Source organism: Tinamus guttatus, unplaced genomic scaffold (genome assembly GCF_059628265.1).
Source record: "Tinamus guttatus ecotype Peru unplaced genomic scaffold, ASM5962826v1 Tinamus_guttatus_pri_ptg000927l, whole genome shotgun sequence".
Taxonomy (NCBI): Eukaryota; Metazoa; Chordata; class Aves; order Tinamiformes; family Tinamidae; genus Tinamus; species Tinamus guttatus.
Window position 1 is genome coordinate 567,003 of NW_028289461.1, and position 284,813 is coordinate 851,815.

At 43.5% G+C, this 284,813-nt stretch overlaps 11 protein-coding genes and 1 long non-coding RNA gene across 22 annotated transcripts; 6 read left to right on the top strand and 6 right to left on the bottom strand.

The window, feature by feature from the left end:
- The first annotated feature begins 380 nt into the window (after positions 1-380).
- On the top strand, positions 381-13,225 carry LOC104580291 (coagulation factor X). Its single transcript, XM_088538122.1, has 9 exons — positions 381-385; positions 427-530; positions 6,813-6,973; positions 8,560-8,584; positions 8,654-8,767; positions 8,970-9,104; positions 9,549-10,132; positions 10,806-10,923; positions 12,600-13,225. The coding sequence occupies exons 1-9, from the start codon at positions 381-383 to the stop codon at positions 13,178-13,180; spliced, it is 1,827 nt and encodes a 608-aa protein (XP_088394248.1). The 3' UTR covers positions 13,181-13,225.
- An 855-nt stretch (positions 13,226-14,080) lies between these two features.
- On the bottom strand, positions 14,081-34,528 carry IWS1 (interacts with SUPT6H, CTD assembly factor 1). Of its 4 annotated transcripts, XM_088538111.1 has the most exons (16): positions 34,453-34,528; positions 30,484-30,599; positions 28,320-28,347; positions 28,148-28,202; positions 23,931-24,831; positions 23,073-23,268; positions 22,750-22,807; positions 22,301-22,401; positions 21,620-21,770; positions 20,294-20,376; positions 19,912-20,041; positions 18,645-18,762; positions 17,358-17,469; positions 17,123-17,179; positions 16,838-16,949; positions 14,081-14,496 (listed from the first exon to the last, which is right to left on the bottom strand). In XM_088538111.1, the coding sequence occupies exons 5-16, from the start codon at positions 24,781-24,783 to the stop codon at positions 14,365-14,367; spliced, it is 2,103 nt and encodes a 700-aa protein (XP_088394237.1). In that variant the 5' UTR covers positions 24,784-24,831; positions 28,148-28,202; positions 28,320-28,347; positions 30,484-30,599; positions 34,453-34,528; the 3' UTR covers positions 14,081-14,364. The 4 variants fall into 4 exon arrangements, with proteins under 4 accessions (XP_088394237.1, XP_088394238.1, XP_088394236.1 ...); XM_088538112.1 differs by lacking the exon at positions 28,148-28,202; XM_088538113.1 differs by lacking the exons at positions 28,148-28,202; positions 28,320-28,347; positions 34,453-34,528 and adding exons at positions 16,103-16,261; positions 31,006-31,186 and having other exon boundaries at positions 14,418-14,496.
- A 4,590-nt stretch (positions 34,529-39,118) lies between these two features.
- MYO7B (myosin VIIB) lies at positions 39,119-76,595 on the top strand. Of its 5 annotated transcripts, none has more exons than XM_088538102.1 (48): positions 39,119-39,136; positions 40,301-40,414; positions 40,692-40,844; positions 41,618-41,802; positions 42,628-42,749; positions 43,360-43,502; positions 43,588-43,701; positions 44,467-44,620; positions 45,524-45,600; positions 45,928-46,047; positions 46,271-46,413; positions 47,776-47,986; positions 48,497-48,632; positions 48,881-49,041; positions 50,022-50,060; positions 51,852-51,989; positions 52,957-53,109; positions 53,417-53,515; positions 54,018-54,112; positions 54,466-54,550; positions 55,511-55,729; positions 57,650-57,829; positions 58,546-58,755; positions 59,080-59,260; positions 59,509-59,585; positions 59,811-59,938; positions 60,059-60,185; positions 61,264-61,383; positions 61,994-62,167; positions 62,616-62,843; positions 63,086-63,253; positions 63,866-63,983; positions 64,086-64,212; positions 64,808-64,977; positions 65,656-65,837; positions 66,461-66,588; positions 67,191-67,348; positions 67,823-67,976; positions 69,550-69,705; positions 70,682-70,787; positions 70,908-71,021; positions 71,521-71,608; positions 72,742-72,848; positions 72,954-73,139; positions 73,942-74,058; positions 74,756-74,839; positions 75,581-75,700; positions 76,398-76,595. In XM_088538102.1, the coding sequence occupies exons 1-48, from the start codon at positions 39,119-39,121 to the stop codon at positions 76,479-76,481; spliced, it is 6,471 nt and encodes a 2,156-aa protein (XP_088394228.1). In that variant the 3' UTR covers positions 76,482-76,595. The 5 variants fall into 5 exon arrangements, with proteins under 5 accessions (XP_088394228.1, XP_088394226.1, XP_088394227.1 ...); XM_088538100.1 differs by lacking the exon at positions 50,022-50,060 and adding an exon at positions 56,389-56,484 and having other exon boundaries at positions 59,080-59,247; positions 59,505-59,585; XM_088538101.1 differs by lacking the exon at positions 50,022-50,060 and adding an exon at positions 56,378-56,484 and having other exon boundaries at positions 55,511-55,640; positions 59,080-59,247; positions 59,505-59,585.
- A 4,863-nt stretch (positions 76,596-81,458) lies between these two features.
- LIMS2 (LIM zinc finger domain containing 2) lies at positions 81,459-111,659 on the bottom strand. 2 transcript variants are annotated; one of them, XM_088538092.1, is made up of 10 exons: positions 111,627-111,659; positions 95,592-95,751; positions 93,968-94,034; positions 93,433-93,553; positions 85,006-85,155; positions 83,997-84,147; positions 83,744-83,836; positions 82,899-82,947; positions 82,637-82,712; positions 81,459-82,018 (listed from the first exon to the last, which is right to left on the bottom strand). In XM_088538092.1, the coding sequence occupies exons 1-10, from the start codon at positions 111,635-111,637 to the stop codon at positions 81,871-81,873; spliced, it is 1,026 nt and encodes a 341-aa protein (XP_088394218.1). In that variant the 5' UTR covers positions 111,638-111,659; the 3' UTR covers positions 81,459-81,870. The 2 variants fall into 2 exon arrangements, with proteins under 2 accessions (XP_088394218.1, XP_088394219.1); XM_088538093.1 differs by lacking the exon at positions 111,627-111,659 and adding an exon at positions 105,477-105,662.
- On the top strand, positions 86,912-91,976 carry GPR17 (G protein-coupled receptor 17). Its single transcript, XM_010212204.2, has 2 exons — positions 86,912-86,989; positions 90,570-91,976. Exon 2 carries the CDS (start codon positions 90,604-90,606, stop codon positions 91,633-91,635), a length of 1,032 nt encoding a protein of 343 aa, XP_010210506.1. The 5' UTR covers positions 86,912-86,989; positions 90,570-90,603; the 3' UTR covers positions 91,636-91,976.
- Positions 111,660-112,978: 1,319 nt separating the features above from the next.
- SFT2D3 (SFT2 domain containing 3) lies at positions 112,979-113,631 on the top strand. Its single transcript, XM_088538104.1, has one exon. It carries the CDS (start codon positions 113,038-113,040, stop codon positions 113,629-113,631), a length of 594 nt encoding a protein of 197 aa, XP_088394230.1. The 5' UTR covers positions 112,979-113,037.
- Positions 113,632-116,487: 2,856 nt separating this feature from the next.
- WDR33 (WD repeat domain 33) lies at positions 116,488-179,348 on the bottom strand. The gene is made up of 23 exons (XM_088538095.1): positions 179,214-179,348; positions 162,212-162,436; positions 160,893-160,961; positions 160,318-160,422; positions 159,600-159,695; positions 158,966-159,117; positions 157,088-157,185; positions 133,999-134,125; positions 133,275-133,429; positions 133,067-133,145; positions 132,490-132,600; positions 131,919-132,013; positions 131,701-131,709; positions 130,991-131,077; positions 130,609-130,748; positions 130,084-130,236; positions 128,698-129,741; positions 124,934-125,036; positions 124,191-124,653; positions 120,435-120,601; positions 120,214-120,306; positions 119,157-119,342; positions 116,488-117,143 (listed from the first exon to the last, which is right to left on the bottom strand). Exons 2-23 carry the CDS (start codon positions 162,413-162,415, stop codon positions 116,914-116,916), a joined length of 3,966 nt encoding a protein of 1,321 aa, XP_088394221.1. The 5' UTR covers positions 162,416-162,436; positions 179,214-179,348; the 3' UTR covers positions 116,488-116,913.
- On the top strand, positions 119,238-120,401 carry LOC148591169 (uncharacterized). Its single transcript, XR_015914108.1, has 2 exons — positions 119,238-119,373; positions 120,237-120,401. It is a non-coding gene; the product is annotated as an uncharacterized LOC148591169 (long non-coding RNA).
- An 882-nt stretch (positions 179,349-180,230) lies between the features above and the next one.
- On the bottom strand, positions 180,231-183,571 carry POLR2D (RNA polymerase II subunit D). The gene is made up of 4 exons (XM_088538072.1): positions 183,499-183,571; positions 182,042-182,222; positions 181,551-181,646; positions 180,231-180,830 (listed from the first exon to the last, which is right to left on the bottom strand). Exons 1-4 carry the CDS (start codon positions 183,569-183,571, stop codon positions 180,752-180,754), a joined length of 429 nt encoding a protein of 142 aa, XP_088394198.1. The 3' UTR covers positions 180,231-180,751.
- Positions 183,572-185,448: 1,877 nt separating this feature from the next.
- AMMECR1L (AMMECR1 like) lies at positions 185,449-198,876 on the bottom strand. Its single transcript, XM_088538121.1, has 7 exons — positions 198,840-198,876; positions 196,991-197,435; positions 192,696-192,806; positions 192,066-192,180; positions 191,229-191,319; positions 190,161-190,257; positions 185,449-188,920 (listed from the first exon to the last, which is right to left on the bottom strand). Exons 2-7 carry the CDS (start codon positions 197,395-197,397, stop codon positions 188,809-188,811), a joined length of 933 nt encoding a protein of 310 aa, XP_088394247.1. The 5' UTR covers positions 197,398-197,435; positions 198,840-198,876; the 3' UTR covers positions 185,449-188,808.
- Positions 198,877-200,697: 1,821 nt separating this feature from the next.
- SAP130 (Sin3A associated protein 130) lies at positions 200,698-218,571 on the bottom strand. 2 transcript variants are annotated; one of them, XM_088538098.1, is made up of 20 exons: positions 218,460-218,571; positions 218,047-218,282; positions 217,267-217,425; positions 216,298-216,409; positions 215,103-215,227; positions 214,258-214,382; positions 213,516-213,666; positions 213,226-213,316; positions 212,824-212,928; positions 211,671-211,812; positions 211,323-211,444; positions 209,212-209,514; positions 208,014-208,188; positions 206,635-206,739; positions 205,536-205,897; positions 204,170-204,418; positions 203,738-203,863; positions 202,652-202,755; positions 201,851-201,964; positions 200,698-201,634 (listed from the first exon to the last, which is right to left on the bottom strand). In XM_088538098.1, exons 1-20 carry the CDS (start codon positions 218,569-218,571, stop codon positions 201,476-201,478), a joined length of 3,177 nt encoding a protein of 1,058 aa, XP_088394224.1. In that variant the 3' UTR covers positions 200,698-201,475. The 2 variants fall into 2 exon arrangements, with proteins under 2 accessions (XP_088394224.1, XP_088394222.1); XM_088538096.1 differs by having other exon boundaries at positions 208,014-208,191.
- Positions 218,572-219,752: 1,181 nt separating this feature from the next.
- Positions 219,753-255,890, top strand: UGGT1 (UDP-glucose glycoprotein glucosyltransferase 1). Of its 2 annotated transcripts, XM_088538083.1 has the most exons (41): positions 219,753-219,774; positions 222,143-222,281; positions 223,776-223,858; positions 224,043-224,173; positions 225,101-225,213; positions 226,458-226,632; positions 228,356-228,452; positions 229,444-229,522; positions 229,730-229,830; positions 230,493-230,592; positions 231,187-231,247; positions 231,602-231,693; positions 232,329-232,479; positions 232,778-232,897; positions 233,680-233,765; positions 234,214-234,349; positions 235,316-235,447; positions 236,181-236,345; positions 236,519-236,639; positions 237,314-237,412; positions 238,292-238,315; positions 238,824-238,918; positions 239,554-239,760; positions 240,351-240,482; positions 241,316-241,446; positions 243,683-243,778; positions 244,184-244,286; positions 244,646-244,725; positions 245,422-245,611; positions 247,885-248,043; positions 249,020-249,105; positions 249,421-249,505; positions 249,952-250,040; positions 250,472-250,576; positions 251,045-251,129; positions 252,182-252,364; positions 253,497-253,657; positions 254,134-254,248; positions 254,581-254,697; positions 255,043-255,202; positions 255,613-255,890. In XM_088538083.1, the coding sequence occupies exons 2-41, from the start codon at positions 222,157-222,159 to the stop codon at positions 255,636-255,638; spliced, it is 4,596 nt and encodes a 1,531-aa protein (XP_088394209.1). In that variant the 5' UTR covers positions 219,753-219,774; positions 222,143-222,156; the 3' UTR covers positions 255,639-255,890. The 2 variants fall into 2 exon arrangements, with proteins under 2 accessions (XP_088394209.1, XP_088394210.1); XM_088538084.1 differs by lacking the exons at positions 219,753-219,774; positions 238,292-238,315 and having other exon boundaries at positions 222,130-222,281.
- The last annotated feature ends 28,923 nt before the right edge of the window (positions 255,891-284,813 follow it).

Consider the following 284,813-nt stretch of genomic DNA (forward strand, 5'->3'; position numbering starts at 1 on the left):
ATCCTTTGTTTTTGGAAGATGACACAAATAGCAGAAATTCAAGTACTACTATCAACCCCTGGCAAAAGTATTTAACCGGTGAAAATAATATAAAGAAGTACAAACTTCTCTCTCACTATTTACTGCCAGGTGTGTGGCGGGACATTTCCTAAGGGAAATCCTAGCACACAGTCTTCCGAAGTGAGGCCGCCGCCTCCGCGGGGAGCTGCCGTGGCCTTCGCAGCCGGCGCTGCCGGGGCTGCCCGCATTGCCCGCGCGCTGCCCTGCGCCTGCACTGGGGCTGGATCGAAGGGAAACGAGATCAAAATGAACCCAGTCCAATTTGCTCTCTTCCTGCTGTCTTTTACCCTGTCTGCTTGACCCATGTGGCCTTAGTGACAATGCAGTGATTTCTCCCTCCTTCTCCCCCCGAAGGTGAGCAGAGAGCAACCAGAGGAGTCCGAGCGCCCTGAAATGGAGAGGTTCCTCCCTTGCGGTGCTTCTGCTACTGATGAGCTCCTTGGACAGCAGCTCTCTGGTTTCGTTCTCAGGTGGGTGCTTCTGAATGACGTCTGTTAAATACACGGTTGTCTTGCAGTGAGCAGCTTGGTGGTCAAACTGGAACCACCTTTTTTTTCTGAACACAACTCGTAAGAGTTGAAGAACTTCCTGTAATGCACAAGGAAGAAATGAACGTTCACTTACATTTTGGGCAGAAATAACCATTCGTAGCTTCCTTCTTAGACCACCGTCCTGTTGACAACTCTTCTTTTTGCAATACTGGAAGCAAAATTCAAGTTGCTTTTTCAAGGCCATGTTTTCAAATGTAGGAAACTAAATTTAGGCATTTGGGGCATATGTTTGGACTTACGTTAATTTTGCTACTACTATACAAGTTTTGGAAATAAGAGAGCTTTACAACAGCGTGCAGGAAGCCAAGGGCTGGCATGGCAGCCTTGCAGAGGAAGAGGAATAGAAGAGGGCGGAGCGACATCACGAACCAGAAGGCTTTTCAATAGGCAGGACCTCTGTCTGGTGGTACCTTGAGTAGGCATTGCCTTAAAGATGACCTCAGAAATCAAGAACTGATGATGGGCAATTCACTGATGTGAGTGAAGGATGTTTCCCCCTTACCAGGCAGCAGGATCTGTCCAGAGCTCTTCTCAGCTTACTGTGAGCTGTTTCTCATTGCCTAGAAGTGAAGCAATTTATTATTGTAGAATTCAGTAACTGATAAGGATACTTGTCCTGCAACTGCAAAGAAATGTTGGCTTTATGGTCCATCTGCAAAACTGGATTCTTTGCCCAAAGGGGTTGACTTCTGTCTAGGACACTGAACTGAGGAGGAAAGCGGAGCACTGTTAAGTGACTGATGTATTTTTAGGAAGTTGGGTCTGATTCACAAAAGGACTTTTGTCTCTCAACACTTCTGAGCAGTTTGTTTTCACAAGCTTTGTTTCAAGTGGAAGGGCTTGGGATGTAGGGCTGGTCTGCTGGAAATCCAACAAAAAGGCCAAAATCTACTTCTCCAAATGGTGTACTAGGGCTCCATGCAGCTTCTGTGCATTAATATCCAGAGGTGTTGGTGAGGTCACGTTGTACATCCATGGATCCAGAGATGGGCTGAGAGGGATGGGACAGAAGCTGCGTTGCTCCCAGGTCGGTCTGGAGCAGCCCAGGGCCCTGCTACATCTCAAGTGTCATTAAAAACTTGGGGGACAACTGAATGAGACCTGCTCCGTCTCTTCAGGAATGTGCCTGTTCCTTCTCCTTTAGCACCTACTGGCTGCCAGGCTCTGGGGGTGCTTTTTTCAGCCAGCGACGTGTGTCGAGGCCTCACTGGAAGTAGAAGCGGCAGCATCGTGAGTCTGTACGTTAGTGTTGTGTTCCCTCTTCTGGTCACTCCTCCTGAACTTACAGACACTGCAGTGGGAGGGCAGATTGCTGAGTGAAGCCAGAGAGAGCTGTAGGAAACGGGACAAATAGGACACTCATTTTCTTCTTCTCAGAAGCAGTGTCTGTCTTACAGTGGCTACCTGCAGTGGGTCTCCATGTGAATGTCGAGGAAAGGCTGGATGCAGCTTCAATACTCTAAAGTCAAAAAATACGATTCAAGCACTAGTCTGTAAGTCTTTCCAAAGGTTGTTCTTTCTAAATACGGTGGGTCCCATTGGAGCCAAGCATCCCAATTCTGCACAACAGGCGTGTGAGTGTGGAGCTCCCCGACCACAGGAACTGAGCTGCTCTCTGCCACCTCTTCCCAGGACACAGCCAGTGCTACTGGGTCTGTGACAGCCACAGCTTGAGCACAGTGTCACTGACCTCGGGATTTTCTCCCATCTTCCCCTACCAGGTACCCCTATCCAACAGGCACAAAGCCCTGGAGGATGAAGGGCAGTCATTGGATGGTGAAGGCGAGAGTCCCTCTCCTCCAAAAACATTAACACGGTCAGAAAGACCAACCGCCCATATTGTGTGAGCGCCTGCAGAAGGAAAAACCGGCAGGTTATAGTCGTGGGGGATTCCTCAATACAGGGAACACAGGGTCATCCAATATTTAGAAGGGGCGCTCCTCTAAGGGAAGTCTGCTGCCTTCCTGAGGCCCGGGTTAAGCACATCACCAGGAAACATCCCAGCATGGTTCAACCCATGGACTACTAATTGTTTCTGGTCCTACACGCGGGAGGAGAGGAAGTGGCAACATGTAGTCCGAGGGCAATCAAAAGGGAGTCAGGGAATTGGATCGGATAATCAGGAACTTGGGTGTGCAGATCATTCTCTATTCTTCCCAGTGCTGGCAGCAGTCCATCAACACGTGGCTCCGTGGCTGGTGTCATCACCACAACTTTGGTTTTTTTGGCAATAGGAAGCCTTACATGGCACTAGGCATGATGGCATCTGATGAGATTCATCTTTCTCAAAGGAGGAAGAGAGTCCTTGGTCATGAGGGTTCATCAAGAGGACTTTAAACTAGATTTGAGGTGGGATGGGGGTTATCATCAGGGAAGCTGGTGATAAGGTAGGGAATGGCCTGTCATGCCACTCACAGCGGCCTAACTCCAGAGCCAGCGAAGGATCCCTGAAGCCTAGAGAGGGAAAACAGCAAAACAGGAGAGCTACTGAAGGTCCTAGCTACTTGGCCCTAGGGACAAGAGAAGAAGCTTGGAGAGAGGAAGACTCGCCCTGGGTAGAGGAAGATTGGGTCAGAGAGCACCTAAGGAAACTCGATACCCACAAATCCATGGGCCCTGATGGGATGCACCCCAGAGTGCTGTGGGAGCTGGCAGAGGTCATAGCTAAGCCACTCTCCATCATCTTTGAAAGATCCTGGAGAACCGGGGAGGTGCCGGAGGACTGGAAGAAGGCCAATGTCACGCCAGTCTTCAAAAAAGGCAAGAAGGAGGACCCAGGCAACTACAGGCCAGTCAGCCTCACCTCCGTCCCCGGAAAAGTGATGGAACGCCTCATGCTGGCCATTGTCTCCAGGCACATGGAGGACAAGAAGGTGCTCAGGAGTAGTCAGCATGGATTCACCAAGGGGAAATCTTGCTTGACTAACCTGATAGCCTTCTATGATGGAATCACCATCTGGATAGATGAGGGGAGAGTGGTGGATGTCGTCTATCTCGACTTCACCAAGGCTTTTGGCACCGTCCCTCACAGCATCCTCCTGGGCAAGCTCCGGAAGTGTGGGATAGATGAGTGCACAGTGAGGTGGATTAGGAACTGGCTGGATGGCAGAGCTCAGAGGGTGCGGATCAGCGGTGCCGAGTCTAGTTGGAGGCCTGTAGCTAGTGGGGTCCCCCAGGGGTCAGTCCTTGGTCCAGTCCGGTTCAATTTGTTCATCAATGACCTGGATGAAGGCACGGAGTGCTCCCTCAGCAAGTTCGCTGATGACACAAAACTGGGAGGAGTAGCCGATACTCCAGAGGGCTGCGCTGCCATCCAGAGGGACCTGGACAGACTGGACGACTGGGCAGTGAGAAACCTCATGAAATTCAACAAGGCAAAATGCAAAGTCCTGCACCAGGGGAGGAATAACCCCAGACACCAGTACAGGCTGGGGACTGACCTTCTGGAGAGCAGCTCTGCAGAGAGGGACCTGGGCGTCATGGTGGATGACAAGTTGACCATGAGGCAGCAGTGTGCTCTTGTAGCCAAGAAGGCCAATGGGATCCTGTGGTGTGTTAAGAAGATCGTCTCCAGCAGGTCAAGGGAGGTGATCCTGCCCCTCTACTCAGCCCTGGTGAGGCCACATCTGGAGTATTGTGTCCAGTTCTGGGCTCCACAGTACAAGAGGGATGTGGAGCTGCTGGAGAGAGTCCAGCGCAGGGCTACGAGAATGGTCAGGGACCTGGAACATCTGCCCTATGAGGAGGGGCTGAGGGAGCTGGGCCTGTTCAGCCTGGAGAATAGAAGGCTGAGAGGGGACCTGAGCAGTATCTATAAGTACCTCAAGGGAGGGAGTGCAGGGGATGGTGCTGGCCTCTTTCAGTGGTGGCCACCGGCAGATCTAGAGGAAATGGCCACAAACTGAAACACCAAAAATTCCACAGGAACTTAAGGAACATTTTCTTAACAGTGAGGGTGACAGAGCACTGGAACAGGCTGCCCCTAGAGGTTGTGGAGTCTCCTTCTCTGGAGATCTTCAAACCCGCTTGGATGCAGTCCTGTGCCATGTGCTCTAGGCGACCCTGCGTGTGCAGGGGGTTGGACTGGATGACCTCTGGAGGTGCCTTCCAACATTAAGCATTCTATGATTCTATGAAGGTTACATAGTCGTGTTACAGCTGTCCCAGCTAGAGAGAGAGAGAGACACACGTTGGGTGCCCAAGTCAAATGCCTCTACGTAAACGCATGCAGCGTGGGGAATAAACAAGGGGAACTGGAGATGCATGTGCGTTTGCAGGGCCATGATCTCAATGCAGTTACTGAGACGTGGTGGGACAGCTCTCATGACTGGAACGTGGCCATGGATGGCTTTAGGCTTTTCAGGAAGGACAGGACAGGAAGGTGAGATGGTGGAGTTGCTCTTTACCTGAGAGAGCCACTGGAATGTATGGAGCTCAGCACAGGGGAGGATGAAGCGCGGGGCGCTGTGGGTGAGCCAACAAGGGTGACACGGTCATGGGAGTTTACTACAGGCCTCCTGATCAGGGAGAGGAAGTGGATGAGGCCTTCTACAGGCAGCTGCAAGAAGCCTCACAATCCCAGGCCCTGGTCCTTATGGGGGGCCTCAACCACCCTGGTGTCTTCTGGGGTGACCACACAGCTGGGAACAGGCAGTCCAGGAGGTGCCTGCAGGACACTGCAGATGATAACTTCTTGATGCAGGTGGCTGATAAGCCAACAAGGGGAGGGCACTGCTAGACCTGATACTAACAAACAGAGATGGTTTAGTGGGAAATACAATAGGAAATCTCTGGAACTGTGGACTGGTCAAGTGGACAGTGAGGTGGAGTGAGGACTGGCTGGATGGCAGAGCCCAGAGGGTGGTGATAAATGGGGCCCAGTCTGGTTGGAAGCCTGTGGCCAGTGGTGTCCTCAGGGGTCAGTACTGGCCCGGTGCTCTTCAACTTGTTCATCAGTGACTTGGACGAGGGCACAGAGGGCACCCTCAGCAAGTTTGCGGGCGATACCAAACTGGGAGGAGTGGCCGACACTCCCGAGGGTTGAGCTGCCATTCAGAGTGACGTGGACAGGATGAAGAGTTGAGCAGAGAGGAACCTCCTGAGGTTCAACAAGGACAAGGGCAGGGCCCTGCACCTGGGCAGGAATAACCCCAGGCACCAGCACAGATTAGGGGTTGACCTGCTGGAGAGCAGCTCCATGGAGAGGGATTTGGGAGTCCAAGTTCCCCATGAGGCAGCAACGTGCCCTCGTGGCCAAGAAGGCCAATGGGCTCCTGGCTGCAGCAGCAGGAGCGTTGCCAGCGGGCGAGGGAGGGGATCCTGCCCCTCTGCCCAGCTCTGGGGAGGCACCTGGAGCATTGGGGGCAGTTCTGGGCTCCCCAGGACAAGAGGGACCTGGAGCTGCTAGAGAGGGGCCAGCGCAGAGTGACAGAGATGATGGAAGGACTGGAGCAGCCATCGTATGAGGAAAGACTGAGCGAGCTGGGCCTGGTTAGCCTGGAGAAGAGAAGGCTGAGAGGAGACTGGATCAACATGTGCAAGTACCTGAGGGGTGATTGTAGGGAGGATGGGGCCAGGCTCTTCTCAGTGGTGGCCAGTGTTAGGACAAGGGGTAACGGGTGTAAGTTGAACCCCAGGCAGTTCCACCTCCATGTGAGGAAGAACTTCTTTCCTGTCAGGGTGCCAGAGCCCTGGCACAGGCTGCCCAGAGAGGCTGTGGAGGCTCCTTCTGTGGAGATCTTCAAATCCACCTGGATGCCATGTGTGATATTTTTGTGGATAGTCGTAGCTTCTTATGTTTCATAGAAGAAAGCAATCTAAGGATATTCAGTATTATTATAGGATATTCAGTATTGTTTCACACAGGATATTCAGTATTATTTCACACAGTAAATTTTTACTGTGCAGGTTGCTGGCATTCAAAAAACAAAAAGTCCTCTAGTTCAAAATGATGAATTTTGAGGTTTTTTTTTTTTTTTTTTTTTTTTGTAAGTAAGTGAATTAGCCTGTTTATCAACTAAAATAATTAACGTAGTAATGCCTTTCGTTGGAACACAGACTGTTTTCCATTTTCCACTGAGTGGCTTAAATATATTTTTCTCCCCTCTTCTTTATTTGTCCAACTGAATGCATACCTGACTGTTACTGTAATGGTGGTTAGTCCTCCAATGTGACTAACTAACTGGTCAATTTTGTTTCTAGTGTTTATGGGGAAAGATAAAGCCCATGAGGTACTGAAAGTCCACAAACGTGCCAACTATTTTCTGGAAGAGATTCGCACAGGGAACCTGGAGAGAGAGTGCATTGAGGAGCAATGTTCTTTTGAGGAGGCCAAGGAGATTTTCCAGTCGCAGGAGAAAACGGTGAAAAACTTTTTATTTTAAGGAAAAAAAAAAAGTTTAAACAGTCTCTAAGATCCAAGGCATTGCTCTCAACCAGGAGTTCCACAGACTGATAAGGCATACACTCTACCTTAAAAAGTGATTTATCCATAGCAAAAATATTCTGCTCTTTTTAGTCGTGTTTTTACTTTACTTAGTTTGGTTTTGGTGGAATATGAGTATATCAGCTATCAATCAGAAGTCCTGGTCAACAGGGGGAGGTCCCAGATGGCTGGAGACTGGCCAGTGTGATGCCCATCTACAGGAAGGGTCAGATGGAGGATCTGGGGAACAACAGGCCTGTCAACCTGGCCTCGATATCAGGGAACGTCATGGAGCAGATCATCTTGAGGGCAATCATGCAGCCTGTGTGCAACAGCCAGGGGATCAGGTCCAGCCAATGGGGGTCCAGGAAAGGCAGGCCCTGCCTCACCAACCCGATCTCCTTCTATGACCAGGTGACCTGCCTCAAGGTGAGGGAAAGACTGTGGCCCTCGAATACTGTGCTCAGTTTTGGGCCCTTCACTTCAAGAAGGACATTGAGATGCTGGAGTGTGTCCAGAGAAGCGCAACGAGGCTGATGAAGGGGCTAGAGCAGAGACCTTCTGAGGCAGCTGGGTTACTTACTTCATCTAGAGGAGCCCTTATCACTCTCTACAAGTACCTGAAAGGAGGCTGTAGGGAGGTGGGGGGGGGGGTTGATCTCTTTTCCAGAATAACTACGGATAGGACAAGAGGAAACGGCCTCCAGTTGCTCCAGGGGAGGTTCAGGTTAAACATTAGGAAGAATTTCTGCAGGGAAGGAGTGGTCAAGCCTTGGAACAGGCTGCCCAGGGGAGCGGTGGAGTCACCGTCCCTGGCGGTGTTCAAGTCACGGTGTACATGAGGGACGCACCTAGGGACATGGTTTAGCAGGCAGGTGTTGAGGGACTTATGGTTGGACTTGATGATCTTGAAGGTCTTTTCCAAGCATAATAATTCCATAATTCTATCAATCAAGACAGATATCCCTGATGAACTTGCCGTGCGGATGTGTTCAATATAATAATACTGCCTTATGCTGGGATTGCATGATCATGCATATGACAGTTCTGAAAAGTTTCTGCTTAGGCAGAAATATTAGTCAAACAAAAGGTCTTAGGTCTTTCAAGGTTAGGAAGAGCAGAACAGGGGTTTGGGGAGGGCTGCAATTTTAAATCTAGGTGTCTAATTTCTGTTTTACTCTCCCCAAGTCACTGCAGGTAGCGCAGGAACAGAGAGGGCTCTTCAGAGCAGAGTGCTCAGCGTTGAGGTGCCTCACGCTTGTGCTGTGCACCCCTTACTGCCTGGAGCATTTGGGAAATCTAGTCATGCCATTTATTTATATTCCAATACACACCAGTTTACACAGTCTTTGTCTGGGCCATGGTGCCCACCAAAATGTGCTGTGTGGTGATGAACAGGAGATTTGCTTCATGGGGCTAACCAAAATTAAATTTATCTGCACCCTAGTAAATTCATTTCTTTTAAAACGTTCAGTAACCAGTACATGCTTACTGACTGTGTTCATTTGTGATTTCTTCTTGCAGCTGGAGTTCTGGTTCCATTACAAAGGTAGGTGAAAGCCTAAAGCTAGGCTTCTCCCAAGTCTTCAGAATGGAATTATCCTATCCTTCCTATTAGGTTTAAATCCATGCAATACAAATCCCTGCAAGAATGGTGGAGTCTGCAAAATAAGGCACTACACCTACTTCTGCATCTGCCCACCCAACTTTGGCGGTGATACCTGTGAAAGAGGTGAGTACAGGAATGGAAATCATGGTGGTTTTCTAGAATGCTAAGTAAGTGATTAATTCTCTTCCCATGTGACATTACTGCAGGCTTTTTTCCCTTACACTGTGTCATAATTGCTTTCCTACAATGACAATTGTAGATGCTGTTAGTGCTAGGGTGTCCATTCCTGGCAATCACCAAGGGCCTGTATCTGTTTCCGTTGCAGAAAAGCAGCAGTGCTGGTATAAGAACGGCGGCTGCTGGCACTACTGCCAAGACACTGAAAGCGCCTTGGAGGTGGCGTGTTCCTGCGCGCAGGATTACGCCCTGCACGAGGATGGGAAGAGGTGTGTGCAGGCAGGTGAGGCGCGGCGGCTTCTTGTGGGGCTCGCGCACATGGGGAGAAGCAGCTTAAGTTTTACACACCTGAGCGGCTGCCGGGCACAGGAGCGGCAGTGCCCACTCTGGGAGCACAGGTGGCTACACAGACTTAGATCAACTTATAATTGAGTCACACTTCAGTTCTAAGAGCAGAGGGGCTTGACCTCATCCCACGTCGCTTGGACCCTTGCGTTACCGCACCCTGTCGGCACGGGCAAGCACGCTGCGGGGGCTCTGCCAGCGGCCGAGGGTGCCGCGCGCGAGACATCACTAGGGCAGTGTCTTTGCTGGGCTCTGCGGTACCACATTTGAAGCTCATTGCTGACAGGGAAAGGGGGGAAAAAAAAAAAAATTCTAAAGCCAGCAATGCACTGTACAGTGCACCCTAGGCTCAACGCTCCTCCTCTATTCCCTCTCCCCCCAGCATCTTTTCCATGTGGCCTCATTAAAGGCAGACGGGCTTTGGAGCAAGAGCCTCTGGGGCGGAAAATGGTTCCGAGAAGCCTGCAGGAGCTGGAGAACAATAACGTCACTGAGGGGAGCAGGAGCGTGGAGGGCAGCATTGGTGCCCTCGGCGGGATGGAGGCCTTAGAGAACACTGTTGAGCAAAGCAAGCGCACGGAGGGCGCCGCAGGGCCCAACGAGGTGGGAGAAGCCGCTTCCAGCTGCAACGGGACGAGGGTGGACGCTGCTGAACAGACCACTCTGGAGGACAGTGCTGCCTGGCAGGAGCCGGGTGCCAACGTGACTGGGAGAGGCTTGAGCAGGTGGCGGGAGCAGCCGGTGGGCGCTGCCAGGCAGAGCGCAACAACTGGAGCTGCCGCAGGGCGTCGTGAGCTGGTGGGAGCTGCGGCCAGGCACACCGGCGGCACCGGGCAGCACGAACGCGGCAGGGAGGCCAAGCCGCCCAGGGCGCCACCTGCACAGCTGCCCGGCCCCAGCGCGGGGCATGGGGACACCCGTGTCGCCGGAGGGATGTTTTGTCCGCGGGGGCAGTGCCCCTGGCAGGTACTGTGCCCCGGCCCTGCCGCCCCTTCCCAGCTCTGCTCCTGCTCCCTGCTGCATTCTGGTATGAGGGGGCAGAGTTAGGGCTGCAGCTAGACCAGGAAAAGGGTGTATTGGGTTTTGGTTTTTTTCCAGAAATCGTTTTACACAGGATTAAGGCCATCTGGCCTATGTAAAACATGCTATTTCTCTAGTCCCTGCACCAGGGTAAGACTCCGAAGTGCTAAGGATGCTTTCTCATGGGATTTTTTTTCTCCATTTTTTTTTTTCTTCTTTTAACCTCAGTAATGGCAGAGCTATGCAGCTCTTTAACTTTTAGGGAGTATTTCTCGCATTAATGAGCATTTTTTTCCCCTCCCATCCCTCAAATTGGAAAGATCATTTAAGATCATAGATTTAAAGATTATGGATTTTTTTTTTCTAGGGAAACAAGTATGTGCAGTGCTTTAGTTCTGTTCCTGTTTGACTTTGCCAAGCTCTGAGTCCGCTCCACTGTCACCCTTTTCTCATCACCTCACAGGATGACCTTCTTATGCACCATCATCTTTGGTTGTTGCAATGCAGTGATTGTGTCTAAAACTCAGGTTATTTTCAAGATACCTGCACCAGACCACAGATAAGCGGAGGGCAAACATACCTGCTCGTAACACCCCCCTCTCCCTGTTCTTTCATACAGGTTTTGATCCGCAATAGCAGAGATGAGGGTTTCTGTGGAGGGAGTTTAATCAGTAGTCGCTGGGTCGTCACTGCTGCTCATTGCCTTGATCTTGTCAGACCGCACCACGTCACTGTAGGTGAGGACAGCTCTTACACTGTTTCTTTTTTAATAACAGTTTCTTATTTAAAATACTCTCCCTTGTCCATTTACACAGTAATGCTAAGAAATAAGCAGACACATCCACCTAGATTCCGATTATAAAACACTCTTCTTCTATTTCTTGAGCAACACCTAGTGTAAAAGGGCTCTGGCTGCTGCTGTCTTTCCCCAAGGTGCAGGGCAGGGGTTCCTCTCCGGTCTCCCCTCTCTACTTGCTCACGGGACAGGGCTGGCCATCCACCCTGAAGCTTGTTCTGCTTTTTCATCACCTTTAATTCCAGGCTGCTGCAGTCAGAGGCTGCAGCTGCTGTGGAGCAGAAAGCCCCTTACCAGGCAGCGTGGGGGCTCCTGGGGGAGGAAGCCCTTGAAACGCGAATGGGGCAACGGATATGGCTGCATGCTTGAAACATGGGGCAAGGGAAAGCAGGGAAGAGGAGGAAATGGACTGTAACACGGAGAACTTGAAACTAGTCTTCAGCCTTGACAGGGGCTGCATATTACTGCTACTTCCAGGTTCCTGGGAAGGGGGAACCTGGCCCCATGCATTCTTAGACAAGCTGTTCAGAATGCAGCGCTTCCCTGCGACAGCACACAGGACAGCGCACATCTCTGCACCCAGGAACGCACAATCGGCGTGGGGGGCGATTCGTCCACTCAGCAACTTTCTTTTATTGGTCCCTTAGAAAGAAAAGGGATGAGCCTGATGGGCAGGATTAGAGCTGCAGCCTTAGACAGCATTTTTACAGCTTGAGATTTATTTTCATCTGTGCCTTGAGGTCCAGCTAGAATCATAGAATGCTTAGGATTGGAAGGGACCTCTAGAGATCATCTAGTCCAACCCCCATGCATACGCAGGGACACCTAGAGCACGTGGCACAGGACTGCATCCAAGCGGGTTTTGAAGATCTCCAGAGAAGGAGACTCCACAACCTCTCTGGGCAGCCTGTTCCAGTGCTCTGTCACCCTCACTGTTAAGAAATTTTTCCTTAAGTTCCTATGGAATTTTTGGTGTTTCAGTTTCCGGCCATTTCCTCTAGTCCTATCAGTGGCCACCACTGAAAAGAGACCATCACCGTCCTCTGCACTCCCTCCCTTGAGGTACTTATATACACTGATTAGATCCCCTCTCAGCCTTCTCCTCTCCAGGCTGAACAGGCCCAGCTCCCTCAGCCTCTCCTCATAGGGCAGATGTTCCAGGCCCCTGATCATCCTTGTAACCCTGCGCTGGACTCTCTCCAGCAGCTCCACATCCCTCTTGTACTGTGGGGCCCAGAACTGGACACAATACTCCAGATGTGGCCTCACCAGGGCTGAGTAGAGGGGCAGGATCACCTCCCTCGACCTGCTGGAGATGCTCTTCTTAATGCAGCCCAGGATTCCATTGGCCTTCTTGGCCACGAGGGCACACTGCTGCCTCATGGTCAACTTGTCATCCACCATGACACCCAGGTCTTTCTCCGCAGAGCTGCTCTCCAGAAGGTCGGTCCCCAGCCTGTACTGGTGTCTGGGGTTATTCCTCCCCAGGTGCAGGACCTTGCACTTGGCCTTGTGAGGTGAAAGATCAAAGCACTGATTCACACATACCTTCCTTCTTCCTGCTGAAAACCCTGTACGAGTTATTTACAGTTCCTTAACATCTTGTCACGCGTACAGGAGACTTTGACAAGTACCAAAGAGAAATGGGAGAACAGAAGCTCGGCGTGGAGCGGAGCTGGACTCACCCGCACTACGACTCCAATACCTACAACAGCGACATCGCCCTGCTGTACCTGAGCAGCGAGGTGACGCTCGACGAGTTCGCCCTGCCCCTGTGCCTGCCAAGCCGCGGCCTCGCGGCGCTGCTCACTGAGGAGGGCAGGGTGGGCACCGTGAGCGGCTGGGGGGCCACGCACGAGCGCGGCGCCACCATGCGCTTCCTCATGAGGGTGCGGGTGCCCGTGGTGAGCATGGAGCGCTGCCAGCGCGCCATGGACAGGCTGGTCACCGACAACATGTTCTGCGCCGGCTACGAGACGCAGGCCGAGGACGCCTGCAAGGGCGACAGCGGCGGCCCCTTTGCTGTGCCTTACCACAACACCTGGTTTCTCCTGGGCATCGTCAGCTGGGGTGAGGGCTGCGCTCAGCAAGGGAAATACGGGGTGTACACGCGCGTAGCCAACTACATTCCCTGGATCAAAGAGGTTGTCGAAAGCGTATCAGATTCTGGAAAGATTTTACATCAACTATATTCCTAAGACCATTTCTAAAAACAGGGAAAATGCTGTTGTAACTGCTTTCAGTCTGAGACACTCTGCGGGGCCTGGGAACCACACTTACCCTCAGAGAAGTTCTTGAGCCTGTAGTTCCTGTGCTTCCCTTAACTAACTGCTGGATTTCCATTGAAGTATTAGTGAGGAAAATACTTGTGTACAATAAAAAACTATTTTAATTGTAATTGCTTTTCGATGTACAGATCCAACTGGAAAGATACTCGCAGAGATTATTTTTTTCCTCTCTGTTCTCAAGCCCTTGCTCACATCACAAAAATATTCTAGCAGCCCTACACGTCAATTAACCAGTCACATTTTGGGTAGTCTTGTCCCTCCTCTAGCTGCGAAGCAAAATTCAGTTTACTAAATGGAAATGTTTTCAGATACTGAAAGTCTGAGTAACATCTTGAATTACAGACTGCACTGGCTAAAAGTGCTAGGAGGGGGGAATGGGAACTTCCAGCTGCAGCTAAAGAAACAGAAAAGGAGGGTTTCTCCATTCGCCGTTGAAGGGTTTTGCCTCTTTTATCGGGAAGGAGCACTGCTCCCCTCTTACCTACAGGAAGCGTTTTAGCTCGACACCTCTGCAGCTTTTAGCAGGAGGCTGCCTGATCTCCTCTGGAGCTCCACAGCATGGACTGGCAAAAGGAGTCCTCAGCGTGGGAGAGGAGCAGCATTTCTGACACCAAATCCAACACAGGCAGCTCTCCAAATGTTGAGCAACTCGTTAAAATTCAAGGCACCAAATAAAGAGGAAATGGAAAAGAGCAAACAAAATTCACATTACTAGATTTTCTACACACCCGTATTTCAGATATTCATGCTCTTCTCCTCAGCAATCCACACACAAACCACCCTGAGCAACCAGAAAGCCCCCCTCGCAGAAAAAAAAAGAACAGAAGGATGTTTTTTATTGTCTAAAGTGTTGCAGTACAACAAATACTCGATCTGTACAAAGGACACAATAGAGCAAATTTAAATACAATCAGGAGAAAGTAGTCCCCATATTCACAGTCCTTAGACAACATTTTATACCAGAACCTGAAGCAACAGTTTAAAGATTCACTAAAAAAAAATATAACCCAAACATGTTGTTAAAAAATATAAAGGTCTCCCAAGAGTCTATGGGTGTCTGTCTTACAGCAGAGGTTGGGGTATTCTGTGAAGGGTCACAATGGCATCTTATTGCCCTCAATGCTGATTTTCACCGCATGGGCCGATCTGCTTTTTTTCCTGATATCTGTGAATTTCCGCATCTGTTTGTCCAGTCGACTCACCCCTTTCTTAGAGGTTCCCTGGAACTTAAAAATAAAACTAATAATTACCACTGAAAAAAAGCAGACGTCCCAGAGGTTCAAAAGAAGCGACAGTGTGAGGTTAAACCTGGAGGACGGAGCTCCTGGAGTCCCTGCCGGTTTCCAGCTTCCTTGTGTGCCCTCCTGGGAGGACAGAGAGCCCCCCGGTACAGGCAGCGCGCACGGCAGCGGTCGCGCTCTCGAGCGGCGCACAGGAAAGCTTTTAGAGAGCAGGGGTTAACACGTCGTGTTAGTTGCTCACGTGCTGGCTGAAGATACAGTTTGGAATAGTTCTGGTGTCTGCATTGACTGGAGTTCAGTGTCAGACATACAGGATGGACAAGGTTTGGATATGGCAACACCGTAATTGAGGCGGATCGAGCTGACCTATCAATTCCAAACTGTATAAATAGGCCACTGATTAGTATTTATAAAGATCATTGGGGAAAAAAAAAGGACAGGATGAGGGAAGCAAAAGAAATTTCTAAGAAACCTGGCCTTACAAATTATTACAAGAGATACTGCATTTCATTTCTGTATTTTGTTTAACTGCAGTTGAAAAGCAAAGATGTTGCACAGCTTTTATAGTGATTCAGTACAGAAACACCCCTGAAGACCAACAGTAAAGGACTTTTGATCCATAAACCACTACTTCCTAGCAAGCAATTTCCCCAGCTAGGCAACAGAAGAAAAAGTGAATGCTGGAAACTTTACACCTTTTAAGTTGGGAAAAACAGAGATACCCAAAATATGCTACTTGATATCTGACAAAATCATCCTTTAGAATCTGAACCTCTTGTTCCCATCACTGGGAAAGGAGCCCACTACACAGTAATTTAAAAGTGAGCTTTATGCATTAAACAGAAAAACTATTTACTGGAATTCTGGCTGGAATTTCACAGTGATTAACAAAATGATTTGTAGGTAAATGTGAAGCTTAAAAACAATCTACCACTTGTGACACCCCTGCTCACAGAACTGAAATGCAGACTAGAAGTGGTCAAAACAATTCTCACATTGATTATTTATCGCCGACCCATCTCCCTCAGCCCTGCCTTCCCCGTAGGGCTTTCTTCTCCCGCAGGTCTTGCAAGGTCTTATCTCTGCCTGCCATCAGCCACCCCCTGGTGTCTCATACCACTTAACTTCCTTGGTAAAGTAGGCCTGAACAGTATTTTTATCTTGTTTGTACCAGTAAAACATCAGCCACAGGAGTTAGTATACAGTGACACCAGGTACTATGGTGAGGGCTAAGAATTTTGCCCATTGGATCAATCTGCAAAGTGTAATTGAGTCAGAAGTTTCACACTGCTGGACCTGCTCACTGGCCAAGCGTTCAAACCATGGCCGCCAAGCCGGTTTTGAGTGCAGGTATTTCCATTTAATACCTGTCATTCGGGTGCCCTGCAGCTGTAGAGCAGGCACCACGGAAGATGCTGTGTGCCACAGCGCGTGTGCTCCTGTACGTGTCCCCTCTGAGGTCAGTACAGGCACTGGGGGATACAAGGAGAGCTTTCCAAGCTCAAGGTGGGGCATACACACTCCTTTCCTATATGTGCAAACTGCCAACAGCTGAAGCACATGCACTGTCCACACCTCCCTCGAGGGATACCTCTCAAACTTGGGGAAGGCAGTGTCATGGCTACAGGGGCATCCTGTTGCCTTCAATGCTGAACTTGATGGCTCGATGCACTTTGCTGAGTCGTTTCTGTTCAGCAAACCGTCTCTTGTGCTTTTCCAAGCGACTAATACCTCTCTTAATAGTCCCGGGCTAGAAACAATATCTCAATTAATGCAAAGAAGGAAAGATAACAGCAGAAAGAACACAGTTTCATTACTACTACTTCCATTTACATATGTTTTACCACGTACTCTGCCTTTAAATTAAATATACAAGGTAGGTGGATAAAGCAAAGCAAGGCATAGGCCTCTACTGAAGTTGTTAACTCTTACCAATACTTTGATGTTTTCCCAAATCAAATATTACGAGAATACCGTGACATAAAAGACCAAAGTATAGAAATATCAGTGACGGACTGATCAAATTACTACTTTATTTCAAAATGCTCTAAAATAAGAGGCCTTCAGTCAGGCTCTCAGCCTGGATATAGAAGAGTTAAAATCTCTTTCTGATAAGAGAAGCAACGATACCTCAGTGAAGGAATCTGAGGGGCTTAACCTGACAGCAAAATTTGCTGTCTACTTGTATCAGAACAGGCACACGAGAAGCAGCGCTGTATTGTACAGTAACAGCAGCATTAAGGTGACAAAGATCCCCAGGCTTAACCATGGCTACGTGAAGCAGAGTCAGCGAGAGAGGCCCAGCTCCCCTCAGCACAGTGCTTACCCTGGAGGACTCCATTTCCACGTTCCACTTTGGTCTGACTACGTAGTCCTTGTTGGAGGGCATCGGCACCCTCGCCCGGGCACAGAATCCAGGGTCCCCAGGCCGGAGCGCCCTGCAAGCAGCAGGATGTTACTGCCATGAAATCTTCAGCAGAAACCAGCAGAGCTTGGTGCTCTGCTGAAGCAACGTACACGGCCGCCGCTTTTAAAACCACAAAGCGGCTGCATACTGTTAGCACTACTAAAATCCTTTTCCCCTCATCACAAAAAGCAAAACTCAACCTACTTTTCCTCTCCTGTTAACACCTTCTCTAGGTCCCTGCGAGGAGTCTGACCGCCAGAGCTGCAAGAAATAAAACTGTATAGGTATCCATACACAGGGAACAATGGTAACTTCAGAAGACAATCAAGTGTGATAGGGGAAATAAAGGAATATGAATTTCTGACTTGCCTTTTTTTTCTCTTAAAATGTACACATACTGGTGGAATCTAAGAAACTCATTTTTGCCTGCTATTCCTACCTGCTCAGTCTCCTCCGCTGAGGCATCTGTTCCAAATCTCTCTGCTCCCTCTCCTCTCTCGTCATGCCTTTGTAATTTGAGGTAAGGCCAAAAATGGGCCTGGACCATTCATCTGTTTAAAAAAACAAAACAAAACCAAAACAAAAGAAAAAAAAAAACAGTCACGCTGGTATTTAAGCACATCACTAGGCATTATAAAGGTTCACCTCCAAAGCATTCGAATATGCTCCACTTCCAAAGTTCACAGCAAGCACTTGTGCTTCTACAAAATCCCCAAGCAATTTTTTTTTTGGAATTTTGGAAGTTTTTGGAATTTTTGAAGATTTTACAGGAGAACCCAGGAGAACTGTCTCGTGGGCAGTGAGAGAGCCTTTATATCTAAAATCTCTTGCTTAATCCCTCTCAGCACTTAGAATACTTAATGTAAGGAATACCTGCATGTGACAGTAAGTGCTACTTTTGTAACAGGTGGATTAGTTTCTCAAGAACAAAACAAGTTTAGAATCCATCCGCAGTCACTCACGATGAAATGCACTACAATTAACTAGAGCTGTTTAAGAAATAAGCATTTAAACATCTAAGTGTCACTAAATAGCATGAAAATTGTGGGATAAGCAGTCTTCCAGTAGCTGCTTCCCTTTGTTACATACGGATGAGACCTACCCGACTAGTTCAGAGAGAATCTGGGCAAAATCACAGAATCCCAGAATGGTTGAGGTTGGAAGAGACCTCTAGAGATCATCTAGTTCAGCCCCCTGCTCCAGCAGGGACACCCAGAGCAGGGGCACAGGGTGGCATCCAGGCAGGTTTGAAGATCTCCAGAGCAGGAGCCTCCGCAGCCTCTCTGGGCAGCCTGTGCCAGGGCTCTGGCACCCTCACAGGAAAGTTGTTCTTCCTCACATGGAGGTGGAACTGCCTGGGGTTCAGCTTGTACCCATTATCCCTTGTCCTAACAATGGCCACCACAGAGTAGAGCCTGGCCCCATCCTCCCTATGATCACCCCTCAGGTACTTATACATATTCATCGGATCTCCTCTTAGTCTTCTCAAACAAATGTCATCCTCTGGTTTTAGAACAAGAATGAATGAAACAGCAAAGTGAGCATAACTGTTCTTAAGAGTTTAACTGTTTCTAAGAGTTTTGCAGCCAATGTGATTTAGATAGGCAGGCAATAATTCTCTCTACTGATGATGATCACAACAAAAACACACAGCAGAAAAATTGATGCAGAAATTAACTCAACAGTGAACTGTCACTGAAGCAGTGCAAGGGAGAGGTTTACATACTGATTAGCTTCCCTGCCATATCCTTGTTAGGTCTTGACTCTTTGGGGTGCTTGTAGAGGTACATCACAGCTCGTCCGATCCCACTGTGCTTCAGGGTCTCTTGGCTCACACTGGGCAGCTGGAAGATAAAAGAAAATAATGAGAATGTAGCAGGAAATGCCATCTGAACTTCAGTAGTGCCAGCTGTTAATGAAGTCCAAACATAACAAACCTTTCAGAAGCAAAACTTATTTTCATCATAATCCTCACAAAAGAATATTTATCATTGTACCACCGCCAATCAGTTAACGGTTGAAGTATCAGTCACCGAAACCTCGTGATCTACCTTGACAGCTTTGTTTCTTAAACACAAAGCAAGCCAAACTTCCTAAAGCTTTTTTTCCCAAATACTCTTTTGCCAGTATTACTCAAGAATAAACTACTGCTTTCTAACCATCCATTTCACAAAGACAAAAATCTGTGTGGCAAAAGTCATCAAATAACCTCTTTGCTACCAACACCAGAGGTTTTAGTAGAGGTCTTATGAGAGGCTTCTCATGGGATTTTGAGAGGCTTCCTGAGCGCACTGCACACTTTAATATGCCAAAAAAGGGAGGAAAAAACCAGCCATCTGCCACAACAGAAGTTAAGGAAGAAATAAAAGAGCCCCGATGTGAAAAACTCATAAAGGAGCCCAACTAGCTACTGATAACTCATCTATTCATGTTGCCACAGAGAAAAAGGGAAGATGAGTGACAGCAGTTCAGGTTTATCAGGAGCGTAGAAATGCCACACCATCAGGTTCATTGGGAAAGGATACGGAAGTTATTGCATGCAGTTCACCTGCAACTGTCAAGCTCAGACTGCAGCACAACCTTGCAGCACAATTCTTGTGTTTTAAGCTTTAAAATCTTCTTTTGGCCTGCTGCTAAAACTATTTACTTTATTATACAAACAGGGATTTTTTTTTAAACAACAAAAATTAGGTGTCTACAATTCCTAGTCATTTTTTTTCAGCTATACAACATATCTATAATATAGGAAATAATCACAGAAATGATTTAGATAATTTTTAAACCAAACATGTCTACTCTGCAGCTTGCTTCTTCCTGTATTTCACTGCTAGCACTGCTAGTCCACTAGTCTAGGGGACACACTAGTATGTGTCTCCTCCATAAATTTTCTTAACACACATGACTGTAAAGCCACAGTGAAGCCATGAATCAAGTATGGTTATATTTCATTTATATGGTTATGGTTTATATGGTTATAAAAGTCAGTTCCAAACCTCTTGAAGGATCTTCAGAAGTTCTTCTCGTATCTTTAGTGCTGGCAGACTTCGGTCTGGAAGAGGAGAAAGCCACTCTTTGATAGCAGACATAACACCACTATCGATGAAAGTTTCTTTGAGGTCCTGCCTAGAAAGTTTTAAGTAAAGAGAAGCCACAAAGTCATAAAATGTAAATTTTAAAATGCGATGTACAGTAGGACATTTTAGGTTACTTCAAGTTAAATAATCGGGTTTCAGGTTTTTGAGAGGCCACCTAGCTCCAGCATTTAACTGGAACGAACAGAAAAGGTGTTGTTATTCGGAACCATTCCAATGTTTCTCTATCAGCCTTCCAATTTCCGGTAACCCCAAGATAACCAACCAGCAAGATGATACTTACTTTTTAAGATGCATAACTACAGTTGGTAGCAAAGTTAATTTCTTTAGTGCTGGTTTCTTTTGTGTATTCAGCTGTCGATCCTCCTGCAGGGAGTTTAAGTACAACTTAATCAAGAAGTCAGCAACAACTTTCATCCCTTAAACTAGTCTTTATTGATTTGTTATTACTAGAGCAGTAAACCAGAGTTTTGCCAAGCCCTCCTTATTACCTACGCACAGTTAACAAACTTTGTTAGTAAAATATCATCTGAATAACAGTAAAAAAAAAAAAAAAAAAAACTATGATAATTATGTACATTAATTGCATATATGAATATAATGGTATAATAACCTAGAAGTTTAGGATGAAGGTCAGCATTCATTTCTTTTTAGTGTAATGAAAGAGATACTTCCTTGCCCTTATTCGTGTCCCAGAATGGTCTGACATGCTAGAGAACCTGAGACACCTGCTGTCTTTGACAGGCACAACACATAGATATCTAATATTAAAGAAAAATGTAGTGAAAAAGAAGCTAAATCTATTAAGATCTCAGCTGAAACTGCAATCAGGGGAAAAGCCCTTCTCAAGCAAAGCTATCTGCAGCAATGGAGCTCAATTCCTCCTTCTTTCTAGCTTTGTCTCCCAAATCTTGTTCTGCCCTTCCTCCTCATGCTATCCTTCTTATCTTCTTCTCAGAAATACTTTTTTGATATTTGCAGACTTCTTTCTGAAGTTCCCTGCATATTCCTTCAGACTGCTTGTGATGACTTTCACAATGCTCTGTGTTAATCTGACGGCTACTCCAACAAAAGTAGAGATAACAAAAGAGAAACAAGCCAACTCCAATAAACATTGCACAGTAACATATTAAGCATCACTCCTTTAAAGCAGCAGTCTGACAAGGCTTATGTCTTTCCCATAACTGTGTTTCTCTGGCATCATTACCACGATATCATCATTCAAGCAGTTTAGAAAGTGTTATGCCCTAACTGCTTATCCTGGACAAACCTTAAAGTACTACATATGCAAGTAACTGCACAATGAAATTAAAACAGTCTATTTCTCAGTGTTCAAGATAAGCATTCATAGTTTATAGTATATGCATTCACTTCTTTTTACAGACATTTGATCTCAGCTGATGCCGCTGGTTTAACAAACTCATTTTCATTTTTAAAGTGAAAAACTTTTCTGAATTACCACTAAGGAAAATTATCGAATATAGATACTGCAAGGTTTCAGTAACATTTTTCCTGAGTACTAGGCAGTCTTCTCTATCTCGCCTGATAAAAGATTTTCCCATAGGACAGAACTGGATGTTAAGGCATCTTTGGAACCTAGAAAACTCACCTCAGCAGCTTCATTCATCTTCACAATCATCGCGCTGACCACATCATCTGCGTCACTAATGAAAGTCCCTCCGTCGCGGTTCCGTCTGCGTTTGCCACTCATGCTCTTCTTTCGTTGCAACATCATGTCAAAATCTGACATGAAGTCCATGCTGAAATGTGAGAAGAGAGTTTGCTGATGATCTAAAGAGGGTCAAGCCTACTCTGTATGAAACTAATGGCATGTATTTGATACCCAGGGTTCAGGATGGGCAAATTTGTCACTGAGGCTCACAAGAATTCTGCTTTCCTGTACTGCAATACAGTTCTTTCACTACTGGAGAAGGCAGGAAGGAAATGGGAACCGCGCAAGTCTTGCCACACCATATCTCCTGCTCCAGCAGAGAAACCACACCTGGGACTGCAATGCTGCTACATATGATCCAGTGCTGAAGGGCTAGAACTAGAAAAAACTGATCAAATGTTAATTTCACTTAGCTTTTAATAGGAACCACTCTTCTCCCAACTGAAAAGTGACTACATTACAGGAGTGAAGAACAAAACTTACGTGTTTGAGAACATACATTACTGTAGAGGCAGTCCCTTGCCTTTCTAACTAACAAGTCCAGTCAGTCTTTGGAGGATCCCTTTCAAAAAACTTGTATTTGCCAGTGACAGAAGAGTATACAACACACTGACTTACTGCTTCCCTCTTTTGATGTTATCATCAGAATCGGATTCATCTGCTGTTTCCTTCATGTCTGCATCAGCTTTCTCTTCTTCCAAGTCTTCCTGGTTAAAACCCTGATAATAAAGACAACACCGGTCAGCAAACAGACTGGGATTGAGCATCTACTCATGCACCTGCCTCCAATGCTCTAAAAGCTTCCTCTAGATCCTCTTCAATCTACTTTTGAAGAGAACAAGTCTTTATATTTTCACCTGTGACTTTCATAAAGATCACTAACACAAGAGCTACAGAAGTTGCCTAACTTAAAGACTACCTCAGGAAGTCCAGCACAAGTGTAAAGCTTCCCTACGGATACAGTATATCCCTGGATGTGAATTCAAAGCTGAACAGGCATTCTGGAATAGCTTCCCACAAAGATTAGCTCTGGCAACAAAACAAGAGCCACCCACAACAGCACTTACTGTAAATTCCTCCTCCTCTTCATCACCAGATTCTCCAAATATATCTGCAATCAGGTTCCTGCAAAAGCAATAGTAACATTCATCGCTGTTGACATCTATGTCAACATTCAGACAGCAGTAGGGAGTAAAACATTTTCCTGGTAAATTTCTAGTATGATTGCGGGGAGATCTACCTTTCATTCTGACACCTACTGTTTACCTTCCTCTTCCTACCTCCAGAGGAGGTGGACCTTCATTCTGTGGTTGGGATTCATCCATTTTCCATTCAAGAGCAGTTTTACTACCTGCACCCTGAAGGGACTCATATTCACAGAAGCACTTACTCTTGATCATTTCCAGATTCACTGTCACTTCCAAACAGATCTTTCTCTTCTTTTTTCTTCCCAGCATTCTCTTTCCTATCTTCTTCTTCTTCTTCACTGTCTGATATAGCATTTTTCTTCCTTTTGTCAGATTTCTCTGAAGCAGCATCACTATCCGATTCATCGACATCGGAAAGAATTCGCACTTTCTTTGCAGCTGCCAGAAAAGGAGCATTATTACTTGTCCTAGGAATAGAGATAACAACTGGTCCTCCCAGATAGCTATTCTCTCTCAAATTCTGTTTGGACTCACTAACCTCCCTACACTAAATCAGTGCCCTCTCTACAAAAGAAAGAGTCCAATCCAAAGTCTCTCTTAGTCAGGAACTGAATGTCTGTGTGTGTGTGCGTGCGCATATGTACACACAATGTATATAGAAATGTACATATATATACACACACACATTGATATACACACCTTCCCTATATATATATCAATCACATCTATTCATAAAAAAAATGTCAAGACTGACTCTCACCCCTACCTTCAAAAACAAAACAGACCACAGGAGAAAAAAAAAAAAACACACTACAGAACTAGAAAAGTAACAGTTAAGTATTAAAGAAATGGCAGTAAACGGAACAATAAATAAGAAAACAGGCCAATATGAAAGACTCTGCTAAAAAGCCTCCTTTCTTCTACCTCTATTAAATCTACTTAGTACTCATAAATGTTAGATACATTCATGTGCAAACGCATTTATAACAGTGTCTTATTCAAAGCACAATTGCAACCTAAAAAACAAAACTTGCTGTGGAGTTAACTGTACTGCTACTGTTTCTCATATCACAATTTATTTTCACACACTATTTCCTTACGTGTTTTCTCATTGTCATCCTCACTGTCAGAAAGTACGGCTGTTTTTCTTTTCACTGTCTTCTCCTCCTCTTTCTCTTCTTCATCACTGTCTGATATTTTTCGTCTTTTAGGACCATCCTCTTCACTGTCAGAGCCCTGAAATCCTTTTCTCACAGGTTCGTTATCTGAATGATGAGAATCATTCTGCACCTCCTTCCTGTCCTCAACATCACTATCATCAGACTCTACTTCCCGTTTGTGTCTGGAAACATCCTCGCTCTCGGAATCGCTGGCCGGCTGCTTGCGCAGCTCCTCGCTCTCGGAGTCACTGGCCGGCTGTTTCCGTAGCTCCTCGCTCTCTGAATCGCTGGCCGGCTGCTTACGCAGCTCCTCGCTCTCGGAATCGCTGGCTGGCTGCTTGTGCAGCTCCTCGCTCTCGGAATCACTGGCCGGCTGCTTCCGTGGCTCCTCGCTCTCGGAATCGCTGGCCGGCTGCTTCCGTGGCTCCTCGCTCTCGGAATCGCTGGCCGGCTGCTTGCGCAGCTCCTCGCTCTCCGAGTCGCTGGCCGGCTGCTTGTGAAGCTCCTCGCTCTCCGAGTCGCTGGCCGGTTGCTTCTGTGATTCATTTTCAAAATCACTGCTCTGATCCCTTTGAGGTTCTCCATTTTCAGAGTCACTCACTCGATTTAAGGCATCCTCATTTTCAGAGTCACTTAAATGCCGATTTGGACGGTCCTCAGCATCAGAATCACTGTCTTTTCCTCCGTGAGCAGCTTCATTGTCCGAATCGCTTAAATGGTGGTTTGGAAGCTCCTCATTATCGGAGTCACTGTCTTTTTGCCTCGGAATATCTTCATTTTCAGAGTCTGTCATATGATGCTCTCCTATTTGCCCATCGTCTTCTCCATCACTGTGTTCATTCTGGAAGAGAAAAATAATTTCAGGCAACTAAGCAAAGGAACCACAGGAAAATGAAACAAAAGTCATTCCTGCATTTTGTCTGCCTCCCCCCAGTTTAATTGCACAGGGTGCAAATTTTTCTATACAGAAATTACTATACAAGCTGTATCAAGGGACTTAGAGCAAGAAAAATACTAAAGATCAGTTGAAGCTTCTCTGCTTTACTGTTCAATCATACAAGATTGAGCAAGATAAAATTTTAAAAACTCTCCAACTAACTAAGACTTCTAAGAAAGTTCTGACTCCCTGACTCCCCAGAGACTTAAGAGGGTTTTTTTTTTTTTAATAGCTAAGTTAGGCTTTCAAGAAGGTTTAGTCCAACTCCCCAGAAACAGGGCAAATAAAAAAAAGACCACCTTGGGAGGTGTTTTATTTTTTTTTGTATGAAGTACATTTTACTCAAATCATACATGCATGGCATTCCAGCAGAGCTCAGGAGCTTGTGCCTTTTCCCTCTTAGCCAACAGTGCTTATTTAAGAACATGTCAAGACTGAAAGCCTACCAATTAATAAAACTGTTTGAGATGACTACATATTTCAAATTACAAATTTTATGTCTTTCTCCTTTAAGCTGATACCTCCTGTACCTATCCAGACATCTGAGAGATTCTTCCACGCATGAAACATGCTCACCTTCTCAAAACTCTAGAAGTGAAATACAGTCTTCTCACTGCAAAAACATTGAGACACACACTCCATTTTTGGAAAGATCCTTTGCAAGATCCCTGTCAACATCACTACTGATAATAGAACCTAAAGTCTGACTTTCATCTTTCCTTAAGAAATCAAATTTTCTACTTGAAGATTTTTTTCAATTTTGTCTTTACCTGAGAAAGAAAAACATTAGGTTATCTAAAATGTTCCTTTCATTAATTCGGCATATGTAAGACATTCACTGTCACAATAATCCTGCTTTCAACCAAAGAGAAAAATATTGCAGCAGGTACTTCTTTCCGACACCCTCAACTTCTCTATTTCTCAGCCAGGGTGAGCCCTTTCCTCAGGGGACATACTGCCTTTTTCTTCTCGGCTCTAGATTTCTTCTACTACCATCTTCGCAAACTGAGTTTTTTTTTTTTTTTAGTTAGGAGGAGAGACTTACTAGCTATTTTCTTTTTATTTCCTTTATTTATCCTACTTTCACGTTCAGGACAATACACCATATTTCAGGTGTATCTCTGCTAAGATTAAGCCAATGCTACAATTAATCTTTACAATATATGATTTAGAGAGAAATTTAAATAAAACTAAAAGTATTTAAGAACTATGCTCTCTAGAATTATACAAGGTAGTAAATAAACATGGCTTTTTAAGGTTCTGGGCTGATGCAATACATTTTCCCCACTGACTTAACAATCCATAAAAATATTAACTGATGAATGACTGCAGAATTACTGACAGAAAGATACTGCACAATGGGAAATCAGGATTCCATAATTTTTAAACGTGCTCTTCAAACGTAGTTTTACTATTTCCATGTTACTTAATGCTAGCTACAAAACAGCAGCTTCAATAATCTACATTAATATCTCTCTTTCTACTATTTGTTCCTGTCACAACAGCAGTGCGGGTCTTTCCAATAGGTGTAATAGGAACATTCAATGTTTCTTATTCATTACCTTCACAGAATGGAACCAGGGTTCAGTTTGAGTCTGAATCCAGACTTTTGAAGAACTATATATGAAAACTCATTCATTTTTAAGCTGTTAGGGTCATCATCTTGCAGCCTGTCAGTCTAGCACCACGCAGTATTTCTAAGGTCAAAAGTGTTGCTGCAGGTAACTAGCTATTTGGAATATAGTACTAAATTACACAGATCATCTGTGCAAAATACTTGGTAATAAGTGCTTATAATTATACAGCAGTATTACTAAAGCCCTTTAGAACATCTTAAATTTCTAATCTGCTATTGCAAGCTGACAATATGCTCTTTATAAGAGAAGATCTGGAGAAGGGGAGCAGAAACGCATCTTAATTAGCTTACTCTGTGTTCATAGAGTGTTCTGCAAAACAGAACGGAAGCAATCATTACAGCATCCAAACCTTACTCTAATGTAATCACCTACATAAGAACACACAAAGAAAACACAGGCAAAAGCAGATACGGCTTCCCTATCAAGACTGGTTGGCATGAATCCCTCTGCTTTAATCCTGAATCAAGAAAGCACAAGACAAAGATAGCCAAAAAAAAACAGTCACTGATGCAAGTAAGCCCCACACAAAGATGACAATTAGCTCAGACTCAAAAGCACATTAATGGAATGAGACATTTCTAAAACAGAGCTGGGACACAGCTGACCTGCTCAAAGCCTTCATACAACAGGCATGCCCTGTCCAGAAGCATCAATGCAAAGGTATTCTGAACATAAATACTGAATCCGTGGATGTTTTGGAATACACTTTATACATAAAGCAGATGCAATTTTATAGCAGGATGACTAAACTGAGTAGGATAGTCTCTCCCATCACCATTTCTTACTACTTCGTCTCTAAAAAAGATGTGTTCAAAGAAATCATATTCATAATTTTGTAGTTTTTTTTTTAAATTTTCTAAATCCTTGAAATAAAAATAAGACATCCTCGCAAACAAGTAGGTCTCAGGTAGTTGCTACTGCATTTTTCTCTAATTCCTTTACTTTCTTTTCTTCCTCCTCTTTATCTATAAACTTTTAAAATCAGATGTCCTTATTTTTTTTAACTGACAGAATTCTATAACATGAGGCTTTAGTACAGTATAAAATAAGGAATACATCAAAATCAGATTTACAGTGTTATCTCTCTACATAAATTTTCGCTAGCAAGTAGTATACTGGATCACCATGTCACCACTATTAAGATGTGATACACTGATAATTTAGTAAGCTCAACACAGTTGACACATCCACTACAAACTCATGAATGACAAAGTCAGTTAAGGTAGTTTAACTCATGTTAAACTGAGGCATACATTAATCGTCATAGGCAGATCAACAAGTTATGTTGTTTTCAAAAATCTAAGGTATTGGTATCAGTTGTAGTCAAACCATAACTAAACTCATGAAGATAGCTGGGATTTGCTACAAGTGCAAGAATCTAAGTAATGAGACTGACATGAGCCTGACTCGAACAAACACTGTAAACATGATTTAGTATTCATTACTGTACTAAAATTATGTGTTATCTAATTCTATTAGTCTAAAAGAGAATTGGTAAGGACATCAAAGAGAACATTTATAGATAAAGTGGGATCGGGGGAAGGAAAGTCAGAAAAGAATCGTGGAAAAGAAAACCCACATACCTGAGACCTACATAAGTAATTCCTCAGGATTCCCCTTTTCTTTAAAGTTAAGAACCTGAAAAAAAAGTTTAAAAATTTAAAACTTCAGTTCTTTATATCCGAGTTCTAATTTAGAGACGAAATAGTAATTAAATAGACTTAACTGATTAGGCTGTCTCAAAGGTTTTATTACCTTTGAATGTCATTCCTCCCACATATTCCTAAAGACGAAGAAAATAAGAGGATGAGAGATATTTTAGGATAAATAATGTGATAAATCATTGAAAGCTAATCCTTTCAGAGAGAGTAACTGCACATTATCATCTGAGTTGCATTTTGCATTTGATGAAGGAAAATATAAAACTACTAAGAACTTCATAGCAAAAGAAAATACTTAAAAAAAAAGAATCAAATGATTATGATTTGAACTGAATCAAATCAAGCATTAAAGCTGCATCTATAATCAAGCATAAAGGTTGGGCTTGCTTAAATGCTTAGGGTTTGGGATCTCTTTTTTTTTTTTTTATTTGGACTTACCAAGTATTTTACCCACAGAAAAAGATTCAATAGCCATCAGAGAACAAAACCGTTAAAAAACTGCTGGTACCTGAAGAGGATTAGTCAACGATGATAACTACTAATGATATTTTCTGTTTATTTAAATCTGGAAGTCTTGCTGAAAATATAAACAAAAAATCACCTATTTTTTCTTTCTTCCAGATTTCTAATTACTGTATCACAGCAGATAAATTAAAATCTCAGAACACAAGGTAAAACTCAACTGACCAAGGTTTTTTACACCAAAGAACAAGTTTAATTAGATCGAAGTGACAATACAACTCTTTGTGCTCTCATCCGCTATTTAGATGAAAACAGGAGTTTAAAAAGCACTATATCCTTGTCAACAGCACTGTTATTTCTCTTGCCTGAAAAAAATACATTTCTTCCTCTGTCCAAGCATTTCCTAGTGCTCACAACAGCAGATGCCTAACACCAAAATAGTTTCTTCTGTTGCAGATATCAATATATTTATCTGCCCCTCTCCCCCGCAAAAAAATAACATCCACACTTCGCTTACACACAAATTCACATAAACTGGAAGAACTTTCTTTTTATACTTATACAAAACCATAATCTACTTTCTAACTTTGATGAAAGTATGAGCTCCAATAAATTTAAAATAATATGTAGTTATATAATAATATATATACTATGATAATATATATTATATATCTCTCTATATATAACATATATTATAATATATATGATAATAAGCAAAATTTGCAAGTTAAATCACAACAGAGTGAACCTTCTGAAGCATTTCTGTCTATTACAGCCTATCACTTTATACATTCAGACAACTTAGCAATACATAGCCACTGCAAACACTATCACAGCCAATTCTGAACTTCACAAAAAATGCAACAGAATTTGCAGAAGAAAAAATAGGCTTGATTACAATTTTGACAACTATCAAGAAGTCACCAAAACATAACTTTACTAGGAGAACACAGAACTTCATACCCCATACAAAATAATCCCTCTCTGGTAAGGCACTAACAAGAAATCTTTGGTGAGAGAATCTCTTTCCACACAGTCTGGAACTGGAGAAGAGGATCTCTATCTCGAGTCATGTTAAAAAAAAATAGCACAGGAGGTGTCCCAGAAATCCAAAAGGAACCTTCACATCTATTACAGTCCTTTTTCCATCCACAAATCTCAAACTCCATGTGAGCAACTCTCCTCCAATTTACAACCCCAAATGAAAGCAACTTCACCCTTTCACAGTGTAAGGTTCTCACAGTAAAAAGCACTTGAGAAGAAACAGAAAGAATGTCATATAGGAACCCTAGTGTATTTTCCACATGGAGACCTACTGCTTTGTGGAAAAAACAAAACAGAGCACAAAATAGGCTTTAGAGGCAATTCTCTGTCATATCTGAGATAAAGAAAAGAGTATTTACTCTCTACTGGGGAAAAGTATGTCTCCATAACAAGTGGTTTTATAGTAATATGCAGAATTTTAAGGCAAAACCTGAAGACTCCTAAAAGCTTGTATTAGTATTTCAAATTTGAAAAGTTTACCGGTAGCAATGCCAAGAATAATATTCTGGCACAATACTCCTCCTGTTCTATACAACAATGAACACCATTATGATAATTAAGGGCAAAAGGAACTATCCTACTTATTCACTGAGAGATTACTTGTCAACCTTCCCTCTAAAAGAAAAGTTTTGCTTGACAGGGCCCTAAGGAACAATTCAAACAACACAGTAAGCCTCTTAAGAGGCTACCAAAATGACAAACAACTTACTTAAAAGAAATTTGATATAATTAAAAGCAAAGTTTCAGCATACCTCTGACTGATGCCCTACGCTCCCATTCTCAGATCCAGAGTGTTGCTCATTTACTTCATCTTCAGCATCAGATCCTGAATCCCGTTCATCCTGCACTGGAGTAGCTCCACCATCATCTATTCCAAAGCAAGAAAAGGAAAGAAAGTAAAACTCAGTGACACCTCCCAGTGTTGACAGTTAGGACAACCAGGAAGCCAGGAAGTGCCCCAAGGAGATGTCAGTTCCAGGCACCAGTACAGAGAAACACGCCACACAACGGTTTAGAGAAGAGAGGGGCCACCACAGACACCCCCCTCCAAAAGACAACAGCCAACCTACTTCTGGCATGTCCGCAAGCACTAACCGACACAAGGATCACGGCAGCGAGGGAAGGGCGCGAGGCAAAGCGCCGTTCCGACGCAGCCTGCCTTAAGCGGCCCTGTCCGCCGCCGGTGTCACCCAGGCCCCCCGGGCCAGCGGCCAGGCCAAGCCGCCTCCCCCACAGGCCCCGGCGCCCGGCGGTGGGACCCTTTTCGCCGCTACCTGATTGCTCCCCGCCGTAGTACTCGCTCTCCATGGCGGGCCCGGCGCTGCCTCCCCGCCGGGAGCCTCGCGGCCGGCGGCGGGGCAAAGCCCCGGGGCAGAGCTCGCCGCTGGGATCCGCCGCCTCCGAGCGCCGCCACCCGCTCCGCACAGGCCCAAAATGGCGCCTCCCCTGCGAACGGCCGGCGAGCGCCCCCGCGCATGCGCAGCCAGCGGCCGCCCCTTGCCCCGCGCGCCGGGAGCCCGACGGGAGGGGCGGCGGGACCCGGGTCTCGCGGGAGCCAAGTCTCGCGAGGCTTCGGGCGCGGCGGCCGTTGGTGACGGTGTCAGTTGGACAAAGACGATGTGTGGGGAGAAACGTGGGGAAACTTCCCAGAGACTAAAACCCAAAACGACACATCAGTGTTTCAACAGGCTGCCCGGTGCCATGTGGTTACCCTGCTTCTCCCCTCAGTGCCAGCAACACTTGCTAAGTCTTTCCCAAACAAGGACGGGAGATGAAAAATGGTTGGAATAATAAACATTTTGCCATTCACATAATGGATTTTCTGTGCTCCATGTCAATTCAGTGGGTGAGAAGTAACTTCGGAGGAAGGTAGAAGGGCAAAACACATTCAAAGCTGCAGTTCAGTTTGTATGCAAACTTCTTTGCCCAATCTGGCCCTCAAAATGAATGGAAAAGTAGTCTTGAAATACTCTACTTGCTTGCTTTGGGGGGGAACACACGGAAGGTGCCTTGTCTTGGGAGGGAGTTAAGCTACTATTAACCTTCCACCACAGCCGCACTCATGCTGCAATGCATGGTGTGCTTGTACCACTGCCACATAAACACAGGCGAACATATATTGAATATGTATTCTGTGACTTAAGCCATTACGCAAAGTCTTAGATGCTTTAATGATAGTTCACATGGGAAAAGTTGGTAGTGGAGTCAGACGCTTCCCTGCGGCAATTGCATTTTCTTAGCAAAAATGTAGAATTTTTTTTTTCCTGAAAGCAGCATACATAAAACATAAAGGGAATGAGTCTTGTTTGCAGCTCTATAGCTCTTTTCCAGAAAACACATAGCCGAAAAGGTCCCTTATCTCTCTCAGAAATGCATTCTTAATGGTATCATGTCCTCTTTTCTCCTGCTTCTTCCCTAGAAAGTAGTAATGTAACACAACAGAAAATAAGGGACAAGGGGAAACACACAGAAACAAGAAAAAGAGGGACTGAATACATACCAAGGTACCTGGAAACTGTACCAAGGTTCCTGGAAAATATGGAGGCCTTTTATGGACCAGAAGTAGGATTCAAGCGGGATCAGAGTGCGATGGTAGCTGTCCCTGGAAATTGTTGTAAATATGTGCTATGTCCTGCAATGATCTCAAGCCTTCACTCCAATTCCAGCTTCACTGAGGCTGCAGAGACCAAGGGAAGCCTTGATGTTTCCTGAAAGCAGAAGGAGAGGGAGAATTTCCTCCCTAAAAGCTATCAATTCCCATGGTTCTGGGAGGAGAGATGGCCACGAGAAGGTGCACCCTGGCGCCTTCTGGCAGCAGTGCTGAATAACGGCGCACAGCGCCAAGGGCCCGCTCGCGCGCACGGGAGCGTCTGGTCCCCGCGGGGCACAGCGTGGGCTCCCTGGCCCGCCACACGCTCCGCTAATACCCTCTTGGCCGCGGCCCAGCAGGAAGGATGCCGTGACACTCCGGCCGTAATGGGATTGCGCAGCGGGGAGAATGACCCGCCTGCCCGCGGGCAGAGCCAGCGGCCCCGCGGTGCCTCCGTGGGATGACACAGATCCCCCAGCCCCAGCGCGCGGCCTCTCTGTGCAGCACCGGGCGCGCGCTGGAGTGAAATGATGAGGGACGCAGTGCTCCAGGGGACAACCAGGGGATGCACCTGAAGTTCCTCTGCCGGTATGTACTTCTTACTCCGTTTGTTTTGTTCCCCGGAGGGCGCCTTTTCCAGGTGACAGACTGCAGTGACGTAGGGCGACAAAGCTGCTTAGGGGAGGGGAGAGCTCCATCAGAGGTGGTTGCAGACCAGAGAGCTTCTGAATCAACTGTGTAAATTGCAGCTTGTTGTATCTAACCCACCTCCATTCAGAAACCTCAGAAAAAAGGTTTTTTTTAACATAAACGTGTGTGTGGCAGCTAGCGCTGGCACTCAGGGATGCGGAAATGACACGACCGCTCTGAATTATCTGGGGAGGAAACAGCCGAGGTAGTACCACGTGCTAATTAAACCCTTTGATCCTGACACCAATCTCTTAATTAGGAAGCTGTCAGGAAGAGGCAGTTTTGTTAACACGTCTGTCCTGACAGACCTACCACTCTCCTCTGCGACAGGATTAAATTCACTTGGGATTACATGATTTTATTTTGCCGCGTTCCTTATGGCCTTATCCATCAGCGTAGACCTTAATACAAATTACTCCAGTGCCTTATTGCCCCTAATTACAACTAGGAGCGTGTCTGTGCCCTGCAGAGCCCTGTGCCAAGCTCCAGCTGCAGGAGCAGCGTTGCTGCCTCCTGCTGCCTTTCCCCGCAGCTCGGCGGCTTCCCGAAGCCCAGCTCCCGCTCGGCGCAGGCCCTGCTGCTGGAGCAGCCCTCAGCAAGCAGCGTGCTCCTCTTTTACCAGGAACGGCTGCTTTACAGAGCACCTAGGCTCCTGCTCGGGCTGTTCAGTCTTGGCGCCCTCAGCCCTTCCTTTCTGGCTCTTGAGCATGTCCAGATGTGGAAACCCACATCCCAGATTACACTGGTTTGCAGATGTTTTCATACCCTCTGTTTATATGTGAGTTAATACAGAAATACTGTATCCCTCTGAAATAACACTCCCACTGCGCCTCAGTCATGAGTTAAAAACGTTCATTGTTTTAGGTGTTTTTTTGCCCAAAACAAACTCCCTATGGAATTTCAGCAGGTATGTTTCATTTGTTTATATTTATGGTACTTTTTTTCCCTGCAGTCTGTTGTTTTAGGTGATTTTTTGCCCAAAACAAACTCCCTATGGAATTTCAGCAGGTATGTTTCATTTGTTTATATTTATGGTACTTTTTTTCCCTGCAGTCTGACTACACAAAAAGCTTTGGTTTTAGACTGCTGTGATGGTGTGACGGTATATACTTCGATTTATTTGCAGATATTTGACCCGCATCTAATAAAATCAATGCCATTCAAGAAGAATTTGTTAAATACATGCAACAATAGAAGCTTCTTCTAAAAATCGTTGTATCAAAAATAAAAGTCTGTTAAAGAACTAGTTTGAGGCAAAGTCCTTGAGAAAGAATGATTTGCACAGTTAGGACATTTTCTGCCTGGTGATTTTATGTATATCTCTTTCTGCACTAATATATTCCTCTCTGCTATTAAATTTAAACAAAGATCTCAGGTAAGGAGGATAATATTAAAACATAAATATGCAAAGTGAATAAACAGCATAGGTTTGAATTCCTACCTCTGACTGGGTATGAAACTACAGGAGGAGCCCCCGGAATCTGTGCCTCAGACGCCAAGGCTTTTGTTATCATTCCCATTTTATAATGCAGCTAAAAGGAATCTAGGAATAAGAAAATAAGAATTAAGATATTAGATATATAGGAACATGCTCATAATTGTTGTGCATTTTCTTTTAAATGCTTAATAGTGGGCATACAGAATAGTACCTAGTGAGGCAAGCTTCTTGCTCTGTAGGATATCTGATGCGAAACACATAAATAAAGGTTGTACATTTAGATTAAGGTAGATAGGAAAAAAAAAAAAAAACACCACTTATCCCGTATGTTTTTGCTGCCAATTAGAGGACAAAATGTCCCTAACTCTTGGGTTCTTGTTCTGGCTGGAGAAACCTTGTATCTGCCTCACTACAGGTATCCTGCAGCTTTGTTTCTTTCCCAGGATTGCTGATAATAAACTCAGCGTAACCAAAGAAGAGGAGGCTCTTAGCCACCTTCATGGTACAGGGAGCTAACACGCACCTAGATGGCAGAACACAGGGACAGTGTTTGTTAGGAAATAATTTGAGCTAACAAAACCAGGAAGTTTTAAACAAACGGCCTAGGAGGCCCAGTCCCTTTAGATGGTTGCGTGAGGGCTGCCTTCAGTTGAATGCAATGAGTTTATTTTGCCCGGAGCTCTAGGTGCTGTGGAGCACAGTTCCCACAGGCCACACATGGATGTGCATTTTAAGACCCTGCAGAGACATCTGTGCAAAACCAAGAGGAGCAAGGCTCCGATTTTTGTCTTATCTAACAGGGTCACGCAGAGAGAACCACAGGGAAGTTAGTGGTGTTGGAGCAGTGTAAGATGATGTGCTTAAGGGTTTCCTTTTGGGAGCGCTTATCAGAAGCCTGTAAGGATTCAGACACAGTGGGGAGATTGAAGTTGAAGGTTCACCCGGGCAGGAATTGGCTTCCTTGCTTACTGGAATGCCTGGCTTGGAAATGACATATGCACCGAACTGGGAGCAAAGTCCTGTAATAAATAACCGTGCTTCAGCCACTTCCTCCTTTGCACAGCGAGACCTGGCTCTCGGTGCGGGATCCCTCCATGGCACCCGCACCAACTTCACCCTCCTTTTCCTTCCTACTTGTATTCTTGTGAAAACAGAGGGGAGTCAGCTGAACAAGCCAGACAGTGAGGATTTCTTCTGAACAGGTAATTTCCCATCCTGTGGGATGCAAACTGGTTTACAGTACTGCATTTTGGGAGAAAGAAAAGCAGCAAGAGGAAGACGGGTGTTGTCCCAAGGAGCTGTTCAGGCAGGAGGAGGTTGGTTGGCCATTTATTACTTAACTGTGAACAGGCATTTTCAATGTCAATTTTCAATGTTTACTGTGCTGGCTGGGGACACGGCACCCGCAGATCCTCCATGTGCCACATTTTGTTGCTAAGGTCTGTGCTCCACTTCTCCAGTTATTGGGTCAGCTACATGAAAATGGGATTTAAAATTCCTGCTTAGCACTGGACTTCTGCAGCAGCAGCGTCTGCCATCAAGTTTCTATTCATTTTTCCCCTTGGATTCACAAGACATTATGTAATGTTGAAAACTGGTTATTTTTAGCATGTTTTATGACTATTTTAAAGTGGTTAATCATTCTGAGCTTGTTTTTAAAAAAAACGTGTTCAATCCATGCTACTGTATAGCCCTTTATAGCCATGTAAGGGAGGGCTCAAAGATCATGTGGATGATTTCTTTTCTCAGAAGTCAAACACTTCCTAGTTACCTTATTTGCTACCTAAACCTCTGTATGTTTGGTACAGCTGTGTTATGCATATAGTGGCAGTATCTCACATAAAGGAGGATAATTGTTGCCTCCATTTAGTGAGAAGAAAAGGTGGCTTATGCAAAAAGTAATGGTATATAAGCCCTCATTTTAGGAAAGTTATGTATACTTTCCCAAATCACGTGGGTAAAAACACTGTAAGAGGCTATAGGTAAGCAAGCGATAAAATGAGCCTTAAATCTCTCATTGCCAAGTTTCCTTCCAAAACGGAATGCTGACATTTATTAAAATATGAAGAAAGCAGTTTATCCCCAAACATCACTCTTTTTTTTATGGTGATATTCAGTTTTCAAGAGCATGTATACGTATATGTATCTGATAGCCTTGTATGATGAGGTGACTGGCTGAATGGCCATTGTCTACTTTGACTCCAGGCAAGGCTTTTGACACCGTCTCCCAGACCATCCTCATAGGGTTATGTGAGTGGACAGTGAGGTGGACTGAGGACTGGCTGGGTGACAGAGCCCAGAGGGTGGTGATAAATGGGGCCCAGGCTGGCTGGAAGCCTGTGGCCAGTGGTGTCCTCAGGGGTCAGTACTGGGCCCGGTGCTCTTCAACTTGTTCATCAGTGACTTGGACAAGGGCACAGAGGGCACCCTCAGCAAGTTTGCGGGCAGTACCAACCTGGGAGGAGTGGCCGACACTCCTGAGGGCTGCGCTGCCATTCAGAGGGACCTGGACAGGATGGAGAGTTGGGCAGAGAGGAACCTCCTGAGGTTCAACAAGGACAAGGGCGGGGCCCTGCACCTGGGCAGGAATAACCCCAGGCACCAGCACAGATTAGGGGTTGACCTGCTGGAAAGCAGCTGCATGGAGAGGGATTTGGGAGTCCTGGTTGACACCAAGTTCCCCATGAGGCAGCAATGTGCCCTCGTGGCCAAGAAGGCCAATGGGCTCCTGGCTGCAGCAGCAGCAGCGTTGCCAGCGAGCGAGGGAGGGGATCCTGCCCCTCTGCCCAGCTCTGGGGAGGCACCTGGAGCATTGGGGGCAGTTCTGGGCTCCCCAGGACAAGAGGGACCTGGAGCTGCTAGAGAGGGGCCAGCGCAGAGTGACAGAGATGATGGAAGGACTGGAGCAGCCATCGTATGAGGAAAGACTGAGCGAGCTGGGCCTGGTTAGCCTGGAGAAGAGAAGGCTGAGAGGAGATTTGATCAACACGTGCAAGTACCTGAGGGGTGATTGTAGGGAGGATGGGGCCAGGCTCTTCTCTGTGGTGGCCGTGTTAGGACAAGGGATAATGGGTACAAGCTGAACGCCAGGCAGTTCCACCTCCATGTGAGGAAGAACAACTTTCCTGTGAGGGTGCCAGAGCCCTGGCACAGGCTGCCCAGAGAGGCTGCGGAGGCTCCTCCTCTGGAGATCTCCAAACCGCCTGGATGCCACCCTGTGCCCCTGCTCTGGGTGTCCCTGCTGGAGCAGGGAGTGGGACTGGATGATCTCTAGAGGTCCCTTCCAACCTCAACCATTCTGGGGTTCTGTATTCCAAAAAGTAGTGATTTGAAACACTGTTTTCTAAGCTTAGAAACTTTTGTAACTCCCGCATAAAATGCAGAGAAATCATTAAATGAATAAAATGATTCCTTGAGAAAAACAATGATGCCTAGGTATCTCTCAAGAATATATAACATCCATATTACGTAGAATTGTAACAGTATCATAAATTTAACCTTAAGGTATCAAAGTCTTCCCTTATGATGAAGAGAAGAAGTCTGAAGGGTTTCAGTGAAATTATTTAAGTAATCCCCCAGCAATCACTAAGGTTAATGGTACTGCAACCTGCGTTTCCCGGATTGTCTGCACAGCACAGGCAGAATGTGGCACTTAAAACTTGGTTTACTTGAGGTGTTCCTTCCTTCCTTCCTTCCTTCCTTCCTTCCTTCCTTCCTTCCTTCCTTCCTTCCTTCCTTCCTTCCTTCCTTCCTTCCTTCCTTCCTTCCTTCCTTCCTTCCTTCCTTCCTTCCTCCCTTCCTCCCTTCCTCCCTTCCTCCCTTCCTCCCTTCCTCCCTTCCTCCCTTCCTCCCTTCCTCCCTTCCTCCCTTCCTTCCTTCCTTTCTCTCAAACGTTCCTGAAAACCTGTCAAAAAACACCCAGGTGTATTTGGGGCCAAAATGAGAAAATGAGAAATTTGAATTCAAGCATCAAGAGAACCAGTTTCTCTTTCCTTCATGGGCAGGTGTGCCAAGACATCCTTGGGCTTACCTGGAATAAGCACCAAAGATCAGTTTCTTGTTGATGATGAGTTGTCAAATGATTTACAAGAGCTGTGCCTCAAACAGCTGGGGAAAGAGGGACACAAATGATTCAATACCTCCTCACTGAGCTCCAGCCAAGCAGGAAGTTTTAAAAGTTGTTTGAGATAATATATTTTAAAAGTCTTCATTAGTAATACATCATAAAATGGTAGACATAGAATTTATTTTAGGCCCAACCCCTGCAACCGCTCCTGCTCCTGCTGAGGACGTTAGCTGCAGAGCTCGCTCTCTAGCAAGTTTGAAATTCAGCTGATTAGTATGTCCAGACTGAGGGGACTATTTGGTGTGAAAACGTGCACAGTGACTTCTTTGAAGAGTATCCCCAGGGTTATGTGCACCCTTATCTTGTACATTATTTGCTTCAGGTGGATGGTTTCTTTGTTTCCACATTGGATGCACTTTCTTACAATCTCTTTTGCTTTCATTATGTTGGTAAATAAGATCATTAAGGCATGTTGCTGTTATTCTTTGCATGCAAACATCTCCACGCCACTGTCTCTTCTGAACAAAAGCTCAAGCTTATTTCTGGGCTAATTCATGTTCTTCTTTTGGGGGTTGCAGGTTGCAGTCGGGGCTCTGAAACATAATGATGGTTTTCAGAAAGGTAAGTCATGTTCTTTGCTGTGATTTAGTGATTAGCCTCAGGCCCAAAGACAAGAAAAAGGATCGTAACATGGTTCAGCTCATAAAGAAAAACATCAGTAACCCAATATCAACAAGGTACCAAATAACATGCACCAAGTTGCAGAGATGTCATGCCTACTTTGGGCCAGCCTTGCCTTGCTCACGCTGTGCTGGTGACCTGGGCCTCAAGGGGTGTCACTGAAGCCGCACAGATTGCCCGTGGAGTCTCACTCCGTGCAAAGTGGGGCTCTCTCACCTGTGACATCCTCCATAACTGAGCCACTTTATAACCATCAAAGATAAGACCAACAGCTACTGGGTTTACATGCTAGCCATTATAATAAAACTTTTTGTTTGTACTTGGATTAGTGCCTGAAGCAAGAGAAATTCTGAAGAGCTTCGACTCAGTATTTCCAGGACAGTAGCAGAGGCCACACCAAGTCTGCATGAAAACAGCGATGAGCAGCGTTAGCTCACACCTCCCCTCAGTGACAGAGCAGTTCTGCCTGCTTGTTTGCTCTGTAGGCAGGATCTTGCCTGGCTGTTTGCTTCTTTGTCAAGAGAGGAGTTGGCCTAAATAAGGAATAAGGTTTTGTTGCCTTAGAGAGATCACGGAGGCTCTCCTATTTCCAATGATATGAGTGACAGCAGAGAAAATATCTATCTAAAACTACTTCAGTAGAACCTCTACATTTCCAAGGATCTTACCTATCTGTCTTTTTGTTTGTTTGTTTTGGTTTGTCTGGCTATGTCTTTGTTTCCAAGTATCTTTCTGTATGAATACTGTAGCTTATATGAGGCTGTCAAAGCACTTCATAAGCATCCCCTATTCCCTCCTGCAATCTCCGGGAGGCAGTGGAGCTGCGCAACCACGGGCCTTTGTGTAAGTGTTGTGTCATTTCCTCCTGTAAAACAGCTGGGCTTCATGACATGTCCAAAGTCACGTACCAGGTTGGCTGTGGAGCTGGAAATAGAACCCAGAGGTCCTGATACTCTAACCATTATATTGTACTGCTTTAAGTGTAAGAACTTGTCTGGTTAAAAACACTGCAGAAGAAATCAAAAATGAAACCAAGAGATGTATGGCTGTGAGCTATATGGCCTCAAATGTGTCACTGTACTTGACAGTTTTTCTTCTCTCCAGGGTGATCATGTGTGGCTGGAAACTCAGTCAAGCAGTGAATTTAATGTCCCTATTGGGGCAGTTGTGAAGGACTCTGACTCAGGACGGATCTTGCTGGAGGATGACGAAGGCAAGGTGAGCTATGCTATAACTTCTGTAAGGTCCTAACATTTAAAAGTTTTGTAACAAAGAATGGTCATACTGTGTCAGAGACAAGCTCCAACTAACCAAGTTATCCTCTCCCATGGGGAGCAGAGTATTAATTCCTACAGCTCAGCCAGCTCTGACTTACAGAGCATGCTGGTTTCAGCGTGACTTACAGTCAAGTTCTTTACAGTCTAACATGCCTTTCTGCTTTGTTTGCTTCTGAAAGAAATAAACCTCCTCAAAACTGCTGCCTTGCCTTTTCCAGGAGCACTGGATCACAGCAAGGAACATGCACATGGTGCGCCCAATGCACCCCTCCTCTGTCCAAGGGGTGGAGGACATGATCCGCCTCGGGGACCTCCACGAGGCAGGCATGGTGCACAACCTCCTCATCCGCCACCAGGAGCACAAGATCTATGTGAGTACCAACGGCCAGGGTACAGCCCTGCCAGAAATGACCGCTACTACACATCCAGCTGGTGACCTGAACAGCAGCCTACAGTCCTCCTCTCGTACCTGGTGACATCTGCTTCCTTTCCTGACTGAGGATGCTAATGAGTCTCAACATAGTTTTGGTCTTTGTTCATCCTAGGACTTTGACTGCAAACAAGAGAGCTGAGAGTAGCCCCTGAGAGCACTGAACTGCACAGGGAGTGATCCCACTTACTTTCTCCTAGAGTGATCATTTCCACTGGTGACTGCCAGTTAGCTAGATGTGCAGTCCACGTCACAGCTTAGTGCTAGAGGGTACATGCTGGTATTACTTGCAGCTGTGATATGTTATTCGCCTAAATAGTAGACAGTGACATGATTTGGATTGTCATCCATTCAAAGTCAATATGTGCTTGATTTTGATGTGATAAAGGAAATCAAGAAAAAAGCTGGAGATTTAAAAAAGCGGCTTAACATAATGCTACAAAACAGCACATGATAAAGACAAATGGACTTTTGCATGTTTTAGCTTGAGGCAGTGAGAGGAATTGTGATTTTGCCAGGCAGTTATGGTTAGTGTTTTTCCTTTTGCAAAAAATTCCATGTCCCAACACACTTAATAACAATTCCTAGCAATGACCCCAGCCCTTAGCCTTGCCTAAATGCTGCTGTGGATCTCCCAGATTGTACTGATCTCCCTTGGTTGTATTTTTGTTTGCAGTTCTGCTGCCAGAGGTAACTCTCATGCCTGTTTTCTAGACTTACACAGGGTCCATCTTGGTAGCAGTGAATCCATACCAGCTGCTGCCCCTCTACACAGTCGATCAGATCCAGCTGTACTGCAACAAGAGGATTGGAGAGCTGCCACCTCATGTCTTCGCCATTGCAGACAACTGCTATTTCAATATGAAGAGGAATAAGAAAGACCAGTGCTGTGTGATCAGGTGACTGGCCTCAGAGGAGATAAGTGGCAGAAAACAGCAAATCTGGCATGTTTTTGGAGCACTTCTGTGGACAAAGGAGACCTTCCAAAGGGAAATGCACAGATAAGGCTAGAGATAACAAGGAGGAAATGTTTTCTTCCTGCTACTTCATTTTCTGTTAAGGTTCAAAAAGCAGAAAATAAGCAAGGGATTTCCAGAGTCCATCGTTTGCCCCCAGACACCTTGAACATTCCGCACAGAACCACTTCATTTAGAAAATAGAATATGACCCTGAGTGATGCAGGACAACTTTTTAGAATGTGGTACTTGTATTACATATATGTTATGGAAAAAGAGACCACCTGGAGAAACTTAGCTTTTGCTCATCTGAAGATGACAGAGACTTTCTTTATCCTATAAAAATTTACCACATATCCATTTTCTGTTAATCATCAGTGTGAGGAATCAGATTGTTTCATTGCAATAATATTTAACATAGCTGAGGCAACTCAGAAGTAGTAAAAAAATGGTAATGCAATAAAGAAAAAATGCACTTGGTCATTTAATTTGCACCAATACAGAAAACCTTCCATGGGTTTGCTCATTTCTAATCAGTGGGAGAATTTATTTCTCAACCTAAATCTAATCTAAAAACATCTAAAAAATACTTCACTTTTAGTACATAAGATAGTGAAAGCTAAAATTCTCTAGTCCTTCATGAAAGATAGTCTGATCTGCCATTCATAGGGTAAATTAAGTGGCATAGTTTTACCCTGGTTTGCTGTTTTGCCACCCTCACTGAAAAGAAGAAAGAAAGCCTCTAATGTGTCTTGTTTCTTACTGCAGTGGAGAATCTGGAGCTGGAAAAACCGAAAGCACGAAGTTAATATTACAGTTTTTGGCAGCTATCAGTGGGCAGCATTCCTGGATAGAGCAGCAAATCCTAGAGGCCAACCCCATTCTGGAAGGTGAGTTATTCAGCAAAAATATCTGACTTACCACTCTTATTTCCAGACTTTTATATCAGCATAAAAAGTCAGGAACAGGCTCTAGATGCACTTGATTTGCTAACATTCCTGAAGCATCAGCAGGGCAGGAGTTCTTCAGAACTTTCTACCACATCCCACAGGTTCACAGCAGCTCCCGCGCTGCCGCAGTGCATAACCCAGAACTGCAGGAGCACAAGAGCCCTTTTGGGAATGTGGAGTCCTTCTGGAAAACCTCCATGGCTGGCATTTGCACCAGCCAGTGACAAAGTGACTGGCCAAGCAAGGCTGTAATTGTAGGGGAGCTCCCTGACACATCCCCCTTGTTCTGCAGCAGGTCAAGTGGGCGCCAAAAAAGTCCTTATGAAGGGCCTCAGAGTTGCCTGGTTCTCTTGGCTGGCTAGATATAGGGTACATTTGGGTTGTCTGTCCGATTAGCCAGATACACAGTATGCCTGTCCTTTCTTCAGGAGGCAGCCTGAGACCAGATGTTCTCAGTGCACTGTTATTTGGAGCACAACATGTGAAATACCAGCAGGAAAAAAGAAAAAAATCCTGATGTTCATTAACTACAATAATCTGTACCCATCAGCTTTTGGAAATGCCAAGACAATTCGGAATGACAATTCCAGCCGCTTTGGGAAATACATTGATATCCACTTCAACCAAAATGGTGTGATAGAAGGAGCCCGAATAGAACAGTTTCTTCTGGAGAAGTCCCGGGTTTGCCGGCAGGTAACGGCAGCTGCAGAAGCCCCTTCTGCCTGTCCCTGTGTCATGAACCTGTGTCCACAAGTGTGTCCATTGGCCTCCTTTCTAGGCTCGAGAGGAGAGGAACTATCATATCTTCTACTGCATGCTCATGGGCATGAATATGGAGCAGAAGAAGATGTTGAATTTGGGCACTGCTTCAGAGTACACTTATCTCACTATGGTAAAACTCTGCTGTCTTCTTTGTTACCCATCTGCCATTTGCTTCTCCCAGCAAGGAAGTCCAGTGAATAGAGCTACAGATGGGTAGTTGTCAAAAATTAATTGTTCCTTCCCTAAGGCACTGGAAGCAGCAACACCAAAAGTGGTGTGAACCTCAGTGAAGCTGTAGCAGCTTGTGGCAGTTCAAAGCTTTCTATCAAAGTCAGCCTAAAGAAAGATCAAGGGCGTCTTGAAGCAGGTGGCAAATATCCCTGCCTTCACAGGGACTCAGGTTTTTGATGAATTCAAGGGAGAGTAAGCAAATGAATAAGCAAATGCGAAGTGTTCATAGCAGAAACAATGAAAAGAATCTTAGTGCTTATATCTGATAAATTTTATATACATAATGCAGGAAGGTGGCATTTAATTTCACCTCCAGCAGCAGTAAATGTTCCAGTCTGAGTTTATGTTGCTGTAGTGGCAGGAATGGGATATAGGTGAGATTTTTGTTCAGATCAGCAGTCAGCAAAAGTAGCTGTTCTCCATGCTGTAAACAGAAACATCTAGGAATGGCTCGTGTCTGTAATCACCACACCCTTTCACTGCTGCTAACAGGGGTAGAAAAGACTTTTCCCCATCTCCATTAGGGTTGAAAATGGTTCATATGAGGAACAGCATCTGCTGTGCAGGCTTTGCTGAAGTTTTTCCTGATGTTTTGGATGCTTCTGTCTGTCTTCCACTCAATCTTAACGTTCCCTCCTCTGAGTTGCTCTTTACCATCGCACAGGGCGACTGCACGTCCTGCGACGGCCGGAGTGACGCCAAGGAGTACGCGCACATCCGCTCCGCCATGAAGATCCTCATGTTCTCAGACTCGGAGCACTGGGACATCAGCAAACTGCTGGCTGCTATTCTGCATCTGGGGAACGTGGAGTTTGAAGGTAGACTTGGCATAATCTCTGCTTGGCCCTTCCTCAGCCTTGACGTTAAAAGCCTAGAGGTGCTGCCTTCTTCCCTTGTGCAGCTGGGTTGTGCCTTCTGGCCCTGTGGAACTGGGTGGTGGGCAGAGTTGCAAGGGCAGGCAGATAAGCACCCTACAGTTCTGATTTGTAACTCCTCTGGCTGCTGTTTTGAAAGACATCACCTTGTTATTTTATCTTGCTGCCAGGTTGCCATGGTTATAAATAGGCCCTTATCACACAAACTGAAACACTAGATAATATAATGCCATGTTAATGTTTGGTGGTGGTAGCTGCAGGACAGGAGCAGCTGAGTCATGCGTGCAGTGGAGATGACAGCAGCCATTCTCCTGGCTGGGTTTCATCAACACTCACCTAGCACGAATGTGCTCCTGCTATGGCACCAGCCTGGCCTGATTCACCCACCAGAAACTCTGGCATTTTAGAAAGGGACTTTTTTTCTCCCTTTGTGTTACAGGGATCCAATCAGTGATGCCAGCTGCATTTTGTAAAGGTGGCTGCTAAAATGTGGGATTTCTTTTATGCAGGAAAGAATTTTTATGCTTTTTTTTTCTAAAATTCCCGCAAGCCAGATGCTAAGAAAAAATTGTTTTCAGAAACGCATGTTCTGAAGTCAGATACTTCCCCAAGCCCCCAGTGGCTGCAGTTTTAAGTAATGCGCTTGTGAGTTTTGCTGCCTCCAGGGCTGTCGTATTTCTGAGGCCAGGGCAAGAACCCTCCTTAGTAAAATTCTCAAACTTGGGAGTTGTGTTAGGAAACTTATGACTCACCACATTCACAGAGCTACAGGATTACAGAAATACAGCTGCAGTAACAGCATAGCAGAAATGATTCACCCTGAGCTTGGCTGTCTCCTCATTCTAGCGGCAGTGTACGATAACTTGGACTGCTCCGATGTCATGGACTCACCACACTTTTCGATTGCAACCAAATTGCTTGAGGTAACTCTCATCTTTCTCTAGTTCTCTTCTTCGCCCTCGCTCCCTGATTGCTTTGACCAGAACGTCTCTGTGGAGCATTTGGTTATGTATGGATGCACGTGGAACGGGCATGTCCCCTTCTTCCTGCTGATGCTCAAGTGTTGGTGTTGCACATGTCTCTCTGAGCCAGGAGATCTTTCTGGGAGAACAGGCCTCCCCTGAATCCTGCTGGACAGGCCGCTTGTGTCCACTGCCTGCAGAGCCCTCTTCCTCAGACAGGCTTTCTTTGCTGATTCTCCTGTATCCGTCACACTTAGAATGAGCAGGGTGCCATGACTCTTCCTCCAGGTAGACTCCAGTGAACTCCAGAACAGCCTTACAAGCCACTCCATCATTATCCGAGGAGAAAGCGTGTCCAGGCCCCTGAGCATAGTTCAAGCCGCGGATGGAAGGGACGCCTTCGTGAAGGTACTGGTGCTAACACCCCCCCTGTTTAAAAATAGGATGTGTTTTCAGAGCCATCTCTCTTAATGGTTCAAGCACCTGATGTGGCACACATACAGCCACAAGACTCTGGTCTCTGCGAGCTTCCAGGCATAGTTTGACTCCACTGTGGCAGCACAATAACAAGCAGTAGGATATGTCCAAGACTGTAATGATGGGCTATCACTTCCTCTTAATTTTTCCCCAGGGTATATACGGAAGGATTTTCCTGTGGATAGTGAACAAGATCAACTCAGCTATTTTCAACCCAACTTCTCAGAACCCTAAAAAAACACGACATTCCATTGGGCTGTTGGACATCTTTGGGTTTGAAAACTTTGACAACAACAGGTAGGAGGCTCCAGACTCCTTTCTGCCGAGGAGCTGAAAAGCAGCTGATAACAAAGGAAAAGAATGAAAGAACAAATAGAAGAGTGTTCTTTCATTACCATCCTGATTCTCAGAGAAGTGGTAAAATTTCCATTCCTCAATTTTCCCTGTGCCAATCTTGCATGGATGCATGGTCATACTTCCCACTTCTCTGCCAGCCTTCATTACGCAGCCATTGCACAGGTTGAAGTAATGGCTATGCAGCTGCAGAAAGGGAGGTAGCCCTTATGTGCGCGGATGCTGTATGTTCCCATGTCCCTGTGCCTAACTTCCATGTTCCACGGCATTTTTACAATGTTTCCTGGGATATGTTTTGTACACAGCACGAAGGAGGCTGTGGGGAGTTTCCTGTTTCCATCTTGCTCAGTGTTCTCATGCCCCTTTCTTTGCACTGCTTCATTTCCCTAGTATTAAGGACAAGTTTTCAAAGCACGTGGCTGCTGTACCACTGTCTCACTGCTACCTCTGCCGCTGCTGCCTTCTGTCTCAAGGTGTTGTTTCTGTTTGCCCTTCTCCACTGGAGCAGCATTTTTTTCACTGGACTGCAGCTAAGCATGCTAATGTCAGTGGAATATCAGATAAATGGCTGTGCCAAATAAAGTTATTATTATTGCTTTTGCTCTGTTTCCTTCTACCTTTGTCATCTGTCCTTGATATGCAACCTAAAATGTTCCACTTTTTTCACTCTCTTTTCCATTCTTCACTGAGATCTTTTTTTCCAGTCCATTTCAGCCTGTGCATCTAGCCTGCTCTCAGCAAGATAATATCCCCCACTGAGTTTTGGAGCTGTTCAAACCATCTTATATCTGTCCTGTCCTTTTCTATTACTTGGTATTGTTCCCAAAGGCTGCAACCCAAATGAAGCCTCTCTGTGGTAAGCCAGCACAGGCACACACAGCATGCCCCCAAATTACCTAGTAATTAAGCTCAGGGGCAGCATCCAGGACTAACTGCCAAAAGAAGCCCTAGAGCCCATGCAGGTAGGAATGGGTCACACAGTCATATTGTCATTATGGTAGTTCCACATTCAGATGTTCCCCATTATCTATAGAGTTTCTGGAAACATATATTGCATTTTTCACTGCTTACCCAGCAATGCTCTGTCCTCATCTGGCTCATTCCTGGTCATAATGATCATAGCAAAGACCAGTTGTGTTCCTTATGTAGATAGGGTTGACGACATGCAGTGGTGGTACCAGTGTAGAATATATGACTAGTAGATCCATATACGCATTTAATACAGAGATTAAACAAATACCACAGAGCAGCGCAGCACTTGCCAAAGTAGAGATGACCATGTGTCTCCATGTCGTCCGCCTGCAGCTTCGAGCAGCTCTGCATTAACATTGCCAATGAACACCTTCAGCAGTTCTTCGTGCGCCACGTCTTCAAGCTGGAGCAAGAGGAATACCTTGCGGAGCACATCTCCTGGAATAACATTGACTTCACTGATAACCACCAGGCTCTGGAAATCATTGCGCTCAAGCCCATGAACATCATCTCCCTCATTGATGAAGAGAGCAAGTTCCCAAAGGTGAGTATTTGACTTTGCACACCGAAAGGTGCAAAGGAGGCTTGCTGAGAGCCCGTGTCTTCTCCCCACAGACGTCCCTTTTAAATTAGCTTGCTCCGTAGGTGCTTCGTTCTTTGCCCGCGTGTGCTGTTCCTGGTACCTGGCTGTCAAAACTCTTCTGTTGCTCCAGACAGAGAAGGCAAGAGTCCTGATCATTTATAGTGGCTCTTCAGGAAATATTTGGATGCACATGCTGTCTGGGTATTGTTCTGTTTTTGGTTTGGGCTGTAACTTGCTCTTTCCCCTGGGTGACAGACTTGCTTGATTATTGTGAGCACTGTGAAGAAATGCTATTCTGCAAAGGCCACTTCTCTCAAACAGGACACCGAAAGTTCTTAACACAGCTGGTAATGGTAGTAATATTATGGGGACTTGTCTGTGAACACCACTTCCATTTGTTCACAGAGTTGGGACCAGAGCTGTCAGGAGGAATCTGCTTTATTGTCCTTTTCTGCCTGTGTTTATTCCTAGGGTACAGATGCCACCATGCTTGTCAAAATCAATTCCCTGCATGGCAAAAGCAACGTATACATCCCACCCAAGAGTGTCCATGACACCAAGTTTGGCATCAACCACTTTGCTGGGGTTGTCTTTTATCAGTCAAAAGGTGAGCCTGTCTCTCCTGGATTTGGAGGGTGGAGATAAGGGCACGGCTTGCTGTGGATGTGTGACACTGGGCAGTGTTGCTCCCTGGCCTCTCATTATGAGAGTACATAACCTCCAGATATGCTTTTCTGAAGCCAGGAAGATTGCTTTAATCTGCAAGTTACTGCAGATGAGGTGGATTTCAGACAGAGTTGGCCTAAAGCCAGCAGGCTACAGGGACAGCAAGCTGATTTTGTTTCTCTCTTACAGATTTCCTGGAGAAAAATCGGGACACACTGAGTGCTAATGTAATGCAGGTGGTCCATTCTTCCAAAAACAAATTCCTGAGACAGATTTTCCAGGTGGAAACGACCCCACCTACTCTCGGCCGTGGGACCATTCGGCGTCTTGGAGGTGACCAGTCCTACAAGGTTGGCTTATTGGCAGTAGACTGAAAAAACAACCACTCTCTCCTCTCTTCCATAAGGCTCTGTCCGCTCTTGTCCTCTTTGTTTTGCACTGTCTCTGCAAATCTCTGTTTCAGTCAACTTGTTTCTGCAAGGGAGTCTGCAAGAGCAGCCAGTGTCTGTCATTCATGCTGTAGACAAGCACAATGTCAGCCGGTCTCCTGGGTAACAACAGCTAGAAGAAACTGTGTCCCTGGACAGCTGTATGGCCGCGCCTGCCACCTCTCACAAATGCAGGATTTGTGCTACCTCCCCACACACCACCAGCACATGGATGGGTTTTCTGGGTGTCCTCCTGGGCATCCCTACTGCACCCCACAGCTGGGAGGGCGGTAAATGAGTAGGAGGAAATCACAGTCCAGAGGGTCCGTCTGAAGCAGCTGGAGCCTCCAGAGCAAGGCAGTGCCCGTGCGAAGGCAGCAGCCAAGTGCTGCCCTGCTGCGCTTCCGCAGCTGTAACGCAGAGCAGGCCGGCACGGCCGCTCCGGGAGGCTCCCGGCTCCGTGGCACAGGGAGCTGCCCGGCCTCCTGCCCCAGGGGCTCCTGCCTCCCTGCCCTGCACACTGCTGCAACCTCAGCTCCTTCTCCTGGCGCAGAGGTCTTGTGAAAAAGTTCAGCACTGCTAATTACTGCAGAAACGTCTGTGCTGTAGGGGACCTCGTACTGCACCCGCTGAAAAAGCTGTAAAGTGCAGCACCCTGGGAAGAGCATGGGCAGAGTTCAAGTTCTCTGCTCTGCTCCAGCTTTCCTGTATCTTGATTTCTGACCATTTAACTATGCAGTGTCAGCACTGCATGAAGGTGTCTTTGCTTTTAATGTGTATATCTCTCTGTTTACCTCTCAGAGCATAGGGCAAATAGTCATTTTGCTATAATACCTTTCATTTGCCTACTCTCCTGGCTCTGTTTTCTGATCCTGTTCTTTCTTCTTCAGTCTTTAACCCAGTGTGGCTTTCTGCTGTCTAGAACATCTGGCCATGGACAGGTAAATAACCTGGGGAGAAGAAAGTTAGAAAAGGAACAAGTAGCAAAAGAGAATGGACTTAGCATCTCTTAAATGCCATGAATACTTTGAGATTAAATATCAGCTCTATCTACATTGCTGTAATGCTTTAATGGCTTTCATCTCCTTAAAGAAGATGATTGTGTTACTGGAAAAAAAATAACTTTCCTTAGGAAGACATTTAGAAAATACAGTAGTATGTCAAGAAAGGATTTATTAAATTCAGGGCAGCAGGGGCTGTTACCTGTTTCAAAATGCAGAGACATCAGCTGAAAGGCCCTTAATAATTTCAGATAGGTTGGGCCCTCGTTGGGAAGTCTACAGAAGAGAGCAGTGGATGAAGTGCTGGAAGGAGCTTTGCTATTTTGAGGTCTCACAGTTGCTCTCCTCAGTCACCAGCCATGGGAGAAAATTTACCAGCACCCAGGCAACAAGTTTAACCCTGGCTTATCTAAAGGTGGTCTGGGAGAGCACAGGGCATGGGCTGCAGCCCTCTCTGGCCATCCCACTGACACACCGCTACAGCAGAAAGGCCTCTGAGATCTGGGACTGTAAATTGCCTTAACTCTCTTGCAGCAAGTATGCATTTGACTTTAAAACTACTTCAAACAAACGCTTGGTACACCTAAGATATATCAGAGATGCTAGGAGACATTGTCAGGGACAGTTTTCCAATGGCGCGAGTGCTTTGTCGCTGGAGGGCAGCATTGCTCTGTAGCTAAAGCAGAAGGTGGCAACTTGAGTGTTTAAAATGGCACTTTAAACCTAAGAGCCAGCACAGTGAGGTACTATGAGGACTGTAAGAGAGGGCAGCCACTGACTTTAAATGGTTTACTTATTTGAAAAAAAAAAAAAGAGGAAAAGAGGAGAGGAGAGAGGAGAGGAGAGGAGAGGAGAGGAGAGGAGAGGAGAGGAGAGGAGAGGAGAGGAGAGGAGAGGAGAGGAGAGGAGAGGAGAGGAGAGGAGAGAGACCTTTATACTCACCTCTATAGTGCTGCAGTTATTACCTGGAGGCTTATAAATAGCCATATGAAAAAGACCAGGGGAGTCTTTACCTGTTACTAAGACCATGCACTGTTTTCACTGTAATTTAGTGTGCCCTAAAAACATACTGTGAGGCAGAACTGAAGGCCTGTTGCAGTGATGTATGTGAAAAGGACAGAGGTGGAAGCTTTCAGGGAAGCTGCAGGAAGCCAGTGTGAAATGCAGCCCCTGCTGTCCCTCCGGGGTTGCACTGTTGCAGCTGGGAGCAGAATGCAGCGCGGGAGCTGTGAGCACAGAGCACCACATCTGCTGCCCTGTCCAGAGGGGTTTATAGCTCAGCCACCAGTAACTGCCTCCTCAGCACTTACTGCACAACGGGCAAGGAGCCCAGTCATCCTCATCGTTAAGGAGCTCTCTGGATCCTTAGCAGTCCCAGTTAGTCCTGAGCTACAATCAAAATGTCTGGCCTGGAGGCTATTACTGCACTAGGAGCAGTTGCCCATCAAGTTTGCAGGCTGTGAACAACAGTTTGGCATCCCGACCCTGCGCAAAACACAGCCGTGGTTGGGAGAGACAGAGCTCTGTGGGCAAATTTCCTTTCATCACAGTTCCTTCTCAAGGAGCTCATTAGGTTATTGGCAAGAATAATCCCAAATAAGACACAGATGGCAGATTTAGGTGCCATGCAGGTAACTAACTTTTTCTGACATAGTTCAAAAATACAAAGACGTATTAATTTGCTCCCAACAGTGAATTATGTAGCAGTCAGCACCTGCTTTTTCTTCCCAGGGCTCGGATACCACCAAGCGACTCTCTACTCTGGGGGGACAGTTCAAGCAATCCTTGGAAAAGCTGATGAAAATCCTTGGTCAGTGTCAGCCATACTTCATCCGCTGCATCAAACCAAATGACTTCAAGAAACCACTGGTAATGTTTAACAATACAAGGTCTTGTCTTCTGTAGACTTCTTAATGAGAAAAAGCTGTGGGCTGCTGTGTAGCATTTGATACTTGCACCTCAACCAAGCTCTGGAGTAGGAGCTAACCTGCCATAGAAAGGGCAGTAGGATTCAGCAATATTAATTTATAAAAACATCTCTAAAAGCATCACTAAGTAATAGACAGTAAGAAAAAGCACATAAGTCTATTCCCGAAGGAGCTGTAAAAGTCATCCCTGTTCTGAAAAAAAAAAAAAAGAAAAAAGAGAAGATTTTTCTAGACTCCTATGAAGGAGACAAAGGAAGAAACAAATACAGATCCCACACTGGCCATATGATGCAGCAGTCTCACACAGGAGTGCTGTTGGTGTTTGAAAGAGGAGCGATGTGGCTTGAGCCCACACTACAGAAGAGGAGCAAGCTCCTCAGTAAGATGCTGGGCTAGAACTCGGGAGATCGTGACCTAGTTCTACACAAAAGGCTCAGCTGATGTTGGTCCAGTGAGTTAATCTGTCTCAAAGTAATGCATGTGGTTTAATGAGTCTATTTTTATTCTGCATTACAAGAGAATAGCAGCCACATGCTCTGCTTTCCATGGCTCTGCCCAAAGGGCGTAAGTTGCTACTGCAGTTATTTGCACTTGCAAAATGACATGAGCAATTCATCCGAAATTGCACCTACAGAATTGGAAATGGCTGTTAAAGTCAGACCAAACTTAATGGACTGTTTCCACTGTTTATCAACTTTGTGATAAACACAAGTTTGAAGACCCTTTAAAATAACTTGTTTATGCCTATAGTTAATTAATTTAGGCCACTAAAATAAGAAGTGCAACGAAGGAAAGAATACTCTGCCATTCTGCAGTTACTCTAAGGCCAGAGGTGAATAGAGGTGCTTCGAGGAATGCTGCAGCTTCTTTCTGCACTAAGTCTGCTCCTTGTCTGCCTTCCCTCCCAGCTATTCGACCGAGAGCTGTGTATCCAGCAGCTGCGCTATTCCGGGATGATGGAGACCATTCGGATCAGGAAAGCTGGCTACCCAGTTCGCTACAGCTTTGAGGAGTTCTTTGAGAGATACAGAGTTCTCCTGCCAGGCTCTGCTCGAGAACAGGTACGTGAGAGCAAACTTGGGTTAAGGCTAATTTAACTTCTCCTTATCAGGCTTTAGTCATAGCCACAGCAGAAATCCACTCTTGGATTACTGCTGGCATAGAGCTGTCATCACAGTAACTGCAATTAAATACTCAAATCCTCACTTGGACCTTAGTGAGGGCAGTGGTTTTAGTGTTTTTAGGTCTGCACTTCCCCCCAGCCATTTCTGTTCTTTGCCGTTTGAAATGTCAGGCAGTAGATCTTTACCTAGTAAAGCTGTTGTGTTTCTAAACGAGCCCTAATGTGGTTGTGATTTTGCACAGCAGCTGAAGAATGATGCTCGCAAGTGCTGCATCAGCATCTCCGAAGCGGTGCTGGGCAAGGATGAAGGCTGGCAAGTTGGAAAAAACAAGATTTTCCTTAAAGTAAGTAAGAAAGACAGTTTATAACCTCTTCTCCCGAAAAACTGGGTGCTTCAGAGTAAAGCGTGACCTGCCTGTGAAAGATTGGTGACCAGAAGGACTAGATTCTCTTATAAACTCTCTCTTGAATCTGAAGTAAGTAAATTGGTGGCTATTAGCTTGGTTCAGGAGAGGCTGATCCTCATCCTGTGCTCCATGGTGCAGCTGAAGCTGTCCAAGACAATGCTCAAGCTCTGGAGCATAAGGAACTGTTGCAGGGACTTCCTTGCCCTTAGCTCCTGGTAAGGCCAGTCTTACTGTAGGCACTGTGTGCTTGTTCGTGGCTGCAGCGAGGCACAGTGCATCCAGCTGTGCACCACCTTCCTAATGCAGTCCCATGGATGCATTTCAATCCCAGCTTGCACAGTCTCATGCTGAGTCTGGGCCTCTTTCAGAACATATGTCTGGTTTTCAGAACTTGTGAGGGTTTCTGTTCTATTAACGCATCCATATTTTCCTTTAACAGGATTATCATGATACAGTACTAGAGCTGCAACGACACAAGGTACTCACAGATAAGGTGCTTCTTATCCAGAAGGTGATGAGAGGAGTCAAGGACAGGTCAGTGACATTAAAGAAGAAAATTTGCTTCAATTTGAAGCATTAATATTTGTGTTTTAACATCTACATAAAGCATTTTCAAATATAAAGTGTATCACTCCTTGCCTTTTATTAGCCCTAAATTCACTTCTCATCATGTTAAAACACACAGTATATCTAGACAGATTTTGCACAAAGATTTGCGCGCTCTCAGTTTCTTCTCTTGTAGACAGTAAACAGGGCTGAGACCAGAGCACAGACAAACCATGGGAAAAAAAAAAAAAAAAAGCAACCACTTCTTTGCTCTCTCAATTCCTCATAAGAAGCAGCAGAAATAACCTACTGCTTGTCACCTCACCTGTCTGTTTGCTTAGGAAGCTGTTTCTGAAACAGAGGAAATCTGCTATAGCCATTCAGACAGCCTGGCGAGGCTACTGCTGCCGGAAGGATTTCAGAATGGTAAGAGACAAGCAAATATGTATTTATATACTATGCTTTACAGCGTTGAGTTGAGAATTGGGAACTAACACACTCGAAACTGAAGGGGAGAGAGGCAGAATGGCAGGGTGTAAAGAAGGGATTTGTTAGGTCCGAAGAGGGTCCTGAGCCACCTCCCGGCTCCCTGCACCTGCGACATTCCTGCTTTATGGTGACCCAGTAACTCACCCGGCCTCTGGCAGGGCTGGCTGCAGCGACCGGGCACACGAGTCCAGCCTGACTCTTCCAGCTGGAAATCTGGGGCCGGTGTTTGTGCATCATGGGCACGCTGCATGTGCCACCTCTGGTACAGGAGAACGGCACTTCTGCACAAAGGTGGCATCACACCTTCCCTTATTACTGAAAATAAGCATTGAACTTCTGTAGGTGGGGACTCTGAGGGTAAGGAAAGCTACATCGTATTTGGGGCTTTCACATGCTGTGTGTTTGTGTGGGAGGGATTATTATTACAATATAACATCCCATTCTATAGGTTTGGGAGGAAAAAATGACATTTTAAATTAGAAACATTTTCTATTTTCCATGAAGTGACATAGTTACTGCCTGAGGAGCCTGTCTTGCCCGGTGCTCTGCCCCATCCCTTTCTATTGCTTGTCACACCCATCTCTCTCAAGGCCTTGCCATTTTTCCAGTCAGTTGGCTTCATTTCTGTTTTCTCCTTTTCCTTGCCATAATCCCAGGTTATCACTGTTGCTTCTTGCCACCACTTCCTAGAATGTCCTCAAGAGAAAGCTATATAAACTGTTTTTGAAGCCGCTCACGGCAGAAAAATACAGGATTTTCTTAAGTAGCAGTGTCTCATAACCCCTTCCAGTATGTCTGTCAAGTAACTGAATTTTGTTGTCATCTACTTTTCCCAATTTAGCCCCCATCTTAGAGGCTTTGAGCCATTAACCTCTTCTCTTCCTCCACCTGCTGCAGATTCTGCTGGGCTTTGGGCGCCTGCAGGCCCTCATCCGGAGCCGGCAGCTTGCGAAACAGTACGAAACAGCCCGAGCTGCTGTCGTCAGGTTTCAGGCCTTGTGCCGTGGATATCTGATGCGTAAAAAGATTGCAGAGCAGAAGAAAGCTGCATGTGTCATACAAGCGTATGCAAGGGGCATGTTCGCTCGCCAGAGTTACCAGAGGATGAAGAGAGAGGTACGCGTATCCCTCCAGATGCCTTGTGAACATGATGTTGCTTTTATGAGGTTCTGATAGATGTTTAACTAGCAGTGAATGTTGCCACAGCAGTTTGGTTGTTGTTGTTGTTGTTGTTGTACACTTCAGTGGTTAGCAGGCTGACAGATGTGAGCTCTGTGAGATACGAAAGCAGAGGCTAAGTGGGCTGATGCTGCTTATGCTTGCTGTCTGTGCTCATCACGGATTTATTTTCACCAGACCCAGATGACCAAGCAGAAATATTCTTGACAGAAGGGAGGATAAAAAATAAGGGGATTTGCAGGTGTTTCAGGTACTGCTGCAAAGGAAGATCACATTCTATATCGGGGCCTGATAATGTCTCTTAGGGATCCATTCCTGAGGGAAAGCAAGTGTTGTGTATGCACTGCCAGAAGAATCCTATATTTCTTACCTTGGCTGTCTGTAGCATATAGGAGCCCTTCTTGTGGTTTCCTTCCAGCATTAAATGCTGTACAAACAGGACATAGATATCTGCCTGTGGGCCAAAGCTAGAACTGAGCAGCCCCTGCTGTGGAGCAAGTCCTGGTGCAGACAGCTGATGAACAGCAGAAGGGAACCAGCCCAGAGGTATAGGAACAGTCACAGATTGGTCCTCTTGTCCACAGTACCAGGGCAAGCTGGAAGCCAGGAATATCCGCTTGGAAGAGGAGAAACGTCTCATCCAAGTCCTCGGGCCAGTGAAAGCAAGAGAAGAAGCTATGAGGTTAGAAAAGGTAGGTATGTGCATTGAGGAACATGAAATGCCACGCTGTGGCCCAATGAGACAGTTTCCACTGACAGCGTCCACTTCGCACTATTGACTTGCTCCAGGATCTGTGAAGTGATGTATGTCAGAGGACAGTAAAAAGCAGAATTCCTTATAAACACATTTGCCAGGAGATTCAGGAAGGGGCCAAGTCAAACACATGCACGTCTAGAGTATGAGGGGCTCTTTAGACAAACATGCACATGCTGTTATGCTGTTTGCCAGCAGGGCCAGGGAGGGGATCCTGCCCCTCTGCTCAGCCCTGGGGAGGCACCTGGAGCATTGGGGGCAGTTCTGGGCTCCCCAGGACAAGAGGGACCTGGAGCTGCTAGAGAGGGGCCAGCGCAGAGTGACAGAGATGATGGAAGGACTGGAGCAGCCATCGTATGAGGAAAGACTGAGCGAGCTGGGCCTGGTTAGCCTGGAGAAGAGAAGACTGAGAGGAGATTGGATCAACATGTGCAAGTACCTGAGGGGTGATTGTAGGGAGGACGGGGCCAGGCTCTCCTCTGTGGTGGCCAGTGACAGGATGAGGGGTAGCGGGTGTAAATTGAACCCCAGGCAGTTCCACCTCCATGTGAGGAAGAACTTCTTTGCTGTGAGGGTGCCAGAGCCCTGGCACAGGCTGCCCAGAGAGGCTGTGGAGGCTCCTTCTGTGGAGATCTCCAACCCGCCTGGATGCCGCCCTGTGCCCCTGCTCTGGGTGTCCCTGCTGGAACAGGGGGTGGGACTGGATGATTTCTAGAGGTCCCTTCCAACCTCAACTATTCTGCAATTCTGTGATTCTGCTATGATCTCCTGACACAAAACATAAATTTTAAATATATTTTTTCATGATAATTAGGAATGTTGTGTTTTTCCTGTAGTATTGTTCGATGATACAGTTCTTGAAAATTGCATTACTACTTATAAGCCAACAGCCTATACAGACAGCTGTGCAGAGTGCAAGCTGCTGATGTGTTGGAACTTGGTGGCTGCTTAACACAAGCAACACTTGGTTTCACATCAGGCACTGCGCTGGCAGAGCTACATCTCATGGGCATAACACCTTGGTAATCACCTGTCATCCTCACGCCCAGTCATTCTAGCTGAATGAAATTCCAGCCATGTTTAACCAACTTATATGTTTAAAGGAACACCTGGCTGCTCTGGAGAGAGAGGAGAATGAAGAAAGACAAAGGAGGAATAATGCTCTTGCCAACCGGCCAACAAGTTATGATGTTATCAGTGACCAAGAAATGGTGGACAAAATTTTTGGATTTTTACCTTCCATGATTGGAGGCCAAGAAGGACAGGCTCCCCTGGGTTTTGAGGTACTGAGCTGCAAAGTGGTGATGGGTCACGTTCATGCCCTAGATAAGTCCACTGAGTCAATTCTGTTCAATGTATTTCTGTCCTGTGAAAGCAGTGAGCAAGAACTGCCCAAATAAGTCGTCCAGAAATCCCCTGAGGAGCTGAGGGGGGTCCCAGGAGGTCAGCTCCCAAAAGCTCTGGTTCACTTGCAGTCTAGGGACTGCGCGTCTTCAAAATCTCTCCGAATTTGTTCCATCTCCCCAGGAGACCCTCTCTGGATTGTGCCAGTCTCTCCTTCCAGCATCAACTCCTTGCTCTGCTGCCAGGGCTTTCTCAGTGTTTTCCAGCTTGCACACATCTTGTGCAGTTACTCCACGTCCTTAAAACAAAGGTTTTGGATGTACTTGTGCTGACAGCTGAGGAGGGTGGGACAGAGGGCAGAGCAGTCTCCATTAGTGTGGAATGGGAGCAGCGAGGTAGCGCTGGTGTTTTCCGACACGCACCGTCTTGGCCAGCTGAAGACCAGCCCAGGGAGGCCACATGGAATGGAATGGATGTGTCCTGGAGCAACAGGTTGTACGTCCCAGTGGTCTATTGGTAGCTGCTGAACATGGCCCTGGCTGGAAAGCCAAATACCAGAGGAATTACAGACAAGTCAAAAATGCATATACAAAAAAAATAAGAATATTGTGGGTGGAGGGAAAGAATATAAGCTTCTTCTGTGTGTTCTGTGTAGGATTTGGAAACGAAGCCGAACAGGCTGGAAGAGGTGGACCTGGACATGATTCCCATGAGCATGGAGCTGGAAGAAGAAGCAGACGGCTTGGCAGAATACACCTTCCCAAAGTTTGCAGCTACCTATTTCCAGGGGTCATCTACACACACACACATCCGGAAACCCTTGCGGCACCCACTGCTTTACCATGACGACAAGGACAACGTCCTGGTATCTTGCTGCTGCTTCTTGTTGCTGAACTTGCTCCCTGCAAGAGCCCTGGCTCTCACAACTCACATCCTCCTTGAGGGATAGGAGGATGGAGAGGGAACTGTTTTCTTGATATTAAGCAGCCTTCCAGAAGAAGGAGTCCCATGCTGCAAAAGCCTTGTCATTACTTGGTCTTCCCTCTGGGCATAAGGGCTCCTGGAAGAGCTTCCTGCAGAGTGCTGGTCTGTCCAGCTGTGTAGATGCAAAGTGCATCTAAACAGGAGGAAAGGGCACGTGGCCTTTGGTCCTCTTGGCAGTGTTTGATTATGCTTTCTGCCATTGCAGGCTTCCCTGGTTGTGTGGGTCATTATCCTGCGGTTCATGGGAGACCTGCCAGAGCCAGCAATGTTTGCCAGGAGTGGCACCACCAAGAGCAGCTCCGTGATGACACAGATATATGACACACTTGGCAAGAAAAACCAAGTCCAGTTCAGGAGCAACAGCCCAAATATGGTGAGAGGAACAGGCTATGTTTGTATTTTCAGATGCTTTCCTTGGTTCTTATGCTTTTCTACAGAAAGAAAAGCAAAGGAAACCTTGCAGGCTGTTGTACTTAGCCAGAAGTACCAGAAATGCAAAGGGCTCCCTATCAGGGAGGACACTGCAGCTCCTTTGAGCAGCAGGTCCCAAATTTTGCACCTGTCTTTTCTTAGTGACTCATTCTTGCCATGCATGAAACTACTTTCCAGTAATGACAATGTGTGTTGCAGGGAGACAACAGAAAGGATAACAAGATCTCCAAGGGGATCTCTTCCCTGAAGCTGAAACGGTCCTCCAAGCTGACAGGGAAGGTAAGAGTTGGAAATAAATTGCCTTTTCTAAGTCTCTACCTGGACTCCTATCTTCCTTGTGCCTAGTGCTTACAGGATAACACAGGAAATTTCTCCAAGGCAGTGAGAACACAAGATTTTGAGTTGAAAGCCAGAAAGATGGAGCATCTCTCATTTCTTTGAGAGCTGCCTGGTATAAGGGAAGGTTTCCAGATAACTCTGGGGTTCTGCTTGTGTATTTTTCAGGTAGCAAACCAGCTGAAAAGTGGAGAAGAGGCTTTCCAAGAGGATAGCTCGATCTCTGAGAGACCTATGTCCAACCTTGAAAAAGTGCATTTCATTATTGGCAATGCAATCCTGCGCCCTGCCATCAGGTAAGAAACTTGCACCTTCTTTCTAGGACCAACACTCCTTGCCTCAAGGATATGCAGCACTCCCTATCCAAAGCCACAGGGAATGCTTTTACCATGTTGTTTTCACATGTTTTATTACAGAGATGAGATCTATTGCCAGATTTGCAAACAACTCAGTGAAAACAGCAACAGGAGCAGCTACGCTCGAGGCTGGATCCTTCTGTCCCTGTGCCTTGGTTGCTTTCCTCCTTCAGACACATTTGTGAAGGTACATTGCTCACCTTTCCTATAGCAGCTTAAAGGCCTCAGCTGCCCTGGTTTCTTGTTTATTTTACTATTTTTTTACTACAGCCACCTAAACTATCTGGCTATCATAGCTGCTGGTGCTGTGATTTCAGCAGAAACTATCTCATCTCATAGGCTTTTCTGGGAATTGAAATAAGTGACTATTGTACTAATGTTTACTTCTTTTTCATGAGTCGGATCCTGTTGTTGATCACAGCCCTCATTTTACATCTTATATTGTGAAAAATTCGGCAAATCTTATCATCTGCAGTTCTGCTTTTCCAGCACCTAAACCTGTCTCCAGTTACCAGTCTCCTAGTGATTAAGTATTCCCTGAAGTCCAGCGCATGCAGTAAAAGAGAGAGAAAAAAAAAAAACACCCTATACCTGCAAACCTTAGAAAATCCAGTGGAGACTGGGCTTTCCTACCATGTGGTTTTTTAGGTACATTAATTTCTAAATGTAGGTAAATGATAAATCCACTTTACCATGGAAAAAAAAAATCATCTAAGATATCTGAGCCTTACAAGCCCTGCAAAGCTCTATTTCTCTAATCTTTATCTTCCAAAGTCCAATTTCAATCTCTGTGTCAACCATCAGAATTTAATGATGTTTAGAGTTTAATAAGAGAGTTTAATGAAACTGAAAAGAGCCATAATCTGCAGCCCTGCCCGGCAGCTAACCCCCTTCCTGGTTTACCTGATCATACAGAGTGTCACAAGATGCAGTTTGTTCCATTGGGAATGCTAACCCTACCCCCACCCTTGCCCCAGCCTTATTCTAGGAATAAACATTCTCGACTATTTTTACAGTATAGTTAAAAATAAGGAATAGGCTTATACGGACCAAATCTTCCTCTTCAGTCTAGAAATTTGTCAGAATGCGAACAACTTGGTGTCTCAAACCCTCTTTTCCAAAGCACCAACCTTAATCTTTAAAATTTCCTAGAAAACTGTACCTAAGCATAAGCAATACTGTAATCTAGTCTATCAGCTGGAAAAGGTTTCTAGTGTTGAAGGAGCACTGGTGTTTCCTAACTCTCTCGTGTGTTCTGTGGCTAGTACCTGCTGAACTTCATCCACGACGGGCCCGCTGGCTACGCCCCGTACTGCGCTGAGCGCCTGAGACGGACCTACGCCAACGGCGCGCGGAGCGAGCCGCCGAGCTGGCTGGAACTGCAGGTGCCAATTCCCTCGTCGCTTCCTTGTGTCGATCGTGTCGGATCGCGCTGGGCTGCGTTTCCTAACCTGTGTGACAGAGAGGAGACATCAATTGCACAAGCTGCCTTAGTCTGGATAACTTATTAGATTTACCTCTTTAATGGCTATTCTGTCAACCCAAATTCAACAGAGGGAATAAATGAAGAGCTGCAACACCTGATACGCAGGGTGGTGCCTGCATCCACTCAGGAGCTGCAGGCTAGAACCATCTCATGAGAGAAACTCTTAATATTATCCTTGGAAAGGACTTAGCAGGGCTCATCCTCTTAAAATTAGTGGGGTATATCTGTATGGTAGGGCTACATTGCCCTCCTCCTGCCTTTCAGTTACACACATACCCCATTCCAAAAGCGCAAGTCTCAGTTTGACTCCTTCCTGTGCTTGACCATGCACCTTCCTGAGAGATCATGCACTGAAAACCATGTGTGCATTGGAGATTCTCTTAGTGATTGTCCACTAGGGCATACAATATGTGGGGCTTTTAAATCTAAATACCTTCCTCATTCACCACAGAAAAGTTTGCTCCATAATTTGTATCTCTTTGTATCTCTTATTTAACTCTGGCTTGCAGGCAACAAAGCAGAAGAAACCCATTGTATTTAATGTCACTCTGATGAATGGCCAGAGCATCACTGTCCCTGCAGACTCTGCTTCTATTGCCAAAGAGATCTGTCAGTTCATAGCAGATAAAACCAAGCTGAAGGATGTGTTTGGCTTTTCACTCTACATTGCTGTGTTTGACAAGGTAAATTGTGGAAAACCAGCATGGAATTTGTGGTCTTTCTCTGTGGTTTCTGCTCCTGGCTGAGGACTTCCTCTGGCCTCTGTTCTAGAAGTGCTCCCCTCCCTGACTTACACTGAGGCTAGAACTAAATCAGTTCTCCTGGATATCCCAGGATATCAGATCTGATAATCCTATTTTACCTTTCTGCTGCCTGGCCACTTGGCATTTTCAACACTGAAAACCCACTGCAAATGGCCTTGCCTTTCTCCTTACCCTCTAACTTATTCTTTCCCAATATTATCCCTGTACATATAAATATACATAAATTACTGAAGTATATTATATATGCTCCCCTTTTTTTTTTTTTTTTTTTTTTTTTGCTGTCAGGAGTTGAGGAGCTTTGGGTTTGTTGCGCTTCGCTCAGATCCAAAGCAGGCATGCCAGTAAATGTGCTGTTCCTTTATTGTAGGTCTGGTCGCTGGGTGGGGGACGAGACCATGTCCTGGACGCCATCTCCCAGTGCGAGCAGCTTGTGAAGGAGCGGGGCACCCATGAACGTAATGCTCCCTGGCGGCTCTACTTCCGCAAGGAAATCTTCACCCCCTGGCACAACTGCCAGGAGGATCCCTTCAGCACTGACCTCATTTACCACCAAATCATTCGTGGCATCCGGTTTGGAGAGTACCATTGTGAGAAGGTGGGTTTCCTTATTCATCCTCATAAAGACACAAAACAATATAAAGGTTAATATCCTTGCTATTAGTCTCTTTGACACTATGATTATTTGAAGTTCCTCTCTCATTACACTGGAATGCTAACTAGGGATACCCAGGCAAAAACAGAGGAAAACGAGTTTTTAAACTGCCTTCAAGGTTAAATAAGGATGGGTGGACTTTATGACGTGTTTCTAGGATTCTTCTAACAGATTAATTGTTTCAGGAGGATGATTTGGTGGAGATAGGTGCAAAATATTGTTACATCCAGTTTGGAGATTCCATCCACAATGAGCTTGTGCAAAAAGTGCTCCATGACTGTATCCCAGTGAAACAGCTGAAGTCCAAGCCCCTGGAAAAGTGGGTGAGCCTTATAACCTACGCACATGCTAAGGTAAGAGTCTTGTCTGGCACTGCTCTGCAAGCACTCTGAGTGCCTGCTTCTGCTTCTTTCATCATCTCCATTTATAGTCCGTAAAGGGAAGAAAAACATCTCAGTTTATCTACTGCAAGTAGTTAAGAGTGGGAGAGAGGGAATCTTTTCATTCTTCCACATATGGCTCAACAGGAGGACAGGAAAGAAGAGAACAAATCACCGAACAGAATGTCTTCTAAAGAGTGTCTAAGAACCTCCAACTGACAACTGAGTCAGGATTACTGGCATAGAATGGAGTATTATTTTTGATCTGGATAGTGTTATCTAGGTTATTCCCATGGCAGCTGCAGTGTGTGAAACAGAGCTGGCGATTTGAGGAGAATCTGAAATGCACAAACCTGCTCGCAGCCTTAGCTGCATGTGGCTTGAAACCTGGAGACCGGTCCTCGTTGACTTTCTGCAGGTGCACTTGATGTCACTGATAACAGAGGACTGTTGGGATGCTCTGGGATCACGTCTGCTCTTTATTATCTGCAGACGCAGAATGCAAATGTGCAAAACACACAATGTTTTTCAGATCATGCAAATAAGATTTTGCTGAGGAAACCCTGGTCTCCTTTTATATTGCAGGCCCCGTACACACAGGACCGTGTTTCCCGTCAGACTGTGAAGGAACAGCTTGTGGATTTTGCTCGCTTCCAGTGGCCTTTGCTTTTTTCTAGATTCTTTGAAGTCACAAAGTTTTCGGGTAATGTCTGGAACTTGGGAGTAGAGGACAGATAAAAGATAACATAGAGATAATAGAGGAGAGTGTATATGCATTAATGAGGAGCCATTCCTGCATTTTCAGGTCCCAGCTTACCCAAGAACCACTTTATAGTTGCCATTAATTGGAAAGGTATCTACTTCTTGGATGAGTCTGAAAAGCGGCTTCTTGAGCTGACCTTCCCAGAGATAACTGGCATCCACACCAACAGGTGAGTGCAGGGAAGGCAGCTCTGCCCATATGCAGAATGGGGTTTCCATGTAGGCGGGAGGAAGACTTTCTGTGCCTTTCCCATAAGGAATTTGGTTTGAGTCTGGAATGATCCTGCTCAGTCTGGAAGGTGCAAGGAAGCACAGACACGATTCAGGATAAGAAAGGCCCAGATAACTAACCTGGTTAAGGCACCATTAGTTATGTGTGCTGGGAACGCGTCTCAGGTGAGGTGGAGCTGAACAGGATCACTGTGGGAAACCTGGGCTTGCTCAGGGCACATGGCCTTGCATTACATCACTCAGGACAGAGCGCCTTATGCAAGCTAAAATACCTTCCTATGAAGGGAGTCATTCCAACAGAAGGGTGCTCTTTTGTCTAGAATGAGGTGCTTCCATACAAAAATATGGGGAAATGGAATCCAGAGCGAGTCTGATCGCTTTGGTCCTTCTCACTGATAAGTCATGAGAAGACAAATTAGGAGCTCATTCTCGGAGAGTCATCTACAAGAAAATGTTGGTGCCTTGGATGTGATTGCAGATAGTGCTGTAATTTTTTTCAGATATTCTGGTAACAAGCTGTTCTATAATATATAGGGCAGTGAAATCCTTTGGACAGAGCTGCACTCTCATCACACTTCGTGGCGAGGAGTTTGTCCTGACATCTGTCAACAGCGTCGTCATTGCCGAGCTGGTGGTCATGTTCCTAGAAGGACTGAAGAAAAGATCACGATTTGCTGTGGCAATGCAAGAGAAAAAAATCCAAGGTAGGTCTGATAACATTGCTGCAGAGCTGGGAGAAATCTTGAGAGAATGAACAGCACTTGTTTGAAAGAGCTCAAAGAGGAGCGGAAGGACCCCAAGTGAGCAACACATTGCTCCAGGAGCAATGCAGATGCCTCAGCACAGCCATGCAGAGCAGAAGGCAGGGGGATTCAAGGGCCTTGCATACAAATTTGCCTTCCTTTAGCTCCTGCAGTTTCCAAGAACTCAGCCTGCTTTGGAGTAGGAAGCTGGAGTGGGCTGCCTGGAAACATTTTCCAGAAGAGTTTCCTGGACGTGGTAAGCTGGAGGTTTCTGTGGAGTACAGTTGCCTGGAGCAGTAAGGAAGTAATTATGATGTAAATATTAAGTCCACCTACTTATCACTGGTGATGAGCTCATTTCCACACACTGCAGCCTGTTCTACCCACAAATTCTGCAACCGTTTGAGTCAAACGGAGTTTTGCCATTGCCTTCAGTGGAATAAAATCAGGCTAGTAGAGCAAATTTCAGTGTTTTCTCTGAAGTGTTGCTGAGTGATATGGCATATTTACATAAAACACTTTCTATTGCTAATTGAATTCAAACTTTGAAAACACCACTCCCTTGTCATTCCTATTGAAACCCCTTTCCATTTTCTTGGCCTGTCAAGCCTGAACAATATTTCCTTATTCTGTTTCCAGAAGACCCTGCCATCCTGCCCTTCAAGAAGGGAGACTTGCTAATCCTCACGGAGGATAAAAGGCTGGATGCAAATTCTGCCTGGATCAGTGCCCAGAATGAAAGGACAGGCAAAACAGGGAATGTGTCTTTAGAAGAGATCTACATCATTCCTTCTCTCACAAAACCATCTAGTCAACTGCTGGTAAGAAAAGCTTCACACTCTTTTTGAAGAGGCTGGAAGATAAATGCTGTAACAGTGTTAATTATGATTAAATTTGTAACTGGAAGATGATCATTCCTTCAAAATCAGACAAGTTCTGTATCTCCCATTTTATTGTGCAATATCTGAAAACAAAACTAAAATCAGCCCAGACTCTAAGGGTAAGAGTGCAGTTGTACAAAAGCAATGACTTTCTAAATAATGCTCCATTTACCATAAGGAAGTCCAGACTTGAAATTAGCTGTAATTAAGAGAAAAAGGTGTGCAGTGCCCATAATTAATTCTGTCTTTGGTTTTGAAGCCTGAGTATATTGGATACTTTGCTAACAGGTGAAAAAAACAAGAAAAAGCAGGGGAAAATTACACATACTTGGCCACTCACACAGTGGCCACATCACACACATAGTGGCCACTGCTACTAAGTCTATTTAAATTGCTTTCTTGGGTCTCCTGCTCTCAAGTCTTTCTCCTCCTGCTGTTTTTTTGAGACTCAGAAAATACTGACAGGGAGTCATGTCTCTTGCAGCACAGTGCACGCAGGCTTGTTACACACCTGTCTGTGCCTTGTGTCAGTGTGACCTCTCTGTGTGGCTGTATCCTTCCAGAGCCTGCTGCTGATGTCTCCAGACCAGAGGAGGACAGCTTCCCAGAACTCCCACATGGAGGAGCCTGACGAAGAGGACGTCAGAACGAGGCCGTACACTCTAGAGGAATTCTCTTATGAACACTTCAGGTGAAGCTTCCTGTGCTGCATGAACTGCTCCTTGTGCAGTATGTCTCCTAGGAAAGTCTCTAGTTGTTCTTCAGCAATCTTAAAGCCTAGGATGTAACTGCATCTCCCATTTTTGACTGAATTTCTTCCTTTTGTTCCCTGTAATGAAGCATGACATTGGGCCTGCAGAGATCCTGGTGCATAGTCTGCTTGTGTCTTTCGTTTGCCTGGGGGAAGGAGTGGGAGTTTTGGTTTTGTGAAGGGAGGAGCGGGCGACTCTCCTCTGGAACATTTTCTTTTCCTTGCAGCAGGCCCTATGCTCAATTCTCACCTCTCTCCAGCACTTACCAGCTAGCTAAGGCATGCGATAGCCCAGGCCTTGGAAAGTAGCGGGGAAGTTAGTCTTCTAAATCCTCTTTCCTTCTTGCAAGCCTGCTCCCTTCTGAATCTACAGAAGCTACATTTCCCTGTAGGATATGTTATATGAGGATATACGCTGAATATGAGAGATCAGCATCTCTGGGCGTGCTCTTCCCTGAGATAACTCTTTGTGATAATGACTTGTGTGCTCACAGCAGTGCTGATCCAGTGCATTTGTATTGCCTGCGTGTGTCTCCATTCAGGACTCCTGAGAAGGAATCCATTAGCAAGGCTGTTCTCCAGAAATCCCGTGGACGCAGCCAGCTGTGGGCACATTCCAAGGAGCCCTTGAAGCAGCCCTTGCTGAAGACAGCGTGCACAGATGCTGATCTCCGGGACCTGGCTTGTCAGGCCTTCATCGATATCCTTTCCCTCTTCCCTTCGGGCCTGAGAACTCCCAGGGAAACGAGGAGCTGCCTCCACTAAACTTGCTTCCATTGGAAACCCCTTTAAAAGGGCACCTCTACGTTAAAGCGGGTATAGGCTCTGTGAGACAGCGGGTAGCTCTGCCTTGTTTCCCTTTTCTAGTGAGCAAAGGTTCCCAGTCTGTCCCAGTGCCCCACAGCCTGTGATAACCTGTTTATCTGAGACAGTGATTAGGAGTGAGAGAGATTTACTGCATGTGCTCAGAGCTAGCAATTAATACTGTACAAATCTGCTGTAATACTGTACAAAAGAACTGCTGCACCGATGGAGAGGGGCCAGGGAACAGGCTCAGTCCTTCCTCCCAGGACTTCCCACTCAGACCTGAACAGAGTCCCTCATGTTAAGGTCCAAGGGGTGCTCTGAATTGACCTCCCAAAGCTGACCTGCTTGTCCTTGACGGCGCGTCCACCCATCATGAAGTTCATGGGGGACTACCCCTCGAAACAGGCGCGCTCCTCTGCGGAGCTCACCGACCAGATATTCGTGGCAGCCATTCAGGAGGAGGTTCTGCGGGATGAGATTTACTGTCAGATCATGAAGCAGCTGACCGAGAACAGGAACAGGTACTGCTCCGGCGCGCCAGTCGTGGGTGGTTGTCCCGAGTGAGACGGGGCAGAGGGGAAGCCCGGGCACATCCCGGAGTGACGATCCTGCAAGCATGGAGCTGGCACTGAATCTGTTAGCACCAGTGGATCCTTCCAAGTAGTTGCATTGCCTAGCTTGCATGGCTGCCTTGCAGGACAGAGGGGTCACACAAACCCCCAGGCTTTCCTTCCCCACCTATAAAACGGATAAGCTGACCTAAGGCTTGAAATACTAATAAGATAATTCATTTTATTAAGGAAAATGAGTGGCAATTCCTAGCAGTAATGTGTCATTGCAAAAGTTAGAATAGGAGCTTCCATTTGATCATTTCCTTTCTTGCTGTTCCTCAAAGGCTATTAAACTCGGTGGTACTTTTGCCATGAGGGGAACTATTAAATGTTATTTTTTCTTGTATGCAGTCAATCTTACAGGCTGTTTAATGCATGGTCTGTAACCGTAGTGCCAGTGCCATTCTTGCTGTACTCTTACCAGTTTAGCCCTGTAGATCATTCACTGTTTTGAGCAAGATCACTGATGTGGAATGGAAAGAAAACAGTGCTTGAAAAGTGGCTATTTCCATATATTTTCATTAGAACAGCCAGAAGAATGAGTCTTTCATCCTTCCCAGGCTGCTGCCCTATGGACCACGTCCTGCTCTCACGCAGGCACAAATATCACAGATCTATAGAGCATAAATAGGATTAAAACAGTGTTTTATGGTCTGCGCAATCAGAAAAGTAACTGGGGAAAAAGCCAAGAACTCCTCATCCAGCTGAGTCCTGGGGCCCACCGAGCGGCGGAGCTGCTGGCTTTCCTAACCAAAACCCATTCGCGGCCCTCGGCGTTCCGGAGCGACCCCAGCGTCGCTGCTTGAGTGTGCTCTGCTCCTGGCTTTGCTGGCAGAGCCACCGACCTCCTCCCAGCCAGGGCAGAGTCTTTCCTGCTGGTGGCAGGGAGACACCAGGGCTTTGGCTGGCAGAGTTTGCAGGCCCCGTGGCTGCAAGAACTGCCTGCAAATAGCACAGAGTTGATCTGGAGTTCTAAGAGATGTAACTGCCCTAATATACAGTGCCACCTTCGTGGTCACTTTTCAGACCAGAAAGGTGCGTAAGGATAAGTAAATGCCCAGGGAACTGCTTGGGTCCTCGGCAAAGCCTTTGATCACAGGGGAGAGATGAATCCAAACAACTGAGAAAACACAATCCAAATAAATGTGAGCTTGAACCAGAGGCTTGACTGTGGCTTACAAAGAGGATGGCACCAGGGGCACTCCTGCCAAGATAATAAACTGGCGCTTATGTTTATTCATGAGGCTGCAACTGTCATGAATATTCATCAGCCAGGATTTAGAATGATCTCTGTGTAGAGGCTGGGGTCACTGCACAGAAAATGCCTGTCAGCTCCTGTGTGAAAGCTCTGCTGATTTGCTGCTCCCTGCTGAATGGCACGATGTCCCATGACCAGGGTGTTTTTCTTCCCCGTAGCTGTTGTTGGTCAAAGGAAGAATTATTAGGAGCGGCTGTAGCGGGGCCGTTTTCTGTGTGTTCACAGGTACAGCGTGAACAAGGGCTGGCAGCTCCTCTGGCTCTGCACTGGCCTGTTCCCACCCAGCAAGTCCCTGCTGAAACATGCCCAGAAGTTCATGGAAACACGTCAAAAAGAGACCCTGGCCCTGGAGTGCAGTCGCAGAATTCAAAGGGTGATGAGGTAAACAGTCTTGGATATAGCCAGACCGGCATGTTTAGAAATCATGAATCTGGCACCAAAAAAATCACAGGGGATGAAATACTGAGACTATTTCTTTTCTCTCTTCACTTTTTTTCTTTTACATTTCACTTTTTGAAGTTGCATAATGGACTTTGAAATACTGGGAAATGTCTGTCACAATTTCATTCTGTTCTTCCATAGAGTTAGCACCATTTAGATAGGCTGAACATGACAGCCACTTGACTCCCAGAGCTAAATGTTTCAGGCATGAAGCTTGCAATTAAAGTGTACCTTTGTCAGGGATGAGGTCCTGACTTTCCTTTGGTGAGACGGCTTCATCTCATCCTCTTCACAGGTGTCTTGATTTTATTGAATCTCCACAGCAAACAGCTGTACATCTGCAGCTGAAAATAGCAGTTTTGCTCACCATGGAGCGGCATCACAGTGCTGATGTGGCTCTGCTGCCTTTCTGGATAGCAAAGGAGATCCTGGGAAGAAAGGAGCAACACAGCCAGTTTCTGCTCATTAAGAAATCCAAATGAGCAAAACCTTGAGACTTACCTGGCTGTTGGCGTCAGGGCACCTCACAAGGAGCTGGACATGACCCTGTTCTGCCCTGGAGTAACTGTCCTGCTGAGGGACACGATGGGTCATCCAGCCTGACAAGCTTCTTGAAGTCTGTGTGACCCTTGTCTTCACCCTTCAGGAAGGAAAAACATTGCTCAATATGTAGACAGGGATGATAGAGATGGTTAGGAAGATGCCTTCTCCATGCAAACTTCTTGCAGAGAACAGAGTTTTTAAAGGGTGTGCTTATAAGACCCTCTATGCTCTGTTAATATGCTGAATTGGCATTAAGGTAAAGGATTAGAGCCCTCTCCAGCTCCCAATACTAGCATTCTGGATGGAATTTATCCTGTTGTTCAGCTCCTCATCCAGCACTGACATCCCTTGTGATGATGGTGGCATTTTCCAGGAGTGGCTCCAGGAAGTGGGCACCTCATCCTGTGGAGGTTGATGCCATCTTGCAGAACAACACTAAGATCTCACTCAAGATCTGCTTCCCCAATGACACAGAGCAGGTAGGAACTTTGGTTTTCTCAGCCTTGACCTGCTGTGTTCATGCAGGAGCATGTTTCAAGATACACAATATTCCTCTTTTTCCCTCTTTGCCACATAACAAGAGCCTTCTTATCTCATAGGCATTTGATGTGGGAACAAACACCAAAATCCGGACTCTGTGTCAGAACATTGCTTCCAAATTGCAGCTGGGCTCCTGGGAAGGTTTCAGCCTCTTTGTCAAGATCGCAGACAAGGTAATTCTTCTCAGTCATAGTAGAGTAGCCAAACTCTCTTCTTCTCATCTACTTGCCCAGATCACCTAAGCAATCGTATATTAAGCCAAGCAACATAGCAGGTCACCACTGCTTCTGTCTTGCTGAGGGAATACAACTTAAGACTAAAACTTTGACACCTGGCACTTGATTTTGAGAACGCAATGTCTGTCATGATTTATGATAAGAATGGCTAGGAATAGAGTAGGCATTCAGCTTGCCTTCAGTGGGTGTTGGAAAGAAATGCAAGCAGGTAAAGGGAGGAAAAAAAAACAGAAAACAGAATAAAACTCCCATGAAATGAAGACCACACAAGTCTTCCTCCTCCTATTTCTCCTGTTCTTTCCTTTTGTCTCTGTCTTTACTGCCATCATTTAGCTCTCTCACTATAGACAGGGAAAGATAATGAAGCCTGTTAGTTGGGTATGTTGGCACATTGGTATTTTATTTTATCTACGGTTATCGTCTTCGCCTCTTCCAGGTGATCAGTCAGAATGAAGCAGACTACTTCTTTGACTCGCTGAGACAGGTGACAGATTGGAACAGGAAGAACAAACTTGTGAAAGATGGTAAGGAGGGTGTCATCATGACAAGAAGCTGCCTGAGATGCTGTGTGACCTGGGGAAGCAGTTCATTTACTCACTAGGATTTACTCCACCTCAGCTGGTGTGTGGCTAGGGGCCTATGATACCGTTTTTATCTTAACCATAGATGGTTACTGCCTGCCCCGGCAATAAGATCCAGCGACCTCATGCAGCCGCCACGGGCTGTGAGGAACACCTGAACACGTTTGTTTGGGGATCTCACTGGAAATTAGACTGGTGCCAAAGATCATAGAACTACAGAATCATAATGGTTGCAAAAGACCTTCAAGATCATCTAGTCCGACTGCAAACCCATCACCACTGCATCCCAAACTGCAGCTGGATGCACACAAATTACAGATAGGTAAATCCTGTTTAGAGTCCAAGGCTTACGCATTGCCAGACCAGGTATCAGCAAATTCTCCTCTTGACACAGTGCTGCTCCCATTCCCTGGATCATTAGAAAACTGCCATCTAGATCACTGCCTGGTGATATTAGAGCCCAAGTTATATTGCTAAGGGAACACACTGTTAGAATAAAACCATTTACCTCAGGTGACAGCAGTTCACCCCCATATATAGCTTTACATTTTAAAATCTACATTAACTCAAACTTCACCCAAATTTCATACTCAACCATTATGATCTTTGCATATTTCAGAAGAGCTACAGTTCAATTGTTGAATTGTTAGGCATCAAGGACTTTCTAGCTTCCTTTTTTCCCCACGGCTGATTTAAATCACAGCATAAGGATGTGTATACTAAACCACTGTTAATTCTCATAAGTAAAGCCATCAGAGAACATATCAGCATCCGTGTAACGGAACTCAGGGTGCAGCGCTTGAGGCAGCAGCTCTCATGTGCAGCAAGAACCAACAAACACCCCTGTTGCTGAGACTCTCCCTCCTTTTGTTATCTCTGAAGAGCCTGATGCTGCATCTCAAATCACTGTGTGATCAGTGCTCACGAACTGACAACTAATCACTTCTCTGGTCACCTGAAACTGTCTTTTGTAGTATTTCGCCAGAGATTTTGTTTCCCATTATTAAGAAGAAACTCACCACCCAGGTTCAAACCACCGAACTGCAGAACATGCTAACAGGGTGTTGTTTCCTCAGGGGCTCCGGTGTCTCTGGCTTACGAGGTGTATTTCATGAGAAAGCTGTGGCTGAATGTAATTCCCGGGAAGGACCTGAAAGCAGATTCCATTTTTCATTACCACCAGGTAACAAGCTCCCTAGGGCATCTAAAAAGGCAGGCCACACAGTCCATTAGACGCTGAAAAGTGAACCCGCTACTCCTGTCTGGGCTCAGAGATGGTCTCTTGCAGGAGCTGCCCAAGTACCTCAGAGGCTACCACAAGTGTTCCCGGGACGAGGCCGTGCAGCTGGCAGGGCTCATTTACAAAGTGCGCTTCAACCAAGACCGCACGCAGCTGGCGGCCGTCCCCAAAATCCTCAAGGAGCTGGTGCCAGACAACCTGCTGCGGGCAGCCTCACCAGAGGAGTGGAAGAAGGTAAGATTATAAGCATTAGCTAAGGCTTGCACTAACCTTCCTGCTTCCAGAAAGCTCTAGAAGAAATACATGAAGCCACATTATCTTTTGATTTGGTAGTTTTTGGAAGCACTGCAGAGTGACGCTAGTTACATTGCTGCTTGAATCTGGATTTTTCATCCTCTCTAACAAGCCTTTCATAGCCTTTCTAACAAGCCTGGAAGACTGATGTGTGTTTTTCGTGGAGATACTATTGCATGTCTGTGCCTGGGGAAAAAAAAAAAAAAAAGACATTGGAAAGTCAGTTGTGGGTTGGGGATTTGAGGATCACATAGAGAAACTGAAAACTAGTGCATGTCCTAAATATTTCATAGATTAGCCAGCAAATCTGTCGCTCTGCACCAGGTGTGTGCTGCTTATAGCAGACAGCTCTTTTCTCCTTCAAAAGACACGAAAGAGTTAGCAGGTACTTTTAATCCAGTGAGTAACACACTGGCCACCACTTCAAATACCAAGGCAAGATTCCTATTTTGCAATAGAAAATAAGATAAATATTTGTGGAGACACTGGCTCTCTGAAGTTTCATCCCATACTGTTCCTCTTCCCTGGAATTCATTCCTCTGGGCTCCTGGACTTCTCTCATCCAATTCATTAGCAGGAAACACATGAAAATGCATTATGAAAATAAAATCCAGTACCTTGCTATGGCCTTCCATCATGCCTCTTCTGCTGATGTAGGCACAAGACTGAACTTGCTGCTGCTCTCATGCTGGCTCTAGCCCATCTCCAGCCAACTATGCTCTGTGTCTTTTTTCCTGAACAGAACATTACTGCAGCGTACAACAAACACGAAGGAAAAACCGTGGACGAGGCCAAGGTTGCCTTCTTGAAAATGGTGTATCGGTGGCCAACATTCGGATCAGCCTTCTTTGAGGTCAAGGTAGGTCTGGAAGTCTGCACGAAAGGCTTTGCTAGGAGACTAGCAATAGGGCTTGACTGGAATTCCATTCCTGCGTGCCAATGTGTTCTGAAACTGGCTTCCCACCATTTCCTGAGGAATTCCTTGCATTTCTTTTACACTTCCCGAACTGTGCCTCTAACTTACTGATTATGTTGTTGCTCCAGTTCCTGGAAGGGGTAAAACTGCAAATACAAGTGCAATCCCTTGGCAGTTTATATGTTGAATGGAAGACTTAACTGTCTTGTCATTCTTGTCCACACAAAAATGCTGTAAAATCTTACACGTTCTGGGGATTTTCTCCTCAGATCAGAACAGTATTAATGCTCTCATTCTGCAGTAGGTGCCAGGAGGGATCATTTCCTACTTTGTAACTTTAATTTCTCCTCATTAACTTCTCACCAAAAGGGTAGTTTTGCATCCAACCATTAAAGCTATTATCAGATAGCCAAGCAGCTAACACATCTGATATTGCTTTTATGCAACAGTTGCTCAAGTCTTCAGCAAACAATCAGAAAAGTCATCCTTAGCAACAGTTACATAAAACTAAAGAGGGTGAGGTTTCTGTTCACTGATCTGGTAATGAAAAACAACACTAGACTCTACTAAAGGTGACTGTACACTTAGCATGGATCATATTTTACTTTTTTGCTTATCTTGCTTTGTTGCTCATCTACAGCAAACCTCGGAGCCAAACTTCCCAGAGATTGTGCTGATTGCAATCAACAAGCAAGGAGTCTCAGTAATAAATCAGAAGACAAAGGTAGTATTTGCTTCTCCAGAGTTTGTCTAATCCTCTAAATAACGTCCATCTATCTGAAACGGGCAGATCTAATGAAGGATTTAAGTGACTGTGCTATTTCACAGACAACAATAGGCAACTTCATAGACAACAATTCGATTCTCCTTGAATGTTAGGAGAGAATGGAGTCCCTCTGTTTGCTTTCTGTATGAAAAACATGTTATTGCCTCAAACCCTTTTTTTTTTTTGGCACTAGAGCATCTCTGGGGGAGAAAAAAAGAAAAAAAAAAAAAAAAAGAAAAAAGTGTTAATCAGGACAAAGTGGTAGGATCAGGATAAGGCAGATGAATGGATAGTGTACTGGGAAACCTGCTTTTAAAGAAGAAAATCCATTACAGGAAATGCTATTTGTCTACCAATTACATCAAATTGCAGTCTTAGCATTTACAAGCTCTCTAACCCAGCCGACCAGTCCGGACATACCAAGCTTGTAAGCAAAAGCATTTATGAATATCGCTGTTTGCTTTATGTTACTGTACCTATAATGGTAGCGTGCTAAGACAAAGATCAATACGTAATAAAGTGTCTTCATCTGAGAATACAATATACTACTAGTATGGATGGACCTGCCTTGATCCACTGCATATATGAAGCAGGAAACAAAAAGGAGGCTCTAGTTCTACAGTTTTTCTTAAAATAATAGTCTGTGTCATTTGAGAACTGTTTCATAGATAAGTTACGTTGGTTTGTTTCATCTTGCAGGATATTTTAACAGTTTACCCCTTTAATAAAATCTCCAATTGGAGCAGCGGGAGCACGTACTTTCATATGACTATAGGAAACTTGGTACGAGGAAGCAGGATCTTATGCGAGACATCTCTGGTAAGAGCAGCTTTGTGAAGTGTGTCCAGAACTGCTCCGAAACCACGGTGCCAAAACAGACTTTAAAATGAACGCAGGCACAAAAGCACCGTTACGCCAATAGAACTGCCATTTAGCTTTAGTTCAGTGCTACAGAATGTGATGCAAAGAAATAAGCCAAAGAGATAAAGAAAAATGGTAATTTCCCCAATTCTTCCCATATATCAAAATTGTACCTACCTGAGACATCAAGAAAAAAACCTTCACTCGGCTACAACATCCATCTTTCATGGTATCATCAGCTGCACAGTAATACCATCACTGTAAGACTGTACACTCTGCAATGAGTGTTAACACTTTTTTTAGGCATTGCTTTCCAACTGTCCACAGGTTTCGGCAAGCATCCCTGTATTCATATTTAAAGATAAGTTTGTAAAGACAACCTTAAAAAATAGGGAAAACTTCTCTCACAGGAAAGCCTCAATTCCCAAGTACAAGATGACAAGTTATAGAATAAATTTTGGGTTGAATGACTATGAATATGTTCTGCAACCTTCTGTAAAACTGTAAAGGGAAGAGGAGGTAGAGGAAAAGCCAAATCCTCTGAGCAATGATAGGTAAGAGAAGCCCAAGCAGGAGAAAACAACAAACAGGGTAGAAAACATGGTTATTTTTGCTTGTGGAGCTCTTTTTACTATTTTTCTGTCTTTTCTGACAGGGTTACAAAATGGATGACCTGCTAACGTCCTACGTACGCCTGCTCATGAATGCTGTCAACAGGCAGAAGAACCTGCCGGCCTGAGAGCCCAAAGGGAACACGTGGCCTGTCCCTGTGCCAAACTACCTGTCGTTTCCTCTCCCAGAAGAAACAGCTGTTTAAAAAGACTGAGCTTTGTGGTTCTTGATCAGTCTTCTGATCACACACTGAATGAACTGTACTGCTCAAATACATCCACAAGAAAAGCTCAAGGGAGCATGTGCTTTCATATATTTTTCAAACTTGTCTTATTTAAATGGAATAAGTTCCATTCAAACTTCGGATTTAGAGGTAAAAGGGGAAAAAAGCCCTAAACTAATCCGAAAACCTCTCCTGATAGGAGTCTCTTCCAATCTTGAAGAGAGAGTCACTCTTACTTTTTTCCCCCCTTTGGAGAGAAGTTACCCTTGTTTCATGTGCTCTTACCAAATATATAAATTTTTCTGAGTCTTTGCAAATAAAATTAGTATTTTTTTTCCTCCTAATGGAAAGTTTTAAGAGTGCAGAAATGTGCTTTAATAGTAGGATAATTGAACACATCAGACAGGTAATACTGGTTTTCATCCTTTTATCACTAGGCTACGTGCTGCAAATTACAGTAGACTAAGAGAGACAGTTACTGTCACAACATAAATGTCACTCCTGGGTGTTGCTGGACTCGTGGGCTGTTTGCTGGCTTATCATTGCCCTTGTTAAATTAGATGCTTTTCTTTCTTCCACAGTTCTCTACACACCCAGAAACTAAAGACTACTTCCTAATACATAGTTTCAAGAAAGGGTCTGGATTTTGAGTCCATTACTTTTACTCAGTAGCTCCTCTTTCAAGTTATAGATGTGCTATTCAGTGCAAATCAGCACTAAAACTTAGCCTAACAGACATCTGCTGAAAAGAGACATTCTTCTCCATAAACATGTTCTCAGCTTGGAGTTATGCAGACATTCGCTCATGAGACAAACGAATGACAGTTGCTAATTTTAATAGCTTTAATTCATCTTGATCTTCTCTAGTTCCTGTTTATTAGACCATTTGAGCCACAAAATTTGGTCTAGCACTTGTTCTCCACACAGACCCTCATAAACACACGACTTGGGCTCCTCAGGAGCTGCTCAGAGGCTGTACAGCGTGTGCCCTGCACTGGTGGTGAGCCTAGATGCTTACCCCAGCAGAGAGCAAGGACTGCTCCGTCCTCAGGGCAGAGCTCTCCTGTGCTCAGTGAAGCCTGGACATCTCTTAAAGCACTTACATTTACACCGACGTCTTTGAGGCAGCAGCTGGCAGCGCTGGAAAAGCAGCTCTGCTGGTTCTCTCTCCAACTTGCCAAGGTGAGCACCGGGGCTCCCTCGCCCCCTCGGCTGTCTGGGGGCTGCAATCCAGACACCAAGGGAGCGTTGGACATGCGGGCAGGGAGAGGAGCCTCGCTCACTTCGTGTATCTAAACGAGTGCCACACTTGTCACGATAGTTAATCCTTTTGCAAGCAATTAGCCGTTCCTGCAGTAATGCCCATTCCTGGCAATGGAAGCTTTGAGACTACTGGCTTCAGGGGTTTTGTCATCCTAGTTCTCATCTAACCAGGGAGAGCTGAGAAGCATTCTGCACTGCGCCTGTACAAATGAAATTTTGCAGCTGACGTATATTGCTTTTGTTTTTTAAATAAACCTTGCAGAAAAATCAACCATGATGATGTCTTTTTCAACAAGAAAAGTAAGTATTCACTCTAGATCCATGCACCTTAAACCTACCAAACACGTAGCACAGGTACATCCCATCTGCTTTTCACATACACAGTACGATTTGTAGGGCCTAACCTCTAAAAGAATGATATTTCTCTCAGCACATCATCATCATCAACCAGCACATCACCATAAAAAGCAGCAGGGATCCCAAACTTGAATTCAGCACAGTACTGAATCAAACGTAGACAATCCTCACAGGTCCTAGAGCTCTGGCTCACCCTTGCAAACGTGATTTCCCAGTTTTACTTTACAATATACATCCTTTTATACATTTGTATGAAGTGTGAAGATTTAGAATGTATTAAAGTTTATTACAAGAATATAAACAAGTAGAGTATTACAATTTTAATCCATAGTCACACGTTTTGGTTAGAGAGCACAAGCAAACTGTAATAAACGAGGGCTTCACACTGTGCAGAATCCAGCCCTGGTCATCATGGCCTGAACCCCAGGAAGGAGCAGCTAAGTCCTTTCCTCAGCCTGTGGCATCCTCAGCACTGAAGAGTGCTTTACAGACTAGCAAAACTGCATTTGTTCCAGGTTTGTCTGCACTCAATTCCGTTGGTGTACGGGGGTCAGTCTGCACGCTCGAACACAAAACATGCGTCTTTAGAAACTCTGTAGAGAGGCTTGAACAATATTTGCCGACTTTGCATAGATTACTGTAAAAATGAAGACCAGGACTCAAGCTTTATAGAGCAATTAGCTTGCCATAAAGTAATTAACAAACCTTTGAATACAAAGAAGGTTAACATCCTGTGATTTCTAAAAGCATTACTGTTTTCAAGTGTACTCAGTGAAGATTAGTGATTTTAATTCAGTATGTATAAATATAAATGTAAACTATAAAATTATGTAATAAGACAGCAGCTTTTAATAAGGAAAGACTTCTGAGCTAAATTCAACCCTGATATAAATCTGTGCTCTTCAGTGGTGTGATACCTAGGATGAATTTGGCCAGCATCTATTTACAGCAATGGAAAAAAACAACCAAACCAGGCACGCACCTTTAAGCTTACACTACTGACCAAGATCTTGACTTTAGAACAATAACATTAGCCTAGCAACACACTAAAAAAAATTCCAAGACTGCGATACCTTTTACTTGCTTTTTAAAAATGTAGCCTCAAAGATGCATTTTTTTCAAACTTTTTGTAAGTTTTTTTTTCTCCTACTCCCTCGATTCCTCCGTCTCACAAAATGAGCATCAGTAGTATGCTCGCTGCATGCTCTCGGCAGCAGGAGTCAAATAAAGACAGTTTTGAAAATTATGAGTTAATAATTAAGGAACCACTTAGACAACACCACTATCCAGCTATTAAATGGATCAGGGACTATGGTGCCTTTTTCCATGACTAGTCTTAGGAAATGCTCTGAAGAGAAGGACAGAATCCAAATCCTAGCGAACTGAACAGTCTGCCAAAGAGAATGGTATCAACTGTCCTTTGAACACCAAGGCTTACTAAGGCTACTCAATTTCCAGCTCACGCTTAATCTCTACCTGTAGTAGAAAAATAATTCCATTCAGCTCTATGCACATCATTTTCCATTGCTGAAAGTGGCCACTGAAAGAATATTTCCTATTGTGTGTTGCTTGCATCGTCTTTCCATATTTACAAGTAGGTAATACTGCTCTGAGGAGGCTGAAGATACACTGCTGCTCAGATGTGGCATTAGGCTTGGCCTGTAACCAAGACTACAGGAGCAGAGCTGCATGTTTGATGTTGAGAAGAATCTGTATAATACAACAAACTGTGTCTTGGTCAGTAGTATTGTGAGACAAGTGCCAAAGAATAGGCTTGCAAGATTGGTTCTTGCATAGCCACATGCTACTGTGCTAAAAGGCGTGCTGATCTATGTGCCCTACCTGAAATATCAATTAACGGCCAGCAAGATTAGCCACTTGTTCTCCTAAAGCAGTGACAAAAGCCAATACTAGTGTAATCTACAGTGCAGATCGGTCACACGAGGAGGGAAGAGTTTCAGCGTTGATTAAAGCCCGTCTCTTCTCCCAGGTGTTGCAGTGGATGCTGAATATCTCAGTTAAATGCCTATGGTAACTTAGCAAAGCAAAGAGCAAGGCAGTTAAAGAAAATCTGAATTAGGAAAGCCAGAATCTAAAGCATGGTCTTGCTTTTGGGATTCCCATCTGCACACAGCTAGCCAGGGTACCCCACCACTGCTGTAGTTTCACAGGTAGTAGCTACTCCAAGCGCACCAAGAGCTTTCTGTACTTTAGCTCTTTTAGCAAACTATCCATTTTATAGGAGATTTAAATCATGCAGGGGCCGGTGCCTGGATTCTCACCATGATTATTCCAAAAAGGGTGGACCCAGGAACAGCTCCGCTAAAGAAATACTGAGAATGTTGAAAACTAATAAATTTCTCAGCATCTGGGGTTATACCAGCAGAGCGAGTAGGATGAGTGAAACTGCAGCAGTGGTAGGCAAAGCTACAGAGCAGAAAGAAACCTTTAGGCAAAACCGTATACTTAAAATTTACAGGTTCATGTCTGATGTCCTCTTTAAGCCACTCATATCTTAAGAAGAAAGTTGAGGGAAAACTCTTATTCAAGTTAAAGTTTTAGGAAAAAACATTTCCTGCTTTTTCTGCGTAAGTCTGCATTTGCTACAAACTGGAAATATAAGAAATAACTTCATGTCATTTAACTTTCTAGAGAGTGACCTTGGAAGGTTTACTCACCTTTCAAATAAAGTGAGAAGGACTGAATTTGAAACTGAAGTGCTTAAATTAGTACCATATTATCAAAAGGATTTCATTATGTAAAAGAAGAATCTGATCTCCAGCTACACTACATCAATAAGTGTCAGCTGTGCCAATGGATAGGACATGAATTGTGTCGTCCAAGTTCAAATGCCCAGGACACAGAGAGAAAAGACTGAGACAATTATAGAGCAAAATCCTAACAAAATTTATCCCTTTTCTAGTCATCTCCTACTTAAGGAAGGCCCCCCAAATCCAAAGAAGCTGACATGGCCATAGAGACTGAAATTCCCTTACTGCTGAATGGGGAAGCAGCAAAGCAAACTTCCGTAGCAGCCCTACCTCAACACTGCTCGAGCGAGACAAGCAGCAGTGCAGATGCCCTAACTACTGACTTCTAGCTTCACTCAGTAAACCTGCAAACCAGTAGGTTTCTATAGAGTGAGTGCATGCTCGACAGGCATCTGGGCAAAAAACAGTGCATTTTAAATACGTAGTACATATGTGGTACATATGCATGGCATCCTACAGATTTTAAAAAATAAAACTTCTTCATGCAGGGTAACAGGAGAAACTTTTATGCTTTAACCAAAAAAGAGCCAAGCACACATTTCCTCCAACCTTATACCCATTCCCTGTTTCCAAGTTCCTTAGATTGTAAGAGAAATGGAGACCGAATTATGGTTCAACTGAGGAAAAAAAGATTGTGTAGAATTCAAGGCAGAGTAAGTTGTTATGAACAAATTAGCAGCTAACCTGTAAACTGCTGAAGCAGATTTCAGATTTTCCTTTCTGTCAGAGTTAACAGACAGCTGCTTGAGAAAAGGGATAGCCAAGATGCAAGCTATGCTAGAAGAAGCAGGGGAAGGTACTACTGGTCTTTGGTTTAATTTGTTCTGAACAATTTCCTCTGCAGTTGCTGCGAGCAGCAATTTGTGACTGTGAGAGTGCAGTCATCAGACTGGCAGGCCTGTTTAAGCAGAATTTAAATCCAGAGCTTTGGGATGTGACTTCTTGGATGACAGCTCAGATAACTTTTTCAGGCGCTTCTTCAGCTCCAGAGGGAATTTTTCATAGCACTTCTTGCATACAGGTTTCATGTCAAATTCCACAAACTTATTCCTTTAAAACAAACAAATTGGCTATTAAAATATTTGCAAACTATACGCCTGACCAAATCAAACCTGCATACATACATATATATACATATTTGCGTTTACTGCATGTATAAATCACTGACTTCCTCATCTAGTCATGCAAGTAGAGATAAGATTCTCATCAGGGAACTGGAGCCTCTGGTACTGCTACATTAATGAGATTTTTCTATGTATTCGTACATAGCAGTCTAGAATAATATGTTATCTTAGAGTGAAAACGTCTCTTCAAAGCTCCAAGGCTAGAGAGACCAAATCAGCATAATAGGGTAAGGGTTTGAACCTGAAAAAGGAAAATGTAGGATTGCTTTATTTTCTGCCCTCTTCTACCAATTCGAGGCAACTAGCATAACACTTTCATTCAAAATATTTTAAGCATTTTTTCAATACCATCACTAAGAAAAATATCCAAACAAAGGAGAGATGGGAACTGAGTCCTTTCGCCTACAGAGAAAAGGCATTTCTGATTAGCTTATCAGTAGCATATGGCTCCTTGGAGAGTCCCGAGCTCAGAGCTGCCCCAAGCTGATAGCTGGTCTTGGGGGCAAAATGTTTTGCTATGGCTCAACCATAAGCCCTGACTTACTTCAGTGTAAGCTTGATGTTGCAGGTGGAGCAGGAGAAGCAGTTCACACACCAGGCCTTGTTAAGAGCTGATACCACTGCAAAAGCAAAAGCACAAAATAAAAGGAAACTGCCAGATTATGTGAATTTGGATTTGTGTCCAAATTCAAATGAGGCCAGATGTGAGCAGAAACACTGGGGCTTTGCAACTGTGCAACTGCAACAGCTGCACTGACAAATGGACCAGGGACAGCAACCCAGAACAGGGAGAGAAGGAATCTTACCATCTCCTTCAATCACGTGGCTGCAGTTGTAGCAGACATCTCCAAAGAGCTACACAGCAAAAGAAATGAGAACAGGAACTTATGTTACTGACTGTTTGTGCTCCCCAAATCACACATCTGGTGCAAACATTAAATCCTAACAATCACTGAATTCCCAGGCACTGCAAAAGCCCCCAGATACACTGATCTGAACCTTCTGAATAACTTCTCTTACACTTGCCAAATAGTCTATATTCACTTGGATATTGTACCACTAAATCCTACAGGCCCTTTCTTGTTGATGCCTCACACTCCAGCACTGTTATGTGATCTTTAAGTGCTGCACATGTGGCTGGGGAAGACAGAATCAGTGGAGGATGAGAGGATGATGCCTACCGAAGGCTGAAGTTAAATCTCATCTCCTGAAGCTAAACCAGACACGCCAACACAAAGCCCAGAGCCCCTTTTAAAGCCCTAACACTTTTACAAGAGAGAGAGACTAATTTTTGATAGAAGATGCTGAACTCAGATTTTCACTAGAGTCATACAGAAAAATTACTTTTGGATTGGTCCATGGAACACATTTTACTTATGGTTTAGACAGCATACTGTCTAGGCCAATAGGAGCCAGCAGTCATCCAAGAAGTCCACACCAATTGTTTCAGAGTACTATTACAGGATTTTACAGGCAACATGTGGTGACTGTTTTTACGTCTATTCTCTTATCAATATCATGCTTTCCTTCTACAAAGAGGTGGCTTTTTTTAAAATAGGCTCTAATTTCTTCGTATTGCTTTGTATCTAAAATTCAAATTACCAAACAGGTCAGTCAGAACAGATATCTAGATACAGATGGCAGAATTTACCTGGTTATAGTGAGTTTCACAATAAGCCAATCCTTTCTTCTCATAGTGTCGGTGCCCCAAGAACGGCTTCTCACATTTGGCACAAACAAAATGCTGTAAAAGAAGAAGTCATTCGGGGCAGGTAAAGCAAATTCTACAACACAGGAAAGACCTGCATCTCTGGCTACAATTGATGGCTCAATACAAGAGACTTAATGCCTTAACGGAACACAGAAAAACGGTGGGAAGAGAGGGACAGGTGCAGAGGCCTCACCTCAACGTGCCACTGCTTTCCCAGAGCGTTGACCACTCGCCCCTCGATGGGCCTGCGGCAGGCTCCGCAGATGGGGATTCCCATCTTGTCATGGCAAGGCAGGCAGTACAGCTCGCCCTTCAGCTCCCGGGCCTCGGCAGTCAGCTCCTTCCTGAAAACACAAACACGTTCCCGAAACACAAGCTCTCCGATGTCTGAAATGAAGCTCTGGAAGGCTAAACTTGAAAGCAGATATCTTTTGTCAACATTCATGCTATAAATAGTGGGATATTAAATTACGCTAGTGAAATACAGCTATTGTCAACTCATTTTAATGCGTTTTCTCAGTTTGGCAGACAAAAGAACATATGTGACATATCACATCTCAATATAGCTAGATCCTCTGGCAAAAATGCAATCTACTTGTATGGAGTGATGCAGTGTCATGCAATCAAGCTGACTTTGAATGCCATAGCTCAGGCGCAAGGACCATTCTAGCAGTGCTAGAATGGTGTACAGTGCTAGTGTACACAAGCACAGAACAATTCACCCTATTCCTCAGCAGTGTTACCCACCCCAGGGGACTACTGTGCTCCAGCTGTACTGTCCTGTGAGAAGGAACTCAGAGAGGTATCAGTACTCTACTGAATTGCATCGGACAGACACACACTGCTCTCCAAATATTTTTTTATTACTAAACAGAAATGCAAAGTCAAACTATTCTGAATACCCTGTCAACAGCTATGTTGGGGCAACACTATTACTGTAATCTTGATGTAGCCTTTGAGATAAATTCATGCCAAACAACTCGCCACTGTCAGTATAAAATAGCGTTATTCAAGCTTAACGTTGAAGAGCATCAAACAGCAAAACTGAGCAACAATTCTACTAAGGTTTTCCAATTCCTATTCATTTTTCTCAGAGAATTTCTGTTTGATAATGTGAAGGCAGCTTAAGCCTTGGAAAGGATTGCATTACTGACTGTACTGTTTAACCCTTCTGCTGTCAGAGTTTGAATATGAGAACATACCCACAGTGGGTGCAGTTAAAGTGATCTGGATGGTAGGAATCATTCCTAAACATCAGAGGCTGCTCATCAATTATCAGGTGGCACTTCTGACAGATGTACTTTCCCAGTCCTTTAGCTTTTTCACGGTTATGGCATGGCCTGCAGAGATGCCTGGTTGAACAAAGAAAAGAAAGGATGACATTAGTAAATTCTTCCCCTCAAACACTGTACTTCAAGTAACACCAAAAGTGTTCAGACTAAACATCATTTAATTTAGTCTGTAACACTGGTTGCACAGGAAAGAATACATGGATAGAGCAGGCACAGCTCCTTTGAACACTCCCCTAGCATTCACTGATCTATACTGGGTGCCTTATGAAACAGCGTTATACTTACTATCCCTTCATGATTATTTTCCATAGATTTGTCTAATCACATTGGGTATAAATTTCTGGTGTCCACAGCATACTTTGACAAAAAGCTCAAGCCTACAATGCATGGAGAAGTATCCCCTTTTATTTGTTCTGTACCAGCTGACTTTATGTTTTCTAGTTCTTGCATTAGAGGTGGTAATAAATAATCAATAGTCATCTTTTTCATGCCCCTCAAGATTTAGAGATCACATCACATCTGGTTGCAGCCTTCCCTTCCTCAGGCTGACAAATCTTTGTCTGTTTAGTTGTTCCCCACTGGGAAGTGATTCGTGTCTATAATCACCTGCCATTCTCCTACATAGCCTTTCCAGTTCTGCTAGGTCTTTTTTGAAGGGTGGGCAAAGAAAAAAACAAACAAAAAGAACAGAGGCAACACCCTCTCCCTATTAATAACTATGGAACTCTGCCACAACGGAGGTTTCATTATAATCTTTGTGAAATTAGGATTTGTGGGTTATTCTCCAAAGAAAAGAGGTAAAAAAAAGAAAATTTTGGTAGGGTAGATGTACGGCTAAAGTAGTGGGCTAAAAAGCAGGCTCACTGCAGGGCCAGGCTCCAAAATTCTGTTATGCGTGAATCACCCTTGGATCTGTAAAATGAGGATAAGAATACAACACAGATATTGTTATGAGACCTCAAATGATTATGACCCTCAGTTGGCAGGCGCCTAAGTGCTAAGTATCATTATTATTCTCTCCACTTTTGGAGTCCTGCCGTCAGCAAGAGTCTCTCTCCAGAGCTGAAACTACTGTCCTCCCAGACGGAGCCCAGAAAAAGCAGACAGCACCTCATTATAAAGAAACATGCAGCTGTGCTCATCTCGGCATAAAGGCATCAATTTTATTCAGCACTGTCAAAGGGAGACTAATTATACGGGGCAGGACACAGGGACCCTGAAGCAAGTGTCCTGAAAGAGACCCCTCTCATGGCGCTGAATAAGGGGCCTTCAGCCCTCTGCACTGACAGGCCATTCTGAGGTCCTCCGCGCTGGGCTCCCGCGCGCTGCCCCATAGACCCTCCTCTATTGCCCGCAGAGGGAAGTGCTGGACGGGCTGAGCTGTTGCCATGGCAGCCGCCCCGCTCCGCTCCCCACTCCCACCACTGTGGAATTATCCCATTCTGAAATGCCCCGTTGTGCCTATTAATACCAGGCTTCCCCCGAACAATGCTTCTCCCACCCTCCCAAAATAATCAGAGGACCCCAAGGAGCCGGTGCTCAGCAGCAGCCTGTGGCAGCACCGCGAACACAGCAACATTCATGCAGCGCACAGGGCTCTGGCAGCGCAGACGTCCCGTGCCGAGGGCCCAGCTGGAGCGAGGGCTGCTCTCCAGCGCCGGGGAGCTTCTCCCCTGCGCGACGGGGCTGATACCGCGTTATCAGACCTGGCAGGACACTATATAGAGGGCGGCCCTCCTCCACCCTCGCTCAGTCCGCAACTCTGGGCTCCTTTTGGATCCTCTCCCTGTTTTCACCAGCTGCTGCTGCTTTTTGGCTTGCGGTCACCAGGAGTTTCCTGAGATTTTCCCCAGCAGGAGCCTGTCTCCCACCTGCAGGACTGCGCCATAAACAGGTAAGAGACGAACTTCTGTTGGGAGAATAACCAAGGAGCTTTCCTAGCTGCACTGCGGTGAGGAGGCAAGACACACACAGAGGCTGACAATCACAGTGGAAATACTCAAAATTAAGAACAAGCAGCATTTAACAAAAGTTCAAACAATAATTTTGCTATTCTCATTCTTTACATCACTCCCTCCAAACATAAAAGTCCACAGGCTTCTGTACTGGGCACCCCGGCCCCTGTGCGGGGAAGGCAGGCAGCCATGCAGCACGAGCGGCCGCGACGCCGCTCTGGCGCGCGAGGAGCCGGCGCTCCCGGCGGAGGGGTGGCAGGCTCAGCAGGGAGGGATGCTCAAGAGAAGGGCATTGTTTCTCATAAAAAATATTTTTACTGAAAGATAGGAAACACTCCCGTTTGCCAAAGTACTATCAGCATATCATTAAAATGGGCAAACATATTCCCAAACCAGAAACTTCTCTAGCTGGGAGTAAAAACAAGAAACTCTGAAACATACCCTTCACATTTATCTACAGGAGGCATAAGAACAAAACTGCCTAATTAGTGAGGGTAACTAATTTATGACGAGACACCCATTTCTGTTAAGTCACACTGGTGCCAGGTAGAGCGCAGGCTGAGCGGTAGTCACACTGTGTCTACGCTGCCACCCTCGTGGGCCGGCGCCTTGCTTGGGAGCGCACACAGGGCCGTTAAACACGGCGGACGCACACGCACGGCGGCGAGCGGCGACACGCGCAGCCCGGCCGCGCGCACCGCGGCGCTTGGTTCGGCGCCGCGTACACGGCCGAACGTCCACGCAAGGCCCACGTGCGATCCCAGCAGAAAGCGCAGGACAGAGCGCCGGGCTCCAAAAGGGCTGTTCTGTCTGCAGCCTCATACAGCTACGAGCACAAATGACACGTCTCGGGCTCTAGGAAAGTTTCCTTAAAAAGCTTGTCATACCAGAAACCAGACTTAGAATATGCTTTTTTTTCTTTTTTTCTCTTTTTTGGGTGGAGGGTAAGCTTATCAAATACAAAATAAAAAGCAAAAGCCCCAAAGTAAACACATTAATTTTAGGTAGGTTGGAAACACCTGAAAGACAAAAACAACTTTAAATAATAGCAGAGGACTTCCATACTGAGTACAGCTACAAATATACAATTATCACTCTTGGCTGCTTTTTGGGGGCAATACTTCTATTCTGGAAAAGAGTTCTCATTTAACTCTAATGCAACAGTGTTTTTTTCCTAAGTTAGTCAAGGACAATGTTATGATTTTCCAGTTAGCAAACAGAATTGTAAAGAAAATTAAAAAAAAAAAAACCCTTCTATCATAAAATTTAAGCAAAGATAGAGACTCACTTCTTTTTCTATCATTTCTAGCAATGAAAAATACCTCCCTCCACCCTTTTCTCAAACCTTAATGACATCACAGCAGCTCTTCTACAAAAAGACTCACTTTAAAAGACAGAGTCTATTTACATTTTCTTGTTATTTCTAAGCCTTCCTCTTTTTGTCACTGGTTCCACTGGACTTCTGGATATCCTTCTTTCCCCTCCACCCTGCAGCGTTTTGCCAGGAAACCATGATAGAATCAGATAGAAATCACTGGGAGAACTCTGACAGCATGTTTCAGACAGCAGGACCATCCTTGCCTCAGCTTTTTAAGCTTGTCCAGTCCAGCATTTGCTACTTTTTCAGTGGTGTCTTGACCAGGTATAGAGTAACACTTCACCACCAGACTGCTTGACCACTGACAGGTGCGTACGCGACTAAGGATCACATCCCATTTTTGCAGATGAAAAAAACCATTTGAACAAAATGCTAATCACAAAAGATCATCTAGCAACAACTGCAACTAGTAAGCAGCATTGTAAATTAACAGCCAGAAAAAAGCTACAGTCTTCACCTATCCCTCTATTGGTACTTAACGGAAAAATACCTATACAAATTAATTCCACCCAGGGAAGACAAATACTTAAGTATTCAATGTTATCATCACACAGAAATTTCAAACTCTTGTGTTCAGAAACACTTGTTGATTTTACTTTTTAAGGGACAATTGAACACTAGGAACAATTGTGGGGTTCTCTGTAAATCCAGAAAATTCATGCAGAAAACAGCAGCGATTAATTTTCCTTTTGAGCACATGAGCAATGGAAACGGAGTAGCTGAAGAGTTCTTGTGTATTTTTATAGAATTCCATGGCCTTCAGGAAAAAAAAAAAAAAAAAAAGCTGTACAGTCTCCCTTTCATACATACTTTATTAGCTCCAAGATAACACTATGTTGCCACCCCTAGGGCTACAAAGAAGCATGCATCTAGCAGCTATTAGTACCCACACACACAAAACTTGAGCCTCTTTTGTGCCGTAAACATGCAGAATACACAAGCAATGCCTGAAGTAAGAAGGACCCTCTGTGGCCACATACTGGAATTTCATTCATTCCGCTCCCTTCTGTTGATTTCTGTCTCTGAGTGTGAACTAAGCAGACGCTGTCCAGAGTGTATCCATCTCCAGCTACTATAGTTTTCTGTCTACCTGAAAGTGACAGCAGCCAAACGATGGAAATTACCTCAGAATTTTGTTTCCATTTGCTGTATTATTGGTCTGTTCTTAATGAGCTATTTGAATTTTCTCAGTCACCAGTGCCTACAGATATCTGAATAAAAAGTTCTGTCAGGAAGTTGGATGCACTGCAGAGGGAAAGGGAGCACGCTGATCTCAAAGAGAAAATAATTTATAGACATTGTCATTGCTGACAAATATGTCAAAGGATTAAAACCCAGAGTTCATAGTTTCTGTAAACAAAATGCAAACGGCCAAGACAAACAAAGTGTCTTTAAGTCTTTGGCTATTTTTACTTCAGTATTTTTTCCAAGTGTTTTCAAATCCACTTTTACTGACACTGCCCTGGCAATCTCTACAATGCACTCTAATTCTCTGCTTTTTTCTTGTACATTTCCTCCATTTAAGCTTTTTTCAAGCTTCCTTACCTACTTATCCTTTAGAAATGCACTGAATATTATGAAGTAATAGCCAGTCACTACAAAAGAAATGATGTGCGTAATGGAAACATTGCCGTGAATACTCATGCATCTCTCAGGAAACCACAAAACAGGGACAATGCTGGAGATTCACACTGCCTGCCTTCCCTGCTGCCTATGAAGAATGATAAATGTTTACAAAGCTGTGGGTAGGTGCCCAGAAAGTAATTTTTAATGACTCCAATTCCCGATCTGTCCTACATCCCTTCTAGAAACAAGACAGATATTCTAAACTAAGTCATCTTACAACAGATAACTGCATTCAGAGAAGCAGATTCATTCGGAGATCTTCAGTCCTAAGCTGGTGTTTCAAAATTAAGCATAGCAGTTACTTTCTAGCTAGACACAATGCCCACTACCACTTTTCCATAAACATAAAACACGAACATTTAACTACTCTGTCGTCCAACAGATCTCAGTACAATCTGGATACAGATTTGTAACTGGCTAGCTATCTCTTTAGAATTATTAATCATTATGATTTTTAATGATCTCATGGGCTTTCTTCCCATAATAACAGTAAGATACTGTCTTGATTCTTTCAGGTTTCTGCTTTGTGCTCCAAGGCTCTTGTGAAGAATGAACAGCCAGGATCCCTCAAGCCTGCTCTTCCATTGCTCAAACCAATCAAATTTCTCATTGAAAACTTCAGAGCAATGTGGCAAGGAAACACATCTGGAGAACATCCTTTTTGCTACCTTCTATTTCCTTGACTTCATCCTGGCCTTTGTTGGCAATGCCCTAGCCCTCTGGCTCTTCATCCGGGACCGGAAGTCTGGCACACCTGCCAACATTTTCCTGATGCACCTTGCTGTGGCCGACCTGTCCTTTGTGCTGGTACTTCCCACCCGGTTGGTGTACCATTTTTCAGGTAATCACTGGCCGTTTGGTGAGATACCATGCAGACTCATGGGCTTCCTTTTTTACCTCAACATGTATGCCAGTATCTACTTCCTCATGTGCATCAGTGTCGACCGTTTCCTGGCCATTGTGCACCCCGTGAAGTCTATCAAGCTCCGCAGGTCCCTCTATGCCCATCTGGCATGTGCCTTTCTCTGGGTTATAGTTGCTGTTGCGATGGCACCACTGCTGATCAGCATGCAGACAGTACAGGTGGACAACACAACAGTCTGCCTACAGCTCTACAGAGAAAAGGCATCACGCCACGCTCTTGTGTCCTTAGCAGTGGCTTTCACCTTCCCATTCGTTACTACAGTGACTTGCTACTTATTAATCATCCGAAGCCTGAAGAGTGGCAACAGGGTGGAGAAACACCTAAAGGAAAAAGCAATCAAGATGATTGTTGTGGTGCTAGTCATCTTTCTGATTTGCTTCGTACCTTACCACGTCAATCGCTACATTTATATCCTGCATTATGACGGGACCAAGACTTCCTGCGAAACGCAGCGCATTCTGGCACTCGGGAACCGCATTACTTCCTGCCTCACCAGTCTAAATGGTGCTCTTGACCCAATCATGTATTTTTTTGTAGCAGAGAAATTCCGTGAGGCTTTGTGCAATCTGTTTTGTGGTAAAAAGACTGTAATGCTGCCTCAGACTTACGAGGGTAAGACAAATGAAAGCTCACTAAGTGCCAAATCTGAACTGTGAACGTAATTCTTGCTAATGCTTCCACGTAAGAAGACTATTCCACCAAACCAGCCAAGAGAGCAGGCGCGCACCTATACAGACAAGGGACAGCCAACCCAGAGTCAAACTCATTTCTGAGGAGGGAAGTTCTGTCACTTTGGGGGGACTACAGTTAGGAAGAACACCTCTGACAGAAATAATGTTTTCTTGTCCTTCTGAAACTGCAAACGAAGTATGATCATAGTCCAACTGATTTCAAAGACATGACACTGATGGCTGGACACTGAAGAATTGGGAAGAGAACAAAGAAGAACTTATATGGACAGTCTGTCCTTACAAATAAAATTCACCCCCTAAAAATATTCAGTAATGTCTCTGCCTCTGCATAAAGCTTACAGCCTGCTTTATAATTTTGCATCATGCCAGTACTATAGATCTTTTGCTGAGGTAGACCTGCCCTAACAGTATAGAAGCACTTCTAGTTCAATTCAGCAAACTCAAAGTGTTTAGTCATAGTAGACAGAAAATTGGTGCTAAACTATGACAGTGAAGAAAAAAAATGCAAAAGGCTGCACTTCCACCAACTCAGGACTGGAATTAAGATAGGAGTCACAATTGCTACACTGCTTGCCAGCACTTATTGCTAGAGATGAGCAATAAGCAGCACACTGGCTTTTCTATCTGTCCTTTGCCATGGCCTGAAGGCAGACAGAAGCAGAACAACCTTTACTACAGTACCTTTGTTATGTAGCTCCTCACAGTATATCAGATATTCTGATAACTAAAGAATGAATGGAAAAGAGCTGTTTAGGAATACAGCATGCAGCTTTGCTACTTAGTGAATCACAAAATTCAGAACCTGTTTTAAAAAAAATCGCCAGGTGAAAAGCGAACACATGAAGAAGTGAAGCCCAGTTTGCCCAGAAGAGATTCCTGTCTTTGAGCTGTTCCATAATTACGTAATTTCTGTGACTTACTTAGCAAGACTATGAATTTGCTGCAGATAAAGTAGGTTAGACTTAACTATCCTCACTGAAACAAACTGCATCCAGTGGAATGCATCTGTGAATCACAGGCACACCAGGGAAGCAGAGATCATGAGCAACGAGAAGGTCCCCAAATTTTCCAGAAATATTTTATAGACGAATACTTTTATGCTACACATGTATGAACAAATCCCTTTCTATATATACTGCTATAAAAACAGCCCTACCTAAAAAGCTTAGGTGTCACAAGAAAAACTATTAAGCCCACCTCTAAAAATCTAAGGCACAGGAGCTGCACGCAGGATGTAACAGAAAAGGGAGGTAGAGAGGGCAACCTGCTGGACAGGGTACCAATATACAATTTTTCTTTTTGTTTCTTGGCCATTTTCACCATTCAGGGAGAACAGAGGCTGCAGGATACTACCAGGCTTTGCTCAAGTCATACAAAGGCCTGAAGTTAACTATGAATCATGCAACACTGAATGCTAACTGCTGGATTGTTTTATTTTCTTATTGTGATGTGCTTTTGTACACCTATCCTTTTATGTTTCTAATTACTTACTTCTCAATTAAATGGATTAATCAAACTTCAGAACTTGTTTTTATATTTCTGTGTCTAAAACTAATGGTTTACGAAGACTACAGAAATATTATACTGAATATGTTTTCCTGTAATCCTAGTATTATCCTCTTGGTCTTTTGCTATGCCTTGATTTCCTGCCGAGCAGCTTACTTGGTAAGTACTCTGCCCTGGATCACATAATCCCTCCGTTTCTCACCTGCTATCCAGGTGGATTCTGAAAAGAGCTGGAGAGCTCCTGCTTTTTCTTACCTGCCAGCATTCTTCACAAAACCCAAGTCAGCAAGGACCACATCGCAGAGTTCACAGCGGAAACACTCCGGGTGCCAGTTATTATTCATCGCCTTGATAACACGGCCAATGATGAACTCACCTACGAAAGGAAAACAACATCCGTAGACACATGCATAAAGTCACTGCATCAAAAATCTGGTACCCTTCATCATTCTTTCCTTTTAATTCCCCAAGAAATACTACATTCTAACTTTGGAAGAAATAGTTCTTCCCGCAACCAGAATACACTAAGTTACTGCTGATACCATGCTTTGTTTCTATCCAGAGACCCCACTCCTTAAAATACCACCACAATCCCAGCACAGGGGTGGATGTCACCACAATGATGGCAGCACCTCACAGCAGCGCAGCTGTATCCCTGGTGGGCACTGACATGGATGCATAAGTTGAAAGGAAAAAAATGTGCTAGCAGAAGGGCCGCTCCCACTTCACACCCTGCTAGACACATCCGTAGCTGGATGAGGCTGTACACATTCGTGTTCGGAATCCTTACCGCACTCCCCGCAGCACGGGGCAAACAGCATCTGAAAGTCATGCTCACAATATTTCCGACCTTCAAACTGTGAACAAAACAAGACAGAAAATTAGTCCAGGTCAGTCAAGCATTTCCCTCCCCCTCAACTTTTTACAGCTCCCCAAATTTTTATCAAATAAACTTTATTTTCTACATATGGGTTCAGCCTCATGGTGAATTTGCTTAGCAAGTAGTTAATCAACGGCAACACTGCTATAAGAGGTTAAAAACCTCAGAGTCCTTTTCCTCAGAGTTATTTTCTTACAGTTTGCTTTATTTTTGCTTTAATTTTAGCTCATTTTTATTCATGTAATTCAGAAATATTAATCGTGAAGTATAAAACTCACCACAAATTATGAATGCAACATGTTTAAAATAATGTGTTATTCAAAATACATGCTTGTACATGTTGTGTAAAAAGATTTAAACTCCAATTTTGAACAATTCAGCATTTTTAGTTGTGGAATTGGAAAAAAAAATGTGTGAAAAATTGGAAAAAACATAAAAAGAGCTAAGAACTCACTTATTTGAAATACAACGTCAAAAAGTGTTTTCTGTTTTCTTTCCCTAACACCTCTTAAGCAGGTAGTATGTGTGACAAAAAAAAGGGAAATACATGGGAAACCTCTAAATGCTAGCAGTGCAGAGTTATGGCAAATAAATTACATGTGTAAGGAAGATGACAATTCAGACTTCTGCCATAATTCTCCCTTAATTCATTGCTTTCTTTGGAGATATTTCCCTTATACATCATACCCACAAATACTCTGATTAGTTCTACTTAGAGGAAATGGAAAGATGGATGTAAATGCTTCCATATTGGATAACTTTCAAATCTATCTCTAGTTCTCACATGTAGGTACTCCATAATAGTCATATTTATGCCTGCAACCATAAATGCACAGGATATAGGTACAACTTGGGAGAGAGAGCAAGCCTGTGTGGGCTCATATACATTCCTGAAGGAAGTGCAAGAGGAATCACTGACAAGTTTTGATATAAAATATGTCAGTTGTACAGTTACTGCTCTGTAACTTCTTTGACACATGAGACTGATACATTCTGAGTTTTACAGGCTTGTATGTCAGATATCCTGTTCTTTTTCTAAAAAAAAAAAAAAAAAAAAAAGTCAAAAAAAAAAGTCAAACAAGATGGTAAAAGTAGGAAAATCCCAAAAGTTACCTTCCTCATCCCCCCATCTGTTTTTTAGATCCTTCACAGCCAGTTTCCCAATTCAATTTAAATGATGTTACTTTGACTGGTTTGAGCAAGTGTGAGATACAAAAAGGGGAAAGACTCCCTTTTTCATCCTTCTGGGTACACTGATGACTTTCCAGCTCTCAGTTTACACATGTAAGCTCTGAGGTGCTAAGGACCTTGCCTTTAATTGAAACACCTATTCTCTTGGGCACATCCATTTAGCTTGGCAGAGAGGGGCAGAGAGAAGCAAATGAAGTTGACACAAAACAACACCTAATCCAACAAGAAACTGAGTTTTTACAGCCTGCTTAAGAGCCCAGGATACTCAGCATTATACAGGATAGGGCTTATAATATAGTTAGTCAAACAGCTTTCCATAGGTTTCTAACTACTGTGGCCTCACCTCATAGAAGAGCCCATCTGGGAACTGACGAAAACACTGAGCACAGACAAAGCAGTTCTCATGATAGAGCTCCCCATTGCTGTTGACAATCCTTTCCGCAGGATCGAATCGAGCCTGGCAGCGTTCACATACTGCATTTGCAAGAGCATCAGACATATTACTGGAACAAAGATAAGAGAAAGACCATGAGCAATGTTAGAGACAGTGACATGAGTATACTCCTCATCCAAATCGCCCCAAAATCAACAAATACAACACTTCTATTGCTTTTAACTTCCTTTTATGTGAAAAAAAGAGCAAATGAGTCATCTCAGCACTGACATCAGCTAGAAATAATGTCCTTGCAACTCACAGAGGGGAGGCAGCGCCCCTGCGGCAGAATGAACTCATGTGGCACTTGTCCATCGCGCGCTTTTGGCCGCTTCACCCGTGCACGTCATTACGGCATCTTGCTCCCAGCACATATCAACTATCCATTACTTAAGCTAAACATGTAGCTCCAAGCGCAGCAAATCCAATGAATCCTGACTTCTTTGGGGTTCTAGTCTCAGGATGTGCTCTCGTGAGGTTTCTCATGTGTTTTTTTTCATACCTGACGAGGTGCAGCAAGCACTAATCTCACACTGAAAGAATTAATGAGGCCTTTCTCCTCTGCCCATCAGCCAAGATTCACTAGAACATCCAATGACTCTGCCTTCCCAACAAAATAGTTGAGATTAGCAACAAGTTTAAAAGGTAGCGGAAGACAGGAGTCTCCCTGGCTGCCTGGGGAAATGCATCAGCTTCATTTCCTCAGAAAGTGAGGCTAAAAAAAGCCCAAAGCCACACTTGCAGTCTTGCAAATGACCATTTCCTCTTTCTCAAGTGTGGAACAACCTTAACCTTTTCCACAAAACCGTCACAGTTTCTGTCATAGCAATCTACGTTCTGCATACAGTAGCAGAACGCAGTTTTAAAATCCTGTATCACATAGAATCAAAGAATCATCATGGCTGGAAAAGACCTTCAAGATGGGGAGGAAAATATATGCTAAGGAAAGAGTGTCTATTTCCTGTTGGGATCAGATCTTTTTTTCTAACCACCAAAACTTCTAATAATATAAAAAATTAATATTGCTCCAATTTTGGACATAGAAAGACTATCTCATACCATCTGAGCTACCTCTAAATTCTATACTACTGGAAAGGTGGCAGGTTAAAAAATGTCCAGTTCATCAAAGTCATCGGATTATTTGTACAATATTTTTTCTGAACTATATAGAACATACAGAAAATAAAAGAAGGCTCGGCTTAAAATAGTTCCTTCTTTTTTATATATAAAAATCTTTTTAAACTGCTTCTTTGTCCATGATTTCAGAAAGAAATCAGAACCATTACTGTTCGGTGTCAAAGTGTAAAAACCTTTAGTTGTAGTAAAGTATGAATTTTGTTGGTGTTATTCTACAACATGACGTGCTGTTTTGCAGACCTCTTCCACGATAACAATGCAATAAACAGGGCTCAGTAACGGAAGCTTCTCCTTGCCCCGGCCAGGGGCACTCCTGCAGAGCCAGGCACACTTGGTACACGGGTGCCCCGTGCTCGGAGCAGGGCAGCAGCCCGGCGGCCACGGAACACTGCGGGGAAGGGGGAGGCATAACAGGTTCTGAGGTCAGGAGCAGAGCACTGATTTAATAAAACCTACCACAACGTGTTACCTCACTGCTAGAGAAAGGAACTTTACACGCGGACATGAAGCAGAACTATGGACAAACAGGAAAACACGTAACTATAAGCTGTGGATCATGGGTTAAAGAGAGATTTCTATCCTGCCAAGTAGGAAAGGGACAGGTCAACACAGGAACATTTGTGTTAGCAGCAAAGCCCAGAGGTCTCTCCTTCAATCTGCTCAGCTTCATTTTCAATCACTGCTTGCAGTTAAATCATACACCAAATGTGCACCAGAACTGGAAAACATAATCTCTCCAAAAAAACATATGTTCCCACTTGAGAAATTTGATTCCTGAGTTCCAAGACTTGAGCAAACTGACAGGTGACTATGACAAAAAGACCTAATGCTAACATTAGCGAAAAAGTTACAGTCTCTTAGAAAATTAAAACTGTACTAACATTCTAATATTAGTACTAAATAGTACTAACACTCTTCTGCTAGCAGGAAGAATAACTCTGAATTAAATTTTAAGTTCATTCGCCTCACTCACCTATTAGAGCAGGAGTTTATCTACCATTAGCACAAGGCATGTACATAATATCCTTTGCAATAACGCAAAAGATCCAGGTTACAAGATAGATGAGTGATACAGCCCGAGATGCCCAAGAATTACTAGACTGCAGATGAGCTAGTAATTGCGACCTGTTAATCAGTTTGTTGGGGACAGCTGTACAGGAGAAACTGAACCACACAGGGGTCCCGGACCTAGTGTTCCCTATAACCTGAATTGGCAGCAGTGGATCTTTGGTAATCACCTCGGTTTTACTTCTCTGAGGTCCTTTCGTTCATTAGTTTGCATGCATTTTTGTCTACAACATTTTACTCTCTTGTACTCTAAATTTGACACCTCAGCGTTGCTCCAAAGGCAAGATTTCCCTTCTTTACAGTTTTACTTTCATATATGCCATGGTTTCACAATCTTGCTAAACTACACATCCATGTGCCCTTTTCCTCGCACAAGAGCAAGCATGACCTGGATCACTGTGACAATTCACCAAGGCTGGAAGGTGGAGAGAAGGCAGTTTTAATCCAGAGCAGTCCTGTGATTCAGTCTACCAGATAACACAGAGAGTTGTGCCAGAAGCACAGGGAGAGAAAGAACGAGACCCAAACCCCCCTTTGGTGGTCGTGCTCACAACGAGCATGAAAGATTGGTGCATTGTGTCAACCATAAGATATTTAGCTACAAGTCTCCCCCCAAAGCTCAGTCCCAAATACAGACAGCTACGGCATTCCAATCACTGCCTCTGCATGCAGTAAAACACAAACTCTTCCTCTGTTTTAACAATAAACTGATGACACAAAGACAGGAAAGGCTATTAAAATACAACCAGCAAAACATCCTGAAGTTCTCCAGTCCAGTGCAAGCCCAGCAAAATACCAGTGCTTGAACGACACGTTTTCCAATCTTTCCCCATTATATGCCATAACTTTATCTAATACTCCTTGCTAAAATATCACATTTACGTAACTAGGTTAACTACCATTATAATTAGGAGCGAGATCCTCATGTTTTGACTTATCAGAACTATGTATTATAAATTATCAGCATTGATCTCAATACAAAAAAACACAACACTTTATATGAAGAAGAAGTTATTTTATGCCATGGGTACAGTTGCTATAGAAATATTTGAAAGCATTGAACCTTATACCACTAAAGTCAATATGGATTTACCTCGTACAAATAGTTTCAGATATGTTTATTCTATTAAGCTTCACATTCCTACACTGTCTACCAGGAGAAACTATTGTTTAGACACAATAACACAATACAATAAAATTTACACAGACACCTGTAGTATATTCATATATGTACACACATACATCAGGATAGTGAAAAGCCAATAACCAAGAAGGCTGCCATGGCTTGTGTAAGAAAAATCAGAGCACTCCCGGAGAGGGATCCCCACCTACCCTGTAGTATGACTAGGGGTGTCTGGCTACAAGTCCTTAAAATTGATTAAGATTTAAAAAAGTCTTTTGGGGACAATACTGCACTATGATTCATTTTTACATTTTACATTTTTTTCATTTTAATGACCAGCACATAGGGAAAAAGGAAATAAAAAAGAAAAGAAAGAGGAAGTGTAGCAGGTCACGAATTTCTGCTGAAAGATTCCTGCCAACTACACCTACCATTTTCTCAACATTTCTTCATTTGAATTTACTTTTTTTTTTTTTCTGGAAAGCTTTCTCAAAGTGGTTTGACTTTGTTTAACGTAAAACATTTAGCAGAGGGACGCTCACTCTGGGGAATCAACAAGTGTACACATTTGAAACAGATTACATATCTGACACCAAAAACACCCTTTGGTTTTCAAGCATGTACCAATTAGATGTCTATTTTAAAGGGATAAAGGTTTCTTTCACTCCATTATCAAAAAGGAGCTAAAAATGTCTGTGTTGGGATGTTTCTTCACCAGTACTGATAAGAGAGATCATTCCCAAATGTGCTCCTAACTGTTGTCACCTGGTAATACCTCAGCTTTTGGATTACAGTAATTTGCCTGAAGAATGGATGTAAAGTATCAGGACCTTCTGAGGTAGAGGCAAAAATTATCTGTAGCTCCAAAACTGTGGATAAAATGCAAGTTACTCAGGAAGCAAAATTCTGTAGCACATTATAATCTTCAGCTGTGTCATCTGCTGAATTAGAAACCTTAAAAATTACGGCTTAATACAAGAATTTCTTTGCTTCAAGAATTAGGATATGAAAATGTATTCGAGTTACATATCTAGAGATCCCCCCACTCTGGCACCCGCAAAAGTGATTTCTTTCCATCTAGCCTGGCCTTATTAAGCATATAGTTTACATGCAAGTACACATGTCACCACAGCAATATACACGCAGCCTGTTTGTTCCAACACCTGAAGTTTCTGTCACTAGATTTGTCTAGGTGGGCTCAGTTTCAGAGCTAGCTCCACACTTGAGCCCTAGACTACAACTTTGCGAAGTGCCCAAGCCGTCCGTGTTGAGGACTGCTGCTGCCAGCACACCCACACACACACACACGGCCCACATCGTGCCCTCCGGTGCTCTCGCACAAAACGCTAGCAGTAAGCTTAGCAAGGGAGACCCCTCACCGATAAGCATTTTCCAAGCATCAAGCTCCAGCTCCTAAATCTAGCTGATAGAGAGGGCAAACTGGAAAGAGCAGAGCTCTCTTGCAAAGCTATACTATTATAGTGCTGACAGCACTACAAACATGACTGTTCAGAAAAGGATTTTCTTCCTGCACAGTGGATTAAGTTATATCTACTTAAGAGAGTGTTTTAAACCACCATTTTAAAAATCAAGGCTTGAAAAATGTCACATTTACAAATTCAGAGAGTATGTTCACAGCTACCACAGGAAAAATGTAGGAGAAAGGGAGACTGCGACACCATATGGTCATCGACAAGACTCGTTTATTGAACACTCAGTGTGCACTTTTATACATAGCTTAATTAGGTTCATGCATATTGCAAAGCTTGAGCTCAGGATAGGTTAGCTCTTATTTGCGTCAACGAAATTCTATGCAAGATTTCCCCGTACACGCGAGCGCTTCTTTACAATGATTGGTCAAGACCCCGCGTCCATGCGTCTAACTATACAGTGTGATAGGCTAACTAACAGAGGCTAACTAACAGTGCCCACGTGTCCTCACATTTAACGACCGTCCCCCTCTACTTGTTTGTCTCAACTCTTTGCCTCCTTATCTGACTCTCCGCAAGATCTCCTTATCTCTTAGTCAGCAGTCCTTCCACCCTTTCAGCTAGGCCTGGCGCCCTTCTGCCCTTTCATCTAGGTCTGGCGCCCTTCTGCCCTTATCTGGCTTGCTCACAGCATGACCACTGGCCTTCAGGAATCCCACAATTCCCCCTTCTTGTTTTTGAGCAAGCCAGGATTCTTGATGGTTCACCCAAAATATGTCTTTGATCGCCTTGTCTACTGTCTGTCTCAGACACTTAATCAGGCAGGGAACGACCACCAAAATGCACAAGATTAGTAGAATCATCAAACCCGTTTTGCTCAGTGATTGTAGCCAGCCAAACCTTCTTTACAGCATTCTCAATCATATTTGATACACATTTCAATAAGCAAGGCACAACTAGTAGAATGCAACATAGGATCAACAACACCATCCCAACACTTAATACCTAACACCAGTGCATCGAGTTGATCTGCTGTTCCACAAAGCCAACAACTCTTGATTTGGTTATAATTAACAATCTGCCTAAAAAGCATAACATATCCATTAGCGCTAAAAGCAGCATTAACCCCTATAATAGCGTTAAAAGCAATACTACCTCCTAAAAGCTACAACATACAGCTAATAACAACAGTAACACTTCTTCCTCCCATGTTTTCCTTCTGCAGGCTCACACTTTCCACAGCTAGGGTACTGGTTGCTTGCCTGCTACATCTGATCTAGGCGCGTTTGCTTCCAGCCAAGGTCTCACCCATTTCGCTGGCACCCATCTGGTTCCAATATCTATAAATCAAAAAATTTAAAAAATTCCCAATTCTCCCCCTCTTTTTTTTTGTTTTTTGTTTTTGTTTTTGTTTTTGTTTTTGTTTTGTAGCCAGTATTTCAGCTTTTGGTTCTTCATTCTTCCGGTATCAAACCGGTTCCTGTTTGCCTTTGTTTTGTGCAGCTGCATCAACTTCTTTATCTCAAGGAAACTCTGTCCTTTGTCTTACTTAAGCCCTCCGTATCAGCTCTGCCTGGCTATGTCCTTTTTCCATTAACCAGGTTTGAACAATGCTCTCTACACTTCCCCCGTTTTCTTTTTGGGCTACTAAACTTGTATTCCACTCTTGATTAACTATTCGCGTAAGCATGTTTTGCAAGCATTTAAAGATACATGGTACAAGAAGCAAAATTGCAATAAACACAATCCCTATGGTAATTAAGTGTTGCACAATTGATGTTAGCCATGGGCCCAAACCGAGACCTTTTATCCAGTTGTCAAGGCCGAATCCTGTATCGTGCTGTAAATGTGTAGTCAATTCATGCAATTGTTCCAATTGCTTATGTATGGAATTTGAATGATCAGAAAGGTTCATACAGCACATTCCCTCTAGTTCCTCGCAACCATGACCGTGTGCTAATAATAGGACTTAATCAGTCCTCTCTGCTGATATATATTATACAATAAAGATCTAAAGACCACACACACAAACAGCAAAAACATAGTTTCTGTCGAGTGGCACGACCTCACGTAGCTGTGCACTTCACTAGTGAGTTCCACTGTCTCAATTGCCAAAGCCGATCCTTGTCGCCAATTAGGTGCGAATGGGCTTGGGATTTGGCAATAATCACCCAAAACAATGTAGCTACTGCGAGCCTCTATTCAGGTGAAAGCATCTTTAATAAGCAATGTATGAATAACTACTCTTGAGGTAATACTTGTCGGCAGGATACTGAGACTGAACATCTTCTCGAGTTGGCAGATTAGAGGGTTGCTGACAGGCTCCTAACTCAGCGGGCGTCCCCGCGGAGACAACGTGGATCTCAGTATTAGGAGTCTCACCCCCCCTCTCTCTGCACTCTGTTTAAGCCCGGTGCATCCTGCCACGTAGGGCCAGTACGTGCCAGCAGGCAGACTGGGGGGCGGACAAACTCCACCTTCAGTCACATAACCTTCCCTCCTGGGTGCGCAAATGCGCATATCAGAAAGCGGTCCCAGCCGTCAGTCTGAGGCTCCTGCCTTCCTCATCTTCCTCCCTCTCAGGTGTTTGACCTTCAAACTAGTTTAGAGGATGTTTGCAGTTCCCGGGCAGGCAAACATCTTCTTTCTCAAGATCCCATTATGACTTTACAGATCATACAAATTTCCTCCTTTCAACCATACCTCGTGTCAGCATCATTATACAAAGGACACAACACATAATACAGACGAACATAGCAAACAGAAATAATAGCCCTAATAACGGTTTCTGTCCTCACTTAAAGCATTACAATTCTTCAACCCCCACTTTAAAAGACAGATCAAATTCCCCTGCACCTCCCCCCTGGCTGTTGTCAAGCCCTCAGCAACGTCAGTCTCCTTGATCTCATTCGCCTTCTCTTCCCCGGCCCCCTTCTCTAATTTTTCAAGGCGATTCAACAAGTCCTGGACCCAGCCGGGCTGTTCCTCAGGCTCGACAGGGGGTCCGGAAGTGGGGGCGCAGATGGTGCAGGTGCTGCAGGTGCAGGTCGGGGGGTTTTGGCGATGGATCTCCAAACACCAGCCGTTGTCGGTGGCGTGGTGGTCCCGGTCCTGAAGTGCTTGCAAAGGCTGCCGTGACTCCGGCGGCCACTTTGCTTTTTGCTTTCACATCGGATTTGAATACTAGGTGGGGCTCGGCTTTGAACCCATTCTCTCTGCACCAGATCAAAAGCTTGCAGAGGGCCTGTTCATCAGTAGCTTGCTCCAGGGATTGCACGAGCCTATTCACCAAATTTCCGTAGAACTTCCACAATCCCAGTAATTCTTTCTTTAAGTCAATTCCCTGTACGTTACATTGTTGTAAGGTACGGGTAAATAATTCATACGCCACTTGCCTATCCATTCCTGACGTCAGCGCGCTGTTGCAGCTCTCCAGGCTCCGGTGGCGCGTATGGCCCGAAACCATCTATATGATCTTCGGGGGTGCCGTCCTTCCAGCGTTTGCTTGGCGGATTTGCACCGTCCTGGCTGCAGAGGACCCAACTCCTACTTTCTCCACCGTGGTGCGTCCTCCCCCGTTTTCTTTTCAGTCCGAGAGAGGATTGCCCTTCGTTGCATCACGTCGGGGTCACCATTTGTAGGAGAAAGGGAGACTGCGACACCATATGGTCATCGACAAGACTCGTTTATTGAACACTCAGTGTGCACTTTTATACATAGCTTAATTAGGTTCATGCATATTGCAAAGCTTGAGCTCAGGATAGGTTAGCTCTTATTTGCGTCAACGAAATTCTATGCAAGATTTCCCCGTACACGCGAGCGCTTCTTTACAATGATTGGTCAAGACCCCGCGTCCATGCGTCTAACTATACAGTGTGATAGGCTAACTAACAGAGGCTAACTAACAGTGCCCACGTGTCCTCACATTTAACGACCGTCCCCCTCTACTTGTTTGTCTCAACTCTTTGCCTCCTTATCTGACTCTCCGCAAGATCTCCTTATCTCTTAGTCAGCAGTCCTTCCACCCTTTCAGCTAGGCCTGGCGCCCTTCTGCCCTTTCATCTAGGTCTGGCGCCCTTCTGCCCTTATCTGGCTTGCTCACAGCATGACCACTGGCCTTCAGGAATCCCACAGAAAAACAAGGTGATTTTGTCTTCTCTCTGCAGACAGGAGTTTTACATATTGCAGTTAAACAGCTGAATACCTGAAAGCAAATTACCTTACAAAATTACATTTTCAAAATGTGAGATGACTATGCCTGAGTATTTATCTCCTCATGCTTCTCATCTTCAGCTCCCGCTCTGCTTTTCTGCCAAGTGTCACGTTTACGCTCCTTCACCGGGTTTCAGTGCTTTCCTCAGCTCTCCCTCCCCGATGTTTCTCACTCTTCCTGAACAGCACACACTCCTCTCAATTGCATTGAAATTACCCTCACTACCCTCTTAGGTGTTAACTTCTCGTCAACTCAAGTTTGTGCAGAAAAGAATAAGAACTCGAACACTACTTAACAGGCAGAGGATAAAAAGAAAACTTAAGAAGTTCTGTTTGACACTATGCCTAAGCAGCTATACTAGCTTAATTTTCTGAAACACTGGAGTTATTTAAAACATCTAAAATTAACTAGCCTATAATTAACAATATAAATGGAGAAATGTGCTACCGAACCCTAAAGATCAAGAGACAGCAAAATCCAATCAGCATTTTGGAAAACTACTGCATCTCTACTTTTTTATTCCCACGGCACATAAATACTTCACCATCAGCAGGATTACCAGTAATGCTGAGTCTGAAGAACCTTACGCAGTCCTTCAAAACGGGAAAGGTTCTCCACGGCCGCTTTCCTGTTATTGTTAAAACCAGAAAACTTCCTTGTCAGGAAAGTCCTCTCGTTCATATACTATTTGGAAATGAGAATAAACTGACTTCATTCTGTTTGGCTGTGTGCAGTCGATCCTCATTTAAATAAAAAATTAAAGAGCCCCCAATGAAAAAATTTTGGAAAACGCTTCAACAGGCCCCTTTGTGTCAGAGACATACCCATGCATCCCAGCTGCCGCATCTGTCCTGGTGCTCAGGAGCGACCCTGTGCCACTTAGCCGATCCTGCCGGCGCTGATACAGCTTGGAGGATGCCAGCCCCTGAAGCCTCAGGCCAGCCATGGCACCCAAAGCCCCTGTGAAGGGGAATGCAGAAGGACAGCTGGAGAGAGCACCAGCAATAATGAGATTTCTATGAGTCACCTTCCTTTGGGGAGTTTCCTCTACAATTCAGAAGAGCTGAAGCAGGATGGATGGACTCCTGCTCAAGTATTGTTGCTTCATCTGACATTCTTCTACGGTGTTAAGGCTCAGACGACCTCTTTCCTGTATCCCACCAGTAGTTACCTATATAAGCAAGGACACTAGCAGTCTACACCAGCAGTTCATTCTGTGTGGGACTTGCATTATATATCTTTATAGATTCCATCACCCAGGAGGTGAGATTAAAAAAGAAAACATCCTGAGTGTTCACATAATTAGTCCATTTAAATCAGTAAGAGTCTTTGATCACAGCAACAGAAAAATACAGAAAGGAAAAAAAAAAAAAAAAAAAAAAAAACAGACTAGATCTTGACAATAAACACACTAGTTTACTGCAGGTCAGTACCTGATCGTGGCAGCTCTAAGTTGGTTCCCTGCAGGTGCTGCATCAGGCAGTCTGTTAAAGATATTGCAATCAACAGAATCTCCATTTGGAGAAAGCACACTCCAAGAAACATAAACATATAGGCTTTTGCTCTCCAAACCTCTCCATTCTGCAGATGCCGCGGAGGGCTGGGAAGCAGACGAACATACTTGGCATTCCAGCCTCCAGAGCTTTCTCTGCTGGGAACTGAACAGGGCTTTCAAACAGGAGTTCCCCTTTGTACCACTCCCCCTTGCTACCCACCCCTGTGAGACAAAGGGGGATCACATCACACAAATGACTCAGGGTGGAGGGGTAAAAAGAGTAAAAATTTGAGAATACAGAAGTCCATTTTTAAGAGAACAAAGAGAAAGGAATGGAAGATGATGAATGGTTGAATCAGCACTGCCCATGAAAATCAACTCAAGAGTCATTACAAAATAATTATTTTATAGTAAACTACAGAATCACGTTTTTATTTTTTTTTTTTTTTAGTACAGTAGGGAAATATTACATATTCCATGACTACAAGTTGACAGGATACAGGGGGGGAAAAAAGTGAGAGCAGTAAACGTGATGACAAACTATTAGATGACTATTAACGAGTAAAGATCCTTTCTGTCCTTTAAATGGAAACACGGGAGTTCGTGGGATTCAGCATAACAGGCACAGAGAACCTCACTGTTTCAAGAACTGGAAATCTGTAACCACAATATCTACAATTCACCCTATGTTTCGCTGGTAGTTCAGCCTGGGTACTGACAGCAACCTCACAGCATCATTTCATGCAACTGCATTTGTCCTTTATCCATATCTGCTACAAGATAAACAAGAACATAACTGTCCTCCAAAACAAGGGGTTTTGCTGATCATTTAAACTTCAGATATTTCAGCTCTGGCATCCCTTAGTACCATCAGCTTACAATAAGTATTGGCTTTTTTTTATGCCTTTAATAGAAGGCAAAATATCAAATCACCAAAACATTAATCTTAAAAAGTCTGGCTAAAAATCTCCTTCTCTCCCAAATGCCCAGCTTTCACTTTTCTGACTCTTATGACACAGTTTTATTGGTTTCCAAACAACCAATCTTCCACAGTGAGGTACAAATTTCGACTAAAAAAAAAAAAAAAAAAAAAAAGAGGGATTGGAAGGAAAAATACGCGAACAATCTACCCTGTCTTTCCGTCCCTCAAAACACACAAACTCACACTTCTCTCTCGCTGTCTTGCGGATAAAGGGTGCAAGAGCACAGTTTTCCTTTCTTGAAAGTGATCTTGACAGATCACTTTTGAGAGACAGGGTTGATGCCAGACTCTCACAGCAGGTTACTTTCTGCAACAAAGCAGAGCAGAAAGCAGCTAGACCTCTTCTACGCACTCATTAGTAGTTCATTCCCCTATGAGAAGCCCCTCCATATCCTCATAAAAGACTACTAAAGACCTTCCAATAAGCTAAAAATTAATCTGAAGAGTCTCAGAGAGTAGATTTGGATGGAAAAGTACCAAGACTGAAATCACTAACTCAGAAAAAACAGAAGTAGCTGCTCATAAATCAGGCAGATAAAATACCTGTTAGTTTGATGCATGTAGTTTCCAGGCTGCACCAACAATCTTTCTTCCTATTATCAACCTTTATACCCATCTCCCTCATCATCCTTCAAAACATTTTATTTGCAAATATGTCATAAAATGGACCTCATGTATAGCAGCAGCTCCTCTCCAAAATTGAAAAAAAAACTATAGTCAGAAGCTGGCCTAATACTTTCATGGAAAATAATACATTCTTATTTCTTACCTCAACTGGATTAGGAACAATCAATAAGCGTATCTGCAAATGCAGCTGTTCTTCTTTTGTTGACTGCAGGAAGTACATAGGCGTATCCAAATCCCAATTAGGCCAAGTATAGTGATGACAAAGATCTCATACAAAAGTAATGTCCTACTGTGTGCACTTAGGAAACTTTTTTCCTTAGCCTTTGTATTATCTTTACAGTCATTTCTAAAGGCAATGTAAAACAACACAGGCATTCTTTACCTTTTTTTTCTCTAATCAACACCACAACAGTAAAGTCTGAAAAGTAGAATCACAGAATGCTCAAGGTTGGAAGGGACCTCTAGAGATCATCTAGTCCAACCCCCCTGCACACGCAGGGTCACCTAGAGCACGTGGCACAGGACTGCGTCCAAGGGGGTTTGAAGATCTCCAGAGAAGGAGACTCCACAGTCTCTCTGGGCAGCCTGTTCCAGTGCTTTGTCACCCTCACTGTCAAGAAATTGTTCCTTAAGTTCCTGTGGAACTTTTGATGCTTCAGCTTGTGGCCATTTCCTCTAGTTCTATCAGTGGCCACCAATGAGAAGAGGCCGGCCCCATCCTCCTCACTGCCTCCCTTGAGGTACTTCTAGACACTGCTCAGGTCCCCTCTCAGCCTTCTCTTCTCCAGGCTGAACAGGCCCAGCTCCCTCAGCCTCTCCTCATAGGGCAGATGTTCCAGGCCCCTGATCATCCTTGTGGCCCTGCGCTGGACTCTCTCCAGCAGCTCCACATCCCTCTTGTACTGTGGAGCCTAGAACTAATTATCTAATTATTATTATGAAGTAATTATCTTCAACTCTCCTTTATTTTCTACCTAGGATATTTGACAGCATTTTTTTTTCTTTACTGGTAGTTCACAGTTCCTCTTTCTTAGGAATGAGTCCATCGCAACCAAAAAAGAAAACAGGACAAAACAGAGTAGGACAAAAAGCCAAAAATGAAAATGGGATGTTGGAGGAAAAAAAAAAAAAAAGCATCAATGCAAATATAGAAGTGATTATTTACTCATTATAAGGAAGTGCTGTGTGGCACCAAAAATCACATAAATTACATTTCTCAGTTTTGCTAAGTATATAAAGAGAGTGCTTAGAAGCAGATTATTTTTTAACGCATTACTTCTCTGGAGAGCATTCACTTCCAAATACGGTTGAGCAACATTAGGTTTAGTAAAATATATATAGGGGAATATTTCTCTAACTTCTTTCTGCTCTATTAATTTTGGATATTATTTGGAGCAGGTATGCTCAAATGGAAAGATGATTTTTTAAAGAGTTAATAGCATGCCTTTAAAATACAGAGTACTGTTGAAAGCTAGGAACTGTAATAGCTACTTTACAGTAAAGGTAAAGAGAAACAAAATAGCTCAGTCAAGGAATAGCAGTGAGAATTATTTGCAAATTCCAATGGACCTGTTTATCTCTTTCCTAGAAAGAAACCCAATCTTCACATTGCAACAGTGTAAACTCAACATGATACATTTAGTATCCAGATTTCATTCGCCAAATAGTCATCCCTCTTAATAATTTAACACTATGAGTTAAGAATTTTACACATCTTTCTTTGCATTTTCTGGAATTACGTTTTCCCTAATGCTACAATTAAGTAAAGAAAATTACTGCAGCTATTTAAGTTTAGGAGATGCTCTCTGCAACTGAAAGGGACAGGACGATGGGACACTTGAAAAGGATTTTCCATCTTAACTACTATTAAGGCATCACTAATCACAGTTCCTACAAGTGCATCCTTCTGTGTTCTCATTTAACCAAAAAAGTGAAAAAGTGCTCATTCTCCCATTTTCCTCTTCTTAATGCAGCAAAATCATTCAATTCCACATGCCAAGAGTTTCAACACTAGAGAGTCATTTATGCACGTGTCCCATCCCCTTTTTGAAGCCCTGAATCCTTCTATCTTACATAATGCTGACAAATATTATCCAATATTTGGCCATAATTCAGTACAGCAGCCTATAGGAAAGCCTAAGGAAGGAAGTTCTCAGTGGTAAATTATTTCTAATGACTTAAGACTCAGCCCCACAATGAAAACAACACTAAACATGGTGCTTGTCAAGCGGTATTAGTCTTGCAAGGGGCTGAGCAATGCCAGTGTTTCATAAACAGGGAAAACCGGTACAGATTTCGTTCTGTTGGCAAACAGCTACTCTAAATGGATTATACTATTACCAAGGAAAAAGCCAGCTGCATCACAGCTATGATAAATCTTTTGTCTCTGATAGTCCCCAAGACAGAATAATTAACTGTTCCATGCCTGACAGAGATTTGGAAATGTTCATAGGTTTATCCTGCAAAATATGTCAACTTTCTGCATTTATACAATTCACTTTTCGAATGCTAAAAGCCAAAGCCTTCTTATTTCAACAATCAAATAAAACACACTTGAGGGAAAGAAGAGAGAAATCCTGTGTTATTTTGGAGGATTGCACGTTCTACAGCTCCTTTGGCTCAGCTACTTTGGAAGGCTCCACAAAACGCCATGCTTTTATCAAAGCTTCTTATTGAATACAGGGTTGCACCTTAAAATGTAGGTTTCTGAGGCAGTATGGGAAAGAGGGACACAAGGATGACTGTCCTCAATAATCTCCCACTCTCCTCTGCAGCTGAGTGACTCACTTGGGGTAAAATATTTTATTCTAAGCAATACTACACACCAGACCTACAGGAACAGAACTATCTGAGTTCATAGAGCCAAAAATCATCTCCCGCTACTTGTATTCATTGAGGAATTGCATTGGTACCCAATGGCTGTGAACAGTGAGGATTTGTGTAGTTATAAGGAAATGAATGTGCACTGGTAAATATGCACCCTCTCATGGCTGCGTGGAACAAAAAGGGACTATTAAAATAAAGAAGACAATTCAATGAAAAACCACGTGGTGAAAAGTGTCAAGAATATGCATAACCACCCGCCAAGATAAACTTGTCACCGGAGACAGCAAAAATGAAAGAACATCCACCCAATGTGGGATGTAACAATCATTCAGATTATTATTGTACCTAACAACCCACAAAATATGTCGAGTACTGGATAACGATAAAAAGTGGCATAATCCAAGTCTGATGACTTTATACAGCAGGGAAAAAAAATATATGTTTATGAAGCTCTCTGAACCTGTGTTTCTACACATAAAGAAAAATGTTTTAAGATAAGGGTAAAGATAGTGGTATCCAGAAGGAAGAGTAGCCTAGGAAAGGCATCTTATTAATTTTCATATTACTTTGTGCAAATAAACTTGTTTTTATAAAATGCCTTGAAGAAAAGTGTGACAAACAGCTTTAAAACGTCTGTGTTTATTCTAGGGATGTGGCGACAAGCGTCAGAGTGCAACGTTCGAACCCCCGGGAGCCGCCAGCGCACGCCTTCCCCACTGCCCTGCTCCTTCCCCTCTGTCAGGCAGCTCCGCAGAGCTCGCCAGCTCCAGCGCAGGAGGAGCCTCGAGCTCAACGCGGGGCTTCGGAGCAGCCCTCGGGGGGCGCCGCGCGGAGGCCAGCGCCAGGCTCGGGCGCCCGCGGGCCGGGATGGCGGAGCCGCTCCGCACAGTCCCGGCTGCCCTGCCGGGCCCGCCGCCGCGCTCCCCGCCGAGAGGAAGGGCTCGGCGCCGCCGCCGCCGCGCTCCGCTCTGCCCCGCGCCCGCTCCCGAGCCGCTGCCCCCGGCAGCGCCCGCTCCGCGCCGCCCGGCCCCGCTCCCGCCTTACCTGCCCGTCATGGCGGCTCGGCCCCGGCACGGCACGGCTCAGCTCGGTCCCGGCTCGGCGCGGCTCGGCGCGGCCCAGGCCCCGCCCCGGCCCGGGCCCCCTGCGCGTGGGCGGCGGCCGCGGCCCCCGGTGACTCAGGGCGGCCCCCCCGGGCCGCGCATATTTTTCCTATAAAGGGAAAGAAAAAGTGAGCGGCAGAGGGGGTTCCTGCGGGTCCCCGTGCAGGGAGGGGAGAGCGGCCGCCCCGGGCAGGAGCTGGAGCCGCTAAAAGACGTGGCGCCTCCTGCCACCACCGCAGCTGTCCTCGCTGTACGCGGCTTAGGAGGAGGCAAAAGTTTCACGGGGTGGGTTAGCTCCAGGACAGCAGCAAACACAGCTGGAATACTATCTTGGCATTAATTAGGGATTGTGCTCCCTGGAAAAAAAAAACAACCCTTCAAAATCCAGCTTTTTCAGTAACATCACAGCCCCTCTCCTTATGATTGAACTTTGTCCTGGGCATATTCTCTAGCATGGTAACGCAATGCTAAACTAATCCCCCAAAAGGGTCGGGGAATCTCAGGTCCAAAAGTGATCTCAAACTTTACTTCTGTTTTCTAAGGCAACGGGTATGATGTAACTCAACATGACTATCAATATCTTTTAAAACGTTGGGACTGATGATGGCAGCTCTGTGATCCCTGCATTTCGCAGTGTACAAACATCTCCCTTGCAGCCCTACAGTAAACATTAAGAATCATACAGGTTAAGCTTCACATCTAGTATTTTAACTATATAATTAAAATACTATGTGAAGAACCGAGCCAGATGTTCTCGCTCTGGTTTTATGTTTGTTTGGGCAATAGAGCAGGTAATAGATTAACTTCCTAGTAAGCATTCAGTGACTTAAAGTAAATGCTAGAAGGAAGACAGTAATTTGTAGACAAGTTCTTAGTCATTCTTTGCATCAGAGGCACTTTCATATCCTGTTATCCCTTTATCTGGGCATTTAACAATATTTAGTATTTTCTTGATGCCATGTTTTAGAGGGAAAAAAAAGAGATTACTCAGACTGGATGCCCCAGGACAGAGGCAGCCAGATGACTCAACCACAGTCTCAAAAAAGCAAAGCAAGTCCTCGTCTCCCCGCTAACACCTAATCACTGCACAACCCTTTCCCCTGCGTGGTGTCCCACGGGGCTGGGTGCGAGCTACACCCACGTCAAACGCTGCCTCTGCCTCACTGAACGGCGCCTTCCCGCGGCGCCGCCGCCTCAGCGCTCCGCCCAACGGCCGCCCCGCCGCGCGCGCTGCCCGCCGCGCATGCGCCGCTCCCCGCTCCGCCGCCATGTGACGGCGCCGCCCTGCCCCGCCCCGCGCGGCCGCGGCGTGAGATGGCGGCGGGCGCCGCGCTGTAGGCGGCGGCGGGGCCATGGCGGACCTGGGCCGGCAGCTGCGGGAGTACCTGGCACAGGGGAAGGCGGGCGGCGGCTCCAGCTCCAGCGCGGCGCCGGAGAGCAGCCCGGAGACCCAGGCGGCGGCGGCACCACCGAGCGGCGGCGCGGCGGGGGGCAGCTGGCCGTGGGCGGCCGAGGAGGACCCGTGGCTGCCGGGGCTGTCGCGCTGGCAGCGGCTGGCGGGCGGCGGGCTGTGCGCGCTGCTGGCGGCGCTGTGCTGGGCGCTCGCCGCGCTCTACGCGCCGCTGCTGCTGCTGCGCGCCCGCAAGTTCGCGCTGCTCTGGTCGCTGGGGTCCGCGTGCGGCCTGGGCGCCGCGGCGCTGCTGCGGGGGCCGCGCCGGCTGCTGCGGGAGCCCGGCGGCGCCGCGCTGCTCTACGTGGCGGCGCTGGGCGGCACCTTGTACGCGGCGCTGGCGCTGCGCAGCGCGGCCCTCGCGGTGCTGGGCGCCGCCGCGCAGCTGGGCGCCGCCGTGGCCGCGCTGCCCGGCGGCGCCGCCGGCCTGCGCCGCCTGGGCCGCGTGCTGGGCCCGGCGCTGCGCCGCCGCGCCGCCGCCGCGCTGCCGGTGTGAGCCCGCCCCGGCGCCGCTGCGAACCGTGAGTGAGGCGGCGGCGGCGGCGCCCGGCCCGCAGGACGCGCCTGGTGCGGCGGGAGCGGGGCTGCGCGGGGGGCGCTTAGCGGGCGGGCGTGCCGGCTCGTGGCCGCCGGAGCGGCTGCCGCCGCTGACCCGCATTACCCTCCTTAAACGGGGCGGGGGGGGGGGGGGGGGGACTTAAAATTCCCTCCAGTAAATAAAACGAACATTCCTGAGGCCGCGGGTCAGAAAGCGTCTCCTTAACTGCAAGGGGAAGGCAGCCCCCTCGCCTGCGGTGGTGCAAGGAGAGGTGTGGGGGTGGCTGAGGTGAGGCAGCAGCTACCCGGAGCCTCGGCTCCTCACCCTTCCCTGGGGCGCCTTGTTTTGGGGTTCAGCCCCTCACCCTTCCCCAGAGTACCCTGCTTTGGACCTCAACTCGTCACCCTTTCCCCAGGACCCTCCACTTTTGGCCCCAGCTCCTCACCCTTTCCCGGGGCACTCCACTTTTGGCCTCAGCTTCTCGCCCTTCCCGGGGGCGCCCCGCTCTGGACCTCAGGCAGGAGCTGCTCGGCGGCGCCACAGCACAACCTGCTCGTAAGCCCCATAGCCTATTCTGATCTCTTAACATCTTAAAAGGCATCAATTGGCATTCAGTAGGGTGCTGCAGGGGCTGACAGAGCCCTTGGGTTGCTCGTGGGTACATGAGGCAGCCAGGCCTGCCCGAGCATCTCCCTGCCCTCCTGGCCATGTGTAGCTCATAAACTAAAGCCAAACACGGGCAGAGTTGTCTGCGCTGCTCCCTTAGGGGTTACCCTAATCATAGTATTTACTCTGAAATAGCTGGAAATTGTAAAATGGGAGAGGGCTTAAATGTACATAAAATGCTTTAATAAAAATTGTATACAAAATGCCAGTATAGATGTGCCGCTAAGGATCAATTCTTTTTTTCCTTAAAAATACAAGTCAGCCCTATCTGGAACAAGCAGAAAATTAGTTCTCTCATTTCTTAACTTCCAAGCCTCAATATCTAACAGTTTATTTCTAACAACATCAAGTTAAACCTCAGATGGTGAAGCTCTACATTAGCATTTAGAGTATAAGAATTCTGCATAGAGTGCTATTTTCTTACTAGCTTAAACCATCCAAGAGCTTGAACTGAACTTAAAACCCTCCCCCCCTTAAATACTTTTTGCAGCAATGGCAGGTTGTGTTGGCACAGCCGGGGAAGCTAGTGCTCCTGTTTCTTCTGCTATGCTGCAACCCTTCAAGACTTTGCAAGGAAGTTAGGAGAATGCTTGATTATCCAGATCTCTCAAGACTTGCTCTGCATAGCAAGATCGTGACTTCTCTTTCAAACCTTAAAAAGTGGCAGTTTTCGTTATTTAAGTTACCCTCAACAGTGGTTGTTAAGTTAAAACCACCCCTGCTGGAAAAAAAATGAGCCTTTGCCCTTCAGCCTAGATAGAGAAAGTGGGGTTTCCTATAATTTAACCTGTTTTGGTAGCAGGCTGTGATATAGTTGGGTTGAGAAGCTCACTAACTCGGAAATCAGTTTACAAAAGCAACTTTTGAGGCTTTTAAGACAATTTTGGAAAACAAGCTTTTCCTAACAATTGAATCACTGATACTTAGCATTAAAACTTAACAGAGTTAGAATCTATTCTTCTGTGGGTAGAGGTAAAACTAGTTTGTTTCTTTGCAGGGAAATAACGTATCAAGTCAGATTCATCCCAGCCGTGTCCTAGCTAGTTCCTTTAATAGCTCCATCACTAGAGCCCCGTGACAAGAATTTTGCTGGCTAAAAGTTCTTCACTGTAATCGTCACGAGACATTTTGCATGATACAAGTTACAAACTAGGAGAGACGCCTACTTCTGACTGAAGCAAGAGAACAGCAGACGGGCAGCCACGCTCTGCGCTCTTGCAGTAAGATCAGGACTTAGACCTGTCTTAGAACGACAAATCAGGTACAAGATCTGCTCCATACTGGCCCTTCACTGCAGTATCTTTGTCACCTTCCTGAGAGCTGGCTTTAGGATATGTATTTTCATGATGCGCTTCTCACTGAGGATTTGGATACAAAAGGAGCGATGTTTAGAAATACCTTTTGATATGGGGAAATACATTTTTTTAATGGGGAAAACTGAAACATGGTTGGCAAGCAGCTTTATTATGAAATGTGAAAAACAGGAATAACCCCTCTTCTTCCCATCCCAGTTAAAAACTATCAGTATTGCAAAGAAGTAAAACTAGGAAAAAATACCTCAGAGAAAAAGATGCTTAAAAACTTTAAGGAAGTGACCAACTAACAAAGTTTGCACTTCAGTATTTGTGTGCACCAGCTTGTATAGAAAACCCGTATCTTTAAACAGTGTGCTACAGCCACTCTAAAGCATATGCATCCATATTCGTCAAGCTGCTAAACTTCTGTCCTCCACAATTTATGGAAACCGGTGCTATGGTGAACGGGAATATTTGATCCAAAGTGAAGTACAGAATGACAATGTTTGCCAAGCTCTCTATTTTGCTAGGTTATAGCTCATACAGTCTATGACAACTTTCTGAATGGTGTTCCACATTTTTTCTCTTTCAGGATTGTAGAATAGCAAGCAGCGGTGATTTCCTGTGTTTCGGAATTTTAACATCAGCACCACTTGTTACCGATAGAAGCTGTGGCTAAAGGTGAAAGAGAATGTTTACCTCTGCATGATAAACCCCTAAATTAGGAATAAGGCATTAGCTTTTTGTACTGTGGAAGATTCAGGAGGTAGTTCTGTTGCTCCATCTGATAGACAAATTTGCTTAAAGATGCTGCTTTTTATGGTTCTAGGTGAGTAAAGAATCACACACTGCATGGCTTTTTTTTGGTTAATTTTTGCGCAAATTACATTCTGTATTCATACAAAAACAACGTAACTTTTCTGACAAACTGTACATATAGAAACAAGTTTTTGTCTGGAAGTGAACTGAAATCTGTGGAGGTGCTCCATGTCTTACAACACTAAAAAAAATTCCAGCTCTTCACAAAACAAAGTAGGTAAAAGAAGGTGAGAAAAATGGGGCCAGAGAGGACAAAATGGAAACCTAGCTGCAGTATTGCAGCCAGTAGCAGTTGATTGATCTATGAAAAGACCCTTGTTAGGAACTAAAGCACATTCAGTTATCCCAGTTAGGAATCCAGATTTGTGGTGCTGTGGGTTTACTTTCTCCTTGAGTCCAGAGTAGGAGTTATTTAAATATTGTCCAGCAAGGACTGGGTGTGACCCAGTCAAAGCCACTTCTATCGTCCTCTTCCACCACCCCTAGATGCTCCTCTTCTTGACTGACCAGAGTTCATGTTGCTTCCTCTTCCCCAGTTACTCCCGCTCCTTCCTCTGGAAGGGTTATTGCCTCCTGGAGGGCCTCCACCAAAAGCTTCATCCCTGTGGAATCCATCGTGATGGTCTCCATCCAAGGAGCTAGACCTCCCGGATTTTGGCACTCTCTGCGAAGGTCCTGAACCTCCTCGTCCTAAAAATGAAGCACAGTCAGTTACTGATGCTGTAGTTTAAACCACATCTCTGCTCAGACATACTACATGCCTAACTAGTTCTCATGGTATAAAGATTGAGTGACATTACTGGTTCATTCTGTTTTTTTTTTTTTTTTTTTTTTTTTGCTAGAAATAATGGAAAAATGTTCTGTTTCACTACTAAGCATGAACAAACTGTATCAGCTCTCATTGCCAGGTACATGAGGATTTTATGCTTCTCACTGATTTATTTATTTATTTATCAGTACTAAAAAGTCAGCAGCTCAAATTAACACAAGGAATACTTTGAAGAAAATAATGAGAAATGCTTAATGGACAAATTTGCTACAGGTAGATTAGAATATTTATGCTCTGTTTTAGCGAAAGATATTTTTTGTGGACTGTGTTTGGTTCTGTGCAAAATAAGTGACCAAGCTTATAGTCCATAAAGTTTATATCCCCACAAGACTTTAGCAGTACAACTGAAGGTGACAGAATCCTTATTTGAAAAGGTTTTGCTCATATTGGTCATGAATCTTTCCATCACTGTGCTTAACTTTCGTTAGGACAACAAAGAATTGTCTAGGCACAACAAGTGTAGCAGGTAACGCTTGTTTGGAGTTCAGTAAAGCATCTGAGAGGGTTGACAAATTATTAGTGAAACTGGAGAAGGATTCCTAGAGCTTTGATAAGAAGCTAGTTAAATGGGAGCAACAGACAGTTTTGAAAGGAAAAGTACTGATGCAGAAAGAGTTTACTAATGGAATTTTATTTTAAAAAAATCTGTAATTTTATTTTAAAAACCTGCAAAGCCTCCCGATGATACACTGTAAGTACTGTCTGTAGAGAGGGCTGTCCTGTCATTTGATACTGGGTTTGAGAACATGATATTCCGTGGCATTGGTGGCCAGGCTGTGTAGCTGAGGACTAGCAACCACCTCAACTATAGACTGAGCTGAGCTTTTGGAAGCAACTGAGAAGGCTCTCGGCCGCTGGTCACAATCGGTTTCTCTATGAAGATGTTGTTAAAATAGTTATAATAATTAAAGCCTTTAATTTTTTAGGAGAAAAGGGAACAAAAGGTGTTGGCAGGGCTAGCAGGATACCCCTGGGAAGTTTGCACACACAGCAATAGGCTCTGCACTAGCTATTGGACTCCACAAGAAGATGGTTTGTGAGTTACAGTAGTTAGTTCTACATCACGTTCATGTTCATTAGCAGTGAAAAAAGGCAAATACAACACTAGGAGCTATTAGGGAAGAATGGAGAAAATAGAACACAACCAAGCCAACTGCAGAAGTCCATGGTTAAACCACAGCTTAAATAGAGTGGGCAATACCTATTTGTCCCATTTAATTTACAAACACTTAATTTAAAAAAGGGTAAACTTAAACTGGAAAGGCTATAGACAGATTAAATAAGAATAGGAAAAGCTACAGAACAGCTTTAGTTAGGTCTGGTGATAAGTCGTCAGTGGATGTGTGCATGTCAAAAGTTTTTGTTTTTTTCATAAAGCTATTAGAGAGGCACACAGAAATAACTCTCAAAAGCAGTTAAATATAAAGATAATATTACAGGATGTCCCTGAACTACAAAGATGCTCAGAGAGCATTTCAGGGACCTATCATTATAGGCCTTTCCCTAGCTGAGAATATTAACTGACTACAAGTTAGAAACAACTAATCTGAAACACCAGGAAAAAAGGCTCTTAACAAGAGTTTTCCTTTTAGACTCACAGGGAGCCAAAAACTTACGACTTTTGAATGGGAGCACAGGACATTTAAGCAGAGGATTATCTGATGCCAAAAACAGTAACAGGATCTGGACTTGGAAAATCACTTCTATCTCATTTCCTATAAGACTCATCTGCATCTGTACAGTTGGTGAGATTAAATATTTATTTTATATGCATAAAATTCAATTCTTACTCCCCTCTGAATATGAGCTCAGTAAGCTTTACTGTTGAAAATGTACCAGTGTTGCATAAGGTCCTCAACATGAAGGCTTCTTACCTTTCCCTCTCTCCTCCGGAGGCCCAGCGGGTGCATCCATCTCTCTGTGGTCAGAGGTGCCTGGTCCATCATGCCAGGGCCGTTTGCGTGGAGGCAGCGAGGCCATGTCCATGCCCTGGAGCGAAGAGGAGCGTTCTCTGTTAGCTGGAGAGTGTCCATCATGAGGAGGGTGATCTGGACGAGGCCCTGGGCGTGACAAGAAGAAACAGGATCATAAGTAATGTTCATCTGATCGTTATTCCTAATTTTGGAGTTAACCACATTATTTGGTCCTCAACTTTGTAACTTAATTCCCCCCTCCCCAACAGTGGAATGAACAAACAGCTGAAAAGACTGTTAGAAAGCTTGATAAGATGATGATGGGCTTCAAACAAACTGTAAAAGAAGATAGGAAAGGAGAAAATGATAGATCTAAAAGATTCACTTTAGGATTAAATATTTTCATATATTTTAGTCAAGAGGGAACCACATATTCATCTTTGCTTTTTCATATGTCATTTGTACTCATTTTTTCATGACACTCCAAAAATCTGTTTCAACCCTACAAGGAGTTCCCATTCACAATTAGTACTGCTGGTAATGCAAATATTAACATCCAAGCTGTCTGTCATTGTAGCTGAAAACCTGAAAACCTTTAAACAGGAAAAACAATAGTGAAGTTGCCATCATAAAGAAGGATTACTATGATATTAATAGAGGTCTCAAAACACATGATCTGACAAGATATGCTTCAGCCATTCGCTGCTGGCAACAACAGACAGTTCAGAACTGTGTAAGAATGGAAGTCGAAAATCAAGACTTTAGGGCCACAATCATTTCTTTTCTCTGTTCAGTGAGATGGCTGCATTTTACAGCCAGTCACATTCTGGCCAGTTAAGTTCTTTCTAGATTTAGAAAGTCCCAAAGAACTAAGTATCGCCTTTCAGGTAGGAAAGGGAGCGGAACAAGCATGTGAGATACAGAATTAAAAGGTGCCCCTTTTAAAAATTGCCTATTCAATAGACTTCTTTTAAACAGCCATCCTTTTATCTAACACAAAGCCCACCAGATTTTTTACCTGGCTCTCTGTTTCCATCCCAGGATTCTGGTTTCCGTCCTCCTTCAAAACGTGGAAATTCATCTGGAGTTGGAAGCAGACCCTTCCGGCCTCCTGAGCAGCAAGAGATGCAGGAGACAGGAGTGAGAAGAGACGCTGCACTCACGAAACTTTTGTAATTTGTCCAAGAAATGTCTTTGCACCCTCAAGGTCCATTTCGGTATGGAAGAACGTTCCCTCACCTCTGAGAGCACCACGACCTCGTCCCCGAACACCGTGGTCCCTTCCTCTCGCGTTTTCATCGGGAGAGTCAAAAGTGTCATCTGGCCCAAAATCTTCAGGACCAGGAAAGCCGTCTCTCCCCCTGGGTCCCCGGCCCTCGTGTCTTGAGGGTCCTCCTCTTCTGAAGCTACAAAAAAGAACATAGTACAAATGTGGGTTTTTTTAGGCAGCATTTACATTGATAAACTTGAATCATCTTCACTTTAATAATGTACTTGTTTCAGAACCATTTTACTTAACACTGTAGTGCATACAATTACTACAACAGGATTTAGGGACAAAGGCGCTCATTTTCTATGAGCACCTTGCTTATTTTTTAAAGTTTTCACTTGTAATTTCTTTTGTTGTGTTTTTCATACAAGAAACATATTATCAAATATACTACATTCACTTAATGAAAAGGCAAAAGAATATATCAGTGAGTGATGTTAGATATAAGGTAAGCAAGAGAACAAGTGAATTTCCCTAGCTGTAGTGGTCTTATTTTCCGTTTCCTTTTCTCCTTTCATTATAGTGATAAAAACAAACTGAGAGTTACAGGCAGTTAGCAAGAGTCATGGCTACAGAGTAACATGTCAGCATCTAAATTCTATTTATTTGGATTCTTCTGCTGTAACATTCTCTTATGCAGTCAGTTCTTAAGGATCCAAGTTGGTAATTCTAGCAAAAAATCCTAGACTGCACTTGGCTCTGTAATGATGATGGTTGCTCAAAGTGCACAGGGACATCCTACAGGCCGAAGAGTAGTTTATTCTAAAGTGCAATAGCGAAAAATTGTCTTGCAAAATGTAGCTATCATGACACTGAAGTTGTTTTTTTCCTTCTAGAAGGTACCATGGCATCTTCAGTGATCTGATCTGACTGGGTTCTGTACCTTTTCTAAAACTAGTTCTCCCAGTATTGTACTGGGGTTTTAACTGAGATCTTCAGAGAGAAGAATGGTTCACACTGAACCGCCAAATGCCATTTCAGGTAAGCCTGTGGATGGCTGCATGAACGCTCTAGCCGTTTTGCTCTAGCAGTTTTGGTTTTTGCAGTCCCAGTGCGTAAACACTTGGAGCGCTGGCAAGAGCGCAGCCACGTTCTGCGCATCCCTGCATCCCCAGGCGTGCGCGCGAGCCGCGGCGGAGCGGTGGGCTCAGCGCGAGCTCCGTGCGAGCACCGGCGAGGCGTTAAGGCGGTGCAGGCCCTGCTCCGGGCGCCCTCGCGCTCCGCTCCCGCTACTCCTGCCCGCCCCTCAGCAACACCTCTGTCCTCGCCCCTTCACACTGCTGCCCCCATCCCCTCCTGTCCCCGTGCCACACTGGCCAAACCTCAGCAATATTCAGATAGTCTTGCCTTTGTGCAACATCCCCTTCCCCAGCTCATTAAAGACACAGTGCATCCTATTACAAGCAAAACTTTAGATACTTTTATTTAGAATTTTAACAACATTAACCTTTTAATTACAAATTTAAATATTTTAACAGTAGTCATAACACAATACAATATTTTTAAACTTTTACATTTTTTTTAATTAAAAACAATAGGTCTGTCTCCGCCTCCCAGAAAACAAACACAATACAGAGAGGAGGCTGCTGTGCCTATATAGGTACAACAGTGGATGGAGGGAGTGCTGCGTATGGACAATGAACCATTTTACATTAGCTTAGATGATTTGGGAAAACAAACTGAACAGTTTCAGGTACAAATGGTTCAAATAACCACAGAGCAATATTGTTCAGCCTTGAAACAGCACAGTCCTCTACGTGTTCTTTAGAGGGTCTCCCATTTTAATACTGACATGGTGTGATTCTGCTTAGCTTGAAATTACCAAGATTTGCAACACAAGGTCCTATGGCTACCAGGAATAGCGCCTTTCCTTTTGCAGTCAGGCAGCCTTGTGGCCACAGTTCAGTTTTGAGGTCTACCATACCTACACCTGACATAGCCACAGTGCCTAATATTGTCTCATACAAATCCTTTCTCACTTATGCACATCAGTCACACGTGAAACCCTGCCTTGTATAGGGCTCGGTTCCTGTTTTGACTGCTCTCGGGTCGTCTTCCTTGCGGCCTAGGACCTTAGCGTACAGAACTACACACTGTGCAGATTAGCAGGCAGGAAGAGGCAGGTCTCTGCAGTAGAAGCATCGTGTTGATATGCACAGGTAGAATAAGAACAGGACAGGGATGAAAAGGACGGGAAATTAGAGAGAAACACACACGTACACACACACCCCTCTCATGCGTGATCAATCCAGTTACAATCTCTACTCCAAAGCAAGCCAGCTAACGAGTGGGCTGGGATTCTTAGGTTCACCTCAGCATCTGCAGTAAACGGCTTCTAATTCACCTTCGCTCAAAGGAATTGGCAATATTTGCTAAGCACAACAAGCCCTTTATAGCTCTGTGCTCATTCCTTTTGAACCAAATTATCTGTACAAATAGTCATACTGTGATGAATAGACTCCTCTTAGTTCAGAAGTCGGATTTACAGGTCACAAGCTTTTTGGGCACTCTTCTTGAAACATTCTTAAAAGTCAGGGGAGTAATAAAATATTTCCCAAGCCCTAGACATTTCCGATGTAAGATTCAAAAATCTCTACTGCCCTTTTAAAAGCATTGTCTGCCATGTCTTTTACAATTCAGTACTGCAGACCATTCAGCTTGGATGCTATTTACTCTTACGTTTTTAAAATGGCTGTAATTGTTACCTTCTTTTAGTTACTGTTCATTTCTTTTCATACTCTTCACACAAAAGGAAGGTACATCTTTACAGAGCTAGGTAGAAAATAGCTAAAAGAAGAGCTGTATAGATGTAAAGTAAAAGGAATGTAAGAAAATGATTAAAAAAAGGCAACTAAAACACACAAAATTCACATTATGTGGAGACCACAATATATTTGTACGAGTACACGTTTCTATACATACGGTGTTGGTGGTCAGTGAGAGGCTTAGATCTTGGAGGCCGAATTTTATTGTTAAACTAGCATAAATCTGGAGCAACTTTCAATGACAGTTAATCTTGCTGACTTAGGAGTAATTCCTCCATATTTATTTACATTGATACCTAGAAGCAAATTCGTCCCTTTGTGATTCATCTGGAAACTGCGAGCAATGGCATGGACATTGCTATAAACTAGATTATTTTTGTGTTCTTCGCTTGGCATTAAGAAATAAGTCAGAAAGAAATAAAATTCCTACAAGCAAACACATGAGAGAATAGTCTCAGCAGTCCAACAGATGCAGTAGCTCTGCCCCTTAGCATTTGATGGTAGGATCACTGTTCCTGCTCCTTACATGTATATTGCATCTCATTCTACAGTCTCTACAGTCAGGCTGCAGCTTGTGACTGGAGACAAAGTCTCAAATTCCATTTCTAGTGTTCAAAAGTTTGTCACTTTAACCTTCCAGTTTCCTCTCAATTTTCATCAAAACGATCTCAAATCTTCATCCTCTGTCTCTTGGTCTTCTCTACAAATTTCCTCCCTTCTCTTTACTTACTGTTTAAAGACATGGAAGCTGCTGTGTACAATGACCATTTTTCAAGTTTTCTTCTATTACTGAATGATTTTATGGACTCTATACTCAGGTATATTAGAGTTTTCATTTCCTTATTGGTTTCCAGTTTATAAATCTGAAACAGATAGACTCCTTAATGAAGAGGAAACCAGGAAGAGAGATTTCCCTCCATACACCCTTTACCCCAAAACAAAGAGTAGATTGATTCTTACCTCTCGTCGCGTCTTCCCCGGAACCGTGCGTCCTCAGGATCCCGTGGATATCTATCATCTGAAGGTCTCCGTCCTTCCCAAGCACCAGGAGGCCCACGGTTTGAACCCCCTCCTTCAAATTCCCTGTGATCAGGAGGAAATGGAGGCCCGGGTCCACCGCGTCTCCATTTTTCGTCTTGTAACGGTGGGCCTCCTCTCCCCTCAAATTCCCGTAATCGATGGCCAAATCTCTTATCTGGATGGAAGTCATCTCGGAAGTCATCTGGTCGATCAAAGTCATCATGGAAATCTGGGTGAGGTCCTCGTCTATCTGGCATGCCCCTGCTGTCTCTACCATCACCCCACTCCTGGCCACCTCGAAACAACCCTCTCTCAGGCCCATGATCAGGACCACCACTGTTCTGGTCGTGCCTTCTATCTGAGAGAGGGCCCATGTGATGGTTTGGTGGACCACGGGAGTCACCTTGAAGGAAAAAATCATAGCAGATTTCTGTAATGTTTTTTAAAAACATTTCTAGGATGCTCTAGTTTGCAAAGTTGTCCAAAGCACACGCTATACATTCCACATTAAATATTCCTTGGGGAAACACTTCTCCTCTATATTCCTGCCAAAGTCCCTGGAACCTTCTCTCGGAGCCAAAGCCTAGTGTTCTGCCATAGCCTTTTCTACCTAGAGGCACTGCTCTGCAACAGCCTCTTTTTGGAGAGTTGCTCTTAGAAGAACAGACAGCATAAATAATTACCTTTATTAAGACCGGGTCCTTGGCTGTGAGGGCCGAGACGACCTTGTCCTCCCTGCTGCCCCAGGCCTGGTATTAACGGTGGAGGACCTGGGTTCTGTCCGTCCTATTAATATACAGCAGGGAAGACGACGTGAATTACCAAGCAGGAGAATTAGATCTTCAATGAACAGAAACAACCGATAGGCAATTGTTTGGAATATCAAGAACGGCTGCTGGGGATGACAAGCAGGGGGACCTGCTGGTGGGGAACTGGTGTGGGCCTTACCCTGTACACGGTTAGCATGGCAATCCGTGCGCTTGTATGTTGCCGAACTGGCAACACTTGGTTGGTCTGTTTGTTTTCCAAATCCATGCTCAAAAGAAAGTACTGAAACCTCCAAGATGTGTGGCAGGGCACAGAGGGAGGAGTTGTTACTACGTTATTGATGCAACGCCAGAGATAAAGGCAGAAGCTGCAGCAGTCTGCTAATCCCAAGCAGAAACAGCAGACTGAGCAAGGGTTTGCAGAAGTTTTATCAACCCAAACGGGGGAAAAAAAAAAAAAAAAAAAAAACAACACCCCAAAGAAGCCTTTTGTTTTTCTATCTGTACTCTGCAAGGTCTATTCAAAATCTTTTATGTTGACATCACACACACACAAAAAGAGAAATATAGAAATATTATTAATAAATCCCTCCTCCCTGAACAACCAGAAAAACCGGAACATTTTTTTTCCTAGACACATCTATAGAACAATATTTGGAATTTACCTCTCTACTGGCTTGTAAGAGACCTTCTGGATTACAGATGGTTTATAAATACCAATCTTTACTGCAAAATTGCACTCATGGGTACCCTGATGAATCTCTACACGGAACCAAGTTAAGTTATTTTTCTAGTCAGTACTTATTTGTTTGGAAACACTACTATTTTTCTTCAGTTCAAAAGAAGTAATAATTAGTGCATTTCTCTCTTCATATATTGAAATACAATTTTAAATTATATACTGAGCTGTTCTATTGACTTGCACTATCTGTGGTAAACAAAGCATGTAAGTACAGACTACGAGCACTACATTTGTAATGATTATTTTCGTAAAGATTTAAGGGGAAAAAAGGCCTGATCCAATGCCCATTAAAAATTGTCTTCCCAATGACTGAACAGTGAGTTGGATCCAGAACACAAATTCCCTGACTAGTTAAGACTCATCCAAATATTATCACAAAGCTGCTGTCCAAAACGACAAAATGACCAAAACTTCAGCCCTTCTCAACCAAAACCTTGCTGGAGCTGTAGAATTCCTCACATTTGTGACCTGTGGTTACTTGCAGCAGACTTGCTTCAACGCCTTCAATTCGGCCGCTGTGCTTTAAACCAGCCATGGTTTCTAACGCCTGGTAAAGGCCTTTCCCTAGGATGGGCCCCACGGCGCTCCCCCACCGCTGCGGCTCCGCGTGCTGCCGCCCTCATCCTCCTCCTCCTCAGTGGCTTTTCTTTTTTAATATCATGTTTCATACTGATCCACAGCTTTCCAAAAACTGCCTTTCTTCTAAAACATCTCATGAGCTCCTAAGCTTTGCCTGCACGTGGGCATTAGAGTTGTCCTGAAGCACTCGCATCTCGCACAAGCGGCGAAGGAGATGGGATTCAGTGCATCTGAGAAGTGTAGGGGTGATTTAAGACCAATCTGCTGTATCAGTAATAGCAAAAGAACCACAAAGTACCACTGCTGGCTCAGTAAAATTCTATTTACCCTTCTCTATTTTAATATCAACATGCCTAGGAAAATTTCTGCCAATTATATCTCAGGAAATGTCCTTCCCGTAAGGAGCTTTCCACGCTGTTTCGTTCTGCAGAGGGAAGCGGGGCTCAGGCTGCGGCAGATCCGTGCACCCAGCCCTCGCAGGGGCAGCAAGTCCTGCCGCCTCCTTACACGGAGCTTTCCCTCTACCAAGCTGTATAAACATGCAGGATTAATTTCATAAGCCTTGATAAATTTGACAAATATTCATGCCTATTCATGCCTTGAAAAAAGCAGAGTTCAAGTGATTTGTACAAATTTATAGAAGATAAATGTCAAATTTGGGACAAATAAAAAAAGAAACAGCCAATGCCTACTACTAAAAATACCTTAGGTAGTTACTACTATATTCACATTACAGAGAAGTAAACAGGAGCAAAAACTGAAAGGAACATTGTGCATTTTGAAATCTTTTTTAAGGCAGTATCCTACGAAAGCTACACTAAGAAGGAAAAGGGGCAAAACCAATTTTTTCAATAATCATATGAGACTTTAAGCTAGTAGTATTCATTAGGAATAACTGTCCACTGACAAAAAGTAACTACTGAAGCCTCAGAGCGGGAACAGCAGGGTGGGACAAGGACAGTCTCAAACCCCTTGCATGGAAACACAAACAGATTTTACACACACGGCACTAGCCTGGGAACGCTTCTCCAGGCAGAAAAACTGGTCTCCTTAGCCCTAAGAAACACTCTGCAGGTAGGAACCAGCCGAGTGACAGGGAACCACCTTTCATGTTCCCAACTTGGATGCCTTTGAAATCTCAGCAATAACGCTGCACTAATGCACACCTGGAGGGAGCTGCTGCTTGTTTGTTTAAAGAGGAAATCCAATAAACATGCGGTTTGCAGGCTACTGTGCCTCGCTCTGAAGGTGAACCTCTGAAAGGAAGCTCATGTCAACAGCACCACAGAGCACTGCGAGTGGCTCTGGACCACCAACCAGCGGGTACAGCCACAGTATCTAAAGCTTTAACTGGAAGCTACTCAGTGCAACTCTAAAAAGGTTATTTCTATTAAAAAAATAATCACGCATTTCATAAAATTGATTTTTTTTTTTTAAGCACAAGACACTCTCTCTAAAACACACCTTAAAGCTGAATACAAACATAAGAAGTTTTGAGTACAAAATCAGTACTAGTGAAATAGGGAATCAGAACAGCAATGAAAATATTAAGCGCTCTGTGAGCTGGGGCAGACCAGGAGGCAGAATAATCCAGCTACTAAAGACCCCGAGGAGCTGCAGAGCAGATGGCACCCAAGAGAACTTGACCAGAAAGATTGGCTCAATTCCCCCTAGATCAGCTGGTGCGGCTGCAAGTGCCTCTCGGGCGCTCGGTGAGCGGAGCGAGCGCAGGGCAGCACCGGCCTCGCCGGCTGGGCTCCCGCTCCCGTTTCCTGCCAAATAACCGCCCAGGCACCGGGCAGCACCTCCCAGCTGCTGTCCCAGAAGGTACCAGCGCAGCCAAAGCCATTTCTGGACGTGCAGCGCAAGCACGACAGCCGACTGAGCCAGGAACTCAGCCAGAGTCGAGCTCACACCAGGCGTGTCGGCATCCATGGTGAACTCATCCCATACTTTGGGTAAACTACTGGGGGATAGCAGAGTTGGCAGTAAGCTGTGTTAATTAATGAGGTTTCTTATGTTAATTCTGCTTGAATTTGACTTAGTGCTTACACACTCCCAGGAATTTGCCACTTTAAAACAGTTTAGTGTCTTTGAATTAAAAACCGGACTTTCTGCCAAGGTTCAGTATCTTCTCAGCAGACATTGATTTGTGTATCTGCATTTTCACCCAACCGTTTCTGCATTTACCTTCCAGGCCACAAGCCTCTCTTTAGCACCACTTAGTTCTTTTCCGATGCCTCAGTCCTGCAAATACCCCCACCCCCCGAGCTCTCAGCTCCCGCTCGGCGCTTGCCCCCCGTGGCACTGTCATTCCTGCAGGCCGACCAGCCTCCTGGTTGCACAGACCCACACGTACCTGATTGAATGGGGGACGAGGCCCATCGCCCAGCAACGGAGTTTTCTGCTGCTGGAAAGGCAGAGGGCCCTGGGAAGGATGTGGCCCCCTTGAAGGCTGTCCCTGAGGTCCTTGCATGTTTCCTTGAGGCCCCACTAAAGAGCCTTGCGGAGGTCCCTGCTGGCCTTGCGGACCTGGTGGCCCACGCAATTCTTGTGGCGGTCCTAACATTGCACCTTGAGGCGGGGGTCCCTGTAGGCCCCTCATCTCCTGGGGACCATGTCCTAGTAAACCACTTTGCATATGAGGACCTCTCATTTCTTGCGGATGACCCATCATCATCCCTTGTGGAGTAGGTCCCTGGTTATCTCTGGGTCCTGGTGGACCCTGCATCCCTCTTGGATTAAGTCCCATCAAAGGCCCTTGAGATATAGGACCTTGCATCCCTTGAGATCCTGGAGCTCCTTGCATGCCATGAGGAAGAGGTCCTTGCATTCCTCGGGGACCAGGTGGCCCTTGCATTCCTTGGCCACCTGGAGGACCTTGAGGACCCAAGTGACCTTGTGGGCCAGGTGGACCCTGAGGTCCTAAATGAGTCTGAGATCCAGGTAGGCCTTGTGGTCCTAAGTGGCCTTGTGGGCCAGCACTACCCTGTGGACCGGGAGGCCCCATTGGCCCATGAGGGCCAGGATGTCTCTGCATTCCTTGATGCCCATGTAAATCCTGAGGCCGTGGCATTCCTTGTGGAGGTCCTTGGGGGCCTGGAGGTCCCTGTGGTCCCATGAACCCTTGTGGACCTGCACCGCCTTGGTGTAACGGAGGGCCTTGAGGTCCCATTTGTCCTTGGGGTCCCGGAGGTCTGAACTGTCCTTGTGGACCAGGAGGTCCCATTTGAGGCATATTCATTGGCATCTGCTGAGGTGGGAGGGGCTGCTGGAATCCTTGAGGCATCTGCGCCATCGGGCCTTGCCCTGGGAAGGGCTGGGGGCCGTGCAGGGTGCCCGCGGGCGGCGGCGGCTGCACCCCCTCCGCTTGCTTCTGCGCGAGTCTCTCGATCTTCAGTTGCTGTTCCAAAACAAACCAGAGAGACGCAGGCAATGAGCTAGGCACAGAAACGCAGGCAACAGTAGAAACCGCATGCAACCATCTCATTCTTGGGAGCTGAGAACGATGCAGTCCTTGTCAGTTATTTAGCAGAAACACAACTAAAGCGAGTCATAGATCAGTAGTAACCAACTGAAATACGGGGGCCTCACAGCAGGTATCTGTAACACTCTAAGTCCATGCACCGTTCAATTAGATGATTTTTGAAAAAAACGCTAAAACAAGCGTTAACAGCTCAGTGTTAAGGTCCGATAGCATCACTCAGAGCACTACGCAACTTTGCTAATAACTTTACATACACACCTCCAGGAGCTGTGGGTTCGTGTACTGAAGTGCTGCCATTTCCTGTTCAATCTCTGCCTGCGTCTTCTTTTTCTCCTCCAGCTTAATATCTTCCTTTCTGTCATTTAATGGCTCAGGTGGGGGAGGCAAAGGGACTTTATTCTGCATCCACGCCTACAAAGAGCAGCAAACAGGAAGGAATTCTGAGGCACTGAACAGCATGTGTGCAGTGCATTACTGCACTGGGAAAGGTCTTTTAAATGCTGTGTAATATTGGTATCCAAAAGCTATAAACCAAGTTGAATAAAATATGTGCATCTCGCACCATCTTGATTTTCAAGGACAGATACAGGATATAAGGGATTTAACCAGTTTTTAAATGTAGAAATAGTCGTTAAATTAACTAGTATGTTACGTTATTTTGCACTGGATGTTGGTCTAAAGGAGCTGATACTGGAAATCCAAAATGCTGTTAACAGCTAGATACTTATAGAAGCTGAGAGAATAACAACTTCTTCTGGCGTTCACCGTGTATCAGGTACTTACCTGCTGAAACTGTGCTGGTATTGGTTTTGCATAGGGCACTTTTTTCTGTGGCACCTTTTTTTGGTCCTTTTGCATTACTTCCTCCATTCCCCAGTCCAATCCAGGGATTGTCATTTCAATATCATTGGACTCATCTTTTCCTTTAGTACCATGGAGAGAAACAGTCAGCACAGTAAGGTTTACTATAGAACTTTGTTACTTTCCTTACAAGTTATTTAACAAAAAAGACGACGTTCTCAGCTCTTTCTTTTCCACGGGAAATATGCACAACTAATTTCAGGAAACTGCATCTGTGCTACATGAGATACATGAGAGCAATGAAGTAGAAGTCACAAAGTATCTGGATGGTTCAGAGAAGTATCTCTCTATAGCTATTTCTTACCCATCTGCTCTTGCTCCATGGCTATTTTCAATTGCTCAGGTATTCCCATCCCAGGAATAACTGCTAGGCTGTTGGGTTCAAGATCATCTGGAGGAAACAACAGATATTATTCTTGGGACAGTTTTCCTTTCTATTACAATTTTATTCTTTAGATTTTCCACATGCTTTTACCTCTGTGGGTTTCACTACATATTTCACAACTGCTGGGACACTTTTTTCCACACATGAATTGCAGAATATTAAAAGAATGGCAAGTTCAGAATCATAAAACTATTCCAAAAGGCCAGAAACGATGTCCTTCCAACAAAGTCACACCAAGGGCAGAGGCCCAGAAAAGTAAGTTTCATCTCATACCTGTTTCTTAAACCTTATATCAGATTGAAATTATACATTTTAATAAACACTCCCAAACTCGAAAGAGAAATTAATGAAAAATCTGAATAAAGAAACAGATTTAACCCCGGGGACAGAAGGGTCACTGCGGCATGCTGTAGATCAGGCTAATCCTGAGCAATCTGAGATTACCACTAATGTCACTGGGAGAGGCTAAAAGTTAAGACTTGAATCAAGTTCGAAAATTTGAAAGGTTTTTTCATGCTTTGTAGCTCATGACTGTGGGAAATCCTCAAGTTTTCAAGAAGCAAATCAAGCTGGGGATATTACTGGAGAGCACCAAACCTCCCTTCTGTGATCGACAGAGCAGGTCTTACCTCCCGGAGCTGCAAAAGAAAAGAAAACTCACCATTAGAATCACAATCCTTGATAGCATAGGAATTAAAATTATGCTAGTAAAAAATACATTTTTTTAAATAGATGGTCACCAATATTATATTTCAGCATGTTCTCCAGAAGTTAACTTCTGCTATACTGCCTAGGCTTCTTCCTGACCCCAGCCCTCCTCCCTCCCCATCGGGGGCAGCTCCCTTACCGTATTCCACACCATCCTCTGACATGCCAGGCAGCAGATTCAAGTTGTAACGATCTCGCATTTTATCTCCAGGTCGGTTTCGAGTCCAAAATTTGCTGTCAAAAGGAAATTATATAATTTCAATAAAAGGACAAAAGTATTAACTACTGTAACCAAACATTGTTCTTGCTTCTCTAAATTTAAGTGTGCTGTCTTGACTCCGTAAGGGTTCAAACTCTTCCTGATCAAGCTCAGCTCTGGATTTGGACATCAGGTGTAAGTTTAACAGAGAAAAAAAAAAAAAAACAGTCTTGTCAATACACATACAAATTCCACTGCACTTATAAAATACTACATGTTTCAATGCGTTCAACTCAAAAGATCCAAAGCACAGACTACAACAACTATACCACGTTCATCCTTTCATGTAAAATGTCAATGCCTTTTCCACTAGACAAATTTGTCTCCTTGCTTTACCAATGGGTTGTGCAGCAGAATCATCCCAATCTGTTCTCTGTTCATCCGTGCTCCTTCCCACTTTCTAAATGCACACACATTTCCCTAAATGCTTTCTTTAAATGCTTGAAAATACCTGGTGTGATCATTTGAGCCTGAACAGAGAATATGTCCAAGGGGATGCCATGCCAGACTCCAGATCATTCCCTCGTGAGCCATTTCCATTCCACCAACCTCCTTCTCAACCCTAATGCATCAACAAACAAAACAACATCAACACACAGATGAACACCTGCTACAGATACAACACAAACCTTTTGTTCTGTTGTTCCTCTTCTGCCACTCCCTAAAGTTTTATGCCTTAGTTTTTTTTTTTTCCCCTCTTGGGTGAATTGACTGTTCCCAGTTGAACTCCACAGGAAACTAAGCGATGTAGATTTTTTTTTAATACTTTTAAAAGCAAAATATTTACAACATTTCAGAAGAAACTCTAACAAGCTAATTGTTTCCTTTCAAGTAGATCTGCTCAGGAAAATATCGTCATAAATAAAGCATATTCACAACCATTGTCAAGAATAGACCAAAACTATACCATACACTTGCTTGGTAAAGACTAGATTTGAAGACGAAACACATATTTTAAGTTTAGTATAACAGCCCACACATCCAACCAGGGACATCCGACCAACATCTCTGGTGAAAATGCCACGTACCCAACGTGCCAGAACAGCAAAGAGCCGTCAGAGCCTCCGCTGGCGAACAGCCCTTCGTGAACGGGATGCCAGGCAACAGCTGAAACACAGAGTAACTCACAGTCAGTCAACTCACAGTTGTATTTCTAACAAGTGCCATTCAGAGTCTCAAAACCTTTCAATTTTAATCTATATTTACTCATAAAGCCTTCCAAATACAACATCAGACCTGTGGCCTCTTTCTTATGACCCCTGAAGACTTGAAGTTCTTCTTTCAAATTCCGAATGTCGAAGAGCTTGCAGAGGTGGTCACGAGAAGCCGTCAGAAGCCAGTTTCCATTCAGGTTCAATTTTACCTCCATCACTGTGTTTTTATGGGCATGTCTGCAAGCAGAGAAAGAAGACTTATTGTCCAGTTACCAATGTGTCAGACCAATAGAATGTGATAATTTATCAGTCCCAAATATTCAGGTCAACAAGTCAGTAATTCAGACTACTAAACTAGAATATTAGGGCTTTCTATGCCAAAGACTCTGTGCCTTAAAATTGTTTTCATATGTAAGACCAGTGGTAGTGCTCACTGTGACAGTATGCAGTTACTGTGCATGTTTCTGCTGCAGTGACCTCAGGTTGATCAGGGATTTCTTTCTTATGCCTAGTAAGCTCAGACCTCATTTTTATTTTCCAAATGAGAACTGTTTAACTAAGAAGTCTATGAATGACGACAAAGCCAAGTTAAATAAGGAATATTATAGCCCCAGTTTTCCAGGTTCAGACTTCACACAACCTCTAGTTTCTCATGCAGTTAAAGCACCAGGTCTGTACTTGAGACAACTGCGTGAAATTGAAGAGATGTGAGGCAGAAGTTGGAAAAGAGAATTTAAAAAAATAAAAATGTTCTCATGAAATCAGCTCATGTTTGAGAAGGATAAAGTCTCCGGTCAAGAACTTACAGTGTGGCAAGGCTCTGGCCAGTCTTTGGATCCCAGAACTTTATGGGCTGTTGGCTATCTTTACTTCCCGAGACAACCAATCCCTTCGTTGGATGCCAGTCAACGCACTTCACATCTGCTCCATGTCCTGGTAAAAGCATAAAAAATCGTTCATTTAGAGATTTCACAGAGCAAAAAGACACTGAAACATACCTTATAACCATAATGCAAAACTGGATGAAAAACATCACAGAGCACAAATCATAAAATCAAGCAGAGTAAAAATTCCCCCAAATTATTTAAACTGCATTCCTTCCCGATAATCGCAGGAGGGATCTTCTCTTCACATTTCATCCGCATACACCTAAATAGAATTTCACACTTCACCTAAATAGAATTTCTTTAAGATGTTGCTGCTGAAAGTGATACTTGTTTAGGATTTGGTCCTCCATTACTATACATATACACATATATATATATATATATATATTTTAAACATGCACTGAAGAAGCATTTGTCTCAAGGTGTTGAGAAAGCATACACCCTTACATCTTCATTTTATATGAAGTACTTCATAAATAAAAGACCAATATGTATTTTAATACTCAGCCTATCACTATTACCCTTTTGCTGTACTGTCAGAAAAGAAGAGAAATTAAAACATGAACCCCAAAATCAAATCGGCAGGTGATGAGAAGAAATCTTATGTGATGTCACCTACCACCAGGTCAAACAGATTCAGCTTTTCATAATAGTCAGGAGTTAGGAGAAGAAAACTCTCACAATATCCCTTCATTTTAAACAGGCTGACTGACCTTGTTAGAGAATCTGTGTTGCTCAGATAATCTAAAAATCAGTCATAGAATCATAGAATGGTTAAGGTTGGAAGGGACCTCTAGAGATCATCTAGTCCAACCCCCTGCACACGCAGGGTCACCTAGAGCACGTGGCACAGGACTGCGTCCAAGCGGGTTTGAAGATCTCCAGAGAAGGAGACTCCACAACCTCTCTGGGCAGCCTGTTCCAGTGCTCTGGCACCCTCACTGTTAAGAAATTGTTCCTTAAGTTCCTGCAGAACTTTTGATGCTTCAGCTTGTGGCCATTTCCTCTAGTTCTGTCAAAACGAAATGCTCTTTTTTGGTACACTACAAAATGGGGAACCTTCTGAACTGGAACATAGAGGTTAAGGATAGAGAAGAGAGAATGATGATTTCTTTCTCCAGAACGTCTCCACAGCAGCCCACTTCAAAGGAAAGCCAACAGGAACAGTCAATGCCAGAAAGGAGACGGCATGCAGGAACGAAAGAAAAAGCAGGATGCAAAAAGAAGGGCTGCCTAAAACATTAAGATGCTAAAGTCATAAAATGCCACGGGGAAATGGTGGGATGTCCCACAGACAAACAGTTCCCACCAGGGTCAGAGAGCTCCTACAGGAAGCACTTCATTCTCAGGTGGAAACTTTTAACTTCAAGCAGCACAAACCTTCCTAATGTATTGCTAAATTTAACAAGCAATTAAAAACTAATATGAATGAATTTTTCCCGAGGCTGTAGAAAAATCAAATCAGGACCAGCAATAAAAGCAAAACCTGAACGCTTAAAGCCCTCCTCCGTCAAATGAGTGCAACTTGCTCCCTCTCTGAGGCTCACAGCTGGGCAGAGAGAGGAGAGGTCCTTGACCCCAGAAGAATGGAATACAATTTTGGTGAGCATTGAGAGCACCTGCTGTCACTAATGACACGTGCGTGAAGGAAGGCGCCTCTCCCTCCCTCACCACAGCAGAACCACCTCAGAACCCGGAGATGCTGCGTGAAGAGCCGGGGCGTTGCTGAGCCTCTAAACTCGCTCACGCGTTACCCGTCCAGCAGCCTGAGCAACCCCGAGCCCTTGGAGATGCATCTCCCCCTGTGCTCCCCCTCTCTCTGCTTCTTCTGATGCAGAAAGAAATGAAAGGTGCTGGGTTTGCTCTACACCCGTGTCTCGGCCCAAGCAGGCAGCTGAGCGCAGAGCAAGTCCAGGTCCTGAAGGTTTGTTTGGGAGCAGCAGCACTGCGAGCAGGGGGAGAGAAAGGAAAATGCTCTACCTCGATACTGAAAGGTAACTTCATGCTTGCAGATTTTCCACAGACGATATTCTGTGGGTACTTGTTAATCCTGCAGCCCACAGGGAAAGACATTTTAATTCGAGGCCCTTGAATTTAACATCAGGCCCTTGCAGAGAAAAGTTCCATTAGGGGAAATAACTGGATGAATCATCTTCAAAGAAATGTTATCATAAATATAAACCAAACAAAAGAGAGTCACAAACAAACAAAAAACCCAGCAAAACCATAAAAATTCCCCACACAGATGGGAAGTACATTGACTTTGCTGGTCCTAAATAGAGACTTAGTGATGCAAGGGCACTCCAAGAGCCACGTTGTCTGAGCAGCAGGACCACTCCTGTGAAGACTCTTGCTGGTGAAAGGTAGTTCCTGGATTAGGCCCACTTTGTGCGAGGCCTGATATAGGCTTTTCTGTGGAGATCTAACCAGCACTAATCCACCCCAAGGTGCATCTTGAGGGGACAGAAGGCTCAGCCTGGGCAAACCAGTCCAGAGCCAGAGCTCTCCAATAGCGCAATGGGAGCGGCCGTCCTGTAAAACAGCTTCATGGAGGGAGGGATGGAGAACGGAACGTACAAGACCAACGTACTTCTCAAAAGGCTGTTTCTGTAGTCACTACATATGAAATCCAAACAGGTGAACCACAACACTAAAAAGCAGCCTAAAGATGCCAGGATACTCAGAAACTCTCATGAGAGCAGCTGGATGACTCGGTGCTCATCATCAGCTTTGGACTACCATCAGCATCTTCAAACTTGATCTGAGGAGCAATAAGTTATCAATAGATCCATAAAATTGACCATCACAATGAGAGATAACCAAAGTCTTCTGCTGGGAGCAATCCTATAGCCAGTGTGCTCTGGACTAGAGTATAATTGTGGAAAAAAACGGGACCTTCTGTTACTGGCTGCTCAGTCACCTATGCCACCTTCAGCACAGCCACCGTGTGGGAAAAGCCCTGCTCACAACGGGATCTTCGGGTAACTCAGCAATAGCTCCCAGTGGAGCGAGGCTCTCTTGAAGGAAAGAAGAAAAATTAACTTTCTGCTGCAACAAGCGTGCTGTAAATAGGCCATTCCTAAGGGAAGAACTGAGCAGGACTGTGGGTGTCAGAAAAAGCCAGGAAGGAAGAGTCTGATTCAGAACAATTACACGAGAATACCCAACAGGATCATCTAACTGGATTAAAAATACAAACAAAAAAACAGCAAGTAACCCCATATATTGCTTTTTTTTCCTTTCTACCGATAAGGAGACCTACGTAGTATTGTCTGTATTGACATGATGATGCAGAAAAACAAATTTAAAATAGAGCTCCAGAGTGGAAAAAAGGCAGGTTGTTTTTAATTCTCAGTTCTAGCTTACGACTCGGAGATCGGCCTCGGCTCTGGCGCAGGACCCCTGTCACCAAGCACCAGGTCACGCAGCAGGGCTGAGGTCTGCATTGCTTATTTGCTGACTCTGAACAGCTTCTGCTCAGTATTGACTCCCAAAGCTGCCCAGGTCTGTGACCAGAGCCAGCGGGTTAGGACAGGAACGTTACCACTGAACAGCACCTGTAACCTTTCTGCCCTTGCAACCCCCGTCTATAAAAGGACGAGCTGGTATCAGTTCTCTGTCTCGAAGGGACGCTGTAAGAATAACCGAATTTAAGCACGTGCATTGTTTGGAAGTCATGGTAATAAAAGGCCTAGGAACAAACTGGAACGATAAAAGATCAAAGATAAAGATTTTCGACAATCTGAACTCATTTAAAGTCATGATGAATTAGTGCAGGAGCATAAATCAATATAGAAACACCTCTCATTTTTGCTATCTTTTAAAAATCTGCACTAAAAACGCAAGGAAAAATAAGCATAAAGAGATTCATTTAAAAGTTCAGACACGTAAGAAGTATTTCCCTAATAATACTTTTCACAAGGGTAATGAATTTCTGACCAGAGTGACTGTATCATGACCCAGTTAACTAATAAAATGTGGTTTGTTAAATATATTCTCAGCCAATCTATTTGAAGGGTTGATTTTTCAAGACACTACAGAGAAATTCTAGCTGGTGAGAACTATAACAAGCGATACCACGATGATGTGTTTGATCAACTCCAGCAGAGCACAAATACGAAAAGATACATGTAAATGAAAGACTTGTTTTTCTCTTATTCTGTGATTTTTGCATATATGACTTAATATAATCTATTAAACAGCATTGAGTTGTTTGCCTTTTATTGCTGTCTATAGCTTATCTATATATTTTATAATGCAGCTGTGTATAAACTATGGCTTAGGCTAGGTCTATTGCTGTAGCCAGTATTCCTTTTCCTCCCAGGAAGGAGGAAAAAAGGATCTGCAAGCACAGGAAGGTGGAGAAGGGCCATCCTAACAGACAGCTGTGCTTGGCTTCCTACATAACACTCGCAGGCTCTCTTAGAGGTTCCCAGATCGCTAGTTATATTGGATTATTTTCCCAGGTCTATCCTTACAGAAGGCTTTTAACATTTTATCTGATGCTTCCCCTCCCCTCTAACAATTCACTGCTTCTATGGAAAACATATTTGGGAACTAAATTCCTCCTATTTATCAAAAATACGGGTATGACCCACAGGCACAGTTTTGATAACATTGGTGAGGTTAGCAGTAAAGGATAAATGTTATTTTCCATAATCTAGTGGTCTTTATCCCACCACTTTATGTGAACTATTTGCCTCTTCCAAGTTGTTCTACAGGCTCATTTGCTTCCCAGTCTCCGCAGACTGGACATTGCAGAAACCCTTCTTCTGCCCATGTATAATATGTTTTTTCCTTTTAGCATCATACAGGACGTTGATGAAATATAAATTACGGGAAAAGGTCTTTTTCATCCTCAGAGGATTAAAAATACTGCTTCCAAATTACTTTGAGGCCGATGTGTCCTAAATTCAAGTTTTGTTCATTTTCCTTAATTTGCTCATTTGATCCATTTGCTAGCTCTCTGCTGGAGGATTATTAAATACAGTATCTGGTGAGACGGCAGAGGTTTAACCTACGGGAAGGTCTCCTGTACCATCACGATTATCTTGCTTACAAATGCCATTTTTAACAGCTCTATAATCATACTGCGTTTTCTTCCCAGACAAAAGCTGTTAAAAGAGGATGATATCTTAGTGTTTATCAACTGTGAAATCAGGAGATAAAAAACATTAGTAAATGCTAATGAAATCCGTGAAGGTAGAACAGGCAATCAAACTCATAAGAAAAATTAACCAGCTACTAAAATGCATTTTCATGAACGAGCTTAAAATCTTGTCCTAGTCCTAATTTTACAACAGGACTTTCACACTCAGTGAATAGTTTGGATCCTAGAAAAATATAAAAAGTAGCAAAGAAAGTTTGAACTTAATGCTAGTTGCATGCTAATGTCATTAAAAAGAATCATTAAAAAATCTGTATACACTATATGTCATTACGAGCAACGGCATGCAGGAATCTGAACCCTTTACATCTGAAATTTGGTGATGATGTCTTTCATAAGAGTTGAGAGAGGGGGTAAAAAGACCAGCTGGGTCCTGGTACATGTAGGGCTGAGCCATGCAGGGTTCAGCCCTCAAAACTACTTAACATTTTGGACTCAATTCTGCACTTAAGTATTTCTTTCATTGAGGCTACTCACATACTAAACTTATAAATGTGTAAATTCCTCAGTGCGTTGATGGCAGAAGGCTGAGCGGCTTCCAAACTTGAAATGCTTTGAACAGAAACAAAAATGACACACTTGGAAGTATCTGCTCTTTCAGATCTGTGCTGTCCAGTTTGGTATCATTGGATCTGTTCCTGCTAGAATCTACAGACGTTATAAAGACACCTTTCAATTTAGAAAGACTTTCTTTTTCTTAACTGCTCAGTTCAGCGTTGAGCAACAGTAAGTTATTTTAGTATGTAAAAATCCTATATAAATACCTATACAGGTATTTTCACTAATTTTGACTAATCAGTGCCCCAGCTTTCTAGCTTACCACTGTCATTTTACACTTAATTAACAACAACAGAACATCTACGCATAATAGAGCGCATCTCTAGCACAGGGAGTCACTTTACACAGCAGCATAATGCTTAGTGCAACACAAGGAACCATTATTTCCAATAAAGAAATCCTTCCAAAGCTTGATTAGGAAGCAGGCAGGAGGCTCAGAGCCAGCTGGAGAGAAGTACGAGTAAAAGGAGGGCAGACAGAGCACCGAAGGGGAGGGCAGAGCAGACTAAGGCTGACCGGCCCCTTCCCTTGAGCCTATGTGCTAGTGCTCAGCAGCAAGGCAGCTGATTCAAGCACAAAGCCAAGTTTCCACCACTGTTCATGTCGGAGCTAAAATATTTGTGAAAAGGAGGCTGGGCTCTACTTGGGCACCGTGCATTTCTTACAACACCTTTGCAAGAGTTTAAGGTGGCTTTTAAAATCCACGAAAGGCAGAACACCCTTTGGTTTTTGGCTGATTACTTTATCTGCAGAGTACCTGGGACTAGATGTTCTTTCCTGTTCAAAAACTAGCCAGCCTACTTTGAAAGCAGCAAGACACTTGCTATTCATTCACAAAAAGTATTTATTTGCAATGGTATTTACATTTAATGATATTAATCTTACACAAGAAACATTAAAAAATGAACAATAATTTTAAGAAAAAAAATCTCATGCTTTATAACATAACCAGCTGACAGAAGCCAAAAAACCACTCCTCAGGGAGAAAGTGTCCCACAGTTTCCTATTCCCAGCTTCTGGCACCTTTCTTTCAGGCACATGGCACCAGTCCCTGCATCTGGAACAGCTTGCACTGCAGCTAAGGGGTGTTTGCTGTCCTAGGCTCCATTCAAGCCACATCTCCAGCCTAACGTGACACGGTAATTACTATGCAGTGCCACAGAAAGAAAGGGGAGAGTATAACCAGGGCCCAGAACAGAGCAGCTGGAGATCCCCGTGGGAGGAAAAAGAGGGAAAAATCAGTTATTTTTGTCAACTACGCGTTCACAGCCTCCACAGACTCACGGCTTTATATCCAGGTACACAACGAGCGTGCTGGGCAGCACGTTTGTTTAGAGAAGCAAAACCAAGACATCTCTGCTCCGAGCACAACGGCCGTCACCTGGAGCCCTGCAGTGAGTTTATACCAAAAGGGATTATCTGACTCTTGCTCACACTTGTATTTTATGAAACAAGAATGAAAGAGGCAATGTTTTCAAAACCGCTGCTTGAATTCAGGCTCCTAGTAAGACACGTGGTTTTAAGATGCACTGATCCTAGGTAGCTTCAGTGAGGTTTTTAAACACACAAAGTAGTTTTAACCATCAATTCTTGCAAATATTTACTGGAATGTTCACCTACTGCCATGACGCTGTCCAAATCCCCAACCTTCTGCCCAATCCCTGTCCCTTAGCCCTAACTCAGATGAAACACATCACGACAAGCAGCCAGACAGGTTGGTATTTTTAGTGAACGCTGAAATAAGTAATGCAAAGAAGAAATGACAAAAATACGCTAACGTTTTAGACATACTTTTAACCTGAAGCTGCCACAGAAAGCCCAGGGCATCCTAAAATTTAGCCAAGCAGTTTAGTAAAAGGAGGGAAAAAGGAAGGAAACTGGGGACCCCAGAAGTCGTCAGCCCCAGCCTGCCCCGAGCGCTGTCTCTGGCTCTGGCTCGGCTCAGGAGGGGTGTAGGATCAGAACCCTGAGCTCCCAAAAGCAGAGGTGGGAGGAGGGACGACACAGCAAAGCCTCCAAAGCACCTTGTGCAAAACCTATGAGTAAGGTTCCATCATCATTTTCACTACTACTCTTAACCTCTTACTGGGTGTTTGGTAAAGCTCTGCTGGTGACTGTGGCTACGGGCTTTTTTCTTGCAAGCCTAAATACCTAGCTCAGAGCTTAATCAAAGCTTCAAATCACTGTCTGGTCACACGAGCAGACATCCCACTTAGCAAGCCGCTAAAACCTAAGAAAATGTTTTTCTGGATCACAGCAAAATAAACTACATGTAGAAGTTATAGGAAGTGTTTTACGTAATGGGATACATTTTTGCTCCTAAAGTTCACGCCTCCCACACTTTGTTTTTAATAAAAACAGCCAACACAGAAGGACTATCAAGATCTTTTGGCGAGTTTCATCTTCCTTGCTTGGGATAACAGGTCTCAATGATTTTCTGGTTCAGACTACAGGGCAGGGTCCTACTTTTAAAAACCCCACTGAGAGAAGAGGTAGCATCAACTCTCTCCTCTATTGGGCAAGTAAACTTCTTCTGAAGGATACACTGGTCTTGCCAGTCACAAGAGAAGAATGCCTTTTCCACTATTTTTCTTACTCAAAGGGGCAACAGATTTACAGGGGAATATAATTTTCCTGTATCACACAGAAAAGCCCAATAAGCTATTTTTGATAGCCAGTTGGTTGTTACAGAATATCCCATAATCTCATTATTTTAAGACAGGGAATGGTAAATAGAGGAACACAGACGATAGGAAAACAATTTTCTTTGGTATTAGGACAGGTACCTAATTAAGAGGACAGCGATTAAGAGGACAGCAGCCAGGCCAGCGGCAGGAGGGAAATAGGAATGTATAGTCTCCAGGAAAGGATTTCCCTGTGTCCACCAGTAATCCAGACAGTTAAGGGGTGTAACAGACCCAAGAAGAGATACCCAGGGGTGTCACAGAGCTTGTTCTCTGCCTCCCTACCGTGAGGACGGAGCAATGCAACCAGCAGCACGTGCCCTGCAGGAACCGGGCAGAAAGCACCGCTGTGTCCATGCAGAGGGGAAGCTGAGCCCGTTGGGGAACTTCCATCCCAGGTGCAAGAGACTCATTTTCAAACTACCAAAATATGAAAGGGCTGTAAATTAAGAGAGGAGGCAGAAAAACACAAGTGGGGAGAGCACCAAAAAGAAAAATACAGGATGTTAATTTCATACAGTGGCTTAAAAAAAGTCTAATTCTGTGCTGATATTTGGACTAATGAAAGAAATAGAGTAAGGTGAAAAATTACAATTTTTTGTTTTCCAGTACAAGAGCAGGAACTAAATAATGGCTTGAACAGTTACAGAAACATGATAGAGATCAGACACTCCCCGACACTTTCAATCAAGCTGCAAAGGGCAACTTGGCGCAGGAGAGGAACAAGTGAGGAATGGTTTAGCACACAGCCTTTGCTCAAACTCCTGCACAATCAGGCCTCCTGTATCCTCTTATTTCTCTGCCCCTTTCTCCATTACCACCACACCATCTGTGCACTCAGTTCACTTTCCTGCCACCTACAAATTCTGAAACTTCCCTTTCAGATTTAAAGGTAATAGTGAAATACCTATTTAAGTAGAGGAATTAAAGGGATTTGGGTTTTCTCCTAAAAAGAGGCCCTTATTAAGCAACTGTTTTGGATCATGTGGTTGCATAAATATTTAAGATGCTCTCTAAAATACCATGCACCCTTTAAACCACTTTAAATGCCACAGACACATGAATGGATCATACAGTGAAGCCTTTCACACGTGATGATGCAAAGGGACCTGGAAAAGAGACAGGTAAGTTGAAAACTTACCAGAGGTTTTGTGCGATATAACCTAACACGGAAAGGGAGAGACGTCAACAGGAAGAAGGGGGGTAGAACAATCTAAAGAACACTTAAATAACACTATATATACTTCAAAATCAGGGTGGAGAATGGAGAACACGTACGAGGTGACATACATGGGTATGACAAACAGGAAGGTCCAAGAGGCTACTGACTATTTAAAGTTGGGTTCCAAACAGAAAGCGACAATTGGTGGAAAATGCTGCTCAGGTCACTTAGTAATGTCACAAACAATCGTGACCAAAACAAGTGGGACGTGATTTAAAGGGCAGAAAATACTGTTTGCTCTTCATGCAGAGTAGTTGCAAAATGGGTTTCCTCTAACAATATATGAAAGGAATGCTCTTCACCCCCAGGAACAGAAAAGAATTAAAATCTCTCATGCCGTAGTAAGTAAGGATGAACTGAGTGCTTCTTTGAATCCGTATGCTTCTTGAAATGATTGCAAGTCAGACTTTTTCCACTAATGATTTCAAAGGAATTAAAAATATCAAAAAAGGTACGTACTTTGTAACAAGTGTGGTGTTTCCCTCCACGATGAAGTCTATCACTGAATCCATATTTGAACTTAGGCACGCTTGTGCAGTAGGTTATAAACTCCAAAATAAGCACAAAAATTGATTTGAAGGTTTGCAAGGAAGTGCCATAACAGTGTAACTAGATCTCTAAATAAAGTGCATGTTCTCACGAACTGAGCATCTTAAAACATCCCTGATTTTCCAAATGAGAATTGTCCAATTAAAGGATATTCGGAAATACTGTTAGTCAAACAGAATATGCTCGGGGTAAGAAAGGTGGGGAAAATGAATGCTAATCCTTGCTCATACAATAGTCAAGAGCTGTGTAAAATGTGGGCTCAAGCCACCAAAATAAAAAACGTCCACTAGTGTAACCACCTAAAAACAAGGCAAAATAATAAAAGCATTTATCACATGGACAGGATTCAGAAAGACATCTTTCCTAAGGAATTTTTAAATTTCTTTACATCCTCTCTAGCATTTTTTCAAGTGTTTGATGTTATTCAATATATATATATATATATATGGGAATGTAAAATATCCTTCCAGTCTCAGAAATACACAAATCAGCACATAAAATAAACTACAGAAAAGGATCCAAAAGAGCAGCTGAAGGGACTGCATTTGGAAAAAAATGGCACGTGCCCACAAATTAAGAGGAAGAACAAAGTAGGTTATGAACGTAACTGAGGGAAACGCTAGCGAGAGGAACAGGCTGCTGTCCTCACCCGCAACGGCGCTGATCTGCGCTGTCCAAACGCGCGGAGGTAGCGCGCTCACTGCAAGAGGGGAAAACTGCTCAACTGCTCGTTCAGGAACTTCAGAAAGTCAGGGACTGTGGGACAGGCATCATCTCCCCTTCTGCAGACAGGCCTCCAGACACGGTCCCACTCTAACAGTAACGAAAATGAGACAAAAAAAAGGAAACAAAAACCCCAGACTGTCACAGAAGGAAAGAGCATCACTTCTGTTTCTGACAGTGCCATACAAGAGTGCGCCTTAGCTACTGAAGTAACCACTGAAGAAACTGAAAAATAAGAGATTTGTGTTGTCAAAATGATGCAAGGTAAGAGTTCTGCCACATTTTACATTTAATTTTTAATACCTGTTAATACAGCAGGCCTGTATTTGGAAGCATCAAGGAGCGTTTTTATCCTTAGAAAGTTAACAAAAAAAAAGGGAAGCTTTGGAAGTTATAATCCCATGTCAACACTTTATTTTCAGTGCAAGTTAAGTTACAGTTATTGCTTTGGTATACAGAATACACCTTCACCAGCCTAGGCTCTTGCTTTGCAACACGTATGCCCGTGAACCCCCCCGCTGCTCCGAGACGCAGCGTTACAAGCGTTAACACCTGCCTTAGGATGGTGACGGAGCGTGCCACAAGCCTACGCTGCAGAGCACGCCGAGAAATCCCTGCTCCGCAGAGCAACAGCCTCTTCCCCGAGCGGGGCTGCGCTCCCTGCTCCGGGGACGGCCCCGCCGCGCTCGGCCTTGCCGAGAGACAGGAGGGCTTCGCGGTTCCGCCAAGTAACACCTGCACCGAGACACACTATAAAAGACATGCGTATCCTACAGGGAATGAGGAAATAAAAAGCATCACTCCCATCTCCGCATACGGAGAGACTCAAAGAATTCTTCAACTGAAAGCTCCATTTATCTATTATACCTCAACATGAAAAGCCTGCTGCTCTGAGTGAACGAAGAGAAACCTTTGCAGGGAGGGAGGGATTTTTGGGAAGGCTGCGGGATTTACTTCTTTTCACTATCAGATAATTTAGACAAATTCATACAACATCTGGCACATTCCTTAAATCAGCAGGATTAGCAGTCGCTACTACGCAGATGTCCAATTCAGCCACTGTAATCAAAGAGCCATGGGCTGCAATAAACTGAAAAATGAATTTTCTTTTCACTGCTGCATCCTACCTTCTGTGCAAGAACTGCAAAGAGAAGGCCTGGTAGGAAAAAGAAAAAAGTAGGGCTTCTGATAATCTCCTTGCTTAGTAAGGACAACATTGACCTCTAAGGTTTTTAATACAGAACTTTCCATAACATCTAATTCCTCTAAAATCCTTTAAAAATTACATCTTCTAAAGTTGCTCATCTTAAAATATTACTACTGTGATATTGTGATTACATTAAGGTCTTGCAAGGTGTGCTGCTCTAACAAGTTCTTCTGGCATTTTTCATGAAGTTATATTTAATTGCTACTCTATACTTGCATCCTGACGACTTGCAAAAAAATAAAACTCATTCAAATACCAAAAGTCTGTGGGAACAAAACCTATTACTTTGGTCGATTAACGATTTTGTAAGGGTGTAAAAATAACTTCCGTGGAATAAAATGTCATTACTGGAATCTCCTTTGAATTGCACAATTCCATTGCACAGAACACAGACACGCTTACTAACTGCCAGGACTTTCACTTAGCCTTGCTAGGAACAGAAATCCTTGTGCTGGAGGTATAGTCTGAACTGCAGATAGCAAGTGCTCTTAGGGAGAAAGCACATTCCGTGCAGGATTCCTTGGCACAGGAAAATGCACAGCAAAGAGGGAGAACCATGCTCCGTGTGAAGAAGCCTCTGGGCGAGCAGCAATAGCAGGATGGGTTTTTCTCAGAAGGAAGCAGCAGGTATGTCTAGAACAACAGCCTGCAGGAAAGCACCTGCTATTTAATGCCTCTTTGTCCATGTTACTTAAACACTAGCATTAAAGTTACCGATTCCATTTTTGTAAAATCCTGGTCTGAAATAGTAAGCAGAACCAATATATATGCTACAGAAATAACAAATCTAATACGCTTGTGTGGGTTATGGGAATCACTTTTTTTTTTTTTTGCGTTCCTTTGTCTGAAAACAAAGGAGAGTTCCAACAAGCTGGGGTTGGTGTGAAAGACTTCAAGAACCTACCTTTACCACAGATCTGCAAGCTACAACTGCGGAGTCCAAATCCACTTAATGAAAGAGCAGGCTGAGTGAGTTTGCTTTTTACATTCCTACCCTCAACACTGTATTCCTGCTTGTGACTCTAGAGATTGACGACTGCAGATGGAGAACTGTGATCTACAGAAATGCATCGTCATTAACGTTACCAGCACTCCTCATTGTAGGTTTAGTAAACCAGGCAAGAGAATATTGATTCTGAGGAAGTGCATACTGCCAGAGAGAGAGCCTTATACATTTATTTTAAATTGGTGGGTGGAGTTCCTGCCAAAGGAAGTAGGATATTTTTGTAGCTGTGATGCTTTGAGAGCATAAAGCAGTATCCAAGTCCTGAAGATGGGCTGGTGTGGCTTTTTAGATCTTTTCCTCTAGCTACATCAGCTGGTCTAATTAAAAGCATTAGCTCTCTGCATGAATCCTTAATAAAGAGAAGCAGAAGGTAGGCCTAAAAAAAAAAAATCAGTTCTTGCTAGGCACAAATAGCAAACACTTCACCCCAGCAATCTTCAGAAAGCAAAGCAGAGACATCTTGCTAAAATTTTAAATTTTCCATTACGCTGCATACAACTATGGCTGACAAGTGTTCAGATGGTATTTTCTGCACAAAATTGTTCCTTGGTACTTAATATCTACAATTTAGAAAGGGCAATTATGCCCACAGATTTGAAACAAATTGCTATTCCCTTCTAGACTCATCTGTAGAAGGCTACAGGGAACCTTTCGCTTCTCCCAGATAACATTTCAAATGCAATTTATTTGGATTTCGGGTACTCCTCAAAATCATGGAAGTCTTAAGAGAAAAACGGAAGCAGTAGAACAAACTTGGGTTGGATTTTTGAGTGTATAAAGTACCATGTTTCAAGACAAACTAAAGTTTTGTCTTACATCAACTTTAAGGTAAGTCATGGTCTCAATACTACATTTCATATTGTGCAGTCTTCTATTATTTCAGAACATGAAAACATTAAATATTTTATTTTAGAAAAACATCAGTCAGGACCTGGGATAATATATTTAATTGCTCATGTACAGTTAAAATAGCTTGTAGTATTCATTTCACCTAGACATAAAGAATGCTGTTTGGGAACAGGCTGAGCCTACTTATGTTTCCTCTATTAGAAACACAATCTTGAAAAATGCACGTTCAGGAACAGCAATGGCCAAGCAGGGGGACAAGCCTATGCTGGTTCCGTTTAAGGAGGAAGGTAGTTTCCAAGTGACTTCTTTTTCTTCTACCAATCTATTTTGAACTTTCATATGCTTTGAGGCTTTATCATACTACACGTACTGTATATTTTGGGACTGTGGGATTTGGAAGCAGGCAAGGAAGCAGCAAGCTACATTAAGCCAATAAAATGTGCTGCTGAGTAACATTATGAAGGCTGAATACTCACAGAGATTGGAAAAAACAAACAAAACAAAAAAACCAACCCCCCCCGCCCCGCAAACCATTTTTACCTCATTGTTACTATGTGATCGGGAAGAGCATCAAAGGTCCAGACAGGTTTCTATCACATCTTCCATCCTCTTTACTGCAATTTCCACTGTTTGTGGAAGTACTCTAAGCGAGTACTTCAACTTCAGTAATGCTTAAGGCAAACTGTTAATCTCTGTGGATTATCCCTATCTCCAGCCTATGGAACAATCAAACATTTATTAACTTTGGAAGAAGTTCCACTAACATTAACCAATCTTTCCAAACCAATCCTCAGTGAGCATTTTTGCCAAACATGCTAAAAGTGCAGAGAAAAAGAACCAAACTAAAAAGCAAAGAATTTTTCATAGTCATTTGAAGATCAGTTCCTTAGATATTCAGGTGAACAGATGAAGAAAATTAAATCACTGAGATTTTTGTTCCTGAACCAAAAATCTCCAGCCTGAGACAGACAAACAAAAAGATCTGAACATTCAAATAACCATGATCCCATAACGTGTGGGGAAAAAAGGGAATTCAGTATCACAACATCAGGATCATTCAGGTTAGAAAGGACCTCAGCTCTCTGGTCCAGCCTCTTGTTCTAAGAGTCAGTTTTAAGATCAGATCAGGTTGTTTAGGGCTTTATCCGGTGCAGTTTTGAAAATCACCAAGGACTACGACTGCATGACATCTAAAGCTAAGTAAAGCTCACACTGTTCCCTGCACCTTTAGGAAAACGGCAAAGAAATTTGAGAATGACACAGTCCACCATTCCTGAAAGAATGGCATCTTGAATATGTTGTTTTTTCTCGATTACAGAAAGAGATTAATTGTATTTTTTCTTATTAGACCTTAAATTCACTACAATACTTGGTTTATCATGGTGACATAGCTGGGACATCAAACGGAAGTCTGAACTCCAATTTCAGGGAAGATTTAAACAGTCAATTACTTACCCATGAATATCACTTATAGATCAACTTCTGCTAAGTGCCTCCTATATAAAAGGACTTAACAAATTTCTGTTTTCAAAGGAAATTTTGGCAATTCTATGCCAATCTTGGACAAAAGTTTTCCTCACGGAAAGTTTGAGCAGAAAAACTTTTTTTTTTCTCCATTGAGCTGAAAGATATCCACATTTTTTATTCATTCTCTATACTGGTTAGTAAAGCTAGAAAAAATCTGAAATTCTGATGGAAACATAGTTTTCAATAAGTAGTAGGCCTTGTATTAAACAAGGATGCTAAAGAAGTCTTGGTATGCAAAGTCTCAAAGTGAGAATAATAAATAAGCGATCAGAGTTATGTCTTAAACTGCAGATGTTTAGACACAAGAGTAAGGAACGGTGCCCAAAGGCATGAGAAACTGTAAGACAGAAGAGCTAGAGCCAAATCACCCTGGAGAGGACAGAAAAAGAACCCCTATAAAGATAAGTTAAAACAAAACTATTTTATAAATAAGAAGACTTTTTCCCCCTAACATATTTTGGAATAACAAAAGATAGACCGAATACTGAGCTAATTTTCCCCCACAATTCACTTTATCCTTTGCTTGAGGTCTGTAATAACTCTAGGTACCCTACTACTTATTAAGTGTTACAAATCACTTTACTTTTTTGGAAAGGTTATTTTTCAATAGTAAGGCAAACATTCTAGGATAGAAGGAACATTAATCTGCTAAAATTTCAAGGATATTTTTACAACCTTGCAGTTTTGTCTTACATGCCTGTACAAATGGTCCTTGAGGCTGAGCCTCTTTGGAAGTTGAGGCACTTGACCACCTCAGCATCTTTTAATTTTCAGAAGACATGTCTTAAGTTTCCTCCATGAAATACGAGCTTTGGTTTGACGCTTCAAAAACAGGAGTCTGCAACATTTCACTAAAATTTCTGTAACTCAGCTAGAGCATTATTAATCACTAGGAGAGAGACTCTAGGACTATGTGTGCATGTAGACAGGTACACACACTACACACTGCACACACATCCCACACCCTTTCCATACCTTACATGCTGTCCATTTGTGTCTGATCACAACAGCTCCCAAGTGCCTCATTCAGCCACACAGGCACAGCCTCTGCTGGCTGCCTGAACGAGCCCCTTGGCCTTGGTTTGTCCCACCAGTCTCTGCAGGGTGAATTCGCCCAGTTTCTGCCATTTCATTTGCCTCTCCTTTCTTGCATTGTATTTAGTCAATTATGTCTGTGCTTATTTGGTTAAGTTTTCTCACAGTTATGCAGCTTCCCCATTTTCTTATTTGCAATACTTCACATTTCTAATGATCCTTTTCCTACCCTTTTTAGGGTTCCCTTTCTAACCCTTTCTCCCAGCCTGCCACATAACCAACACACTCAGTTTCTCTCTGACACTCGGCCTCTGTTGCCTTCCTACAAATGCAACAGGTGAGATGAGCTGGACTGTCTTTCTCATGAGAAAGTATGGAAAGCAACAACAGAAGAGAGGAAAAATACCACTAACTTAAGCAAAACGTTTGTCTCTGTATTGCCTGGCTGTCCATATGAACGGGCAACTTTAAGTATCTGCACTGTAACGTTATTCAGGTGGTAAAACTTTATCTAAAGTGTCCTGCTACTAAAACCAGAATATTACCTGGAGCTAAACATACCAATGCTGGGAAATAGTTTGAGCATGCAGAGTTGAAATGGTGCAAAAGGAAGTATCTCAAAATGGTGCAAAAGGAAAGATCAAATGCTTTGCACAAAAGCTTTGGAATACAGCAACTACCAAAGTGTGCAGGAAACTGTCCTCTCAATCCCCACACAAAAGGGAACTGCAGCCGGGAAGCTGGCATGGAATGCTATGCTTCCAGGGACTGGCATGGATCCATGCTCATCAGGATTTTTTTTTTTTTTTTTAAGAGTTTTAAATATTTAGATATTTCAAATATTTAAAAATAACATACTTCTGAGTTACACTCACGTAGGAATTGGAAAATCAGATGAAACACGGGAGGATCCCATAATGAAATGGAGTGCCCGGTTCCAAATATTTATCCACGTAAGATTTTATGGAAAATGACAAGTTATCACCAACTGCCCCAGAATAACTGCTTACCAGAAACGCTACATCACAGGCTTGTTGTATCCACTGAGAACCTTTGAGACAATCAATGGAGATGCTAGATACCCAAGTGCCTTTGTTTGTTTGAGTTTCATGCAAAATGAGACCAGACTCTCCCAGGTGATGTGTGGAATATATAGTCTAGCCTAACAAATGGCAAAATGACCGAAACATTCTATGAATTATGTATTTCAAGAATGTTTATAGACATTCACACTCAAAGTTCTTAGTGCTACCTGAATCTAAGAGAAGAACAGAGAAAGTCACTGGGAAAATATATTTTGCTTGATAACTTTTACTGGTGAAACTGGAAATCATTGAGTTTGAAATCTTGTATATCTCATATGTTACCTGAGAGGTTTCCTAATGAAATTAAGAAGTGAATGCTAGCAGCACAATTAACACTGTGCCAAGTATGCTATGCATACAACTCTACACAAGGAAGTATCAACCCTAGCACCAAGCTTGCAAAAGGGCCTGAATCACTGCAGAAGGGAATCGGCTTGACATGAGTCTCTGAGCAAGGGGCATCTGAACTGTACGTGAAGAGAAAAGGCCAACAAATTCACTAAAAACATCCCAAATGGTTCTTCAACACGGTTTGGGCCTAAAATGTGGAAAGTTTGATGCACAGGCATCTGGAGTACACTAGTACTTCTAAAGTCTTAGCTGTAGTTTACTCTCACTGCCCAACTTTGCTTTGGTAATGAAAACACACCAAGATCGAAGGCCTGGAACACTGGCTGCCACAGTAAAACCATTAACAAAAAGAGGATTTCTCCAATGAAATACTAGCCATTTCAAAACAGCTTGTCCTGTTAAGTTCAAAAATTCAAAGACTTGCCTTCTCTAGATTGACATGTCTGGCGCCAGTCAACATCAGCCAGGTCTCATCTCCTCTTGGGCTTTTGCTTTGAGGAAAAGTCCTTCTAATATTCAGTCATGTAGGGATGCATCAGAAGACTAAAAGACATTGAATGTACCTGAAATCCTTACAGCATAAAGAAACACGCCCATAAAAAAACCTAGAGATTTAAATATTATATCTGCTTACAAGAAATACAGCATTAACATATGTGCATTTCTTGAATTTGCAGGGTCTTCCTCCCATACTGAAGGAAAACAATTGAAAAAAAATCTCACATAAAAAACAAGGGGAAAAGGATGGAACTAAAACATCGAGACTTTTTATTTTAAATTATCCCATGTGGAGTTCAATTGCACATCTGGAAAAGGTAACAGTTTTAAAAGCCAAATTTCTGTAGATTCAAAGACTAACAGTAATGTATATCTAGGAGTAAAGGAGTAAATGGGGGCATACATGTAAAAGATTTTGGCTATGTCAGGTGTGTTGAGACAGGCTCAAGGAACATGACTTAGTTCTGGTTCTCCGGTTCCTTTTAACTGGTGATTGCATCTCCTCTAAATTAGAGGATGTACTAGATGAGCAGGCAAGGGGACAAGCAAGCATGAGCAGGCAACTCTGGAGAGATCCCGCACCTTCATGTGGAAAGGTCAGGCTATACAGGATAGATTTAAACAACCAAAGCATCGAAATATTCCCCAAATATTTCTAAAACATTAGGGAGTATCTTATTCCCTAATGAACGCCATGGAGCAGAGTAGAAGGTAGGAAAGCAAGTCTTTAGGGCTTTTTCAGTAAGATTACCTGTTGAGGCATGTCTTTCATGACCTGCGCGCAGATGAAAACCGTATGATTTACCATGACTGGAGCGATTCCCGGCACAAGCGCTCTACTGCACCATCAGAAAGCAGCTCTCCACCACCAACCCTAAGAAAGCCAGGAAGCCTCAGCTTCCCCAAAAGACCTATTTAAACCAGGCAGCCTCTGAAGTCCTGGGAACGGACAGCTAACCTAGATTTCACAACTTTAAATTTGAAACTTGGAGTCCTCCCAAACACACATATTTACTGCTTTGTGTGGGGGACTGTTGAGAGGCAGAACAGTGGAGACTACAACTTTAAAAATATGTTTGTAACATCCTGGGCAATGATTTCACATTGTGAGGAGTTTAGAAATCATAGAATCGCTAATAATCTCAAAATGTTCTGAGTAATACATTAACCCAGCCCCAACACCCAGAGATTCAAGGCTGTATCACCAATTGCCTTAATTTCTGAGGAAAATAAAGGGACACCAAACTTCTGAAATAGTTCTGCTAAAATACAGGCAGCAGATGTAGCTAATGCTATTTAAAATATCAATACAAATGCTCTTACAGAAATGGAGGCTGTTTACAAGAGTCTTGGCATTAAGTTCATTGTTACTATTTGGACTAACGAACTGATACTGTTTTAAGTGTGATTATCAGAAATGTCTTTGAATTATACTGAAATGAAAACAATATATTTCTGTTCTATAGGTTATTTTTCATGCCTAGATATTTTAATGGCAACATTTATGTTTTAACAACAGTTTGACTCCTAACAGCGCATTTTAGTGACTCGACTCATCTTCATGCTTTTAAGATAGTAATACCACAAAAATCAACATAAGTAGACACTACTGGCATGGATTTCTGGCAATGTTTCTTTAGGATATTAAAAAAGGGCCTGATCGACTTGCAGGCACTTCAACATCAGAATTAAAATTATAAAAAAAAGGGGGGGGATTAAGAGGGATTAATATACGCCCCACGCCTCCCCCCCGACACCAATATACCTTAGAAAAGCACCGTAGCAGAAATAGCAGCGAAGCAACAAAACTCAGTGAAAAGCTTGGACAGCCAAGGGACTCAAAGGCAGGTTAAAGAAATAAGATCCAGAACTCAGGGCATTTGGAAAAAGTAATACAGGATGTCCTATTTTCATTAGGACACGGTGAGCCATTGTGGTTCTCATGCAACCCACATATACACGACTTTAACTAACAAAATTACTATGGTGAATATGTGAATTTCAGCAAAAAACTTTTAAAAATAACATGTAAATTACCCTTTCCAACTTGCTTTCCCAATTGTCCCTGGAAGATAAGCATAAAAGAGCTCCTTGGAACAGTTTAAACAATGGAAAATATTTCACCATATAATGGGAATAAATTGTATGGTTCATTCTGGGGCAAAGAAAAGCATCTATAATAATTCTATAGGATTTTATTATTTTCCTGCAAACTTCATCCAAGCTACCTTTAATGCTCTTTATAAAAACTGTTTTAAAAGCAGTCAATAGCACTGAAGTCTTTGGCCTTAATTTTAGATGACATTCCTAATTTATTCCTGAAAACTCAGTTGGAATAAGGTGATAGTGATGTTTTATTCCTGAGAGGTGTAACTAATTTATGAGCACACCTGACTTTCATAACTGAGCGTGCACAACCTGAGGACTATTACAATACACAAAGCAAAGTTCTGGATCCAAACCATATTGCAGATTCCCTTTAACTTCATGGCATCAATATTAAACAGGGTGTCTGAGACACAGGTTATAGAATCTGGAGACCAAATCATTTATTACTTTATTTGATCTAAACACTTTATGTGTAAAATGCAATGTATTTTTAATTAACTCCTACCACAATTCTAGTTTACAGGCCACTGAAGCTTTTCAATGGCAGCAGCAGAGAATTTATTGATATTAAATCAATAGTGATATTAAATAAGATGTTACAGGTCACTGTAACATGCAGAAGTGAAAAGCTGAAAATCAGTCTCCTGAAGCCATAAGCACTACACTCTAACAACTGAAAGCCTGTATTTCTCCCTCTGAGGAGGCTACTTAAGTTACTCATGCAGCTCCCTTAAGTCTTCTGATCAGTTAAATAATGCTGGGGACTCAAAACTAAATAAAAGTCCAACTCAAAATATTTTGCTGAAACATTTTCCCTCCATCCAACTGGCAAAGTTATTATTTTTCTTCTTTTTCTTCTCCTGATATCAGATAGCAGAAACTAAGAATGAATTGGTTCTGTTCAATGTTACAGAGAGGTGTGAAGATTTGATAACATTTGAAACTTCAGATGTGTATCACAGATATGCCATAGAAGTAGAAGCCAAATTATTCTTTACAGAGTTACTGTACAAAATTGCTGCACAAGACAAGAAATTGAACATAATTCTAGAGATTATATTCACAATGTTCACGTATGTAAGGTAATAGAAGAAACGAAATGTTCTGTTCTCTGTGGCCTAAATTAATGCTCTGTTCCTTCTGCCTTATAGAGGAAGGTAAGAATGGAGAAGCATGGGAATTTATTACAATCCTGACACTGGATTAAACTCTGCAAACCCCTTTACACAACTTAACAGAGTAGTTAGTACAGACATGGAGTAGGGAAAAAGATGTGTTTAGCACAGAAGGTATTTCTGCTGTAAAGAAACAAGCAAGCTAGTCCCAAATTTGAGTCCTTCCAGAATAATGCATTTAAGTGACAGACTAGCAATGTGCTTGCCAGCTCTTGCCAAGCACATATTACTATAATAATGCCTAGAAAGAACTTCTGATAGACAATCCTGATTGCCTAGTGGAGCCCAGTGTCTTTTCAGAGTGTTTTTTTGTTTGAAAGGAGTGCATTAGTAAAATCAGAGCTTAAAAATAAGAGAATCAGAGAGATGTAATTCATAAAACAGTGAAGAAGCCGCAAGCAGAACCAAAAAATACACATGTATCCCTGTTTTGAGAAAGCACTGAATGAGCTTGTACAACTAAATAAAAAATGGCATGTTTTATTATTGCACATCTTTGTTGCAGTTTCTCTGCAAGCCTATATCCCCCCACCGATCTCACAGCAGCCTGTAACATATCCTCCTACTAAATCCAATACCTTGGGCATCTTTTGCAAGAAAGGAATAATTGCCAAAAAGCTAATGTTATCACTCAAGATTGCAGAAAGAGAGAGAGAAAGCTCCTACATAGCCTGTGAAAAGGCACCAGAAGTTAGTTCGCAGATATTGGACAGAAATCTACTGAACTAAAGCTAGGATAACTTGCATGTACTATGCACGGTGTGATCAAGACCGAGTTGTTTTCTTTACCTAAATATTCTGCTTTTCTTAAGAGCTGAGAAACAGTTAACTAATTTGCCTCTTAATTCAGAATGAAAGGTACTCCCATGAAAAGAATGCATGAAGATGTGCGTTCTGAAGCAGAAGTGTTCACAAAGATTAAGCTATGGAAAAAGGAAGTGTATTCCTGATTTAGAAACAGTTGTTTCTACTAACATAATGAGTAGAAAAATATCCTTATATCCACCTCTACTATTTAGAGTTTAGGTGGACAGTAAATAGATTAAAGCCATGTTGAACTGCAGCCTGAATATAAAGCACCTGTAACAGCAGCTGAGCAAAAACTTCTTTGGAGGATTTAAGACAGGAATGTATTACAAAAAAATGGAGACAAGCTGATACATCTGTATCGTGTACACCTAATGAGGGAGGAAAAAAAAAAAAAAAAAAAAAGTAGCTTAGCCCCTCTTGAAATATCCCAATCAGTACTTTTGGTACACATACCTCGAAGAATTCTCTCCTCATGGCAACGTAGAAAGTCCCAGATTCTAACAGTGCCGTCGTCAGAGCATGTAGCAAATTTATTATCCGTGGGTGAGAAACTGTTACATGAAGACACACAGCAGGGGAAAGAAGTCAGCATTTAACAGATTATCTATGCTTCTCAGACAGGGCAAAATTATACTGTAAGGTGTTATACACTGAAGGAGGCATTGAACATAGGGACTTAAGTGAACACTGTGCCTGCCAACTGACACTTCATCATGAGACATGACTGTAAGCATAAGATTACTACAGTATTGTTCTCCCAGTCAAAGGAGGAAAAAAATTCCAGATTTTCTTTTCTTAGCACCTTCCTACCTACAATTGCACACGGTAGCACCTTTTCTGCAGGATGAAAAGCAACATCAATATGACTTGGTAACTGTCAGCCTAGTTTTTCATGTTTGGTAATACCATAAAAGTGACACTGTGTAGAAGCACAGGAGAACAGTTCTTAGGAATAAACTCCTCTTCAGCCACAGGTGCTTTGCAGCAGAGAAGCAAAAACAATGGAAAGCTGGTTATAGGAAAAGGCTAGTTGGATTAACTGTTGAAAAAAATACCTATATATAAAACAAGCGTACCATTTATGGTGGAGGAATTTAGAGAAATTCCCTCCTATTACCCGCCCCATCACCACCAGGAAAAGAATCCTACAGACACAGAAGTAGCTTCCAGATTGACGGATCAGTATCACTTGACGAAAGTCACTGGAAAAGCAAGGAGTTATTTAGCCATGTGATTAGGGCCAGAATATCTCCAGCAACTGACAGGCACCCACTTCCTTTCTGGTGCAGTGAAAGACCACATGAGAATCCCTTGAAATCCTAGATCTTTATGATCAGGAAAGGGCTTAAATGGTAGCGGAATTCAGCGTATGGGCATGATGGAGAGCAACTGAATCCAAATGCAGTCACTTCTTATATAAACCAAACTGTCAGGAAATACTGCACCCTACCAAAGAAAAACAGTGACCTTAGAGAAGGTGTTTTTGTGGCAGTGAACCTTTACCACCAAGGGCCAGCACCTGAACCCGAAGAAACACTGCTTTAGCTTTATTTTGGGTCTGCAGCTTCTCTTCAGGCTTACTTTAAAAACATATCTTCTCTTTCCATATCTCACTAAAGATTATGTGCAGCTTTGCTTTAGAAACCTCTTCCATTTACATACTACTGATAGTATCACTTTAGATTCCATTTTCAATATAAAGTAGACATTTGCACAACTGAGGCATAAACACTGAACCAAGAGAATGTCCTACAGTCTTCTTTTCAATAGTCTGCTTACAGTTTCAAGCTTGAAGAACCCATTCATTATTAACATTATACTTCTGCATGTGGCAATCTGCGTGGGTATTTAGTATTACTGGAAGTCTTGGCTTCACCAAGCCAAGCAGTTCTTCACTTTATTTAGCGTTTTATTATTTTGTGAGAACTATGCAGGTGTTTTATTTCTGAAGGCTTTATATTTTATTCAGTTAGATTATTAAAGACTGAATTCTTTATTTGGAATGAAATTGTCGTCTTACACAGTGCGTATAAAAAGGAATAACTGATACACATCGTCACCATATAAAAATGAAAAGAATACCAGTGCAAAATGCGGCAGACAAATACATCTCTAACATATTGCAGAGGCGGATACTGGGACAATACTAATTCAGAAAGGTGCCAGCAAAACGGTGAGAATGTGGAAACAAAAGAGAGTACTGTGTTTATGTGGTGCAGGAAGTATCCCAGAATCTGACAGAACCCATGCATTCCTGCACCCAGAATACACTTAGAGAACAGTCTAATCATGGCAATAGGTACTACAGAAAATGGTATATTTTGTATAAACCTGGCCTCTCTAATCGCCTCCTTATGTGCCTGGAACATCTTGACGTTGTTCATGTTGGACTGCCAGTATTTCACATATCCCCCGTGGTCTGCTGTCAGCATCCACATATCATTGTGTGACCAAGTCATAGCCCTTACAGGGCTGTCGTGAGCCTGTGAAGTTAGAAACAGAACTTCTAGCAAACACATTCAAATACTATCTGACTCACACGAACACAAAAGTCAGAAAAAGTTCCTACTTAACAGCTGTAACAAATAAATGAATATAATGATGATCTAGTTAGATTTGAAAAGTTCTTGTGGGGAAAAAACATCTTCTTACTATGTATAGGGTTTTCTTCTAAATAAGAGACTAGTATTTGCATTTCTGTTTCTAAGGGGTATTTTATTATTAATTTTATATTCCTATGTCCTTGAAAACAGTTAGTATATGGATATGGAATGAGAAGCACTAAACGAATTGTCTATAGCCTCAATACGCCGTAGGATCAGAACAGACCAAAAAATAAAAAAGCCTCTCAGACTCCTCTTACTGCACTTAAGTCACCAACAATGATGAGCAGATGAAGATGTAGGCCTCAAACATGCTCTGTGATCATGAAAAAATAAGCTGAAACCTTGCTAGATAAATTTACCTGTAATATCGTTTCAAAGTTGAAAGTCAGTCCATTCCACAAGGTGAACTCTCCACTAGATGCCCCAGTAACCAAGCGCCTCCCTTCAGGAGTCCACTGCAAAAGAAAAATTGAATTAAACTGAGAAGGTAATAGCTAAATATTTCTTCATAATCCTCTACGTAAATCATAAGCTTCTTTCAGGGTATCTGAAAAAAGATATTTATTAAATGATTTTCTAGTGGATGTAAAATGGAAGGAAAAATAATAATAACCTTGCCAGAGGGCTTTTGACTTTTCTAACAAGTGAGAAGGCAAGCCCACTATAAAAGCAGTAAAAAAAAATCTAGTCACCTAGAAGAAACAGCTTATTGGCATCAATCCATTTTTAGCATACAGTAGCCAGATTAAACACAACACTGTTGACATCACGGAAAATGCTACAAGAGTCAAAGAGCACAGAAACCAATTCTTTTCTGCAAGTTGAAACACATTAGCAGAAAAATATTCTGAAAGACTTTGATTAAAATATGGGAAATGCAACTGTTTTGTACTCAGACCTCATGATTTTTCTAAAACCCTTCCTAAAAAGACAAGGAAGAGAATTTACAATATTCCACACAATACTTTCATTTGGCAATAGCTTTTACCAACACCTTTTTTCTTTAAATTAAGGAATTTCACACTTAACTGATAAAATACAAGGCAATGCAACTAAGCAAACCAACACAATACTCACCCTGACAACAAATACGGGGCACTTCACTTTGTTCGTAGATGTCCGAACAAATTTTGTTGTTACAGCATTCATAGGGTTGTTCAACATTCCTATAGGGGGGACCAACTACAAGAGAAGAAACAACAGGTATAGTAGCAATATTTCTAAACAAAAGTTGCAAGAAAAACATACCCTCTGAGGACCTATTTCTTGAAATTCAAGTTTTTAACCTGCAAAAATATACTGCCAGGAATTCACCCATAATAGTATTCAAAAGCCTACATGATTTACCATCTCAAGCATCCAGAACCAGCATCTTCAAGTACAACTAGCCTATAAATATTTAGCAAGCTAAATAAGTACATTGTTAAAGTCAAAAAAAATTAACAGCCTTTCCCATTTCAGGCACTTTGCAGGGACAGGCACCAACAGACCAAGAGAACATAAGGCGAGGACATTCTTCATATCTTTGAGACCTCTTGTGGACAAAAAGAGAACTTCCACTGCCGGGCAGAACCCATCCTGTTTCCAGACAGTTTTATCTACAGAACTTTACCCAGAAGTTAAAAAAAAAAAAAAAAAAAAAATTTACTTACATCGTTATAATACCCTGCATCCGGCTGGATTGCTCGCATATCTCGCTGGTCTCTCTGCCATACTCTATTCTGGAAAGAAGAAAACAACTCCTGGTTCAAGCCATGACCATACTTCATTGTTCTCAAACAACAAAAAAAGCAAACATATAGACAGTCTGCTCAGAAAATCCCAAATACACTCCACAGATTTTAGAACGAGTTCAGTTAAAAACTTTTGGTCTCAAGAAACCAGCAGAATTTCTATGGTCTAAACAGAAGGCTGAAGATCCCCCCTGCTAATATGAGCCAAAAAGCAAGCTTCTATGGTTGAAGCATCAAGTAAAGATTACATTTTTTTCCAGTTTGAGTGCACTGTTGTCAACCAAGGAATAGAAAACATACAGGAGAATTTAACAGATTGAGGGTAACAGTAAATTCTACCTTTTTAAACATATTTGACTAGAAGCTTGGCTAAATTCAGGATGAAATCTTAGCTTCACGCTAAATCTATTTTAGCTTCATTTTGAATTTCTTACGCCAAAGAGACTAACAGATAAACATTATTCTCATTTTTTTAGAATCACATCAAATCAGCTCAAAGGTACAGCAGTGGGTACTGAAGTTGAATTCCGATGGATCTTAAGTTTTTATAAGTGTTCAAAATCTAGAGGCAGAGGAGTGCTTGGGGATTGTTTGTGTGTTTAAGTAAACACAGTTTAGAGGTTACTTATTTCTGCCAAAGTAAAAAGGCCCTGAACTACTAAAGCAGGTCTGCTACTGCTGGAATCTTTGGCATTGCTAAGATAAAAACAGGTTGTGAATATTGAAACAAGCTTTTCTCCTAGAAACATTTTTTCAACAAAATTTCAATAAAGTTATTCTGTAGCTATTATCTGCGTGGAAACGGATCTTCAGAGACGAGAGAGGATAATTGTCGGTGTTACTTAGTAAAAGGATGAGACAACAGATTTTATGGTGCCCATTGGAGGGGATTGTTTCACATTTTGGTTATTTTCTATTACAAAGCAATAAAACTATATTATTTTCACGGGGCTTATATATCCAGTCAGAAGTCAGAAACCATACAAGACACTCCACTGCCCGCACAGGCAGATGAATTTGCAGCACACCTACAGAATCACTTGTGTGTATATGCAGTGCTATTTGGAAGTACCAAATACCACACTGCACTCAACTTACAAGCACTTGACACTTTTCAGAAAATGCAGTAGGTTTCCCAAAATCCCAAGCTTCCTTGTGTACGTGTGAAAAGGGGAACACCCAATTTCAGGACAGAAAACAAACAAAAAAATGCAAACAAAACCAAAATGTCATCTTACCTCCAAATATTTAATTACAGAGGGATTGTAGTCTATGGTTTTCCGGTTCACGGCTTTTCTCATCCGCTTTCCATCGAAAGTAAGCTGTTGCATTGCTTGCTGCTGTGCAAAATCGGGTCTTTTGTAGAACAGCTGCCGAGGCGCCTGGTGCTGGAACCTCGGCATGTGGAAAAAACGGGGTGGGGAGCCAATTTCTGTGGCCATGGCTGTCCTGCTCCTGAAAGGCTGCAAAAGGTTGAACAGTAGGTTACTAATGCAATAACAACAAGCAGCCCGTATTAATCCTGCCATTAGCTAACATCTACAAGAATAAACTACTTCCAAATAAACAGTGGATTAAGAAGTCAGGTTTGCGATTTCTTTCTGAAGAGTTGTTTTTCTTCCCCCTCACCTATCCTTGAGCCGAAAGTTCAGTACCAAGAGGAATTTGGCTTTCAAATACATCACCCATGAGGTGCCCATTACCATCCCTCAACTTCTCTTTTGCCCTGATGAAGTTGCAATGTCCTCAATAATAATAGTATAAGAAAAAGCAAGAAACATTAAGCCCCTTCAACAGAATATGGTATTTTAGATTCAATATACAATAGGAGACACATACATATCACTTGCAAATTAAGTCATAACTAGGTACAAGAGGTCACCTACACAAATACACCAGTTCCTTTTCAAAAATGTAATTAACAAGAAAAAATATTTAATGGCTGCCCCCAAATCATATTTGGGTATCTAATAACATAGTTACACTTTGTTTACGTAATTGTAACAGATCATGTTCTGCCTTCAGGCACACTTGCAACTATTTGTGCTAAGAGTACATAAATATTTTAAAAGAGTACATAAAAGAGTACATAAAGAGTACATAAATATTTTAAAATATTTTAAAATATTTTAAATATTTTAAATCTATCCTCTTCATGATTTCATAAATATAACTGAATTTCCCCTCAAGATATTACAAAAATATTATGAAAAAAATACGTTTCTGTGGGGTAGAGTTATTGGAGAAAGATATTTTTGTTTCTTTTGTCAGGTCTGTACAAACCCTGAGTAATAAAATCATAGCAAACTTCCCACATTTAAAAATTCCAGTATAAACTCTTCTTAAAGTAAACTTTAAATTCAGACTAAGCACTGCCATACGACATACTCTAAAACAATGAAAGTTTCCCCAGTTGTAGTATGGTAAAAAAACACCACCAACAAAAAAACACCAAAATAAACTAACAATGGCATCAAGAGAACGCTGAAAAATCCTGTTCTGCATAAAGACTGAAGTTAATGGTAAGTGGCTAAAATATTTACACAGTCATGTTACATTTATTAAACAGAATGAAAATAAAATTGGAACAACATAAAAAAGAGGTGAAATCATTTGCTTGTAAATGCAAAAAGATACTCTCGTCACATTCCTAGTGTCCTCAGTTTGAAAGAGTGGGAAAGTTACTTCATTTGACAGACTTAAACCTGCTTTTTTTTGAGCTGCATAACTGAAAAATGCTGCTTCTTTTTTAACATTGAGATAAAGCTAAGAAATGCTCAGCAAGAAAAAGGGTTTAAAGGTACTTTATAATTGCAAGGGGCAGGTTGTCCTTCAAACATCAGTTTGTCGTCACAGGGAAGATATTAACCTGCTCAGGGCTTTGCAAACCTAGAAAATGCACGTTCCTTCCCACTGTTAACCCAGCATATTGCAGAAGCTTCACTGTAAGTGAAGTGACAGTCTTCCACACCCAGCTGTTAGCTAGATATTTTCTAATAAATAATAATAAAAAAGACCAAAAAAGCCTGAAAGTTGCTCAATTCCAGGTGCTCTAGTAAGGTCTACCTCCAAATGCTGCCCCAAATGCCACTGAAATGGCCCAAAACAAGGGCAGGCTGCCAAAGCAGCCCTAGCACCAAACCCTAGCCCTAGTTCTGCACAGGAGACCTACAGGTTATACCAGCCTTTCCAAATGTTCCCTCTCAAACATAAAATGAAAAGGCAATAATGGTTTTATAACATGAGATAGAAGCTTCCACTAAAATGAGAAAATAGATATTAAACCTGTAACAGTAGTATTTTTACATGGTTCTAAAGCTGAAGCTGTGCTCCAAAAATTGCCATTTTTCCCAGCACTAATTTCCCTCAGGTCTAAGATACAAACGCCCCCATTCCTACCACTACCACACTGAAGAGGAAAAAAAGAGACTTTTTTTCATATTCACTTTTCTTTCATATGCAATGTGAAAAATAGATTTCAAGAAGCAGCGACACATTTGCAGGCAAAAAATATAATCTAGGACTGCTGAAAGTATTTTGAGTGGTCAAGAGAGCTTTGCAAAAGAGCTTTATATGAATTCTTTCTGGAGGAGTGCTCCAAAGCAATAAGTGATTTAATATTTACTCGCATCTGTCAGACCAATAACAAATATTTCAAGAAGATCTTTCAAGGACTAATATAGTTAACTACAATGTTAGCTACAATATGAATCAATTCAGATTGGGCATCCCCCAAACCAGGGCAAACAGCCTCTAGCTTGTATCTGGACGAATGTCATACACTTGCCATGCAGCATCATCAGCAACAACTGCTGGTTAAAAGTTGAAAAGCATCAGCATGTTAACTACACATACACACCCCCCTTCTCCCTCCCAGCAGAAGCGTAGATGGATATGGGCAAGATATTAGAGGACTAGAAAGAACAAAAGGATTGGTTCTTTTGATGCTCTCAGCTGTTTCATCAACTTTGGCAATTGCTACCTCTGTTGCAAACAGCTTCCCACTTGCAGTAGGAAACAGTCTTCAAAAAAGATTTCTGCCCAGGATCATTTTTATCTAATAATGCCTCAAAGACTGTGCTTTTATCCATATCACACCCTTACACCTGAATCATCACTGAGTACTTTGTGTGTATGCACGTACAGACACAGAAATCTCTAAACAGAGAGCTTCCAGAGGCAAGTGTATACCAGGAAACCTCTTCTTCATCAGATGAAACTGGAAAATTTATTTCCAAGAACATGTTCTCTGTTCAAATATACCATTGGTTAACCTTTAACTTTCAGTGTCCTATCTAGTCTTTTGCTAAGATAAATCAATGCTTCAGCATACTCTCCTTTAGCTCTTTTATATCACTTAAAAACTGTTTCAGATTTGCGGGTAAAATTCCTATTACATTGGTAGAATAACTAAAACCAAGTAAACAAATATCAGAGAAAAATACATAATCCAGAGCAGTAATGTACTTTTTTTAAGCAAAAGACCAAGTTTCTTCTACTTTGAGTTAATAAATAAGGGTATAAACGGAAGACTCCACGGTGCCTTGATGCACAGGATTAGAAGCAACAGAGAGATTTTCACAGACAGGCAAAGCACAGGGAAGGTCACACTTTATCTGGATGGTAATTTTACCAACTATTATATGCTTTTAGTTGTAAGAATTTTCATCACACCTTAAACTATGGAATTGATTTTTACAGGTCATTCATTCAGGTCTCCCCATCTTTCAGAGCAGACACGTGACTTCGCAGAGGTGACTGTCCATCCGCCCATTTTCTGCCCTACAAATACTCTTTCAAATCTGATGGGCTTATCCAGATTTGGGGATACATAAATAAAGCCTTTCATTAATTCACTGGGCAAAGACATGGTTGTCCATAAGAACAAAAATATTAGTAATCAGACCTATCTTTCAGTTAATATGATGAGACTAGGGAAAAAAAATCAGTTTGAGGAGTAAATGGAGGCATACCTGACATGAAACTAAAGGGAAGAGTATGAACAGATGGACAAAAGAGACAAAGCAGAAAAAACAGACGAAGAGTGGGAGTTATCATACAAAGGAAAAAAGTATTCAAAGAACTAGTCAAGAAGTCAAGAAAGAATGAGTGAGAAGCCTGACAAATAGGTACAGGTAAGAGCCAAGCACAGGAAAAAAAAGAAAAAGGAAAGCTTAAGAGTTGAATCTGGGAGAGACCTGGGCAAAAACAGCAGTGTAGAAGAGAGAACTTGGAGCTCATGCCAGAACCCAAGATGTTCATCCCTGTAGGATCCCTGTATCCTACTACCAACAAATGTCTGTGAAACAAAGCGTGCCCTTTACTCATTCCTATCATTTATTCATTCCTATGCACTCCACAAAGGATGGCAAGTTTACTAATACTAACGAGTATTCAGATAGCATTTGTACAACATATCTGAAAACAAAAAAGTTGGTGATGACCTTATATGGGGCATAGCACATTGTCAAGAAATAGATGGATTTTTAAGATCAGTTCTAAAAAACTAGGAAAGTCGCACAATATTATATCAGTATAAAAAGTCATCATGTACTTAGTGTACTCGAAGATTACAATAATATGTGCATTTAATTGCATAGTATTAATGTTATTTCTCCTTCTTATTTGGCTATCACTGGCTTTTAAATACCAAGACTAAACCTGCAAAAAAATTTGACAATTAAAAGACTTTAATTTTGCAACCTAAAATCATGGAACCAAATCGATTCACAGATAACTTCACCAGATTAGGACAGAACAAATCAGGCTGCTAAATCAAAAGCATCCATTTACACATGCCGCCTTAGTAAACTAAGGAGAAAAAAAACATGCCTTTTATCAGTTAGTTCTCACGCATATTCTAATACTAGAAGAAAAAAACTAATGCATAATCTCGTCACATTTTCATGTGGTTTATACAGAAAGTTTTATCATTAACAAAGTGCAGTAACTGACAACTAAAACTGGTTTGCTGATTTTAGCAGGGAGTTACTTTTCACTGAAAGGAGCTTGGGTGAAGTGCAGCGAGTAATAATCTGTACATGTCAGAAAAACATGTTTCCCAGCAGCTAAACAGAAGCCTTTCTCCAGGGAACCACCAGCAGACAGTGATTTAGCCAACCCTATGCCTGCTCCCCCCATTATAGCAGAACATGCGACATTTTAAGACACAATTCATTAAAATAACTATAAAGGACAAAGCAGGTAATAAAAAAGTCCCTGGCAGCAACTGTATATTGCTAAAACCCATCTTAGAAATTTTAACAAAGTATAGGAAAGCTTTAAAGCAATATATAACAGAAAGTGAAAATTAACGGTAATTATTTGGACTGCAATAGCACATACAATTTCAAATATGGATCAGGCCCTTCAATGCAAGGAACACCATGACAGAGTAGGAAGCTCAGCTCCCCGAGGCAGGGGGAAAACACAAGCAAAGACATAATGCAGCCTGGCACAGCAGTCTGCTGGTATCTCAGCAATGCCAGCTTTCTTTGCCAAGACAAACCACCTTCACTTGTACAGGGTACTGCTACTGAACAATTCCTTTTTCAGTAGCATTTCTTCAAATTCAGTCATCTCTGCATGTGGTTAAGGTACCTAACTTACATATTATGGTGTTTGTAAGCACACCTAAATCAACATGCTTGCTCTGAAAAAAACAGTGTGTCCAATTTATTGTTACTCCCTTTCCTCTCATATCAAGTTTCAATACTGGGTTCCAGCATGGTGGTGGATTTGTTATTTTCTGTTTGCCTTTTTTCCTTCAATTTTGTAACCTAACATCACGGAACCAAATCAATACACAGATAATTTCACCAGTTCACAATACAAGAAATTAGGCTTTGTTTTGATTCTTCCCAATCCTTTGGAAGACTCCCTATCTCTGCTCTGGAGAACAGCAATCTCCATACCTTTCCCTGCTTTTTCCCTTTCCTAAAAGACTCACATTATTTGGGGGAAAATTCTTTCTAGATCTCAACATCCACCCTTTTTCCTGATCTAGGAATCTTTTTTTCTCCCCAGTATTAGAGAATTTTATGGTAGGATATACTCCAGAAGCAAATGTGCTGTTTCTGTCCTCTTCAGTAATATTTTTTCATGCTTTAGAAAACAGAAGAAGAAATATGCATTTACACCAACCATTTACCTTACATAGGTATAGCTGTAACATGACTTAATGGCTAAGAAGCATGGATTACTTGCTTACACTTCCAGAAGTTTCTTGAAAGGATGAAATCACCAGGTAGGGTACACAGAAAAATGGTTTGCATAAGTGAAGAATTGCTTTTCTTTAGAAAGTGATCTTCCTGATATTCTAAATTACTAGAACTAGACATTCCAAATTCTTCCTTTAAAGATTAAAAAAGCCTTAGTAAAAGATTAGTTTTGAATCAGTGTTTCACTACTCCATTTGCTGAAACAGATATGATTTATAATTACTAGTATGCTAAGAAATGCTGGAGAGAAAAAAAAACACTCAAAATCATAATTTAACTGAAGTAGTCTACAGTATTTTTCTAAGTCTCAGATTTTATACAGATAAAGCTGCTTTGTCAAGAGTAAAATGGCTAAAGCTAGAAAAATACAATCCAGAAAAAGTATTGTGGATATTTACATTTCCCTACCAGATTGATGAACTTCCCACAAGTTATAAAGACAGATAACAACCATTTTAAGAAGAAACTCAAAACCAGTAACCAAAATACACTCTTATCTTCGAGGTCACTCTGTGACCTGTCTTGTCTTTGAACTGCTTAGCAGAACACAATCTTACTTTTGGTAAAAACAGCACATACCACATAAGGAACATCTGAATTAGTAAGCAAGATGCAATAATGGAGAGCAAGATGCCCCACTCAGCCCTGGCCATGAAATTTCATATACTTTGTAAAAAATGACTAAAAGCCTACAATAGTAGAAGAAAAAAAGGCATAAAATTTATGTCCCTTGAGTATTCAAAAATTCCAGTCCCACTGCAATGGAAGAAAAGACGACCCTGCAATAAAATGTAATTTTCTATATGTTCATTTGCAGATCGCAGAGAGTCTTCTGGAAGGTATGCAGACAGCAGAATATTGAGTTTAAACCTAAGATTGTACTTCTGCCTGAGTAGACCCCTTAATTATCCACATATGCTGGCGGTCTATAGAAAACACCAAATTACAAAGCTAGAGACCAAAATATTCACAGTACTGCTTTTAAGCAACGTCACTGCTCTCTACAATAAACAAATGTCTCCCTAGGACTCTACAACTTTTAAACATACTCTTAATACACACTAGTAATCATTCTTTACTGTATTATATTTGTAAACAAATCTTTCTCAAAATAGGTACAAAATTCTGACCATGTAAAGCAAGGGGAAAAAAGTTCAACAGCTTCCTTGAAACCCATCATTCTATTATGATATGAAATGTCAAATGAAAATGTTATTGACAACTTCTTCCTCAAAAAATATGGAAACAGCTATTTAAAATAGACATTGACCAGGTCAAAATAAACTAGTCTGATGAAAAGGCTCAACAACTTCTTCCTTCTGGAGACACATCAGGGATTTTTGTTTCAGACACAGCTCTGAATCTACTACACTGACACGGCCAAACGCCTGAAAAAGTAAAACCCAAATTCCTCCTCTTTCAGTTCTTTACTTGCATATTCTCAGCTCACCATGCAGTTTAAACCTTTTTGTTTTTAAATGCAACCCAAACATGTACACAGAAATGATAGTGGAATCTGAAAATACAAAATACTCTACATTTCTAACATATCTACCAGAAAAAAATCTTCACCGTACAATGTTCAAGACCTGGTAAATTTTGATTCTTTTAATGTAGCTTTTTGTATTCAAAAGTATTGTTTTCTTCAAGAGAAGCAGTAACACCTAACAGTCAAAAGACTACCCACATCTCGGAAGTTTCACATACAATCATGCTAAGTGCAGTACATTCTGAAACAGCATACAAAACCTACATAAAGAAAATTTAAAACAAAGACATCTAAAGTACAAAGGGAAGGTAGGTTATCAAGGAATAAAGTCAGACTAAAAGGCTCATGTTACAAAGCCCAGGAGACAACCTTGAACAGCTGAGTCTCCTATCCTGCATATAAAATACACTTACATTTAAGCCCTTTCCTCAAATTTTGCATTCTTATCAATAAATACCTGCTCAAGAAACGGGACGCAAAGTGAAAATCTGACAGATAAGATACCACAGGAACATCTCACTTCATGCTCAAAATAAGGCCCTAACTCAGTCCAAAAGAGACATATCACAGGAGATAAGTACTTATAATTGTTATTTTTTATATATATATATATATATATATATATACACACACACACACAACACACACACACTTTAATGCACAAGACTCAAGAGACAGAGCCTGTTTCACCATTTTGGCTTCACCACTGCTTCCAGAAGTAGGTATAATGGCTAGCACCATTCCTTTTTGTAGCCCACCAAAGGCAAAGGAGTGTTTGTGCAGCAGGTTGAAGTGGTCGCACGTCAAAACAAACTTGGAAGCAACCAATTATAATATGAGGATGTTTGCCAGGCTGCACTTAAAAATCAAACAGAAGATGCACAGAATTTGGTTGGCTGCTACGATTTCAGTGTTATCCATTTGATAGTTTTGCTTTAAATTAAAATTTACTTACAATGCCTTGTCATTAACTAAGAACACTAAAACAGCATCTTTTTTCCTCCCTAAATTACCGATACATTCCTTCAACTTGATGCTTGCTTGACATTCATTAAGAGCTGCATCTAGATCATAACCCAGGCTGTTTTTAATAACTGCAATTCATCCAAGCTGCCTGAAGCACTGCTTTCTTGCTGAGATTCACAAAGCGGCTGGTGGCCCATTTCTTGAACATATCAAGATCCCTCCTGACTACAACAGCACGTCCCGTATGTAAATCCCAACACACTCAGGCTGCCGTCATCTTTTCTTCTCATCTCACACATGACTGAACTGGAAGTTTAGGGGATTCTAGACACAAATTATGATTTAGGTGCCATATGGAACCATCCTGCTTGTGTTTGCCTATACCCAGCTGCCAACAGGGGACAACTTCACAGCTGCCCTCACTCAAACAGCAAAGGAAGAGAAAACAAACAAAGCAAAAGGCATGAAACAAAAGGAAATCTTAGGGGAACTTTATTAGCAGTGTTGGAAAAATGCAGTCCAGAACTCAAAGCTCTATGAAGGGAAACACAGCAATCAGCAACTTTGATTCAGAAATAACTGCCACGATAAAGAGAAACAACAAGTTCATGGCTATCGTAGAATTTAAAGACAACTTCAGCCTGTTCACAGTGTGAAACAAAAACACGTATTTTAGCACATCACATCAAAGTTGAGCAACTCACAATTGCAACTTTAACACTGACAAGAAAATACCAAAGCCCTTTTAGTACAATTAGCTGTTACTAACAGATAACATTTGTTTTAACTTTATCTTTCATAAATCTTATCTGTGGAATGCTTAAACGTATTCATTACTCTTGCAAGTTTTATGTAAAAGCAAATGCTGAAAGCATCATAAAAGGAACAGAATTGAGAAAAATCTTTACTACGTGACTGAAAGAATGTTCTTTTTCCTTAGTGTTCCATGGACTATTCTTTGGACAAAGCTGCACTGTTAGTCGTACCAATTTCTCAGCCAAATAAAAGCAGAAGAGTAGTTTTGAGTTTCCATTGCTAAGAAACTGAAGACAAGAAGGGGCGTAAGAGGAAGAGAAACAGCACTATCATATGTACTCATATGAAAAAGGTGCCTTTATATAGGAACTGAAAAGTATACAAAAGACCAAGAAAAAAAATTATGATTAAGAAACTAAAGATCAGTTGCTTTTCAGTAGTTATTGACAGCATTCTAAAGATTATTTTCTACTTCTTTCTCCAGAAAGGTTATTTTTCTTTAGCAGACAGTTTTCAAAAGGATATATATATATTTTATTTAATAGCTGTTTTCATGTTCAAAGCAATTTCCACATTTCCACCCATTTCTGCATGCTAATTCACGCACAAAAGCAGAGACTTTGAGAGTTCAAGAGCTCTGCCCATTGTGTTCTTCACAGGTCAAGGTTATTCACATGCAGGCAATATGAGAAAAGAAGATTCTAACACTGCTACAAACACACTGCAAAATAAACACTGAAGAGCATATCACATCTGCAGTATTTTTCTGGCAAACATCCCCCCAAAAAATTAAGTGTTTTTGATCCTTCTTTGATAAAAATATGCTGTAAAAGACACAAACATTTATCCAACATGGAAGTGCTTGTTTCTTCCTCCCAAACCAAAACCTAAGACTTGCATACAATGAAATTAGCAGGTATGCTTATAGAGAAACTGCAAATTAATACCCAGAGCTGCTGCACCCAGACACAGCGAAAGAGACACCCTTATGCAATGGTAGAAGGGCTGGAGAGAAAGATTCAAACTTTATTAAACCATACAATGCCACTAAATGACCCTTATGGATCCTGCTAAAGAAACTCACACCATACTTCTTATATCAACCCCTTTTTAATGGGGTTGCACAAAATACTTATTCAAGTAAGGCCTTTGCAACAGGCCCTACAGATGCCCTTTAGGTTTTTCTTGGCCTGGACACCACCACTTGCTCCCAGTGCCAGAGTTTTCAACTGCAGCACACTGCTAGCTATACCTATACACCGCTCTTTTCTGACTGTGTAGCAAATGCTGGTGCTAGCACTTGACTCGAGACCAAATACGTCACCTTCTCTTGTGACATAGATTGTAGAAAGGTGGTGAGGGGATAAAAAAAATATAAAGGAACCCGCATTAATCATTAATATCTCAAGAGCAATAAAAGCACAACACTCCAGCCAGTGCATTTTCAAACTGCAAGGCAGGGTCACTCTCTGCTCCCATGAACCTCTTTAAACTTTGTCTCTTTCAGTGTGAATTTAAAGACAAGCACAATGATGATTTATGAATTCTTAGTTACTGGGAGAATCAGAGAAGTTAAAGATACCAAACCCAGTAATTGAGTGAGGGAAAGAGTGAAAGGAAACAACACTTTATTTTGATCAAATAAAATTCTGACAGTGACATTTTCTGAATAAAGGCAGAATTCAAATCTGCGGTGTCCCAACACATGCTCCATTTCAGATTCAAAAGTCTAGCCTACATCAGCTTTGCCACCATTTGACATGGAAAATGACTGCAAAACTCTTCTATTCACAAGCTAGGTATGGAGGGTTAAAAAAATGTTTCAACAAGCTTCTGATAATAAACAAAATGTGCTAACAATTGTTTTAACCTCAGTGTTTCACAGCGCTTTTGTTTAAGAACAGCTTTGTTAAGCTACAGTTCTTGCAGGACATTTCTTTAAAACGTGATTATTTTAGAACACAGCCAACATGGATATTCTATAAAAAGGGATTTTAAATAATATAACACTTTTTTTTTTTTTTTTAAGTTGATCAATGCTGAATGTACCACTTACTCACATGACTGAAAGCCCACAGAGTTAATTCCAAATTTTAAAAACACTTCACTTAATATGTTATTTCTGGGATGAAATGATACTGTCATGTAGCGTAAATGATCTACGCCTTAGGCCACTTAAGCCACGGACATTGTTTCTGAAAGAAATGAGAGGACAGAAACTTAAATAAGACTCAGTAGAATGAACTTAAGATCTCCCATTGCACAGAGAAAAGGTAACTGTTCAACTATTAAATTGTAGACTTTCCTCAATAAGAAGCATTTTATTTTGCCTTCTCACCACAACGATTCAGGCTCTGTTCCTGAAGTTATGATATAACATTATAAATAGAATATTTTTTTTCGCCAAAGACTAAATTTAAAATTCAAATTTCATTAACAAATACAAGTTAGAAAAACATTAGCTGTGTGATTCCAATTAAAAGCAATCTCCCTTACAACCCATTCACTTTTTTCTAGCTTTTCCATGTGAGTAAGCAGATTTAATATTCTGCTGCTTAATGTTAAGCCATACAAGTGCTGCTCACAAACTATTTTAAAGTTTCTTTACAAAGTAGTCACATTTCACATTTAGTACTGTTCAATAAAAATACATGCTCATCTTCTCTACCTGTACATTTTTAGCAAACAAAAGCCAAGTTCACATAGCTCAAATCTGCACAGACTGTGCATCAACTGTTCAGTATAAAAGATTTATCCCAAATACACAAAGACACAGCTCCCCAAGACAACGACAATTCAGCAGACAGGCATGTCATAGGAGGGCTTCAGTTTTGAAAACTAGCGTTCCCCAGATGTCTAAAATCTCTCAACATTTCTTTCCTATTTAATACTGCCAGCCTTGAGAGTATCAGCAAGCTTTCCTGACAAAAGCAGAAGCGCAGTCAACAGCTCTAGGCCAGCACCTTCACTCTACAGAAAGTTCAGAAGATCTGGACTAGTTTATTGTTCAAGCAGCTACACAAAATATTCTTAGAAAAAGAAAATGCCTTTAAAAAAAAAAACTAGGCTTAAATTTACTGAGAAGACAAAAATATTTGTGTCCAAGGGTAGAAAAAGATTGCTAAAAAAATAATAAATTGATGATTGACTCAATCATTTTAACTCCACATTCTGTATTTCAGGAACATGGAGCACAAGTATTCCAGGATGAGCATACAATACTAATGCTCATTCACTCAAGGCTGCACATGCTCCAAGACTTTTTTGAGAGATGTAATCAGGAAACAGAATTTTAGTAGGGTTGTAGTGTCTCCTGGACAAAACTTAACTGTTTGCTTACAAACATGCACCAGTAGGAAGAAACGCATTTTCAAAGTCAGCTATTTTTAACTGGGAGGAAAGGGATGAAGGGAGGTAGGGAGAGTTCTAGGAAGCGACGCTGCTCATCCCAACCAAACACTTTAAACACAGTGGTAGCTCCTGAGTGAACTTCAGCCCTGTGGGAGAAGTGTATAGGATTGCTGTGGTAAGTTCCATAGTGACCTCAACTCAGTTTAAAATAATGCTGACACCAAGAAAAACAATGTCCTGCCATGTTCCAGACTGTTTGTTCCTGTCCTGTACTACCGCTTCTTCAAGCCAATACGAATATTCACATGACCATGCTGGCATCCACCTAATGAGCTGATCTGTGTTAACAGATCCTTTCTGCTAGCTTAGTCAAAGCCCAGATCAGCTTTTCAAGCCAACTTTAATGGAGTTTTTGAATGCCCTCCACTGGCCCAAAAAGAAAACCTGCGATCAAGGCAGGGGAAGTTACCACTTCGGGCAGCAATGCTGGTTGAAGCGGCAGCAGAAGTACAGTTCACAGGGTGACAACATAGACTGCACCTTTGCAGCCCTCAGCCTGCAAGTCCAGCACACGCATCACCTGGAGCAGTCACGTACTTACCCAACTCAAAAGAGAGCTCCAGCTAGACTCAGAATTGTAGATGAATACTGATAGACCCATGGTAAAATAAATGGATTTTGTGTTGTCAAAACTTTGCAATGAATATTGGAAGTAAAACAAACCCTTAAAATATTACAAGCTCCTTGTTAACAGTCATTGGCTTCTCTTTAAAATGAAACACAAATATTTTGTTTTGTAATGTTTTTCTTGGATTTGTGGAAATGATTTACAAGAAACCCCAAACAGATGGTGAATACCAAAAGACAGAGTAGACTTCACTGCTTTCTTTTGGGGTTGTTTTATACGTATTTCAAGAAGAGTTGAACTATTATGTTAGTTTTAACTCATCTATATCCTTTCTGGTAAAGCTGCTCTTGGCTTGTCCAGCCACACTGTTCAACATTTGGGTAGAGTGACAGGTGAATAAGAGCAATCCAAAAAGAGACTATAGCTTTATCTTATATGGTCCAGGTCAGCATTTACTTTTCCCATTCAACACAACATACATAAACTTGGATCTTTTTGTAGACCATAACTATTCTTGCTACACAGAGCCAATCTGCATTCACATTCCTTCCATTTCATAACTTGCCAGAGTAGTACTATCAGAAAAACAACAAAAAAAAAAACAGTAACACTACCAGTTAGCTTAGTTTCAAAGCATAAAATTTTAGTCTACATTATTTGGTATTCAGAAGTGCTTTACAAATGGTAACTGTAATCACTCTAAGCAAATAAGGCATTGTACAAAAAGTAGAATAGCTCAAAGGAATATAAAGTCCGTAGTAGCAAATTTCATGAGAAAGGACTCAGGGATTTAAACTCACGTGTCCCTGATTTGTGCTTCTCCTACTAAGAAGTACTACAGTTTTAGCCTTTGTTTCTGTGTTTCTGGATTTTTTTTCTTTAGATGAAGTTCCCTTCGGACTTTCAAACCAGCAAGCAAAAGCTCACCAGAGAAACTCGAAATAAAGACTTTTAAACTAAACAAACCACTTTTCTAATCTCACCTCCAAAAAAGAGACTTGCTTCTACTACTCTATGACACATTCAGGCCTAAACTTTTCCCCACTCTAAATTTACACTACCTCTGGCTTTAAATGTGTGCTCCACAAGAACAGTTTAAATCAATATTTCACAAAATTTCTTTCACATCACAGGGCTTACAGATTTGTTATATAACAGAATATCCAGTGCTATCAAAAGTAATACTGCACAATAGAAAAACTATTTACCGGTGAAGAAAGTAAGCTGTATATTTCATATCACATTACAAGTTTCACAACTGAGCAACTGGTACACCCAACTAGAATGGGGAAAGCAGGTTGAACCAGAAATGACATCCAATTAAATGCTGAATTACTTTTTAAATACTAGTAAGCAAAAATGCATTGTTGTCATGTTTTAGACTATTTAAATTTAGAAAATCTGTGATCTTTTAAGTGAAATTAATAATAAAAAACTATGAACTGTTCAGTTATCAGAAAAGCCTATTTTGCTGATCTTACTTTCAGAGATTCTCTATGATGCAAGAAAGAAAATTGTTTTCAGATTTTTGATCTATTCTTCATCTCATACCAGCAAGCTTTAACAACATTCAATTTCATTCCTATTTGCTTGTCAATTACTTTTTAAAAAAATACACTACCAATGAAAACCAGATATTTGTATTTTGATCTGTATTAAAACTTCTGCAGTAACAGAATGATATACTATAGGAAACGAAAATATTGAAAAGGACTTTTTACAAAATTAGTCATTGATTGTGTTAAATTTACAAAATTGTTACAGCTAATATTTTTCAACTTCTTTCTGTAACTTCTTTCCTGTGCAATAATTTGCCAAAATACGTTAGTAATTAACAACCAGGTAAGGTTAATACTATTTTAATTTTCCATGCTACTAAAAACTATGCAAGATCCCTAGATATCAGACTTGGGGCCAGCAGATGTGAGATGTTTATCATGGAATCATCATCAGGGAATCAGTTAAGTAAAATGTTAGTGGTATTCCTTCTACATTCCTCTTCACAACAAAAATTTTCTGCACAGTGGCTTTTTTTTCCCCTCTCCTTCTTCAGATGAGCTAAAAGACTAAGGTATGTTAGAGATGAGACGAAATTAATTAGCTTTCTCACCCGCTCTCAGATTACAGCCTCTTTAGCTAAAGCAAAAAGGCATTTCTAACACCTTATCTCTATCTCAATATAAATTTCAGAGCACTATCTTAGCACTCCCTGTGTTGACCTCTTGTTGCTAGCAGAAGCAAAAAAAAAAAAGAAAAAAAAAAACAACAAAAAAACAATTATTCAATTTCTATGTTCCAAAGAGTCTAATTTTTACATCTGTATTTTGCTTGCCATTCTGCTACAACTTGAAAGAGCAAAGATTCAATGGAGGCCCAACACTTCATACAGTAGGATAGTATTTAGCATCTGACATTTAGATTAGAAGATTTTAGTAGCTAAAGGAATTTACCTTGTCAAAGTTATGGCACCTACAATTTTCTGCAGCTTAAATTTGTTTTTCATGTATATTAATAGTTCCGTCTCAGAATTAATGCTTTTAATGCAATTTCTGGTTTCATCAACTTCTGAAACAACAGGATCATGTAAAGTTTTATCTTCCAAACAACAGAGCAGTTGGGCAAAGATCTCCAAAAATACTCACAGCTAATAAAGACTTACCAACTATTTCTTACCATACTGAACATGTTAAAACTAAATGTGCATTAGTGAAGTTTTAGAGATCCATTAGAAATGCTATAACAACAATGAATAACGTTAAAAATCAGATTTTGAATGTCATCTTATGACTATCTATCCTTATACTAAAAGGACAATTCTCAGAACTTTCAGAGCATTCTGAGCAACTGCTGAGAATCAGTGTCTGCTTAACTGATACAGAGCACAGGAGGCAAGAACCACCAAACATCTGGGCACTGATATTGTGATATTACTTCCAGGTTGCAGAGTCTGTCAAAAATGTATGTAGTAATTCCTGAGTTAGGAAAAATACATAAAAGGGTACATCTTTAGCACAGAAACTGGCAGGGGACTATGATCTATAAACAAAAATAGAGTAGTCCTCAAAAAAGGTGCTTGAGGACTTCACGAGATACAAAAGCAACACAGCACAGTATTACTTACCCATGAGTAGTGTTTTTAAAGCAAGAAAGTGTGCTGAAATGAGTAAGTTTTTACAGAATACTAAACTTCAAAGCATATAACTGGCTAATCAGAGCAAAGTAACCATACTAGTTAGTCAGCAAAAGGAAAGTAACACCCATTTTCAAGAATCTTAGGTGTTCATCCCTCCAAAAAAGCAAAAACCTGCATCGCGTGGCTTCATTTACCTAAAAGGGGCCAGGGCTTCCCAAGTCTTCAAGCAGGCACAGCCTGATCTCTGCTGAAGGCCAAGCCAAATACAGAAACAAAAAGATTTAAGAAAAAAATGTAGGAAAGGCAGGATGGCAGAATTAGGACACTTCGGCGAGGCTCAGCCAGACGCACAGCCCGCAGGTAGCAGACGGCCCCGTGCGCTCTCCGGGCCGCAGCTCTCACTCCTGCCTCGGCCCTCAGCACAGCACAGCCCAGCCCACCCCGCGGGCCCGGCGCCGCCGAGCCGGGCAGGGCGGGCGGCAGCACGCGCGCACAGGCGCGAGCCCCGCGCTGCCCAGGCTGCCGGAGCCTGCGTAACCCCGCGCTGCCGCCCTCGGCGCCCCGGGCCGCGCCGGGGCTCGGCCCCTCCCGACGCGGCCGCACCGCTCCTCAGCCGCGGCCTAAAAATGGCGGAGGGAACCGCGCTTCCCGGCGCCGTCCCCCCGCGCCGGCCCCGCCAGCGCCCGGCCACGCTCACCTTTCAGCTGCCCGCCCGCACGCCGACTCCGCGCCCCAGCGCCTCGCCGCTCGCCTCGTCCCCGCCGGCCCCAGAAGCCGCCGCCGCTGCCTCCTCACGAGCCCGCGCCTCGGCCGGCCGCCATCTTCTTTCCCCCACCAGCGACCGGGGCGACGCACGCGCCTACGTCACCACGCTCGCTGGCGCGAGGGGTGGGCCCCGGCCCGGCAGGGGCCGCGCGGCGGGAAGTGCGCAGGCGCAGCAGGGAGCGGGCGCGCGCCTTGCGCCTCCAGGCGCTCTGCGCGTGCGCGGGCGGAGGCTGCGCGCCCCCGCCCAGCCCGCCCCGGGCATGCGCTCTGCAGCCGGCGGGAAGGGCCTCGCCTCGTTGCAGCCGCCCCAGGGCAGCCTCGGCCCCCGGCCTGCTGCACTGTCCCCGGCAGCGCTCGCGACGGAGACCCGGCTTTTATTTGCTAAATAATAAAATCTCTTTACGTTCTGAACGGAAATATTTTACACGAATAAACAGACCGATTAAAGTAAGCTATACTGAGAGCTACCAGAGACCATACCAAAAATGAGAAGGGGCCGCTGAGCGTATAAAACAGGGGTTCACTATGTTGCTTTTGTTTTGTTTTCTTTTGTTACAATTATTCTTATCCAATTAATGTTGCCCCGATTAGACATGTCTGTTTTATTGGCTTCCAGGAGACATGACGACTTTGAGGAGCAGACATGAGAAGCCTCAGCTGAGAGGCAGCACAACCAGCTGTGACTGAACGGCTACATCTTTCTGCACATTGTATCAACATTAAGTTTCAAATCACAGTCGAAATAATGAAGTTGGAATATTTATTTCCCTTTGCCATGTAAGTGAAACTTTGTGCTGATCAAGTGCAAGACTCGATATATCTGTCTTCCTCTTTGTCCCAAGTGTTCTTTACTATATTTTTTTTTGTGTTCCTCCAGATAACTATTTTATCAACAAGGTTTTGTAGAAGAAATCACAATATTCACATTACATTTGCAAAATATGGGACATTAATTATAAACATCTTTTAATTTACAATAGACAATGATACAAAATTATTGAAGTGGTAAAAAACCACTGTCTCAAACAATTAAAATTAAAAAAGACAAAACTTAATCCTGAATCTCCCATCACTAAGGCTTCCAACAGTCCATCATAAGAGGTTTCTCCCTCTCTATCTTAGTAGTTAACAAAAAAGAATTCACATTTACACATCTGCTAAAAATCAGAAAGATATTGAGGATTCCCAAATCAGGAGGAGGGAGATGGAAGAAACCAATACGGGAGCTGCTGAGAAAGGACATTCCAGGCCCACTGGTTCTCCCCATACAGGAGTCTTTACCGATCCTGTATGTGTAACAAACCAAAAGGACTAAGCGGATCTCCAGGTTGAATGCAACTGCATATGACACCAAACCAGAGGACTCTTTATCTGCAACTCCCCTTAGCGAGCCTGGGAGTTACTGGATTGGTCCAGAGTGCAAGAAACATGAGCAATTCTCTGCTTTTTCTGTTCATATGAGCATTACCCCTAATACTGGAAGCTGCGTTTCGTCTGAATATCGTCGAGAATCTGCTGCAGCTCCTCATCTTCAAAACGGCCTTCCAGGCTGCAAGACAAGACCAACCAGGGTGCACCAAAGGCTTTAAAAATATTTCCCCCCCTCCAAATAACTTCAAGTATCTCTAATTTCCTCTTGTGAGTGTCAACACCATCATTTCCCCTCTTTATGGTACCATGAGGCACCCTGTATAACATCACTGTACAGATACCACACTAAGCCCAACGCCATGCCTCCTTTCTACACTACAATACACTACCCTTTCCACATCTTTTTGCTGAACAACTTCAAACCATTACATCAAAAAGGCAAAGGCAGATGCAGGTTTAAATAAATCTTTGAAGGAAGTCCATGTAGTGTTACACTTATAAACCAGGCCAGATGCCTACAAAATCCCACCATATAAAAGAGAAACAGTAATTCAGATTAGTGTTTCACTTCGTTTTGTGTGTCAGGCCAGAAGCCAGCAACTCTGTCCAACTTGTATATTGTCCCTAGAACAGTACACAAAAGCATTCATTCATTTCAAGGAAACAAAAAACAGCTAGGTGTAATTCCCCATTAATGCTCACTGTATTTAATCCAGTCAGCTTTAGTATATCAGGGGCACTTAAAAGATGACCCCACCAACAGATCAACACGGAGCTGAAGACAGACAAAAAGCTTTTCAATTAACAAGGATGGATCAAAGAGAAGCTATCTGTCCATAGCTACTTTTAGACCACAACAAACTATAAAACAGACTCTTCTGCCTACATAAACACTCACCTAGGAATCAAGGCTTTGGCTTCTTCGGCTGTCTCAGGACACAAGTTAGCCAAACATGCCAATTCAAACTTATGGAGCTTTTTCTGGAGCAGCAAACTGTAGGTAAAGACATGAAGATGGTGAAATTAAAAATAAGATTAAAAAAAAAAAAGATAAAAGGGCCTAATGGAATACAGAAAAAAAAATCATAGCCAAAAACCCCCCTTATACCGATTTTTTCTGAATGCAATCTGGAAAACTATTTTCATTTATTCCAACACACTATTAGTTAAATACTGATATCAAAGCCAATAATAAGGCATGACCTTAGACCAAGTCAAACCTTTCATAAAAAATTTCCTTCAAGTCTCTAGCCTCCCCAGCAAGATACGTTTCAGGATTCTGGAAGCCCAAATCAGAAAAACACCCCCTAACCCCTGCTCTCAGAAAACGGCACCAACACTCCAGAGCGAAGTCCCCAGCACAACCTTGCCTCCTAAAGCCCCGCTCACCTGCGGACGCTGGCAATGGTTTCGCGGTTCTTGAAGCGGCTGAAGCGGGCCGTGTAGTTCAGGGTTTTCATGAACACTTCGGAGAGCTCCTGCTCATCTTCCGCGCTTTCGTTCTGCTGCTTGCGATGCTCCAGCAGCATATGCACCTCCGAATTCAGGAGCGTTTCTGCCGTTTCAAACTCTTCACGGGAGTGAGTGAAAGCAAGGTAAAGCACAGATGAAAAGGCCATTTCACAGAGGTTAATTCACAAATTCAGCTTTGGACAGTAAGAACAAGAACAATGGATTTCACTGCAATTGTGCAAGGCCTTTACATCAACGATCGGGCTGCATTTTGTAATGAAAATAGAGATAAAAATTATAGCATTTTGAGTGATGTTCCATTGTGTTCACCTTTCTGGCCACATGTTCTGCCATCGCCACCAGATTTCTCACATTTTTGCATGTTCTCTTCACTGTTTTTTTCGCTGAACTTAATTTACTACTTGCTTTAGAGTTAATGTTTAGAACTACAATACTCAGAAAAATTAGAAATGACACCTATGTATTTGAAAGGCCTCCATGCAGTTCTTAATTAAATATGGATGCTGCAGAGCATTTTTTAAAAGATTTCATTTATTTGAAATGTTAATTGAGCTATTTAAATTATGTAAAAACAGGGAAAAAAAGTTTTAACCCATTTAAACAGATTTTTTTTTTCCTTTTTAGCAGCCCAACTCTCCTTGGTTTTGCTCATCATCATCATAATCATCACTGTATTTATTCAATAACAAGGTCGTTCTTTCAATATGTTGCTTCCCATCAGCTGTATGAGCTGTTGAAAGCAGCTGGATCAGGGATGGCATTTCAAAGTGCTTTTCTTTTCCTCTTTTTTTTTCTCTTTTTACCAAAAAAAAAAAAAAAAAAGGTCTAGCTTGGTCCCTGAAAAAACGGGACCGGCAATTTTTATTTTATTTTGCGAGGAGTGGAATTGTCCCAGGCTGGTCAGGGGTTGGGTATTAGCAGTTTTCAATCACTCTGCCGTACTCCCCTATCTTGTCAACCAAATTTAAAGACCTCACGTTTGGTCCCTGTATATTCCTAAACCTTAACCTTAGTGTGCTCATCCTCCCAGCACATAAGGAGCAGTTCACTTGGGCACAGATGTGCAAAAAAAAAAAAAAAAAAAAAAAAAAAAAAACTTTTAACTACAACCCAAAACGCGGCAACACCTTTTATTCTCGCGTTCGCCTTTAGTGAAGCAGGTAAATCCGCGGAACGGTACATTAACCTCCGCGGTTCCTGCGGATACATATTTACCTCAGGTGCTCTAAACGGGCATTCCCGGACCCCCGCCCCCCGCCATTTTTTAACGCTTGAGGATCTGCAGGCAGACGCGGGCGCTCGGGGGGCCGAGCGGAGCCGGGGAGAGGGAGCAGCGCCAGCCCCCGCCGCAGGGCCGGGCGCCCCCCGCGCACCTTTGGGGAAGACGAGCTGCGACGCGTCCTCCTCCACGTCGGCCGCGCGCGCGTCGCCGCCGCCCGCCGCCATCGCCGCCCGCCGCCGGAAGCGGCGCCGCCCGGAAGGCGCGCGGCGCCGCCAGGGGGAGGCCGCGCCCCCAGAAGCGGCTACTGAGGCGGGAGGTGCCGGTGGCTCCCGCGCGGGGGAGCGCAAAGCCGCCTCTGTGGTAATATTTCCCGTGGAGAGCTCGCAGTTAAGCACCTAGGCAGCGTGAGAGCCTTGAAGTAATTATCAGCCCTCACTGTGTCATCCCGCGCCCTCAGAGAAAGGCAAAAATAGACTGTCGGTGGATTTGCGGCGAAGCACAACTCCTGTTCTCCCAAACCCGCATCTGCGCCGAACTGGGGTGCTTATATCAAAACTTACAGGGACCAAACTATAGATCTTTAAAACTGGGTGACGAGAGAGGGGAGCGCGGCAGAGTGGTTGAAAACCCATTTGCTAAGTGGCACAAGCAGGAAGACATTCAGGAAGATGAAATAAAAATATCTCCGGCAACATCTGGCGAATTAAACTGTTTCATTTAGGTTTACAAGAAAACAAGAGAACCCATGCCAGATTGACAAGAGCAGCTTTTAAAATAACTTGGAATCATGATGGCTTCTCAAATAACCTCTGTGCTCAGCGCAGACTGATTGTTGAAACAGTCAGTCACTTGTGACAAGTCTTTTTTTTTTTTTTTTTTTTTCCAAATATCTTTCTATCTATCTTTCTCTTTAAAAATATGAAATACTAAGTTTAAGAGAAAATAAGAGAAAGATGGACACTTGCAAGGCTTTGAAGGTACAGTGAAAGAGGATATTATGAAAGATAAAAGATTTCAAGATTCATTAACTTAGATGTGTTTTCTTAAGGTCCGGAACGTTAGCTAAATAGGAAAAGTCACAACAGGAACCAGCTTCTTCCCCATTTTTCTTTGTAGAATTTCAAATATACAGTTAAATGAACAAGAAAACTTGTTCGGACACTTAAACAGACCAAACGTACTGACTTTCCCCTTTTTAAAATGCAGTGGTGGCTTCTTCTCTCATAATGACTGTTTCAGTAGCATTTATGCATTGAATTGGAAAAGTGCATAGAAAAGGCTGATGCAATAAAGTGAGTGAAAAAGGTAGTTTCATGTATGTTCACTCGTCATATCCTAAAATGGATTAAAAAAAAAAAAGATTATTATCAAAAGAGCCCTTTCAATTACATACTCTGGAGCACAAAGCATTGTAATTTATTAGAGACCGGGTATTAGGGGATTATTGGGTAGACTCACCATGGAAATTCTGTGCTGGCACAGTTTTAAAAAAGAACATAGTGACAACTGTACCAACACAGATCTTCACAAAAAGCACCTGTCAAATAGCTCAGTGGGATAAAATGTAGAAAGACTAATAGTAAGGATGTTTCATTAACAGAATAGAGTATTCTGTAATATACTTTTTTTTTTCTCTAATCCTGTTAGGATTTCTGACTGAAAAAAGTCGGGCCTTCCTACCCTCTTCAGCTCCCTCGCAGTAAGTATTTGTGTGGGGGGTGCCCCCCTGCCATTTTTTACATAGGCAAGAGTCCCGACAGATCAGGAATCCTTACATCAAAATCCCTTTGTCATCAAGTCATCACCATCTCTACCGTTTTATAGGCATAGATCTGGAAATAATGTCACCTGCTCCCATTAATGTATGCCCTAATAACCCTTATTGGACAAGCGCACATGTTTTTTTCATCTGTGTTTTTTAAGTATAATTTACATAAAATCCTCTATATATGACATTTAAAATATTATTGTGGAAGAATATTCAGAGACTTGCTATGCATACATGGTGTAATATGTTTTTTTAATCTTTCTTGAGGAGAAAGATTTCATCTTATTCCCCATAAAGCTATGAGAAACCACATAAAGAGGACAGTACAAATAATCTTTATCCATTATGATTTATTCTCTACAATACTTCATTAGAGGATAGAGTTCAATTATTTACACTCAGAAGTTATTATATAGATAGGAGGCAACCAAGTGTAATACAAAGAATTGGTCTGACATCTCTGCACTGTAGGTCAAAAGAGCTCTCCAGCCTTAAGGAAATAAATTAACCAAAATAAAAATTAAAACAAACATGTAGGTTCCAGAATACAAACAGAAAACAGCACTAATAGTCAGTGAAGAATGCAGATGTTAATGTACTATTAAAACAAATTATCTGGTGCAAAGGTTAAAATGAACCCTTAGATTTTCTTACAGAATATTTTTGTTCTTATAAATTGTAGATATGTGATATTTTGATGATAAAACTTTTCCAAACTGAAATGGCCTCAGTTGAGATCGACTGTTTAACATTATGAAGAAAAATTTAAGAACCTCACAGTGGAAACATTCCAACACTGACAGACTCCAGTGATCAAAGACATTCTCCTGTATTTACTGTAAAACAAAGACAATTCATAATTGCAGTGAGATTGTTTCTCAGCTGTGGTTGTCATGAGAATAAGCCCTTCTAGACCACAAGGCACTTGCTACTAAGGATGAGTTAAATCCATAGCAAACCAGGTGAGAACTGCTTTGAGCAAACGCAGTTCTAGCCCGCTGTCCCAGCCAAGTAACCACAGAGAAATTCCTAAATTGCATTGGTCATTGATTTTGGTTGCCTCCATCTTCAGGCAACAGAAAATGCATTTTGTTTCTAGTTTACTTTTCATCCTTATGCATAGCTGCCATGTAATGATCTAGAAATGGGATTATTTCTGAGACCCCCATGTCCCTGGCACACGTCTTTCTGAGATGGCTTCACTATTGACATGCTTCTCAATTGCTTTTACAGCTGGGCCCTTGTGGGACTAAAGCTGAGAGCGCCTGGTTCTTAGGCAGCAGACCAGTGTTTCTGGTCTGCCTGCTCCTCTTCTCACTGCAAGACGACAAGAACACGGTACATATTTAGAGGCGTTTTTTTTGTTTGTTTGTTTTTTTAAACAGACTGAGTGGGGAAATGGAAGTGGGAGGGGATAAGGCCTCCCCCGACCAAAACCATCCAGCCCGCTTCAGGCTTAAGCCAACCAGTCACTCAATCCTAAAATTCAGTTCTTTAAAAATGACAACTAACCCTCCCCACCCCGCCCCTTAGTCATCCCCTGTTCAAATAAATGAAAACACTATACATTGTTGAAGACACAGACCAGGGCAAACATTTGAAAAAGAAAGAATAGAGTTGAAAAGCCTGGCACTATATGCCTGCATGACCAGTCTCACTGAGCGTGCCCAGGGGTGAAGTTTTAGCACCATTTTTTTTGCTTTTTTAAACCTTTTAGAAATTAAATTCTAACATAGAACACTTGAACAGTAATGAGTGTAGCCCTATGTACCATCCTGTTTGACAGCTGAAAGGTGAGTGGTGTGTCCAGAGCTGGCCCCCACCCCCCGTCGCTCCACGGCACCTGGGAGAGTAATTACAAACCACTCGAGTTTGTAACAAGACTGATTTATTCTCAGCAGCAGGAAATCATGAAACAATCCCTTAATCTGCAATTGCTTTTCAACAACATCACAAGGGAAAAGTGGCAATTTGTAAGAATGACCCAGTACAGAGGCAAGCTGGGTCGATATTGCACAGTTATTCAGAACAGGACCCCTTCCTTTCCCTCACACCTCTATCCCCAGCAGCAGCAGACACAACACTGCTGTGAAGCAAAACTGCAGGATTCTGCTCCCTTCACTAGCACCACAGGGAGCAGCAGCATGCAGGTTTTGCAGATTTGAGGTTTCTATCCAGCTTACCCCCTGCAATGCTGGGGGAAAACTCATCAGAACTCCAGGTTTAAACACCAGCCAGCTCTCAAAGCCATCATTACCACACACAAACAAACTTTAAATATATATGCAAATAGCCATGACTCTGTGCACTTCTGTTTTCTTCCCTCATCATTGCTGACCTTTCGGATATCTGCAGAAATCAAGTGTCATTTTCTAAATCCAGTGACCTCACTGAGAGCGTGTCATAATTTAGAGTTTATGACATCCCTCAGTGACTCTTAAGAATGACAACCAGGTAACGGATATCTTCATCTTAGAAGAGAGTTTCTTGTAATCATCAATGACAGCAGAAGAAATACACAGTACACACGAGTTTCATACAGTCTGGGTCATACAGATTTCCCCCCCTCCTTGCCTTGATGTGGTAACGACCAAACGGTATAATAATTTATGAGCAAAACTATGTAGCTTATTCCATAGTCCTGCTGTAAACTGGAATACTGACAATTTTCAGGATCCATAGTCACCCACGAGAAAGTGGCTGTCCTATAAAAAGGAAGGTCCCCGAGACTGCTTAAATTAAACAAGTTTCAGTCACTAGTCTCACTGGGATGACTACAGGCAATGCCCTGCAAATCCCTGCCCACTCTAATCCAACTGGGCTCCGTTACAAATGTTTGGACAGAAAATTTAGGAGTAACAGAGAAGATTGTGCAGGGACAACTAAGGACCTTCTCCTTCACATAGACAGCGTTTAAGGTTTTGCTCTCTTACAGCCATAACAACATTGTTTTGTAGCAGGTTACAGTACAAAGCACTGCCTAAAAAACCCACAAACTGTGAACCAAATGGAGTTCTGGAGAATCCAACCTATAGTGGGATCTGCAAATTAAAATCTCCTGGGGTTAACTTAAGTAACAGATTCATCTACCATACCGTCCAAAGGTTTTTCACATCTTCAGGAGTTTTCTGTCGATGAGGATGGGGTGCCATCCGGACGTTCAGCCCTCCTCATATCCTAATGTCCGCCTGTGATGTGTGGGGACTGCAATCAGCTCTTGGTACACAACAAATACCAAAGGTTAAAAAAAAATGAAAAAGAACCTAAAAAATGTTTTATTGGACTCCGTTGCCCAGGCTGCCAGGGGAATGCTCCTACTTGATCTGGGGGGCTTCCATAACAAACATCTCGAGGTTCCAGAGTGTCGGGAACACGCAGGAACGGATCAATCTGAAGTGACACTTTCACTCCTGGAGGTCTTCTGCACCTCACGACAGTCCCTAGACACGGAGCCCCAATCCAACTGAACCCCCGTTCAGAGGGAAGGCTGAGATAAGGCTTGGGCCCCACAAGTTCTGTCACGCTCTCGTCTTCCCCCCAGGTCAGCCGGACGGCAGGCTTGGCAACGGAAGCTAGCATCATAAAATGGTGCAGTAGTAGAAGTAACTGGACCAGGAAGAGGAGGCATCTGCCCCAATGATGTCGTAGCCGTTGGCAGCCACAGGCGGGTGGGACTGGTCATGCAGCCGTGTGTCAGGAGTAATGATTGTAGAGGGGGGGGGCATGAAGGGTGCCGTTCTGGAAACAGTGCTGGCGGGAAGCCATGTACTCCGCGTAGCTGATTGTCACCTTCTCACTGCGGTACCTGCGGAAACAGCACACGAATAAAGAGCGGCAACGGCTCCTGCAACGTGAAGAGAGCACACACGGAAACTTCCATCCCCTTTTAGCTCACAGCCAACAATGACAAAGCAGCACTCCGTGACTTCAGAAATACTTTGTATCATCCCATGCACTAGTCTGGAGAGATAACCTTTCTAAGCTTGAATTAGATGTGCTTCCATGTCCCAAAAGCTGAGTCCTATTCAAGGCAATCGTAATTAAAGTGACTCCTGAAGCACCAGTTTGGCCACAAGGAAGCAGACTATCAACCTGTGTTCTTTTTACCTGCTTGCTATGAAAAAAGGTGAGAAATGCTTCCTGGAATAAGATGACTTAAAAGTTGCAGAGACAAAGAAGTGAGCCATATTTCAGTATTATTTACTTTTGTGTTTATCTTCATATTTGAAAGGCTAGCAAAAGCAAGCGTTGGAGAACCAAGTAAAGGGGGTTTTACGGAGGAGTGCAAGCAGCTAGTTCATGATGTGCACTCAGAATCCACAAAATGCCAAGTCCTTTTGGGACACAAGAGACATCTGGAGGAGGAGAAGATGTGCTTCTGAGCACAGCATCTAGCAGGTAACATCAAAATGGTTGTGAGCTTTGCTAAGCCCTCGTTACACCAGGTTTTACTGAAAAACTCCATCCTGTCCTTTTCTGTTCAAAAGTACTGCATTTCCACTTCATTCCTCCAGAGTAAGGAGCGACCTGAAAAATCATGGTGTTCCTAGGCAAAAGCAGAATGTCCCAATTTTTACCGACATAAAAGGAGCTGAATCAGTAGGACAGCTGGATGCATGGAAAAGCAAGCAAATTCTGAAAAATCAGCCAACTTTGAGAATGGTTTGATTTCAAGAGGGCTGTCACCTCCAAATAGGTACAGCATTTACACAGGGACGGAATGAGAAAAGAAAGCCGGTTATAAAGGTAGAGAAGAATTGGCCTCGTCAATTTTCAAAGGTTCTGCTTCTTTTGATCTTTCATGTGGAAGATTATATTAAAAACCAGTGACACGTCTCTTAGGAAAAAATGCTCACTTCCATCCTGTGTGGACTGAGCGCATCACACTTCATCCATATATATTATTTACCTGACATGACGTTTACAATATTGCCTTTCAGCTTACATTTCTCATCTAAAAGTGTAACAACTTATGCCAAACAGAAATAGCTTGCCCATAAAATCACTACAAAATAAACATTTAAATAACCAAAACATTGGCTAACCTGGTGAGTTTAATTGTTTTCCTAAAATCATTGGTAATCGGAGCCTTAAAGCCACCTTTCCTGAGTAAGGAGTCTATGGTCTGGATCTGATCCCAGTCTGTTTAAAGAGAAAAACAAGGGAAATTTTCAATATAAAAATGATGTTTGAAAAGACAAAGCAGACACATAAAAGGCCTCTAGGAAAGCAAACTACGTTAACAAGAAAACTTGGAGCTTTATATATGTACCAAGGGTGAACTGGACACACACAGCCTTATACATGCACACTATCTGCACAGATCAACCCTTTTTAACTCCTCTTGGAACATTTTCCATACAACCTCTCTTCTTACAAAGGTCTGCACCTTGCTTCTATTGCAGGCACCCCAACCTGTTTTACCGCATGGCACTCAAGTTTAGCTCTCTCAGCCTTAAAATAAAGTAATACTTAGCTCTTTACATAGACAAACTGGGATCAGCTTGATGCTCTAGTGATAGCACAGTGCACTGCTATGTGAGAGATCAGAGTTAAAATTCCTACCTTAGTCTTTTGCCCCAGAGCCAGGAGGATGCGACAACTCCACTCTGCTAGGTGGAGGAAAGGAGGCAATATTTTGAGCAGTTACCATGGTCACCACTACTAATTTGAGTGGGAAGTGTGCTCCAGAGGGGCCCTGTTTCCTGCCCTCATCTGGAGGATGCTACTTTAGCAAGAATGAGGAGGAAAGGGACTCTCCTGTTGGTGCTGTGCAGCCTGCAGTTATCCTAGTTGGTGGGAGAAACATAGAAGAGGAAAGATGCAATGCTGAATGAAGCTGGAAGGTCCATATTTTGAGATCCTCTTATTTCTTAAGCCCTAGAACATGTTTACACTAAGATACAACTGTGCATGGATGTGGGATGAGAGACAGGCCAGATGAAAACCCAGCAGCAGCTGTATCAGGTGTCAGTTATCCAGATTAAGCCTGGTGGCTCCATGGCATTACTATGTGGAAAGCACTGCAATCCAAAGCCAAAAATCCATAGATTTAAGTTACCCAGTTCTGTGACAGAAGGCACTGATATGTTTGGTTGCCATCTCAAACCCACCTTGTTCCTTAGCAACCTCAGGTAAATACGTGGCTGTGCGTTTGACACCTTTCTCATTGATGAACTCTATTCTGATCCCATGGATCCCAACCTAGAGATGGAAATGAACAGCCAAATAAGAGGTGTTTGCTAGGACCGAGTCCATGATTGATTTGTTATTTTCACCACTCTGCAGTACCTCTGCCTCACTGGCCGGCATGGCTGTAGCTTTTGCCTGGGTCAGTGGCATTTTCCTCCCCTCTCTGCGTCCTTCTCAGAGGCTGTGCGAGCCACTCTCCCAGCAGCAGTGCCAAGGGCCTCTGCCTCCTTTCCCGGACCAGCCCAACCCGTCTCCCTGCCACTTCTCCTGAAGCGAGCCAGGTAGAGACTCTGGGCAGGATGGTTTCCTTCTCTTTCCCTGGCCCAGAAAGACAAGGATCTCTGCACAAGAGCCATGACCAAACTAACCCAACCATAAAGTCTATTTAATCCTTCCTAAACTAAATGCATTCTCATGCACAGTGCTAAAACTCATCCACACCTTAGGTCTAAACTACTACTTCTATGCCCAGTTTCTATTGGCAGCACCAGAATACTTCCCCAGGCTTCTGCTTATATACATATCTAGACCTATCCCCTGTTGGGCCAAATCCATAAAAAAAAATGGTTTCCCCTCTATTTCTGCTAAGATCCCTACCCAGCCATGTTAGCCCATCATCTTCCTCCCTTCCAGTATCCCACCCCTATTCCTTCGATGCCCAGACACCCCTGTAACAAAGGAGACACATTACCATGTACTAACCCGAACCCAAACGGAACGAGAGAGTGATGCAGAGTTCCAAGTGCACCTGTTCTCACCTCCCAGTCCAGGTAGTCATTGGCATCCTCAAAGTTAGTGAGGAGGGAGACAGAGCAGAAGAGTTTGGGCAGCTCCTCGCGGGTCAGGGGGGGAAATCGGCTGTCCTTAAGTGCACTGGGGGAAGAGAAGATACAGTGCCTAGCGCCAACCACCACGGCAAAACACGAGGTGCTCAGTTACGCCCCACGCTGGGGCCTTTCACAGATTACAGGGGTTACTTCTGTTTTGATTACGCCTCTGTGCAACATTTTTATCTTTGTTACAGCAGAGAAAGTGGCTTGCATCTATTCATGATCTAATGAACTGTAATATGCAAACAGTAGCCCTTTGCCATCTTCTACTTAATGTGGCTGATAATGTGCTATGTGAGATGTCACAACTATTAGCATGCAAGACGGATTTGACATTATCTTTAAAGAAGTCAACCAAAATTCACCTGCTGCAAAGCTGTGCCACTAAATCCTGAAATTACTTCCCCCTAACTACCATACAATGCTCAGGTTTAATTTATTGTGAACCGTATTAAATTGAACCTATGTCAATCCAATAAAATCTCTCAACCTTGAATCTTTATAGATCTCCAGCAAATTGAACTGATTTTGGATTTATTTGACTTTCAATGTAATTACCTGGTTAATGTGTATTCCCTGAGTCCTGAGTGAAGATTCATGGCTGAAAAGGTCCCGATGCAGCCACGAAGCCGCTTGTCTCGCCCCGTCTTCCACGTCACAAAGAGTGGACTGGAAAGGGAAAAAAGACAGAAATACTCCAGCCTCGAGAAGTACTTCCTGGCTAAAGGAGCAGGTGGGCACACATTTGCTTTCCCTGCTCCTCTCCAATAAACCCCAATATGCATTTTTTCCTCACCCATAATCCAGCACTAATACCCCGCTGAATGCAATAAACAACCTCTCCCAATCTTTTTATCATATTTCTTTCTCTCCACCAGTTTCCAAAACCTTCCTGGACAGACTCTGAGCTGTTTTCAGATGAGTAATGCAGTAATGCAGTTATTTAACCCCACAGATTACCCTTGGGGTAATGGGCTCCCTTAGTAGCATCTGCTTGCTTATTTGACAATCAATACTGAAATTAACATAGATGAAAGGAAATAAGTTGTTTATAGTAGTGCCTTTGAACCAAAAATCCCCAAACTATATATCCCCAGATAAAATCGTCAAATCCATATTTCAGGTTTTTGGTGAAACTTTTTTTTTTTTTTTAATTATTTCTAACAGATAAAAAGCAAACCTAGTTTTTGTTTTTGTTGTTGTAGAAAGTCCCCTGAGTTATTTCCACAAAGATCCAACTTTCAGGTGCATCCTTTCAGCTCAAACATGCCCTTTCACTTACCTTTGATTTATATTTACACAAACTCTCCCCTTTGAACAGGCATTCAAATCACTATATTGTTCCCATTCAAACATCCCGCAGAGATTATATCTTATCCCACTACCAGTATGAATTTCCAGATATAACCATAGATTATCGAACATGAAAAAACAGCAGGCTCAATTCATTTTGATAAGCCATAAGTAAGCCCAAAACAGCAAGGTCAGAACGGCATTCAAAGAGTACTGTGAATAGGTAAAGAAAACTATGATTACTAAGTGTAACACGTTCACTGAGTGAAATTAGCAACAGTCATAGAGAGAAAGAGTAACGAAAGTGGTTACAGATTTATAAGAATGCCTGAACATCTGGAAAACTCTGCAAGGCAACTGATGATGCTGATCTAACTATAAAGGCAGGGAAGCTGATCTTATTTTGTCAGAAGGCAGTACTGAATACAGTAAGTGCTAGTTTCTAATCCCCCCATAAATGAGAAAGCTGTCAAACCTCATGAAGTTGGTTGTCAGTGATTCTAAGAGATGAGGCCAAAACAACCCCCACCTGCCACAATATCCTATTCATGGATTTCTGATTGAACTTTAAAAGAAAGTGATACAAAACAGTCTTGTTTAATTTCAAAAAATGATTTTATCATTGCCAAAAGCTGTAAAATATGAAGACAGAAGCACTGATTCTGTATCAGAGCATATAAAGTTACTTTGTTCAATTTTTGTGAAGGCTGATAAGCAGTGTATTTTTGCTGCAATGAACATTATCAAAAAAAAAACCCTAATTGATTTTACTAAGACAAAAAAAAATAAGAGGAAGAGATGACTTCTCAAATATAAGCAGTGCAGCTTCTCATGCATAAGCAGTTAAATTGTAGTGGCATTATTTAAATTGTAGTGATGAAGTAATGCCCCATAATGCTCCTCACAGCAACAATGGAATTAAAATACTGGATCACAGGATAAATCCATTAACAGAATCTAGTTACCAACTGTGACCAGTGGCAGAAGTACACGCAAGCAAATAGCCCTGAGGGGATAAATGGAAGAACTTGCCCAAAGAAGAAGCTAAACCATTCCTTCACCACCACCATCAGCCACCTCATGTTTTGCTGACCAAGAACACAGAATTTTCTGTTCTAGTTTTCCGACAGCTCGTCAAGGCACTTTCAGGGTATCATTCCTCTGTATCACCATCCAGCTACCACATGTTGAAATAGAAGACAGAAATGATGTACAGGAGAGATTCAAAAGCTTACCAGAAAAAAACTACTAAACTTACAAAAGCCATTTATGAGAAACAGGAGAGTCACAAGCCCACTGAAAATTTAGCTTAATCGAATTACAGTTTTGAAACCATTGCTTAGCCCATGTGACATTCATCCCAGATACAAAAGGGAAGCAAGAGAATGGAAAGCATCACTGAGAGAATACAAATCTAAAGTCAGTTCCTTCTCTTCTTGGATTCGTATTACAGGTTTACGTATCCAATTCACTTTTTCCCTCCCTTAATAAATAAAAATTTCCATTGAACTGTGACACAGCTATATGCATCTGTAAAAGAAAATATAGTACCAGAAATGACAGGATAATTACATTCAGAACACTGATTTCAGAGATAGCACCCCTTTAAGAACTTTTCACCATGGTCATAACAACCAAGGCATAAAAAAGTACATGGCTTTGTAGAGGTATTTAAAACTTCAGTATTCTAAAGTCTTTCATTGTTGAAAGCATGTTTCTTTCTGCACCTGAGGAATAAATTAACTTGACAAATTGCAGGTGCAGTTCACAATAACTACTTGTTCATAGCCCATTCTGTGAGAAGTCTATTTCCCACAATGTGTTGAGAAAACTTAGAGTAATCTTTTACCCATATTCATCCAAAAATGGGTACCCCCTCCAAAAAACTCTAGGCATTTGCACAAAGGGGAAATGAAAAGGAAGAGTTGGTTTTGTTATGGAGTGCTGACCTAAGAGACTTAACCTAGGACTTGCCCAATGAAGGCTTTTAAACTTTTTGTAATCTGGGCATAAAATTTAAACAATTGGGATTCCGGAAAGAACTCCCTTTCTAAAAATAGTTAACAGAAGCAACAAACGCCAACTAGAACTGCCTACTCAGGCCAAAATATTGAAGCAATATAAAATTACATCCCTTATTCATTTAAAAATGGAATAAAATCGCTTTGTGTTTCAAGCAACAAAATAGTAAGTAGACTAATGTATCCTTTCTGAAAAGGAGCTGAATTAGATCACGTATGAAAACACCGGCAGGAACATTGAGGCGCGGGGAGTCCCTAGGGCTGCGGCGCGTTCCAGCGCGGAGCGTTTCTCCGTTCACTCGCACGTACAAGGTTACGCTCCTCGGGCCTCAGCAGCACGAGGCCGCGCGAGCGCAGCCCTGCCAGGAGCGCGCGAGCCGGGGTGCGGGGGGACGCGCGGCGCACACAGCGAATCCGCCGCCTGTTTAACCAGGGGCCCCCTGCATCCCCTGAAAATCCATTAAGTTACAGACATGAACAGCTTCCTATTTTAGCTATGGTGGAGCCGGCCCCTCAGCAAGACTTGGGTCCCTCTGTCATTGATTTTCTCTGCACAATTCTTCCACCCAACATTTTAACAACATGAATATTATCACACACAGACATTCAACCCTCAGAGAGGCATTAGCTACACGTCAGGGTGAAACGCTGAAGTAACCTCTTCACAAACCCATCTCCTGGCTTCTCCTTATACAACCCTCCTCTCTTCTTGTTTTCTCTCCACTTCTCCCCACGTGGTCCAGCTAGCACTTCCTCTGCAAGAGAGCCACATTTTCACTCTCAGGGCCACCAAATTTGGGTTTCCCTCCCTGCTAACCCCATTAACCTGGGTTCCCAAAGACCCCTGTGAGCATCCTTGTCCAAGTCTCCCTAGCTCACTGTCTCAGGACCAGCCCTGACCTCTCACCACTTCTTAGTCTATTCCCTTCTGTGCTGCTAGCTGAAGGAAGCCTCTTCCCTCAACCCTTCAAAAAATTCAGTGCCTGGCATCAGAAGCTGATCCCCCTTCAAACTAGTTACATCATTTTGTTTTCTGAAAACTTTCTAATTTCAGTTTCATTCACTCTTTTTAGCACAGTTTTATGCCACGCATGCCATGGTTAGTTTCTTCCAGGGCAAGAAACCTTATCACAAAGAAGGCAGCAAGCTTTAGCATAGCATTACCATGAAGCAGGTCAGTGCTCCTTGGTCCAGCACGCACCCTCGCAGGCCCACAGCAGACAGGGAGCTGGGGAAGCACCAGGCTCCCTTGGGTATTAGCCAAGCTCTGCTTCTGAAGAACTAAGCCCCTTCTCCGCTTGCCACCACCCCTCAAAGCTCTGCAAGTTTCCATCAACAACTACAACAGAATATTTCTACTCTTTCATACACTTTACAGGTACCTTTTTGTCTCCAACAGACCAAGCAGGCAGCAGAACGCCCCCCTTCCCTGCTGCGTAGTCTTCCAATTCCCCAGAAAAAACCCTTCTCCCTGCCCAAGAAAATCACAGCTCCAGGAGCTGGTTCCCCAGCTCTCCTGCCGCACGTGGATTTACTCACTAGGGGTCATTGGTAAATCGAGGAAGTCGTGGCTGAGGGAAACCGTAGAGATGACAGTAGAGAACATCAAAGCAGTAGCAGCACATCTCCGCTGTCACCACCAGGTTCTTGGTGCTGTTGGCAGTTCCATTGGGCCGGGTAAGTGGGCTCAGAGCTCCTGAAGTGGGATTCATCCGAGTGATGGGGGAATTTCCTGGGCCCAAAGTCAAGTCAGATACGTTCTCCCTTCCATTATTCCCATCTGTATGCTGGTGGTTCTGAAGAGGACCTGAACTGGAGCCCGGCGCCGTGCTGGCCTGGTTCCCATGACTGTGGCTCCCACTCGCAGACAACTTGGGTTTCTTCACCCCACAACAGCCAGCTGCCAGCTTGGGCTCGAGTGGAGGGACACAGCGTCTCTTTCCCATCCTGATTCCAAACTCACTGCTGGGGGCACTGCAGAACCCTGGCAGGAAGAGGGAGGACACAAAGAGAAAGCAACACACGCGTTACACCAGGTGAAAAGCCAACAGCCACTTCCTTGCTTTTGCTAAGGTTTCAGAGGGTTTGTCTTTCAAAAAGGGGAGAAATCCCCTGCAGCTCACAGCTAAGATCACTTCAGCAAAGAGCGGGAGTTCTTATGGAGGGAAAAATCATACTTACAAAGGTGAGCTTTACTGAATGTTTACAAAAACAGGCAGCGCATGACAAAAAAAAAGGGTGGTAGTCAGTCTTGTCATAAGGGAAGTGAAATTGGGGAAGGAAAAGAAGAAAAAAAGAAAACACACGCAGACTTCTTCAATCTGTATATCCCTGTACGTCCCATTCACAGCTTCTCTGGACCACCCACCCCCTGGGCGTTGACGTCTCTGCACCAGCATCAACTGAGCTGCCCTGTAACCACCCCAAACGCGTTTCCCTGCCCGTTCTCAGGGCAAGGGTGGCAGGCTCACACCGTGGCACCCGCGCTGCGCTCCCCACTCCCAACCACCCGCGCCTCCTGCGTGACAGCCCCAAGCCCCAGGAGCCGCCTTTACTTTCTAGGGCAAACGCATCCGTTTCCACGCCAAGCTCGGCGGTGCCCGCGGGGAGACGCCTCGAGGGCCGGGGGACGCGCGGAGCGCAGCCCGAGCAGAGCGACGCGGCCCAGCCGTGGAAGCGCCGGCAAACAGAAGGGTTGCACGGAGACAGGGAATGTTGGCTCCGCGCATCACAGCGCGGGCGCCGGCGGCAGCAGGAGCCGCCGCGAGGCCTGGTGCTGTGCCGGCCTCGGGTGAACTGAGGACACGCGCGCAGAACGGGGGCGGGAAACTGCCCCAAACCCACTATGGGCAGCGCTGGATCTTATGGTGCCCCCTCCTCCCGCTTCGTTCTCCGCACATGCAGAGGATCCCAACTTCATCCGTGAGGCTTCCTCAGTGGGATGTGGCCCGGAGCGGCAGCAGTGCCGGTGCAGGAGCTGCGGGGACCCACATCTCTGAGAGCAGAGCCCTCAGGCTTTGAGAGAGGTAACCGGCCTAGGGGACAACCCGCGAGGCAGAGGGAGAATCACCCATCCCGCTCTCATCTCCAACCGCACAAAAAAGGGTAACTCAGACAAAGGAAAAGCGTGATTCGGAACCAAAAATATAAGTTACGCTATAACGGCCGCGGGGACAGCTGCGGAGATGGAGGAGCCGCCCCACGCCGTCCCTAGGGGCTACCTCCACTTGGGAAAAAATAATAATAATAATAATAATTAAAGAAAGAAGAAGGGCGCGGGGCTCTGCACGCCGCGGGGACGAGGCCGACGCGCGCGGCGCCGCCAGGGGGCGCCGGCGGCCACCGGGGGGCCCCGTTAACCCCTTCCCGCCCCCCCGCCCCCCCCCACCTTCCGCTCCCGCCCGGGGCCGGACGCGGCTTCTCCCTTCTCCCTCCTCCTCCTCCTCCTCCTCCTCCTCCTCCTCCTCGGCCTCAGCGCAGCCGGCGCCGCCGCTGCTGCTCCCCCGCCGTCGCCTCGCGCCTCATGGGGCCATGGGCCGGGCGGGGCGGCGCGGAGAGGCGGGCGCGGGCGCCGCGCGCGTCCAGGGCGGCGCGGGCAGCTCCGCCGCTCCCCCGCAGCCTCCCGCCGCCGCTGAGGTAATGCGCGAGGAATGCGCGCGGTCCGCCAGCCTCCCAGCGGCCCCGCGGAGCCGGCGCGACCATAGAGAAGGGAGGGCGCTCTTCCCTCCCCCGCCCGGAAACCATAGATGCTTCAGCGGACTTCCGCCCCGCGTCGTCACGTGACACGGCGCACGTGCGAGGACAAACAGCGCCGGGGGCGGGAGGGAACCCGGCGGGGGGGGCGGGGGAACACCCTCACGTGACCGGGGGCGGGGCCGGCCCGCCATTGGCTGGCGCGCTGCTACGTCACCCCCAGGTGCCCGGACGCATCCATTGCGCGGCGCGGCGGGGGGGGGCCGGGGCACCCCCTCCCCCCCGCCGCGGTGGCCGGCGCCAACGGCCGCCCCGCCTCCATCTTGTGGCGAGCGGGCGCGGGGCCTCGGGCCTCCCGCGGCTCCCAGCGGCGCCGCCCGGGCCCGGAGGGAAGGGCTTGTGTTACGCTGAGGGCCGGAGGAGCGCTGGTGCAGCGGCGACTGCTGCTGCTTTCCAGCCGGGGAAAGGTAAAAAGCGACCACTTTACAGAACCCAGTTAAGGTGCAGCAAATTCCTTCCTCCTTGATACTGAGCAGTGAAACAGTCTCAGCACAGAGGACGCTGAAATTACTATTCCAGGATGATGGTGCTTATAGCTAGATAATATATTTGAATGCCAGTTTATATAAAAGTCTAGTCAGGGTCAGTACAGGAATCCTATTAAGGAAAGTGATATGAGAGAGTGCCCTAACATAAAGGATTAAGAGCAGTATTTTAACTTAAAGCATTATAATGCTTTTAAAGGAAAGGCCTTTACCCTTGAAAGCATCCTCCACTTCCCCCTACCAGCCCCTCCCTCCCTTTACTGAAAATAAGCCTAGGATTTCTTGCAAAGCATTTCTGCCAACAGTGAAAAAACACTTCTGAACCCTGCAAGAAGCACGTTGACAAGAGTGAATCAAGTAGTTAGAGCCTGTTTATGAAACTGGGGCTCAAGGTCATCGTTAGAGATGTCACTGTTCCATTAACATGAGACTTTAGAGCACTAATGGAGGAGGTTGTGCATGTTCCACCACTTGTGAGGGCTACCATCGTCTGAAGCACAAAAAAGGCATAACAAGGAGTAGTGACAAACAGCAGGAGAGAAATGGATTCTTGCCTTTCAAAGGCTTACCTCTTGCCTTTTAGTGTGTAGGGTGCTGAAGTATCTTGTCCTTCAATGCACATACTTACCTGCCCCCCTTGGGCTTGAAAGGTTTCAGTCATGTTTTTCCTCCAACTACAGAAACTAGCCGATTGCATATCATAATTTAACTTTGATAAATACAATTGAGATAATGATATGGTGAACTTCACTTTAAATAGTACATTTTTGTTTAAAAGTAAAAAATAAAAGTAATATGAAAAACTGATGAGACCCTCTTTATGAAAATCCGGGGTTAAGTGTGCATGGGAAAGGGGAAAGCAACTGCACAGCTTGAGGAGCTAAAAGGAGCTGACTTTCTGCAGCAAGAGGCTGAGTACTTTCCTACACCTCACTTCAAGGTTAAAACCTCAAGGCTTTAATTTGAGTCTACATAGTGACTGCTGGTATATAAAGGTATACAAACTGCTTATGTACAAAAACCTCCAAGTCCTTTATTAATGTCTTCGGATGTATATGGTACATACAGTTAACATCACACCAGCTACAGGAAGTACTTTGCTGCAAGACATACTTCATAACAGGTATCCCAGGGCACCAACATAGACAAACACACAGACACTACAAAAATCACTTTGAAATGATTCCCCGCACACTTTTTTCTTCTCCTTTTTTGTTTTTTTAAATTGACAGCTAGGACTGAACCACTGGAGATTCTATCTGTGGCAGATCTAGTGCAGTGGCACTGGTTTAAGAAGGCTACTTCAGACAGTGGAAGGTCGGAAAAAGAACCGGGTAGATAACTGAAAGTGGTGACTTTTTCAATGCTTTGCCTGGGCTCGTGTGTATGCCAGCTTCTCATTGTCCCCTGTGGAGATTCCTGTGCGCACACACACAGGGTGTGCACACACCTGTAATTTACCCCTAAGCTGCAGAACAGGAGGGCACAGTCCACCACACATTGCATCACTAGTTCCAATTAGTAGGCACTGACACATCAGAAAGATTAAACAAATGGGACTGCAAAGAGTTTAAAAATGGATGAGCCTGAGAAATCTTTGTTCATTATGACAGATTGCTCACAATCCCTTCAGGTCACCAGGCTTCCCATGTCCATCTGTTGTCATCTGTTCCCTTAAACTCACCCTTTTTATTCAGATGCTTTGCTTAAAAATAAACCCAAACTACAAAAAGTTTAAACTCCATTCTGTACACATTTCTCCATTTCCAGAGTCATTATTCTGGCTTTAAACCTTCTCCTTCCGCTTTAATTTGGATACTTTCTTGACAGTTCCATTCTTGTTTAGAAGCTTCAGAACACGATCTTTGTGATCCAACACCTTTAACATGGAGTCTCGAGCTTCATTGATTTGATCCATCACCAGTTTGCATCTCTGCATATTCCCCTGAAATGAAACACTCTTGTCATTAACAGCAGATCATCTAGTCTAAGTAATTACCTTCTCGTAATACCATCTTTAAATGAGACTTGAAACACTGGAAATGCACCTTTAATTCTTTTTTTAGAAAAGTAATCTCTAGCTCTTAACTGCAATAGGAAATTTTGTAATTAAGGGTAAATCAAGTACATTGGGCTGAGCAGCTGAGTCACAGGAACCTACCTGTATCAGTTCATTTATTCGATGCAAGTCATCATCGGTTGCTGCTTTCTTCTTGGGAATGAGGCCCTCCTGTAGGGCAGTCAGTCTCTCATACACATCGTGCTCCAAGTTTGTCTAAAAGACATCAGCACTTCATAAGAAGGGTTGTCACCAGGCCAGAAAACATTCGCCCACATTAAGAAAGCTACACAGCAAAAATGATGATAAATCTGTTCCCCTCTCAGCTGCTCATGTTAGTAATTCAGAAGATGGAGCCTTTGAGGTAAAGTGTGGCACTATTCTTACTAATGTCCTGTTTACAGGATTGCTCCATTTCTGAACAAACATGGATCCTAACCAGAAGTGCTTCCCCTGTTTCTCACAATACTATTCCAGGAATGCAGAGGTTTTGGGGAGTTTGGTGCTAGAATGCAGAGCACCTACCTCACCCCCAACCTGAAACAGAAGCATCCAGGAATGTGGATCAGTGCTGCCTCCTCAGATCAGCCGCACCATCCCAAACAGACGCTTCTTCAGACCTGTGCATCAGCAGGAGGGAGTTGCCAATTTTGATCATCTGTACAAAATACATCAGCTCTTATGTCTGGATCAAAATCAACACTCTCAAGTTTCCAAGCCACTTACGCCACATTCCTGAGAAAGGGGAAAGCATCTCCCACTCCCTTTGGGCACTACACACCAGCTTCTCTCTGGTATCCCAGTGTCAGATGAGCATGTACTGAGTTTGCAAGAAACCATCCTGCCCTACAGCGTTTTGTGTTCCCCCACGTTGTAGGGAGCTGACAAGTCACATTCACCTACCAGCTGCAGTAGTTGCGCCGCACATAGATGGACCTTCCACCCTTGGGCACGACAGGATACACCCTTCTGATTGGCAATCTCTTGCAGCATGGCCTTTTTCTCTTCTATCTCCAAAAAATACAAAGATATATTATTTACACTGAGAACAGAAGTCTGCCACGCTTCTATGAACAAAAATATTAATTCAACTCCCACTCTCCACATGTCCCAATAAATGGGAATGAACGACATTTTCTATTCGGACACTAAAATATCTATTCATCTACCACATATGTGGAAGCTGCCTTCATTTATCTACACATCATCTGGATTTCCAAAAAAAAAAAAAAAAAAAAAAAAAAAAAAAAAAAAAAAAAAGCTGTGCCCAGTAGAACTAGCTTCTATTATTGTGTAATTCTGTATTTTCATGTTTTAAAAATGCACTGCTCAGTGCTTCAAATGCCCTGCAAGAAAACTGCAGTTTGTCTTATACCACCGAAATGTACATCTGCTCCCTCCTGGATGTTCTTACACAGTTAAATAAAATAAAAGCTTAAAAACTTTTTAAAAATAGGTAAAGAAAAAAAAAGGCCCTTAAACAGTGACTGATCCCTATTTCCTTCATCTTAAGGTCCTTTTTTCTCTTTTTAAAAAAAGGGAGGGACAAGAGCATTTCACAGTTGACAATACTTGTTACTCTAAATCCAGGATGTTTCATTAAGTAGTAATTAGAAGGAAAAAAAAAAGCATATAGCATATCACTATATTTTTAAAGGGAAGTTTTTATCATGGCAATGTCAATAGACATAAGGTATATACAATTTCCTCTTACAAGTTTATGGGTAATTCTGTAATGGCTGATTCTAGTTAAGGTCTCTCCTTCTTGTATCCTCCATCTTGAAAGCTGGAGGCAGGTTCAGGCAATGCCTAGAGCCTTTCACCAGCTCACTTGACCAACCCTTGTTTCTGAATTGCAAGGAAAAACTATTTGGGAGGCTGCATGCCAGGTTTAGCTTGTTAAGAGTGCTCCCAAAACACCATTTCCTGCTAGACCGAAGCTGTTTATCCAGGATGAGTGAAAACTCCAATCACAGGGCAAGGACTGACCTTTTACCCGGACATCGCTGTATCTCTGGAAGTGGTGATAGGCGGATTTCCAAGGATTGCGGTACTGGCGGAGCAGTGTGATAGGCGGCCTTGGACGCACAGGGACATACCTTACGCCTTCTTCATCTAGGAAGAAGAATCCAGGAAGAACAACGGTGAGCATCAAATAATAGGAGGTAGGGAAAATGTAGGCAACAGTTATGATCCAGTAACCCTAGCAAAAGATCCATGAGCACCACTTCATACAGAGAATGCTCTGTGAGTTGAGAAGGACATGGCCCCTGAACTTCAATATGCAAAGAAGAGGTACTTAGATTCTGTCTTAGTTTTGAAGTGGGCAGAAATGACAAAGCACATTCTTTGAGAAAGAAAGGGAAAAGAAAACGTAAGCACCTGAGTGGAGGGGAAAAACAAGTCATTAGATGACATTACCTATATACTCCTTTGGAGGAGACTTGCGCTTCTCTGCCTTCACCAGCAAACTTTTGGCAGTGGATTTCTCATCATCAGTGCTGTTTGTTTCCATCATGTCTCCCTCCTCTGTGGAGATCACGTGCTGCTGCTTGCGGGGTTTCTTCCTTGGGGAGGCACCAGGAGGTAAATCACTTGGTGGCATTGAAAGGTTGTTGGCCAGCAATGCCAGAGATGGAGACACGGTACTTGTAGTCAAAGGAGGGACTGCTGAGATACAGGAAAGAACAACAACAAACTATCAGTAGTGCAAAGGTGCTACTGCTGTTTCTGCAGTATCTCTGAACAGTGGTTGCATGTAGTCACATAGACCTGCAAGAGCATACTTAGGCTGCCAAGTCAACAGCACGATGTCAGTCAGTTACTGTACAAGTCAACACACCACTGAGGTTGGGCAGCAGTGGCAGGCAGCCTGAGGAAACACTCCAACACCCAGGGGGAAAAAGCTCCATCAGCAGCAGCTCGGGCAAGTATGCCACAATCTACAGCAGAAAATCTCTGCAATGAGATCTTTAGAACTTGGAATACCCCACATGGTCAAGAAAAGACAAGGGGACCCTGAAGAGCTAAATTATATCTAGCTGTACTCCACAGACATCTCAGGTAAGCGGCTTCCTCCAGCACAGCTTTATGGAGGACCATGAAACAATCACATAACAGAACTTTGATACCATGTTACCCATGAACGTGGGACACATACATACTGCTTTGTCACTCTATGGTCTGTGTGCCAAGATCCGTAAGGACTTAAGATTAGTAATCTTGGCTGGTGACAACTACAATGATGACAATTTGTGTAGCAAGGCAACCAATTTGTGTATTACAAAAAACTCAAGATAAAATATCCATGAATTGCAGTAGTGCCATATTAAGGTACCAGCCTGGTCACCAATCCTTCACATGCAAGGAAGCCCTTGAAACCGAACATCAGAACTTGTGAGAAGACTGAAATTAAGCATGAACAAAGCAGTAGTCCCAAATACCAAGTGATTTCATTACAGACTGATGAAAGGTCAAAGCAGTTTCAAGGAGGAAGGAATCTAGTTGCTACTCTGCAACTCTCGTACCTTGCAAAAAGAATTGCCTCATACACATTGTAATGCCCTTTCTTTCTAGGAGCTCAAAACTGACCCCAAGTTCATTAAAGGTACCCAAGCTTAACTAAAAACTAAATCTTTCTTTTCCATTTACCGGGCCTCATACTCTATTCATCTTGCACTTCATACCCCAGTCACATCACCCATACCAAGTCCATTTTGAATGGACGTGTTGAAATCCCCCAGTTTCTTGGGAGAGACAAACAACTTGATGCTGAACAACAGCCTACCAGATACTGGTCGCATTATGTCCATGGGTTCCACTTCCTCTTTGATCTTTATCTCGGGCACGGCAGGTCCCAGCACTGCCGAAAGGGCGCTGCTCATGGTGGCTGGAGGAGCGGCGGCAGCCGCGATGCTCGCCGAGGTGGGCGGCGCGGCCGGCAGGGCTCCTGGCACGGCGGCGAGCGCGGCAGCGGGCTGCGCCGTGGGGCTGGCGGCCGCGATGATGGCTGGGAGGGCCGAGGGCGGCTGCTGCGAGGCGGGGGGCACTGCCATGGTGGGCTGCTCACCGCCCTGGTTCGACACTGCCTCCATAGACACCGTCACGGGAGCGCCCATGGACACGTGGATTTCAGGTTTCGGCTTGGCACTGTGACAAGAGAGGCAACAACACTAAGGATCACTGCCTTAGAGTACTGCTGTCATGACTTGCTACCACAAAGAAAATTAAGGAGACATGCTGAATTCAGACTAGCCATTTTTTCTTCCCCAGGAAGTAACACCTAGACCAGTGATGTGTGGAACAGAACAAAGAGACTGTATCATTTCAGTCTTAGTTTCACTTTTTTTTCCTTCTCTTTCAAGTCCCTTTTATCTGTTAGAGATGCTATTATCTTCCACTTGCTCTAGCAAGCAAATCTCATGACTAACTCCCAATAAATTCAGAATGCTCTGGAAAGCTGCAAGAGACTTTCACAATGTAAACAAGAGGAATTTTTACCCAAAGATTTTCGACCCCATCCTGTTTTACAACAGCTCCCACTATAGCTAATACTTTTAAAACAATACAAAAACTAAAGCAGGGTAAAAGCTGCATTTGAACTTTCTTCAGCATTAGTTTTCAAGTAACAGAGTTAGTTTGAGGCACATCCTTTAACAGGATGTCACTTGTTTTCTCTTTTGAAGGCTGACAACCACTCCTTTTAAAGGCTATTGCCTCAGCCTCACAATAGCAGCACCAGCCAAGTCTCTTCAAAGCTGTCACACCGACAAGTCAAGAGAGATCCTTAAATTTTCCAGAAGGAGGCCATTTTAAAAGCCAAAGAATGCTAATCAAAAGTACAGCAAGAACATTATTATGCAGTTGTTTGTTTCTTAAAGCCTTACCCAGCAGGCCTCGGGGATCCAGATGTACTTCGCATAGTGCTTTCCACACGTGTGCTAGTTATTTCAGCAGGCTGAGGGGGAATTAAGCTTTTTCGGACTGCCAGCCTGCAAGAGGAACATTCAGTCTGTACACCCCTCTCGCTCTCCCTCTACCCGCCCAATAGAGAGAGAAATACCACCAAGAACAAAAAAATCTACTTTCTCATGCCAAAACCGGAATGGGAAGTATATTTGTATCTCTCCACTCTAGTCTCAGAGCAACTGCGATAGAGGGTTTCATTTTGCCTTTTTGAATAAAACATTAATACTTTATCTTTAAAAGAAAATATAATTAAAGAAAATACAATTGAAGTGCTCTTAGTCTCCCCCAGTTTCAGGGCTTCTCCAAGAATGCTGCTTTGAGCTTCATCTTGCCAGCTAAGACTCCTTGGGACTGCCAGGCTCCAATGGCAGATGAAGGGAACTGGGGCTGTGCAGTTGCCCTCTCCTGCTAGCACACATCCTAGCAAGTCACCTGCAACTACCCAGCACCCAGATGGACAACTGCTTCCTTTACTTGGACTAGACTGTGTAAAAGCCCAGCTCCAAGACTGCAGGCACTGAATGTGGATGTTAAGCACAGCACAGTGCTCCGTACAGAAAGTATAGTGAAGACGACTCAAGTTTCCTTCGGGGTTTGAAGTGAAATTACTGTCCATAATAATCTTTGAAATGGAAAAAAAATCATTCATGATTGACCTCCATTTCTTTGGTTTATGATTGACTTAAGGCCTGTAGTTTCCCTGCCTTAACAAACAAACAAACAAAAAAAAGTTTCCACTTTTTTTTTAAAAAAAAGTCTTTTTGGTCTTTCTAATGCTTTCTCTTGTTTCTTTACTCAGGCCTCAGGCTTCATTCAAAATTAGACAGATGACATGAAAATATTTTCAGAGTTTAAGTTACTCCCTTCCATTTTCGTAATCAGACGGCACAGTCTGATTAGTCCCATCCTTTCTACTACTTCAAAGATCATTCAAAAAAAAAAAAAAAAAAAAAAAAAAAAAAAAAAAAGCATGGAATTCTAACTTCAGTAGATCATGAGCTCTTTGTTTTTATTAAACTAAGAAAGTAAGTCTAAACCCATTTTCCCCTCAAAAGGTCACTTCCAAGAGTGAGGAAGAACAATTTGTCTTCCACATTCTATTATTGACAACAAGAGGAAACCAAAACCTGCGCTGCTAGAAAGGAAGTGTTTCACGGATCAGCAGGTCACTCACAATCACAGCTGACTGAAAAGTCTTCTAGAGCTTTTCACCTCTCTGCTGAAGTAAAACCGTTCCCTCTAGCTGGAGTAGCCCGCACAGAAGTGTCATTTACATGTCCTTGTCAGCCCCACTCACCCGTCCGTGGTGGGTTTCTTCCGGAGGATGCTGGGGCGCGGGGAAGAGCCCTGGGCTGGCGCGCTGGCACTGGCACTCTGGCTGTGGGTTTGCACGACTGTAGTCGCTGCAGAAGCTGTATTGAACGTGTTGCTAATAGGATTGGCTACGATGGTGGCTCCATCCGCCAAGACTACTGCTGGGAAGGGGGGACACGCACACAGGAGAGGGAAAAGGGAGCAGGTACAGAGAAGAAAAAGCAGCAGTTATTTAAAGAAATGCAGTGACCAAGCAGGTGTTTGCAGAACACATGCTTTCCATGCTCCCCGAGTCCCTCGGTCTTTAACTGTAGCTTTCAAACCACTTTGTAAGCGATACCTTTGCTACAGAGCAATTTGATAACTGAACCTTCTGTAGGATAGACAGAAACTACTCCCTGCCTCATGACCATGGGTAGGGAAACACTTTTCCAGGTGAAACAGGAAAGGCAGACATCACTAGGGAGGTCACCAACACAATAGCTTTGGGGGAAAGCCCTCCTAGTAGAGTCTACATGGCGATACGTGCCACTAGGCAGCCCGTCAGCATGTAAACAGCTGACGAGTGCTTACAAGGCCATTTGGCCAACTTGGCTACCAGCTGATGCAGAATATTTTAGACAGTCAGGAAGGACCCACACAACATATCTGCCAGCTTTGCTAGCAGCATATTCTTTGCAGCCATATCCTCTTTCTTCAGTAAGACGAGGGGATTTCACTAGACCAATCATTTTTCATGCATGAGGGTTTCTAGCAAAGCCCTAGTTCAGGTTTCCAACTGCTGAAGGTACCTGGCCAGATGGTTTGATTGCTGCTGTGATCTGAGGTGCAGCTGGAACAGGTCACAGCATGTGTCCTACTTTTAACTAACACTTCCCACAAGGGTTTACTAAGCAGAATTATTAAACCTGGCTGGTCAGGCTTTTCAGGTGAAGTAGCCCTTCTCGTGTTACCATATACACCGCCCCACCCCACACACTTAAAATTAAGAAGTAACATTTACAGAGGCAAAAAACTTTACTAGGAGAGTACTCATAGAAGTGTATTTGACATCCACTACTGGCCCACAATAAGATCTTTACTTGCAGGATAAAAGAACTTAGGGCCAAACCACCTTGGAGGACAGTCTGAGGCTTGGCTGCTTTGCGCAGGCTGAGGCAGGGCCCTGCTGTGACAGTTACCTGAAGTCTTGGTGTCCGCCTGGGGCTGCTGAGCGCTGATGGGAGCTGGCTGGAGACCCTGCGTGCCGATGGGCGCAGTGGGGTGCAGGCCCTGGGTCCCAATGGGAGCCGGCTGGATTCCCTGCGCGCCGATAGGTGCTGGCTGGATCCCTTGCGCACCGATAGGCGCCGGCTGGATCCCCTGGATGTGCCGGGCATGGGACGCATCTACAGTCATCAGCTGCATGGGGTTGAGGTGGACAGTGGAGGCCACTCCTACGCCAGTCTGAGCCGTGATTGCTGAGTTGGGCGCCTGGGCTGAAACTGGGAACAGCAACATGGAGATCCTGTCACTCCTGCCCAGAGGTTTGTCCTGGTTCCCCAAGCACCTCTCACTAGGCTGAAAATAATTTTCCTTTTTAAAAGATTTTTCCGGCCCGCTTGGGATAATAACAAATTCCAATTTGACAGCAGAGAGGCAAGTTTGCCTGCCAGAAGAATTAGATATTACTGTTTAATTCCATTTTCTATTTGATATTGCTATAAGAGAGCAAAGTTTATTCTACTTTTAAAATTAGGGTCAAGTTACATTTCTGCCACCAGCTTCCAGTCTTGGAAATCAGTGCACTGCTTTTGCTCACTCTATTATTACCTTACAAAACTTGTAAGTGCCAACAGTTGGTATTTTTGTTGCTTTAAAATAAATTCAGTGAGTTAAGACATTTTTCAGAAGACGGTCTTTCACAGAGATGGTCATTTAAATCAACTAAAAGTAAAACACCTGTGACTACACAAAAGCAGATGAAGAAAGAAAAGACACCAGCATAAGCACCTTAAGTTGGGGCTGTCTTATTTCTGCCCTTCACCCAGCCACATAATCATGAAAAAATTTCCTTAGTGCAACTGGAGGAAAATGTTATGAACCCAAGTACTATTTTATATGATGGAGAATGGAATTGACATTAGTAGGCTGAATCCCACTGCTAAACTGAACTTAAGATCCTTTTGTGACAGAACAACATCCCCTGTGAAGCACCTGTTTTAGGAGCTCAATTAGTCTATTTGTATTTACAGCTAAGATTCTGTCCTCACAGATCTGCTGTAAAGCATAATGCATATCTCCAAAGCAGCTGCTATGGGCAGCATTTAACGATGTGGGCAGAATGTCTGCAGCTTCTAGATCTCCAGATTCCCAGTTTTTACAGAACATTGTCACAGTTTCCGCAGCCAAACACAGAAGCAGGTGCTAGCTTGCTAACAATGGCCTTGCTCACTAGCAACAGGGAACCTCTCGTCATGCAGCAAGCTGCTTTTGTCATTATCACAGGATTTCCATCAAGAACTTGGGCTGACAAGCCACTCGCAAATTGCTATCAAAAAACTTAAATCCAGTACCAGATTCTGCAAAATGGCTTCTATGGAGAAGTATGGCACATAAATTCTGTTACCAAACACCCCAGGTAACATGTTCTTGTTGCAGAATTTCTAGCCAACAGTATTTTGGAGACGGTACAAGCACAAGTTTGGTTAGCCAAAGCCAGTTCCAAACTTCCTCAGAATTCCACATTAACATCTCTTATCACAGTGATCTTTTTTAAAGCCTCCTCTATATTTTTAATCTAAGCCCTAAAGTGGATGTCCTCAGCAAAGTTGCATGTCCCTCCTGAGAACTGTCCCTCCAATTTTCTGCTTGCAGAACTCACCAGTTACTACCACAATAAGTAGCTTCAGAGACTGTTTTTTTCCCCCCATCAAATTATACACCCATGTGCAAAGAGAGGAAAATGGACTTGCCAGAACCCTAGGAAGTGAAGACACATTGAGATGGCTGGTTTGGAGCAGTTTCACTATTTTTGATTTGTAGAATCCAAGACTTTTCACAGAGGTGCAAACCCTTGGACAATCAATGCACACCTCCCAAGAGATGAGTTAGTAACCATGTTCGTAGGTCTCTGAAGCAGTTCAAAACACCCTGCTCGTGTGTATTCCCTTCAGCCAACCATAGATGAAAAACCTGGATTGCCAGAATCAAGCCTAGAAACCTCTTGGCCCATGCATTAACTGTAGTGATGGGGGAAGCGAACAAGCAAACAAAGTGTCAGCCTGCGCCAACACCCGAGTGGAGACCTCACCTGGGTACTGGCGGATGGTGGACACGGAGCTGGTGATGGGCGTGTAGGTGTGCGCAGTCAGCGGATAGGCAGAAGGCGGGTAGGTCGGGAGGAAATACTGGAACTGGACAGGCACCGACTGCCTACGGGTGAAACGGCACGTATCACACACACTGCTTCAGCTGTTCATCTTCAGCCTCTGCCTTTGGGCCAAGCCCTCATTTATATAACCATATGCTTGAAATTAGGAAGCACCTCAACTATAGCTCATCCAGAAGTACCAAACTCCACCAATTTTTTAAACAGACATTCTTTCATGAAATATCCTGCTTGCACTCCCTGTCATTCAAGGAGGTGTTATTTCCTCACCTGTTGTCATTCCTGGTTTCCATTGCCACTGGGTTGGGAGATGCCCGGTGACCAGGGATGGGGATCAGATTGCTCCTTTCTGCAGTATAATCAGACTGGATCCGGGGAGAAGTATGTGTGATTTGCTGGGGAACCACTTTAGCTGCATGGAGACCAAAAAAAAAAAAAAAAAAAAAAAGAAGAAAAGGAGTCAGTTAAAGAAAAAGCCAGTAGACCCTGCAAAGGCAGGACTGCAATTCTCCTGACTAGAAATCAGATTTTTTTTCAATGCAATGATGAGGCATTTTATAAGGAAGAATGATTCAGGCAAACAAAGCACATCTATCTTATCTTTTTTTCCCTTAGTTTGTGCCAGAATTCAAGGACGGTACACGTAGGTTGTATTTCCTCACAGACTAAGTTACTCTCACTCAAATAAAGCTACACTCTTATGATCAGCCCAATCCTTTCTGCTGTCAGGAACCTATATAAGTTTTAAAAGCAGAACCAAGGAAAATGAGATGAAGAGCAGATATACACCTGGTGTACAGCTACGGTCAGGAGAGAGACTGCCAGGAAACACTAATGTAGAGTTGTTGCTCCACTTCTTGAAAATTTATGGCAGAGGACGATTATCAAAGATTTTAACAAAACAAGACCATAAGGAGGTGGGTAGGAGATCAGAGGAGATGAGCAAAAGGAGGTTTAATCTGAACAGCAGCAGTTCTGCTGGAAACCTATTTTGGGCAGGTTCTGTATCTAGACAAATTTCCCACCATTACAGCTTAGATTTCTACCTTCAACTGAACATGCTGAGCAAGCTTAATCAGGCTACAGGAAATAACTCTAGAGGCTAAGGAAGAAGTTGACAAAATCAACTGAAGGAGTGATATTCACATCACCAAGCAGCTACAACTCCTAAAATAGAAGCTGCAGTTTTGGAAATGCCAAAAGGCCCAAGTTTGTCCAAAAATGCTATTGAACAGGTTAATGAGCCATTTGATTACCGATTACATCCCATAATACTTATTTTTTCCTCGTGTTGAAAAGAGTCACAGCCTGAACAGATTTTCTTCCCGCTTTTTAATTTCCAAATACTCACAAACGCTGCTAGTGCGTACAGAAAACTGAAGTTTCAGTTACACATATTCTTCTTGAAAGTGAAGCCACTCACCAACTGGGATGTTTGAGGTTGTGACAGCAGTAGCATGGGAAGAATGGGAGGGCATCGTCATGGTGACAATGGTACTTGTAGGCGCTTGGGTGTGAGAAACAGAACCTAGAAACAGGGCAGGAAAAAAGAGCAAATTAGATCTTTCTATGGAGCTATACTACACTAGCTTATGTATATCCAAATAAAGGAGAAAAAAAAAAAAAAAAAAAAAAAAAAAAAAAAAAAAACACCACACACACACACACCCCCCCCAATCCAGACAACCCGCTGAAGAACCCACAGATTTACCTCCTTAAGTCTGTTCATGCACTTCCCAATATAGTCTTTACCATAACTGTTTGCTCAAAATGGATGGGGTTCCACCAAGGGAAGACTTTTCCCACAGTTGCATTATGAACTCACCAGCTGTGGTTGCTGAAGCAATGGTATTTGTTGCCAAAATGGGTGCCACTGTTGCTGCTGCCACTGGAGTACCAGTGCTGAAAATGGTTTTCTATAAAAAGAAAAGGTCATGTCTAGACAAGTACTTTTTCATATTTTTTTTTAGTATGGAATCATGTGTCACTGACTCCAAGGAACATGCGTTTCTAACCAAGTATTGATGCTTTTCCCAAATATAATGTTAGCCATCAAGGAGCAGGTGCAGGAGAGCCCTGGCCAAAGCACGAGGGGGTTCTCCTGTCGCAGCTTACCTGGGCCATGGTGTGGAGCTGCGGCTTCTGCGTTCCTATGGCCGGGTGAGACGGCAGCGTGATGCGAGTCGCCGCGTCCCTCGGCTGCGCGGGCCGCTGGATACTAATAGCTGCCGATGGCGGGTGCTGCTGGATAGACAGAGTGGGGCGACTGGAAAAAGAAAAATAACCATCAGGAAAATAATGCCATGGTACTAACTCTGAAAGATAAAATGCAGAGACACAAATCAGGCCTCTTTGACAGCACCAATACCATCAACTATGTGTTAAAGCTGCAAGGGAAACTGAACCACACTGTTCCCTTATCCCCATCTCTCTTCTGGAAGTATCCATCTAGGACATGCTTATAAAAAGTCTAGTATCAGTTGATTAGAATTTTTTTTCTATTAGGGATGCTCTAAATATTTCCAGTTCACATGTAATTCTTCATTTTGTCCTACAAAAAGATGGGGTGCGTTATCCACAAGTCCCCAGAGCAGAACTGCTTTCTAAGGAGCAGTAGATAACAGACTGACTCAATACACTTTTTCTTTCCCGGAACAGAGAGCAACAGTTCATGTTTACAGCTGTTTTCATTCATCCCATAACTGGAAGCATCTTGCAAGCATTCCTATTTCTGTATTAGATCATCCCACATCTAGAGCAGTATCAACTCGGGATGACTCACACATGTGCTCCTTTCTCACAGTCTGTAAAGTCAGAGGATTGTAGATACCACAGAAAGTGTCTGGAGCTTCTTTACCTGAGGGTTGACTCTGTAGCATGTGCTGCTGTTGTCGTTATAACTGGAGACTGAGCTCTTGTGGCAGAGACAGTTGCCACCACAGCGGGAGGAATAGTGCTTGACGTTGTCACGGGAGGACGAGACTATAAAACCAAGCAAGAAGAGCAATTCAGGAGTCTGCACTCCAAATAACTGAGAGCTGCTTTGCTAAAACTACTTTTCCTGAATCTCCTATAAAGCTTCGGCATTCTGAAAGTGTTTGGTCTTTCTATGTTGATCTGTAAGCTCCAAAGCAGATCTGTCCCAGTTTTCACACCAGGTTGAGGGAATCAGTGACCAAAAGAGTTAGTAAGAACAGATCTGCATTAAAATGATTCAAAGATGCAATACTCTACAGATGTTTGTGACAAAAACCAAGGGACTGTTCCCTGCAGAATAAAAAGAAACCCTGAACTACACATACCTAGAAAAATTAAAGCTGATGACACTGAGATCTTAACTGTAAATGTCAAGTAAAGAGGTTCAACCCTTTATGCTAACTTTCAATGCTGACACTATTGTAGCTAAAAGATCTCTACAATCTTTTGCTTATGTATGTATCTACATTAATATATAAAAACATTAAAATAGATATTTATTACTACTGATTCTAAATCAATATATAAATTTAAGAGTAAATCAACACCAGCGTATCATATCAGACCTCCCAAGGCTTTAAACCTTAAAGTATATTTAAACTAAACCTTCTAAACTTAGGAAAAGTAGTAAATACAGGGCTACAGGCTACGTATTTCAAGTTGGTGTCAGGGAAATTTGGGAGCAGACGGTCAGCGTTCCTGCGGAGGCGCTTAGCTGCTACCTGCCTGGATCGGTTGATGGATGATGTGCTGAACTGCCGGCTGAGCCGCAGCTGCATTTGGCAGCTGGGACGCTGGTCTGAGGACTGTGGTCACTTTAGAGCTGGACATCATCGCAGCAGCTGCTGCACCTGCAAAACAAGCCACGGGTGTTAAAGTACCAGGCAGCCACAGGGCTCAACTGTGACCACAGAGACAGATTCTTATGTTTGCTTCATTTCATGCACGTTTTAGTTCAAGTGACATAGACTTAAAAGTAGGGCTTGCAACAAGAATAGCTAAGACTCCCAAAAGCATTAAGGCATTTGGGAGAGGGTAGATACTATTTTAATGAATAGTTTTTATTGATCCTCTTTGATTTATTCCTATTCATTTTCATAGCTTGAATAGAAGAAAATCAGATTTATAACATAAAATTATTATATCAAGAGAACAATCTAATGTAAAAGTGACTGACCAGATACCAACAACTTATCTATACCTGCCAGAGTTCAGAAGAAGAAAAAAAAAAAGTGTGTGTGCAATAAACAGGAAACAAAACCATTCACACACAAATCACAACTTTTAAGTGTGCAGCAATATAGAGCTTTGGTTAATTTGTCTCTTATTTGTTCTCTCATGATCATAACTGAGCCCATGCCTCTTCTAAGGGACTGATCTCCTGTTTTGTAAGTCATAGCAACCAGCATCCTGGGAGATAAGTCTAGGTGGTTAGCATTAGCATTTATCTCGAGCACACAGGATGACACACATGTGCACAACGATGTGGGCATGATCCCGTAAGGGGTGGTTACGGGAACAGGCTGCACAACTCCAACTGCTCGGGAAGCGCCACCGCAGGCTGGCAACACCCCTGTCGAGAGCTCACGCTGCATTTTGCACGGCAGGCCAGTCTATATTGGGAAACATATATGTATTTTTCCTGAAAATGTCTACTGTTTTACCTGCACAAAACTAGAGTAAGAGATATGCTGGTATCTGTCAGCATTGCAATCACTGTCACAGAGCCCTGCCTTGAATGACTGAAGGTAGCAGGTTACTTAACAGGGCAGCAGTCACCTGAAGTCCTACGTAAGCCAGCAGCCTTAAGAGCCAAAAAACACTAGTGCTAGCAGTGATCTCTGGAGACAGAGGCTGGATGCACCTTCCCCAAGAGGTTACGAGCAGAAGTCAGCAGCAGCACTGCCAGATCCGACCTTACCTCGGGGCAGGTGAGAAGCTCCAATGTGCAAGGAAGGCCCAGGGGCGCTGCTTCTGATGATGGACATCTGCACGTTGGTGGCCATGATGTGGTGCAGGTTACTGGGGTGCCCCTGCAGAGTTGAACATAAGAAACCCAAATAAACTGAGCTGAGCTGTCAAGAATTGACAGCTACTCTAACAGTATCCGCCACATAAGCCCCAAGCACAGAAAAGAGCTTTTCTAGAAAAACACAGTGTGCCCAGGTCACGTGCACTGCAAGTGAGCAGAGAACCGGAGTGAAGCCAGGCAGCCTGCAGACAGCTCGTGCAGCAAGGAAACATTTATCTGGTTTTTGGAGCTCTGCTTCTCTGGCTGGCCACTGGCAACCAGGCAGCAGCCAGAGCACGGCCCTTCTGCCACTAGTCACTTCTTGCTAAGGTTCCCATCATCTCTTCAGCAGAGTCAGGAGAATGGGGAAAACTTGGCGAGCATTGCAACAAGGAAACCCCATTTTATGGTAGTGCTGAGGCTTGTCAGAATATTCATTAAGATAACAAAATCCACCAAAGCAGACGCCCATGCTTAACCAGGCTGACTCAGATCCACCTAAAGACACTTTACATGGAAGCCCTGGAACTGCAGAAGCTTCAGCGATGAGTGTTTTGGCAAACTAGCTCAGATTACAAGGAGTGGGATTTGACTTTGCAGTCAAGGTTACATCAAGAACTAATGCATTATCTATATGCTTCTCCTTGCCAAATTCTCCAATTAGCAGTTTAATAAGAACACAATGCAAAACATAATCATTTACCAGCATTATCTGCTCTGCTCCCAGAGACTAAGGTTTAAAGCTCCAAATAAAATCATTCCACCTGCTCATGGCCACTGAACAGTTCCCTTCTTACCCTCTCTCCGAGATCCCTCCTGCACTGCATGAATATAAGTGTTGACCTAACTTAGCAGCAAAGTGGAATAGGAAACACAAACCTGTTGTCCACTGATAGTTGCCACTGGAATTGTTGGAGCCTGCGGGATGCTGCTTTCCATGGTGACGGTGACCTGCCCAGGAACCTTCGTGGGAGCTGAGAGAGTGGAGGGTGGAGCAGGAGCAATGGGCCGGCTGGGCATAGTGGGCTTCAGCGGTGGCTGCAAGAAACACAGCAAGATGCTGGCAACTCCAAGTCACAGCTCAATGCTGAAGCTAAAACCATTTCTGGGAATCATGGCTTGGACAGAAAGGCAGCCTGCCCAAGGAGAACTCTGGGAAGGAAGGATGTTGACCATCAACAGCTATTCTTTTTCGTTGAGACAGAAAGGGCACTTTTGGCTGGAAACATGCATCTTCTAACATACAGTATGAGTCACAAGCAGTATCTGTTGGGGCTACAGTATTCCCCTACAGACAGGGGAACAGTTTAATAGGCTCATTTACTCTGCCAGAGAAGGTTCCAGAAAACGGACCGAGATCACTTTTTGCTTGGGTGACAAACAACAAGAGACCCAAAAGAACACCATGATATTGTGAAGTCCCCTGTGTGCCATAAGGAGCAGTTACACACACAAATAGGTGTGCAGCTAGCAGGAGCACAGACACAAAAGCAGGTTAATTTATTGATGCGTTTTATGCTTGCTCAACACTAAACAGTACTAGCATAGGTTAAATACAACTACAGATACATTACAGTTACTCAAAAGAAAGAGACCTGCCTGTTTTTTCTATTTAAAATGCATTTTTCTCCTTTGAATGTTAAGACTCCTCCTCCTCACCTTCATGAGTCCCTCTGAGAAGGACAGTGGCACAGCGGGCGTCAGATGTGCCGGGGAGGCCGTCACTGTCACCGGGGCCCCGGACTGCACGGGGTGGTGCTGTGTCAGCATCTGCACCTGTGGGTAGGGCCGCACCACCACCGGCTCCTGCTTCTCCTCGCGGGGCTGGAGGGAGGCGCCGGGGCCCATGTGCTCACGAGGGGCCACCTCTGCATCTCGAGTGGCTTCATCGCTCGCTGCGGAGGAGGGGATAAAGGCAGGTAAGGAACACGCGCTGGGTTACGCAGCAGCGGGGGTGCCAGAAGTACGAGCGGGAGAGGAGAACACCGGGGAGAACTTCAGCCTCGCGGAGCAAGGCGCCGCGAGAGAGAGAAGCCCCTGGAGACGCCCCGGGACGTCCCAGCCCCGCTTACCTGCGGCAGCGGCGCTGCTGATGATGCCGGCGGCGCTGGCGGGCAGGGCGGGCGGCGGCGCGCCCAGGGTAGCGGGCGGCGCGCCCGCGCGGGGAAACTGCTGCGAGCTCATGGCACCTGCGGGCAGCGCGACCGTTACATGGCGCCGCCCGCCGCGCCCCGCCCCGCCCCGCCCCGCGGCACCGCCCCCCGCGCCCGCCCCCTCATTGGGCGCCGCGCGAGCCCCGCGCCAATGCGGCGCGCGCCCCTGCCCCGACAGCCAATGGGGCGCGCGCCCGAGCCAGCGCCCGCGAGCCGCCGGGGGGCCGCCCTCCCGCTGACCTCACGCGGGGCCGGCCAATGGCGGGCGGGGGGCGCAGGGCAATGCCCGCCAGCCGCGGCCGCCCCGGACCCGGGACCACGGCGCGGCCGCGACGGGCGCGCGGGGCCCGGATGTTTCCCGGAGGCGGCGCCGCCTCGCGCGAGCCCCGGCCCGGGGCCCCGCGCGCGTTCGCCCGCCCGCCCGCCGCGGCGCCGCCCGCCCCCGGCGCCGCCCCGCGCCCGCCGAGGTGCTACCTGCGCCCCGCGCCGCGGCGGCACCCGCGGCGGCCGCTCCTGCCGCGACAGCGCTGCCGTGAACCGGGCCGCGCCGAGCCGCGCTTCCGCCGCCGCCGCCGCCGCGCGCCGATTGGCTCCGCGCCGCTCCACCCACCCCCGCGCTGCGCCCGCCCCATTGGCTGCGGCAGCCACCCCCGCGGACTCCTGGGAAATGTAGTGCCCGCCGCGCGGCTGCTCTCGCGGGGCCGCGGCAGGGGCGGGGCCTCGCTTCGGCCCTTCATTGGCCGCGGCGGCGGCGGAGCGGGCGGGTGTGTGGGCGTGTCCCGCGCAGTGGGCGGGGCCGCCCCCCTCAGCAGGGCGCTCGCTCCTCACTCTCGGTAACCGGGAGCCGCGGCCGAGCTCGGCGGGGGAGCGAGGCGGTTCCCTGCGGTTGCGGGCCCGGCGCGCAGGCCCCACGGTGCCGCTGCCTCAGGGCGCTCGCGCGTGGGCTGCGGCAGTCACGCCCAGCTCGTGTTTAACCCTCACCCCTCAATAAAGTGTCTCAGGCTGAGGCCTCACCCCCGCAGCTCCGCTCTGCCGCCGCGCGGCCCCGGGCCCCACTCGCCGCCCGGTTTCGCCCCTCCCGCCGCCGCCCCTCCCAACATGGCGCCGGGTGACAGTCTGGCAGCGCTCCCGCTGCGACTCTATGGCCAGCGGCGGCCCCTCTCGCCCGGCAGCGGAAGCGCGGCGCCCGGAAGCCGCGGCCCGGGGCGGAAGGGAGCGTGGCGGCCGCTCGCAGGTGCGGTTACCAGGGCGACACACGGCCGGGGCCGCTGGGCGCGTGACGGGACCGGGCCGGGTCGGGCCGGGAGGCGCCGTGGGCCGGGGTGGGCCAGGCCGTGCGCGAGACCCGCGGCCGCACCGCGCCTCGATCCGCGTTCTCCGCTGCGGTGCTGCATCCCGGAGCCTCTGGAGGCGCCTCGGGGCGGAGCAGCCCCGGGCCGGGCCGGTCGTGGCGATGTCCGCGCTTAAAAACGTTTGCGGGGGGAGGTGAGGTGACTCTCGTGGCAGCAGGCGGATGTGCCCGGGGAGTAACCGCTCGCGGCGTGCCCCGTTCCTCCTGCTGCGAGGGAGGAGGCAGCGCCCGGTGCCTGGGCTCCCCCGCTGCCCGGCCCGAGGTTGCGGCTCGCGGCCGGGCTGGCCCCGCGGGGCTCGCGGCCGGGCAGGGCTTGTTCCTTCCCGCAGGTAGGTGCGTGTGCTCCACCGGTAACTGCCCCTTAGGCCCCTTTGCTGGAGAAGGAATAAGAAGTGAGCGGATTTAAAAAATCAGGCTTGAGGAAGCCACTTCAGTGCCTTAACTCATATCTTTACGTTTGTCATCCTGCGCAGAGTGCAGCTGGGTGTCCTTAAGTCCTGCCTGTCGACCCTACATGTGCTACCTCTGCTGTTCTCCCTGGCATGTTCCTGGAAGATACTGCTTGCGCTTTGCGGAGTTTTATGGCCACATGCAGCTGGGCGCGTGGGTGCTGCTCGCGGGCAGCTTTCCATCGTCTGACCCGTCCCCGGCACCCTCGGCAGCGCTGCCGCGCGGGACTGCCTGGGCAGGCTCCGCGCTAACGCCCCGGCCCGTGCCCATGGTGTCCGGAACAAGGTCTCTGTCCGTGTCCTTCGCAGAGCGGGACATCAGGCGCGTGGGTCAGTGCAGGGCATCGAATCCCAGGGAGTGGCAGGCGAAGCTTTGTTACGTGTTCCCGGCCACTGTGTGTGATCTGTACCGGGAACCCAGCTAACCGGGTCTAGCAGGAGGGGCACGTCTTGTCCCTGTGGCGTTTGAGGTCGGGGTCCTGCTCCAAGGATCCCCGCTGGGCCCCGCTCCGCTGCAGACGCCGTGCGATGCCGTCCGCTCCCTCCCCACGTGTGCGGCGGCCCGCAGGCGCCCAGCAGCTCCGCAGCGTGTTGTTCATCTTTTATAAGGGCATGTTTGTATTTTTATTCCAAAGGAAAAGATGCAGAGATAAAGAGATAGGGAAGAAGCAAGGGGTGAGTGGTTGTTTGTGAACATAGCCAGAATAGTTTAATTTTTAAAGTGAGTAGTGGAGGTCTTATATCTCTATTAAAGTAGACCTACAGCTACAGATATATAATGTATACAAAGGCTATTTTTGAAAAGAAACATGAAAGGCACACGTTAGGTCCTTGCAGTTTATCAGTTGTGATATACTTGGAATTTGAGTGTTTTTCGTTTTGTTTTTGTTTTTCAATTGAGTGATTCAGAAAAGTAAAAGATTAAAAAGTGAGAGCATGCCTGTGTGTGTATATGGGGGTGCAGTAAATATATTCTAGTCGGAGAGTGAAAAGGTTTGAGTGTTTGAAGGACGAAGTAGAAAGGTGGCAGAAGAATTCACGTTTAAGAGTTGGGCAGGGAAATCCCACCTAGCTGCATTGTGGTGAGGAGGTCAGAGGAAATACAGGCAAGCAAGAACAAGGGTAGGGTGAAGGATGAAGAAGAAACAGCTTTTATCTTTCTTCTCTTTTTGGTCCATTTCTCTCAGTAAGTTGCATCGTTTTGAGTCTGTCTTCCTTCATCAGCTGGTGTTCGTTTCCCAGCTTCTAGAGCTGGGGGTATTTAGTGCCCCCCAAGAAATGCTTGCTCTTTTATTCCCCAGTGAGTCTGTGCTGAGCTGAACCGGGAGGGCTGACCAGGAGCCTTGACCTTCCTCCTCCTCCTCCTCCTCCCGACACCGGTTAGTACCTCAGCTCGTAGATCTGCCCAAACGCGCAGTGTCCCTTAACTGTCCTAAACAAGCAGGAGGTTGGTCTGCCACCTAATCCGAAATATGAACTGTCTGTGACATCCCTTCCTAAGGCAAGCAGAAGGTGATGCGAGAGTCCAAGCAACTAAACAAGTTTACTTGAACAAATAGAGAGGAAACTGGAACTGGTTTGACTACAGCTCAGGAGTTTGATCTTAAAATTCTTGTCCCTTGTTGTGTGCTCATAGTTTCTCCTGGGCTTAAAAATCAAAGATACTGGGATTATCTCATTGATTTACTGCATAAATTTAGCCGCTGAGTCTTGAATATGCCATAATATACATGGATATTCTGAGATTCTGTATTTATAAAAAGACATAATGTGAGACCAACTCTTTTTTCCTCCTTTTTTAGTGTTTCTCTATAAAATGGGAATACTTATTGCAATCCTTGGAATCTGGTTCAGCTCGTCACTTGCCAAAGGGGATTCTAAGGCTGTGACAACATCTCTAACTACAAAGTGGTCTTCAACTCCTTTATTACTTGAAACAAGGTAAGTGTACTATTGTTTTCATTCACAAATCAGAATATGTTTAAAGGCTAAAGTAATGCATTCTCTCTGTAGCTAAAAACAAGTATCTTTTACCTTGTGAGGTTTTCCATCCTAGGACTAGATACACAGGTCTATTGTATTCTTGTAGGTTTCCATAATAAGAGATTTTTGACTTCACTGATGGCTGTGAATTTTGATACATACCTGTTGCTTGCACAGCTTTAGCTCAGTTTTAAGCTTGATTTTAACTTTGTTCATGTAAGAAGTGTATTGATTCTCTTAGATTAAGTTAGTTGTTAAGAGTTTTGCAAGGAAACCTGGGGAAAATGTTTTCTGTGCTGTTAAAGACTTCTTGCTTTTAAAAGCAAAAACCAGGTGACATTAAAACTAGGGGAATAAACAGTCACGTTAAAATGCATACAAAGAAACCCAATTTTCTCAATTTGAACTGCAATTTGCCCAGAAAATAATGTTCCGAATACAAAGTTTCCGTAAGGAGTTACGGGGAAGCTGTGCACGATTCTGTGCACCAAGTTCAAACTGTTTTTCATTGCTTGTCAGCTTGGTGCTTTAGGAACCCCTGCGATCTCATTTCCCAATATACTGGTTTGGGAACATCTTTGTAAAATCTGTTGTCTGTGTTTCTTTTTTTGTTTTGTTTGTTTTTGTATTATTTAAGGGCTCTGACTTTTATGGAATTCTTCCTGTGCTATCACAGATGTCACAGAATGTATTTCCAGATTGGATGATGTGAAAATAGTTGAACATCAGTGGGTTTCATTCAGTTAGATGACAGGCTCTGGTGCTCAGGTGACAATGCCTAATGAGTAAAAGCTCAGAGGGCCTTGAAGGGAAAGGAAGCTTATCCTAGGAGATGGAGGAATCGGAAGCGGGAAGTGAAAAACACAAAATAATGTTTCAAACAGGTAGAGCAAAGAATCCTTTAGCATTGCCTGTAACAGGACATGGTAAAGCACGTGTTGTTAGCAATGGTTAGAGATTACTTTATGTATGTATGACTGTATGCGTACTGTTATATGTTTAATCTGTGGTGATTTACAACTTTGTGAGGTGAATTTGTGCTTTGCTGATTTACCAAAAAAAAAAGGCGGGGGGAGGGGAAGAACACCCAAGCTATAATTACAACACAGTAAAGAAAATTTTGCATATTTCTCGTAAAATGTAGTTACTGAAGAAATCCCTTTGAGAGAAGAGGTCCCTAGATGTTCATGGCTATGTTCTGGAGCTCCTCATTTTGAGAGCTTGTTCAGTGCTTTACAAGCTTCTTTCATGTAGTAGGTGTTTGCCCTGGCCTGCAAACCTTGTTTTGCTTGATGTTTTAGCTTTCCTGCTCTGCTTAGTCTAGTAACATTTGTTTTTTGATATGGGAAAATGGATAGTAGGAGTTAACCTTCTGTAAAGTTTTCTGAAGTATAAAATTTGTAATTTGAGAGAAACTTCATAGATCTAGCTATTTGCTCTCTTTTTATTCAGTGAGTTTTTATCAGAAGAAGGTCAAGAAAGATTCTGGAATTTTGTGGAAGCAAGTCAGAATATTAACTCATCTCAACATGATGGTAAGCTCTTGGAATCTTGGAGCAATGACTGATAATTGGCATGGTTGAAAAATACATCCAAGTATTTTGTCTTGCATTGTATCAGTATTGTAAAAATCAACAGAGAACTGATTTCAATAGTGTTTTTATTGTGGAGTGCTTCAGGCTTTTGGACAAGACTAACATCCGTGCCCTGACTTCGCAGGTAGTGATTATTCCTTTTACCATGAGATGCTGAAAGTAGCCTGCCGGAATCTGTCACCTTTGCAGCAGAATTTGTTGAAGTTCTCCTTATCGTTACGTTCTTACTCTGCAGCAGTTCAAGCTTTTCAACAGGTTAGTACAGCACAGGGGAGATTCTGGAGTAATTTGCAAATGTTATATAAGTCTGAGGAATGAGAAGGTGGCTGTGTTGGAAAAAAAAATGAGGGTGTCAAAAATCTCGAACAGACAAATGTTCCACAGAGTGGAGCTAACCTGCATTTCCATATACTGATTCCAGTGGCTGCCAAATTCGAGTTTATCTGTTCAGAGTAGACTAAAGAATTGCAATTTTGAAATGTCTGTGTGACTTTGCTGGCCATTGCACTAATCAATGCATGAGGGGTTTTTCTGAGGAAAATCCCTGCTGTTGTTTTACTTCTGATGCTTCTGTTAGAAAAGGTCAAATAAGTTCATTTCTATTTCACTATGAAGAAAGTAAATGCCTGCATTTCATACTGCAGTAAGCTCTCAACTTTATTTAAAGAGCAGTCTACCTTGATACAGCTGAGACACGGCTTTAAATAAAATGCACAGCTATAGAGAGCTCTTAAAAAAGCCTAGAATATCACATAGTTTGGTGCAAGTTGTCTCACATTACAGTGGGATTTATTTGAATAATAGTCGAATTTATCTTCCATTTTTAATACCAAATCTCTATCATTTAACAAATACAGAGCTTTCAGATAAGTACGGGGGGCGGGGGGGATCAGAAAGCCCAGAAGTTCCCTTGTCCCATTTTAAAGCCTGTAAAAAATATTTCGGTGAATAGCAATTGGCTGGAAAATAATATTTATTAATATTGGGGCTTAATTCTCAACTCTGTAATTTTGTCTTGCATTTAAATTATATAGTAGATGGGAAAGAAGCACTGGTTTAAAATCTAGAAAATCCAGGTAGGAGACCAATACTATTGTATTGCTGTAGAGTTGTATTAGTGCTAGTTTTACTTGTTCCAGGGGAAAACATTCAACCTTCTTCATTACAAATATTTTAATTCAGATAGCAGCAGATGAACCGCCACCAAAGGGCTGTAGCCTCTTCTTTGTGGTGCATGGAGAGAAGACATGTGAATTTGACTCTCTGGGGAACCTTTTGCAGATGGCTCCAGAAAGGTATCCGTTTTCTATGGCTGGATTAGTTCCTAAAATTTAACCTAGCTGGATTTACTGCTGCAATGAGATTTTAATAAACTGCTAGTTTCTGCATTCTTCAGTTCCAATTTATACTGCTCCTTTCTTACACAGGAGTTGCAGTCTTATTTGTTATTAATCCAGATTAGAATGATATTTTTCTTATCCCTTGCATGCTAATAATCTGTCAGGAAGAGGGAGGCCTTGAAAGTGCATGGAAGCAAATTGTTGAACAGTAGTGGTAATTATGAGAAACATACACAGCCTTCAAGTGCGTAGGGAGAATGGAAAGATTTGGGCTGTATATTAAAATGTAAGTTAATAGAAGAGGGATAATATTTTTCCCATATAATTTTCTCAAAGTTAATGAAGGGAACACATAATAGGCAATATACAATGTATTTCCATTTCAGATATCTTCAAAATACGTGCTAACCTTTTGAACTTCTCATTGCAAGTTTATTAAGGTTAGAATGAGAAAGAAACTTAAAAAAAAAAAACCCTCGGATTTTGTGTTTTTTTTTCTTTTTTCTTTTTCTTTTTTTCTTAAATAAAGCTCATAAGTTGCCTTAATGAGGCTACAAACAGTGCTGTTTTTTTCCAAGAGAAATAGCAGAATTTGAGTGTAACTTATTTTATAGCTTCTTTCTGCTACTAAAATTCCTCTTAAAAATACTTAAAATTTGAGTTCATTTTTCAAGTAATCTTGAAAGGGTTTTTTTTGCAAACATAAAGGTTTTCTTTCCTGGTTGCACACAGGCTTGTGGCATCAGTAGCTCATGTGACTCGCTGGGAATAGATGAAGATTTCACTGTATTTTAGAAAAGGTTTTAAAATGGAAGTTTAAAATAGCCTTCTTATTCACTTTGTAGCGTCAGCCCTGGCTCAAGGCTATGCTGAAACTCAGTGTCTGGAATATTTACTGTTAGCCTTTCTTTTTTATTCCTTTTTTGTTTTTTTAGGTAATGGAAAATATAGGGCAAGTTGGTGCATGTTAGATAAGAATTATGATTAAGAGCCGCTCTGAATCTAAACCTTGTTTCACTTTGAGACTTAGGTTTTAATAAAGCTTTATGAGCCTGTGTCAAGGGCTGCCAGGGGCCTGGGCAGGGAGCAGAGAGCAGCCTGGAGCTCGTAATCCGGGAAGCGCTGGATTGAGGCAGGAGGAACGTTACGGAGGCGCCGCCGTGGGTCGCGCTGTGCTCACGCTGCCTCTCTGCCCCCAGGCCAAGGCCCTTTCTGTTCCGAGGGGATCACAGGTACCCCGCGGCGAGCCCCGGCGCTCCCGTCGTCATCCTCTACGCCGAGATCGGCACGGAGGAGTTCTACCGATTCCACAAGCTGCTCGCTCTAAAGGCGGAGGCAGGAGAAATCACTTACGTCCTCAGACACTACATTGCTGTAAGTATATTTGTTCAGTGTTACACGGGTATTTGGCATAGAGTTTTCAGTCAGGATTTGAAAAAGGGCTTAAGTTTCATTTGCATTTATGTAATGTGTTGCTGCTTGATCGTTATTCAGAATTACTCCGTTTATTTTCCTTCAGCACCCAGCAGAGGGTTATAGAGTACAATTTCCTGGTTATTTAAAAGAGAAGATCATTGGATTTTACAAATTTAGAGTCAAACTCAGCTCCACGTAATTTTTGCCTACAAAAATGTTATTCAACCTATCTTTGATTATAGAATAGATACCACTTCTCTCCCACTTACATATTCAGATCTCTCTACGGTCAGGCCACTTAACTACCTGAATATGAACAGCAAAGATCAACCTTAAGGTCCCCCTTTCAAGTGGAAGAGATTGATTCTGTGGGGGTTACTTCTCCAGACCTCCTGTAATTTGTCCGTGTTTTCATCTCTCTCCCTCAATTTCCCATAACCACTGGTTTGATGTTTATGTTTTAAATGGCCTGAGAAATTAGTTGTTTAACTTCTTTTCCTGAATATTGCATTAATGTTATTAAAACGTGCGAAAGCAGCAGCCAGTAGCCAGACGGGAATGAGGCAAAGCATCAGTTGCTTCACCTCCACTAACATTTGCACCTTTGATAAAGGAAGGTCATACGTACACTGCAAACAATGCTTTCCTTTTAATTGCTTTTCAGTTTTGGAAAGAGTACTTGCATTCAGAATTAAGTATGTTATGTAACAGATCTTGATACAGTTATATCACTGGTGTGTACTTTAAAGTCTTCTACCGAGTGGCCTTGCTTGCTTCGCCTTAAACATGGAGCTCTCCACCTGCCTCACTGTTTCATTCCTCCCCACCTTTTTTTTTTTTTTTTGGTTTGTTTGGTAATTCTCTCCTAAAACTCTTCAGAGAATATTTCATACTTGAACTTCACAATTGAAGTTGCTGTCCCTCATTTCATAGAATCACAGAATGCTTCACGTTGGAAGGGACCTCTAGAGATCATCTAGTCCAACCCCCTGCACACGCAGGGTCACCTAGAGCACGTGGCACAGGACTGCGTCCAAGTGGGTTTGGAAGATCTCCAGAGAAGGAGACTCCACAACCTCTCTGGGCAGCCTGTTCCAGTGCTCTGGCACCCTCATTGTTAAGAAATTGTTCCTTAAGTTCCTGTGGAACCTTTGATGCTTCAGTTTCCATCTGTTTCCTCTAGTTCTGTCAGTGGCCACCAATGAGAAGAGGCCACCCCCATCCTCCTCACTGCCTCCCTTGAGGTACTTCTAGACACTGCTCAGGTCCCCTCTCAGCCTTCTCTTCTCCAGGCTGAACAGGCCCAGCTCCCTCAGCCTCTCCTTGTAGGGCAGATGTTCCAGGCCCCTGATCATCCTCAAATTTAGTTTGAAAACATGAACCTATCCTATTCTGTTTGGCTTACACACTAAATCCTAAAACATTGTTTTGTATTCGTTTTTGCTTTGAGTTTTTTGAATTCTTAACTTCAAAAAGCTCAGTTGCAATACAATAGCCAAAAAATTACTATGGTACATTACTGCAAAATCACTCCCTTTATCTATTTTTCTCAGTTATGTATTACTAGTTATGTTTACAGTATTTACCAGCTTGAGATCCCTTAACTTTGGGAAATGTCAACTTTTAATTTGCACAACAAAACTAAGTGGCAATATTGTAATGTTTGCTTTCTTTGGTACAGAATCCCAGTAAAGAAAAAGTCTACCTTTCTGGGTATGGTGTGGAACTGGCCATTAAGAGTACAGAATATAAGGCCAAGGATGACACCCAGGTGAAAGGTGAATTCTTATTTTAACTACTTTAATGTAAAACTGTTAATTTTATAAAGGTAATCTGACGTTTCTTCTGATACCAATGGATGCTTGCCTACATGGCAAGTATTTGTCTTTCTACCAATTTGAAATAATCAAAATCATTTTCTTCCCTTCTCTGTTGGGATTGTGTCCTTTATGAAGTGTATTTTTCTTTTTTACCACAGTACTTGTCTTTTGTATTTGTAAAATGCTGGGCATAATAACTCTTGACTAGATGTTAGCATAATACTGCTAATGCAGCTACCTGCATTGTCTTTTACACAGTTTTTGTTGATTAAGCTCAGAATTGGAATTTATTTATTTAGATACTGTTTTTTATCATGTATTTTGGGGGATAAAATCAGGATTATGCTAATGATTGAAGTTTAGCACCTACCTTATAGCATGTATAGGTTATAGCACCTACCCTATAAAGCTGATATGTCCTGAAAGCTTCTAGGCTCTAGTGAATTCCTTTGCAGTGCCTAAATACCTCTGAGATTTTCCTTCTAAACAATACAGCTTTGTTTTCTTTCAGCTGTTACGGGGTTTGTCTGTGCAGTTCACTTCCCTTGGGTACGAGTTCAGAAGTGAATCAGAAACCTGCCCTTTCCTTCTTTCTCGTTGCTGCAGTGGCCCATGTGCTTAAAATATATGTATATATTATTATTTTTAATGAATTTTGATGAATCATCAGCCCTTGCTGAAGGACACAGCGAGTTTGAATATAAGGAAAACAATGGTCTATCTCCAGCTACATGGTTATTTGACAAAGCTATTTTTTCTCAGTTTGTCAAATATGTGGATGATGCACATTCTCTGTTTAAAAAAAAAAAGAGTAATATGAGGGCTAAAAATGAGTTGGGCACAAGTATAAAGATTTTATTACGATTGTTTCAGGATTCATGTCAATGCTAATCAAAGCAAACTTAACTGTCTGAATAATTGGTGAGAGTGGTATTCTCTGTATTTACAGGTACAGATGTTAATGCTACAGTAATAGATGAAAATGACCCTGTTGATGAAGTGCAAGGATTTCTGTTTGGCAAACTAAGGTAACATTCTGTTGCAAGTTGTTGGGTTTCTCTTATCAAAACACTTGATGGAGAGCTGTGATCTCTTGCTTTATTATTATTTTATTAAACATATAAGTGTTTTGTTACCCACAATTAGCAGCAGAGTTGCTTCCAGGAACCCATGTAAGTTGTGTTTTTTTTTTTTTTTTTTTTTTTTTTTTTTTTTTTACCCTCACTCCCTTTCAGGCAGCTGTACCCTGACTTGACAGAGGAGCTGAAGGAGCTCAGAAAGCACCTTGTGGAAAGCACCAACGAAATGGCTCCTCTGAAAGTATGGCAGTTACAAGGTAATCTGTTTGCACTGTACTGCAAATACATACAGGTAAAAATACCTTCCTGCATTCCTTGCAAATGCCATTGCTTGTAGCAGCGTGACATACTTGTGCTCTCTATGGGCTTTTTCTTTCAGTTCTTAAATTAATGATCTTTCCTCATTTGGCTACCACCAAGATAGAACTAATTTAGTGTTTCTGCTAAACCCAACAAGAGGGATATTGAGCTACTTTGCAAAAATTTTGCATACAACTCTAACCTGTTTCCCTGGAAAGCACCTGCAGTTCTTGTTATAGGCTTGTTGAAAAGGCTACTCATCCTCTGGCAAAGGAGTACTTAAAAATGCTGAATATATGTTATGGCTACAGAGAATCTATCTCCAGCAGATCACTGTTTAACTTCCCAGCTTGTGAAACAAGTACCCAGACCTCCTGTGAAGGGTAGATCCTCCTGTCACTACCAGAAATAAACTGTGATGGTTTGGGCTCAGAGAAGCAAGCTGTAGACATTGTACACTAGCTCAGCTTCAAAATTACTGGGAGACATCTGGAAATGCTGAAAGCTGAAGTTGGTCTGAGTTGGTATGAGTGATGTGTACTGTGAATGCTTTTATTCGCAGTGCAGTGCATTGGGTTGTTTTCAGTTCAGCTCTTGACTAGGACTGTTTCATTTCTAGATTTAAGTTTTCAAACTGCTGCCCGCATTCTGGCTGCTCCTCCTGTGGATGCTTTGATGGTCATGAAGGATCTCAGCCAGAACTTCCCTACGAAAGCCAGGTAACTTTAATGCTGAGTATTAGGAAGCTTTCTTATTAACTTATCTTTATGTTGTTTGTTTGTTTGTTTTCCTCAGCAGAATACTTGACAAGCAGCATAGCTCTGGTTAATGTCTGAGCTTGCGTTTAGCTGGAGGCAACCCTGCAGAGCACATACACAGAAGAGATCTTCAGCTAATGATTACAATGGAAAGCTTGCACAGCTTTTCTTCAGTATTGACCAGTAGAAAATTCAACAAAATTACCTATGAAATCTTCCTCTTCTCTACTCCCTCTTTGATCCCTACTTTTGTTTTTTTTGCCATGTCAGGTCAATTTTATTATGGCTTAACACCATGGAACTAGACACTGAGCGTCAAAAGCTTCTTTCTTGGGGCAATTTGCACGGGGTTAACAAATTTTATTTTCTTTTGAAGCATGACAAGCATCTTTTTAAAGAAATAGCAATGAAATAGCTACTTTTTAATGGGGCTACAACACACAAGTGCTTCTGATTGCAGCTCCTTTTATTAGGAGACTAAATATAGTTAGCAAAGGTGGGATAATTGGGCAAAACAGAGCAAAAATTCACAGCATGTTGTTTTTATTTCTATAGAGCAATAACAAAAACGGTTGTTTCCTCGGAACTCAGGACAGAAATTGAAGAGAACCAAAAGGTAACACTTCCAGAAAGTTATGTAGTGCATTCACACATTTAATATAATCTGAAACTTTGAAAATCTTTCTGTTAAAAAGTTTATACTTGGTTTAAAAGTATGAGCCAATGCTTCAACATTGCATCTTTGAAGAATACTTAAATTTTTCCTGCTTATATGCTGCTTTCCTGTTCTAGCTACTTCACAGGTTGCCTTATTCCTCCTTTTTCCTTTGCCCATCCTCATCACAGTATTAGTTTTGGAGTTTTTTTTAATATGCAAATACTGTTTTCTTTTCTGTTAGTGTTAGTTATGCCTCTTAAAGTTATACTGTTTGGAGCATTCCTATAATGACTTTTTTTCCCTCTTCTTCAGTATTTTAAAGGAACATTAGGATTACAGCCAGGCGATTCTGCCCTGTTCATCAATGGACTACATATTGATTTAGACACTCAGGACATATTTAGGTAGGGATGTCATCTTTTCCACATTCACTGTGTCCTATTTAGAATCTTCCATCCTTGTGCACGAAGGCTGAGGTCATTTAGACAGATTTGAGCCTTCTTTGAAAAACTATTTAGACTAGGTGTAAATGTTTAATTGAAAATATAGGGGAAAAAAACGATGTTTAATTCTCTTACAAAAGCTGATATGAAAACCGAAATACTCTGGAATATTGGAAAGGAACCTCACCCTACTACTGTTCTTTTAACCTCTTCTGTGAATAAACAAGATTTTGTTCTCCAGGACTGTAAGTGTACATGTTTGTTTTGAAGATAGTAAAGTATTCAGTTCCCAAAGGCTAAATCTCTGTAAATTTTTCATATGAAAACCGCATAATTGTCAAGATCTGTTTCAGTATTGTGGAACTGAAGTTACAACTTTGTATCATACTTAAGTTATATTGACATAATGCACTTTTTCTCAGAATAATAAGTATGTTTAAGTTACCTCAAATTCCTTGAGATGGTTGGAAATAGATAAGAGATAGGAAATAATGCACAGGCCTTCAGACTTTGGCTTAGACTTTCCAACCTTAGGCAATAGCAAATTGTTTGCTATATTTTAAAATTCAACAAAATTATTTTTCTTTTCCTTCCAGCTTGATTGATGTGCTACGCAATGAAGCCCGTGTTATGGAAGGCCTGCACAGCTTGGGAATTGAGGGTCTTTCCTTGCACAATGTTCTCAAGTTAAACATCCAGCCATCGGATTCAGACTACGCTGTGGACATCAGAAGCCCTGCTATTTCAGTGCGTATGGTTTATATATGAATTACCTTATTTATCTTTGAGCAATCTGTTCTTAAGCTGTCAGGGGAACTTTTATTTTTCACCTCACAATCAAATATGAAACTGCAGAGAAGGAAAAGGAGCAGCAATAGATAGGGAAAACAAGTGCTGTGTTTTAAATCTAATTAACTCTTAAAATAATTTAACTTTTTATCCATGTAGTGCTCAATCTAGTGCCTGATTTTAAAATGTTTCAGTATTTGAAACTTGGGCAGGAGGACTGAGATCATTTAAGTGGCTTTATTTTATTTCTCTTTAGTGGATCAACAATCTTGAGGTCGACAGCCGGTATAATTCCTGGCCTTCCAATGTGCAAGAACTGCTGCGTCCCACGTTTCCAGGAGTGATCAGACAAATCAGGAAAAACTTCCATAATTTTGTAAGTTCTGATTAGAAATGAAATGCTGCTTGCTTTTTTTTTTTTTTTTCTCTCTCTCTCCTTTTTCCTTAACAGCAATGGCATTAGCTTTTGGAACTTGCATACGTATATGTTGGATTCTCTGTCACTTCAAGATGGAGTTAGGATGCTTTTCTAAGAAGATAAACTGGCAACTTATGAATGGGATTCAGAGATTGGTGAACACAGTTCTGACCTTTGTTGCACTGGTCACATGAATGCCACCATATCCTTTTATGGTGATCCTGCTTTTAGCACTGAAGTTATTTAATAAAAAAGCAATATTTCATCTGAATAAAGGGCCATAACTTCATTTTAAGAGACCCACCTGTCTCTGCGTTTTGCGTTTGTGAATAAACCTTGCTCTGAGAACACCCCACAGGATCAGCCCTCCAGGAGGGCCACGCAGAGCAACGTGGTTCTTGTGCCATCTGGCAAGATGTGCGTGGAACTCTCCTTTGGGAAGATTTGGATATGGTCAGGGACAGAAACCTAAAATCTAGGGCATTCTGAGGTCAAGGTAAAGGCATAAAAGGAACATAGCCTGTTCTGGGTAAAGAAGCTGTTTAGACAGGACATCTTTGATAATGACTTTGGATGTAAAAATTTTAGGAAAAACTTAGTGGGTCTCATGTCCCTGTCAGTGAATAAAATGGCATTGGTAGTAAATCTGTTAAAATGTGAATGTTCTAGCTCTAATTAAAAGCAAAGCGAATGTCTTGACATAAGGGAACAAAAACCTCTCATTTGCAATTTATGTGCAGGTGCTGATAGTAGATCCAACTCATGAGACTACAGCAGAATTGTTTAATGTGGCAGAGATGTTCTTCAGTAACCACATCCCATTGAGGTAATATAATGTTTTTATGTTGTGGGTTTTTTTTTTTTTTTTGGCTAAGTTTCATTTTTGTGACTCCTGCAATTTTAAAATGCTTGCTGTTAAAACTACAGAAATTTTAGATATTTTGTATTGCTGGTAGGAAAGGCCATTTTGTAAACACTGTTCCTCCTTTAAAATGTTTTGAGTAAAGCTTTTCCTACTGGCAAAAGAGAATTAAAAAAAGATACTTAAATGTGAGCACTGTGGATGAAAGAAGCTATGAAAGGTAAGATTCTGACAGATCCCCTGTTAGAGGTTATATATCATAATTCTGATTCCTCGACACTGTTCAAAATCTTATCAATGTATTAAGAAAAAAGAAAACTTTGCTCGAGAGGATGATCATGACTGACTTGCTGGAGGGTGGATTACCTGTTAGCATAATAGATCCATAAACTAGGGGTTTGTTTGATTGCAGGATAGGACTAGTCTTTGTGGTTAATGACTCAGATGACGTTGATGGACTTCAGGATCCTGGTGTTGCCCTTCTTAGGGCATACAACTATGTGGCACAAGAAATGGATAATAATTATGCTTTCCAGGCAGTCATGTCTGTAAGTATTCATTTAAAAGCAAAATTAGTTTTAGCAGTTGTTTTAAATGATACATTGTTCATATAGGTAACAGAAAAAAGTACTTTTCTACTTCAACTTTAATGGTATTCAGGATACTTCAGAATTTTAACAAGTGACACCAGATTTAAATGCGACATTTGTACTTCTGTAAGGTTTTTTAAGTTTTGGGTTTTTTTTTTTTTTTTTTTTTTTTTCATCCAACCTCTTTCTTTGTTCTGCTAATATGACTTAAACTATTCTATCCCTTTGGTAGTTAGTTGAAGAAATTTATAGTCAACAGTTGCCACCTAATCTTGCAACAGATAAAAGGATATAAAAGATACTAGTAAATTCATTTTCACTTTAGTCCATTTGTGGCTTGACAAAATTGCATAAATCTAATACTGTAATGTTACATTTGCTGGTTATTCGAAGAATATTTTTTCATTATATAATTTACTTTATATATATATAGTTGTATACGTATAGTTGTAATTCAGAAGTAAATCTTATACTTTCAAGGGAGAATTAGTGAGATGCTTTACAGGTAGGGTGTGTTGTATTGTTCATAAGCACGTGCATGGCTCTGCAAGGAAGAGGGAGCTCTTCTGATGCGCTTGAGGGTGGGTTTTTTTTGTTTTGTTTTGTTTTTTTAATCTGAGCACTTTTCTTGCCCAAATAACTTTTGTAATTAAAGATACAAGTAGTTATTTGAAGAAATCCTTAACACCCACTTTCAATCTGACTTGAGTAACTATGAGGTAAAGCAAAGTAAGTTTGAGAACTACAAGCACTTAGTAACTTTTAGCTATGTATTTACAAGCTAAAAACACAAAATGTTTTGAATATCTGTCTGTCAAAACCTTGCCTAATTATAGCACTACAGGTGATACGTTAATTTACCTTTGCTAAGGAGAGGTGGTTTTCAGTTCCAGCTGCGAACTTGTATTTGTGTCCCCTTCCCAGATTTATAACAAAGTAAAAACAGGAGATCAGCTGAGAGTGGAGCATGTGGTCAGTGTTCTTGAGAAACAGTATCCATATGTGGAAGTGAATAGCATTCTGGGAATTGATTCTGCCTATGATCAAAACAGAAAGGTAAGAAATAAATGTGAAATGTATGTGAAAACATTTTTTACTTTTTTTCTTTTTTCCATCAACACTGTTTTGCAAATATCACTATACAGTTTCTTGCTCCGATTCTCTTAGTAAACAAATATCTAATTATCATGAGATGAGCTTTAATAGGATTTTAATGATTATGTTCAGTATAAAGCTTATACACCTATACATGCATAGACACGTATATAGACACACATGCACGTGTATTTTACATTACAAGAACTGTTCTTGCTGTTCTGTTCACTGATCAGAACTAGCAAAGCAAATCACCTTCCCCATCATATGTTACAAATATTAATGCCTGCATCATTGGTTTCATGATAATGGTTTTTTTTCAGTGTTGGTTTCATATGATGCTTTTTTCCCCTCTTTCTCTCTCTCTCTCTCCTTTTTTTTTTTTTTTTTTTTTGTTATTACCATTTTTTTTTTTTAGAATTAATTATCTTCCTGTGAGTTTAATGGACTGTTTTGCTAGCGTGATACCTAGTTCATATTAAAAAAGTGCACATAACTAACTTTTTTGAAACTGAAAGGGCATCATAACATACAGAAAGCGTATGATTATATAAAATTTGTATCCAGTATGTGTTACACAAAACTTGAAAAGACATCTTGGTGTGATAAGAATAGACTGGTGGCTGTTGCATAGAAACATGAATCCTTGTAGTAATGGGCTGACGTGGTAAAGTTACTTCTTTCACTGTATTAGGCAGCAAGAAGTTACTATGAGCAGACGGGTGTCGGTCCTCTCCCTGTCGTGCTGTTCAATGGGATGCCTTTCCAAAAAGATCAGCTGGATCCTGATGACCTAGAAACTGTGACAATGCACAAAATCCTGGAGACCACAAGCATCTTCCAGCGAGCCGTGTACCTGGTAGGTACTGGGTTCAGCTGTGACCTCAGAGAGAAATGTGACTTAAAACTGACTTGAAAGTCCCTGAATGTTATACACATGTCAACTTACGTAACTAGTTGTTTCTTTCAAGTGGCTGAAGGCAAACGTGTGTGACATAATAAAAATCACTTTTTCTTTCTTCTTTCCTTCAGGGTGAATTATCTAATGATCAAGATGTAGTTGAATACATCATGAACCAGCCTAATGTTGTTCCCAGAATCAATTCAAGGATCCTAATGTCTGACAGAGAGTACTTGGATCTGACAGCAATGAGTAAGGGATGCCTTTAGCTGTGTTACACCTGGAGTGTCTCTTTGTACCCCAAGTGACTTGTGCAGGAGAATTTGACTTATGAAATTGAGCGAATAATGACACTAAGAGTCGTACAGTCTTGCAATGTGTAAAGCAACAGTTTGTTCCTTATTTCTGATCTTTCACGCAGAATTTGACAGCCATCTTTGGAATTACTGAGGATTTGTTGTGCCATATATTTTTGAAAAACCTTTTAGACCTATTTGAAATGTTAAGTAATAACATCCAGTGCAGAGACTCTGCAGAATAAGAGCAGGACTGCAGATGCACTTGTGTAATGACCTTTCCCGAGTTGTTTGAAGAATAGTAATAGAGTAGACTTTAATTTTGTAAATAATATACATTTAAAAAGCAAACTAGGCTAGACTCAAATAACTGACCTCTCCGTATTGAAAGTGCTATATAGCTAATTTCGTATGTTAGCATAACTTACAGAACAAGTTCCTCAACCTATTAGCTATTAATAATAGAAATTAAATTAAAAAATTGGTATTACAAGCAAAAAACAAAAACAAAAAAGAAAGCTGTAGGATGTGTGACTTGATATTCTGATAATACTGTTGATTTTCTTTCATTTCACATGTAAATAATTTGATTTGGCATGTAATACTTCCTCTCTTGTCCCTTCTCTCCAGATAACTTTTATGTGGATGACTATGCTAGATTCACTACATTGGAATCCAAAGACAAGACAGCTGCTGTGGCAAACAGCATGACCTACTTAACAAAGAAAGGTAACATCTATGGTGGATTATGAACCCAGATCTATTTTTCATATGTGTTTCAGAGTATACATGCAATACTGAGTGCATTTAAGCCATGAACCTTGTTCAGGCCTGTGGACAATAGTGCCATTCGGGTATTAAAAATAGATTTTTGTAGGGCTTAGCATCTACGTGGAACAAGAATGTTCCCCTCATTAAAAAGCTGTAGCCTTCTGTGAATGATGCAGTCCCAGCCAAACCTATGCTGCAGTGAGTAAGGCTGCCAAACACAGCAGTGCAAACCCTGCTCCTGCGGTCACAGGGATTCCAGCCCTTTGCCTCGTAATCTAAAATAACCAGAGGTTCTGTGCAGACAGAAGAAACTTAATGTGTTTTATATAAGGCAACTGTTAATTTGATCTGTGCTGTTCTTTCTGCTCCCATTCATGTACTGCTTTGTCCATGACAGTACTGTTTTATTAGTTGATATATCAAGTCCTCTTAACTATTAAAACTCAGCTGTGCTGCTTGCCCTAAGAAATGTACAGACATAATTTGTACAGAGTTTTAGTCAGCCCTTTCCTATACCCATTTCCTATTAGGAAACAAAAATAACGTGTTGTTTTTTGAACCAATTTCTCTTGTTTCTGTGTCTGTGTTCTTTGCCAGGCTTTTACAAGTTTTCCCTTATATATTATCTCAAGGCACTCCCACCTGCATGCACTGCCTTAAATGTTTAAATGTAACACATGCCTTAAATGTAACACAGACTTATTGACTGTTGAAACTGAATTTCAGTGATTCAGTTATGCTAGTGCAGTGTTATTCACCTTTTTGATACACTTTGGGATTACTAAAAATTTAATGTCTGTTTCCTTTCCCTTTCTTTCCTTTCTGCTTTTTGACCAGGAATGTCTTCCAAGGAAATCTATGGTAACTTATGCTTTAGCATTTCTTATGTCACTGTGCTGGAAATTTTCCAATTCCTTTACAAGTTTGGCTTTAGAACCAGCAGGAAATAAGGAAGCTTTTTAAATGCATGTTTGCTTCAGCACCTTTGCTCTGTACAAAACTGATTTTGTGAGCTAACAGCATCAACATGAAGAAGAATGTCTGTACCCTAGCAGGAACCTATAATTAATGTATAGGTTCCTTTATACTTTCTAAACTGAATGAGTAGCAAAAAAAATGCAGTTTAGAAACAAAAATGCATGCTGTACTCTGCGGGTTTTCTGTGTGAGGGAAGTCAAACCTAATATAATGCTACTATTTTTGTCCTACCTGACTGCATAGCTTAGTTGCATCTCCATCTTTTCTATGTCTTTTCACTTTATTTTCCCCCCAGATCTGTGCATGCACATATTTGTCTTCATTGAAATGAGAAAAAACTGAAGCTCTCCTTCCCTCTATTTAAAATATCTCTTTTTTCCTCTTTCTACAGATGATTCTTTTGTTAGACCTGTTACGTTTTGGATTGTTGGTGATTTTGATAAACCTTCAGGGAGGCAATTGTTGTACGATGCAATTAAACATCAGGTAGGTGATGCCTGTGAAGTCTACCACTCTTAACAAAGCAGTGGAGAAAGGCATGAGAAACGTAGGATTCTGCTTCTTCCTGTCTTATGTGAGAGATTAGTTTTCCTTGCACTATTCTATTTTTCCAGCCTTGTCTTATCTGTAGGGGCTGGAACATCCCTGACCTGCTTGGAGAGAATCCCCTCTCGGCCCTCCACTAGTGCAATAAAGAAAGGATGGTCTTTAGTCCCTGTTTCTCAATTTCTGAGTTCTGGTTTGGAGATGAACATGAGCACTGCTCCCTGATTTGTCTGTTGTTGCTGTGATCAAATTGTAAATATAAGTATTTTATCCTAAAATATTACTTTGCTAGATCTGAGTGACGGCCATGGTCTTTTATTTATTATGTGACAAACATACACAGTGCTATCTAAAAGATTCCTGTCACAGCGATGCCCATATATAGACTAAATATTTTGAGTTAAATTAATATTTTGTCCTTTTAATTTGTGCTGTTACTTATCCAACTGGAATCTGTTTTTCATGCTAAGAAATACAAAGCTTTTGCAAGAGATCTTACCAAAATGTATTATTCTTCCTATATAAAACATTCCTGAAATCCAAAACTTTTCTAATCCGTGTTTGTTTAAACGCAGAAATCCAGCAACAATGTCCGAATTAGCATGATCAATAACCCCAGCGAAGATCCAAACAGCAAGAATACACTTGTTGCAAAGGCCATTTGGGCAGCTCTGCAGACTCAAACTTCAAATAATGCCAAGAACTTCATCACCAAAATGGCAAAGGAAGAAAATGCAGAGGCAGTTGAGGCGGGAGCTGACATCTTAGAATTTGCAGTTGGGGTAAGCATGCTTGTTGGTGCCTGCAAAGGTAGTTCTTCTAACGCACGTTTTGCTACTTCTTCTAATGAAATCTTAAAATAGCATGTTCCTACGGAAAAGCTGAAGTAACAGTGCAGTAACACTGGGGTTTTTTGTCTGCTTTTTGTTTCTCTGAGAAGTTAAGCTTAATGAACTACAACAACGAATGTAAATCCTCTTACACATCAAGGCTACCCAGCTTTAAAAAAAAAGTCAAAAAGAATGCAGGTTCACAGATGTTAAAATGAGTCATTTTTTTCTTGGGTATAAAGAGAAAATTTCAAGCTCATGATCTATTTAAGAATAAATATGTCTCTCTCAAATGAGGCTTAAGAATTATCCATGAACACTTAGGCAGAAGAATGGAGTATTGCCCCTTACATCAGAAGCTGTGGTAATGTTTGAGAGCGACAGGCAGGAGCTAGGTTTAACACCACAAAGAACAGGTCCACGAGGAGAAATTTTAGCAAGTTATAAAAATGTTTTTGAAAGGAAACAAGGAAACACTTTAAAGAAGTGATTCTGGGTGTAATTTGTTTCCTTTTCCAAGGTCAATTATTCTTTTCTTTCAGGGTATGGATATCAATGTATTCAAGGAAGCCTACGAGTCTCCCAGAGTGGATTTTATTCTGTCCCATGCTATCTACTGCAGAGATGTTCTGAAGCTGAAGAAGGGGCAGAGGGCCGTGATCAGCAACGGAAGGGTGAGATCAGTCAGCAGATGGTAACAGTTATTCAGTGCTGCAAAGAACAGACCTAGAGCAGCAGAGTCTCAGCAATCTGATCAAGAGTTTCTGCCTTCTGTAGGTCACCACATTGCACCTAGTCTGATTTAGTCAGACCTCCAGTGATCTGTTCCTTGTACTGTGTCCAGCTGAAGTTTTGTGAATTCAGATGTCTTAAGTAGCAGAATTTTCAGGCATGCTGGCATTGAGTGGAGTCCAGGGCCTAAAAGGGATGATCGTCCTGCTTCCATTCCCTGGGCAAAATGCTCCTGGACCTAGCCCCTGGTTCAAGGATGTTGGTGACTTGCTCTCTCCCACAAGCTCTTTCTACAAGAGCCACTTAAAGAGGCATATCTGTTGTTACATTATTCCTGCAAATAATGAAGCCCAGCTGTGTAGAACATTTAGTTTTCTTTTGTCAGCTGTTTAAATGCAAGTTCCAGTGACTCTGTGTACTTTATTGGGTTAAATGTCTCAAGTGATAACTTGCAGTATTATATTCCCATTATCAGTAAAATAGAAAAAAAAAATCTCTAGGCAGCTTTTAGGCTTCTGAGGACTAGAGGAGTAAGTTTTGCCACAGCTTTGCTTCACTACTGGAATTAGCTTTGTATTCTATTGCCTCTTCAGGTTGTAATACTGCAGGTGTAATTGAATATGCCATACTATGGCAAATCAGTGTGATTACTGAAAAGTGTAGGTCTACATTATTTTACACTGTTGGCGTGAGGTAGCTGGAATTATCTACTGGACTTGGTTGCTTGTTTCAGTGCAGTCTTTACATAGGAATTCTGATCCCATTTTCTTTGTAGATTATTGGCCCGTTAGAGGATGGTGAGATGTTTAATCAGGATGATTTCCACCTCCTTGAGAATATCATACTGAAGACATCAGGACAGAAAATCAAATCCCAGATTCAGCAGCTGGGATTTGAGGAAGATCTGTAAGTAAACCTGGGGAGACTAACAAAAGTGGTGGTACTTCTATAACATGACCTGCTGCAGCCAAAGAAACCTCAGCTTGTATCAAGTACACTCTGGTAAAGTGCTCTAAGAAAACATGCATCTATTCATTATGGTCAAGTTGCAACTGTTCAGAGGAGCAACTGAGAGAGGAAAAAGAAGCAAATTATCTATAGTGGGTTTAAAGTTCTTCAGCTGGCTTTTCACAGTTCACAGAATCTCATGGTATTGACAGGTATTGAGCTGTAACCCCAGATTCAGGAAGCAGGACTGGGAGAACCGGAGCACAGTACCACATCAGGCTTGACAAGTTCATCCTTCTTGACTTGGAGCTCGCTTAGATAGTCCCTGGATCACACAGCATGGGCTGCAAACAACCTGATCTCATGGGTGTTGGGGAAGTAGCTTCCTGGATAAAATTAAGACAAGCTAGAGTGAATAAAAGTATGAAAAGAAGATTCAGAGCAGTTGCATGTTCTGTCAGGGCTTTCCAAATTCCTTGCTTCATCTGTTGCACTAGATGAAGCTTTGTTCCAGGTTTAATTGACTGTGGCTGGTGGCAGCATCACCAGCAGAGAAGCTGCCTCCATGCAGGGGAGAGCTGTCGCTAGCTGCTAAGGGCTGTGCTACAAAGTGGTATAAATTGCTACGTGTTATTACACTTGCTCTTTGAAAAGCTTTCTGCCCTGGGTTGTCTCTCTGCTTCTCTAAATGGAACACAAGCCTGAGTTCTCATTAATATTAAAGCCTTCAGGCATGTGGAGGGCTTTCCCCTAGCTAAATCTTAAGTGACAGACTAGTTTAAACCACTTGACTCTTGTATGTTTCATAATTCATATGCAGAATTATCACAGTGTTTATTCTAAAAGAGAAAGAAAGGAAGAAAATAGAGATGAGACCTGAAGAGAAGGTTTCCCAAATTAGTCTGCAGTTCAGCTAACTACTGCCACCCTACCAGAATCAAAAACATTTTTTTAGTAATATATTTCAATGTCAATACTGCAGAAGCATGGAAATGACTCCTCTCTTTTTAAAGAGAAATAAAAGGAACAGAAGTAGAGATGAGGTAACAATAATCTTGGTTCTAGCAAATTCTTGCAAAAAGCATGGAAGGAGTCTTTCCAAAGGAAAATCATCTTCAGGTTCAAAAGAACATATGCTACTGTCTGTCAATCAGAACTGATATTTATAGAGTGTGTGTGGGAGTTGTTTGAGCTCGCAGCTAAGACGACAATTTCTTTCGTATTTACCTTTTGCAACAGTCATTTTCCTGTGATGCTGTTGTTACAGTGTGACAAGCCATGCTTGCCCAAGCTCCGGTAGGTTAAATTGAGGTCTACTGTACTGAGATCTTGTGTGCATCCGAGCTCTGCCACGACAGGTTTAACAGCAGGCCACAGCCTTTGCATCCATTCCCCTTCTGGGAATCCAAAGGGAAAGGAAGGAAGGTTGGTTGGTTGGTTTTAGGGTTTTTTGATAGTAGGACAGAAGAGGCCATGCTCTGGACACTGGAACAGAGCAAAGTTTAGATTTTTTGAATAACACTGCCAAGGTTTACTGAAAGTTACTGAAACTGCAGTTTGCATTGAATTGCTGCAGTAGAAAACACTGTAGAACTTGGCAGTCTTCACCAGGCTTCTGTTTTTGTTAGAAACAATTTAAACAGCTGTCACTATAAATCTATGAGACTGAGTTAATTAAGGAAAAGTTGAGAGACCCTTAAGTACAATATTGCTTCTTGGCAAAGCTATGATGTACAAATCAATTTCTGTTGAGCTTTCATGAGGTGTTACATTTTCAAAATTAAATGTGATAGTCTTGAGATGCTAGACAGAAAATTTCTGGCAATAATAAAAGGGAAGAACTTCTCAGCAGTGAATCTGTCTGTTACAAGACCCTTCTCTCTCAAAGTTCTCTGACATACAGGGTGCTTTCCATTTCCTAGATTTGCAGTATAAAAGGGGTTTGTTTTCTGGAACACAGATCATCAATTCTTATGTTGCTGTTTTTCAAACCTATTCATTATATATAGATGCAAACAGGACAATAATCATATAGGGGGAAGTTTGGGTGTCCAGCTGCAGACTGTCTTCTCCCTGTTCCCTCCCCGCCACTAAACTGCAGAACTGCAGTAAACACCTGCATTTTTGGAGTATTCATAAACAGCCTTTTTTTTTTTTTTCTTTTTTTTTTTTTTTTTTTCTTCTCTCTCTCCAGTGCAAGTGACTTGGTAATGAAGGTGGATGCCCTTCTCTCTGCTCAACCCAAAGGAGAGGCAAGGATTGAGTATCACTTTTTTGAAGAACAATACAGGTATAGGATTGCTGGCACTTGCTGAACAACATGCTTTATTGTTATTATTATTTTACATGCTCCTCTAGCTGGAAATTATGTTTTAATTTCAAGTAGCAATAGCGAAGTCCTCACCTGTTTTTAGGACACAACAAGACTTCAGATAGCTATTTAGATAAACAGCTATAGATCGATTGCTTTCCCTCACTTGATAATATTAACATACAGATATATTCTTATAAATAAAATGATGGATTTTCATATGCAGAAATATAATACATACAGATCAGTATCAGTGTACAGATAGATATGAATAGTTTAAAGAAGGCATCTATTTAAGAAGTAATTTGACTTGAGATAGCTGGTGTTTTTTCCTGTGTTTGTCCTTAAGTTAAATGCTTCAAAATTGTGTTTTCTTCTGTTCAGTGCAGTTAAGCTGAGACCGAAGGAGGGGGAGACGTACTTCGATGTGGTGGCTATTGCTGACCCTGTTACCAGAGAGGCTCAGAGACTCGCTCCATTGCTCTTGGTACGCGCACAGTTTTGCAGGGCATTTTAGGGCACCTGCAGCAAGTTTTCTGTTCTGTAATTCTGGAATGTTTTCTTCCTCTTTGACTGTGTGGTGACTAAGGGCCTTCTAATAGCGTGGCTGAAATGCACAGTACATTTTCTAGTGTACGGTACAGTGAAATTAGTTATTCTATTAGCTATAACGACCACACAAACATTTTCTTGGTAACTTTTAATTTCACCATTGGCAGTTAACTTTGCAAGTAATGAGGAGGGGGGGATTTAAAACAAGCATGTCACATGTCTGCTTGGGATCCTGTCCATAAAAACAGTGGTCTAGTAAACATTTTAAGGAATATCTCTTTCTCATTACTTTAGGTGTTGAACCAATTGATAAATATGAATCTAAGAGTGTTTATGAACTGCCAGTCCAAACTTTCTGACATGCCTCTCAAAAGGTAAGAAATACTATGCCTGAGGGCAGAAAACACACTAGAGAACAGCAGGATGGGAGTGGAAGTTATTTGGAGGCTTTGTCGCAAGTCTGGCTGTAGCTTGTGTGAGAAAACCATTTCTGTTGGGTTCCACAACTCTGCCATTTTGTGTATTAATCCTCCCCCAACAACAATAGAAAAGAAACCTGCTGGACCGTGCAAGCAACAGACATGGTCAGGCCTATAGGAGGTCTTGGTAAATGCTTTCAATTCATTTCATTAACAGGAAAATATATACTAGGAAGTCTGTGAACTTGTGAATTTTGTGAAGAAACCCAGCTGCTTTATTAGTTGGATGTTTGAGCTGGTGGGGGGGGGTTGTGTGGTTGTTTTTTTGTTTTTCGTTTTTGTTTTCTCCTCACATATTAATATTAAATAACTTATTAATCTTAATGATTGATTATGATTGATTCTCCCACTATCTGGTAAACTGATAATAATAATAAAAAGTGACCTGACCTGATCAAAGGATGTTGCTTTGGACAGTGCCCCAATGCCTCCTGCATGCAACATGAGACAACATTAGACTTCTTGGAAAAATTGGAACTCTCTGGGAAAGCAGATGTTCTTAGCCAGTTCAGAGAAAGTGAAATACTTGAAAAAAATTGACAGAAATAGATTCTAGTGGGCGCTTCTGTTGTTTTTCCTCTTACATTTCAGCTTTTATCGTTATGTTCTGGAGCCAGAGATTTCTTTCACAGCAGAAAACAACTTTGCTTCTGGACCAATTGCCAAGTTTTTGGATATGCCCCAGTCCCCGCTGTTCACTTTGAACCTAAATACTCCTGAGAGCTGGATGGTGGAATCTGTCAGAACCCCGTATGACCTTGATAACATTTACTTGGAGGAGGTAACACAAACCACCATGTTCCTGTTGATTAAATAAAATTAATAAAATTAAAGTAATCCAGGGATTATTTTTGTAATGAAAAGGAATTGCAGATTTTTAAAATGCTAGTGTACATAGAACAGTGGATGTTAGTGCTTTTTCCATGAGCAGACACCCTTAATGTTTTCCAGGAGAGGCAGAGGTAACCCTGAGCTCCCTGACAATATGGTGTCCTCATCTGAGCACAGGCTGAAAATACGGGGTAAAGGATGAAATGAAGGAGATGCTAAACTTGTAGACTTCAAATAGATCCTACAGAGCTTCTATTTTGCCTGTGCATGCATAACACTTCATCCTAGCTCAGGACATTGTGAAGAAACTCTTCTTGGATCATTAAACCCTTCTCCTGCTTTTAAAATGTATTAATTAAAAATTACCTCTGATCAGAACTTCTCACAGCTAGTGTTGCAATTAAATATAGAGGTTTCCTTTGCTTCTGATTTAGAGAGTTTTGAGGTAAGACCTGGCAGTCCTGTTCCAGCAAGTGAATTACGCTTACTTTCCCTTGCCTGGAGACACTACTGAGTTGATTTTAGTTACCTGTTCATTTTCACACTCTTGTGGATCACAAAAACAGAACTGGTGCAACAGAAATGCCCTCATTTGCACTGGTTTTAGAAGCAGGTTGATTCTAGAACAGGTCTTAAATTAGACTATTGTAATACTGCCCAGGGAAGTACTGCCACAGAGACATGGGGATAAAATAAGGAAAAATGGAAAACTGCAAGGAGCTGGAATCTAGTGGAAAAAAAATCTATTAAAAATAAAGGAGGAATATCTTTATATATAAATTGATGATTCTCATTTAACCTTGATAGAGATGGACAATCCAGTGCTAGTTATTAATTTATTGCTATTAGCAGTGAATTTTGACTTAGTCTTTGCTGAGTTAGAGGGCTGGTAAATGGTAAGTTATAAATGCAGTATACTAACATGTTGGGAAGTGCACTAAAGTATGATATTAAAAGTTAGGAAATCTGTAAGTGATGCAAAGTAGATAACTTTGTACTCTGGAGTACAGAATTAATAGCCTAGTAGGTTGTCAAGTAGTCTTTTCTCCTCGGAACAAGTGCAGACTATATATTAAAACGTAGCAACTTTGTCAGCGTAGTCCCGAGTGCGTGAATGATGCCCGACTGACAGCTCTGGAGGCTGCAGCGCTCTCCTGATTAGTTGGTCACCAAACAGGATTATTTTCACTATTAGTTTCTCCTTACTTTCGCTGTTACTGCCTGGGAACAGTGGCAGTGACTAGTGTTGCTAATCCTGTACTAACTAGTCACAAAGCCAGTTTTCTGATTGTTTTTTGGATGAAGATTTTTTTGCTTTTCATCCCTTGACTTAACCATTAAGCTATAAATGGACCACCCAAGACTGACACAACTGTCCATTTCAAGCCTCTGAATTTCTCTTCTTTGCTTAGATGAACTGAAAGCTTGAGAGAGGGCCATTAAATATTACAGGTATACTCAAAGTGCCATCCTGAGTCTCAAAATGAATGAGTTTTATGTTTGCTGGTGCACAGTTTCTCCCTCCTAATACGTATTTTGTTGGAACTAGCAATTAAACTATTATTCTGGACCTGCAATTAGAAGGGTGCTTTGAGAGACCTGACGATGATTTTGCTCCTAGAGCTTTTTGAATTTAGCCTGTTGGGGAGTTAGTCCTGAAGAGATTTGTGAAATATGCCAAATATTTTTTTTCTTAGCATTTCTGCTCTGTTTAACCAAATGGACTGGACCATCTGACAGTCCCCTAGCATGATGTACTAGGAGCAATGTGGAGGAAAGCAAAATGCTAATTCCAGATGATAAGCATAAGATAAGCAGTTTTCAAAAAGATTTTCAAAGAGATTCAAAGAGCTTTAAAGATCTGAATCATGTTGTACTTCTTGTGAGATGCCAACTTATTTTACTAAATTCCCCAGTATGTATAAAAAAAAACTTTGTAAGATAAGAATAACAGTCCTTCCCTTCTCTTATACCAGGGTCTTACCAGTTTAGATTCAAACCTTTCTGGCCAGGGATACTCTCTTTAACAGTATTTGCATGAAGCACTTTACTCGGTGGAGCTGTGCTCTCTGGGGTTGTCCTGAGATTTACTTAATAAAACTAATCTAGTAAAACAAAGCAATTGCTATTTAAATGCTATTTTGGAAAGTAGTTGAATCATTTTAAAAAAAAAAAAAAAAATTTTGAGTTTCTTCCACGTTTAGCACTGTCTTCTCCTTACAGGTGGATAATGTTGTAGCTGCAGAATATGAACTAGAGTATCTGCTTCTGGAAGGACACTGCTATGACATCACTACTGGACAGCCACCTCGGGGACTTCAGTTTACACTGGGAACCTCAACCAGTCCTGTCATTGTTGATACCATTGTTATGGCCAACTTGGTAAGCGTTTAATAGGCAACAAATAACTCTTGCTCTCCAGGGAGCACCATCACTTGCATAAATCGCTGATTATCTCTCAATATGGGAACTGCCCAGGTGGTATTATACTTCACAGCTGCTTAATTGCTGAATTAAGCAGAGCCAGATAATTGCTGAAGTCTAAAACCCTGCTGTGGATTGTGTGTCTGTTACCTGTTTCAAGAATGCTGTCCATCCCTGCAGCTTATTGAGGAGGGTCTTCTGGAATGTCTTAAAATGCTGCCCATATTCTTCTTAAGCAACCTCTTTCCAGGAAAAGCCACACAGGACTGTTTTATTCCAGACTGGTACTTAGGGCGTTCACTCCATCTGGTGCTGCAAGCCTCAGGTGGAAAATTGCCTTGTCTTGCACAAACTCCTTCTGGAGACCTATGGAGCAAATGGAGAGAGTCAGCAGGAATGATCAGCATCCTGGGAAACCACAGGAAGTGTGAATGAACAGGAATTAACCCCATTTAGTCAGGAAAAGGTGACAGAAGCCTGAGTGCACGACTGGTCCCTGCAGCAGTCTTTATTAGGTGCCTGCATAAGGGAACAGTCTGCTTACAGGGTCCATGCTGAACCTTGGGATAGGTGAGGGACTTAAATTATTGGAAGAGATGTTAACCATTAGAGTATTTTCCTTTTATTACATAGTGCTAGGGAAAAACTGGATTGTATTTTCTATCATGTTTTTGAAATCTTTAAGTGTATTTAACAAGTTAGAAAAAATGTCCACCATCCTTTGTAATCTCCACAGCATCCTTTGTAAAAATGAGAATTTTAGGTGGAACTCCTTGGCTCTATGTTTTAAGACCTTAAGTTTATGTTGACCAGCTAGCTTAAGAATAACTATTATTCAGACCTAAAGCACTGAGTCAGAACACACACCACTTTTTTTTTTTTTCTGCATTTCCATTTATTGGAAACCTGACAGATTATTCCTTTCCTTTTACAGGGTTACTTCCAGTTAAAAGCCAATCCTGGTGCCTGGACTCTAAGGCTCAGAAAGGGCAGGTCTGAGGATATCTACAGGATCTACAGGTAGGACAATGCGGAGAAGACTTAGGCTTTGTTCTTGTAAAATTCCTGAACCAGATGGGTGCAGCATTAAAATAGATAACTTTAACAGTTTACTTGTTTAGCAGCAATCACCTGATTAAAAAAATACATTTCTTCTTGTGTTGAGGTGAAATAAATTCATTCCTTTATGGAAGCAAATAGACATGTTTAAATATATATATTTGTTATGTTTTTGTTGTTGTTGTTCCATGTCTGAAGATAGGCTTTTCAATGCTAAGGTTTAATAGCATGTAGGAAAGCATTTGAAGAAGAAATAATGTTTTATCGTCCTTTCAGCCACGATGGGACAGACTCTCCCCCTGAAGCTAGTGAAGTTATTGTTGTTCTCAACAACTTCAAGAGCAAAATTATTAAGGTCAAGGTGAGTTTAAAAACTAGAGATGCTTTTAAAGAAGACTGATCAGCAGTAGGAAGAATCTTTCATTAAGATCTAATGATCTCTTCCTACAAGTCTCCTGATTTACTTTCAGTTCTGTTTGGCTAGTGGTGCTGTGTTGTCTGCTTATCTGCTATGGAGCCTCAGTGGCCAGCACTGCCTCTTTGAAACAGTGTGTTGGATGCCTGTGTAACCCTGTTAGCCATCTAGAATAACAAGCTCTGGTGCCTGAAAACAGCTTTGAAATCTATTTTGATCATGTTAGTCAAGTAATGGACTCCTGAACTGTTTGTCTGTGCAGCTCAGGTTACATCTGAGGTAACTGGATGTAATTAAGCTGGTACAAATAGACTCAATATAAAAATCAACACTCCATAACTCTTTGCCCAGTTTGCAGTTCCACTGTCTCAAATTGCCTTATGCATTTACAGGTTCAGAAAAAAATGGACATGATGAATGAAGATTTACTAAGTGATGGTACCAATGAGAATGAGTCTGGATTTTGGGAATCTCTCAAGTGGTAAAACTACTTTGACAATAACCTGCACTCTTGAAACTAGCAAACTGTTTTATCTTTTGATGATAGTCAAGTCTGTGATAGTCCTGTCTTGAACCAGCAGAAGCTGAGGGTTGGGTTCTGCAAAACCGCTCGTGTCCTCACCCCTGCAGAACGCTGGGTTTCCAGAGCGCCAAGTTGCTGCTGGGCCTTGCTGGCCTGCCCTCCCCTCCCGCTCCTCGCGAGGCAGGAGGGTTTGGCCTCCAGGAGGGCACCTGGACACGCGGCCCGGCTGAGCGAGGGCGCGCGGCTCCGCTGTGGGGCCGCTCTCGTGGGGCGAGCGGGGAGCGGGCAGCCCGAACCCGCGGCCGCGCGGCAGCAAAGCGGCACCGTGGCCGTCTGTAACCGCTGGCCTTGCTCTCCTGGCTTGTGTGTGAGCAAATCTGTCTTTTCAGGGGATTCACGGGAGGACAAAAGACTGAAGACGTGAAACAGGACAAAGATGATGTACTAAATATATTCTCTGTGGCTTCAGGACACCTATATGAAAGATTCCTCCGGTTAGTCCAGAATTTAGGATTGGGGGAGGGGGGAGCTATCTCAAATGGAGAAAATCTCTTCTCTAGCTTTTTGCATCTACTGCAGTATAGGAACTGCTGTCTGTGTAGCATTCATTTGTTTAAAGTATACAACATGGCACACTGCTGTACTAGATTGTTTTTTCATTACAAAACAAGCTCATGCAGTTATGTTTTTACAAGTTCAGGTTCCCTTCCAAAACAAATGTGAATTATTCTTTAACTTGCACATGGGTTCGTTTTATTTTTAGTAACTTTGTAGTTAGAATTAAGCAAGCCACAGTAGATTGAAGTTGCATACTTCTCCATGCATGAAGATCACTAAGCTGATACATATCAGTTAAGTCTAATAATGTAACCCAGCAATTTGTAATCTGTTATGCAGCTCATTTTCTCTAATGTTTGGTTGCTGATTTTCAAGTGCTGTTTTTTTTTTTTTTTTTTTAATAGCATAATGATGTTGTCTGTGCTGAAACATACTAAGACTCCTTTGAAGTTTTGGTTTCTGAAGAATTACTTATCACCGACATTCAAGGTTTGTTACTAATTAGAAAAGTATTATATTACAAGAAAAGTAAATAAGAAAAAAGTTCAAGTTGTACATCATACTATTATATAAAATGTGCACAGTTGCTGGGCTCTATACCCTCTATTTTGACAAAGCCTTATGTTGTTACACATGGTGGTTCTTGACAGCAGACTCATGCTGAGGGTGGGTATTTGAGAGACCAGCCCATAGTAAGAGAATCATACGTGAAAGAATCTCAACTTTTTCCTTGTGCCTCACATGTCAAAGGTATGGATTATAACATGAAATTCAGGATTATAGTTTTCAGACTGACTACAGTACATGTACAGTACAGTAGTACATGGTAAGAGAATGACACAAGCCCTGAATAAACATGCCTGGAAATACTTAACCATTATCTGTCCTGTCTTATGAAATGAGCAGCAAACAGCAGGGTTCAAACCAGAACCCAGAGGTAAATGAAGTCAGAGCTCCATATTTCAGGAATTTACAGCTTTTAACATCTGAGGAAGTAGCAGTACCCAAAGAGTCGTATCTGTTCACAAGAACAAGTACCTGGTGGTGCCCCTATTGCTCCAAACATGAACTGTGCTGTGACTCTAACAGATGAGAATTTTAATTAGTTTAAGTCAGCAGACCAAATTGTTCTAGTAAAAATTTCTCCCAATTATTTTCTCTCATTTTATTATTCTTGTACTGCTTTGACATCCCTAAATAAATCTCCCATCTCTAAGTTTTATATGATTTGAGTAATGTATTCTTTTGAACTGATCTGTAGATCACTATAAAATAGTTTGTATGAAAAAGGATGCCAAAATATTTAGATGTCTTGCAACAGTTGGCTTTACAATTTATAACTTTCTGTACAGTTTGGATTATTTTTTACTTTGTTTGAAGTAACAACAGTAACGTAGCTATTGTTTGTGGTATTTCATTCTCTAGTCTCCTCTGCCTTACCATAGGCCTGAAGTTTATCTCTTGTAATGCACTTTTTTTTTTGTCCTGCAGAGGAACAAAGACCTGAGATAAGCTACTTTTTTCCTCCCCTCCCTCTGCAGGAGTTCATCCCTTACATGGCAGAGAAGTACAATTTCCAGTATGAGCTTGTCCAGTACAAATGGCCACGCTGGCTTCATCAGCAGACAGAAAAACAGCGTATCATCTGGGGTTACAAAATCCTCTTTCTAGATGTGCTCTTCCCATTGGCTGTTGATAAAATCCTGTTTGTGGATGCTGATCAGGTAACACAGAAGACAGAATTACTTTAACATTTAAGAATTGTATGCTCTTGAATACAATCTCTGTATTATTGCAGAGATGGCAGGTTTGAGCACTTTCCAGGCATGACTGAAGGGTGATTCTCTAGTCATTATGTAACTATAACATGCTTCAGCGAGTGCTGCTTTTATTTTCTCCCTGCTTGTTCACAAAGCATGCTTTTGTTGGCCCATCTCTCTCTTTTTTTTTTTTTCCTCCAAGTTCTTTATTCACTCTATGATTCCAGCTAAGCATGATCTTGTTTCAGCCATGCACTACCCCACTTCTAGGTCTGTCTTTTCTCCTCTCTCCGCTTTTTAACTTAATCAGATCCAAATGGCTGTCAGAGGAATGAGAAGACAAATTCCCAATATCCAAAGCTATGCCCTGTGGCAAAGCAGACTATGTCTCTATGGCTTAATATGTATGTGCTTGCTGCCTCAGCGGTCTGAAAAAACAGGATGGGTGTAGACTAAAAACTGCCAAAAATATTTCTTCTATAACAGATATGAAAGTGAGAAATATGGATTATCAACATGTAAGTATGCAATGCCTTAGGTATTCTGGCATAGGTACAGTAGGATCCCCCGTCAGTTAAAACCATTGCAACCTGTGCTTAAGTATCACCTATGATAAATTTCTAGCTGTGCTTTTATTTCTGTAGACAGTGTGCACACTATAGAAAAAAAGAAGCTATTAATGTAGTTTGTTTCTATTGGAGTATTATTTTTAGAGTAGTATTACTGCAATAGCATCTGTGTGTCAGAAAGACATGAAAAAGCCTTCATGCCTGAAGGGCTCACAAACCTTCGAGAGGGCAGGAGGCGAAGGATTGCAGCAGGCTCCATCTCTTGTGAGGACTCTTGCTGCTTGTTAAGCAACAGCTTGGCACTTTGGCTGTCAAACAAACCTCTGTCAGATTCTCTCGAGCTCCACTTACCAGCTCTGTCTTGTGGCAGAATAAACCAGAAACTTTTGTGCGACGTATGCATAATTCAAAGGACTGCAGAGTAATAGATACTCCTATTCCTCCTTTAACTGTTCACACAGTCTGAATTGTAAATCTTAACCAGTGTTTTATGCTTCTACAAATCAAAATAAATCCTTTCCCTTCAGATTGTGCGCACAGATCTAAAGGAATTAAGAGATTTCAATCTAGACGGTGCTCCTTATGGATATACTCCATTCTGTGACAGTCGAAGAGAAATGGATGGCTACAGATTCTGGAAATCAGGATACTGGGCAAGTCACTTAGCTGGAAGGAAGTATCACATCAGGTACTGAATCTTTTTTTTTTTTTTTTTTTTTTTTTTTTTACAAAACAGAACAGAAGAGCCTTTGGTGCCACTTGGAATTGTCACAATTCCAGCTGGCCTACACGGTGCGGCAGCAACCCCCTGTCATGGTTCTGCTGCCCATGTCCCTCTGAACCCACCAGGGACACAGACCTTGCTTCCATCAGCTACAACTCATAGACATGAATGAAGTGTTAACTAACCAGACATCTTCATTTGTTAATAACAAATAGCAGCACGGATTGCATGACAGCAAAGCCAAGACAGATTCGTTGCATAAACTTTTGTGTATATATGTGCCATGACCTTTTTAGAACTGCTTTCTTGCCTTGTATCAGATGGTGTGAGCTATTTCCACCAAGAGACTGTTTTAGCATATCAAATCTAAGGGTTCATTGGGGCTGCAGTAAGTTACCCATCAGTCAAACATCATTACTAATTGTATCATCTCCATGTAGTGCTCTGTATGTTGTGGATCTGAAGAAGTTCAGAAAGATAGCAGCTGGAGACCGACTCAGAGGACAATATCAGGGTCTTAGTCAGGATCCTAACAGTCTGTCTAACCTTGATCAGGTGTGTTTTTTATCCTTTCCTTACTGGGGGAATAGAGCAGCTTGGGCCCTCTCCTTTCCTGGCCAAACTTTTATCACAGCCGGATGCCAGTGACAGTCCTGTCACTCTGCATTCAAGTGTGGCAGGTGTGGACACCACCAAATGTACCTGCTGATTGGAAACAGAAAATGCCTTTTCCACATCTTCAAATCAGCAATTGTCCAGTACACTCTAACACATGACTGGACACATCTTTTTTTAGTTACAAACATGCAGTACTAGGCGGGGAGGGAGGGTTGACATAAGTTCACCCCACTCTAAAAACTGCTGCTGAATCTTATTCTTCAATACAGGATTTGCCTAACAACATGATCCACCAGGTGCCCATAAAGTCACTCCCACAGGAGTGGCTTTGGTGTGAAACATGGTGTGATGATTCCTCAAAGAAGAGAGCAAAAACCATTGATCTGGTAAGTGCAATATGGCTTGCTCATTCTTACGTTGCAACAGAACATAGTGACCCATCTTAAAGGCCCTTTCCTACCTTAGAGCTGGCTGCCTCATATTATACTGTTACTTAAATGTTTCATTTATTTTTTTTCCTTTTCCCTTCTATGTTTTTTCATAAGCTATCAGGAACAGTGGCATTATGAGTTTAAGAGGCTTTGCACTGTTCTGTAGCTGAAACACAGGCATGTAGCACTGTTTCCCCAAAACAGCTCAATTCCACCAGGCGGAAGCATCCCTCTGTTCAGTAAAGAAACTCCTTTTTAAATGTTTTTGCAGTATCTGAGCAGTTTGTGTTTCATTTGCAGTGTAATAACCCAATGACCAAAGAGCCCAAGCTGCAGGCAGCAATGCGTATAGTTCCTGAATGGCAGGACTATGATCAAGAAATCAAACAGCTCCAGAGTCGCTTCCAGGAAGAAAAAGAAACAGGAGCCCCAGCTAAGAGGACACAACAGCACACACAAGGTGATCTGTCTAGCCCTCACTCCTCAGCTCTATGGTGGAATGGAGTAAAGCCTCGTGCTTGCTCACTGTGAGCTTGCAGGAGGCAGAGGTTTGTGTGGAGAATCTGCTAAATAATCTGCGTATTTTAATGGCACAGAAGTGCCTTGCCCTGTGAGGCAGGCAGAGCTGAACTATGCTGAATCTTGGAGCTAATACTGCACAGAGCTTTCAGCTGTGTTGTTCTTGCAGCTTTGAACTTGGTTTCTTATCTTAATTCTGATGTTTATTTAAAAGTGCAGTTACAAACTGTCCCTCAGTCACTGGTGACCTTTGAAAGAACAAACTGTGTGAGTTTACATCTCAAGTTTCAAACCGTTCTGCCACTGAGGCAGCTGGAAATGGAGCTCACTATTTTTTTTTCTTTTCTACAGATTCAGCGGCACATTCAGAATTATGATCCATGGAGGAGGAAAAAAGAGTCAAGCTAGACTGTTTCATAGACAATTTTTATATTGAAAGCTGTTTTTTTTTTTTCTGGTATGTCTGCAAAACTGCTGAATAATTGAATGGGATGATGTATGCATTTTTATTACTTGCCTCTGGGTTAATTTCTGCATATGAAATAAGATCTGGATTGCTGGAATTAGCATTACTGTTTTTTGCACCTGTGGTGGAGATGAAAGAGCCCCTGATGGAATTTAGCATTTCAGGAAGAAAATTTCAAAATCCACTGGAAAAGCTGCAGCCTCTTCCCTCAGCTGTCGCTGCCTCCACCCCGACCCAGGTTCTGTCGGCCTCCGCTCTGACCTGGGAGCGCCTGGAACACGCAGACCGGGAACACGAGCAGCTGGCCGGAGCGTAAGTCCTTACCTCAACCGACGGAGACAAACATTTCCAGCTAACATTAAGGCTCAGATCCATGCCTTAAATTGGGATAATGGTTCATCTACACATTTTCAAGTGGTCAAAAATGCTTCTTTGCTTGTTATGACCTTTTCCCTTTTGGAACATATCTAGCATTACTTAGATCCTCCAATACCTGTGTTCATTCGTTTGGCTTAATGTAAAATTACTATTCAAAAATATTACATCTGTTCATATGCCCAACTGAACACAAATGACTAAGCTTACAAAAGAAGCAGAATGTTGAGTTTGACAGTTCTGTTTAGCCTAACCCATCTGACTTGAAACAAGAGTGGCCTCCTTCCTTCCTGCTCAAAGTTTAAATCAAATCAATCTGCACAAGTGGTAGGGTCTTAATGTTGCTGTGGTTTACTGATTCATGAATGTTTTGTTTAGAGAAATCTGTGGAAGCTTTTCATTATGTAAATTTCATTAATTTTATTTTTCCTCGGTGATGTTGTCACATCAATAAAAATCTTTGGAGTTCTTAGGTCTTAAACTCTAGTTCACACTCAGTCCTTTGCCCTTCCTTTTTGCTTGCTCACAGCTCAGCCCTAAGGGGATTTTTGGGTCTCTTGCCTGCTTTACTTGCATTTGTTTTTACTTAGCACACAGACAAGAAAATGTTTTGCTTGAAGGATTCAGTACTTTGGCCTACTTAAATAATTCTCACTTATGTTAATTTTTAAACAAAATGCTGCCAACGTTGAATTGTATAGACACACTGATTTTTTTTTAAAAAAAGCCCCTTTTTCCTTCCCCTTACTCCATAATTGCTGCCTCCTTTAGCAAGAGTTAAAATAAATAACGAAAGAGGTATTTCTAGGTTAAAGGGTAGCTCTCCTTCTTCAGAAATCCACCTTCAAAGCTGGTTTATTTCAGCCCCTCCTGTTTTTGTACAGGTAAGTGTGCAGTGCAGGAACAGTTTCCCAATTACTCAGGATGATCTTTAAGATGTTCACACATCAGATAGGTGTTGCTGAGAGATGCGGAGATGGTTGCAGCACTCACGCTGCTCCCAGGCAGTGCCAGGGCCGAGCAGCTCCATAGCCACCCACCAGAACAGCCCAACCTCCCCCTGGAGCGCCGCGAGCGCCCAGGGAAAGCAGCGGCCAGGGCCCGACCCTGCCGCCTCGCACCGCTGCCTGCACCCAGGGGCGCCCGAAGCGGGTGGCTCCGGCAGGGTGGAGGAGAGGGCAGTTCATCATCCCCTCCTCCAGACAAGGAAAATAGGCAAATGTGACAGGCTGGATTTCAAGGCATGATCTGATAATTCATATTTGTTAATCTTGGTATTTTGTACTTTGTCTGCAGCTACTTAAATTCAAATAGTCTCCCTGATACTAACTAACACCTAGCTGATGCTTCCTGTCAAAACAGTGCCCATGAAGGCTGGGCAGACTTGCACTAGAAGGAATTTTTCGAGTGTTAAGAACCACTTACGCAGCTGCCAAATTAAACTGTCATTATATACGGTGTTAATTGGCCCTTTTTTAAACAGATGTAAACACGGTTAAGACTACTTTTTCTCTATTCAGCTCTCTGCTGCTGCTGCCTGCAGAAGGGCACCCAACTAGGTGGGCACAGCTGTACGCAGCAGCCTCATCCAGGGGTGCCTGGGGAAAGTCTATGTAAACCTTCAGAACAAGAAAAGAGCACGTTTTCTGCACAACAAGACTCTCTCCTACCTAAAGCAGTATTTGGCTTCAGCGTTTTTTTTTCCAACTATTATTAGAAACCAGAAATTTCAGAATAAAGTAGCTTGTGAAATTCAGCACAATATTTGCAATGCCTTGTTTGGAATTGTATAAATGGAGTTTTTTTTGTGTGTGTGTCAATTACATTTTTTTGTATTATGCTCTTGCTTCATTTTATGTTTTGTATGCATTTCATCCATACTATACTTTTTCATTTTTATTTATTTTTAGCAAGCTCTTTCTACTGTCTTTTGTCCTCTCGACAACAGAGACCATGCTCTCGTTCAGGTCTGTAATGTGAGTCACAACCACATGCATCACAAGACCTTGTGTCTAATACTCCTTTTGCAGCGCCCTGTAAGAGCCCTGGACCTATTCTCCAGTGCATTATAATATGCTTGTGGTTCTAATGATTCTGAATATGAAATACCCGTGTTTTTTCTGGGAGCTACTCTTCATTTGTGCAAAAGAAAACCACTCATAGAGCTGCCAGCCTAAAGAGGAGGCTATGGCCTTATTTTGGATCTGTGGGTACCGTTGCCTCTACTCTTCAACTAGGCCTTTAAAGGCTACCGTGGGAGCTGCACCCAGAAAGCACCTTGGGGCAGGCCTGTTACTGAACCAGAGTCACTCCGTGATGGCAGCGCTGGCGCCTGTGGTCCTGTGAGCCAGTTAGACTGATCCGAAAGACACAAACCTGCAATTAAAGAGGTTCCAACACAACTTTGGGTCCCCTAGCTCGTTTAGACAGGCCAGAGTGACGGCACCCTCATAAAACGGGCTGGTAGAAGTTCCACTGAAAGAAAACAACCCAGTACTTTATTTCAAAAGGAAAATGTCATTGCCCCACTTCCTAGAAAAGAGAAGTACGGAATATGTGCTGAAGCATATGGAATATGTTCTTTCATTTATCTGTTGGGGGGGATTTGCGGTAAAACAAGGAAATGAAAGGGGTGGGATATGTACAAAGGAGCAAGAACTCAGATACAATCCTAGGAACCTTTTTATAAGCTGTTTTGCATGGACACATCTTCTGTAATCACTTCAGGAGCAAACCATACCTGTGGGTGCTACTGATAGCTATGGGGAGCTATTTGCTGCCAACTGTTACCTGAAATGAGATTACAGTGAATTTCCCAGTACAGTGACAACAAAAAGATGTCTAATATAATAAAGACTTTTCTGTTCTTTGTCCTTGTTTCTCATGTCACTTACTTTTGGTCCTGACAACTGCTGTTTTCAGGGGTTTACTGAGGTATACTCTTTTCACGTATTTTGTATTCAAGTGTTATGACAATTGAGGAGCTCCTAGAAGGGAGCAGTTGAGCAGGGTGCAGCTTCTCTCGTACCAATGCTGTTCATCATGGTATTAAAATGAGCATGAAACAGCTGTGTCTGGTAAAGAAGCAATACAAAATTTTACTTCTAATGTTTTTTTTCCAAATCCACCCACTAATAATAATAATAATAAAAGTATTTCTGATAAAGTTTTCTTCATTTTGATTATACTTTTCAGGTCATAGCAAGCACCCTCAGACAAGTTGTGTGTGTCTGGGGCTCTTTCGTTGTTGGAAACGAATTCCAAAATCTTATGGGACTCAGAGAAAAGGCTCCCAACCAAAGAGTCATTATTGAGAGATCTAAAATCGACAGTTTTTGCCCAGCAAGTGCACTTGAATGGATGACTAGTTCTTGCCACAGAAATAGTTGCTCATTTCTGTACAATTGGTTCTTTGAACTTGTTTGAGTTTGGAAAATGAGAAGAAATCCTTGGGGAAACTAAAAGACAGGGGAGAAGGAAGCATCCGGAAAGAACAAATACATGCAATAAGCCTACTGCCTCTGCAAACAGTAAGGGATTTTGTGCAGCAATTTTAATTTCCTATGTACATATATAAGCACCTGAGTGTACACAGATACATCCTTGAGACAGCCTCTCCAGCCCCACTGCCAGAAAAGCACAGGGATGTACAGTGCATCCTCTAGCCTAAGTGACACAACTCCCGCCACTGGGGTGGGAGAGTGTTTTGAAGCTTTTTTAAAATTTTATTGGCCTGAGCAGAGCAGTCGCTGTGTTTGATCCTAGCTACGTTCGTGCTCCCCTGCCCCTGTTGCGCGTGACTAACCCCTGCCGCACAGCCTGCCCCTCCACGGCCCCGAAGGCAACGCACAGCCATGAGGGGAAGCCAAGTTGTGTCACCGGGCAAACAAACCACCTTGCTAGCTGCTGCTTTTGGTGTTTCCATCCAGTGATGAACTGATACATCCACATGCCAATCCACATGATTAATGATCAGTCACTCCCTAAAATATGCTTGAATTTTGTCCAAGTTACAAGAGTGAGGGTGTCCTTGTCATGAGGCCAAGGGAACTGCTGGCAGGGAGATCCCATGCGAGTATTCCACACGCACTTCTCTAGCCTGAAGAAATCCCACTGGGATCACAAATCCATCCAGCAGCAGTATGGTTCCTCAGTCACAACTCACCAGCTGATAATGTCCATAAAATGTCCTCAGTTGCTTCATGTGACAAGTCCAACCTGCTCCAGACACTGCCCAAGTGTCTGAAGTGCCCCAGAAAGAGAATTCAAGCCATTCCCCGGGGAGCAAGAGGCCTCAAACGTGCCTGGTGTTTAACACAGCCACCATGAGAGCAGCACAATGCGCAAGGTCCCCAAGAAACCACCTCTCCCACATCCAGCCATCTCCACACAACTGCTTTGGAAGTCACCACACTGAGATCCACTCTGGAGTGCTATCTACGCTTCATGCTTCCACTCTGGCCAACACAAACAGTACAACTATATCAATACTCAGAGCCTGCCCACAAGGAAACTCTCTCTTCGTTTGTTCTGCCTTCCTCCTTTCACCCATATAACTATATTTACCCAATCACAGCTACTGCTCGTAGACTATATACTCCATGTGGTTTGCTTCAGTAAACTGATCTTTGCAGAGTTGAAGATAATTAAAGCCCTTTCCCCCCACCCTCCCTCTCTGCCTGCAGCATGTGTGCCAGCTGCTACCTGGAATCCACATAATTGAGGAGTGTTCCTCAAGCAGGGAACTCCAGGAAAATCACTTCTGGCTACCAGGGCTACTGCTGACTGGACTTTGTTAAGATCATTGCTCATACATACTGTCTTGTGCCTGCAACACACCAAATTTGTTCCTCATTAGCCAGCTCGGGGGTTAATGAGGAAGGAAAACAGTGTTTCCTCTGTGTGAATATCTAGAATAAAGAACTCAAATATACCTGATTATGGCACAACAGGGTCCTCTTCCACATCTAGACGGGTTTTCTTGCATGTCATGTACCATGTTACTACAGACGGAGCTCATGACTTCCCTTTCCGCTTGCCTGAGGCCAGGGTGTTTCTCTCTATTGCCCCACTTGGACACACAGCATGCCCTCAACTCCATCCTGAAAGATACTGCACAAATGGAGAACTCACTGTTTCCATTTTCAAACACAGCATCAACTCCCAACACTAAAGCCCTGTACCTTTTTTCTTCCTCTTGTGGTCAAGGTTTCTGCCATCCATACTTGCTACGCTTGCTTTTCCCTGCTGAAAGGGGCTGGTCCAAGAGCTTAGTCTTTTAGCTTACAGCATTTTCTCTCCCTGTAGGTGATTGTTCACTATAATAAATACAGTGGAAGCCCTCACAGTATTTCCTTCAGTGTGTTCCAACTGCTTTCTTGATATTTTTTTTTTATACATTCAAGCATTACCAGGGGCCTTCTGGTCATAATGCTGAGAATTCATCTTGAACTGTCTACTAGAATCACTAAATTCTTGTTTACATCAAGAATACAGACTCCTATTTGTAGGAATAAGAAGCGCTCATATATCTTATTCCTAAATGTGCAACTGCAAATTTCCCCTGCTAAAATGCCAAAAAAAAAAAAAAAAAGCCCCAAGCAATCTGCATAGCTGTTTACAATTCACTGCCTCTAAACAGCTGTCACCACAATTACTTCCAGATCTTTATGAAATCACTAAATAGTGCAGATCACAGCAGAACTACAGGAAGAGAAGGCAACTCAGACACCTATTTGACAGGGATTCCCACTGATTTTTACGTTGTTAACTGGTTCTTAATACTTTTAATGCAAGATCTAGAGAGCTAGTATACAGTAATGTTTTGGGGCAACAAGGCAGGCTTTCAGAAGGCATTTAGGTATGTAGTTAGCAAAACCAAACCCCTAATTCCTCAAAGTCATACTTGTTTGGCAAGAGCTATGTTCCATAAAACTCTCAAGAACCATTTCTGTTCTCAAGACATCACTAATGTCCCGTGAGCTTCCTCTCTGCTTCATTTCAGCCAGATGTCTGGACAAGTAACCCTTTACTACACTTTTGTTGGAACATCTGCCTTGTCAGTTTATTAAAAAACGAACATCACTGGGTCAGTGATTTCCCTAGCCATCTCTTTAAGCTCTTCTTAGATACCAGTCATTGAGTTTCTCCTTAAGAAAAAAAAAAAAAAAAAAAAAAGCTTAAAATTTCAGGTGCTGAACACATGCTGCATCAGCCCAGTGAAGGTATCCTGGTGCTATTAATGGAGGAACAAAAGCATGGTTCTCATGCTTTCCAAACGCTGAACACGCACCTCCTGAGTAGCTTGCTTTTGAAAGTAATTATACCATCTTCGCTTAGTAACTAAGCTAAATTAAGACTTTTTGCCAACACATTTCTTTTGTCCTCAAGATCCACTTGAGATTCCGCTTTCATCTCCTGGTGACAGCACTCTTCAGGTGACAGCGAGGCCGACTGAGCTCCGCTCCACACCGGGCCGTGTCCCCGGCAAGGCCGCAGGTGTGGACTCCTCACTGCAGCTCCTCCGGCCAGATTAAGAACAGATTGCTTCGCTTTGAGAAGCCTTCCAACTTGACTCAAAAAATTCCTCAGAAATGACATGCTTTACTTTTTCTGGGGCTTACCCTAACTCAACGAATAAACCAAGCTTCTTCTAAAAGTCACCTACTTTCCATTAGTCTTAGTGCTCACCTCCAAGTTGCCCACAGGGATGTCGCTAACCAGTGCCAGCTTTTAACATGTAGGAGTTCCCTGGGTCCTCCAAATTCACAAACCCAGGCAGATTACATGAGTCGTTTTTGTTGAAACCTGCTCACTCAGAATCACACTAGTGAGCAGCTTGAGGTAGCTTCATAGTCACAGTGTCCTTTTTTTTAACATAACCAAAGAAAAGAATGCTGAATATACTGAAGAATGAGCTTATTATCAAGTGCCTGGACCTGTAGATGGAGCACTTGCACTGCTGAAAGTAGGGGGAAAAAAAAAAAACCAAAAACACACCCACACCTACAACCATGCCTGTGCCTGCCGACCCCTTCCCTGCAGTTCCCGGCATCTTTATTCTAAAACGGAAGATATCTGTCCCACGTGGAGCTCAGCAAGCTTTCCCCAGCCAGCCAGGAGTCGGGAGGACGTTCCCGTGCCCTGCAGCTGCGCTGGCCGAGCCGCGTGCATGCTAAGACACGCAGCCGATGCCATCTCTGGGAAGACCGATACGTCTGACAGACTTGGCGCTACTAAGCTCTAAGGACTTTTCAGTGAAACCCAGATACAGCTACCTTGAACAGTCTAACTGCTCCCAAGGGAAAGGTGCAGCCAAATTTCACTTTATTTATTAATAATAAAACCCTGTGAAACCTTTTCCTTTTCACTTACCATCAACTCTCAGTGCAAATTCAGAGCAAATTCATTCATTTAAACAAAGATTTTCATGCCCTTTAGTACTACAATAGGATCTCTCTTACAAAAAGGGGTTGGTTCTAGGAAATACAGGTTGGCAATGCAAGATTCTTTACATTACATTGAACCAGGGGTTTATTTGGTCTGCTCTTGTGTGTATCTATCTGATATGTTATTTCTGTTCACGACTATCACAAGCCCTTTGGCGAGAGTGGGCAAAACGCCCCGTAGAAAGTGATTTAGAAACTCCAGCAGAAGTCAAGTATCTTTTTCCTACCTCCCACCATGGCAGAAAGACATGAGACGTAAGGGCAGAACCCATGTCTCCTCCTCCAGGAAGGTTGTACTTCCAAAAGCAGTTGTCCTCTTGCATCCCACTTGGAAAAACACTATTGCATGGGTAGCATTAGCACTTCACCACATCTGACAGAAACATTTAAATCAAATATGAACAAATTGCTTTCTTTTAAGGGGTTTGCCAGCATCAGAAAAGCAGTGTTGTGCATGTCTATTTTTTTGTACATTTTGAAGCAGCTCTTTCCTCTGTGCTTGCAAGTACTCTTCTGCTTATTTCCTTGGTTAATCGCACTGGAGGACAAAAAGTCACGAATAAAGAGAATTAAGAAAGAGCAAAACATTCAAGCTTAAAATGCAAACTGTCTCTTCCTGCTTTTCGAAGTTCTTGCCTTGCCTGCCTTCTCTTTGCCAGAGAGCTGATGCACAGGAAACCTGCTGCCAGCTCTTATCCACGGAATAAATGTCTCTGATCGCTCTGTCTCGCTGATCAAAACAAGCACAGCACTCTAAAAGCAGAAAAATGACTCGAAAACAGCTTCAGCCCTATCAAGCATAAACGGAATATTTGGAGCATTTGGAACTGATTTTTAGAGCCCTTATCAGCAAAGATGATACAAGTGTCAAAGAAAGAAATATTGGAAGGCTTCTTACATTGAGACTTTGAAATACTGAAGTGAAGGGCCTGACCTTGCAGCCGTATAAAAGCCATTCAACTCGTTCCTTCATTTATTCAAGGCTGTAAAGCCTGATGTCCATGCAGCAGAAGACTAGTTGGGAGCTGCCCTTAAAAATCAGTAGCTGCATGGCACATTAAACAAAACGCTGGCCAATACTGAGGTGATCCTAAAAATATGTTTCCTGCTAGAAAACAGCCCCAAATTTGAAGACATACAGTGAGTGCTTAGCTTAGTTCCTTAAACCATCGACAACAGATCAAAAATGTTACAAAATTCTATATATAAAGCATTTCTGCTAACTGCGCAGATGTCCAGGCTCTCTCTCCTTTGCAGTCTCCTCTAACACATTCAGTCTAAGACATTCTTACAATCTGGGAGGAACAGTCTCTAAATGACATCCGATAAGCAGTAAAAGGGGTGAGAGAAAGGGGATGTGCACGTGCGCCTCTCTGAAGCACCAAGTTCCAGAGGATACAGAAGTCTGCAGTACCTGGGCAGCAACAGGAGTAAAGAGTGTTGCAGAGACAGAAGCATTTTGGCATGTGCATATATCTGCATACAACACTGCTGGTTCATTCAAGTAACTGAACCAATTCAGCGGTGGCTGTGAAGCTACAGGAATTTGCAGAAGGACACCCAGGCTGCTAACGTAGCAACTATGAGCACCCCTTTCTCTTCTAAGAGGGGACAGAAGCTTATGCGAAAATTAAACAGGGGGAGGAAAAAAAAAAAGTCACTCTACCAGTCAGCCTCACCTCTGTTCCTGGAAAGGTGATGGAGCAGCTCATCCTAGAGACCATCTCTAGGCATGTCAAGGAAAAGAAGGTGATCAGGAGCAGTCAGCATGGATTCACCAAGGGAAAGTCGTGTTTGACCAACCTGATAGCCTTCTACGATGAGGAGAGCCGTGGATGTTGCCTACCTTGACTCCAGCAAGGCTTTCGACACCGTCTCCCAGATCATCCTCGTAGGGAAGCTCAGGAAGTGTGGACAGGATGAGCAGACAGTGAGGTGGATTGAGGACTGGCTGGATGGCAGAGACCAGAGGGTGGCCATAAATGGGGCCAAGCCTGGTTGGAAGCCTGTGGCCAGTGGTGTCCCCAGGGGTCAGTACTGGGCCCGGTGCTCTTCAACTTGTTCATCAGTGACTTGGACGAGGGCACAGAGGGCACCCTCAGCAAGTTTGTGGGCGATACCAACCTGGGAGGAGTGGCCGACACTCCTGAGGGCTGCACTGCCATTCAGAGGGACCTGGACAGGATGGAGAGTTGGGCAGAGAGGAACCTCCTGAGGTTCAACAAGGAGAAGGGCAGGGCCCTGCACCTGGGCAGGAATAACCCCAGGCACCAGCACAGATTAGGGGTTGACCTGCTGGAGAGCACCTCCATGGAGAGGGATTTGGGAGTCCTGGTTGACACCAAGTTCCCCATGAGGCAGCAACGTGCCCTCGTGGCCAAGAAGGCCAATGGGCTCCTGGCTGCAGCAGCAGGAGCGTTGCCAGCGGGCGAGGGAGGGGATCCTGCCCCTCTGCCCAGCTCTGGGGAGGCACCTGGAGCATTGGGGGCAGTTCTGGGCTCCCCAGGACAAGAGGGACCTGGAGCTGCTAGAGAGGGGCCAGCGCAAAGCCACGAAGATGATGAGGGGACTGGAGCATCTATCGTATGAGGAAAGACTGAGCGAGCTGGGCCTGTTCAGCCTGGAGAAGAGAAGGCTGAGAGGGGATTTCATCAACGTGTTCAAGTACCTGAGGGGTGATTGTAGGGAGGATGGGGCCAGGTTCTTCTCTGTGGTGCCTGGTGACAGGACGAGGGGTAACAGGTGTGAGTTGAACTCCAGGCAGTTCCACCTCCATGTGAGGAAGAACTTTTTTCCTGTGAGGGTGCCAGAGCCCTGGTACAGGCTGCCCAGAGAGGCTGTGGAGGCTCCTTCTTTGGAGATCTTCAAACCCACCTGGATGCCACCCTGTGCCCCGTGCTGCTGGAGGAGGGGGTTGGCCTACTTGGTCTCTAGAGGTCCCTTCCAACCTTAAGCATTCTGTGGTTCTGTGTACCCTAAGGCAGTCACAGAAGACCAAATTCTAAAAATAAACACTTTTAAAATACTCTCGCCATCTTCTAGCACAATAAAGAAATAAATATAAGCTGGGCTTTTATTCTAATCCCAGCATAATTCCAGCTTGGTCCAAAATCACTTTTGTTTGGATCAATAGCTCCCCAAAATGGGCTGGAGAAGAAGCAGTGATATGGCTGAAATTCAACAAGGGTCTCCAATGGAAGCTTTTTGAGACATCATTTACTCCATGCACTAGAACATACTCTGGCTTTCACACAGGTCAGTTTCTCAACCTTTCTTGTGATTTCTCCCCTAAGAGTTAAGAGATGTAAGACTTGGTCCAAAACAAGCAATCTGCATGGTTTCCGGTTATATGTCACAGGAGAACCACAAGTAATGAAGTAAAGTCTTAGTAAAATCAGTAGCCACGCCACTCTGATAGCAGAAATCCAGAGCAAAACCAGAAAGGAAAGAATTAATTCATCATCTGATTAGAAAGTAACATACCACCTTCTCTAATCACATGGCAGGAGACAGAGTGGCCAAATAAAAGCAGTATCAAATAGGAAGGAAATGAAAAGGGGACAAATAAACCTCTAACTATTGTTTAGATGAAAAACTGATGAACCAAAAAACAGATGCATTATTTATTTCAACTATGTTTGGCCTTTTTGATACACTTTTTGCTCCAATTTGCTGTCACTGATGAATTACAAGGTTACCGATAATGCAGAGCCATGAGTAATGTATTGGCCATGCCAACTGAATTCTGTTTGTCTGTATGGCGTTGTGAGCATTGATAAGTTTGTTACACTGGAGGCATTTTCTAAATGGAAGCTAAGGCTTGTTTATATAGAGTAGTTCAGACCTATGAAAATATTTTAAGTCATTTCTGAAGGAAATGTCAATTTAAATTCAGAAAAGTGCCATGAGGTGTGAATCAAGAGACCAGACTTTCAGTTCAGTAGTACCATACAGAATATGTTCTCTGTCATTCTGTCAGTGCGCTGAAGCCACAACTTTTGAGACCATTAACAACTGCTTGAATGTATGAAAAAAGAGGGGCAGGGAGGAGGGCAACACCCACACAAAGGCCATAATACACATATACATATATGTATAGAGATCACACAAATACACACCAAGAGGCTTTTTAATTTTTTTTTCCCTCAATGCAAGAGGAAAGTGACCCTTAACTGCATCTTGACCATTTCAGAATTCCTACAGTGTTTGTATAGCAGCAAATACAACCCAGTAAGCAGAATACTATAGTCATTCATATAAAAGCAATGTCATGTGACCATACTTCATATATTCAGAGGCAAAAGGTTACATATAGAATAATAGAGGCATTCTAGCTCTGGGCAGCAAGTTTCGGATTTAAAATATCTCACCAACCTAGGAGCACATCACTAATTTCTAGTATGTTTAACGAAGTTACAAATTAACCCATTCTGGACACCTCAGTGCAAGTGGACGCAGCCTTGTTTGAGCGTGGCCCTGGAGCGGGCTGGCCCCAGCCCCTCGCATCGGCTCCATGCTCTCCCCTTTCCTCTGCCCTCTGATTAACTGCATACCTTGAAAGCAAATGGAAGTGGGGTTTTTTGGCTTTTTTTTTTCTTCCCATCTGGCCAATTTTCTGAACAGGCTGATTCTATGGCCACATCACTAGATACAACAGAAGGAAAAGCAGTAGGAGCACATGATTAAAAAAAAAAAAAAAAGTAATGGAAGGGGGAAAATGGAGGAAGTGAGATGGAACTGAACTGTTACTTTCCACAGCTGCTGATAGTTACACAAAATTAGGTGTAATGTTAAAGCAAACCTTTTAAGTGAAAGGAAGGATTTGAATGAAGTGAATGGTATCGAGAATACAAATGAAGTTCTTCATGTGTGAGCCAGGTTACTGCTTTAGTAACTGTTGGTTCCATTAAAACTGTAAATAAACAGTCCAGAAAAATTCTCTACCTCTTCTTCTGATGCTGTGTAATACATCTGTATTCCAAGTATTAACTGTGCAATCCCTACCTATTATCTAAACACACCTTTGAATATGCTACAGCAAAGTATAATCACATTCCACAACTGCATCAATTCCCTGCTATGAAATGCAAAGACTCCTAAGCTAATTGCCACTAAATTCTGAGTTAATTAATGAGGACAGGAGCAAATGATAAGATCAAGCACAAGACTGTCAGCAAATTTTGAGCTTAAGAATTATGGCAAGACTGAGTGTGCAGAGCAGTATTTAGGCTGCTAAAAAGCAAGGGAAAGCAACCTAATAGAAAACCAGAGTCCTGCCACTGAATAAGGTTCAGAGAATCAGCCCATGTCCAAGCTAAATGAATCTTATCTGCAAGGCAAGACACAAGCTGCCAGGCATTTTGTGAGAGCAGAGCCAGAAAAGGTGGCCATCTTCTCTGTTATCAAAGAGCCTGTAATGAAAATTAGAGCACAGCCTAATCAGGAGTTTCAGGATAACGATTTCGCACCACTCAGCTGAAGCAGAACTTTCACAGCTCATCAGGTGGCAAATGGAAAGGTGATTTTTGTCCCAAATGAGGTTCTGTTCCCCTAGTGAAGATATTGGCAAAAGCTGTGTCATCAAGTCTTATTTGAAGACTGAATAGAACAAGGGCCCCGCACGGCCGTCACAGAGAGCTGAGCACTCAGGAGCTGGTGCTGGCAATTCTCCCTTTCACTCACCAGTGCTCTCTAAGGCACTGAAATATGTCATCCTGGAGCACCAGCCTGCGTATGTGTGTTATTAACGTGAAGGCCAGTACATTTAAATTGTCTGTCTGTGGGATTGCTACTCTGCTGGATAGGCTGTTTCTGGAATAAAAAGGTACAAATTACATAAAGGTCAGTCCTGCCAAGAGCTGCATGCCGTGGCTCGGACACGGCAAAGCCAGCGTGTAGCCACACGCAAACAGCTGTACGGAAATCAAAGCAACCCGCTCCAGTTGTTCTGTTCTGCCAGACTGCAGCATTAGCAAAACCCATAGCGCGTGGAGTTCACAAATTTACCCAGTGTAACACAAATCTACTGCTTGCGCAGTTAGGTACACTGTACATGGTCCTCTCGGAAAATAAGAATTATTAGCCTGCAAATAAACAAAATTGAATATTCCTGATCCACAGATTTCCATACAAAAGGTAATACCTAATTTGCGGTCTTGCTTTCATTTATTTCTGCAAGCAGTAGGGAGTATCCAGAGAAAAGATGCTAACACAACAGTAAATTCCCTGAGCACCATGCCAGAGCTCTCGCTTGTCTTCATAATACTGACACTATATTGCCTCCTCTTTAAACCTACTGCAGCAAGGTCAAGGCCACACGTTTGGTCAGATTCCTACAGCCATTAATACCAAAAAGGAAAAAAAAAAACAGGTCATTTTGCGCATCGGAGACACTCAAAGAGAGAAACTTTGCTAATACCATCCTCTCCTCATCCACGTAGGACAGGCTCTCTAGGGGCCCTCATTTACTTTGCTGCTTACGTTTATTTTCTTGAAATCCTAACAGCATGGCATGGGATGTGGCCCCAGGGACAGAGGAGGAGACGAGAACACAAGGTGCTTTTAGGCCTATTCTGAAAAGGGCAGGAGATCTACACAGTCCCTTGGTCTGATAATCTCACAGCTGCCTCCTGTGAGTCCACAAATCACATTTGTACAACCATTCTGCTCCTTCCTTGAGTTAGGGAGGGGCAGCTTTTGCAGAGAGCAAAATCATTCCTGACAATTGAAATGGCTTTGGATCAGAACCTTGGCTCCCAAGAAACGCGCACGCTTGTCACAGCCTGTTAGGAGAGCAGAACCCAAAGATAAATGAATGAGAGGAGGCATTCAGGTCTTCCTAAAGCCTAGTCCAGCATAAGACCCAACATAATGTTCACTGTGTTGTGTGCAGAGACAGCAACTTTTCCAGCCAAAATGCAAAGAAAAGACCCAAGACATCTAGACAACCTAGTCCTGGGGTGTATTGTGCACTGCGTCTGAGGCCCCACTACCCAGCTCTGCCTCAGAGCAGAGCTGTATGCAGAGCATGAAATGGAAAGGGTTTACGTGGGCTGTATGCCAGGTAATTTGCTCTCCTTGCAAGTTTCACACTACCCTGACAAAGGTTTTCATCCCCTCTAAATATATCCATGGATTTGAGAACTCGTTCAGCGCTGGACTTGTACTTTCTTCCCTTACTGATGGGCTGGGCTCACATGGCTCTGAGCACCTGACTCCCTCAGGACAGCACAGGAGCTGGGCAGCAGCTTGGGGATAAACCTGTCAGTGCCTCAACCTACTTTTAAATTTTATTTTCTTTCTTCTCCCTGCCTCCACCTTCCCTTTTCAGAGCCAAGTTGTTTTCTTCCGTTAAGAGCGAAAGGCAAAAGGGAAGTCATGCATGCAGACATCTAGCAGCTAAGTGTGCGTGATTCCCTGTGGCAGCCCTGTCAGGACCTCAGCATCTTTATGTATGAGATGTCACTCTGGGGAAGGTTCCTACACCTGTACTGAGCCCCTTCAAAATTCAAAAACAAGGCATATTCATTACACGTCAAATCCCCTTTTCTTTGCTTTTAAATCCTCACTCCTGTCCTTGGTAACAGGAGGCAAAAATAAAAGCTAGCTTGGTCTTTTGTAACACCACACTGATTTACAGATTTGGGAGGAAAAGTCTAAGCCCTGCATCAGTCTGTCATATCTCCCTGACCTCACAAAGCAGAGCCTAGCAGGAAAATACCTCCAGCTTCACCTCAGGAGCAGTCAAATTCATTCTTGGGATTGTTGTGGGAAATTTCCTGACCTGGTAAGGAGATCATTCCTTGGAGCTCTAAATCACCAACCCAGCTCTAAACAGGGAAGCATGAGTAATTCCACGGCTCCCTTTTCCTCTTTAGGTATACTTAGTTATGACTCAGCCAGGCAAAACACTTGGAAAACTGAACACAAGGCTGTGTGTTTTGAAGTCTGGCAACACTAACAGGATATTGATACCCCTAAGCTCTGAAGGGAAAGTCCTGAATTAGTGGTTACTTTTGCAAGACTGCAGCAGAAGTACAACCTTGTGTGAAGGAAGCAGGAAGCTGCTCAGAAATATATTTGAGGTCCACAAAACAAGCAAGATGCGAAGATTTACCCCGTCGCTGGTGAGATGCGAACACAGGAGGTGCGTTTCAGAGCGGTGTCAGTGGGAGAGGCAAGGAGACAAGGCAGCTTCTGCCACCTACACAGCGTGGAAGGATTTGTCCACGGCAGTCAGTGTTCATTGGTACAGCCTTCAATACTGCCCTGTCGTGCCAAGGCTCAGAATGACTCTGTAGCCAAGGAGAGCAGAGAACCCGGGCTGAAAGGCACTGAAACCTCAACTCTGGAGGAAGCAGGAAAGGTTTCATCTCTGAGAAGCACCACTTCAATAAACAACTTGAAATACTTGCAAAAGCTTTGCCCTTCTCAGGAGAAAGGGCTGAGAGAAGAGTAGACTCGCATCCTATTGTTTCTTCACCTGCAGCTCAAATGCTCCCACGCTTTGGTTGCCCATGCCATCCTGTGGTAGCCACAAACACAACTCCTGAAAACCATGTCAGCAGAATACTGCATATGTGAACATGGACTTCTATTCTTGAAAGCTGTGGAAAGAATCTATTTTTATGCAGCTTCGCAAGTGAAACTCCTCCAGCACTCAGCGCTTCCCAGCCTGATTGCTGCAACCTCCCCCTCTCCCGGCTCTCCCACCCAGGCGGCCTCCCCGGCCCACGCGCGGAACGGCTGCCAACGGCTTCTTCAGCCTCTCCACCCACATCATTCCACCTCCCTTCCCTTTCTCAACCGCTTTCTCCTCCTGCACTGGAGCACATTCAAACCTCTTGCTCTAACCTCAGGACCAAGCACAACTTTATGCGCCCCAGGGTATCCTCTAACCCATTCCATCCTCTACTTCCAAGTCACCTATGCCTTCTTCTATCTTGGGGGAAAAAAAAAGCTGCACATTTTTAGAGTTTCTGCACAACACATTTAACAGCTTAGTAAAATTATACCACACTGCTTATAAAGCAGATAGCTGGATTTTGGTAAGTCTTACTGAGCTATTTCCCAAGTTTTCAAAAAGACTTAGAGGGGAGAGGGAAAAGCTTTCTTCAATTTCCATGTAAGTTTTGATCTTCAGGGTTTAAGCAATCCTCTGTATCCCGAAGGTCTGAAAAAAAGGTCTGTTCTAATTTAGGTAAATGATTTCAACTTTCTTTTAATCGCATGTTTTTAAAAGCAAAAAGAGACACAAATTCCTGCCAAACTGGTTATAAAAACGTGAAGGTGCCAGCAGCACTGTGAGAAGTGCAGTTGCCCCCGGACCCCTCATTAAGTTGTTACCCTTCACTTACGCCCGCTTCCCGGCCTGAGCCTGCTCTAACAGTGCGGACATCTGAAGATGCAAAGAAAGAAATTCCTATGGCTGCGATGTGGGCCAGCATTTTTCAGCTCAATGCCATGGTGTGTGGGGGAAGAGGCAAGACCTCTGCGGGGAAATTACACCGTGGATGGCAGCCGCTACAAGAAGTTCAATTGCAGCTGTGGTTTCAGCTTCTACTTGTGCAAAGCAGAGAACAACCCTGGAAAGTTTCTCATCAAAGAAGAGACAATTATATTTTATACGCTTAAAAAAAGAAAACCACCTTGTAATGTGATGAGAAAATTTTCTTGGGGAGAAAAAGCAGACCATCTGGAAATAATAATAAATCTCACAACAGGGAGCAATCCCAGAACCAAAGACAGAATTTCATTATATTAGGAAAGATGACTAATTAACTTGTGAGGAAGACCTTGTGATTCATGCGCTGTAATGGTGCTTGAGAGTTCAGTCATCTTCATCAGTGTCATAAAATCATTGTTCCCTCAAAAATTATAGCTTATTCCCTGCTCTGTAGCTCAGGAAAGCACAATTGGGTATTTAAACAGGGGATGCCTCAACCACCCTGATGTCTGCTGGGATGACCACACAGCTGGGAACAGGCAGTCCAGGAGGCTCCTGCAGGACATTGCAGATAGATAACTTCTTGGTGCAGGTGGCTGATGAGCCAACAAGGGGAGGGCACTGCTAGACCTGATACTAACAAACAGAGATGGTCTAGTGGGAAATATGAGGGTTGGGGGCAGTCTTGGTTGCAGTGACCACGAGATGCTGGAATTCACGATCCTGTGAGGAGGGGGCTGGGCAAGAAGTAGGATTGCAACCCTGGACTTCAAGACAGCCAACTCTGACCTCTTCATGGAGCTCCTTGGAGAAATCCCCTGGGCCCCTAGAAGGAAAGGGAGTCCAGAAGAGTTGGCTAATACTCAAACTTCCTCCAAGCTCAGGATTGGAGCATTCCTACAAGAAAGGAGTCGAGCAAGGGGGACAGGAGACCTGCATGGATGGGCAGGAGCTGTTGGGTAAACTTAATGAGAAAAAGAGCATGTACATAATGTGGAAGAAGGGCCAGGCCACATGGCAAGAATATAGGAACATTGTCAGAGAATGCAGGGATGCAACGAGGAAGGCCAAGGCCCGTTTGGAATTAGAGTTAGCGAGGGATGTCAGGGACAACAGGAAGGGCTTCTATAAATACATCAGCAGCAAGAGGAAGACTAGGGAAAATGTTAGTCGACTGCAAATGGGGAGGGTGCCTTGGTGACGGAAGATGCAGAGAAGGCAGAGTTACTAAATGCCTTCTTTGCTTCTGTCTTCACTTCTAAGCCTGGTCCCCATGAACTACAGAGTCTGGATATGAGAGAGAAAACTGGGAGAGAGGAGGACTTTCCACTGGTCGAGGAGGATTGGGTTAGGGATTATTTAGGCAAATTGGACTCCCATAATGGGTGTCTATGGGCCTGGATGGGATGAACCCAAGAGTGCTGAGGGAACTGGCAGGGCTTATTGCTCAGCAGCTCTCCATCATCTTCGAGAGGTCATGGAGAGTAGAGGAGGTACTGGGGGGTACAGGGTACTGGAGAAACCAACCAGGTTGAAGAAACCAACGTCACTGCAGATACCAACCTGGGTGGCGTGTCCGACACTCCCGAGGGCTGAGCTGCCATTCAGAGGGACCTGGACAGGATGGAGAGTTGGGCAGAGAGGAACCTCCCTGAGGTTCAACAAGGACAAGGGCAGGGCCCTGCACCTGGGCAGGAATAACCCCAGGCACCAGCACAGATTAGGGGTTGACCTGCTGGAAAGCAGCTGCATGGACAGGGATTTGGGAGTCCTGGTTGACACCAAGTTCCCCATGAGGCAGCAATGTGCCCTCGTGGCCAAGAAGGCCAATGGGCTCCTGGCTGCAGCAGCAGGAGCGTTGCCAGCGGGCGAGGGAGGGGATCCTGCCCCTCTGCCCAGCTCTGGGGAGGCACCTGGAGCATTGGGGGCAGTTCTGGGCTCCCCAGGACAAGAGGGACCTGGAGCTTCTAGAGAGGGGCCAGCGCAGAGTGACAGAGATGATGGAGGGACTGGAGCAGCCATCGTATGAGGAAAGACTGAGCGAGCTGGGCCTGGTTAGCCTGGAGAAGAGAAGACTGAGAGGAGATTTGATCAACATTCACAAATACCTGAGGGGTCATTGTAGGGAGGATGGGGCCAGGCTCTTCTCAGTAGTGGCTAGTGTTAGGACGAGGGGTAACGGGTACAAGCTGGTTCCACCTCCTTTGCTGTGAGGGTGCCAGAGCGCTGGCACAGGCTGCCCAGAGAGGCTGTGGAGGCTCCTTCTCTGGAGATCTTCAAACCTCCCTGGATGCCGCCCTGTGCCCCTGCTCTGGGTGTCCCTGCTGGAGCAGGGGGTTGGACTACATGGTCTCTAGAGGGCCCTTCCAACCTCAACCATTCTGGGATTCTGTAAACAGGGTAATGATAATTTTAATGGGGAATTTTGCATTTTTACATGCCCAAATAAGCCTTCTTTTTAGATTGTTACAGAAAATCTTTTAAAGCGGGTAACGTTCACTTCTTCAGGGATCAAATATAAATCTGATTAAAGCCGACTTTTATTTATTTTTAATGAGACAAGTTTGCAGGTCCTCACAGTTAACACTGAGAAACTCCTAACCTCACCACACTGTTAATGCAAAGATAACCGATTATACCATAGCCCAGGGGTGAGACAAAATGAATTCTCCCTTCTCATGATTTAAGTTATAGCTTCCTGAGGCAGGGTCTCATTTTGTTCTGTGGTTTGATGGGATGGTAAGGGCATGATTTATGAACGCATATACAAATGTATTTGAAAATAATAAGATATGTGAGAATCTGTAGTGCTTAACTATGTACCTGAAACAAAAAAAGCAAGAAACACAGGACTTTTTTTTTTTTTTTTTTTTTTTAAGCAAAAACTCCACAGTAAAGTGAGACAACTGAGCTCCTAAAACAGACAAACAAAAGCTCTGTCCTCACCCCAGTGCAGCATTTTAAGGACGTTTCCCTGCAGTCTTTACCATCATGACACCACCATCAAGCACCTTAAATAAAATAGGAAGAATAATCTGGTTTATGCGCACACGGAAGTGGGAGCCACGTGGCGCGCTCTGTTCCACGACAGCCCTGCAGTGTTTGGACACGTCTGGGTTTCGCTCCTCTCTGCTTTCCACATCTCCACGGCTGCCTCTCCTGCACAGCTGCCTTCAGGCCCCGGCAGGTTCCACGCACGGGCACAGCCAGGAAGGCACGGAGGAAGTACAGGATTAACGAGCAAGAGAAGATCCTTCACGAAAGGACTGGATAATGTGCTACCTTTCTTGCATCCTCTTTCATGCACAAAGTGAAGCAAATGTAATGGAAATGTAAACTTTCTTTGCAAGGAAATCCACATTTATCCTGCCTTCTTAGAGGAGATGAGGTTAGAAACATGCCTTTGCTGCCAACACAAGAGGAGTCCTAGGTTGCATCCTAAATTTTAAAGGATGACATGTTTTGATGAACATCAGTTTGTCACTCTGCTCATCCTCTCTAACCTCCATTCCCAAGTTAACCAAGACTCTTTGCATTTATCTGGTTTTCAGCAGCAGAAATTTCTGCCTGAATTATTAAAACTAGAAGAATGAATTTAAGGAACTGCAGAATTACCTTCCAGACAAAAGTACTATGTAAGTCATTAAGCCCCTACACTTACTTAAAAAAAATACACACACACGTATGTACAGTAAAAAAGTGGGGCCAAGGGGAAAACACCATATAAAAACATATTTGGGAGGATGTGTGTGGGGGGAACAGACCTGCGCATCTTTAGCACGCAGAAGGCAGCTCTGGAGCACCCGAGAGGCGACTGTCCATACGCAAGGGCTGGTGCGAGGAGCACATCACACCCCACCTCAAACCACCGCACGCCGCTGCCGGGGAGCCCGGGAGAGGCTTTCTGCATCCCCCCGCCAGTCCATGTGGTTCTGCATAAGCAAAACCTCCATGCTACCTTTATAAAGAATGAGGAAGAAAGACAAAGCCATTTGCTTTCACGGAGATGCTACTAGAAAGGGGGGGAAAAATTCAACCCACAAAAACTATGAGAGCTAATGAGATTCCCAAATGGAGAGAAAAAAATCTAAAATATGTTGATGTGGTTTCTAATTGTAGTTCTGCAACAGATGTTACAGACATTACAAATTTGAAGTGATATTTGATATAAATCTTTTCCCTTGTCAAAATGACTAAAATATCTACATACACAAAATCAAGAATAAGCCCAAAGGAGAAAGACCCTAACAAGCAACTGTTAGCAAGTGACAAATCATCTGATGAGGAGACAGTGAAGTCTGTTAGTCGGCATGCAAGCAGAAAGCTTTATTTACTGCTGTAATTGTTTCTTCCAAAACACACTCCCAGCAGATTTATAGTTTCTGATTTTCTTGCAAAAGCCTTTAAATATACATATAAGAAGTCAAAACCTATGGTCTGAAAAAAATACAAGCATTGCTTAAAAAAAAGAAGTGAAGTGATAAATTCTAGACCAAAGCTTCATGGGTAGCTCTTGTATGCACCTAGGATGAATGATTAGCTTGACGGTTTATTTGCTCTGAAAGCGAAGGAGAGCTGATAAAATACAAAATAAAGACCGATATTTCATAAACAAGAATAAAAATACGTGGAAAGGTTAATCCTCTAGACTTTGTAGGGAATGGAATGAACAGCATCTGCAAAACCTAGCTGCCAGGCTAAGAGCTGTCTCTGCGGGAGGACGTTACTGCACCACGATCCATGCTGCTGCTGCTCCAAGCTCCCCTCTCCAAGGGTAACCACAAACAGCAGCTCTTAGCCCCCTCTTCAACAAGAGCAGGCCATGGCAGTCAGGGCTGGCTCTCAATTTTTCCTACTTCCCCTCAGCAAGCTTTCCACGTGAGCAGAAGAAGCATCCTCCTCGCTGCAGTACTCCGAAGCGAATACACAAAGAGCCACAATGAATGCAAACACAGCAGCGATGGAGCCCCATGACAAAGTTACCTAGGCTCTCACCGAGAGATTTATCCTCAGATAGCTCTGCTGCCTCCCCTTTTGCTCCCAAATAACTACGTGAAAGTTATTCATAACTGTGTCAGAAGACTAGATTTGCGCTCAGAATGGAAAAAAGCCACACTGAGATCTTTGCAATTTTTCCCACTTACTCTTCATTAAAGCCCAAGGCACGTGGCCACCCCTGCGGATGCTGGGGAGCAGAGCGCCGCTCCCGCGCCACCATCACAGCATCCAAGGCCAAGCAGCACAGCGCCTGCAGCCACGTCGGGAGCCCAGGGCTGCACCGCGCGCCACGGACTTGGCACCTCCAGCCACACTGGTGCTCCGGCCGCGTTATCAGGCTGGTGACACGTAGGAAGACGCAGCTCATTAGGATCACCTCGCAAGCTCCCGTTCAGCATCCAAGTATTTCAGATTAAGGAAACAACCAGAAAACATGCTCAGTAGTAACATGTATTGATGGGGCTGTTTCACTATGCAAAACATCTGACCAATCATTAATTTGGCTGCAAGCTGTTGTTCTGAAAACAATGCCTGGCAGCAATAACGTGATCCCAAGAAAGGGCTCCAGGGGGAAGTTATTTCCTCTCTCACAAAGCCAGATGATTTATATAAGTTGTCACTGCCTAAGCCTGAAAACTGATGACTGATCACCATTTTAATATCCAGTATCCAGGCTGAATTAACTAGATTAGGTCAGATGGAATTTCTTCAATATTTACTGCACAACTGAGTATAACATTTGGATTAAGTCAGTAGAAGGAAGGAGCTTTTAAAAATCTGAATCCAATAACATCTAGAACATACTAAAGCAGCACAAATTAAATGTTTATTATTTATCATTATTACCTATTTATTAGTCAAACATCTGGATTCCATAACCATAGCCTGACAGAATTATATTTCTTGTGGGGAAGAGCAAAATAAATATATAAATAGATTCCAGTTTGTTAAACATCTGTGAAGCACTGCTATCACTCATCCCTATTTTTTTTTTTTTTTTAGCTCCTGGAAAACAGCTATTCAACTTTTTCCCGGCGCTGCTGGCTGGGTATCGAGTCTACAGTTTTGGTATCACGCCAACACAATTCTGTAACTCCCTGTGTAAGGAGCAGAAGATCACCGCCTGAGATATCCCATATCCCCAATTATGAGGGTCAGACCTCCTGGCTAACACGACCAGGCAGCGACTTGACAGCAGTCTTTGCAGAGTAAAAAAGGCTTGGAAAACAGCAGCAGCAAAAAGAGAGACAATTAAAATCACATAGGAGGGGAAAATACTCCCAAACTAAGAAACAGTACTACTTAGCAAAGCATCCAAACATGCTACAGACGGGGTATGGTCTGAATAATATAGCACGGACAGATAATTTTATTTATTTTTTTAATAATACTTGCAATACAAGAACCCATGTGGTTTCTCTTCCAAACTTACTTATGAGACCGATCACTGCGCGCAGAGCAGTAGTGAAGCCTCGCTCACTTGTAACCTCTTAACTGCTTTACCAGATTCATGACAAGGATCTATTGACTGCGCAACCCACAATTATTTCATTGGGAGTACTTATTTTAACATGAAGTTTATGAAATAACAATTACAGTAAAGTTCAAATTGTTGAAATCTGTAATTTTGAGTATACATACAAAGAGGTTTTAGTTTCTTCTAAGGCCGTCCCAAGGGTCTGACCTGATTTCCTTGGATCAGTCACCAACATTTGCCATTCCACAAAGTCCAGACTTTCCATTTATTGCTATACATCTTTCTTTGCATTCCTGGTGTAAGTGACATTTAACCAGGCCATAACAAAGTATAATGAACTGGAGCTAAGGGGCTCTCTTAAGCTCCACCTTACACAAATTCTATAGAAACATGCAAAAACTTGGGCATTGCTGTGCTAAAGCAGACTAGATTTGCTCTTCCTCCTACAGAGGAAGACCTAAAGTGAAGAAGGTGTTAGAAGCCCCTGGGGGTGAGGACCTGCCTCCCTGTCCAGAAGAAGCAGGTGGTCACCAGGGCCAGGGTGTGGAGGGCACTTCCCAGCCAACCTGAGGCAAGACAGGTCTCCCCTGGAGATGGTGCTGGAGAGTGTAAAAGCGCCGAACAGGAACGGGCTCTCTGCCAACAGCCTGGACTCCAGCACATGGACACCGAGCATCCACCCCTGGGGGCCAGCAAGGCAAAATCTCGTCCATGTAACTCCTGCCCCGCTGCTCCTGGCGCTCTCCCGGCAGCCCCGGGCTCCCTTCCCCTGCCAGGCGCGATGCCCTCCGCCTCCCCGCCGGCCCCGGGGCAGGGGCACACGGGGAGAAACTGGCGCTCAGCAGGGCTGGCTCTGAGCGCAGCGCAGGGCGAGCCGCGCCCCTAACGGTCCCCGCTAACGGTCGCCCCAACGGCGGCGGCCTCGCACCCCCGGCGCTTCCCCGCAGCGCCCCCGCGCAAGGGCAGCCCCTACCGGAGCGGCGGGGACGGGGCTGCCTCCAAGGCGCGGAGAAGCGGAGCGGAGCGGCGCCGCCTCCTCCATTTCAGGAGCCGAGGGGCCGCGCGTCGCGCGCTCTCCCTGCCTGTGTGCGGGGAGAACTGGCCCGGCCCGGCCCGGCGCGGCCCGGCCCGTGACGCAGTTGCTCCATTCCGGGCGTTTCGAGCTCGTGGCTCGCTGTCCCGCCTTCCGAACGGGCTGCGAGGCCCTTTGCTCCGCCACTGGGTGCAGCGTGCACCGTTGATTGCCTGCGACGTCGTCGGAAACAGCAAAAATAAAACTTCAGAGGACTGAGGCATTAAGGGCCATTAATTTAAAAAAGATGAAAGGATGGGCCTTAGCTTTTGAAGTGCTTTTTGCAGTGCTGGCTCAAGAGTAGCAGTAGGAATGAATGGAGGCTGCTGTTTCTGCTGGAATATGTCTGTTTTTCGTAGAGAACAAGCACCCGCCGCCAGCTCCATTAGCAGCTCGATCCGCAGCGCAAACTGCGATCGTGCTGAAACGGCAGCCAGAGGCTAGCGCAAGGACAACACGCAACTAACAGATGCTCAGTTTTAGGGTTTATTTCATCTGCTAACATTCATTCTTGATCTAGACAAAAACAATTAGATGATTATTTTTAATCCAATTTTTCTTGTGGAAGAAAAGAAAAACCTTTTTAACACTTTTGTTGTTGTAAGATGACATAAATAAATATATAAGACGTTATGTGTTATTACTTGGCTCAGGTTTAAGTTGCATTTTTTGTTGTTTGTAGGTTCCTGACGTGGATAAAAGGTGCAAATCATACACATCCAGCCCTTGGAAGGGCCCCAGCCGCAGTCGCCAGCAGAGAAGCTGGATCTGTTTGATCTACAGTGCCAAGGGCTGAGGCTGGGCAGGGGCAATAATACATTTTTATTCCTTTACCTTCAAGTCACGCAACTCCTGGAACCTAGGCACAAAGCCCCTCGATACTTGAAGCACACAGGGAAGGAGGGAGGCAGGAAAAGGAAGCCCCGCTTGCATTGCCCTTTCCCTTTCCTGTGCAGCTTGCACAGCGAGCGGAAAGGAGACAACAGACTAAAGCAGATGACTATAAAAAAAAAATCAGATACCAGTAAGGACTGGTGACAAATCCTGTGGTTGTTGTGTGTTTCCCTGGGAGACTACACATAAACATAGAGGAAGTTCACATTGGGGTGAGAGTCTTTTTCTTAAAGAAAACAAAAAAAACTCTTTTAAGATGAAAAGGGGCAATAAAAATAAGTTAAAACATATTCCAATATGTACAAAACAAATCATGCCCAGTAAACCATTATATAAAATTACTAATTATAGTACAACTCTCTCAATGCAATCTGCAGAGTAGAGTAGACACCTGGGGAAAAATGGGGAGGGGGAATTGTGGGATTTGAGGGATGAGAAAGGCTTACTTCCAAATTACTTTTTTTTTTCCCTCAGCTTGTGTGGTTAAAAATCACAGAGGAAACCTCACCTGCAGCTGGGACAATGCAGGCATTACTGCCCAGGTGCTTGTCAGGACTGCAGTCACTTTGGCAGAATTCCTGTAGTCGGGCAGAACAAGCCACAGGTGACGGCGATGGCGTGCGCAGACGCAAGCGCCGCTGCTCACCGAGCCACGCGGGAGCACTGCTCACTGCTCTGTGCTTCAAAGGCCGAGTTCTATTGATCGGGCAGTGAGCCCTGAGCTCACTTCTGCTGCTGGAACCTGATATGCTAATATGACCAGAAACAAGGACAAAAAGATAACGCAGCCAGCCCTGTGATTTGAATCCTTAAGGTAATGTGGGTTGCACTCCGAGCTATAGCCTTGGAAATAAAATTTTTAGCGTGGTCCATGTTGCAAATTACTGTCACGCTACCCTTTTCTGCGTCTCTCAGAAACGTCTGTAGGATAGGAGGGGGTCTGAGTAGCTCAAAAATCATTAAGAGGCTAGATAAGCTTTTAACTCCAGGACATAAATTAGGTCAGGCCCTTTTCTGTGATGACCTGGAATCATTACTGCCTTCAGCTGCTCACTGGTGTCTGTGAAGTGATTTGATGGGTCCAGGGTCACAAATCCATTTCCTAACTGACATATGTCCAAGCCGTCACTGCTGCTGGTTCTTCTGTCTTGCTCATACTCAGCACTGAGCTGCCCTTCTCACTCCTACAGGACATCCCTGCAAGACAGGACTGAAAACCTTGTTGGAACCTTTTTGATACTGCCCTATGGCCGCTCCAGTCTGGCAAGCAAATAAGGTACCACAGAGTGCAAAAATATCTGCCTAAGGTGCTCCCTGCTTACTCCAATATGCTGGGGGTGAAGGGAGAAATTCAGGCAAGCTAAAAGTCCACCTGCCTCCTTTGCTGAGACCTTTTCCTCAGTGACTCTGTAGCTGAGCTGGGAATTCTGCCCTGGAGCATCCCCCTCCTCTTTGGCAGCAGTCAGTGCGGTGCACGGTAGCACGGGTGAAGGCTCATTGTCATTACCTGGGGACCGGCCAACCTGCTGTCCAAAATGTGTCCTCACGCTGATATTACTGGCTGTATAAATGCACAGAAATACCTTGCACAGTCCCAGCTATTGTAAAGGGGTGGCCCAGGGCATGCCCTAGGAAGCAGAGCAGAAAGAGTGCAGGGACTGACAAGCCTCAAAGTGTCACAGGGCCCATTAGGAACTGAATTCAAGGGAACTATCTCAGCAACTGCCTTGCTTCACCTCAACTCACCCATCCTGACCTGGATCATGAAGCAGCAATGTGAAGAAACACCCCATGTAGTGAAGAAGGTCTCAGTGTATCTGGAAGTCTCAGGAAAAACATATTGGAAGAAAGGGGCAGGTCTTTAACAAGGATGTACTGTCTGGCTGCTACTTCCACCGGAGTGCCTTAAAACCACTGTTCTCCATTCATTTTGGAACTACACATACATTTTTCATGTTATTGCAGCATCAAATAATCAGTCCTAAAAAAAAGAGAAATGGTACCACTTCAAATCGTAGTACATATAAAATCACAGTAAACTACATTCACGTTATGTTAAAAAAGTTCCCTTAAACCCACTAAAGGAAGAAAATAGTGCCAAGTATGTCCTTCAGCCTGTGCTCTGGCACCAAGCACTTCTTAAAATAAATTAAAGCACTGCTGACAGCCTTAAACAGCAGCCAAGGTGAGTCATGGCTTTTGGATCACCTCTCTGCATTTCCTAAATTCGTATTTAGAATTCAAAGTGACCTAAACTTACACCTTAGAGTACCTCTACAGTGAGCAAATTTGTTATTCCCAATGTACAGGTGGAGAAACTGAGGAATTTGCCAGGAGCAGAATTTGAATGTAGAAATTTCTGCCTCAGTGCTGGGGTCAGACCTCCTTTTATGGATTGAAGTGAAACTGTTAACAAGACTCTAGTTTCATTTCATTTGCTTGTTAGTGTAGTATATTTCAAAGAAAATATTGGAAGAAGGTCTTCTACTGACGTACTTCTAGGGTCAGAGGCTCCCTCTGATTCACAGTGCCCTGCAGATAGATCCATTAAGATCCAGCTGGTTACTTAAGAGCCCGTGATACAGAAACAACCCGGGCACGCAGGGCCAAACTCCATTATCAGTCTTGGTTGTACCCGGTCCCACTGTGTGCCACCCTCTGGCAGATGGGAGCAGAGCGTGGCCTTCCGTGCAGACGTGTTCCCGGCAGCAGCACGTGCGGCCCTGCCCGCGTGTTCATGCCCTCCTCCGGAGCCGCTGCCACGGGCGCTGTGAACACGGATTAGCTGCAGGAACCATTTCGGCATTATGGATCCGTAACACAGAACACACAGGGAAAAGCCTGTGGGTAAGGTTGGAAACTGCATATAAAACAGTTGTTTTTTTATATCCTGTGTATTGGTTTTCTGGGTAAACAGCCCGTAAAATTGCATTTTTTAAATATAAATGTTTTTGTTAGTTACAGCAGCTCGTAAGAGCGCTGGGAACTAACAAACACTGCTCCTCCCCACGCTGGAAGTCAGAGATGAACAAACAGATTTGTAATACCCTCTGCCCCCCAACAACATCTGAAAATTGCTCCATTTTGCTTCCCAATTTTTTAAGCTCGGAGCAAATGCTTGTGGCCAAGTCGCACATCCGTGAAAACGGGCCAGTTTTTGACAGAAACACTGATGGACCCTTTAGGACAGGATGACCATCAGCAGCAAATGCTGGTAACAGCCTAATGCATGCGACCAGCATCTCGCCGTGCTTGGAGATGAGCTCGTGCTTGTGCACCTTGTGGCACCAGGTCTGGTCCAAATCCAGCTGAAACCAGTGGGAAACACATCTCCTGACTTCAGTGGGCTTTGGATCCGAGCTGCATCAGGGTTGTTT

What these genes read in the sequence shown, in the direction of transcription:
- LIMS2 (XM_088538093.1), bottom strand. Translation starts at nt 105,598, where the DNA reads ATGGCTGGCCTGAGGCTTCAGGGGCTGGCATCCTCCAAGCTGTATCAG. An exon ending in CAGATGGGCTCTTCTATGAG is followed by an intron (nt 94,035 to 95,591) that starts GTGAGGCCACAG and finishes TTTTGTTCACAG; the next exon opens with TTTGAAGGTCGGAAATATTG. An exon ending in AACATCAAGCTTACACTGAA is followed by an intron (nt 82,019 to 82,636) that starts GTAAGTCAGGGC and finishes TTTGTTTTAAAG; the next exon opens with GAATAAGTTTGTGGAATTTG.
- GPR17 (XM_010212204.2), top strand. Translation starts at nt 90,604, where the DNA reads ATGAACAGCCAGGATCCCTCAAGCCTGCTCTTCCATTGCTCAAACCAA.
- WDR33 (XM_088538095.1), bottom strand. Translation starts at nt 162,415, where the DNA reads ATGGCCACAGAAATTGGCTCCCCACCCCGTTTTTTCCACATGCCGAGG. An exon ending in CTCGTCCCCCATTCAATCAG is followed by an intron (nt 125,037 to 128,697) that starts GTACGTGTGGGT and finishes GTATATTAATAG; the next exon opens with GACGGACAGAACCCAGGTCC. An exon ending in GGATGGAAACAGAGAGCCAG is followed by an intron (nt 119,343 to 120,213) that starts GTAAAAAATCTG and finishes TGTCACGCCCAG; the next exon opens with GGCCTCGTCCAGATCACCCT.
- SAP130 (XM_088538096.1), bottom strand. Translation starts at nt 218,571, where the DNA reads ATGAGCTCGCAGCAGTTTCCCCGCGCGGGCGCGCCGCCCGCTACCCTG. An exon ending in CAACTATCAGTGGACAACAG is followed by an intron (nt 216,410 to 217,266) that starts GTTTGTGTTTCC and finishes TCAACTCTGCAG; the next exon opens with GGGCACCCCAGTAACCTGCA. An exon ending in AGCTCCACACCATGGCCCAG is followed by an intron (nt 213,317 to 213,515) that starts GTAAGCTGCGAC and finishes TTCTTTTTATAG; the next exon opens with AAAACCATTTTCAGCACTGG.
- POLR2D (XM_088538072.1), bottom strand. Translation starts at nt 183,571, where the DNA reads ATGGCGGCGGGCGGCGGCGACGCGCGCGCGGCCGACGTGGAGGAGGAC. An exon ending in GCAGCTCGTCTTCCCCAAAG is followed by an intron (nt 182,223 to 183,498) that starts GTGCGCGGGGGG and finishes ACTCCCGTGAAG; the next exon opens with AGTTTGAAACGGCAGAAACG. An exon ending in GCCAAAGCCTTGATTCCTAG is followed by an intron (nt 180,831 to 181,550) that starts GTGAGTGTTTAT and finishes CTTGTCTTGCAG; the next exon opens with CCTGGAAGGCCGTTTTGAAG.
- UGGT1 (XM_088538083.1), top strand. Translation starts at nt 222,157, where the DNA reads ATGGGAATACTTATTGCAATCCTTGGAATCTGGTTCAGCTCGTCACTT. An exon ending in GACACTCAGGACATATTTAG is followed by an intron (nt 231,694 to 232,328) that starts GTAGGGATGTCA and finishes TTTTCCTTCCAG; the next exon opens with CTTGATTGATGTGCTACGCA. An exon ending in GCAAAATTATTAAGGTCAAG is followed by an intron (nt 249,506 to 249,951) that starts GTGAGTTTAAAA and finishes ATGCATTTACAG; the next exon opens with GTTCAGAAAAAAATGGACAT.
- IWS1 (XM_088538110.1), bottom strand. Translation starts at nt 31,039, where the DNA reads ATGGAGAGCGAGTACTACGGCGGGGAGCAATCAG. An exon ending in CTACGGCGGGGAGCAATCAG is followed by an intron (nt 30,600 to 31,005) that starts GTAGCGGCGAAA and finishes GCTTTGGAATAG; the next exon opens with ATGATGGTGGAGCTACTCCA. An exon ending in AACATCAAAAGAGGGAAGCA is followed by an intron (nt 21,771 to 22,300) that starts GTAAGTCAGTGT and finishes CTCACATTTCAG; the next exon opens with CATGGACTTCATGTCAGATT.
- LOC104580291 (XM_088538122.1), top strand. An exon ending in TCCAGTCGCAGGAGAAAACG is followed by an intron (nt 6,974 to 8,559) that starts GTGAAAAACTTT and finishes TTCTTCTTGCAG; the next exon opens with CTGGAGTTCTGGTTCCATTA. An exon ending in GTTCTGGTTCCATTACAAAG is followed by an intron (nt 8,585 to 8,653) that starts GTAGGTGAAAGC and finishes CCTTCCTATTAG; the next exon opens with GTTTAAATCCATGCAATACA.
- SFT2D3 (XM_088538104.1), top strand. Translation starts at nt 113,038, where the DNA reads ATGGCGGACCTGGGCCGGCAGCTGCGGGAGTACCTGGCACAGGGGAAG.
- AMMECR1L (XM_088538121.1), bottom strand. Translation starts at nt 197,397, where the DNA reads ATGGGAAAGAGACGCTGTGTCCCTCCACTCGAGCCCAAGCTGGCAGCT. An exon ending in CGATTTACCAATGACCCCTA is followed by an intron (nt 192,807 to 196,990) that starts GTGAGTAAATCC and finishes TTCCCTTTCCAG; the next exon opens with TCCACTCTTTGTGACGTGGA. An exon ending in AAAACAATTAAACTCACCAG is followed by an intron (nt 188,921 to 190,160) that starts GTTAGCCAATGT and finishes CTGTTTCCGCAG; the next exon opens with GTACCGCAGTGAGAAGGTGA.
- MYO7B (XM_010212210.2), top strand. Translation starts at nt 40,235, where the DNA reads ATGTATGGCTGTGAGCTATATGGCCTCAAATGTGTCACTGTACTTGAC. An exon ending in TGGAGGATGACGAAGGCAAG is followed by an intron (nt 40,415 to 40,691) that starts GTGAGCTATGCT and finishes TGCCTTTTCCAG; the next exon opens with GAGCACTGGATCACAGCAAG. An exon ending in TTGTCAAGATCGCAGACAAG is followed by an intron (nt 71,022 to 71,520) that starts GTAATTCTTCTC and finishes CGCCTCTTCCAG; the next exon opens with GTGATCAGTCAGAATGAAGC.